Raw genomic sequence first — 233,318 nt, forward strand, 5'->3', positions numbered from 1 at the left:
TCTGGCGGTTCACATTTCCATTCAAATGCATGTTGCATCGTCACTAAACACTAAGCGTTGAACAAAACTGTCGTCCTCTGCAATCTTGCCAAGAATGAAATTACAAAACTCCATACGTCGTTCTTTGTCACCTCCACAAAGAGCTTCCAGTAGCTGAATTCTGTATGGTTTTATGTGTAAACGACGACGCAACACATGCCAGACGGACATTGAGAGCATGTTGAGCTGTCGAGCTTCACGACGAACGGATTTCTGCGGACTGCGTGTAAAACATTGACGGACGCGCTCCACGTCTGCGTCGGGCACTCGAGGACGTCCCGATGATTTTCCCTTACACAAACAACCTGTTGTTCGGAATTGTTCATGGCATCGTCTAATGCTCTGTGCAGTAGGAGGATCCACACCATACTTAGTACGAAAGTCATGCTGAACAGTTATCACTGACTTGCACTCCGCAAAACGTAGTACACAAAACGCTTTCTGTTTTCCAGATGTCATTTTAACCAGAACCGTAGTGGGCGTTCACTCAACCATAGTGCTGCTACCTAGCGGAAACCATGTACAACTAGATACGTTCCTCTTTCCAAAAGTACGTTGTTCACTCACATCTCTGAAAAGACAGAATAGATATTATTGTTTAAAACCGGATGATTCTTTTTGATACACGCTGTATACTGGGTTACACTTCGTATAATAGAAAATATAAAGCTTTGTAGTCCCCAATAAAATGTTACATCACCAAACACACGATGCAATTTCGATTATTTAATGGTGTTGAACATTTCACAGCAAAATTTTGTCACATAAACAGTAGGTACCAGCGATTATGTGATTTTATTTTAATGGCGAATTATACAAAAAGGGTTTATACTGTTATCTTTGTCTTATTTTTCCATAATTGCTCTTTTCCTTTCTTGAAACTTTTGCAGCTGGAAACCACGATTCAGTGCTAGATATCTAAGTTTATCTCTGATGAATCAACCGCATAATTCGCAATACTGTTTGTTAATATGAAAGTCACTTTCGTAATTAATTTATATCATACTTTTAGAAATTAGCTCAGAACAAAAATAACAGATTAAATCAATTTATTCATGGTTCAATGATTTTCAACAAGATAAAAAACTATACAAGTTGTTAAAGAAAATAATATACACGTAGGTATTCCTTCCTACTCCCCCATTGCATCTTCATAATTGATAATTGATAAAATTATGTAGGTGAGTCTCAGCTACAGCATTTGATGCAAAATAACATAATCTAAGAAACTTAGTTATAATTTTCATTTTCTGATTAATTTAATTTATTTTACAGATAATAAACAAAAAACTGTAAATTAGAGTTGTTAAACTTAACGGCAATGAAACTGCTCCAAAAGGGATTTTATTAAAAATTAGCTAGTCTTTTACCATTTTTCATCTACTCATTCCTAGAATCCAAAGTAAACATAAATGTGACTTGCCATAATTATAGGTAGCGTCGTTTCTCACGGGAAAGGTGCATCTAAATAATTTTCAGTTTTATCATCTGAATAAATTTTGAAGTTGCTAAATTAGCAAACAAGATTCCAAAAAGAATATTTCTGAATTTTTTATGTAACGTATTTCTGTGCTTGTTTTACAGATACACATTGAAGATAACCAATTTCATGAACCACCCAACAATTTGCCAGCTTGTGAGGAAAGTATCACCAGTCTTTGCTCGTCGCCTGATATATGTGATTGATTCCCCATTCCTGATTGTTTGAGGACAGTTCAAGTTCAATTTCATCAAATGGCTAGTTTTCCTAGAGTTGTAGGATATATTGACTGTATCTATAGTCCAAAAAGAAATCCTCGCAGGAAAAGCAGTGAAACATTTAGAATCAAGAAATGCATCTTTAGTGGTAATGTACAAGTGGTGAGTGGCCCAAATAAAATGGACAACAGAAAATATTACTTAAGAAATATTGGAAATGGTTAGCTGTTCTTGCACAGAGACCAAAACGTTTAGAACAGACGAGTGTCCACGTGTATGTGTCACACAAAGGCTTCAATATATTGATGCTTGTGCGTGCGTATTATGTGAAAACCAGGAACGTTCTCTGTCACTGGATCCACCTCGTGACAATGATTCTTCTAATGACTGATCAGTTTGTATTGCTAATTTGACTTTAGTCCTTATTCCATCTTTATCTCTGTGCATTCATACTATGATAACTATTTTGAAAGTAAGCATAGAGCAAATATCTGTGCCAAATATTCTAACAAACAATGTGAAGTTTTAATAGTCCAGGAGCATATGTCAATATTTCCTAGTCCGTGGGATTTTGAATGAAGGGATTTTGCGGGTAGGTGAAATATCTTTATTAGGAGGTACCTAATCATGTGGTACCAGGTGGCAAGCCGAAAACCGTGGCAGGGGACCGGGAGGGGGAGAAACAAAATGGCCGCCAGTGACAGTGGTGTCTCTGGCTTTAAAGTGCTATAACTTCTACAACTTTTATATTAAAACCTTGAAAGTTGTGCAAATATGTAAATAACACATCAAACATCCCATTTTAGAACAATTTGGTGCAATAGCGACGCCATATTTTAAATATGGCGTCCTTAAATCCCAAAATTCGGTATTATTTATTTCTTTTCTTTATATTCAAACGGAAATAACTCGTAAACTGCCACAGATAGACGAAATCACCTTGAAAAAAATGTTATGGGTCCGTGTAAGGGCTTTCCAACGAGGTATATGCCATTTCTGTACCTTTAAAATTAACGGAGCTAGACTAGTTTATGTTACAGTATGTGTATACCTTATAGCTTTTAATATAGGGCTAGTAAAATTAGGCGAAACCTGCATTTGTAAGTTCGTGAGTTTTGTGTGAAGGTTCTTTACGGGTTGAGGGAATGCCTTCACTAGAAGGTACCTAATCATGTGGTACCAGGTGGCAAGCCGAAAACCGTAGCAGGGGACCGGGAGGGGAAAACAATATGGCTGCCGCTCTCTCTCTCTCTGTACGCCACACTCATGGTCTACAATTACAAGTGGCAGTTGGGCTTACTATGCACTCAGCAACACGGAGTAAATTTATTGTACAGTTTTTACATCACGCAGGTGTGTCTATCGAATATAACAAAATTCTTCGTATCGAGAGTCAAATAGCAAATGAAATTATCAAGAGTATGGATTCCTCAGGTGGACATTATATACCATCAGAACTTGTTCCAGGAAGGTTTGTGTATTGCGCGGCATATAATATTGACTTCCAAGAATACTTGCCATATGGTAAAGGGACTCTACATGGTACTGTTATGGTTATTTATCAAGAGAGACAGGAGGAAGATGTATCTTCTCAAATCACTTTGTCAGGAAAACCTACAACTAGATCACTCGAGAAGATACCCGAATCAATGTCTAAAATGCTACCTTGCGTCATCTCAGGATCATTAAGACCGTCAAATCCCTCTCTGGTAAGTTCAGCAAAGTCTCCAGAAGAAAGTTCTGAGTTAATTCAAAGACACGAACGAGATGACAGTCTGGATGATGGCAAGTTTGCAATTTCTCCGATCGCCCGCTGATGATGATTTTGAAGATTCAGAAGAACAGTATAAGAAATCTTCTGGAAGAACTACAACAAACTCTGAATCTCCTGTGGTGCCGACATGGTCGGCTTACAATTCGATTCTTAACAAGACCATACCCAAAACGAGAGTTTGTCGACTACCTTTGATTGATAGCAGTCCTACCAATGCTTCAACTCAGCTTACGTTTATGAAAAGACTTGAAGATGTTTCAACGTCAGTTATGGGTCCAAATTCAAAGACAATTGTTACACTTGATGTTGGTTTGTACAGACCTACTTTGAAACTATCGATGCGAAGAAAGAAGAATCGAAGAAATGGATCTTACGACCCGGCGAGCTTCATATACTAATGACTATGCTACGAAGTATCGGTTCTTTTGCGGATGGAACTGGACTTGAGGCATTTTTGAATGAACTTTACGATGAGAACGTACTTTCTAAAATTGTTGCTGGAAAATATGTGAGGAGGGCTGTGGATGCTCACATAACATTGAGAACGGTTCTTTTCAAATTCTTCTCTGATATGTTTTTCGAAATGCATGTGGAAAGTAAAGCAGAGATTGAACAGGAAATTAATAATATCATAATAGGTTTGCAGCTTTCGAATGACGAATTAGTGAAGAAAAGTCACGAAAATACGGCACAAGCATTGGTTCATCTTCATATTCTTTCCAAGATGAGAGAGTTTGCAGCTGCTAAGTCGCATGAAAGTCCGACATTCAAGGTTATGTGGCAGTACGTGGAAATGGTGAATCTTATGATTCTCTTCATACGATCTGTAAGAACTGGTCATTGGCTGCTTCATCTTAAGGTACTAGAAAAATTTGTGAAGTATTTCTTCGCTCTTGACCTGACCAACTATTCAAAGATGGTATCTTGGTACTTGGCTGAAATGAAGCAGGTAAAACTGATGCATCCAGATGTATGGGCTGAGTTCCTAAAAGGAAATTGGGTAGTTAGTAAGTCAGCCATACCATTTTGTGGTTTGGGATCCGACGAAGCACTTGAACATGAAAACAGGAGTATGAAAGTTTTGGGAGGCATCAAAAATATAACTCAGAAGAAAAACGCACTAACAAAATTTTTCTCGATTGCCCCTGAACTTGCTAGAGTATCTGATGAAGCTAAAACTATGTTGGGGATGAAAAGTGACCATAAAAAAGACCATCATCAGCTTTCAGTTTCCAGATCGAAAAGACAACAGAATGATCTGAGACAAGTCTATACAGCAGTGTGTAATTCCACTAATCCAGTGATGTACGATGGCAATGAACTCATAAATGTTCATACAAAGGCAGTTTTCAATAAAACTATTGAGAATGATTGTTGTGCAATGACTGAAAAAGGACTTGAATTATTCAATAATTTCAAAGAGATCGCATCCAGCATCAACGAACAAATCTTTGGGAAAGCGTAAGAAAAGCGAATTTAAAGCTTTGTAAGTCTGCACGGAAAACAGTGGAGACAAGGTTGTGTGATACTATCTTACAGCTTAAAGCTGATCGTTTCTTGTTTACAAGAATGGTTATTGCTTCAAGATCCCGAACAGACATTGATCTAGAGGCTGCTCTTAGTACGTACGAATTTTCATCACTTCCACTTTCACTATTTCACCTGGATGGATCCATGATTCTGCCCCAAAATAAGAGTGTTCTTATGAAAATTCTAGAGAATGTAGGTAAAGCTACAGAAGGGAATGGGAAACCTGTAGAAGATTTGCTGCTTCAGGAAGATGGGAATATTAGTTCAGAAAGTTGGAGAGAGAGAAAAAGTCAGCAGTGAAGATGACGAAAGAGTAGAACTGGAAGAAAGAGATACAACAACACCCGTAATTGCTTGCACTGAAGCTTCAATCACATACAAATCAAGTACTTCTTACTCTGTTGCTGTTCTTGATGGCATGGCGGAACTCCAAGCGTTGAAAAAGCCAGAGCATGTTAACACATGTCTCGATTTGTCTACAGAATTCTGCAAAAGAATAGAGTCAACAATGTTGAAATACGATGAAACTCACCTTGTTTTTGATACGTATGGAAATAAGTCATTAAAGATGTCAATGTGGAAGAAAAGAGCAAGAGACAGCCCAACAATCGAATACAAGATATCTGACTCTGCCAATATAAAAAATTTCACTATGAAAAATCTTTTATCTCATCCAAAAACCAAAGATGCATTTACTGCTTATCTTTCAGAAAAATTTTCCTTCATGCGAGTAAGTTGGGAAAACGCTTAGTTGCCAGCTGGAGGACAGAAGCAAAATCTTCAGAATGGAAGGACATCAATGAGTTAAAGGTATTCATGAAGAAGCAGATACAAAAATAATACTTCACAGTCTTTATGCAGCGTCTCAAGGGGCACGGACCATCCACATAATGTTCCAAGATACTGATATACTTGTTCTTTGTGTGTGGTGGTCTAGACACTTACCTGCCAATACGAAGTTTGTCACTGGAGTTAGAGTTAATAAGAGAATGATAGATATTCATACTATCCGTACCTCTCTTGGATCTTCTAGAGTAGAAGCCTTACTTGGATTCCATGCTATTTCAGGGTGGGATATTACTGGGGCATTTTCAAGGAAGTCAAAGATGTTTTGGAAAACATTTTACAACGCTGGAGCTGACATGCTTGCATCTCTTGGAAACCTCGGTTCTAGTAAGTTCAATGACGATGATGAAAGGCTAATTGAGAAGTTCATTTGCAATGTTTATGTGCCGAACACTAAAATTCAAGATATTGGGAAACTACGATAGTGGCTATTGACGAAAAGGGACATTCAAGGCTCAGGTCTTCCTCCAACCAGAGCGGTTCTTACACCTTTCATTAAAAGGGTGAACTTCCAAGAACTATTGTGGAAAAGTGCCGGAAAATCACATCCAAATCTGCCAAGCGCACTAGATTGCGGATGGGAAGAAGTAACCAGTGACGAAAATAATATTGTTCCTGTGATGTGCACACTACCTTGCCTCCAAAGACTGTATTGCAGTTGATTCGCTGCGGTTGCACAGTAAGTAAATGTTCTTTGGCATGCAAATGTCGATTTCGGAGCATGCAATGTACGGAATTTTGTCTTTGTGGAGGACATGATCAGTGTGTAAACCGTGACTTACGATGGGAAGATTCAGAAGATGATAGTGATGAGACTCTCGATGACTAGTGAGAAACCATACGAGTTACATCGTGAGGGAGAAACATTAGAAATAGTATATAAGGAATGCTCAGGTGAAAAACTATCGGTGTGACATCATACGAGAGAAACCTTAAAAGTATAGTGTAAGGAATGCTCAGGTGAGAAACCATAAGTGTGACATCGTAAGGGAGAAACCTTAAAAATAACATGTAAGGAATGCTCAGGTGTAAAAATATCAGTGTTACATCATAGGGTAGAAATATTTAAAATATTGTGTAAGAAATGCTCAGGTGAGAAATCATAGGTGTGACATCTTAGGGGAGAAACCTTAACAATATGATGTAAGGAATGCTCAGGTGTAAAAACATCAGTATTACATCATAGGGTAGAAATATTTCAAATATTGTGTTAGAAATGCTCAGGTGAGAAATCATAGGTGTGACATCTTAGGGGAGAAACCTTAGAAATACAGTGTAAGGAATGCTAAGGTGAGAAACCAAGTAGTAAAAACCCACTAACGAACTGAGTGTTTTTTTTATAGTACCGATTGGGTCAGATAGAAAGTGGGTTCTTTAAATAATAGATAAATGAAGTATATCAAACCCCAAGGTTAATTTAAATGAAGCAAATCAATCTATATTATAAACAATAGTATATACTTATTAGTTACAAAAAAATTCTCACAAGAATAAATATTTTCTGTAGGTGTAACTCTTTTACATCCAAAACTGTGTAATTCAAGGATATATTTCTAAACTAATTGTATCACAGAGCATCATATTAAAGATATGAGATATAAGTACGTAAAGCCAAGGTTAATTATGTTGCATTTCTTTTCAGTTTATATTTGTGTTGTGCTTTCGCTATTAAAACCCACAAATTCTGACACCTACCATTACATTAACTAGTTATTTTGTGTTAGTTTTAAAATACGACATCAATCTCTCATTTCAAAGCCACCGATCTGGCCTACAAGTTTATTTCATGCCGATTCCGGCTACCTGGGACGGTTTACAAGTTGTTTACCTTTGAATATAAAGAAACGGATAAATAATAATAATAATCTAATTTTGATACTGAAGCACGTCATATGCAAAATATGGAGTCGCTGTGGCACCAAATTGTTATAAAATAAAATTTAAAATTTATCTATATTTTTGACCAATCACGAAAATTTTAATATATAATTTGTAGACGTTATAGAACTCTAAAACCAGAGAGACGAATTTCACCGGCGGCCATATTGTTGCCCCCTCCCGGTTCCCTGCCTCGGTTTTCAGCTTCCCACCTATTACTACATGATTAGGTATCTTCTAGTGAAGGCATTCCCTCAACCCGTAAAGATCCTTCACACAAAACTCACAAACTTACAAATGCAGGTTTCGCCTAATTTTACTAGCCCTATATTAAAAGCTATAAGGTATACACATACTGTAACATAAACTAGTCTAGCTCCGTTAGTTTTAAAGATACAGAAATGGTATATACCTCGTTGGAAAGCCCTTACATGGACCCATAACATTTTTTTCAAGGTGATTTCGTCTATCTGTGGCAGTTTATGAGTTATTTTCGTTTTAATATAAAGAAAAGAAATAAATAATACCGAATTTCCTGATTTAAGGGCGCCATATTTAAAATATGGCGTTGCTATTGCACCAAATTGTTCTAAAATGGAATGTTTGATGTGTTATTTACATATTTGCACAACTTTCAAGGTTTTAATATAAAAGTTGTAGAAATTATAGCACTTTAAAGCCAGAGAGACCACTGTCACTGGCGGCCATTTTGTTCCTCCCCCTCCCGGTCCCCTGCCACGGTTTTCGGCTTGTCACCTGGTACCACATGATTAGGTACCTCCTAATAAAGATATTCCACCAACCCGCAACATCCCTTCATTCAAAATCCCACGGACTTACAAATGCGCCTGGACTATAATATCGGTTATTGATTACTATATTCTTAAGAAATTTACCACAGTAAATAAACTTCTTTCAGTACATTTGTAACTATTTGTTGTTCGAAATTTTATGTTTTATAACTTCATGCAGAACATACATTGTCGTACAAATCATTGCTACTCACAATGTCCATGCTTGGCTACTCGGCGTCCATATCGTTTCTTTTAATGATTGTCAGACGTTTTCATAGGACGGTAATATATATGTTCAATACCTTTTCAATATTGTTTTTACTGCAATCAATTGTAAAATCTATTCTTTAAAAAAATGTAAAGTAGGCTTCATTGTAACCAAACGTCACAAACTTTAACATCTTGTTCTACTGTGTGCGGCAAAACAAACAGTACTGAAATCACAACGTTGATATTTATTTATTTATTGTACAACCAGTGGCGTATTTACGATTTTGTTTCGGGAGGGGCTTTGCTAACTTTCGGGGGGCTTTTCCTGGAAATGTGAAAATTCTTCAAGATATTTCATTTACTTTACTATACTAAGTAAGATTTCGGGGAGGGCTTAAGCCCGGAAGCCACCCCCCTAAATACGCCACTGTGTACAACATAATGAAACATAAGAAAGGTTGGCAAATGGATGTCAACTAAGTGTTACTCAATACATATTGTAAATTTCGTTCCTATATATGTGTTCAAAATGTTGAACATTATGTTGCACATATTCTTCAAAGTGGTCCTATGAAGAATATATGCATCGATGAACATGTTAGAGAACACGGTTTGCTAGAATGACAAAGCAAATGGCCGAATCTTTTTTGTCTTAACACCGGTGTAGTGGTAGGAAGTTATATGTTAGGAAAATTGCGTCCTTCAACATGCCTAATCTCGAGTCATGAGGTGAGGGGAGTGGGAAGGATATGGAAAATCCGTTCAACAGGAAATCAAGCGATGTCCAAACTCTTGTGAGCAGAATGGTAAGTTACTCACTTCCAGTGTGGACCTTCCTTTAAATCTAAGAAACTAAATAAGGTAGGAGTGTCTCGGTGCAGTAATTACTCTCCTAAGTAGTTCATACAAAAAAAAAAAAAAAAAAAAGAAAGAAACCTGAACATCTCGGAGAGGGGGTATATTATTGCATGTTTCTGCATTTAATGTTCAAAACTTTCCCTCTTTTTTTCAAAGCAAACTCACAGCGTTTAATATTGTGTACAACACCTCCTTAATATGTTTTTAATTCAGTCCTCTGATTTTGTGTTCGAATCGTTAATTTATGAAACAAAAACTCCAGAGACAAAGCTTTTTCAGGAGAGAAAAATAGTTTTAAACAGAATCAATTTTTTTACCAGGATAAATGATCTGAAACTCATAACTAACTTTCTGACAAAAATGTAGTTACGTTCTTCCATAAATAAAAGATAGGTTTCTATATGAACGTGCCTCAATATTCTCCCGAAGACGGTTCATTACATTTAATTGAAAAATCATCTAAATGTGGTCTCTGGAGTTAACGTTGTTCCATAAATAAACAATTCAAATGCTGAATTAATAAAACATTTCACGTAGAGGACTATTGTACACAACATTAAACGCTATAAAATCTGCCCTAATACGTAGTAAGTTTTGAACATTAAATGCACAAACATGCAGTAATTTGCGCCCCCGTGCTAAACATTGAAAGTTTTGAGGACTGAATCCATGGACTATTTACTGGAAGAATTACTGTAGCGAGAGGCGCGTAATACGGTAAGGCCATCTCACTTCAAACAGAGAAAATCATGGACACTCGGATTCAGTGTGAAAAAAAGAAATAGAGTATCCTAAGTCTGTATGCGAAGCGAGCAAAGGTGGTTATTTTCCGATCCGGGATATACAGATGATCAGAAAAATGGAAACACCTGTAGTTAGTAACGCGTCAGATGTATGGGTTGGTAGTGGTGTCGTGGCGCCCGCAGCGCCGGACCGCTGGTGGTGGTTTGTTAGGTCGGTCTCCATACTACGTCAGGCGCAGTGGAACAGCAGTGTACAGTGGCTGCAGCAGACGGAGGTAGTGTAAAATGGGAGACCTCTCAGATTTTCAAAGAGGGCAAGTTGTTGGTGCGCGGTTATGTGGAGTGAGTGTGACGGCAGTGGGTACTGTGTTAGGTGTGTCGCGTGGGACAATGAAGAAGGTGATGACGGCCTACACAACAGACAAGAAAACCACATCGGGGAAGCGGAACAGTGGGCGTAAGAAAATCATGAGCGACAGGTCACGCCGCGTATTAAAGCGCATTGTCACGCAGAACCGTCGTGCCACTGCGGAGCAAGTGACGGAGGAACTCAATCAGCGTTATGGTCCCTGTTTCGACAATCACAGTCCGCCGCGAATTACATGACATGAACTTACGGGATCATGTTCTACGGGCCAAACCGCTCATCAGGGACCATAACGCTTTCGCACGCCGCAAATGGTGCCGCAACCATGCAACTTGGACCGTTAAGGACTGGAAACGTGTGACATAGACGGATGAGTCATCCTTCACCCTATTCCCAACCACGAGCCGTGTTTATGTGTGGAAAACGCCCAAAGAAGCTTATGATCTGCAGTGTCTCCGCCCAACTGTGAAACATGACGGCGGCTCGGTGATGCTGTGGGCCGCCATGTCATGGTTTTCATTGGGTCCTGTGGTCACACTTAGCGGACGAATCACTGCCAACGATTATGTCGCAATTTTAGGAGACCACTTGCATCCCATGGTCCGGATGTTGTTCCCGGACAATGACGCCATATTCCAGGATAATAATGCACCCATTCACACAGCTGGCGTTGTTGCAGCGTGGTTTGAGGAACATCGGAATAAAGTTCAACACCTCCCCTGGTCCGCCCAATCCCCAGATCTCAACATAATTGAACATCTGTGGTCCGTCTTGGAAACACGACTCCGGCGACGATTTCCACCTCCATCCTCTCTCACAGAACTGGCCGATGCCCTGCACGAGGAATGGTGTAAAATTCCACTTGCTACCATTCACGACCTCTATGCCTCCATCCCACGTCGCATCAAGGCTGTTCTGAAGGTGAAAGGTGGCCCGACACCATATTAATCTGATAAGTTGCAATTTCGTTGAGGTGTTTCCATTTCTCTGATCACCATCTGTATATAAAAACTAAGAAATGAGAAACAATCGCACATTTACATCCGTCGCTGGTAGCCTTTCTCTGAATTCGTTGCTATTTTAAGAATTTCGTAGGCAAAAATCACACTCTCGCTATGAGGTAATACCCTCCTTCCTTTATTGAAATTTCCTACCTTGTATTAGTTTGTCTTAGAAAAGGAACTCACGGAGACAACTTCAGCCTTTTTAACTTTACAAACACTACGAAGCCCAATCCCAACATAGTGACGTAATAATTGAGAGTGAAGACAGGAATTAGGTTCCTCGTAACCATAAGGATTACTCTTAGAAAACTGAATGTTACTTTCACATATTTGAATAACGAACCCAGGATTTACCCGCTGGCAATCAATGCTTATTTTCACACACAATGCAGTAATCTAAATTGAGTACCATACATGATTCTGCAATATCTGTACACTATTACAGTACGTTATGCATTCCATAGGATTTTCATGAGCAGAACTATATTAGTGGCAAAGCGGCGCAAATTTTTCGTTCATTTCAATTACTACACTCACTACTGATTAAATACTGTCATAGCAATTGATTCACTGTAATTACATTTTGTTTCTATGAAAACGACTAGAATGAAGCTAAATTGGCAAATGTATTTTCATAAACTTGGTTCATAGAAGTAATTCATATACATCAATAAACGAATACATAATTTACTTTTCATAATGGTTATATTCATTATTAAGTTGTTCATCTCGGTTTGAGTACATTTACATATACAATGCCTTAGAAATACAAGATATACAGAAATGTCGTCGCTCTTAAAACAGATTATAATGTCTTATACTTGTCACATATTCTCCACTTTAAAGGGGGATGCGTAAAGATCGGCCTTTTTAGCCTATTAAAGTGATTATTAATGAGCGTTCATAAAAGCAAGCAAATGTCATAAATGTGAAGTTAAAGCTTTAAATATTGCATCTGTGTATGATGTAGAAAGTCACAGAAAGAAACCCACAAATAAAGCATTTTTCTCTTTTATCAATTTGGACGTTTTCTAATGCTTTACACCAATTTTTGTATGAAGCGTTCAATAAACCATATACATCTAAACATATAAAAGCGAAATACAGATTCGTTGACACATTCACTCAATGATCAACCACTAGCAAAAAGTACTTAAGCTAGAAGCATGAAATGTGAACAGTATGTTCATTTTTAATGTAGAGGCGTACTGAAAACGGATTTTTGAAAAAATCGAACTCTAAGGAGGTAAATAAGGAGGGGTGGACAGAATTTACACACTGATCAACAAACAGAGAAAACCATTGATGCTAGAACCATGAAATTTGGGCATTAGGTTCCTTTTATAATGTACAGACGTATTAAGAACGGATTTTACAAAGCCTCAAAGGGTACCTGGGGGATTTACGCACTGATCAACGCGCAGCGAAAACCACCGTAGCTAGAATCATTACGTTTGGTCAGTAGATTCATTTTGTGATGCAGGTGCGTACTATGAACAGATCTTACAAAATTCGAGCCCTAAGAAGTTACATAGGTTTACCCTTGAACTTTGAATTTATACGACATATTTGCTTCCATGAACACTTTCGGTTTTCATGACAGTCAGTAGGTTTTAAAATTTTTTTACCCATTTCCTTTCTATCAGATTTGATTTTTTTAAACATAAGATTGACCTACACTTCATAAAATCTTTCAATTTAAAGAAAAAATAACTGAAAATAGCTAAATAATAAGTATACAAATAGTTAGTCCTTGTAATATTAACAATCCAAAATAAATTCTTGATTAACCTTTCTTGAATTCTACATGTCAAGGTCACCAGTTAATGAAAAATTTACACTAGCAATATCATTTCGAAAAGCATAAGAAATTGAATCAGATCATTGAATAAACAATGCATTCATATATCAGCAAAAAAAGGAATATACAATGCATAGCTATCATCATTGGTACCAGCATTTCTATTGGTATATAGGTGAAGGACAAGCTCTTTTTTCTGTGATTTCGTGAGTAGCACAAACATCCTATAATATATTATATCAGCAAGAAAATAAAGGACTTACAATGTATAGCTATCGTTACTTCTATCAGTACATACATGACAAGGATAAACAGTTAGTGCTTCATTACTTTCATGAGCCCCACTGAAACTTGATGAAGCTCCATCAAATGTTAATGCTTGAACTTCAACTTCTATTTCATACAATATGGTGACGCATTTACGCGTAATATTTGCACGCTCACTTCCATTCAAGGAATCTATGAAGTAATATGCACAAGGAATTTAACACGAATCCTTCAAAGCCACAACCATATAGACCGCAGCGTTTTTTGCTTCTGGCATAGTCTCATCACTCACTCCAGTACCGCAATCTACGTAACCCGACAATTCTTCTCCAGTAAATTCGACATGTTTTAATACCATATCATCTACAACTAATGACACTTGAATGCATTTGTTCTGTTGTTTCGTTATTTGCACCTTTTCGTTCATTGCATTGAAGGCTTCTTTACATAGTCCAGGATTTCCACTCACTGAAGAGTACCATTTTTTTAAAGTCCGTGGATGCGGAAACACACAGTTAAATGTTTTACGAACATACGCATATGCAGCTGGGGAATTCGGAGAGCCGGATCAAATTCTTTGTTACCCGACGAACTCAAGAGCGACTTCACTGCATTACCTTCAACACTGAGGGGTACTGATTTTAACAACATTTCTAAAGTAACTTCTGTTATCATACACTTCTCTCTAAGATTTTGCACAATATCCTGAATATTTGCACATTTTTCTCTAAGACGTTTATTCTTCAAGTACAATGCTTTCATCTTCTTTCTGGATTCCATACATTTGGTTTCTGTTTCAAACAACTTCCTTTTCAAAAGTTTTTTTCGTGGTGGTAATTCCGTTCCACTGCAAGAAGGGTCAAGTGACTGTGTATGAACATTAGAAACACCATGGGAAGGCTGCTATAAGGTAGATAAAGTTGTGTTACACGACTCCAACACCATATTACAATTGTCGACTTGTCTGGGAATTAACTTGCTTGATTGAATAATCTCACGCTGAATGCTCTCATCTTCAAAATCTACACATCGGACGTTTGGAGATTTCCACTTTTTTGTTGCCTGAAACAATGTAACAAAATTCAGTGTTGATATTTTTTTTAAAAAAATAAATCAATACATAAAAATTATAATTACGTCTATAGAGGTGTCATGAGATTTTGAGAAATTACCAAATTAAATTTATGTTTTGTAAAATAAATGGTTTTATAGTTGGAAATTCACTTCCGATACTTTGTGCGTTCAATTACGGATATTTTACGAGCACTTTTTTTTTTTCGAAAATGCAGCTTTATTTACTCATGTATTTTTCCAAAATCTAGTAAAAATCACTTTCAATGAGATCAGCTTAGTTGTATCAATAATATACTAACCAAAATATCAAAAATCCAAGTGGGTTTTAAGGGGTCCAACCCGGAAAAACCTGGTGTTTTTTCTGAGGATGTGAATGAGAATGATGAAAGAACTGGTGAAATGAGAATGTGCGAGGAAACTGGAGAACCCGAGGAAACCTGAGAGCACGTTGTTGTCCACTAAAAGCTCAAGTTTGAATTGGACATGATTTGAACTATGGACCCTACTAATACAGTCCCTGTCCATAAGACCCGTAGGAAAGTCATGTCTGACGGCTGTTCTCTTCAAATCCTGTTAGTACATGTCTAAACAAGTGTAAATCACGAGGGTAGACTTTTTGACTTATGGGCAGTTTTTTTCTACAGGGGCGTAATCTTATGGGGGCGACGCCCCTTTTGCGTTGTTGCTGACTTTTCTTAAAATGATTGTAGCTGCCATTGTGATTATAGCAGAACAATGAATGAGGGTTGTTTTCTTTCTAAATGGTCCGCGAATAAACCTAGATATAGATTTTTGGCGTAGCCGTACAAATAGAGGGGGAAGAGGGGGGCAAAGTCCAATTTTGGCTAATTTTTTAAAAGTTGTTTTTATTTTCTTTCCATAATGTCCAAACGGTGATAGCTTGTGTGACAACGATTTCTTGGCCAAGACTTACAACAATCCTCTATACAAGGACGCAAATTTTGACAAAAATCTTCCAAAAGTTATCTCCACAAAAAAAAAAGTAATATAGTCAGATGCGCGAAATTTTTCAGAATGTAAACTTCCGTGGTTTCGTGTTTGCTTCACTACACACGTTGCAATTCTAATAGAAGTAGAAAATTATTAACACATCTTTGTATTATTATTCACGATTCTTAGAATAAACAGCACTGTATTTTGTGTGATATTCCTGCTCCAAAAAGTACCTGCAATCAATCAGCTTCTGGAAGATGGCTGCGGTGTGACTTTGTCAGAAATACGAGATTATTTAAACGGTAAAGGGACAGAAAATCGTGATAAGCAACAAAGAAGTCAAGCATTTTTTACTGAAGATTTCGGAACTACGATTAAATTTTCTAAACCTACAAAACCCAATGAGTCTCTTATTGCCTATTCATCAAATTTGACTGCCGAGAAACTAACACAGACCGTCCGGAACCACAGTGCTATAAGAGATGCCGGAAGATTAATAAGAAACTCCCTTAAAAGCTGCAACTTTGATCTTCACAAAACAATTGGTGATGCTCAGGATCTGAAGAAGTCATGGATCAATACCTCTGTTCCACAAACACTGCTTGATTTTTTATCAGAACTTTTCCAAGTATGACGATTGTCTCTTATGTCAAGCTCCACGGAAGACGTGAATTTACTTGAAGACGATGGAGTCGTTGATAGTGAGACCACTGATAAAGCTGAAGATGACGTACTGACAAAAAAAATCTCTTTCTTGTAGAATTAAGTCAATTTTTCAGATTCTCTTCTATAACATACATAGAGGCAAGAAAAAAACACCTTTACATCTTATGATAGTCCATGTTATACATGAAAAATGTAAAAGTAAAAGTTTGATAACATATTTCAATAAACTTGGTGTATCTGCAAGCTACAACCAAGTTATGCATGCACGTGCCAAATTAGCCCAATACATTGTCAAGTCTTGTTCTGACGGCATTTCACTTCCAAGTCATTTTGTTAGTAATGAATTTACAGTGGGTGCGATGGATAACTTCGACCACGAAGAAGCTACACTTTCAGGTTTGCAAGGAAGTCATGACACTGTTCTGATAGCATTTCAAGAGAAACCTAAAGAGACAACAAAAAAGTCCTATTCACTGGATTTTGTTGAGAAGAATTTCTCCAAACGTGTGACGTCTCAACTCCCATGTCAAAGCCTAAAGCATTATCGCAAGCAATCGCTGCCTTTGATGGTATCTCAGAATTTAAAACCGTTGGAAGATTTATTTGATGCGGATGTAAATGAAGTGACATTAAGGGAATCTGTGATCAGCATGATGAAAGCTTTGCATTCACTCAGTGATAGGGACGTTAATTTAACTTGGGGAGCTGTCAACGCAGTGATATCGAAATCTGAAGTTCCTCTTCAGCAAGTTGGGTTCTTACCTATATTGCCATATCCTATTACAGCATACGACAGTGTCTATTCTTCAATGAAAAACTTCCAGTACCTTCTCAATCATCTTCATCAATCCACTTTACCTATAGCTTGCGACGAGGGAGTTTACCACATCGCTGCAGAAATCCAAATTACTTCAAACGAGTTCCCGGACATCGTCCTGATGATGGGATCTTTCCATATGACCAAAGCACTATTGGCGTGCCCAGGTAAATATATATCAGGAAGTGGATTAGAAAACATCCTTATTGAAAACTTAGTATTTGGACCAAGAGTAGTCGAAAGTGTACTGAAAGGAAGTAATTACATTCGTTCTACAAAAGCAATGTTCATGCTTGCTGAAGTGATTGAAAGGCTGAAATGGAAAACATTTTTGAAAGGTAATGTCAGTGCACCTAGTAAAATAGCCACCGACACATTGAAAGCAATTAAAGATAAAGATATTGAAAAAGCATAACTCCTGTTTCAAGATCTTACTAACAATTCTATAAGCTTAATCCAAGGGATGAAAGACTTCTCTCAGATGAATGCGGAGCGATCAGAAACGTGTCAGTACTTTGAAGGTTTTTTGTTACTTGTGTCTCTTCTGAAGAATCTTATTCGAGCAGACAGAGAAGGTAGTTGGCTTCTTCATTTGAATACCGTTCAACAACTCCTCCAGTGTTTCACGTTTTTGATAGAATCAATTACTTGAGGTGGACATCCCTGTATTTAGAGCAGATGCGAAACTTGGAATTTCAACATCCACAAGTTTTTGAAAAATTCATGAAAGGATTCTTTGTAGTCCGAAGAACCACAGGAAAATTCAATGCGGTTGGCTTGGACATGGCATTGTAGCAGACGATAAATAGATCCCAAAAATCAGAAGGAGGAATAATTGGCCAAACAAAAAGAAAAGAGTACGTTGTTGAATGACAGTTAATCTACCACGAGATTCTTGAAATAAGAAATGCTTTTCGGTCATTAATAGACGTTGCAGTGGTTGACTACGATCTTCAGATACATCACGAATTAGTAGGGAAACAGAGTGAGGAGCTTGAAGCAAGCATCCAGATGATGTGCTCTTATATTGAGGATAGACAAAATCCTTATGATACCACTGGAACGATGAAACTCCAAAATCTATCGACAAATGAACTTGTACCGCCACATAATGCAAAATCAATACTTTCCTTTGCTGCAAATGGGAATGCACTTTATCTTGAATTTAGGAATGAGAGGTTTGTTTCCAAATAAAAAGCACTATCTTCCCCTATACACCAAGTGAAGTTGCCATCTTTCAATGCTGTTGGTTCACAGGATGCAAAAAATGACAGGTCTAATTCAGATACATATATCATCTATGCGCAAAGACTTGTTAATATTTGTAAGGAGAGAGGCATGTTATTGAGCGAGATTCTAAGTTATGACATTTTACCAGTTACAACATTGATGGATAAAAACAGTGCAACCATTAAACCGCATAAATCGGATTTGATGACTGCTTTGATAAGGAAATTAGACGATTCCGAGTGCAGTTCTACTTTTGAAAAAAATCTACCGACGTGTTTGATAGTGGATGTTATGAACCAAATCCGCAGGATGCCTCTAAATGAATTTAACACTTTCGGTTACCTTTTTGCTGCCCTCGTTGAAAGCATGAATTCCATTTACCAAGAAAAGTCACGAACGGATTTTGTCTTTGATAGCTACGTAACAAACTCGATTAAGAACGGAGAAAGGGAACGAAGAGCTAAGGTTCAACTAATAACTGTATCTAACATTTCAGCTTCTACCCGATTACCGGTTCAAATGAACAAATTTATGGCGTCCATTGAAAACAAAAGTATGCTTCAGAGCGCTTTGCAAGGATTACCTATTATCTACAAGAACATTCACTTCCTTTGCAAGGAACTACTGTTCTGAGTAATGAAGTACGTGGTAGAGGACCAATTCCGACTGTAACAATCAAATCTGGGAAGTGCAATGAAGTTTCGGATGAAGATCTAATGAAGCCTATTGAAGAAGCAGATTATGTGACGTTATTCTATCAGTGCATTTTCTCACAGGTTCGGACGTCACTAGTAAAGTGAAGACCAAGTTTTCGGCCTTGAAAGCAAATCCTGAAAAGTACCTTCTATACTTTGACCAGCAATTATTTGCAAATTCGGATACATTTCGACTAGCAGAAAACTATCTTGTACAGGTGTTAAAGCCTGGGAATCCGTCTGCAACGTTTGATCAGCTACGACTCGAACTATTTTCACATTCAAATACTCCAAATCTGCTATCACTACCACCTACAAGCTTTTCATTAAGTGTACATCTTCAGCGTAGCTTTTTCATTGTTTACACTTGCTCTTCTGTATTGAGTTCAAACGCGTCACTGTTATCAGAAGATTATGGTTGGTCAGTGGATGATGAGGGTACGATAATTCCAGACTCTCATTTAAACTTCCTCCCAGAAGATCTCTTGATTACTTGTGGCTGCAAAATGACATGTACAAAACATTGTCGCTGTAGCTCCAAGTTTGTGTGTTGCATAGATTTCTGCAAGTGCTGTGAATTCTGTGAGAATCGATAGAAAAATGACTTCTAGCTACTTTAACGCATTTAACGGAGGTGGGTGATTACATTAACAAAAATATAAAATTTTAAATACTGTATACATATATTTATAAAGATTTAATTCTTCACCTGATCTATTTACGTAATTATTCTCCAATAATATAACAACGTACTGTATCATTCAAAACGGAAAACATCAATCTCAAATAATGTCTCCTTGATCCCAAGAACATTATCAGTGCTGTTTATTCTAAGAATCGTGAATAATAATACAAAGATGTGTTAATAATTTTCTACTTCTATTAGAATTGCAATGTGTGTAGTGAAGCAAACACGAAACCACGGAAATTTACATTCTGAACAAAATTCGCGCATCTGACTATATTACTTTTTTTTTTTTTTGTGGAGATAACTTTTGGAAGATTTTTGTCAAAAATTGCGTCCTTGAATAGAGGATTGTTGTAAGTATTGGCCAAGAAATCGTTGTCACACAAATTATCACCGTTTGGACATTATGGAAAGAAAATAAAAACAACTTTTAAAAAATTAGCCAAAATTGGACTTTGCCCCCCTCTTCCCCCTCTATTTGTACGGCTACGCCAAAAATCTATATCTAGGTTTATTTTGTGGACTATTTAGAAAGAAAACAACCCTCATTCATTGTTCTGCTATAATCACAATGGCAGCTACAATCATTTTAAGAAAAGTCGACAACAACTCAAAAGGGGCGCCGCCCCTAGGATTACGCCCCTGTAGAAAAAAACTGCCCATAAGTCAAAAAGTCTACCCTCGTGATTTACACTTGTTTAGACATATACTAACAGGATTTGAAGAGAACAGCCGTCAGACATGACTTTCCTACGGGTCTTATGGACAGGGACTAGACTATACCTTTAAGAGTACTCTACCACTGAGCTACGATGCCCTAATGTTTCGCTTTATAGCCAGTAGTGGCGTTAAGAGCGACTAGTGTTGCCAGTGTTCTTCAAGAAAAAATATTCCAACACAGTTTAAAAACTGCTACATTATTATGATTTACACTGTCAACTCTGTCGAAGTGTGAAGGACCTCAAATATCTTATAAGCGTGTAGTGGGTGAGAATAGTCAGAGTAAGACGTGTTTAAGAGAGTGTTTAACCCCCACTATTGTTTATACGTATAAATAATGATGCGGACCCCCCAGTTGGGAGCTCTCTAATTTGTAATACAAAACCATAGGCAATGCTGTATGTGAGAAGTGCGTGAACTTCACAACAACCCTGCGAAACTTGCCAATAAGTAACATTTTGGTCATTTCCATTTTAGAAAATACTACACTTACTAATGGTACACATATGATGGGCTAGTTATGTACGCCTCTGCCATATATTGTATTACTTGTCATATTTTTCAGCGCTCTGCTCTTGAGGTATTTAACTCAGTTTTATCTTTCAAATGGTGCAGATGAAAGAAAAGTGAAGTCAAGAAAATCTGTGGAAGGCACACTTGGAACAAGTGCCTAAAAATTACCGTAGCTTTTGAACAATACCAAATGCAACAACCCTTTACGTTATCCGTTCTACGCTTTACAACACTAAATCAGAAATTATTATTTTTGAAGGTAAATCGTAATGCCTGTGATTTTTAACTAACAAATACCACCAATACAAACATATATATAATACTGTACATGAAATATAAAGGTTTTATTCAAGCAGACGGTTCTACCAAATAGAAAATTGATAGGTGAAACATTTTTCGTGAAGGAATGGAAGTGTGAATATAAGTAATTACTGGCAGTGCACAGCATATTGAAATGCATTTTTAGTTATAGTGAAAGTATTGTATGTATAAGTGTCCTCTTTCACTGTCCTCGTTTATGCGTATACCCTCTGTCGCTGACGCGCCTGCTCCCTACGGAAGCACCCTCTCGCTGCCTCTCGAGCCCCCTTGCTGCGCTTCTGCTAAGACTCGGTTGCATAGCGGCAAGGTTCTAGGATACAGGTCCCCCTCCCATTTAGCTGTATTAAAGACAAAAATCAACGTGCCCTGCGGGGCTCTAACCCGCCTCCACTCGCTGGTGCTCGCTCGGCAATACTCTGTGAATTAAAATTTAAACTTTGGTAAAGAAAGGAACCAACCTAGGTAGTAATCTTTATGGGGGGACCTGTGTTCTAGAACATTCCCTAAAAACTGCAGTGCATAAAACACAAACATGGGTAAATGTTTAGTATTGGGGGGCCAAGAATGGCAAAATAGAAGAGACCTCTATAATTTACAGGAGACATGAGTTGATAATGGTGTTCAAGTAGTCAAGACAGTATCGTACAGAATTTTATGTAGGCAATATGGGACCTGTTCCAACTATAAAGGTAAGTGGTAGTGATTGCCCATTTCATGTCGAGAACAGAACCTAACGAACCCCTGCGGGCCTTCTAATTTGTTACTACTACTACTACTACTACTACTACTACATATGCTATGCATCCTAATTTAAGGTATGAAACCATACAACGACCGGAATGAAACCGAATCGGAATAAAATATCGCAAAAAAGTAGGTGAAAAAGCTGGTCTCCCCAAGTTTAAACAATAGCCCTAACTTGTGCTAGGTGGCCACTAAATGGCACGAATGCTATGGAAGGGAGAGTTCTAGAACACAAGTCCTCCATATAGGTTAGTAGCAAGGTTGGTTCATTTTTGTACCAAAGTTTAAATTTTAATTCACAGAGTATTGCCGAGCGAGCGCCAGCGAGTGGAGGCGGGTTAGAGCCCCGCAGAGCACGTTGATTTCTGTCTTTATTACAGCTAAATGGGAGGGGGCCTGTATTCTAGAACCTTGCCCAATGTTTATGCCATACGTACACACTGTACTTATACAGAGCCCTCCTGAAGTCAATCTACAATTAGTAATGGAGCTCCTAATTCAGTGCATGCTCCGCTAAAAGAAATACAAAGCTCCAATCTATCCTGAAAGTGTAAGATTTGTGTAAAAATTTGGTAGAACCGTCTGCTAAAGTGAACGTGAACCCATTTACAAATAACTTTTTTGTACAGAATATAGATTAATAACGCGCGACTTGTATGGGAGATATGTCTATTGCTGCTTTTAACAATGAGTGAGGATTATTTTATCCAGTAATTGACATCATTAGCAATTTTTAACACAGGCAAAGTAAGCCTACTCCCTCCACAACCATATAGTTTCCTTGCCAAGGTGTCACAGAACACTTGTAGGTTCTATAATTTTGGCAAAATTACCAACAACTCATAAACATACAATTTAATAAATAAGCAAACTTAATAACAGTTTGACAATTCTCTAAGTAGTAGTCTTTACGAGCTTTTTGACAGTGTAAATGCAATGCATGCCTATTTACCCAATATTATTACAAGTACACAATCACGTTTTATTATTTATTTAAACCTTAAAGGAAAGAAAATAACTTACCTTGAAATATTATGAAATTCCAAAGAAAGTTTATTCATTCGGCATAAATTTCTCTTCAGAACAAAGATAATCAACACATAACACAAATACACATTATCATTATCTCTTATTCCCTTCACAATATGGCGGATCGATTCGATTTTTGCGAGTTCGATACCATCAAAGATCTCGCATTAGGGCACCTCCAGGTCTATATATTATCTCAATGGGCGTGTGTAATTGAATATACGATATTGTTGAGTAAAAATGTAAGTAATTTGAGTTCTGAATTCCGAAACGATGCATGAGATAGAGTTAAGCACCGTGAATAAGATAATTTTTACCCTCTTTTCCACTCTTCACTGAAAGAGTAGTGGAAATGTATCTCTCATCCGTTGGACTTATATGCGGATCTCTTCATCTGGTTAGAATATTAGAGTGAAACGTCAAAAAGTAGACTGTCTGGTTAGAAGAATCAACTTATTTATGAAAATTTCTACCCAGCTTTTTAGGAGCAGCTTCAGAAAAAAAAACAATCGTATGTGGCATACGTAAAGTAATGGGTTCCATGTGTAAATCCTGTACTTTTTGAACTTAGCAAACGTATAACTGAAAACGTGTATTTTATACGTACTTTTCGTATAAGTGTTCCGAATAAACGCACTTTCCGTACGAACGAAAGAACTGTATATAGACGGATCAGGACTGTATATCAGGATCTCACATACAGATGGACGAATGTAACATATAGCTTATAAATGTAGTAAGTACATGTAATATATGTATTGTAACCTTAAGGTTTAAATTATTATATAGCTATCCGTATATTAGATACAGTACATGTATGTAATATACAGAAGATTGTTAGATGTCAAACATCCTGCAACGGCATGATTTAACATCTAAGAGAGAGAAAGGGTAGTACATATCGTCGTTTTCAATGCAAAGGGGCATAACTAACATTTACAAAATTTTACAGGAGGAGCAAAAGAAGATTCTGTATTATGTTCAAATCAACATAACTTTTTTACTACTTTAAGATCTTTAATTTTTTGCATGCTTAATGGCAAGGAAAAGGTGTTCATTTTGGTGTAAATGTTACTTTCAAGCTGTTCGTTTATCCTGTCAAAATTGCAAAGTTTTGCACTTACGCTGTGAACAGACGTGTGTTAATTTTTCGTGCTTTTAATAATGTGGCGTATGTTTCAGTACTTTATTTCAGATTTTTTCATAATTGTGAACATAATGAACATTAAGAATACATTTTAATATATTTTTCTTATTTTTGTTATAATTATATAACTTTTTATTGCTATAATTTTTTTTTTTAAGTTTCGCTACACGCCATAGAATATGAAAATTTAGATTAAAATAGCTCGAATTAAAGAGATAATTATATGACAATTGTTATTACATATTTCGTTCCTTGAGCTCCTCCGTGGCTAAGCGGTTAGCGTACGCGCCTTTGGCGTGGGAGACCCGGGTTCGATTCCCGGCGGGAGCTCATGTGGTTCGGATTCCACGTTAATCAGTAGGTCCACGTCTCATATAGCCTCGCTGCTGAAAGGGACGCTAAACTAAAATCAACTCAATATTTCGTTCCTTAATACATCTGCATAAAACTTAAGGAGACGTAGATTTTATTGGTATCTGTTAAAATAATTCAATGTTAAAATTTCCAATCCGAAAAGGTTAGTGCAAATTATGTGTTAAATTTAAGAAGTTGACCGAAGATGAGAAGGTATTAGAGCTGCATATCTATGAAGAACATATACAAACAAAAAAGGAAACGAAGGAAGGAAAAGTCAAAGAGGAAAATGAATGAAGCATTTAACACACAAACTGATTTGTTTTGATCTTACAGCAACATATTCTGCGAAACAAGGATACTGCCCTAGGGTAGGAAAATAAGCTTTTACAAAATTAAAACAAGAAATTGTCATCAGCGTTTAAATAGCTTCTGCGAAGTTAATTAAGATGAAATTGAATGATAACATTCAAAAATATTTTGGATTCTTGATAATAAATTGTTGTTTTCGGGCTATTTCGTAGCACCCATTCAACGATCTCTTTCAAATCTTAGAAGACATGACAAGATAACCATGAGAGCCTATTCTCCAAATATGGTGCCAGTCGGTGGGACAGGCACTGAGAAATAGCTTTAGAACATTAACGAACTATTGAGGCTCTATTGCTGGGATGCAAATAAGCAACAAAATTTTACTAGCCCAAGAAAAAAGCTACTAGCCCACATCCACAATAGAAATCATTTACTTACCATCGGTATGATATTAAATACTTGCCCGCACCGATGAACCACTCACCACGAGCGACCGGGCGAGTGGTTATTTGCATCCCTGCTCTATTGTACGGTATTTTTCCATCCAACATCTTAAAACTCATTAAAGATATTCTTTCTCAGTACTAATTAAATATAACACTATTTTGCTGTAACGAATTCACAGAGTATTATTAAAATAATAATCTTAAAGCAATAATTTTCGGAATTTAACCTATTAATCTTGAGAAAAATATATCAATGTAAGGAAAAATATATTTTTCCTTTTTCAGGTAGGGGGCGCGGTGACTCAGTGGTAGAGTGTTCACCTCCGGTGCTTGGGGTTCCTGATTCGATCTCAGCTCGCGCCGTGTGGACTTTGTGGTGGACAGACACCGTGCTTGTGGGTTTTCTCGGGGTTGTCCCGTTTAATCCCACTTTCTTCATTCCACCATTTCATTCATTTCTCATCATCACCGTCTCCTTTAGCCCAATCGGCATAAACGTGGGACGTAAAACCGCGGGAAGATTTCATTTCATTTTCCTGCATAAGAAATCTGCAGACATTTTCTTTTGCAATAATTTTGCTTAGCCTGTTAAAATAAGTGACTTTCTTATGCAACTCCTCCTGAAACAAGAATTAAATTACTCCCTTTCTTATAAAGTTGAAAAAAATATACGTCATTAACTACATTTGTAATAAAAAAAAAATAGTCGTAAATGAATCCCAATCAACAATCGTAAAAATCCGTGGCTTCATTTACATATAAATTTTCATTATGATACAGTTTGGGCTCTAATATAGTTTTTTTTTTTCTGATAGAAATTTAGCAGTAAAATAGCACTCATTCAATTTCTTCTTTCTTTGTTTTACTCTTCTTTCTTCAGTTTGCATTAGTAGTCTGGAATGGAAGATATAACCTTCGCTACCTACTGGGTTCATTAAAATTAGTGCTCTCAAACGGGTCGGGTTATTCGGGTCGGGTCAATCGGGTCAGCTCGGGTCGGGTTGTCGGGTCGGGTCAGTCGGGTCAGTTCACTTTGGTCAACTGAGTTTGGTTGAGTTTAAACTCGGCTGGGGAGTCGAAAGCTGCTGTTTTTCACTAGTTGCCTAATTAAAAATAGCAATTTTCAATTGATTTTATAGAAGCCATAAATCTATTTTGAACACTTGCAGCTAGTGTTTTTATGATAAATGCTTATTTTTCTACTCGTGTGTACTTTAATTTTTAAATGTGGAAGATTGATTTTACCAATCGACTGTAATATTAATATCTACGCCAATATGGAGTCTGGATTTAGAACAAAACTAGAAGTTGTTTAAGCAACGCCAAAAGAGAGATTGGATATGGACGACCAAGCCCAAGCAGGGCCGCGGTGGCTCAGTGGTAGAGAATTCATCTCTGGTGCATGGTGTCCAGTAGCGTAGCTAGTTTTTTTCAGGGGGGGGCAATGAAGGGCCCAAGAGGATTTTGAGGGGGAATCTCCAATATATATATATATATATATATATATATATATATATATATATATATATATATATATATATATATATATGTGTGTGTGTGTGTGTGTGTGTGTGTATGTGTGTGTGTGTGTGTATTCAAAGTGAATGTTTGTTTATTGTTCATGATTTTACTCTTTGGAAAACAGTGAAAATATAAGAATTTAGTACCTCAAACAACTAGGATTCATTAATGCAATTGATTTCTAATATAAGTAAATAGTTAGTTAATCATGGCGTTTAAAATATGTGTAGCTGGTTGACTTAAGTGGAAGCAAATACACTTTTACAGGTAAAGAAAATTACTTATAGGTTCATGCCTCTACTTGAAGAGGATCTTTCTATTCGTGTGGGCAGGAGCAAACATATCCACAACTTGTTAAAGATCTAACGATTTAGCAATTTTCTTCTCAATATCAAGTATTACTAAGTTTTTCAACCTATCATGAGTCATTGACTTGCGTATACAAGTCTTTAATCTTTTCAAAGAAGAGAATGACCTTTCACATGTAGCACTAGAAACTGATATAATCACAGAGATGATACCTAGCTTGTAGGTTTCTAGGAATGCGTTTTTGTAGACACAAAGAAGATCAACGAAATTCGTTAAGGAATCAGCTTTCGTTTTCTTCTCGTCTTCATACAACTTAATTGTTAGAGCAACCCACATTATGCTTTATTTCTTGTTTAATTATGCTTTTTTTTTAAATCATGCTTTATTGTTAATTTCAATGATTATTTTACATTAATCGTGTAATGTATATTTATTATACATCAAATATTCTAAATATCTTGATCTATTTATTGATATGTTTTTTGCAACTAGTTTCTCTCATATTTAATGAACTTTCTACTTAATTCATTGTAAAGAGATGTGCTTTGCTCGAATAATTTTTTTTCTATCATTTGTGTGCTACATGTACTGTATTGTAAACATAACAATACAGTGATGACGCCAGAGGGAGGCAAGGGGGCGAGCGCCCCCCTAGTAGCTACTTCTGGCCCCCTGACTGCCACCTAGACTGCCCACCCCCAGACTCGTACAATCTTTAAACATTCTTCATGTAGTATTATATATCAGTATCATAACGAATCTCATTGACAAATTGTAGTCTACTTTCCATGAATTTACTATGTGGCAGATTAATCCTCAAGCTTTCTTCTTTGAGCATCTGGGTATGCACGCATATTTCTGTTTTCTAATTTAGCCCCTTTTGAGGTAAATTTTAGTTATACTTCTGTCTTATGATTTTTAATAATTGTGCCTAGCGAACAATAGTAGATTTGGTCGACTTGTTTTCTTCTCATTGGATCAACTTCGATTGGAAAAAAAAGAAAGGTAAAACCAGTTACGTAACTTGTTTGTATTTCTCCAGGTTTGAAGTTTTCAGTTTCATATTTTGTTTTATTTAAAACTTCTTTTTTCTGAAATATTATTCTCGGCTTCCAATATTCAGAGGATGTGCTTATAACAGCTTAGTTTGCAACTACCAGGGCTTAATTTTTTGAAGGAGATAAAAAGAGTTGTGTTTTCCCTTCCTGCAAATGATAATAATAAAATTATGGAATGAAATTGATTCCCAATAAAATGTATTGACAGAGTGCTGATCTTTAGTTAGTAATTGGTTTATACTAGTGCTCCTTTACTTATTTTGTTTCAAAGTACTGACGTGACGTCTACCATATTGACTAGGAACTGCTGAAAAATTCGTAGCCCAACCCAGAAGGAGTGCACGTGGATTGGTAAAGTTTTACTTCTTCTTCTCTTCCCCCGAGAGTCAATATACTACCTTGTACAGTGCTCTAGCTTTTGCAGAAAAGTTTAAAAAATCTAGATTTCCTCGCACCACTGTTCGTAGCACTACCCCTATCAGATCTAAAATGGCGTCTTTCAAGTGTTATTTAAGTTTGGGAAATAAGTACACGTAATAGTTAGACGGAGCTAAATCTGCGGAATAAGAATGATGATCTAGACATTGAAATCCTAGATTATGCAATGTCAGTTATGTTAGCAGGGACTTGATGGACAGGTGTATTCTCCTGAAGGAACCGAATTCCTTTCTTTTCATTTTCCGCAGCGTTGAACTCTGAATTTTTTTTTTTCAGTTTTGTAAGTAATGTAGAGATTCTGGATTAAATATCTGACCATTGAGGAGGTAGTCTACCACTCCATACTTATACCAGAAGAATGTTCCAAACAGTTTCTCAACCTACTTCTGTGTCTTGAACTTCTTGGGGCGATAGAGAAATGAGTGCTACTACTCCATTGACTGTTGTTCCGATTCAGGATCATAGTGGTACAACCATATTTCATCTATGGTTACTATTCGTCAGCGAAATTGATCAGCATTACGGTCAAATCGGAAGAATACTTCTCTTAATGCCGTTACCCTTTTATTCTCCTGACATATATTTTGGGAACCCATTATGCCGAGAACTTGCGCATACCCAAGCCATTCTGAATTATGCTACCGACGAGTTCCAAAGAAATGCCCAGAATCCCTGACACAAGTTTTGCTGAGAAGGTAAAAACTGAGAAAGCGGGGTGCAGACCTCAGACTATAATAAATATAAATAGCTTAAATTATTTTTGTCACACAAAAACTGGGGTGGCCTAGGCCCTCCGGCCCCGGGCTATATCCACCACTGGCTGAAATGGTGCAATTTTCAAGAATAATATCACAAATTGCATCCATGATTCCAGGAAGAGTCATTGCTTTTAATCATCCTGGATGTAAAGCATAATTTGTTGAGAAATTGCTACGTTTATTGCCACTTACTTCTTCACCACTATATATAACGGAGGAGAGTCCCGTGGTGTTTCACTGATTTCCTAATTAATTTACTTCGGTGACTTTCCTTGATGGAACAAAAATGTTATAACAGTAAGGATCTGGATGTTAGTGAAATTATCTGTTTGGGCACACATAATCACTTCAGAGGCCTGAGAAACAATAAGAATTTCATTATTAATATGAAAATTTATATTTGTACATACAGAGATATGTTTTTCTAAACTACGATTTCATTTTTCTACCTAGTACCTACACTCCTTCTGGATTGGACTACGACATTTTCAGCAGCTCCTCGTAAATTCTCTCTCTCTCTCTCGCTACATATATATATATATATATATATATATATATATATATATATATATATATATATATATATATATATATATATATATATATATATATATATATATATATATATATATATATATATATATAGAGAGAGAGAGAGAGAGAGAGAGAGAGGGAGAGCGAGAGATACGTAGCATATAGACGAATGTGTTACTTGCAGCATACGCGAAAGTAATTCAATTTATGTTTAGGCTTCAAAAGTTTCATTGAAAAATATTTCATGTGCAGACGTTACTTATTTGTTAGTTACAAATTTTATTTGAAATAAGTTTAATTTATAATCATATAGATCTAACATAAAAACAGCAACGAAATACACAATGTAATGTAAAATAAGTCAAACGTAATAAATATGTCATTTTTGGTATGGCAAATAGCCGCCCCCCGAAAATGTATCTGCCCCTCCTTTGTCCCCCTAAGAACTTAAAGCTGGCGTCGTCACTGTAACAATATAGTATGGAGTTCTTGCATACTATTCATTGTTGGCGGAAAAATTTCTTCTTTTACTTTCTTTTCTCCACATCAAAAGATTACACCGAAAAGTTTACAGAAATGAAAATAAGCTTTTCATTGTTGCATTGTTATGTTCTCAATGATTTTGCATTGTAAATATTGGCTTTAAAAAATATTAACACAGTATGTTAAACTTTCAGTTAAAGAGAATTTTCCAAGAATTGTGCTATATATTTTAAATTATGCTTTATGCTTTATTTTCTAAAATTATGCTTTTAAAACTAGTTTCCCAATGTGAGTGCATTTTGGCGTTCACCCAGTGTCGTGACCATAGTGCTCTCAAACGGATCGGGTTGACCCGACCCGACCCGACCCGACTCGGATCGGGACAGTTCGGGTCGGATTACGGGTCGGGTCAGCTCGGGTCGGGTTGTCGGGTCGGTCAATCGGTCAGCTCGAGTCGGGTTGTCGGGTCGGGTTATTCGGGTCGGGTCAACCGGGTCAGCTCGGGTCGGGTTATCGGGTCAGGTCAATCAGATCGGATCACGGTTCGGGTCAGTCGGGTCGGGTCGGGTCGGTCTTCAACCCGACCCGACCCGACCCGTTGAGAGCACTAATTTAAAATGTATTTAGGATCAGTACGTCCACTGAACACTACCGATTTTGCAACCGAACCAGGTGGAAACAAACCACGTATGTTAAACTTTTGACATTATTCTAGATGTGTCTCGGAGATCTACAGTTCTACTGGAAATTGAGTATGGTATTTTTTTAAAGTGACTTTATGATTATTTCAAGCATCCTTTATATATTCGAATAGTTCTGAAAAGATATATATAAAAACAAATGTTACTTCTATATTACTGTTGGATTTCTGGAAACGGAACTTTATAATGTTAGGTTCTTTTATTACTACGTTTCAATTCCACAATTTTATCTGTTCTCCCTTTTCTTTTTCTTCTTCTCTCCCCATCTCTCTCTCTTGCTCTCTACCTCAATTCGGAACTTCTGTGTAATAGACATCTAATGGTTTCAATTTTTCATTGTGTGTGTTTAAGTTTCTTCCTATATTAAGTTATGAATCTTGTTTCCTCTCAGTTTCTCTCTTTCAATTTATCTTTACTAATACATGTGTAGTTTGAAATTATAATTGCGCATGTGAGAGAGGAAAACAGGAGAGAGAGGGAGTTTCTTTACCAGACCCGATTATGGGATAAGAAGATGTATATTGGGTGGCCCAGGTGCACAGCGTCAGCTGTCGCAATTTTTTAGATGCGGAGTGTAAAATATACCCCTGTCCGGATAACGGATTTTTCTCAGTGTAATTGTCTTTGCTCGCAAACCCCAGCTGCTCGAAAAATGTCCGATCGTACTTTGCTCGGACCGTGTGTTTTTGTCAATCATTTTCATTAAAATGTCTATCAAAGGATGGGAGAAAATTAAAAATCCACACTAAAAATGCAGTAGACCTATGTCACTAGCCCCTCATCTCATGAAGATGAAGCTTAATAAATTCCTTAAAAATAAGAACACATGTGCATCAGCGTTTTTTTGAAATTCCAATTCTAAGGGAGGAAAGGGGACATTGTCTCTAATTTCTCATAAAAATGACATCGAGAAATTATGAAAAAAAAAAACAGCTAAACTATTTGGAATTAAAGGGCGGTATTCAGAGAGAATTCGTTAATCGAAGGTTAGTCACAGACTAGTTAGTGAGCATACTAACTCTTTACTAAGGAAGGTGCACTTTTTGGTATTCAGAGTCTACTTTGAGTGCAACTAAAATGATGATTTGGGTATGATTAAGTTATAGAACCGAATGCATCGGTGAGTAAAATAAATGTGGCAACTACGGAAAAGTAGATGAGCGCCTGCGTAGTCTGTAAAAATGAAAGTACATGATTTACGAAATACGAAATGTTGTGTCGCACGCAAAACCGTGGGTAAAAGATTAGTCTCTGCTCTAGATTAATTAGTCATCTGTGATTAATTCGTTCAATACTACGTCCTAATCAGAGTCTCTGAACACAATTTTGATAACCATCCGTTTGCCAACCCTGTAGTATGATGTTAATCAAACGTCAAAACGACTCTGCATAGGGTCCAAACTGTTTTGAATGTAGTTAGCAGTTGCCTTGAGTCGGGGTTTGTTGTTTTCATTAAAATGCATATTCTAAGGAGGTAAAAAAGTACGGCAAAATACAGAATCTCGTGATACTCTTAAGTTAGGGTTATAAAACATGGTATGAGGGTCATAGTAACTCTGTGATAGAGTATTCATCTCTGGTTCGTGGGATCCTTGTTCGATCTCAATTCACACAAAGTGAACTTTATGAAGGGCAAACATCATGGGCGTTGGTTCTCTTGCTTCCCCTCATTAAGTTTATTGCACCATTATCAACCATCTCATCATCCATCCCATATCTCATCATAATTTAGCATAAATGATAAATTATAGAACATAAACTCCTAAAGAATTGGTAAATTCATTCGTTATTAAAAATTAATGATCACGTGTTTCAATGTTTAGAAATCTCTGTTTTCAGGGGAAAAGGGACAATTTTCAAAATTTACAATTTCCTTTTATCCATTCATAAAATGGCAGAATGAAGAAGAGTTTGAATCGTGTAATAAGGTGTATGAATTTTTGAAAGTAGCCCTTGCCTCCACCATGGACGCTTAAACTCTACCTTGTAATGTGTGCCCTAAGGGATAAAAAAATGTTTAAATTTTCCTCGAAGGTAATGCCATCACCATCTAAAATGTATTTTTGAATACAGTTAACACTTAAGTCAAGCAGTTCCCTTCTTTTCACTTTAATTCCAATGTATATCAAAATGGGGAAAAAGGGAGTTCAAATACAGTCCATAAACATTTCATACCGTGTGAAGGACGCCAATTTAAACTATTATTATATCAACTTTATGAGGTTTTTCTATAGCATTTTCTCTGCAAATTTCAAGGAAATTAAATATATATCTCAGGATATCTCATCTTCTGACTTATCAATCCACAGAAAGGAATACATGTATTCTGGTCTGAGTTTCAAGAGCTCTGAAAACTGGTTTCACTGACTCACAATGGTTATAGTATGCAAATGATGTGTAGTAATTATCGCAGATTTTTGTTAGTGATTGACAAGTGAATAAGTATCATATTAAAGAATATATGTTGTAGTTTATTTCCTTTCTTTTTCTTTTACTAAGCTTTAGTATTACAAGAGAGTGAGGATTTTACGTTTAACTGAGCTGCATCTATTATCAGGCTTGCCAACCATACGATAATTTATCATGATATATTATAATTTAAACCTTAATACTACATGCGATAACGTCCATGCGATAGTAAGCGAATATACGATAACTTCAGATCGCACCCTTTATTCTACAGTTTTTGAATGTGGAAATAAATTCTAGATGTGCAGTAGTTAATTATAAAACGCACATACTAAGTTTTTTAACAGTCATTCCCGCTAAAAATAAAACAATAACAATCTGAGAAGTGGCAAATGAAAACTCTATATCCATTTGTAAAGTAAATTGCGTTTATAAAGGAGTGGATATGTTGTTCACAGTAGTTTTAGTAAAACTAAAAAATGATGAGAAAGTGATGCCAATTTGGAGTTCGAAACTCAAGATCCTTAGATAAGTTTATTATATATTAGGCCTATTGCTATTATTAGTAGTATTATATTTGTTTTCATAATTATTATGTGCATAACGAATATACGATAACTTTTTGTAATACACGATAATTTTTAAGACGAAAATCGATAATCGAAAATCTGAGGTTGGAAAAACTGATTATCACTGTAAGCACGTTTGTCTTCTGTTAACGAATCGAACCGAGATTTTCCAGTTGGGAGGCGAGCACGAAAGCGATACTTCATACGGTACTCTACCTCAAACTTGTTTAACAAATGGTATAGCGTTTCTTTCTAAGAACAAGAACATGAAAAGTGGATACTTCAGATGACTTCTCATACTTACCTGGTTAGTATGACAAGTCACTCTCCGAATCTCCACGACACTTTTGTAAAAAGTAAAAAAAAAAAGTTGACTTGAACAGGATTTGAACTTATGTTAACTAACTGTACTACTAGTGAGTTAAACACGTTTCCGCTACATATCTAGCCACCTAAAACCGTAAACCAAATATTACCAAATTCAGAGCTGACTTTGGAAAGTAAAGTTCTTGACAGCAAAGTGCACGTCGATATTCATTTATTCGACGACCTGTAGACAAATTACTGTGCATTAATAAACGAAATATGGAGTGGCTCCTACCGTTATCACTACCACTTTTTGCTTTGGTCTGAGCGATCCCGAGTTGCATTCTCGATGGAGTTACAGACAAAAAAAGTGTAACAACTTTAGCAGGTCAGTCATCTCGAGAAGGTTTTTCTTGGGGTTTTCCTGATTCACACTGGGAAATGTCGCGATGATATCTATCATTTAGGTTCCAAGTCGCTTTCTTCCTTCCCTATTCCTTCTTTCTGAATCCTTCCTCGGATAGTGTGCTCTCATGACATCATTCAGATGTGACGTGCTTAAGACCATAGATGATAGTAATGCCTAAAAATATTTTTTTCATACGTATGGAGCTTTACAAAAATAGGATCCATCTCCTACCTTATCCTTTATTGCAATCGCAAGTAAAAGATCTAATACTTCCGTTTAAATATTGAGTCGCCGTTTTTGGAAGTCTATGATAGTTTCACAATTTATAATGTGAAACGCAAGACATTCGTCATTCTAGAAGGATAAATTTGAAACTGAATGTTGCAGTGGTATTTAGCCATTTCTGTTGCGGCAGAGTGGCTATGAAGGAGGATCTATTCTTGAATTTCTAAACCTATATCACAAATATAATTCTTGCTACCTTTCACCGTCTAGCTCTACGACAACCACCATTGGAATATCAAATGTTATATTTCTACCACATACGGTTGAAATGCAAGCAAAAAGGCGGAAATGTAACGTATTATTGGAATGTTAAATACATTTTCGAAACCATTCCTTTCTAACTCTGACTGGTTTTGGTCTGATAACTGTGAACAGATAGATGGGCGGACATAACCGTTCTGTAATACTTCCGGTACTTATTTATAGCGTACTTTCAAAGCACAAAATTGTTTCAAAAGAAAGTTCTTATGATCGAATGTTGAAAAGTACTTTAAAGAAATAGTAGAGCAGTTCAATACAACAGAGTTAATTGCTTAATCGGGCTTACTTCAGGTCTTCGATTTCTAGAGTTCTTCCATAAAAGACTTTACCGGTTCTTCAGTAGGAGTTTTCTGAGATTTGAGGTTAAATCAGATCAATTGTAGTGCCCCCCGAACATTAACCGAAGTCAACTCCGTCTTCTTTTTCAGAGGGGTTATACCGTCAACTTTTTGAATGGAAGGGTTGAAAAGGAGACTGATTGGTTTTCGCCATTGATGTATAGGTATCGAAAAATATTTATGAATAAAATCCGATTGACATTTCTCGTAGATAATTGATTTAAAACAAACTTTTTATTTAACACAGTTTATATTCATGTACAAAGTGTTCAAGTTTAATTGATTATGACTAAGGCCCGGATTTATATGTAAAAACATTTTCTTTTCAGACACGTACCAGCCCGAAGCAAAGTTTATTATCCCAATTAAGAGTCTCCAAGTGTAAATTACAAATTTTATTTCACACAAAAATACATATTTTCTGAAAAAAAATTATGTAAAGAAATATTTTTTACACTTAGGTAATAAATACATATTTTAACACTTTTCAATTATTATATCCTAAATTTCACGCTTTTTTAACTTATAGAAAGAAATATTATAGGAACTAGTACCAGTACACTCTCTATCTAAATACCTATGATTCAAAGTTGGATTTTACCGGCGCACATGATTTTAAAAAGAGAGGTGGAAGAGCGAGACCTATGCCGCAGCTCCCTCTATAAAATCAGTTGCGCTGATATGTCCCAACCCTGAAACATGGTTATTTAGATAGAATGTGTACTAGTTCCTATAATATTTCCCTAACCGCCTTTGATATCTCTCATAGTTTTCGAGCTAAGCAGCCTCAAATTACAATTTTTTCGATTTAAGCATCTCATATCTTTGAAACAAAGCGTTTTTCGCCCTATGTCCATATGAACTTTTTTATTGTTTAGGTGTGAGGATTTCACCAGTAGATTTTTCTACATAATAAATGAGTATCCTGTATAATGTCGTTATACAATGACCTGCCACTGAATTAAGTACAATGTGTCGGCCTCCTCTGTCCTTAAGAACTGCAGCGACAAGCCGAGGTCATAACTCCACCAATTTCTGGCCATCCTCTGAAGGTATTGCAAGCTATTAGTTTCCCACAGAGGCCCACAATTGGTCTATGGTCACTGGTGGGACTGTCTTATGTGTTCCGAGCTTTCCACATCTCACAAGTGTTCCACTGAACTCAAATTTGCACTGCCAACGGAAACTTACATTTACTGAAGTTCGATAGAATGTTCCTAGAATAACTCAACAGTGCCTAAATACGTTCCGGGACCTGTGAGCTGGACTTTTTTTGCTGGAATATGTTCACATCCTTGGCATGAACGAGGTCATGAGCAGATGTACTTGTCCCACAGGGCATTCACACAGATGTTGGAATTCAGATATCATCTGTGCTTTCATTGCCAGATTCTGACTCAACCATCAGCGCGATGAAACAAGATTCTTCTAAGCTAACTATTTTCACTTCTTCATAGTCCAGGACCTTTGCTTTCGAGCCCATGTAAGGGGTTCTCTCCTATGGCATCCTGTGAGCAGGTGCTCTAAGATTGATCTGCAGTTCTCGAAACCAAGATGATACAGGGAAAGTTGAACTGCCCGTGAACTAACGCTTCGGATAGAACGTTCATTCAGTTGGAATGTGATTTGTACCAGGATCCAAGCCCTATTGTTTCGTACGATGCGGCTTAGTCGCCGCAGTTCATGTTCATTGAAGTCGAACTGACCTTTGCACTGTGACCAGTTCCCTTATGTCTTCTCTGTATTTGGATAATATCGACATACTCTTGGAATTGTAGTACCAGAGAACCCCAGTTGATTCGCAATCTCTGAAATGAAATACCCTATTCACTGAGCACCAACAATTTGAACTCATTCGAAGAAGTATAAGTCCCATGCTTTTCCAATTGCGCTTGTCACAACTACTACACTTTGCAACCACAGGTCATGACTATTTATACCTTCAATCGAGTAATCGGCCGAGATATCATATACGTGCGCGTGACAATGCGAAAACTTCAAACAATCAGGTATACCTAATTTGGTGGCACGTCGATGTATTCTAAAATCTTTTAGACGGTAAGTCTCCCTTAGAGAAAATAATAATAATGAAATGAATGATAATGGTGAAGAAACTGGGAGGAGACGAGAGAATTCCGAGAAACCCCACGCTTACGATGTTTCACTACCATAAAGTGCACGGAGTTCATTCCCAAAGAGAGAAGTGACAAACAAATCATTATATCTTTTTATTTAAAAAATAATTATAAGATTATTCCCATCGTGTTTGTATACTAATTGCATAGTTTCTTGTTGAAGGACTTTACAGAATATAAAGTAGAAAAGTTTTTTCTGCTTTCCTGAAAAGAAATTAATATCGTCTTAAGAGGCCTGCTTAAAAGGAATAAAGAAAGTAGCTCGCCTTATTGCGTAGCAGAGTCTATTTTTGTTTATTTCCTACTCTTATAGTATATATTCTAATATAAGGTAAATTTACTGAGGTATGAAGGTCGTAATACTGACAATGGAAGTAAAAATGACTTTAGTTTAATTCTTTAGATCTCCGAACCTTTGGAAACAAAGACCAGTTTCCTCTCAATTTATTGCGCCAAAGACAGGTAGGATAAATCACGATACTAGAAAACAGCAAAATGTTTTGGAATATTCTTGCTTGTACCCTACTGAATTCGGTGGGTTTTTCATAAATTACTTACTAGTTTCGGCTCCAAGAAAGGTAATTGGATAAATGCATATTAAGGACACTCGAATTGGCAGTGAAACAATTAACAAATTGCGTAAAGCAGATGGTTAGTTATTATAGTTTATTTGTACTTTTGATGTTTCTCCTATGTTCCATCCCTTGTTTAATATATCTAGAGTAAAAATATAAGTATTGCATAAAATTTGCGAGTTAAATTTTCTCTAATTTCGTATATTCCAGCTATTTGTATTATTTACGACAAAATCACATACTGACGTTATCGTTCAATATCCGCCCTTGTCTACCATGAAAATGGGCCAGACCTAAAGTGAATTAGTGCGTCAGTGATGCGTTCACTTTGTAAGTAAACCAGAGTGTTCCACAGGACTTAAAATTACGAATAGCACAATGCAGTTATGCCTGCATGGGTTCCAATTAATTGCCGTCAATGAACTAACCGACGATGACTTAAACCGCTGGCAGGAAGCAGGACTTTGTTGAAGGCCCTCCCTACCATTCCTGCTTGGAAATGGATTCTTTTCTGTGATCAATGAGCTATTTATCGAAGTTTCGTTCGACAGGAATATCATCATGGGGACAAAAGAAACACCTATTATTTTATTTAAAAAATTAGAACAACACTCCGCATGTAATGCTTTAAACGAGAATGACTGAAAGAACACCTTTGGTCCGAACATCTTTGAGAATTGCATGACTCGGCTTACTTATTTGTAGATATTGAATGACTGGGTTTTCCACAGCTACAGAATATTGCATAAACAGCGCGGTTGTTTACCAATACGATGGAACTCCCACACAATTCTCACTTGATGTTCCTGAACGCCTGAATGCAATGTTCCATTCATGAGTATTCAAAGTCAATAGCACCTCATCGGTGTCCGCCTTGAAGTCCGGACCTTACGACACCAGGCAATATCTTATAAGGTATCATCAAATCACACGTCAGGAAGAAGCAGTACGTGGACAGTGATGCTCTGCGGGAAAGTGTGGTTGAAGCTTTCCAGCTTGTGACGTAGCAGCCGCTAAAGCAGTTGAGTTGGAGGGCATGGAGTCGTATCAGTTGTGCCAGGGTAGGGTTGTCAGACGTCCCGGTTTCCCGGGATAATCCCGGTTTTCAATGAAAGAATTAACTGTACCGAAAAAGGCTTTCGGGACATCTGTTTGTCCCGGTTTTCGTTCTTCAGATTGAAAAAAATCAACCTGAAAGAACAAATGTCTCACCTAAAAACATAATGTTTTTGGAAGATTTGTGTACCAAATTAATTTAGTAAACAAACAAGGAGTATGAGAATCACATCCATTCTTTCGTCCCATAAGTCGTTTAGCTTTTAGAGGGGGGATTTTAAAATATTCTAGAGGGGCATATGTTATAGCAATAATTTCTTGAATATCAGTTTCAATGGAAAATACTTTTTTTCTGATGACGGGCTTTAACTACTAGATAGTTTATACTTCAATTGGCAGCGGAGAACTGCTTCATTGTCGAAATTTTAATAACCAGTGGCGATATTGCTCTCAGTTGCTACATATCCGCATTTAAATAGTCTATTTCGTGCTGTCTGCCGTCTTCTGACGGACAATTTTACACTCAAGCGTACTATCCAGTCCAATACGTGCAGAGTGAAGTCAAATTTTCAGTAATTTCCAGTTTAAAATTCCGTAACAAATTGTTCCAACACAAGGAATGGCAGTTAAACAGATAAAGGTATATCTCTTGTTTAATTTTCATATATACTGATATTTTTTTCCTGCCAAACTTTTGGAGAGCCTGCGTAAGTTTTTTACTTTTTGTTTATCGTTCTAAATTTAGCGTAAATGTACTGTTTTCTTACAAAATTTGTATTTCTTTTAGGATAGTGTTTCTGACTAAGGGGACGACTGAACAAAGAAAAAAGTATCTTTTAAATCATAAATAGGAGAGTGGCGTAATTCGGGTAATATTTAGGACCTGTTAAACAGAACTAGTTGGAGTTCGGAATAAAGGACGCCAGGAAGCTCTTCTTATGTTACCTTTTCATATTCTTTATACAACACCTGTGAGCTTTATTTTTGTTTACTGTGTGTAGAATGAACTGGAAAACTATGATTGGTAACCTGGGAAAGACAGGTAATTAATTTGACCAAATGAGTAGGAGCCCTGACCTTATATATAGCCTGAAATTAATGTCCCGGTTTTACGTTTACTAAATCTGGCAAGCCTATGCCGGGTAATGCAAGTTCATATACGAACGTTTCTAATATATAACTATAAGTATTATTAATAAAGGATGTAGTTGTGAAGAGATTTTCTGGTTACTCTACACTTGGCTAGTTTGATTTGTGTTTAGCATCTCCTTCATCATCGGGCCTTTATAAGACAAGAACCTAGCGTCCGTCCTAATATGAGATCCGAACTACATAAGCTCCCACCGCGAATTAAAATATACTACTTTGGGTTCCAATTACTTTTAATAAAACTAGACTCAGTTGCAATTAAAATTATTCTATGTTACTATGTGAAACCATATACAGGATGTTTCTTAATGTAGATTCTGCATGTCATACATCTTTTTCACATAAAAATTGTAAAGTTTTCCTTTTTTTCTTGTGAAAAGTCTAGTAACTCTAGGCGTAACAACATATGAGGCTCATTTTATACAAATCTGCTGAAATGTTTGCCTACCACAAGGAAACGTAAAAACTGTAACGAGAAATTATGTGCTACACTGATCACCGCGAACTAAAACGAATGTTTTACGTTGTATTGACGCAAACCCGTATGGGGTTTATATAGAAATATCACTGTGGCATTATTCATATTTTCTATTTTCTTCGTTAATTCACTTACTTCTGTAACATCGCCTCTGTGTATTTTCAGATCACTGAACATCGTCTCTGTGTCAATCCGTAACACCAGACCCTTGGTATTGAAATGACACCCTAGACTGGAAGTCATGCTCTGACAGTGGCTTGTGTTAAAATTGTTTTAGTTCACACCATAAATTTTGGCTGTGTAGTGCTCGATTAATTGCCAGATGTAGTAGACTTTTTCTCTTGATAATGTCTGCTTAGATCTATACAAAAAGTATAATTTTAAAGGTAATTATGTAGGAAAAAGATACTGGAGTGTAAAAAAGTCATCAAAATGAAATGAAATATTTTATTTTAACGCCCCCCGGTTATTCACAAAAGTTATTAAGTGTGATATACATATATAAACACATATTTATAATACCTACAACATGAAATTTAATTGCACTGCCTTTTTAGGCAGTGCTTTTTAAAGTACAATTTAAATTCCTCCTGATTTACAATTGGGTATTTTAACCCTTGGCATGAGCCTTAATCCTTTAGTTTTTGGTTCCATATGCATTTTTAACCAAATTTGAAATAATTTCTATTACAATTACCACACTACTTAGTCCGAGTCCCGTTATTAATATGAGAAATACGTACTGCAATCGACTGAAAGTCAAAACGATTTTACTAATTTGTTCTTCATGATCAATTTCCAGTTTGTTGCGTCTAACTCTAATATAGCGCATTGCATCACTCTGCCACTTACCATGAAACCCACCTTCTAACAACTTTCTGAAAATAACGTTGAATGTAAGAAGATACGGTGAACGCTTGGTAAAATAAAATGTATAGCACTGAGTAATAATTGATTGCTTAACAATATGAATTAGAGGTCTACCATCCTTAAACAAACGCTCTCTAACTGTTGCAATTTCAATGACAGATTTTAACTCATAAACGGTTGTTTTCCTGTCATGGGCAACGGTGTAAATGATATAGAAAATATGTCCTTTTCGTAATTTGTATCGCTTTCTCATTTCAAACATTGCTTTATGTTCTACACTGTTAATGAGTTCACTGTGCATAAAGGTGCTTCCGACTTCGAGGCCACTCTCAGCTACACCATTTATTGTATCTATTTCAGGGTAATGCAATGGAATCACCAACACACGTGATAAATGTGACACATAGGATGTTGTTATGATCAAAGCAAAAAATGTCCATATTATAAATACTATTCTGAAATGCGTATGTTTTGGCTGACTTACTGAAACGCTGAGAAATATTGCATATATATACATGAAAGGATTTGGAACAAGACATATTTCCTGATGATGTGAATATTTCATAAGCATTCTGCTAGTCATCTCTATTGCAAACAAAGAACCTAAAATGCCAATCCATACAGGAAATTCAAATGCTAAAGTCATTGCTTTCCATACAGGGATTTCTTCTGATGCTGGAACCACAAATACTATTGTATCAAAATTTACTACTATGCTGTAATCAAAATGCTTAGCGATGTAGTCATAAAATGGAAAAGGAGGAACAGCAAATTCTCTGTTTCCTGATTTTAGTAGTCTAACGTTACGCTTTGTTGTTTGCGAATCATTTTCCTTTCCAGTTTTTTCAAAGGGAGAACTTTCCAATGTAAAATTCATCTGTTTAGCAACTTCTAGCACAAAATTTCCGTAAATACCGCCTGTTAAAATAACTCTTTCGTCATTACCAGTATCATCACAAATGGTATATGGGTAGATGCAGCCTACTAGATGCTTGATTATGTATCCATGCAGATTATTTAACTTGTTATCGTACAGACTGTTGATATTTATTATTCCTTTGTCAATACAGTGGAAAATGTGTATGTTTGGTAATTCCGGTTCAGATTTAAGAAAAGGATTGAAGTTTACAATGCATATTGATATATCTAGATGTTGATCTAAATATAAGTTATTTCTACAGAAAGTAACTAAATATAAGTTTAATATATTTCGTGACCAACCAACTTCAAGCACATGCCTTAAACTTTCCCTTGTTTCAAAGATGGTAGCTAGAACTAGATAAGTCTTACTGTTGGGATTCCACGAAGGCCTAAGTTCGTTCTTCCGAATAATCTTTTCAAGAGAAGTCTCGCTCTCAGATATGATTATTGTTAGGTCGTTTTTTGATGTAAGTTTCTGCTTTTTGACTCGCCTAGCTCTAATACTTTGATATACGACTGGGCTTTGTAGTTTATTCTCTATTGTTTGAGCGATTAAAGTTCCAATTTCAGGTTTAGAATAGTCAATCATTATTATTTGTTTGCTTTTAGAGAGATATTCTCTACTTGTTGATATCAAACATTGTGCAAGATTGCTGTAGTCATCATTTTTCGGTGGATCTAAAGAAGTAACAAACACTCCACAACAGAATGAAAGTAGAGCCAGAAGAATTTTCATGGAAGATGCTGGTTTGTATTTGGAAATTAGTAGTATCCTGATAACGTGAGCTGAAATTAGAATTAATATGTTTGTATTACGACAACGAAATGATATTTTGAATCAAGTTGAATAACATTGTTTTCTCCTTCGTTGATATTTTTTCTCCTGAGGAGTCAAAGGATAGTATAAATGGTATGAATTCAACCAAACTCATCCAATTTCGATTAAACTGGCAGGATAGTAGAATCTCGATTTTTTTTTAAAAATTTCTTAATAAGGATTTATTTTATATTCAATGAAGGACTTCTCTTGATTAATTTAAGAAAAAAGTTATGCAATACAAATTCATGTTTAAATGTTCAGTACATTTTCCTAATCTTTTCTTGGTTAGGATTTGGAACAAATATGATGGCTACAGATAATCTATGTATTCTTAGATGTGCTTATAAGGAAGAAATCATGTTTTATTTATAACATTAATATTAACTTCAATAAAAACAATATATTAGTTTAAAGAATAAGTTTAATTTTCCAAATCCAAAATTGTAATGCAAAGATTAATATACTTTTGTTCATCTGTTTCGATAATTTTAAAGAAATGGCGGTTACTGGTAAATACAATAAAATTTTCCTAATCTTGAACAGAAAACTAACAAAAATGTAATATGTCGAACAGGAAGGTTGAAAATATGAATATTTTATTGTAACAAATATAGGAAATAGAAACTGAATTTGAAATGAAATGAAATGAAATCTTTGAGTTTTACGTCCCACGGTTATGCCGGCTAGGCTAAAGGAGACGGTGATGATGAGTAATGAATGAAATGGTGGAATGAAGAAAGTGGGAGGAAACGGGAAAACCCCGAGAAAACCCACGCACACGGTGTTTGTCCACCACAAAGTTCACTTGGCGGGGGCTGGGATCGAACCCGGGACCCCTAGCACCAGAGGTGAAACTGAATTTGCTCTGAGAATTAATTCAATGATTACATCAGATTTCAGTGCATTGATTTCAACAATTAAATGCTGAAAGTAATATTGAACACTTCTTTATTTTGATCATCAGTATTCACGTTTCAAAAGAATAATTAATTTCGGAAAATTAATTTCTTCCAGCAGAGCTTAGTTCAATTACTTGATTGGGAGTAAAATTGTGGTCTTTGTCTTTGGAACATTGTAATCTTCCCTCCGTTTTGGGGACCTCCAAGGAATTAGCATAATCAGAACACTAGATTGGGTTTGAATGTTCTGGCTTTAAACTAAAATATATATATATTATTGTTTTATTTAAGCTATATCGCATCGCAGTTTGCTACTCAAAATCGCATTATTGTGATGCAAACGAAATATTGCATCGCAAAATGCGATGCACCTATGATCATAATTTATTACCGAAGCAGGCTAGTTTTGCTAAAGAAAACAGAAATCATTATCTTTCCTTGATGGTGGAATGGTTTTCTTTCGATCTGTGATACAGTTAAACCTAGTTGATTAGTGTTCTTGGAAACCCCACGTTTAACTTTAGGTGTCTCTTGACTCTGAAGAACACAATCTACTACTGACCTCAAAACAAATTATTGGAAACTGGTCGTATAACTGGTGACAAACGGAATATCCTCTCCGGCACTTTATTCTATCTGTAAAGAAAATGGCTCAATCTACTTTTCAGATTCAAGACTAGAGCTTACGTTTCGAAATTTAGATTACTAGCTGAAATACTGAATGTTAAGAGTACTCTTTTCTGCTCTCCTGTTTTTCTTATGTGTTTCATAAGTAAAGATCGGAAGTTGTGGCAAAATAAAGTACCAAAAATGGGAGGCAAAATGGCAAATTAAATTCCCAAAATTGCTCTAAAAATAACAGAATAAATTCCAACAATGACTCTTTATGTGGCAGAAATGAGAATATTTATTTTACTTTTAAGGCTTTGTCTTAGTAAAAAAAAATCTCTAATAACTACATAGGTTATTAAAATTAATAGCAAAATAATATGAATAAGATAATCATTGCAAGTACCACTAATTTATTTCATAATCTTGGAATTATGAGTCAAAAAGACATCTTCTTTAAAAAATATATAAAAAAAGGATACATAGTACATAAATATTAGCAACTTTTGTAGGACGGAGAACTTTAACATAAATAAGCTTATGTATGCATCTATGAAAATGAAACGTATAACAAATGACACCGTTCGACTTCCAACAATGACACTTTATGTGGCAGAAATGAGCATATTTATTTTAATTTTAAGACTTTGTCTTAGTAAAAAAAATCTCTAACAACTACACATGTTATTAAAATTAATAGCAAAATAATATGAATAAGATAATCGTTGCAACTACCACTAATTTATTTCATAATCTTAGAACATGAGTTAAAAGGACATGTTTTTAAAAAAAAAAATAAAATAAAAGATACATAGTACATAAATATTAGCAACTTTCGTAGCACAGGAGAATTTTAACATAAATAAGCTTATGTATGTGTCTATGAGAATGAAACGTCTAACAAATGACATCGTTCGACTTTTATATGGTGTATCCAGACTTTTGCCGCACCTGTATTTAACAATCACATTTAATATACCGACGTTCTGTCAGCACCCACCACATCTCAGATGTTATATTTAAACATAACAATTACTTATATAATGAAATGATTGTAGAAGTATATGCTTGATGTAACTCTTTAACATAAATATTCATGCATTAAGGAATCTAGCATTACGTACGAAAAATGATCGAAACAAGAATCGAACTTATGATCTTACGATCTGAAGTATCATGGTTTAGCACCCAGCTAGCATGAACATTTCTGCTGAGTTTTCTCTGAAGATTTATAACTGAATTTACAAAAACCTTGCCATTCATATTTGTTACAAATGCTAGTTTTGCTTCATTGTCTTCTTTGCTCTTCTATGGAATCGAGAACAGTGTTCACTATATTTTCTTTCATGAAAACTGTTCTTCTATGTATAGAAAAGTAAATGACAAAACCAGCACGTGCTCTTATGTATACATATTTTTGAAATACTCTATCATTAAGTATTTAAATGAATGTTAGTTTTTTCCTACAATTAATAACATTTCAACATGTCTTATTACATTTAACTAAGAAAAATATATTTCATAGTTTTTCGATTGCGAAAATTGGCTTGGGAGCTCAAACCTGGAGTCTTTCGTTTACTGATTCTGAAGATACCCTTTAACGCGCCTTTTTTCCGATCAGACTATTTTTTTTTTAATTTGGAGTGGTTTCGGTGTTGAAAACTCGGGAATTGTTTGAAAAAAATTTAATGCAAATAATATGAGATCTATGAGATATGTTGTGGTGTTTGCATGTAGGGTGTATGAATAGTTACGCGTTGACATCTGCAAAGTACCGGTACATTAAAACCAGACAGAACCAAGAAAACGTAGTGAATGTCAGCGTACATGCACTTTTGCACTCATTACACTTCTGTTTAACATAGAAAAAAGTCAACAGTTCAAACCATGTCCATTTAAACGAGCAAAGAAAGCCCAAAAATGACAAGATGACAACTCCGCGTGCAGCAGGTAAGAAAAAGAGTCCAACGCTTGCTTACTATGATATGTAGCGAGAAATTCAGAAGTTCGTTAGTGAAAGGGCATCTTAGCTGATACGCAAAGCTGCTTTTCTATGTCCGAACTAGAAACTACATGGTGCAATACAATTTCAAAGTAAACTTTGCATATATGCAAAGCTGCGTGCTGTAGGATGAAAGCAACAATAATGAATGTGCTCATTCGTTTTGGAAAAGGGTATGCAAAAGTTGAATACAAGATACTGCCCATGCCATTATCGCGACAGATGGTTGATTCTAAATATTATAGGAATTCTGTAGCTTTTAATGGTATGTTAGGGAATGAAATGTGTAGAGTGGTAACATCTTTGTGTTATTCAGTCAAAAACAGTTCCGTAAAGTAGAGAAGTATTTTCGGTAAAGACGAATAACATGCGTGGATCAAGATTGAGCTTGTTCGTTGGCGTAGTGCAGTATTTTCGGTAAAGACGAATAACATGCGTGGATCAAGATTGAGCTTGTTCGTTGGCGTAGTGCAGTATTTTCGGTAAAGACGAATAACATGCGTGGATCAAGATTGAGCTTGTTCGTTGGCGTAGTGCAGTATTTTCGGAAAAGACGAATAACATGCGTGGATCAAGATTGGGCTTGTTCGTTGGCGTAGTGCAGTATTTTCGGTAAAGACGAATAACATGCGTGGATCAAGATTGAGCTTGTTCGTTGGCGTAGTGCAGTATTTTCGGAAAAGACGAATAACATGCGTGGATCAAGATTGAGCTTGTTCGTTGGCGTAGTGCAGTATTTTCGGTAAAGACGAATAACATGCGTGGATCAAGATTGAACTTGTTCGTTGGCGTAGTTCAGTATTTTCGGTAAAGACGAATAACATGCGTGGATCAAGATTGAGCTTGTTCGTTGGCGTAGTGCAGTATTTTCGGTAAAGACGAATAACATGCGTGGACCAAGATTGAGCTTGTTCGTTGGCGTAGTGCAGTATTATCGGTAAAGACGAATAACATGCGTGGATCAAGATTGAGCTTGTTCGTTGGCGTAGTGCAGTATTTTCGGTAAAGACGAATAACATGCGTGGATCAAGATTGAGCTTGTTCGTTGGCGTAGTGCAGTATTTTCGGTAAAGACGAATAACATGCGTGGATCAAGATTGAGCTTGTTCGTTGGCGTAGTGCAGTATTTTCGGTAAAGACGAATAACATGCGTGGATCAAGATTGAGCTTGTTCGTTGGCGTAGTGCAGTATTTTCGGAAAAGACGAATAACATGCGTGGATCAAGATTGGGCTTGTTCGTTGGCGTAGTGCAGTATTTTCGGTAAAGACGAATAACATGCGTGGATCAAGATTGAGCTTGTTCGTTGGCGTAGTGCAGTATTTTCGGTAAAGACGAATAACATGCGTGGATCAAGATTGAGTTTGTTCGTTGGCGTAGTGCAGAACGATGATATATAATGAAAATGATGGAACCACTTCGCTTGAAGCATTTCGACCCAAGAGAAATCATTATCCGTATCATATGACTGTCCCTGCATAACATTAACAAATATTCTCTCGCTAAAAGTTTTGACCCGTTTCACATGTGTGAATGAAGGTGGTAGAAATAAGAGACGATTCGCAGGTGTTCTTTTGTATACGAAGCCGAATAATACCATTATTGCTATTATCTTTTATGCAGTCCTTATAAAACGAGCTTTCCCCACCTAGCCTCTAACAGAACTTAAGATAATAACATCATTATAGACTAAACTACCCATTCTTTCCACAAATTTGCATTATTTAAATTATTTTTTAACAATTTACTATGAATTCCTAACAGCATTTGCTTTGCATATTTTAACTAATTGTCATAGTTCTCAATAAAAACTTTAATATCGGATAAAATGGTCTCAATTTTCCTCTTTCTTTCCTTTAAGGAATCATAACATCTTTAATTATTCGTTTTAGTGAGCCGCGGTGGCTCAGTGGTAGAGCATTCACCTCTGGTGCAGGGGGTTCTTGGTTCAATCCCAGCTGTCGCTAAGTTAGGTTTGTGGTGGACAAACACTGTGAGCGTGGGTTTTCTTAGGATTCACCAGTTTCTTCCTACTTTCTTCATTCCACCATTTTATTCATTTCTCATTATCACCGTCTCCTTTAGCCTAGTCGACATATGCGTGGTACTTAAAGATTTCATTTCAATTATTCCTTTTGGTTAACTCGTTCTTAGTTTTAACTACCTAGATAGTTCTTGATTACACTATCTAAGCTTCTATTTTTCCCTTTTCAACATCATACGTCAGTTATTCCTTCTTATTAGATTATTCAGTTCTAATTTTGAGAAGAATATTTTTCTTATTCTCTTTCTTTTCCTTTCTAAAAAGTATACATGAATTTTATTCCTTTTGGATGTTTCTTGTTTTAATCATAAGGAATACGCCTCTATTTTCTCCTTACCAAAAACGTATCCCAAAAACCTATTACTTTTGAAAGAAAATTAAGTTAAATATTTGAGTTTAACAAGAGTCGAATAATTAAGGCAAGTGATTGACGATAGAAGAATTGGTGGAATTAGTATGTTCGCGGAAAGAGAAATACCCCAAGGAGACCCACGGACAACATGTTATCTATAAGTAAAAAAGTTTGTAAACAGAACGCTGCAGCCTAGCTGTTGCGCACCTAATCCTACATTTCCAGACTCCCTTCTCCGCGACGATGATGTTTTGCAGTGTTGCAATCTGCAGGGAGCGGAATGGTCTGAGGATTTTCTACGACATTTGAGTGTAAAAGTTGTATATTTACTGTGCCAGTTTCTACCAATGAAAAAATAATAACAAAAAGAGAAATTTTCCTTTCAGAAGGCGTGAAGGGATCGCCCCGTCGGAAAGCGTCACTGCTTACAGTGTATCCATGAGGTAGTCTGCACGGGCCCGGCGCGTGAATTAATAATAGTATATAAGGCCCGACCCGAGTTAGAAATATGTTTTAGCATTTAGGCCAGGCCCCATGTGATAATCAAATGAGCCCGAAATAAGCCCGAATTACAAAAACTTAACAATTAAGGCAAAAGTGTATTTTTTATTTGCAACAATTAAATGTTTAATTTTTCAGTTTAAAAGCTTTCATGATTCAGAGACAACAAGGAAATAAAGGTTATCCTTTACATTTAGTTAACTATGAATTCTCTTAAAAAAAGAAGTCATTATATAAATTCTCATATAATATAAACTGACATTGTCTTGAAGAAAAAACCAAGACACGTTGTTCCCAATGCTCTTGTTCCTTTAATTCAGTGTAAGAAGCAGTATTTTCACTCAGACAAGCTAAGCATATTTATTTCAGTTACTTTTAGTTTTTGTCTCTCTATTACACAGCTTTTCTCTCAATTGCACAGTGATTTTAAGTGTGGGCGTCTCAAGTTACAAATTTAGGTGTCGTTAAAAGTTCGCCAGAAAATATCGTTGTATTATGCCCGAAAAGGTCCAGATAAGCATTATTGTTCATTTAAAAATTTACGGCCCGGGCCCAGCCCTAGGCCCGATCTCGTGCAGACCTCTACCATGAGGTTGCTTACCTACTAAAAAAAAGTAAGATTCGGACTTTAAACATTTTAGCAGGTGATATTTGTTGTAACATAAGTTTGCTGAGTTAGTATCATTGGAACTTACAAAGCAAGACCAGTGGATGGAAGAGTAGTGGGGAGGATGGCGGAATACGAAGTGCTCCACAGCGATCTGCGCATCTTGGTTTGAAAGTTGTCGAGTTATACCACAAGTTATTCCTTTTGATTAAGTGATTCATAGTTCATAACTTCACAAAATATACTTCTACAATATTATGCCCTTTCCTTCTGTTCTGTTTTAAATTGAAACATGTCTATATTTTTAAAGTCATACTTACTTCACTTAATTCCTTTTGATATAGTTCTTTCTAGTTCTAATTTTGGAAAGGACGTTCCTACATGAAACCCCCTTTTTTGTTACAAAATTATACTCACTTCAGATATTCCTTTTACTTCTTCAAATTGGAAGTTAAACAGGTACAATGCTCTTTTAAAGCTGACAAGGAAATGCGTATATTCTTCTGTTTGCATGAATTTTATACATTACATTAACATTGTTATAAATTGCCCACGATAATACAAAAAATATTATCTTTCCACCCAAACGCCACATGTCCCAAGTAATATGAATAATTACGAATTGTATCATTCGTTTAATCTTTTCTGCAATAGTACATAACAGACAATATTTTACCGAAAAATAATTAAGTTTTATCAACATTACAGAGAATATTTTCAAAATTCATCATGGGCATGTTTATTGTTCTGTTTGTAGATCTGTAGATTATAAACAACACGCGTATAGAAAAATAAAATATATTAATGGCATTACTAGTTGTTATTAGTGATCAGTTAACATTGTACATACTTCTCGAGGTTCCATATTAATTACTTATTCATGCATTGTTCCAAATACTACATCCTTTGATAAGGGAACTAGCGTGGATTACTTTTTTTCCCTTTAATTTTGTATTTTTGTGAGCTACTTGGGTCAATGTAGATGATGTGTGCAGGTAAATGTCAGTTCAAGGACCTCAGATATTAACTTTACGTTTGACTCATGAATTACCATAAATTACTCAAACTAAGAGACGTACAAACGAATGAGAACTGACAACTTACACGCAACTAATATTTGTAAGGTTATGCTTCATTCCATAAAAAAAAACTCAACAATTTCAAATGCTAAAATAGCGATTGGAAGGTAAAAGAGGGAGAGAAAAAGTGACTTAGCTATTAGGATAGGAAATGAGCACTTGCCTTAATTATTACCCATTCTTGATGATGCTGTAGTTATTTCAATTAATTAACGCATTCTCTCAAGTTGCCGCGTGGGTTCCTGGCGTGGATGAAATGTTGCCAGTGCTAATGTTGATGAATGGATTTCAAACCCCGTCAAATCGGCCAGGGGCGGTGAATGGAGTCTTGTATCACAGCTCAATGATGATGACCGAATTCCAGCTTGGGCTTCCTTCATGGACTGCTTCTGCGACGATGAATTCTCAGGTTCCACGTCCCGGACTGACTGGAGATTGTTCTACCCTCCAATTGTGGTTGTTCTTTTCCTTCACGTCTAACAACAAAATCCTTCAAAAGAAGTGTGCTCTAACAGCTCTGATAGGAGAGGACGATTACATCTCTGACCATGCAACTGCAAGGCTCGTGCAATGCAAAGCAATGTTGCGTGATGGTTGAAGGGACATTAGCGTATCATTTACTGGCTTTTCTTACGAAATGATGAAATGAATGCAATGATTTTATAAATATTTGTCTGGTATGGTACAGTCTGAGAAAAATGTTTCTTGAGGTTAAATTAATGAATTGAATGATATTTAGAAAAACCTTTTGAAATGATTCAATTACAACAGTAATTTAAATAACCCAATGACAATGTAGTCCTGATAACTTAACAGTATCCTAATTGCACAGCACTGCACACCCCGACCCCGAGATTAAATACATGAAAATTGTAATTTCTTATAGTAGGTATTGATTGATAAAAATAACAATTTGTTGGAGAAATCCAGAAGTAATTCCTATGGGATTCCTGTAAACGAGGATATACAGGGTGAGTCAAAAGGAAAGGAAACCTGCATAAGTTTGAAAATCGACGGGAAAAGTAAAAAGTGATGATGGGAAAAGAGGTTTGATGAGGGGCCGCAACTTTTGGAGTGTATGTTATTTATGGCCGCCATCTTAGAATCCGCCATTTTGGATTCAAGTCATTTTTTAAAATGGGAAGGTGGTGTATGACACACCAGATAACACTAGCTGAGCTCAGAAATTTAGTGGTGTAATTTGTTTTTTTCTATCTTCTACAGTTTAGAATTTATTAATGTTCAAAGGTGGGAAATTACCTTGATACTGACCCAGTTCTCTCTTTGTTCCAGGTGATCTAAAATGGGTCTGACACGTGAACAGAAGATCGAAATCATCCTTATATCAGGGGAACGCAGCTACCGAACAATAGCAGCTGACTGCAACAGATGGCACCCAGACAGAGAACCGGTATCGCACAGCACGGTGGCTCACGTGATCACCAAATTCCGGGAGACGGGTTCTGTTCAAGATAGAGCACGTAGTGAGCGACCAAAGACTGCCACCAATGAGGAAACTGCAACGGCGGTTGTTGCGTCGTTTGTGAAAAGTCCTAAACGAAGTACCCGTCGTGTGTCCCTAGCATGTGCAATAAGCCAATCCTCCGTTGTCCGGATATTGCACGCCAATCAGTGGCATCCTTACAAGCTGCATATGCAACATAAACTGAACGAGAACGACCCTGATCGCCGGTTGGAGTTCTGCATGTGGGCTACTGAACAACACGAACTGGATCCTAGGTTTGCCAAGGGCATACTGTTCAGCGACGAGGCGTATTTCACTTTGAACGGGGAGGTTAATCGACATAATTGTCGATACTGGTGTGACGCAAATCCGAACGGGGTTGACCCGAGTCGAGAACATAGTCCAGCGAAGGTGATGGTGTGTGTGGCATATGGGACACCCGCATCATTGGGCCATTTTTAATTGACAACACCTTAACTGCACCACAGTATCTGATGCTGCTGCAGGTCCTTGTGTTCCCTCCAAACTGAACGCTGACGGCATTTTCCCATCTTATTTTCAGCAAGATAGAGCCTCTCAACACTATGGACTTGGTGTCCGTGAATGGTTGGATGAACAACTGCCAGGGAAGTGGATTGGTCGCCGTGGTTCCGTGGAGTGGCCGCCCAGATCCCCTGACTTCACGCCATTTGTTTTTTTATCTATGGGGACATCTTAAGTAGATAGTGTATGCTGAGACAATCCGTGATTTGAGATACCTGGAGGAACGCATCCAACAAGCCTGTGACCAAATTTCAGGAGACATTCTCCTCCGTGTGTAGTCAGAGTGGTTGCGGCGAATACAGTTGTGCAATGCACGGGATGGACAACACGTAGAACAAGGTAAATTCGCACCTTTGAACATTAATAACTTCTAAACTGTACTAGATAGGTAAAAAAAAATTACACCACTAAATTTCTGAGCTCTGTTATTTGATATTTCATACACCCCCTTCCCACTTAAAAAAATTGACTTGAATCCAAAATGGCGGATTTCAAGATGGCGGCCATAAATGACATAAACTCCAAAAGTTGCGCCCCTCATCAAACCTCTATTCCCATCATCACTTTTTACTTTTCCCGTCGATTTTCAAACTTATGCAGGTGTCCAATTATTTTTGACTTACACTGTGTTTTAGTAAATGTGTTTGATTTAAGAAACAAACGTGTGATGGATTCTTGCTGAGTATCAGGCGTAGTTGTTAGAGGTTGCTGGCTGCGCATGGTGTCAAGAATCAACCTTCAGCATCGGCTGGAGTCTCGATGACGAGTGGTTCATTGTAACGATATAAGAAATATTAGGATGTGTTTAAAAGAGTTTTAGAATTTTACATCCTCCTCAGATAGGGACGATATTGAGGGAAAAGGTCTATCTTGAACTTGTACGTACAATATATAACATGCTTGATTTTCAGGGAAAAAGTGAAGCAGGAAATTAGATTCGATGTATAAGATTTCTCTTCATTTGGGTTTATTTTAGGGTTATACTTAGCAGGGCCGGCCTTAGGTGGTGCGGAACCTCGGGTCTGTAGAACCAAAATATATATGAAGTAGACATTTATCTGAGGGTATGCTTATCATGGCCGCCATATTAATGTCGGCCATCTTGTATCTCGCTCGACTTTTTAAATAGAAAGAGGGTCATGTAATATATCAAATTGGGGTAGAATTTTACGAGAAATACAATGGTGAAGTCTATGTTTCCCTAAGTTTATATGTGTAAGACATAATGAAACGCACATTGAGATGAATTCGTTTGCTCCAAGGTTTCTTAACAGCTGTATCTTTTTTGAAAATAATTCAAGTCAGGAAAACCTAATGTACGCTAGTGAGAACATCGTAGGTAGCTACTTATGAAAGGTATAATCAGCTTGGAATCATTATCACCACAGACAAAATGAAATGGTGATCAGAGCCGTAGCTAGACTTTGTCGCCCGGGGTGCAGTAGAATTCGGCGCCCCTACTATACCTTACCAAGGGTTTTTTAACATAGAAGAGAAGCATCTTTTGTTGTTATACTACACTGAATAACTGCATGGACAAATCATTGCAACAACCAAAAGCGATTACTACGTATTCTTTTACAAATAAGAGCTGTTTTCAAGAAGCTTATTTTGGACTTTTTTAGTTAAACTTGACAAAACTACCTTTGGTTGGTATACAGATCCACTTGGAGATTAGTTATGGAAATTTACAGTACAACTATTTGTAACGTTTCATATTATTGATAAGAAATGAAATTTCAATACATTAGAAAATATATTTTTTTTAAATGTTCGAAAAGAATGACAGATTTAATTTCCAGTAATAATTGTAAATTTTGTAATTTTATTCTGTATGTGACTACACAAATAGCATTCTAATTTTGATTCTTTTACGATAAAGAAAATATTTTGTGAAATGTAACGGAAATTCAAAAAGAGCCTTATTTGTGAATTTCTCAATATTTATCGATGGAGGTGAGAATATGTTTAATGTTTGTATTTAAAATCCAAAATATAGTTTGGCTACTATATATGTTTGAAATTATAGTAATTATTTAATTTCTTAACGAATGAAAGTTCTGAATTTAACTTTACTTGTTATTAATTAACATATTAAAAATACACTAACATCTACACTCAAGGGAGTCGATTTCTCCGTAAATTTGGGGGGAAGGGCATTCAGATGCAAAAGGCATATATGAGGATTTTAAGACAAATTGCATTAAAATTATGCCAAATATTGTATATTCTTAAATAAAATAAGGGGGACCCATATCAGCTTTGGGGTGCTCGGGCCCCCTCGGCACCCCATGATCGGCGCCCTTGTCTACACTCCCATATATATACCCAAGTGATATAAGTGTAGATATATATATATATATAATATTTATTATATAATACTAGTTAACATTGCCACGTGTTAATGTCGGCAATATATTGCGTTTCTTCTTCTGTGTATTTCATACGTATCTAATTATTTAAAATCAGAAGTGCAAACACTGAATTCCATGTCTTTAACCTGAAGAGATTGTCATATATAAACATCTTGTTATAATTGTAGTTGCCAATCCGTTTCGTTCCCCTCCCTTTCCTTCTTTTCTAGATCAAATATTAAAAAAAAACGCTAAAACATGTGCCTAGTTATTTTAAATGAGAAGACAATATATAATATTTCTATCCCTCAGAGCTTCCGAAATATTGACATTTTAATAATTTTTTTAGATAGTCCGAATCTTCTAACCTGCTCCTAATATATGGGTTGGCTTTTCTAGAATAATAAGTTTTATTTATTTATTTATTCAGAAATGCTGTATCCGTGTCTTGAAAATACGTCTACACTTCCACACCACCACAAAATATACTATTGCGTTCACTGTTGTAATCAAAATTTTCCTGTAGATCTTAAATCTATATTATTTTGTTTGTTTCGCAGTCTTCGTCAATAATGTTGAATGATGTTTATGCTTTTGCGGGTCTTGATTGGCCAAATTTCCCTTCCCTACATCACTGGTAACATTCAAATTTAAGGCGGCAAAATCTTTTTGTGGCGCTTAAAGTGGCAATATCTTTCTATGACACTTACAATTATTGTGTCATTTGCGCTAAAAAAAAGTTACAGGGCTGTCCAAAAGCCTCCTGAAGATTGCATTTTTTCCTATTGATATGAAATGAGAATCATACGGACTCTGAGACTATACTGTAAGAAATTAAATTAATAAAGAAAACATTAATAAACGCAGAACACAAGTGCTTATGCATGATACTTGATGTATGAAAGTGAATGATATTTGAATAAAATTATTTGCGATATGTAATAATTTTATGTAACTTAACAAGTTTGTTAATCATTTTCATTCGTGCAGACGAAACTTTACCTTTAATGCATCACTTGGATTATACTGAAGAGTTTCGACGAGTATTCTTTACGTAATTCCGTCAAAGGTTTATTACCTAGGTAGTTTCATATCTATCGCGTAGGAACGAACGGTAGTGAACCTTACGAAATTTTTCGAATGAGAGGAGCTTCAGTAAACAACGTTCAATTTTCCCAGTGTAATGCTTGGTGATATTTCATCTCTACATTTCGATTTTATTCTTTATTTTACTTATTTAGAACAAACATTGTCAAATTCAGGTGCAAACTTGAAGTATTCGTTTCAAGAGAAGCACTGACCGTTAGTTGTGGAGTGAACTCAAAAAGGGACGGGAAAGTTACGACATGTAATACGTAAAAATTAATGATCTTGTAGATAGGTAATGATATATAATGGAACGCCTAATGGATTATAGGAACTCGCTTCTCGCTATCTATTACGAATTTTATTCTGTGCAGATCAACGTAAAATCAGATGTAGTTGATTTGTGTCATTTCTGGTTCGAATAGAGGATTAAAAGATAAGATGGTACTTATTCTTACAACACTGAATCAATTACAATAAACTGAATTGCTTCTTGCTGTTATCGCTTTTATTGTATGTAAAATACCGAAACCGAAGTTGAGTGGATTTTTGTGAATAATAGTTTCCTGGTATCTCCAACAATATCTCCAAGAATTTGATACATCCAACATATGTATCAATCAACCCGATCCGATTAAAGAAACTAATCGGTACTGGTATAGGTAATTTCCAATCCATTACATCCAGTAAATGGTGCCTGACACATTGAATAGGGTTAAGATGTTCTGATACCGAATACTTTCTTTCGCCAAAACTGGCTGATTGATGCATATGTTGCAAGTGTGCAATTGCTGGAAATACCCCACTACCGGTAACTATTAGTTATTGTGTAACGCAAACAGTTGGTTGGAAGTGACCAACTTCGGAACCGACCGCTTCCTTTCGTCAAGACGTGTTTATTTATACATATATTGCATGTATACAACCCCTCGAAACACCTCATACTCGGGAACTATATTAGATACCGTGTACCAAAAGTGGTTGAACAGAAGCGACCAACTCTGGTACCGATCAATTTCTTTCGCCAAGACGAATTAATTGATACACACGTTGCATGTTTGCAATCTCTTGAAACATTCCACTCCTGAAACTGTTAGATATCGTGTACTGGAAGTGGTTGATCAGTTGTGATCAATTCCGGTACAGATCGCATTATTTCATCAAGACGAGATTATTGAAATATATGCTGCAAGTGTGCAATCACTGGAAGTACTCTACTTATGAAAACTGTACTAGGTACCGTGTCCCGGAAATAGTTCATCAGAAGTGACCAATTTTGGTACCAATCGGTTTGTTTTCTCAAGGCGACCTAATTGATATACGTATATGTTGCATGTGTATAATAGCTGGAAATCCCACACCCTCGGAAACTGTAATAGGTATGATGAATATGAAGTGGTTGGCGGAAAGTGACCAATTTATGTACCTACCGCTCTCTTTCGTCAAGACGAGTTGATTGATGTGTATGCTGCATGTGTGAAATCGCTGAAAATATTCCACTTCCAGAAACTGTATTAGGTACATTATATCGGAAGTAGTTTACTGAATGTGACTGATTGCAATACCAATCATTTATTCCAGCATGGAATTGATTGATATGTATGTTGCGTGTAAACACTGTACTTGGGAAAACTATTAGGTACCGTGTACCGCAAGTGACTAAATCGATCGAACCTGTTTTAGATATCGAACGCTTTCCTTCATTAGGACGAATTGGTTGATAAATACTTCGCATGTATACAAAACACCCCGTCCTCGGATATTGTATTAGGTAACGTATACCGAAAGTGATTCCTTCCATTACCGATGGGTCTTTCATCAATACGAATTGATTGAAATATATCTTGCATGGGTACAATCGCTGGAAACACCCCTCTCATGACAACTGTATTATGAACCGTATACCGTTAGTGGTTGGCCGGAAGTGACAGGCTCCGGTATCGACCGCATTCATTCGTCAAGATGAGTTGATTGATACGTATGTAGCATGTATGCAATCGCTGAAAACACCTAACTCACGGAAACTGTATTTGGTACGGAAGTAGTTTACCGATTGTACCAATTGCGGTACGGACAGCCTTTTTTGGCGAGACAAGTTGATTCATATTTAAGTTGCTTGTGTGCAATCGCTGGAAACACCCCACCCCGTAAACTATTAAGTACCATGTACCAGAAGTATTTCAAAGAAGTGACTAATTACAGCACCGATCGTTCTTCCGTCATGATGAGTTGATTGATATATATGTTGCATGTGTATAATCGACGGAAACACTTCACTTCCGGAAATTGTATTATGCGCCGTGTACCGTTATTAGTTGCCCGGAAGTGACCAACTCCGGCATCTATTTCGTTCTTTCATCAAGGGCAGTTGATTGATATATTGCAAATGTGCAAAAGCAAGAAATACCCCACCCCGGTAACAGTATTAGTTACCGTGAACCGGAAATGGTTGACCAAATATGAACAATTCCAGTACCGACCGTTTTTTCGGCTATACCATTGATGTCTATGTCGCGTGTTGTGCAATTGTTGGAAACATCTCTCCCGCGGAAACTTAGGTACCGTGTACCGGAAGTAGTTGACTGGAAATAATTTTATTATTGAACGTTGTTTCGTCAAGGCGAGTTGATTCATATATATGTTGCAAGGATGTAATTGCTGGAAACACCTCACCTGGAAACTATTATTTACAATGTACCGAAAGTGGTTGATCAAAAGAGACGAATTCCGGGACCGATCACTTTCTTTCGTCAAGACGAGTTAATTGATACATATGTTGCATGTGTGCAATTGCTGGAAATACCTCACATCCAGAAAGCGTATTAGATATCATCTACCAGAAGTGAACAATTCCGCTTTCTTGCTTGAAGATAATTTGATTGATATATTGCATGGGTGCAATCGTTGGAAATATCCCACACCTGGAAACTATTATACCTGGATTTCTGATACATTCTGTTTTAATAGAAAGTTAAAAATGAAAAAGTAATAGATTTTTGGGACCTTTAATCGAGTGCAGAAAACCGCTTCTCTCTATCTATTATCATTTTTGCTCTATAGCAAGAAACGTTAGAACAGGAAATGGTCAAATTTTAGTACTTACGCTTTAAATATTGGTTTCAAAAACAAACTTGTTTCCTAGCTTTATATCCTCTACATTTTGACCGAATTGTGTGTTAATTAACCAATTAGTTTTGAAATATTTTGTTTCTCAGACAGATGTACATATATAAAGGCGTTCTGGTAAACTAAACTCCTTAAAATGTCCTGTTTTTGTTTCAACATGTTACGTGCAATATAAGTTATTGGCCTGGTACCAAGAACACAAGTTATTTTTCATAATCTATACACATGGGATTCTCCCTTTACGTCTCTATACCCCTTTACTTCCCCTCTTACGCTTCCTCACTGGGGTCCCAATACGTGCAATTGACATCCTAAGTTTACACACTTTTTAAGTTCATGTGTGGGACTACCAGAGATCACCGCTATCGAATTTTTTTACACACCATTTACACATGCTTTTTATTGATTGCTCCCTTGTTGGGACCTGAGAAAAAAACGAATAGAAGGCCAAGTGAAAGAGATTAGAACTTCTAGTATTTTTTTCTGTTGTCCTTACAAAACATACGTACTATCAGGGTTTATTTCTAAAGCACATGACTCAAAATAAGGATTTCAAAGCTATTTTCCTTGTTGGGACCAGAAATTGTCCTAACAAAATTTCCAGTACCATTTGTGAAGGTGTTTAAACAGATGCCGGTACTAACATTTGATGCCTTACGCACACACACACACAGAGAGAGAGAGAGAGAGAGAGAGAGAGAGAGAGAGAGAGAGAGAGAGAGAGAGAGACGTGATTACCTTCAACAAAACATATCATAACAAGTTCACACATGTCTTCAACAATCGGGGTCACATTAATCACATCTAGTTTCTATCGGTTCTTTGTGCTATGGGAATGTGTTTGAAAGCAATATCTCATCACGTGCAACACAAGCCCCCTGGGGGACTTGAGTATAAAAATATATAATACTTGGTACATGGTCTGACCAATTAGCAACTAAGAACATTTCCATCACGATCTTCGCCAGAGGGGGCTTGGGGGTCCGAAATAGCTATCCAATACAAGACGAGAAGACGAAGACTAATCAATTGGGAAGCTTCGATCTCTGATCGCTTACGCTCTTTGTAGGAGGGACGGGGGTCCAAAATAGCTACCCAATGCTACGAGAATCTTCCGTTCTTAGCTTCGCAAGAGGCGCGGGGGGAGGTTGTTCAAATATAGCTATCCGATACAAGACGAGAAGATGAAGAAGAAGAAGAGAAAAAGGCATATTTCATCTTGTTTCTACAGCTTAGAGTATACTTCCTTATTCTAGCATAGAAACATACTGGTTTAGACCGGGTTAGGCGTTCTCACAACTGCAAATGACCTGGACCCCCAAATAGTGGAATTAGACCACTTAGGGGGAAGATACTTGTGTAAGTAGCTGTACAGTGGGCCACAGAAATTCTTGAGGTTCAAACACCGTGAGATAGGGAACCCAACTAACGCCAGCTCCAAGATTAATTACGCCTGGTAGTAGCTAGCACAGCAGCATGAAGTTGCCTCCAACTGTTAAAAGCACAATCGTAAAGAGTGCTTTTGTGCAGAAGTGGAGTGAAACACTGGCTGACGAAATGACAAAAGGGAGTCTTTGCATACTTGTACTCACAATAATTCTTCTTTGTATGATACACACGTAAAACTATATACACAGCCACTTGAAAAAATATACGGATATCAGAGGCGCTGATGAGAAGATAACAGTCGGGAACTTAGTTAATCTTATAATTAACTCAAATAAGGATTATATAAACAATTTTACTTAGTTCAAATAACTATACATATCCGCGTATCAAATAATATACGGATAGATTATGTGGTATATATGGTAGGTTATTTTTATAACTATTAACTATTAACAGCAGTCCTACATGCAAATCAATTAAAAGTATGGATGGATCATTTGGGGGAAAGAACCAAACCTCCAATGAAAATTTTGAGGATCTAACTAATTTTGAGGTTCCGGTGCTACTGTTTCCTACGTATTACTACTTCAAAAGAAGAAATTGTTGATTTCATCATTCGTTAAATAATTTTTGAAAATGCTAAATATTGTTATGCAGTAATTTATTTGTAAATATTAAAAATGCAGAATTCGATAACTTTCAAACGAGTTGGAGAATTTACCCGTATTAAAGTAGGCCTATTTCCAGTTAGCTTGCAAATATAACTGAGGGTTCATGATTTGTGTAATATTTGTGATATTTTACACATTGAGAGACAAAGAGAAAAGGGGAGAATGTAGTGTTAATTAGCAACAACTTAAAAATGCATGAAATTAACGGATAACATCAAATATAGAACCATTAATAGAATTAACACTATGACTCGTTTTCTCCATTAATTTTCCTTCTTTTATTTTCAGGATTACATCATCACTGAATTTCTACCCTGGAGATTATCTTTCATTAAGCAGCATCCAACTGGAGCTCAGCCTTGTAAATGAAACATTTTAAAAAGTGTAAACGGCGAAGGCGAGGATCGAACGCGGATTGCCGGATTACGAAACTACAATGCTAACTACTTTTCTCTATTCATTTTCTTTATTCAAGGAAAGCTCAATTACATAATTTAACACAGACTTAAGATAAAAGAAAACTGAAGACAAAATTTGAACATTAATAAATAGCATTTACATAATTAGCAAAATATTTCTGTTGTTGAGATGTAAAAAGTGACAATCGAGAAAATAAAAGTTTTGGATACAGATCAGTATTTCCTTTGATATTGTCCTCAAGTATTAAAGCTGCCGTAGTAATCCTTAACCAGATAATAATATTGTGCTTGGATTGCGGAAAATGTTTATATTCAGGAAAGAGCAACATGTTAGCAACAGTGACATATTTTGTGGGCAGACCGAGAATGTGGCTTACAATACAACAATATTTGGACTAGATAAATTTGCAGTCATGACATCCAGAAAGACGATGTTCAATTATGTCCTCAGTAGGGCAATGAGCACAATATATAGTATTACTTAGCCCAATGTTATATCTACGTACATTTGTAACAATTAAATTGTGTACAAGTAGAAACCAAATCGATTTAAGATTACACGAAAGAAATTTCGCCGTAATATTGGTCCAAATTTGTGACCATTTAACAGATGGGAATTGCTGCTGTATTTTAGGAACATACCTTATGTTACTATGATATTAACAATATAATTGTTTAACAGTATACGTTTCAATACTCTCATGAATGATTAGAGCAAAACTTATATCAAGAATAATATTAGTAAGGTGGGGGTACAGACGAGACCAAGGTAGAACACTAACTGGCGAATCTAAAGATACATAAAAAACATTGTTTTAGTAACACAGCTGTGATTGAAGAATCATACACACAAAGTAAAGCACATGTACGTTGTAACAATAAACTTCGGCATTGTTAAAGAATATTTAAAATACGTAAACCTCCATGAGCAAGAGGCTCATATACAGTTGGACGAGCAACTCTGAAGATTTGCTTATACCACAGAAAGTATGGTGCGTGACTGGTGATTTCACGTTCATATTTGATAGGTAAAGAAACCAGAGGTGAGAAAAGGCCAATACATTAAGAAAATAAACACGAAAATATATTGTAGGGTATCGGAACTTATTATCATATAAAATGGAAATTACCTTAACTGTCACTTGTGATTAATTATAATCTATGGTTTCTTTTATTGTGCGCCGCCAGTGAACTCCTGAAAGTTTAAAACCATCAACAAGAGTAACAGGTGTGTGATAAAACTGTTCAGCCTCGGGGTGAAAACAAAAAAGTTTAGTCTTGTGATAATTAACAACAGTACCCGAAATACCAGCAAAAATATTAAGCTCAGACTGAACCATCTGTAAATCTGCAGGGGAATTAAGTATGACTTGGACATCATCAATGTGAGCTTGAATGCAAATGTCCCTGGTTTCAATACGGACACCAGGCGAAAGATTATTAAGTTTGTATACTAAGGATGCAATAGCTAAACTGTATAAAATAGAACTTAAGGGGGAGACCTCTATTCACCACCAAATGCTGAGATAAAATACCATTACAATGTATTTGAAGTAAACGATCGGAAGAAAGTGCTTTTATCATAGAAATAAAATGAGGTCCAATACCTTAAGATGGCAGTAATTGATATGAATAATCGAGATGGATATTATCAAAAGCTTGTTCCATATCGACTGATAGTAATGCCGTGGTAGAACCATGAGCATTGGTGAAATAAGCAATAGTATCCCTGATAGCACTTAAGGCGACATACAAAGGGGGACAAGAGCCGTCAAATGGAGACAATAAACGTGGTAAGACGTGTCCCAGTCTATTTGCAAGAAGACGGGCAAGAACCCTGTAGTCAGAATTAAGTAACGTAATAGGACGATAACACTGAATACAAGTAGAATCGGCATGTTTAGGAACTAATACCAGAAACCCTTTCTTCATGTGCCTAGTCAAGTGAGGTCGACTCCAAAATTCATTAAATATTTGAGTGAGGGAAGGTAACATCAAGTCAGTAAACATTAAGTACATTTCATTGGGGATCATGTCAGAACCTGCAGATTTATGTCCTTTAGCCATAAGAATGGCATTTTTAACTTTCTGTTCTGTAAATGGTGCATCCAGAGTAGCAAAAAATGGGAAAGAGGACGTATTTAAGAGGGTTACACTCGTATATAAACTGGTATAATAAGTACGAAAGCATGGCACCACCTGATTTACCTGATGCACAGTCTTATTTTGATCCACTACTTTACTTATAAGTTTACGTTGTCTGCGTTTGCACTCTTTACAAATTTGCTGAAGTGCCCAACGAGTAAGCAAGGATGAACGTCCACTATAATTAGAAAAATTGGCGCCATTTAGTAATAAGGCGATGTTGCAACTCAGGATCCGGTAATAGAGATGTATTCATATGCCATACGGGAGAACGCTGAAAATATTTCTGAACAGGTAACTTCAATGTTAACAAGACAGCACAGTGATCTGTGAACGAAGCAGGATAAAGTTGTGTATCGAGCATACAAGGAATTAAGGATTGAGATGTGTAGAATCTAACTGACTAGAACTATGGCTAGTAAAGAATGAATGTCCGAGTTCTTTGGCTTATAATAATTCCAAACATCGATAAGGTTAAACAAAGTGACTACCTGTTGTAGGGTAGACGAAAAATTGCGTCCTGGATGATGGTCTTGCGCAAAAGGAGAACAATTGAAATCCCCTGCACAGGTAATAGGAGCAGTACTGGCATGTAAAGCGACGGGAAGATCCGTAGCAAAAAATTATTTCTGGCTGCTTTTTGATTACTGCCAGAATGGGCATAAACGTCAGTAAGGTGATAATGCTCTAATATTGCTGTTAACAGTCTACCTTCCGGATGTAAATATAGATTATCAATAGCCAAATCTGCCCTATAGATGAGACCAGTACCGGTACCAGAAGGAGTATCATTAGCAACATATACTGATGCGGTAATTGAAGAGTAGAGAAGTATACTTCTTGAAAAAACACTACGTCAAGAGAATGAACATAAATAAAATCCACTAAAGCAGCTTTCCTAACCGTAGAAGACAAACCATTAACATTAATTGTGGCGAAATTCACTGAAAACGTAAAAATAATCAAACGGAAATGGTAACAAACACGATGAAAGCCCTATTAAGAGGGACCATAAAAGTAAAAAACGGATCGAAAGGAGATTCATTATAAAAACATTCAATATCAAGTATACACTAGACACTGCAGTTTGCAATTTAAACAAGAACGTCGAGTTCACTGAGTAGCACTGATATCCTCGGGAAAACTAGGCGTATCTTCTTGTACTTAAGCGTTTTGAGAGAAGACTAACTTACCAAGTTCATGTCGCTTCTTACGTTTTCGACGTCCACGTTCGGAAGATGCTGAAGATGAACGGTTGACTTAGTCGTAGTGGTAGAAACGGGAAGAACTTGAGGAGAAGACGTAGCCTTGATAGATGAAGCATTCAAACATGATAAAGGAAGATCCACATGGGTCTCAACAGTGTGAGGCAGTGAGACGGGTACCGGAGAGCCGGACAATTCTTCTACTTTCGGAGTGGGACTATTGCTGCGACTTCAAAATACATGATCCGGAGGGGAGCATGTTTCACTTGAAGGTTCAGCTTTAAGAAAAAGAATCAGCACTAGGTAGAAGTTTTGAACTGTTATGGACCAGTGTTGAGAAAAGCACTTCCGCAGTTACGGAGGGGGTGAGACCTGGCACAGAAGAAACACACTCAACACTATTATTGGTGAGAGGATCAGAAGGAGGTTTGGGTTGCAACACAGGGAAAACACTATAATTTGCAAGGTCCTGTGCACTTTCAAGTTGTACTGGGGGAGGGGTCCCCCAGTAAGGTACGAGCACCTGAAGCCACTGACGTTGACGAATGCCCATGAGGCTGATCTGGCTTGGCCTGGCGATAAGAGCAGGAGGAAACAAGGTGGGATTCACTATCACACTTCGCACGTTTTAGAGGCTCAAAATTGGTAACACAAAGCCGTAAACTACAGATTGTCACATAGGAAGGAATGTTCCGTTTCAAAATAATTTTTAAGAGTTTTCGACCAGTTCGTACATGATAATGATGGCCTGTGGTGTATTTTTCTTCGTCCATGGAAATTATTTCACCATACTGACCCAACACTTGCTTTATTTGGACATCTGAAATTCCCATAGGAACTGTATCAATTTTCACCAATTTAAACATGTGGGAAGACGAATTCAAAGGCAGTTCATAAGTACCTTCAGCGTCAGTATATAAAACAACACCACTACGACCCATGAGGATCCGATCACACAAGTCCACATTAGAAAGTTTAATGAAAAGAAACTAACGGGCAAAATCAAGTTCGATGCTCAACACATCAATTAACGCAAACTTAAATTCATCGTGTATCCATTCATGTAAGTAAATAGAATTAGGAACATTTACTACACTCCGGAAGTTAATACGAATCGTATTAAGACGTAAGGAAGCCATGAGTCACTGAATAATCACAATGAATAACTTAGTGTTCCAAAGCAATTTCATTGCACAGGCAGCAAATCAACACCAATTGAGGGTAAGTACAGTTACTCAGACACCACCCTCCAGTAAACCCTTGACTCGTACATACACAACACAACACATGATGTAAACTGCACGGTCACGGACGAACTGCCGACTTAGCAACGGAGGCGATGAAGACTTATCTAAAGCATTACTTCTTACGGCTCACCTAAATAAAGAGCCTTTTCTGTTCGCTCAAAACAGGAGCTTGTTAATAGTCAGATTGATTGGCAAAACACAGGAGTTGATTTGATTTTGAATTTAACGTCCCTTTTCAGCGGCGAGGCTATATGAGACGTGGACCTACTGATTAACGTGGAATCCGAACCACGTGAGCTCCCGCCGGGAATCGAACCCGGGTCTCCCGCGCCAAAGGCGCGTACGCTAACCGCTTAGCCACGGAGGAGCTCGCAAAACACAGGAATATGTAATTGAGGACTCGGAGCACATTATATCACTGTATTCACTAAATTATCAACATTTTACATTTCTCGTTGTAATGTTATGCCCTGAGCGATATTAAATTCCTAACTTTTAATTTTCTATGAGGTAATAATAATAATTATCAGTTTATTATTATTATTATTATTCCTGAAGATTTGATAGTTCAAGTATTGAAACATCCGGGTATTCAAATATCATAAGAAAAAAGCGTGTCATAGTCGATCAATTGCCACCAAAAATTCTAAAGTAAAAAAGTACTGGTCGTTCGTGGATCCGATTCGATTAGACTACCTTCAGATTACTGGTCAAGGGTCTTGACCATTTAACCACGATTACTACTCAGCAATTGATTTGTCTTTTTGTTTGTTTACGATTGTTTACGAGTATAATACACGCGCCGTATTTGATTCAAAATAGAGGAGTTTTGTATTTTGTTCTTAAAAAATCTATAATGTTAATAATTTAGTGGACACAGTGGTATAATACCCTCCGAGTCCTCAATTACATATTCTTGTGTTTTGCCAATCAATCTGATTATTAACAAGCTCCTGTTTTGAGCGAACAGAAAAGGCTCTTTATTTAGGCGAACCGGAAGACATAACGGTTTAGATGAGTTGTTAGCATTGTAGTTTCGTAATCCGGCAATCCGTGTTCGATTCTCGGCTTCGCCGTTTACACTTTTGAAAATGTTTCATTTACACGGCTGACCTCCAATTGGCTGCTGCTAAATGACGGGAGAAATTCAGTGATGATGTAATCCTGAAAATAAAGGAAGAAAAATGAATGGAGAAAACGAGTTACAGAGTTAATTCTTTTAATTATATAAGATATTATTCATTTATTCTGTTCTATATTAGATATTATCCATTAATAAAAGGAAGGAAAATGGAGAAAGCGAGTTACAGAGACAATTCTATCAATGCTTCTATATTTCATATTAAGCGTTATTTCCGTGCATTTTTAAATTGTTGGTTATTGACACTATATTCTACTCTTTTCTCCTTGTGTCTCAGTGTGTAAATTGGCACAAATATGAAACAAATCACGAATCCTCAGTTATATTTGGAAGCTAGGGAGAAATACGCTTAGTACGGGTAAGTTCTCCAACTCGTTTAAGTGTTTTCGAATTTTGCGTTTTTAATGTTTACAAATAAATTACTGCATAACAATATTTAGCATTTTCAAAAGTCTCTTAACGAATAATGAAATCAGACAAGTTCTTGTTCCGAAGTAAGATTACGTATGTCAGTGGCGCCGGAAACTAGGAGCTCAGAATCTGTTAGACTCAAGATTTTCATTAGGGGCTGGGTTCTCCCCCTGAATGATGAATCCATACTTTGTTTTGCATGTAGTACAACTGTTAGTAGTTTTAAAACTCAGTGCAAGGCTTTGTATTTATATAAAAAAATAAACTAATACATATACCGCATAATCTATCCGTATATTTGATACGCATATATGTATAGTCATTTGAAGTAAGTTAACTTGTTTATATAATCCCTCATTCGGATTAAGTAGATTATTTAAGTCCCCCAACTGTTATCTTCTCATCCACGCCTCTGGTGACCGTATATTTTTTTGTGCTTTGTACTGTGAGTACAAGTATGCAAAGAGTCCTTTTGTCATTTCGTCAGCCAGCGTTTTGCCTCACTCCTGCACAAAAACACTCTTTACGATTTGTTCGTTTTACCAGTGAAGGCAACTTCATGCTGCAGTTCTATCTAGTCTACCAGGCGTAATTAATCTAGAAGCGGGCGTTAGTAGGGTGGCCTGACTAACGGATTTTGTACTTCAAAAATTTCTGTGGCCAACTGGTCACATACATATTACATACAGATTCTTTCAACACAAATAAAATAGATAGCGTCCATACAATATACGACTGACATTCCGAAAGTAAGTTTTTCACTTTTTTCCCAGAGAATTTTTATTATAAACAGAAAAATGTCACAACAAAATACAATCTCCTAGTTATTTTTCCACATAATGGCCACTGACATTGATTCATTTGTCAGTGAAATGAATTGACTGAAATCAACTTTAGGAAATCATCCTGGTAAAGATCGATGTCCAGCGTTCTCAGGAACTTTTTCACACCCTGTTGTACTTCTTGGTTGGATCTTAAGTTGATCGGACTTATTACACGATTCGAATAATTGGTGATAGACTTAACACGTTCTCGGCACCATTTCTTTTGTGCTAAAGCGTTGTTGGAGGTTGTCAGAGGTTTGGACATTCCAACAGGTTATGCAGCTTGCGTCGGGTAGGGATTGTAGCAATGGGCTGTTTTAAGTGCTGATTGAGTTTTGCAGTCACTTCTGCCGCATTCGCTCTACGGCCCTTCGTGACAAACTTCTTCACCTCCCGACGATTCCTATACTCAGACTATTCGTCCATCCAATATCAAATTAACCAATGCTTTTACCAGAGTACTACTTACCGTTATCACCTTCGATATTGTTCCTTGCAATACATCCAACACACTGTCACCTCGTTACATTTGCATCAGAAAACCGCACACCTTCAATTTGGCCTCTTGAAAACTCAAATAGGTATCCCATTTTGTAAAATATAACCACTGTCTGCTTGCTTCAACCAACGCCACCGTTCTACCCCACCTGATGTACTACAGATGACCACTTAATACCCCATTAACATTGGTCAGGCGCTGTACACGTACCCTCAGTGTTACCACTTTACACATTTCAGGTGTTGTAAACTACTGGTCGCTAACGCTCTCGCATTTGGTGCGAGGTCCCAAGTTAGATTCCTGGACACTCGGCGAAAAAAAGATGAAAGGTTTTTCAGGCAACCCAACCTGAGTGAGGTATTTGTCACACTAATACCAAGCAAAGGCCCGGAACACTACCTATCATAACAGTCCCATTCCATTTCCATCCTTCTTCATTCCGCCCTTCCTTCCTCGATTCCCCATATAATGTGATCGCCGAGGGACTCTTTCCTCATACATGATGTGCTGAAATGGCCACAGATGCTAAAAGCCCAGAAATATAATTACTAAATTCCTAAACTACTATTGTTTCCATGATTTTGTAAATTGACAATGAAGTATAAACTAATTTAGAAATAAATACCAAACAGAAAATATAAGTTATTTTATTTCAGTCCATAATTATGTCTACAAAAGATCTCATTGCTGTATCAGGACGATTAAAAGTGTGGATAAAATTCAAAACTATAAATCTCAGTGTATACAAAATAATTATAATTTTAATTAAATTTATACAATACATAATTTCACAAGTCATTTTCTATTAACCTTTAAAAATGCAGTAAGTTCCATTATTCCCATTGCTGAATACAAATTTCTAATAAGAAAAGTACGTTATAATTGGTTTTTAAAATAAATTGCTTAATTAAAAATGGATTAAATTTATTAATTATTGTTAACAACAATTCCTGATTCAAACTCTTAGATTAATGTTACCAATTAAGTGATTGAGAAAGTGTGATTTAAGGCATGTACACAACCAAGCTTATGAAGGATGGTTGCAGATATTTCTCGAGTACATACGAGGTCGGTACTTGAACTTGGTTCACAGATCATCATGTAAGATAATCTCGGAAAGAACAGGCCCTTTTCCACTACATTACTCTGCACCCAAGAGAACTGCATTACAAGTCTTTGTTCGGTGATAATACTAACAAAAATAAAAGAAATTAATTACTAATTTACACTGGTACTATAAACGTACTTTTTTTGTTCCTTCGATAAATTGAATTATTTTCTTGTATTCTTTAATATTTTTCGTATTAACATTTTAACTCTCATCAATTTCTAACTTACCAATGCGCTTCGTATGATATTCACTTGAATAACCTGTTGAACTAGGAACTTGTATCGTACACGGCGGGAATCCAGGTTATTGAAATTTCACCCTCAGCAGATGCTATTGGCAGATCTGGGGCATGGTCTAGAGTGGCATAGGTTGGAATCAGTGTCTAATGCGGTTAGGGTTACGTAATTACAAGTAAAAATGTTTTCTACATGACACGTAAAATATTGTAGTAAAAAGGACGTTAAGTGGGCCTACGTAAAAAACTGGAAACAAGTCTACAAATTAAAATATATTTTGAGCTGGTTACTGTTTTCTTGGCACAAAGAAAAAAGCTCTGAAACATTTCGTAATGTTTTACGTTTTAAATTCTCTATGGTCGACAAAAAATTAAGCTAGAGAAGCCATGGTGAAATGAAGGACAATTGTACAATTCCACAATAATGCTTAGTTTTCATATCCAAGCGCCTTTACGGCCACCGCGTTGACGGCTTTCCGCATTCACAAAACACTTCACTTCATACTTGTAAACTATTTTGTCGGTTTCAGTTTTCAATACGTAGTTTGTATGCTCCAGAGTCTACAATGAACTAAAACAATAAGAGATATTAGCTACACCATACGCTACACATGTTTTTTGACTGACTGTTATTAATATAAACTCTAAGGGTGTTATGCAGAGTCGTTTCGACGTATGATTAGCGTGATACTAAAGGCCTGACTACTGCAAGAAACTTGCTAGTGGAACTCTTTAGTATGGCACTAAACACGCGTCAGAACGTCTCTGCATAAGGCACTGAAAGTTTAGACTTCGTTTAGAATAAATGGAAGGTTATGTGGGTAATGACACGGTAGCCATATTGAAACTATCTGGGAATTGTTTCGGACATTTTGATTGGTTAATCGTCTGTTGCAGCGTTCCTCATTGGCCATTCCATTCTCGATTGAAGAATGGGTGTTTGTCATTAGTAGTGCAGCTTCCATTTACTCTGAAAACCATTATTTAATAGAGTGTCTTTACTTATTCAAAAATAATAAAACTTGTAGTACACCCTCCTCTTCCGCACGTAGACGAAGGCCGGAGGGAATAGTTAATTAGTCGTGATCAGCTTTTGGACAATAACATTTCTTTAAACTTATAACTATATTGAGGTTGCAAGTTCTGAACTAAGATGGTGTAGCCCTCAGAAGAAAGGATAATCGGATATAGCTGATAAATCTTATTTATACTGTACACATAGTTACATTGTACCAATTAACGGTGCTGGTTTACTTTGGCGCACCACAGTTTGGAAAATTTACACGTAAAATTCAATATTTTGCACGAAAAGATTTCTGTAGCCGATAGAATTAAATGCAAAATAATACACATGTATTTTAGGTTTACTAGTGTAGTGTTACTAATGTAAAATCATTACAAGTGCTTTACGACAGATAAAATAAGTGAGTTTATATGAAACACGACTGTAATAGATACCATTTTTCTCCTAAGAGTATTTGTGCACAGTCTACAGAAGTTGTATTTTAAGTTTAGAAGTGGAGCGCTACTAGTATGAAACCATGACAAGTGCTATTGCAACTCTTATCATTGCTAACACCCACTAGTTTTCACCAACCTCAGTTACGCGTCTACCCACCTTCGCTGATGCGCCTTCCCCCTTCGGACGCACCGCCTCACTTCGGCTTGGCCCCCATAACTTCGCCCTGCTTTACTCGGTTATATGGCATTCTTGCCTTTTAGTGACGACTTAGCACAGGTTGGTTTGTGTTTTGCAGTAGTTTTTATGTCATGCATCAGGACTCCGTATATATATGCAAATGTAAAAGAATTGTAAATTTTCGACAATTATTTCTGATAAACACTTGAATTTTATTTATGACAAGTGAGATATTTTCATGTCCCTAGCGCAAATAATTTAGGAGACAATAAGAAGGAAATTAGTGAAAGAATTATAATTTTTCAAGTTTTTTCTGGTGGTGCACCAAAATTAAACATGCACGCTAATTAAAAATAAAAGAGCAACTTCCATCTCCCGATATGAATGCTACCTGTAGGGTTCCGAGAGGACGTTAATTTACATACACATCATTTTTCTCTTAACTTTCTTGCAATAAATCACTTTCATCAAGCTAAGAACACAGAAAAATTAATAGTTGCAATTTATATTCTAAGGTGAATATTTTGAGGTCTAAAAATACACAAAATTGTTTTCGAAATAGTATTTTGACGTTACTTTCTGTACAAAGACAACCCAATGTAGATTAAACTGTCTTCCTTTCTTTCAGTCACCTCCCATACGGGAGATTTATAAAGGAAGTCCCAGCCATTAGGGCCTTGTAGACTATATCAGTATATTTTTTTAAAATTGTTTCAAATAAGTAAATGTACTAAAATGGCACGAGCCAAGATGGCCGAATTGCCTGTTTTAAATGAAATTGTTTATCACACTATAATATAATAATACAGAAGGATAAGCGGCGCATTAACATATTGAAAATGTATATAATATATTCCTGTCTTTCTTTCTCACTTTTGTTTACAAATATTCAAAGATTATTTATATCTACCAGAAAGTCAATTTACAACATTAAAGTACAGGATGTCCAGAAATTATCTTTACAATTTCGAACGTTAAAATGTTTGTAATGAAAAAAGAAAAAGATTTTTACATTTTGTTCTTTGCGGTGAATGAGGCAAATCGTAAAGTTTTTCAATCTGTTTTATAGTTTTAGATTATCCAGTTATAAGTGAGCATGTGGACCCCTTAGGAAAAAGCACAGTGTGTGGCATGGTCCATAGAGACCAAATCGGACACACAAGTCCATCGGAACTTCCATACACAATTTCACAGAGAGCCACAATCCATGCACGACACACCAGCTTCATGACAACAGGTTCTGTGTTGCAAAAGAAAGGAGCAGGACGACCCAGCAAAAGTGATGAACGAGTTGAACAGGTGCGTATAGTATTCGTTGGCCGTCCGAAAAAGTCAATCCGTTCGGCCGCGAGATAACTGCACTTACCCAGGTTCACCGTACACATGGTGCTTCACAAACGGCTGCGTCTCTATCCGTACAAGGTACTGTTGTTGCAGGAATTTTTACCAACAGACAAATCAAAACTGGCTGAGTTTGCAACAGACATGTTACAACGTATCAATGAAGATGCAGGTTTTAAAAAAAGAACGGGTGTGCTTTAGTGATGAGGCAACATTTCATGTATCGGACAAGTTAAACCGTCATAACATACGAATCTGGGGTTCAGAAAACCCACACAAATAAGGGAATTGAGAGAAACAGCCCAATAATTAATGCCTGCTGTGGTCTAATGCACAACCGAATTATTGGGCATTTTTTCTTCGCCGAGCCAACAGTTACTGGTGTCACCTATCTTGACATGCTTCAACTCTTCGCTATTCCGCAGTTGGATGATTTGCAGCCCAATGTTGTGTTCCAGCAGGATGGTTCTCCACCACATTAGTTCGCAGCAGCCAATGATCACCTGGACGATTCCTTTCCCAACCGATAGACTGGACAGGGTGGCCTCATTCCATGGCCATCGACGCTGCCAGACATTATACCCCTCGACTTTTTTCTGTGGGGTTTTGTGAAGGATAGTGTTTACCATACACCGGATATTGATATAGCTGACTTTGCGCATTACAGCCGCTCTTAACACTGTCACACACGATATGTTAGAGTGTACGTGGCGGGAAATTGAGTACAAACTGGATGTGTTTAGGGCTACGAACGGTGCATATATTGAGATGTACTAATAAACTTTGTACATAAATTTTGAGTTGCACTATTCACTGCAAAGGGCAGAATGTAAACATCTTTGTTGATTAAAGTTGTGAACGTTTAAATTGTAAAGATTCCTCTACACCCTGTATATCATAGCCTATTACTAGATACATTAAAAACAGAATGGAATATCAACTTCATTGCACATAAACACAAGGTAATTAAGAAGCAATAAAATGAAGACAAGCACAGATAGAAATAATGTCGGCATATAGAAAATAATAAAATGAACAAATCAGGCAACATTGAAACACGAAAGTGAAAAATCAATCTTACTAAAACGGTCCGTTATAAATTTGAATGTTTGAAACGCTCCTTGGTTACCTACGTCTTGTTCCTAATTCTTTCGCCTCCAATTACACATTCCAGAAGGCGCTACCGATGGCGTTGGCTTGTAATCTCGTGATGCATTCCACTGTGCTCTTGATGCTTGTTTACTTCTGTTTTCTTCAACTTTTGGAATTTTCTTGTACATTTTAATCCATTTTTCCAGTTTATTTCTCCATGCAATTGGTTCGCAGTCTTTTTTCACTTGCGGGTACCTTTCTTCAATAAATTGAAGTGCTTCGATTAAAAAATATCGAATATTCACGTCGTTGTTGTGATATCTCAAAGTAGTTCGAATCTCATCATAAATAGCTTGCAATAGATTGAAGTTTCTCAAGTAATACCCTCGATAGACACAGGCAAATGTCTGCAAATACATATGAGAAAAAACAATTAACAGTATTTAAAAGTATTTTTAAAAGTTTAAAAGTATTTGTATTTTAAAAAATAAGTCTTGTTAAAAGTATATATACATGAAATTTCTGTTACTTAGTATACACATATGTTTCAACCTTTTTAAACAATAATTTGCCAAAACCCAGACACATGTCTTAAAATACATGTTGGCCCAAAAGTAGGTAAAGACCCTTGCATTGATCAAGTATAACATTCAAGTTTATGGATTTATTTGCTTCGGTTCTTCCGAGGTTAAGATATAAGTAAAAACACATTTAGAACAAATAATAAAGAAACTAAGTCTACCTGATGGATAACAATAAGCAATGATATAAAATGCAATGAGCTGATCAGTACGGTACTGTATACCTACTTTTGGGCCACCCTGTATATCTTTGACACGTTCCACGTACTTAAATAATACTGTGTCTCTAATTGATGATAAATGAAAAAAGAAAAGCTTGTGGATTATAACGTACGTTCGTAGCAATTTTTCCGTAAAAATTCTGTAGGTAACAATAATTTGTTTCAGGTCTCCTGGACTGTAGAATCCGGCGGTTTACCTCTTGTGATTATTAATGTTTAGGTATGTATTTATTTATTTTTTAAAGTTCAAGATGGAATTGTTGACAAAACTGAATACTTCCAATTTAAAGCAGCAGCAATTATTCAAAATCACTACGGAGACGAATGGATTGAAGAATATCTAATAATAATAAGGGTCGAATTTAAAAATTTGTAAAGTAAATTTTAACAAAGTTGTTGAAACTGTGTTTTGCACCGGTTTCAGACGTAGTCCCCAAACTACACCCAGCTCACTACTTGGGAATATTCAAGCTTTTAATTAACAAATTAACACCAAACAACTGCTCGTACATTTATGTATACAGAATGGTAAGATAATACACCGATAAACAGAGGAGATTGAGGTATATACGAAATTAAGCAAAAAAAAAAAAAAAAAAAAAAGTCCGATACCCATAGGCAACATTTACATGAGTGGCGTTGAAAAAATCATGCAACCGCTGATATAATGTCTAATATTTAAGAAATATATTGCTGTCGGATAAAAGGATTATGCAGAAAGTCGTACCCAACAAATGTCAAGACACAAACACAGAAGTGGAGCACTCGCCGCAAAATGGAGTCTTCACCGATAGAGAATATATGTCTGGGTTTTTCATCTGCTTGTAGGGATTTCCGTTGCCCGGCGACTCTTCCATTCCCATCTGTATATCATCCTAATTACTACCTACGACATTCTGTCTCCAGTTTGTCGGTGAATTATGTTGCCACGACGTATATATTATGAAATAAACTGTATTGCTATTAAATATAAAGGCTGGTCCAAAAGTATAAAACATACTGTAAGTGGATGGTTATTGCATATGTCGACCGGACAAACACTCAAATAGTCAGTGTCAGTAAGGCCAGTATTTCGGTATATGAAAAAGTTGGTCACCATCTTGGAAGCCTGCAATCGTTAATCCAATTCATTTTTCAAATAGGAGGGAGTGTGTGACATATCGATCGACAATAGTAGAAGCTCAAATTAATGGCAGTAACATGAGATATTACCTGATGGTAACGGTGTGATTGATAACACTAGTCGACAAAAAACTTTTTCTCTGGCACACGGAAGAAAATATCTAATTCTAATATAACTTTTCACGTAGACTTCGAATCTGCAATCAGTTTTTCTCCATTACCTTCAGTTTCCCCGTGACAGAGGGATTTTCGGGAAATTTCTCCTCAAATTTCCATTTTTTAAAACCATCTTCATACCTGTAACTCGGGTACCCTTACGTATATAAACACACAAATTATATTGTATGTTAGCTTAATTTACACTCATAAGAATCGCATTATTATTTCTAGAAAAATAAACATATTTATATAAAATATGCTACGTGTACTGTTCATTTTACCATATTAATTAGTGCAGATAAAATCACATATAACTTCCACGAAAATTACAATATAAGCACGGTTTATACCTCACTGGACTTCGAATAAAACATATTTTCAATGTGTACACCATGTCGCCATTTTTGTATGAGAGAATATCTAGAGAGATTTTGTGGGAAATTCCCTCCAAAAAGTAGTTTATAAGACTTTTTTTGTCTCAACTAGCTATTTGTATATAGTGATACAGAAACAGGAACTGCACTAAAACAGTTTCATGTCTACTTAATAAATAATATTAATTTCATGTGAATCGCATTATTCTGTCTAGAGGATAAACTATTGTGTCTATTTATAGGTAATAAAGAATATACTATGCAATACTTTTACCAAACACAAAAACCTAACGTTGACGTATTATTGTCGGCACACAGATGGATACTCAAATAAAAGCACAAATACACGTATGCTTTCTCTGGAAAATAAGTCAGTTTTTAATACTTTGTTCTGGCAACAATGCATAAGAATTGATAACTCACGTAGCCTGATGACTGTTAGTAGCGTCGAGTGACGGTCCAAGCTGGACGTGTTTTAGATGTGGCCGCGTGTAAGTTGAGTGTTTGTGAATTGTGGAGTTCGAATAGATTGTGTTGTGTGGTGATGTACTGAGTAAGATTACGTTTGTGCTGCTTCATGATTGATGGAGTGTACAATCGCGCGCGCGCGTGTGTGTGTGTGTGTGTGTGTGTGTGTGTGTGTGTGATACCTTACAGAATACAAGATGCCAAGGAAGTGTGTAAATCACCGGGACAATTTCTGTTATGTATGTGGGGAGCTGACATTTAAATCGCAACGTCGATGTTTTACTCCACTTGAGAGGAAGTGTTATCAGTTATATTTTGGTTGCTGTGTAGGAGACCAAGATAAGAATTGGACTCCTCACTACATTTGTTGTACTTGCGTGAAACGTCTGACTGGGTGGGCAAATGGTGAACGAAACATTAACTTCGCAGTACCGATGATGTTGAGGGAACCAAAAGATCATTCTTCAGACTGCTACTTTTGTATGACACAGATAAAAGGAATAACCAGTAAATCTAAGCACACAGTAAAGTAACCTAATTTGCCATCAGCAATTAGGCCAGTTCCATACAGTGCAGAATTACCTGTACCAGTACCTCCTGCTCATTTTATGGTAAAAGAGGATTACGTACTTGAGGCAACTACTGAAGTTCCAAATGAAGAAGATTATCCTACTTATGTAGGAAGGACATCTACATTGGATCCCCATCTGATAACTCAGGGTGAACTAAATGACTTCGTACTGGATTTAAACTCTCCAAGATACAGGCAGAACTTCTTGCTTCTAGACTTAAAGGCTGGAATCTGCTCCATCGTGACACTAAAGTGTGTATTTTTCGAAATCGTCATACAGTTTCAAAACTACTATTCCCAAGAAAATGATTTAATGTATTGTAATAATGTCTGTGCTGTGGGCATGCACATATAACTACAGAATGGAGATTGTTTATTGACTGTCCTTTACCACAATGGCAACAAATTTCCTGCAGTGCATTTGGCTTATGCAACTAATATGAAGGAAACCTATGGAAACATCAAAATAGTATTAGAAAGAATGCGGTATGAGAAATACAAGTGGACCTTTGCTGTGATTTAAAAGTTATTTCTTTGTAAATGGGTTTGTATCTTGGTTATACGAAATATTGTTGTTTCCTCTGAGAATGGGACAGCAGGAACAAAGCGGAACATTACATCAAGAAGGAATGGCCAAAACGTGTATTAAGTCCTGGACAAAAGAATGTTTATTCCTCACTGGAGAGCCCTGATAAGATAATTCTACCTCCACTACTGTATGAAAAAATAACGGGAGGGAAAAACACATGTTATTTAGGACGAAATCAGCTGACCCGGTCTTTTTAACCGCGTATCTTCCTTTATTTATATAAAGAGAACAAGACGAGATTATACCGAACAGTACCTTTGTATTTACAGGTGATTTGGAATGGTTGCTCGCGCGAAAGGGAGAGGAAACTGTATTTCTTGTTTTGATGTCTTTTTTCTTTCCTTTCAGGGAACAAATTCTTATCCCTGCACAAGGTAACGTGAAGTTCCTCCCACTCGGTTTTGACCTAGTTAAGAAACAAGACTGCGAGATTTGGGGGCCAATTTGTTATCATACGTTCCACCCGCTTGCATGCATACGGTTTCGTTTACCTTTAACTCAAATAACTTAATAGCCAACGATGGAAATGTTAGATGAACGAATATCTTAGCCACCAAACTTCGAATTCCCTCTCTCTCTCTCTGTGCAAATGTCGCCCAGCTGAATGCTGAAAACATAACACGCTTCTCTGCTTTAACACTCCCACTCTCTTTGAAAATATAGCCGAACTGAATGCTGTTATTTTCTTGTTCCTCTTTCTCTCTCTTTGAAAAGAGTACATGCTAACCCGCTTTAACACCCCTCTGAAGACTCACGAATGAAAATATTAATGAATAAATAAATGTTTTTGGGCAATTGTATACATTTGGAGCTTGAAATAATTATGTATTAGTTTTTGTTTCAGTATTGGATTTACGTGTTCAATTTTTGTGATTTACTGTTGTGTGTAGTTACTTAATTAGTTAGAAGAAGAAGAAGAAATTGAATTCAATTACGTAAGTAATTTGATTATGTATCTATAAAATTTTAGGTGTTGTATTTCACTATAGTCAATGCCAAACTTTGGTTTAAAGTATAGTTAATTTTATTGAAAGGCAAATGTCTCATCTCGTCTCCTGGTCAAGATAATAGGAAAGTCTTATAAGACGCATTGAACTCAATCTTCCTCTGAAAATAACTCTTTTCCATATATTAACACATATTAGTTATATGTGTTAATATATGGACACACATATATTAACACATATATTAACACATATATTAACACATATATATATAGTTAGGAAGATTTCTTTTTCTTCTTATTATTTTTATAGGATGCTGTTTACACTAGAGAGCTAGTTATGAAAAGTTGAGGAAGAAAAATAAATAAATGGAGAAGAAATTTACGTACAATAATCCATATATAATGTGAACTGGGTCCGAAACCAGGGACGCTTACACTGATCCAGTGTGCGGCCGAGGAAACCAACGCACGTGTTACTACGATTTTTACAAATTTAAAGTGTTAAAATAATAGAGGCGATCCGGGATTAAATTAAGGACTGCATGGAAACAGGAAGAACACCAAAGTAGTAATCTAGTGTGGCACCGGGAAGCATTTTCTGAACATATTTTACGTTTTGGGGCAATTTATGGACGAGCGGATATTGAAACAATTAGCCGTAACATAGCAGATATAATCAATCAATTACCAAATGCAATTTTATACTTAAAAAAACTTAACTATGAAAAATCCATGGACACGTTTTGTCCACCACAAACCGAGCTGATACAATTCCGCTGGGGCGAAGAATATTATTAGTTTTGAACCTAACACTTATAGCTGCTGAAACGCGCTATTTAATTCTTAAAATTGAAGGAACCAAATAGCTACGGTGAAATTATTATTATTGGAACTAGAAAGAGAGACTTTGAAAAAAAACACGCAAGTTTCAATGCAAAGAATAAACCAGTAAATAATGCTAAAATGGTACCATACATAATTTAAGTTTCTGCATTCATATTTTTATTATTTAATTCCCTCACACACACACTCGCACACATACACACACTTATAAAATTACACACGTTATTTTTTAATAACTCATATTCAAATATTTTTTCGCGTTCATCGGTTTACGCAGCGATTTATCGTTCTTTTAACCACTGCCTAGCTAACTGAAAGAACGTGATCGCGAGAATATCCTTGTGTGAAAGCCCGAAGCAGATTGGTCCGTTAGATTCCCCGTCTGCTTGCCTCACTTTTCGCGAGTACGAGAGATAGAGCTATACGCATAAAAGTGAAAGCGTGAGCATGATTGGCTGTTAGCATTCAGCCAACACGGGATGGATAATGCCTGTCGTCAGCCAACACGGGGTGATAACGTGGGTTGCTTGTTGCTCCAAGAGAAAGGGCAATATGGCTAATATTGTAGGAAGGAAAAATAATTTTTCATGTTGTACGTATGAATAAATGCAAGAAGAATGGGTTAATAGGGTATTTTTCTATATTATTAAATACTGCATTGAGCAATCGTTGTTTTTGCCATTTTCCCCCTTTTCGTGTATTAATACAGTGTATATGTATCAAAAGACATGCATGCATGCCTGTTCGATTTGAAATAAAAGAATGTTAAAATATACATACATACGACACAATAAAATGATAGAAACCAAAAACATCGGTTGAATCATATCTTACATATTGCTGTGTGGGGGAGAAGGTATATTCTATATTGCTGGGTGACGAGTAAATGCATTTCTATCTATTTCAGTATAGCAGTCATTGCTTGGGTCGTTATTAACATGAGTTTATGGATTAATAATGAAAATTATCGAAAAAAAATATTTTTATATGAAGCGATGGATTAGATTTTTATATGGTGAATCGGCGTAAACGTGAAAAAGTAAGACTTTGAGTAAAAAAATAAACAATCGAATTCTTGAGGTTTCATTCATAAAAAGTCTCAAATAAAAATAAAAATATTCAATTATTCACGTTAGTAGATCCCTAGTGGTATGTCCGGAAGGTGTGAAGATGAGTGGGAAAGGACATAATTGTACACAACAGTGGGGTAAAATTTCAAATGCTTTTTAGCTAAAGTAGACGTTATATAGAGAAATAATCTGTAGCATTCGATTTGCGGAATTGAAAACTGTAGGCTTGCAAAGTGTGGACGCTAGTTTTGAAAATTTATTTTCCATGATATTTTTACACTTTAGGTATGTTATATATTTCAATGGAAATGCTAAACTAGCATTCATAAAGAGTAAAGAGAGATATTTTCGTGTTACGTTTGAACCAGCCAATACTTTGGTACAACTTAGCCCGTCATACCGTACATAACAAAAATCATGATATCGACAAACAAATACGGCGTCGATTTTTTGATAACTTTATCATTTTACATGATTATTACTCGGTAATGATAATTACATTGTGGATAACAAGATGAAAATATAATTTTTAGTTAAAAATAATATCTTTTTATTAAAATATACTATTATACTAAAATGTTACATACATACTTTACTTCCAGTATATACGTATGCGAATTTAAAAGTATCTGTTCGTACTCAGGTTTACTTGCAAGCACTAAAATGTTTATTCACGTCTTGTAGGGAAGACTAAAGTTTAAACCATAGTATTGATAGGGAAAAATTAAATTGCAGGAACATCTGACATTGCACTGTTAACACGTAAACATTAACTAGTAAACTGAATAATTTCATTATCTAACACAACCTCACTTGTGGCGCTGTAGTCAACCATAACTTCTACATACATCGTATTTCGGGGCTAGTGTATCATTACGCGTAAACATTAACAGAGTGGAGCCGTACTCCCTGCTGCCAGCAGAACGAATGCTATGCTTAACGATATTTCTGCCAGGTGGCAGTAGTGATGTTGTCTATATTATAAAAGTCAGTTTTCACGCACATTGAAAACGAATTTTCTTCCTTAATTGTTATGCATTATTTTTTCTTTATGAAAGTTATTTCATTATAACAGGTGTGTATTAAATAAAACATTGTTTTATCACACTCTTACAGTCGGTGATCAAGTGAAGATTTTATCAACAAAAGACTGATTTCTACGATCAACAGACATCGAGGATTAAAGATTTTCCAGTGATTAGACTAGAGTTAGCTGATTAATTTCCAAAAAAAAGTATTTTATAAAATATTTTACATACTTATTAATCTACATTTCAAGAATTATTTTGCATTAATGACTTTTTACGTAAATTATAAGACTATATAATTTTTAATTTTATACTTTATAAAATTTAATTTTACAATTAATTGTTTTATTTTGAAAAATGTAGTTATTAGTTTAAATATGTAGAATCAAGTTTCGTTTTTTCCTTATATAAAATGATTGAAAAATTTAAAAATATATTTCTTCACATAATTGTTATCTTCAACGGTTCGGTTTCTATTTTTAATATTTTTGTACGTTTCATTAAATGCAATTGTATAGCCGTCACCAGGTTATAGAAGTATTTTTGTGGACGCTCTGTATATTTTGGAAAGACAGTAATATTTTTTCGATGTATACTATATTCTGACGCCAGTAAGTTCTTCGATGGGAACGTTTCTTCCCATGCAACAGGACAAAGAATTCTTTCATCGTTTTTAATTATGTATATATAAACGTTATTATGTGGTGAGAACATTTCAGTGAGCAACGAAGATTCTCAGTGTTTCTCCCTCACTTATCAATATGCAAAAACTGTTCTATGGTCATTTGGAACTGAATTAAGTGTATTATCCAATCATTTATGGAAATACAGCGATTCAGAACAGACCACGTGCAGAAGCGACTAAATGGCACCAGCCACATCGCTTTAGCACGTTATCTAAATGTTCCCACAATCACGTTATCGCAATCTCTTGTGCATTGTGGCCAATGGACTAACATTAACGTCAACTCTGTTATGTTCTATTTGCATGTAACATGCAGGTGATTTAAGACTGCTTTTAAGAATGAACTGCCAACATTGGTCAGTGGACCAATGCAGCTTGTATCTCGAACCTCTAAGTTCGAGGAGTCTTACTCCGTAATTGTAAGCAGTAACCACGCACGTTGTGTCGGGAATCACGTAGATGTGCTAAGGGGCACAAGTTATTAGCCGGTGAAGGACGTTTTCTTACGGCTAGCCCCAATCAGTAAATCCCAGGTTCATACACCTTGTGGGTACTAGTTATAACGCGCCCTCCAATATTATCATTCCACTTTGGAGACTACGTAATTTTGCTGAGGACTCGTGTCGACTCTTCAGGATTGTTTGGAGCAACAACTATATTACTTCGTGGAATTATCCCGGCGACTTTTCCCCACTGCTAATACCCCAAGTGCAATAGTGGTGTGAGAAAATTATATCAAGTGGAATCATTATCTTAATCTTCAATCATAATATATAAAGTTACATAGGGCTAAAATATAGTGAAAAAGTAAAGTGTGATTTTATTAAAGGAAGTAATTATACATATGCACTGTTAAGTGTTGTGATCATTTCTCTTCGTCATTTTTAATAGTATTTTAATATATAAGCATAGTGTCATTTAATCTCGTGTTTTTGTTGTATGAATAATGTTTGTGTGCGTTGTGGTCTGACTGATCGTCTGATCGTCCATGAAGTTTTTGAGACGCACCATCCGAACCTCTCGGCGCCTAATGTTAATCTTATTATTAAAACTGGCGGGCAATTCGGAGAAAATTTAGTAATCCCTTTTAGGAAATGTCCTTCAACGTCCTACTTAGGTAAGTCCAGGTCTCCGGAAAATACTCATCGGCAGGACAACGGGGGACAGACTACGGAAAGCGCTTACGTAAATACATGGTACCCGAACAGCGATCCGATACCAAGCGATTATAATTGTTTCAACTTATTTTTTATACTTGCGTTTAACTAAGAAAAATCATTTTGTACGTTTCATTACATGAAATTCTTCCATCGTAATTTCTTATATTAATGTTTATCTAAGAAAAAATATTTTTATAAGTTTCATGACAGGGAATTCTTCCATTTTAATTTTTATACCTGTTTAAGAAAAAATAATTACATATCATAGATCACATGCTTAATTTACATTTTCTCGCTTTTGAATCTTATTTATGTGCAGTCTCAGTTCATATTTGTGAACGTTTATTTTAGTAAAACTTTTTTCTGACAATTATATTTTTTGTCATTTGCTGTTTAGTATTGTTTTACAATTTCATTAGTTTTTTAGTCGCTAAAAATATTTGTTAACGCATATAACATTTTAGTATATAAGAATTTTTACTTTTTCATTACATACATTAGATTTTGTTTTAACAAAGAAATTCTCCTATTGTAATTTTAATATGGGCGTATCATTACATGTAACTTTATTGGTAAAATACAACTTTGAAAAAAATAAAACTGTTTTGTAAAAGCTTCAGCATTATAATTTATATTCTGTGTTGATAATTTATTTGTTTGCAATATACTAAAATTAATTATTTTCACAGATATATTTCGTCGGCGAATCGCTCGAAATGAATTCAACAAGTTGGACGAGATCTATTTGGCGGCAGTAATTGAATGCCTGGATATCAATGAAGTCGTCATGGAGGCGTGGTGGCTCATAATGGATAAACAGCGCCAGGGACTGCGGGGAACCGAAAGGTATGATACCTAGCTAAGTTCTCTTTTTCATTATAATGAGCAACCCCTCATACTGCAATATGCAATGTCATGCGCGAATATCATTGGCTTGTTTGTGCACGGATTCTTCTGTGAACAAGTGATGTACTAGTGGGCCCATGACAAATTTGTGCATTTTAACTATTTTCAGCGTGAACAAACAGAGGATAAATGTGGCAAAAGTAGCCGATTTTTGCAATTACGGTACGCGATTTATTTCGCTTAATCACGTGGTGTCATCTGTTGCTTGTAATCCTGTAACTCAGGCCCACCAAGAAATTAAACCCTTGGAAACTAAACTTAAAGTTGAAAAGTTTAATTTAATTGACGAGATTATTAATGAGCAATTACTTTTTGATACAGATGGTGCGCACATCAGTCAAAATTCCGCTGTTGTTAATCGTGATGAAACTGGAACATCTGATTATGTGGGGGCCTTGTTTAATAAATTATGTGAAAACGGGCAAAATCCTGTGTATATTGTAAATGATGAGGTAGATTGAAATGTACAATGTTCACGAGATACTCGGGGTTACGGGAGGGATTGTCCACAACCTGGAACATCCGGATAATGTTAATATTGCGCAACGTGACAAAGATATGTTCAGAATAGAGGGGAATGTAGCTTCGAAATTGTACGTGAGAGCAGAAAGAGTTTCAGTAAGTTTAACTTGGTGGGACATGAAATTGCCTTTAGGCCAAGGGAAAACCATGAATTAGAAATCCTGCGGACTATATTGAAAACTTGATGAACTTCGCATTGAATAACGCATTTAAGGATGCGAGACTTATCGATTTTGTTGGAATATACATTGATATTTCTAATAGTAGAAATAACAAGGCAATGCATGTTCCACGGAGACACCGCAAAGATATTTCTGCAGAAACCATATTAGTTTCTATTACTACAGTTTTAAATAGTAATGAGAACTTCCTGTTAGGTAATCAAGTCCTATTTCGATTTCAACTACTAATGCGATATTTGGTGCTGGAAGAAGTAATAATTCCTCACTGAGCAATATTTACCTATGAAAGGTTTTTTCATTCAACAGTTAGTAGAACTTCCGGGAAGCGTAACGGACAAACTTTGTTTGCTCAAGAGTATCGGTTGAGGCATAGCTAAACATACAGAATCTTATCAAAATTTAGTCAATTAATAAACCGAAGTCGGGACACATTAAAACGTAGAGCTACTGCCCTTTGTACAGATGGAGGAGTTAGCATTAAAGGGAAAAATGGGTGAGAGTCCAATGATGTTGATTTATTACAAAATCATCTCAGTCCAAATTATCAAATTATAATTTATGACAGGAATTCTAAAGACAATCGTAAATTTAGAGTACGTTATCCAGAAATAGATGAAGAGCAATTAGCATCACACGAAGCAAAACCTATTTTATTTATTACGATGAACGGGGTAACATTGGACATTTTAGACCAATTAAAAACATTAGGTCATTTTTAAGAAAGGACAGTTATTGCCTGAACTGTTTAGTAGGTTTTTATGGACTTAAGCACACACATAAGCGTGAGATATTGTGTTTATCCTACGCAGATTTACATATTGTAAATATTCATATGGATACGGTAAAATGTAATGCATACAACAGATACATACTGCATATATAATGCATACTAGGTGTGAATGTTTTGACAACCAATTGAACTTGGCGAAAATGTGTGTGAATATGTTAAAGTTTGCACCAATTGTAATGCTAATTATCATTTAAGAACTCGGAAATCGGCTCATTCATGTGGGGAAAGCTTTTGCAGTACATGTCGTGAAAATGTACAACGTCACTCATGTTATGTGACGAAACAAACCAACTCATGTATAGAGGTTTTTTATACTGTCTATGATGTGCAAACAATGCTCAAACCGGAAAATGAGCATGAGGTATGCTTAGTATGCTTTAGACATTTATGTCATGCATGCATGAACGAAGACATTGACGTGCCCTTCAATACATGTGGTGATAAAAATGGTAACAGCTCGTTTTCTTTTAAGACTATTGATGCATTTATTACGCATATTTTATTAAATAGACCTGTGTTTAACAAGATCTGTGTAGTTGCGCTTATGGTTCTCGCTTTGGCAACATCTTCTCTTTGAGATCTCTCATTGAGTCCAAGCATATTATTCCAAAACCTTAAATCAAGGCCAAAAGATGCAAGATATATCTATTCCAAATAAAATCAGTTTCAGAGATTATCTTTTCGTCGGAGTTAAGCAGTAAAAACTACCAAAGACTTTAGGCCTTAGTGAAAATTTAAAGGGAGATTTCCCAAATTTCTATAATACATATGAAAAGCAAAATTATGTAGAAGCATATCCCGTAATACAATATTATGGTCATGAATCGCGTAGTACTGAACAACGACAGCCGTTGGAGGCGTGGCACGAAGAACGTGTACGATCGGGAGAGCAATTAATTTGCAAAAAGATATGCTGGAGTAATGTAAAAATGATGTGAGAATTCCTACAGAGATAGTTATCGAATTTACAAGTATTATTGAAGAGAAAACGGGTGGATAACAGTTTTCTTGTTTCGTCGACGATTGCAAGTTTAGACATGCGAACGTATCGAAGATCATATATTCCAGAAATATCTGTTAACCCACCTTGGGGGTTCCATCATAAAACAAAAAGAAGTGAAAAGGAATGAAATGGCTAAAATACATGGAACACGTAATGGGTATAGAAATCTTGCATGCTGGGCGGAATGCAGAGCAATCTTTGGAAGGTATAATGTTGGCAGATACCACGCAGAGCTGAACACTGTCTTTCAGTTCATGGGTTGTTACTGGCATTGATGTAAGCTTCGTCTCCCGTATAACCGTAATGCCGTAGCAGGTAATGATCATGGTTCGTATAATAAATTCGAAAAAATGTACGAACATACGGAACTCCGCCCTGAATATTTCACGAAAACTCTACAAATGAATTTGTATGAGATTTGGGAGTGCTCTTGGGATGATAAAGTTCTCACAGATGGAGAGTCGCAAGTTTCTTAAAGAACATTGCACTGATACCAGCGACTTTCTTATTCCTAAGAGTTGCAACAAAAGACGCACGGAAATCTTTCTTTCGTATGTCAATTGTACGGACGATGAAAAGATTTATTACTACGATATTACATCGATATATCCATGGCAAGGAAGCCTCTTCCGGTGGAACCATGTAAGATACATAAGGAAGAGTACACAGATGTGGGAAGTGTTCATGGTATTGTAAAATGTACCGTATTAGCACCCAAACAATTTTTTTCCCGTTCCTCCGTACGTGGCGCAAGGACGATTAATATTCGGGCTTTGCCGGCTATGTATGGAAGATGAATCTATTTACAATTGCACACATAGCGATTCTAAACGTGCATTCAATGGAACATTTAGTACACCAAAGCCTCACCGTACTCTTGAAAAGGCTTATCAAATTGTCAAAATGTAAGAATTTTGGGAATTCGAACTTATGGGTTCTGAAGACCGGAATTCACCTAGTTTATTCCGGGACTATGTGAATACGTTTCTTCAAACAGGGTTGGCAAAAGCCGTGGTTTTTATTGTAAAAACCAAAAAAACAGGTCTTTTGGTTTAAACCCGTTTTTTTTGGCTTAAACCAATTTTTTGTTTTAAATAATTTACTTTATGCATTTATATTAGAGATGGAGAGAAATTAGTTTGTTTCGCCTTGGTGTTATTATGCAACAACAAGGTTATGCTGGAACGAGTCACATAAGCTTAAAGCGAAATCCAAACCGCTTCTCGGCTTCATCAAAGAAAAATTGTCCATTTTGACACGAATCCGGGACTAATTGGTAAAAATGCATTTGCCGACTCACGTTGTACTGTTCTTTACATAGGAATAGTTGTTAATATAATTGTCAAGAGTCATTTCAGAGGGACAAGAAGATAAACAGTTACACAAGTAAAAACATTATACAATTATATATAAATCGGGGAACTCCCGCGTTAGTCATTGAGAAAATTCTGTTATTACTTTAAATGTATTTGTATATAAAATTTTAAGGTCAACATATCATAATCACTACGCTAAAACAAATATTAAATTACAAATTTGGTATGTAGATATCATTCAATAAAATTAAAACAAAGTCAAATCCAAGCTGATGTTGGAAGCTGCGTAGACAGTTGATAAATTTTGCCAATTTCTATCAGTATATTTAAGCAACCTTGGCTTCTTTATAATCATCTTATTCTTACATACAAAGACCTAGAAACTGAGAATGTACCTCTTGAATTCAACGTCACACTTGCTGGGTTTATTACCTCATTGGCCAGGCTTCAATTATACGAATTGCTTGTAACTGTAGGACCTGACGATGTTATTTACTCTATCACAGACAGTATTATGTTCACGTGCAAGAAAATAAGGAACCTCTGTTAAAGCTCGGAAACTATTTCGGTGATCTAAATGATGAAATAGATGAAGGGTGGGAATTTGTAATATTTATAGGACTTGGGCCAAAAAATTATAGTGTAAGGGTTAAAAATGCCTCTTGGGAATTTCGGTATATTCACAAAATTGGAGGGATTACATTGAATGATAGAACTTCTAAAAAGATAATTTTTGACAGCTTCTATGGTTTAGTGAGTGGAGAAATTGATGCAAGAAATATAGAAAATCCAAATAGTATCGTACGAAAACAGGGGTTCAGGATCTTTCCACGTAAAGAGATTATAACCCACCAAGAAGTAAACAAAAAACGTATTGACACACGTTACACTGGACCTATGGAAAAGACACGAAGTTTATCTAATGGTTATGGACAATAATTTTAACCTGATCTATAAGTTTTAATGTGTGTTTTCTAATGATTTGTTCCTTATATAATCTTTTAGTACATTCTGTATTTGAACTATTTAAGTTAATTTATTTTCTTATTTTACTCTCTCGTAATAAATTAGTTAACAGAACAACTTGTTGTGAACTTCTAAATAATTGAATGGGAAACTCATTGTTAAATATTTATATTCTCATTTCCCATGGAAAGTCAATGTTAAAACTAGTCATTTCAAGCTCTAATATTTTCTATAACTCAGCGAGTGGGTGTATGTATATAAAGTAAAATATTTGTTGTATGCAATCATTTTCAAACAAGATATGTTTCAACATCCGTCTATCATTTTAATTGCTGATCCTTCACGTGCAGGTAAAAACCTGTTTTGCAAATGAACGTGGTCAAATGTTTACTATAAAATTTAATGAAATTTTTTGGTAGTATGATGCAGTAATGCCAAGCTTCGATGCAAGTTCACAAGTACGATTCGTCGAAGGTATTGCAAATATGAATAATTTTGAAACACAAGAAAATTAATTCTTAATATTAGATCATTTAATGTCTGAAACAAATGATGTTGCAAAATTATTTACAAAATATGCACATCATAAAAATTAACTGTAATATTTTACAAAATATATTTCCGAAAAAATCGTGCAAGCGATATAAGTTTAAATGCTCATTATAGTATTTAAAATCCTCGTGATAAGTTGCAAATTAAATATTTAGCTAGATAAATTATGGCACGTTATAGTAATTAAGGTGTGAATGTTTTCGAAGATGTAACAAGTGAACCTCACACTTATTATTTGATTCAAAGCAAAAATAAATAATGCATTACGTTTGCGTACAAATATTTTTCTGATGAAACACTGCATGTATATGCAAATATAAAAGACAGTAATTCAGTAATTTACGTTTAGTTTAGTTTAAGATGTTGAACGTGAAACAACATTGATACTCTCTGTGCTTTGTGCAAATGTAGAAGTACAAAGCGAAAACAAACTATACCCCATGCATCCGGTGATTTAATACATACTATCTCACAAAGGAAACATTCCGTTGAATTCGCATCAGAAGGAACGTTTACGTAGACATAAGATCTTGCTTGCTTCATCTGCGCAACGTACATCATTTAACAAGAAAAAGAAAATTTTATTACAAAAAGGTGGTGCATTTTTACCATTAATACTAGGACCTTTACTTGGTGCAGTAGCAAGTAGTGTATTTGGAAGGTAAATATGTCAGAATTTTGTATAATGATTTTAGTTCCTGAAAATGGAATGCAACAAATGCATGCAAATATGAAATCTATAAATACACATCAATCGGGTTTAGATGAAGAAATGAATAGTATCATAAAATGTACTGATGTTACCATTGAAGAAAAATGGAAATTGTGTCAGAAAGCATTACATCAATATTTCACCAGTTTCACAAAATCCGATTACATTACCGATTATTGAGAAAGATCAAGATATAGTATCTGAAGCAAATAAAATTAATTCTCTTTTACCCTTTGTATCGGACATTTTACAATCAGTAGCAAAAACACAGAAGGAAACCAGATCTATTATTAAAACACCTAACAAGTTCAAATAAAATTCATTGGAATCATCCGGGAATTTTACGTATTAATGGAAAAACAATATCAGGTTCTAATATTATAGATTTAATAAGTTATGTACGTACACGGAAATATTCAAGAAATCCAATAGGTACTCATGAGTTTAAAAGTTCATTAGATGAACTTAATATACCGCGTGATTCTATACCTATAGTGAAATGATATAGTAAAGTTAAGAAATCATGATGTTCTTCAGTAGCAGCAAACAAATTAAAAATTGGAAATGTAAAATGTAAAAATAGTAAATTGTCAAAAATATATTATGATTATACGAATCCTGCTTCTTTATCAAGTATTAAAACATTACAACAGAAAACAAAATTATCAAAAAACAAAATTTATAATTGGTTAGCATCTCAAGATGCAAATACATTCCATGCACCAGCGCGTAAAATGTTTCAACTTAAACTATATTATGTTAGTACACCGAAGGAAACATTACAAATTGATTTGGCAGATAAGCAAAATATTGCAAAGTACAACAAAAATTATAAATATATTTTATGCTGTATAGATATTTTTCACGGTACCCGTATTGTGTTCCGTTAAGAAAAACGGGCTCTAAAATGTAATCAAATTTTTTTAAAAATTTTAAACTACCGGTGTTTATGTACAAACTGATTAAGGTACAGAATTTTATAATCGACGTGTAAACTTTTATTTAAAGAATATGAAATTAATCATTACAGTGTACATTCTGAAATTACATGTGCGCTAGCAAAACGATTTATCACAACATTAAAAGAAAAATTGTATCGTTACTTTACTGCTAAAATACATACCGTTATATTGATGTATTAGATCAAGTTGTAGAAAATTATAATCATACGTATCATAGTAGTATTGAAATGGCACCTGGAGATGTAAATGATTCTAATATACATCAAGTTTGGAATACTTTGTACGGTGATAAAATAATAAAACATATTAACATGTAAATTTCATCCAGTTGATTATGTATGTGTAAGTAAATAGAATCGCAAGTTAGGAAAAGGATATTTACTAAAATAGTCACAAGAAATTATTATTATTGATAAATGTATTCCATCAAACCCAGTTACTTATAAATTAAGATAGCAATGGGGAAAAATTAACGGAATATTTTATACAGAAGAATTACAAAAAGTAAACCTTAATTCATACAAATTTTTTTAAATTGAAAAAGGATTAAAACGAAAGGTATGATGTATGTAAAGGTTAGGTTATCCGTCAAGTATGAATTCATGGATTAAATCAAATTCCGTTCATTATTCAAAATTAGTGCAACGATAAAACATGATTGCTATGTGACTGTACCTTCAAGTGCTAGTAGTGATTTTTTTAATAATACAACTTCTTCATTTATAGTAAAACTTGCCCAACCTATTCACTTAAGTGGTGGAGAATGGTATGTTGCATTAACACAACTTAATATACCATTTAGTTTTTTAATGTTCGTGAAAACGAAAAAAATGTAATTCAATCCATTATTGATGATGAACTTGAAATTATTGATATCACACCAGGATATTCTTCCGTTCTTCTATTTTAGAAATGATTCCTGAACATGCACGCATCTTAAAATATTATAAAAATAAAAATTAAGTTATTAAACATTCCTTAAAATTAGAAGATTAGTGTATAATTGAAATGACTCATAGATTACATGTACTTGGGTTTATAAATGAATATATAAGTGATGTACAAAATACTATTTTTATAACCCCTAATTAAAAAGTTCCTTATTAACGCGTGCAAAAGTTTCGTGTAATTTAGAATATAATATACCGACCATTATTAATATTTGCTTTGATATTGTAAACAGGAAATTATTGGACCGATAGTTCGTATAAGATTGAACAGGAAATGTAAACGTATTTTATTTCACACATCAAATTATGTGAAGTTGAAAATACATATTTTAACATAATCGAAGTAAACTTAAAAAGATGATTATGCTTTAAAATTGCCGTTTGAATTTGGAACTTCAAATTTACACTTCACTTTAAAGGGAAATGATTTCTGAAAGTATAGATGATAGTTTTCACATCACATTAGTTTCCAATGCTAGTACTGATGTTTATCCTAAAATAATCCTTCACATTTTATAAATCAACTAAAAATAATGTTCAATTATCAGAAACCGATTGGTATGTGGGACTATGTGAATCACATATTCCTATCATGTTACTGATGGTGAAAATGTTAGGAATAAACTAAAAAATGGTGAACGGGAAAAAAGTAAAATTGTGAATGGATATTAACCATCCGTACATCATATCATTGAGGAATTAAATAAAATATCAAGATAAAAATTTTAATATCAAATATTGTACAAGTAGAATTCAGTTAACGCGTTGAATCAGTTACTTTATCATCAACAATAGCATTACAATTAAGATTTCGTGAAAATAAAAATTTTGTTCATTTTCGCGTATTTAAACACCGTATGTTGATATTGGTTATTGACATCAACTTTTTATTTGTACTGATATCATACAATATCAGTTTTTAGGTGATCCAAATCACCGTTATTACGTATTGCAACTGCATCAAATATTAAGTATGGTGAAGTACGAACAATAACATTTCAAGATATACATTATTCACCACTTGCAAAATTTTCTTCAAGACTATTGAAATACTACTAAAAGAGCATGCAGGACGAAATTTGCCATTTTGTTCTGGGACGTTGAGTGTAACACTATTTTAAGCGCTCTCCTAATAAAAATTAATTAATTAATTTACTTTATATAAAAAATGAAATTTAGATTTCATTACGGTCATGGTATTCCATACTTTTCAGGACCAGTGTATCAACGGGGACTCCGGTACATAGGTAGTTTCTTTCAAGGATTATTTAGTTTTGCATTACCATTTCTTAAACAAGATGCAAAAACATTAAGTCGTCAGGCATTACAAACGGGTATACAAGTAGCGGGTGATGTATTAAAATACAAACCATTTTTAAAAAATGTTCGTGCACGCTTAAAATAAGCTGGTGAAACATTAAAGACAGAAGCTTTTAACAATGTTGCTAACTGGTAGTGGTAAGAGACTGTCGCGCAAACGTAAAGCTCCGACAAATATTCGATTTGGACCTCCTACAAAACGCGCAACACCAACAAAAATAGTAAAAGAAAAGTAAAAAGGAAAACAAGTCGTGTTAGACATATATTTTCTTAATGGCATTGTACTGTGTGGAACAGATACCGCTAAACACTTTGATACGTTAGGTGCTGATAATACAGGTTTTCAACGACGTTCTAATTATGTTAATAATAGTAAATACTTTGAAATGTATGGTCGTCTGAATACAGATATTGCCACTTTATCTCGAGCAATTGTAAATAAAGTAGGTCTTAATATAAAATTATATCGTGGTAAAGATGCATTTTGTTTAATGTCACCTGCAAATACTTACTATAAAGTAAAATTTGAAGATGTTACTTAACATATACGACGTATAGATGTTGAACCCCATTCAGCTATGGAAATCAATACTAACATGCTTCGTGAAACAACAAAATATACTCTTAGAAGAGTTCAAACGAAATCTTGTACTATTTCTGCAAATGTTAATTCATACAATTGATAATATTTTCTTCGGTAACGTACCTAAAGGTATTGTCATCGGGTTTGTTTCTAATTTGGCATTTAATGGGCACTATTACTTTTGAGAATATCCTCACGGTCTACTCTTTATGCATTTATACTATCACCTACAGCAACATTAGATGATTGCACTTGGGACCTTTTGCATGATGCACCTGTGAATGTGAAGTGTCTTTTGCTGAAAATTTAAACGAACCTATAACCTGTATTGTATATGCACAATTTTATTCCCTAACTCAAATTGATAGAAATATATATATAAACCGATAGTACTTTTTAAAATCATCATTGTAGTAAAAGAGGCACAAGTGTAAGCACTAAAAATTACATGTGTCCTACTGGTAGAAAATGTTTGACATTCTATATTGTAATATAGTGGCTGTTCATTATTAATAAAAGAGTTGAAAGATATATCATGAAGTGTTTCAAAAGTATTTTTCTGGCGTTAAAACCAATTATTATTATTGGAAAGTTATAAAAATATGTCAATAATATTTTCAATATGTTATTTCAACTCACGTGAATATTTCATATGCGCCACTAAGTCTTCCAACATATATGCGTATCTATATAAAATGTTTTGTGATGTTAAGTGATGTTTCAAAAAGAAGTCATGTACACTGATGAAATTATAAGTGCTACTTCGTGGAAAAAATACTGGTGCAAATGTGCATGGCATTTAGGGACTTGATAGAATACCTAAAACTGTACAACCACAATGTGGATTAATAATTAACTTAGATAAATCGAATTCATCATGGACACAGTGTGTATTCATTGATGAAAATCAAAGACAATATTACTTTGATAGCCTTGCATTACCACTTACGAAAGAAATAAAAAGTTTTTAAAATAACGATTGCAAAGTATATTTTACAAATAATTCCGCATATCAAGATAATAATTTTATCTTGTGTGGATATTTCATTTTGTACTTTCTTCATCATATTGTACGCAAGAAAACTTTGAATATTTAAATTTATTCAATAAAAACAATCTTAAACAAAATGATGACATTTATTTAACCATGTACACAAAATACTAAAAGAACAAAAACAAGTAGATTAGATTAATAAAAATTTTTATTTACAATTTTAAATATTGGGTTTATATTTACAAGAACATACACAATTCTAAACGTTTCATAACTGCAAATACATTAGTTAATGCTGTTGATCTTTCATGTTTCCGCCAAAAACATAATTGTTGTGCATTACGAAATGCACATTCTGATTTTTTCAAAACATTACGATTATTATTACTTGCAATAATATGAAACGAACACAAATCATTAAATATGTTCGCATGTAATGTGTTTAAGGAAGGACATTGTTTACTTTCCAAATCAATAACATTATCTAATGAAAAAATCCTTTTAATCAAGTGATTTTTCTGCCTCTTTAAAATAAAAGTTTATATCTTTTTTACAAAGTTCATATATACGGTTACGTATGTGTGATACAGTATAACGTATCACACAAGTTAGCCCATATAAGTTTAATATTAACCATTCGTTTTTGAGAACTTAACGGTAGTAAATTATATTCTATTGGTGAATTTATTAACCAATGCAAATTTACTGTATCATCACATGCAGTTAAACAAAATTCACGATTGATGAATTCTTTATTTGAAAACTTAAAATCTTCTATGTCAATGATATATTGGTTTACATATGGTGGAATTTCATGTTTACGTTCCAAGAAAAACGGAATAATTTGTCCAACAAATTCAGTGTCCTTTAGTAATACAAGCGCTTTGGGTATAAAGTTTATACTTGAGATTTCACTATGTTCTTTTTCAAACAATTCATATAATTGAAGGAGCTTCTTCATTGGATAAATACTGCACTGCAAAAAGAGCAATGTTCGCAGGATTTACTACTAATGAATGAAAGTTTAAGTATACATGTATTGTTTTTAGTACGCACAGCTTACTAATATGATTTTCATCACATGAAACACAAAAAGGATTTTCGCAAAACATTTTTACACAGTACGTTTGTTAAGCACTGTTCACACGTTCACTGTATAAATTAAATTTGTCTTTTTCAAGCAAACTGTGCACAAGATCTGTTGCAATCATATCAAGTGTTAGCTCACCATATGGAATATTAAAATAGTGTCTTGTTAAAGGTCCAATAGCATGGGTTAAACTATAAATATAAAACAATTTGTCCTGTACACTTGCACTCACCAGCACAAACCACGCACGTAATCGGAGAATGTCTTCATCACAATAAAAACTTTCATGACCCCACTGAAATGTTTCATTTCGATAACATGCAAAACATATCACATAGCCATTGGGAATCCATTTCACAATGCAATCTCTAACACAGTTTACATTGACATAATTAACACAGCATTCAGTTTAAACTAATTTCGCTGGATTAGGTGATGGTGCCGGCGTAACCACATTTGATACCACGGTTTTGTTTAATTCCGCCTCAGAATCCAACTGATCCTCCGAAACCTCGTACACTTCGTCATCGGGTAAATCATGTGATTTTTCACTATCTGAAGACAAGCATGGGTAACCTTCTACATTATTATTTTCATATTTTTCTAGCACTATTTCATTAAATAATGAATCCAGAGAATCTAGAAAATCCAACTTCGTTTTCTTTTCACGGGAAGTATCAGATGAATCTGAATAATTTAATTTCCTTTCTTTCTGGCTGATTAATCCTCCTCTTGCTTCTCAGCAACGTCTTCAGCAAACTGTTGGTTCTCCATGGCTAACTATTCACATACATTTTAATATTCATATTTAAACAACATTTTAAAATGACGTCACGCGTTCGCGTGTTTCCGTTCGTGCGCCCACACCCACACTAAACATCCCGCGCCGCGTTTCTGGGACCGCCATCCTGGGTGCATGTTCAAACAAGTTTTTTCCCGCCTTCCGATAATGGTAACATCCTATAAAGCGTATAGTGTTTTCTGTAAATTCAAGTTATACGTACGGTAAGTACACGCGCGGTTATTCATATACATGAATATAATACTAATTATTAATTTTATTACTTCGATCTGTTGTCCTTTGAGTATCATGTGAAACTTGTTTTTCAGTTTTTCCGTCTGGCTGCCCGTTTCAGATTTATAGGGGTGGCCATATTGTTTTCAATGCAAATTTGTGTGTGTGTGTGTGTGGTATAACAAACGGTTCTGCAAACTCGAAATATTTTAATAACCGGTTGTTGCGAACCGGCTGAATAGCACCACTGCGTATGAGGAATGTTGTCCCTCGGGGAGCACGCTATCCGGGAAACGGAAAGGAAGAAAAGATTGGGGAAGGAAGGAATTGGCGTGGGACCTATAAGCTATGTACACCTTGTCTCAAAAAGGTTGAGCGCATTCTTTACTGGTGTTTTGAGGCAATAATTTTCTAAGTCCAGCTTCGGGTATCTTCGGGAAAAAGTAAGCCAGGTTCGAACCTCCAAGCCAGCCTTTGCAATCGGGAAAAAGTTTGCAGAGTTGTTTTTCTTCTTTTAAATATAATAAGACTTGTTACCAAGTGTTTAAAACAGCAACATTGATTGAAATACTTAATGATACAATATTTCGAAACCTTTTTTTTTTAATGTCAGCACATGCTTGTTTGTCATTTAGCTCTCCATACGTAATGGAACATTTAAATACATTAAAGAATCTTTCCATGTGTAAAAGAATGCTCAAAGTTAAGAAATAGAACATAATTATCGCCTGAGTACTAAAATAAAAGTCAAAGTAGAACAGAAACAGCGTTTGTAATGGATATGAATGTCATAATTATCTTGAGATCCGTTATACATCGCTAGAAGCATAGTTCTAGAAGTCCTTGTGCTAGCTCATTGGTAAGCTGTCGGATTTCAAATCATAATGTTTTGAGTTCGAATCTCGTTTAGGTTAATCCTTTTTTTAAAAATATATTTTCCGCAATGCATTAAAAATTATATAAAATAATTACATTAGAATACATACGTTCTGTATATATAACATAATCATTGCAGAACATAGTAATTATTATGTTTAAAATATAACATCTGAGATAATTTTCACAGTAGGTCGGTATTATATATGAGGATGTAAATACAAGTTAAGAAACTCGTTCAATAGCAATAAATAAATCATGTAGTGTATTTATTTGCAGCTATTTGTCATATAGAGGGTAATTCTCAACATTCATAATACAGAATGTCATTTATGTTCTTGAAAAGTTATTCGATGCATAAACAGAGGATATAAACAGAGAATCCAAAGTCGGAACGCTCGCAAAAAAAATTCATGAACCCCAAAGGTCACGTGAGCAGACTGGAATTGTCCTTATGAAGCATGCCACAGCAGAAAGTCTTTACATAGATTTTCAATTCAATTCCTGATATATGCTTTTGCAATGTGGAAGTGGTGATGCCTTGAGTCGCCCTCTCTCGCTCGCTCGCTCGCTCACTCTCTATTTATACAGAATATAAAAGTGGATTTATGTGTGTATTTCAACATAATTCTGATATATCTAGAGCAATTTTAACTATATTTCTTACAGTCTGGAAAAAGAGTACTGTCGGGATACATATCAAAAATGCTAGAAACGGGTCGATATTAGTATCGAATCCATAGTTTCGTGGTCGCTTAAGTGAATAGTTCTACTTTCAATTCAAGTCCAATTAAGCTCCCATTAGCACCCAGGGTGGTTACGTAGCGACATAAAGATATCAAAATCATTCGATATTAGAATCGAATCGTAAGTTTTCAGCGCCGCTAACAGTGCAGCATTTCCCATTAGTCCACATTAGTCCCATTGCCTAGAGGGCAACATATTTGCAGAGTGCAAAGTTTAAAACTTGAATAATATTTTAATTTTTTCCGTATGAAAAAGTTATAAATCAAGAGCAAATATACTATTTCACGAACAATCCTCTTTTACTATTCTAATATGTTTAATAATAGCGTAAGAAATCTAATAGTAATTCAGAACATATTTCACAGTTGTTATTTTTTGTTACATAGTTGTAGCTGTAGCATGTAGTGAGTAGAATTTAACTGTAATAAATTCACTAATTTACCATATTCGAATTAAGTTTTATTTTTAAGTTCGGGATGAAGGGGCGGAGAAATATGTAGTTATTGGGGGCACCGAGCTTTTCTACATTTTACTTTCAAGCTCTCCATTTTTCTTTTGTCATTTGTTCCTAATAAAAAAAGTTCAGTCACTTTTGGATTGTCATAGGATAGTAGGAGTTGGATTTTGGGATGCAGCCTGTGAGATTCTAGAGGAGCTAACTGCTTGAAAAAATATTTTTGAATCATCTGTAACATATGAAATAAGGATATGTATCATAAAAAATTGAAAGTAACTATGTCTGCGTAATCATCACGGTCACATTGCAAAGTCAAATGAATTGACGTTTGGTATATAATCAGGCTCCAATCCCAACTGGGAAGTTATCATACGCGTGTCACTTTCATTATAATACATATCCTTAGGGGGAGTAGAAGTCTGAATTTTTGCGAAACATTTAGTATCTCACAAGCCGTTCAACTGAGAGCTGAAATTCAGTATATAACTCTTTATTAAAAATAAACGTGTCTTGGCATTTTTAAAAATGTGTTTTATGAGCGGGGAGGGATTTTCTATATATTGAAAATTGGTAGTGGGTTGATTTGTAAAAATTATCGAAAACAATTTATATTAGTTGAGAAACAAATTGAGTAATGCAAACTAAAGTTCTTTTTGAATTTTATACCCACTGCTTTCTATTTATAATTGCTGAAGCTGGTGTTTAATATATGGAGCGTTCCGAGCATAAGGCAATCAAGCCATAAAGTTAGAGAAAAATGGCCATAAAATTTGTATTCTAAACTTAATTACATGGGCATTTTCAATTAGTACGGCATGCTTAATTATATAGAAAATTAGTTTCTCTCTCTTTTTTTTTTTTTACGTTGGTCTACTTTTCTTTGATTTGAAACTTTCAAATTTCATCCTATTTTCTACTGAAATGTCTGTAAGGCAACAAAGAAATAATTATATATGATAAATTTAAATTCATTTAATTTGGAAGATGAGAAACACTTTGCCATTATATATCGTAAAGGTCAGACCCACCAATATTGTAACAGAGAGGTGCTTGAGCCATTAACGGTAGAAATTCAAACTCCGCTAAGTGATAATTTCACAGTCTTGTTTTATTACAAGTGTAACCTCTTTAGCCAATGGAGAGGAGGACGTGGGCCATCGGTCAGAGTTGATGTCGATGGGTTTTGGTGGGTCAGAGTTGGTCACAATGGTTCAGAGTGGTTCATAGTTGGTGGTGGGTCAGAGTGGATCACGATGGTTGATGGGTCAGAGTGGGCCAATGGGGCATTTGGGTGGTGGGTGATAGTGGGTCATGGTGGGTCGTGGATCACATTTTCATTGACCCACACCATCTCTGGTTAAAATTGTACTAAAGATAAGAGGCACCGAAGATGCATGTCGGCTATTATGCTCAAATTTTGCTCATGGATAGTACTCCACCAGGAAGCAATAAATCTGAAACGGTTCACGGTATCACCTTCTAGAACTCGAGATGTAGGGGTTTGTCTGATTGGCTAAATTAAGACGTCAATGATTTATCCTTCAACAACCAAGCTTTTTATGATCGTTTCCGTGGGGAAGTCAGAAGAACACGTGCCTAGTAATCGTAATATTGATAGTTAGCGTCCACCCCGGGTATTTGTTTTGTGTTTTTTTGATTCACCTAAATATAAACAAATCACACATATAGGCATTTTGACATATTTTGGGAGAGTAATTTTGTGGTTCGTTGGCGTTTCATCGCGTCTCTGCTGCTGATAGTAAAGTTTTCAAATGGAACTTGGGCCACCACGGATCGTCGCTGCGGGGCCACCAATTTCTGGCGAGAGGTCAATAGTTGACCATCTGTATTCCACCGACGCTTACAGCTTAGAGTAATGAACGATGTCTTTGCCTTGTAGAGTTCATGACTACCGACGTCGGCAGTCAACTAGCTTTTAGTATTCCTTTACTAACCATCTATTGTTCATGTTTGTACACGGTGTTGTCATAATAATAATAATAATAATAATAATAATAATAATAATAATAATAATAATAATAATAATAATAATAATAATAATAATAATAATAATAATAATAATAATAATAATTATTATTATTATTATTATTATTATTATTATTATTATTATTATTTGTAGTAATAGTAGTATAATTGATGATAGAATAATTATTGTCTATGTATTGTCTAGGTAGGACTACACACTGGATTTTGATCGTTTTGGTTCGACTTGACTCTAATCCGAGTCGAGTTGGAAGATATTTTTCGCGCCGAGTCCAAGAGTAGACCTCAAAGATGTCTGTTTCGAGTCGAGTCGAGTTTCAAAGAAAAGTCGTTCGTGCCCATCCCTACTAATGAGAGCTTAATCGGAGTTAAGCGAAATTGAAAGTCTCACTATTTATTTAAGCGACCCCGAAAACTATGAATCTAATATCGATCATTTTCTAGCAATCTTTTATATGTATCCCTCTCCCATTCACCATAGGTAACCCGACAGCACTCTTTTCGAAACTATAAGAAATGTGGTTAAAATTACTCTAGGCCAGTGGTTCTCAATCTAATTCCTATCACGATCCCCTTTTATCACACGCTCTTGCCAGCGACCGTTTTCTAATTTGTTTTATAAGCTTGTGTGGGATTTTTAACATACCTATTTCTATAATAGTAGAATCCATTTTTTTTGTTTATAGTGAACAGTGCCATGGAAAATCAGCGCCCGGGGCGAGAGTATAATACGATGTCACCGTATATATGAGTGACGTCGACAGACTAGCTACGAAGCGCCACCATGGTTGGCACGAAGCTCAATAACATTTTCAAAATAAACCCTACCTTTCCTTAATTTTGAGCACATTTTATTACGTTTTTCCTTCTATTTTACACATGTGCACATGCACTTTCCTAACATGAGTAACACACTTCCTCCGAAATGTGTGCCCCCTTTTTTCGGCGCCCGGCACTGACAGTGGATACAGTAACTGTAATATCTATATTCCCAACGACGAAGGTGCTGGTTCAAGATGGATGTTAAACTTCTTCATTGAAGAGGCCATTAACGTATCCGATCTAAGCCCACAACTTCTTGACCAAATAATAGAATGATCATGCGACAAGTCTTTGCAACTGTTTTTTTTTTTTTTTTTGTAACGAAGACTTGGACAAGTTCTGCCTGATGAGGAGAGAAGAATATCCTGGTCTGGGGATTGCTGCTTTAAAAGTAATAATTCCATTTGCTATATCGTACTTGTGCGAAAGTGTGTTTTTTTATGGTAAACATTAAAACAAAGATAAGAAATTGCTTATCAGTTGAAAATGGCTTGATAATGTTCGTCATGAAGATTGAACCGGACATTGCTGAACTAGTGAAATTACACCATGCTTAGATGTCTCATTAGGTTTTAATTTTAATTGTATTTCAATGTGCAGGTTTTGTTGCATGTGTATTTCTCTAGTATTTCTACATACAGTTCTCATTAGTTTTATATCATACCTCTTTGATTTAAATTCATTTTTAAACAACTCTACTAACTTACTAACTCTATGGCCTATGGAACCCGGAGGTTCAATGCCGCGTTCACAAAAGCTCTACACTGACTTCTATCCTTAGCCAATTGGATCCAGTTTCTACTTTGTATTCTTATCTCAGCGAGATCCATCTTAATATTGTCCTCCCATCTGCGCCTAGGTCTTCCTAATGGTCGTTTTCCGATTGGTCTTCCAGTCAAGATTTTGAAAGCGTTTCTACTTTCTTCCATTCTAGCTACATGACCTGCCCACCTAAGCCTTCTAGACTTGACGACCCTAACAATGTTGGGTAAACCGTATAAATTATGTAGTTCCTCGTTATGAAGTTTCCGCCATTCCCCATTCCCGTTCCTCTTGGGTCCGAATATTCGTCTAAGGATCTTGTTCTCAAATACTTTCAGTCTATGTTCTTCCCTCAAAGTAAGCGACCATGTTTCGCAACCATACAGAACAACAGGCATGATTATCGTTTTGTATATTTTAAGCTTCAAATTTCTCGACAGAATTCGCGACGACAAGAGACTTTGAACCGAATAGTAACACGAATTCTACACCCTTTGAAAATGTTCAGTAGACTTATTTTTTATTGTTCTTTACAGTGTGTATAAAAAATAAAAGTATGCCTATCAGAACAAAATTAAAAATAATATTTAAAAATAATTTCTGGTATTAGGTTCTACCTATATTTATCTCTTCCGCCTATCTTCGCGATCCCCTTTGGGCCGCGACTCCCAGGTTAAGAAACCCTGCTCTAGGCATACATGAGTTATGTTGGAACATACATACATACATACACTTTTATGTGTATAAATGCAGATAAGAGAGAGTTGAGAGAGATCGATTAAGGAATTACCGCTCTCAATCTCTTCACTTTACTTTTGCGATTCGCGAATTTCTTACGTGACAGTTTGGGGCTAGCTAGTTTTTTGTCTTGGACCATGATCCGATTTTCGATATGCTCTACCTAAATGCTGTAATGCGAATATTGAGAAGTTATCTGCGATGAAAGTAGCTGCAAATAAATACATTACATAACTTATTGATTGCTATTACACGATTTTTTAAATTTGTATTCAATATTCACACATAACACACCGACGTTCTCTCAATACCTCAGATGTTATATTTTAAAGATAAGAATTACTTATGTCGTGAAATGATATGAATATATATATTCAACTGATATATACAACTGATGATATGAATATATATATTCAACTGATATATACAACTGATGAATTGTAATGTAACTATTTTACATAATTTTCATGCATTGAGGAAAGTAGAATATCATAAAAGAATTTCACCTGAACGGGTATCGAACTCACGATTTAAACGCTTGGTGGTGTACCATTGAGCTAACATGACCGCTTTTCGGAAGCTGCTTCTGAAATATAACTGAGCTCATACGTAAATGCTCTTTTCCGTATGGAAATCACAATGACGAAACGAGAGTGTGAATACATAGTCTCGAAATATTGTATCATTAAGTATTTCAATGTTACTTTTTTCTACACTTAATACCATTTCAACATGTCTTATTATATTTACCAGAAGGAAAAACATATCTGTACATCGTTTCCCGATTACTAAGGTTGGCTTTGGAGGTTCGAACCAGCAGCTTTAGTTTACTGTTTTCCGAAGATACCCGAAGTTGCACTTCGAAAGAGTTTGTCTCAAAACAGCTATCATCATATCGCTCAATCTGTTTGGTATATGGTATATGTTTTTATACGTGTAAAGTCAGTATAACAATTCATTCTTTAAACAGCTTTTCGTATGTATTAATATTCCTTTATAAAAACTGTTTTTGATATTATTATTACGGCGCACCATTTTCAGATTTCTTTCGCGAGTCGTTGACCAAGTCGTTCCCCACCAGCGTTGCCAGACTCACAGCTCGGAATTATTCCAAAACCTGATCGAACTTATACTAGATTCGGTCAAATTATGCTAGATCCTCATAATTACTAATTCAGGAGTTTAAAGAAACGAAGTTGAGATACGATAACGTAACTTAAAATACACAGAGAGCAAGAATGCATGGATAGAACTCAATACTTCACGCACCAAAATTTTAACTCAACTAAATTAATGCAGTCGTTGCCAGACTCAATGGCGTATATATCGTATAAATGAATGCAAAGTTTTTGTTTACATATTTTGAAAGAAAATTACTTCGCAGCATAAGGGGAGTTGGGAATCGTCTGCTGGGAAGGGGGGGCGGCAGATTTTTGGTCGGTCTCGGAGCTGTCATTTCAGGAATAAATATGATCATGAAGTCAGAAATAAAGATGGTGAAGTTGTCAAAAAGTTGGAGGGAGAATGGCCCCCATAGCTCCGCCCATGCCTCGGAGTTAAAGGATTAGAAAACCCTGGGTGGAGCCACAAAAAAGCCCAAAGACGTTTCGAACTTACTTCGGAAAATAAGACTGCCTGTATGGTTTACCGACTGTATGAATCAATGGAAGAGGATACATTTCTGCCGTTCTTTTTCTTCCCACGACCAACTTCTTTCTCATCTCCAGGTTTTACGGCTTTTTGATAAACTTGCTGAAATTGTGCTAGATTTGGGCAGGATGCTAAAAGCAAGATGCTAGATGCTAGAGACATGCAAATTGTTAGATCTAGCATCATTATGCTAGCTCTGGCAACGCTGTTCCCCACAATAGGCGTGTCGTGCAAGTAACCAATCACACGTCAGGTACTAGCTTTTACCTATTGCTTCCTTCTCACAGCTCAGAACGTTGGTAACTATGGATAGACGTACAGCAGTAATTACTTTATGGGAGTTGGAAGGTTATTCTGCAACTGCAGCTAGCAGGCGAGTAGGTGTCCCGGCCTCTACAGGAAGGCGATGGATTCGGAAATATGGTGCTACAGGTCAGACTGATAATTTACGATCTCCTGGTCGTCCGCATGTGTCAACCGAAGCCCAAGATGCGAGATTAGTAAACGAAGCCCGGTTAGACCCACTAAGGACGTCTAGACAGCTAAGGGAAGCTTCTCTCTTTCCTGGTAGTAAGCATACAGCTCTGCGAAGGCTTCGTCATGCTGGGTTACGTGGCCGTGTTGCTGCCGTGAAGGAAAAACTCTCAGACGACCACAAAATTTACCGTCTCGCGTTTGCACAGGCGAATGTGGGTCTCAATTGGGAAAACGTAGTTTTCTCAGATGAATCCATATTCACAACATCAAAGGAGGGACGCCGTTTTGTGTATCGTCCGAGAGGCACCCGATATGACCATGGATATGTGGCTGCTTGCAATCGCAGTGGCCATGTATCTATTTTATGTTGGGGTTGGATTTCCAGTCGCGGAGCAGGACAGCTTCATAGAATTGAAGGACATCTGGACAATGCTCAGTACTTAGACATTATCAGTAATATCATGGTGCTATCTGTACGAGTATTTCAGCCTGATGGTGTAATTCAGTTTCAGCAATACCAGTCGTCAATACATACTTCCCGTGTGATTCAGGAATGGTTCGCAGGGCACCCTGAGATTGATTTAATCGACTGGCCGCTCGTGGAGCAGACCTCAATCTCATGGAAAATATGTGGGCAGAAGTGAAGCGTACTCTAAGGGAAAGTTGGCCTGAGGCAGATCCACCAAGAACTCAGGATGACCTGTGGCATCTTGTTTCCGAAGCATGGCTGGAGGTAGGGGAAGGAGATAGATTTGTCACCCATGTAATAGATTCCATGCCCAGAAGAATGGAGCGTGTAATAAATTCAGAAGGGTCTTGGACACAATATTAATGTCCCCGCCTTAACTCCCGAAAACAGCCCTTTTCAGGGCTACCTAAACGCTTCTGAAAATATTTCTAGAAGTAAACCACTCCTTGTATCCGATTTCTGTGCAATCCTACTAACAAAAGAATGATAATTAGCTGTAGGCTTTAAACTCAAGACCTCTTTATTGGCAAGTCCGTACTCTACCAGTGAGCTAACATGAACACGCAAACCCAACCTGAAGAAACACGACTTTCAATTTCTGGTATTCGATGACAATGATGCTCATATACTTGGCAAATGTTGTATTCAACTTGGGATATTCCGCAACACACACACATAAACAAAGCGAGAGAGAGAGCGAGAGAGAGAGAGAGAGAGAGAGATGAATATACAAAAGCATATTCAACGTATTCGAATGAGACTAAGTAACGACATTCCGTTCTAAAGAGAGTTTGTGTTTCTTCCCGTGACGTTAAGGGGATCGGGAAAAGTTATGTGTCTTGAAGCAGGATACGACTTTGGATACTCTGTTTATACACTTTCTATATCCGTAGGAACATTGGCGTCTCTGGCATGTAAAATTTGGGGGGGACATCAAAGGAAATGACCTAACTGCTAGTATCTTAGCGGAATGTTAGATTATCTCACTTCAAAATATTGGGGGGGGGGACGCGCCCCCCCGTCCCCCCACCAGAGACGTCCATGCGTAGGAATATATTGTATTTCACGAATGTAAATGACATGCTGTAATGAGAATATTGAGAAGTTACATCTGTATGACAAATAGATGCAAATAAATACACTACATAACTTATTTATTGCTATTAAATGATTTTCCTAACTTGTATTTACATCCTCATATATATAATACCGACCTACTGTGAAAATTATCTCAGATGTTATATTTTAAACATAATAATTACTATGTTCTGCAATGATTATGTTATATATACAGAACTTATGTATTCTAATGTAATTATTTTATATAATTTTTAATGCATTGCGGAAAATATAATTAAAAAAAAAGGATTAACCTAGACGGGATTCGAACTCTCAACCTTATGATTTGAAATCCGACAGCTTACCAATGAGCTAACACAAGGACTTCTAGAACTATGCTTCTAGCGATATATAACGGATCTCAAGATAATTATGACATTCATATCCATTACAAACGCTGTTTCTGTTCTACTTTGACTTTATTTTAGTACTCAGGCGATAATTATGTTCTATTTCTTAACTTTGAGCATTCTTTTACATATGGAAAGATTCTTTAACGTATTTAAATGTTCCATTACGTATGGAGAGCTAAATGACAAACAAGCATGTGCTGACATTTAAAAAAAAAAGGGTTTCGAAATATTGTATCATTAAGTATTTCAATCAATGTTGCTGTTTTAAACACTTGGTAACAAGTCTTATTATATTTAAAAGAAGAAAAACAACTCTGCAAACTTTTTCCCGATTGCAAAGGCTGGCTTGGAGGTTCGAACCTGGCTTACTTTTTCCCGAAGATACCCGAAGCTGGACTTAGAAAATTTTTGCCTCAAAACACCAATAAAGAATGCGCTCAACCTTTTTGAGACAAGGTGTACCATCCACGCATTTGCCTGATAAGAATGAGGAAAACTTAGTAAAACCTCATTCAGGATTGCCTGAAAAAGATTTTTACAGCTTTTCGACCGAGTTTCCCCACCGGAAATCGAATGCAGGACCGCTCACACCGAAGGTGAGATTGAAAACTATCTTACTTCCAAGTGAGATAGATCGACGAAACTTGAACTATACATACAAAAGTAATGCTACAGTATGATATAGGAAATAACAGAAAGAAACATGTAATTAGAAGAAAAAAATTACACGGAAACAATAAATTACTCTGAAAGCACTATGACTCAGGATGCCGTTCCTTCTCCCTGCCCGACATCATACGGTGTGTGGTTCTTTGTTGGATCAGCACGGACAGCAATTCAGTGTTGTTTATAAAACTGGTAATGAGTTGTTGCGACATAGAGTTCCATTACTCCATCAGCGCTGTCGATAACTGCTGAATAATCCCTGGTACATCTGGACATCCTGTAAGATGTTTTCTTATAGCATGCAAGAGGTGCTCGATGGAACTGAAGTCGGGGAACAGGCAGGCGAGTCCATTCGCTCAATACTCTTTCCTTCCAAGAGCTCCGCCACCTGCACAGTTCAATGCGGTCGGATACTATCATCTACAAGGAAGAAGTTGAGGTCGAGTGTATCTCTGAAAAGACGCACGTGTTAACGTTGACCGGTGACTGCACCGTGTTTAAAACTTGAGAGATCAATCTGCAACACTATGCCTCGTTACACAATAACACCGGACCACCAAAATGATCATTGTTCGAGAATGTTCCTGAGTTCATTACGTCTTCCCACTCTCATCAGATAAGTGTACGTCCGGAATCACTACTCAGAGAAGAACGCGACCCGACTCATCCTCAGTCCAGTATTAATGTAACGCCATCACTGTAAGAATCGCTGCGACGTTGCCACTACTCACGTATCAACTATTTTTCGGTGCATCTATAATGGCTGTTTTACTAATGGTGTAAAAGAGACTGCCCGTGGTTGGTAACACTAGTACCAAAGTAGGGGCTGCATTTTCCCTTCCCACGTGGTAAGAAACTTCAGTGACCATCTCCTGATGGCTCCTGTGTAACTAATCTTAATGTTCCGTACGACAAAGCAAAACCGCACCTACGTTCGAACATTCGTCAAAAATTAGTGGAGCTTCGATAGCATGAGTTGTCTAACACACCACACTCACCTGACCTTACGCTGTCAAATTGATTCGCTTTCTTCAAAAATCCTTGAATGGTATAATACTCAAATTAGGTAGTATAAAATTCAATGCACCTTTATATTGTAATATCAAGCACATAGCTCTGTTTATTAACAACCAACATATGTTCATATTTATAAACATCAAAAATGTATGTCTTACTTAGACTTACTACAGTGGCAGATGATACGAACACCAATGACATCACTGGTCATGTGACGACCAAGGACTACCAACGCCACAGCCACACTGGAGCAGCTAAAAAAACCAGGAGCATCACAGACTAACACCAGTCTCTGGCTGGTCAAATCCCTTTCCTCAGCTTGCAATGCACCTTTGGAAGAACCTTACCCAATCCAAGCCTTTAGATTGCAGTGGAGCTCTAGAACTCCTTTCCCGCTTGGCTTGCAGTATAGCTCTAGGCCTCCTTTCCCGCTTAGCTTGCAGTGGAGCCGTGTCGACGTCTTTACCTCTCTCTCTCTCTCTACTTGCACTGGAGCATTGAGAGATTTCTTGTCACAATATCACCCAGCTTGCAGTGCACCTTTGGAAGAACCTTACCCAATCCAAGCATTTAGCTTGCAGTGGTGATCTAGAATTCCTTTGCCACTTTGCTTGCACTGGACCCCTTGTCGGCGTCTTTACCTCTCTCTCTACTTGCAGTGGAGCTTCGTGGTAGTCCTTACCCACTTAGCTTGCAAGGCAGCTTTTGAAGGACCTTACCCAATCCAAGCATTTAGCTTGCAGTGGTGCTCTAGAATTCCTTTGCCACTTTGCTTGCACTGGACCCTTGTCGGCGTCTTTACCTCTCTCTCTCTCTCTCTCTCTCTCTACTTGCAGTGGAGCTTCGTGGTAGTCCTTACCCACTTAGCTTGCAGTGGAGCTTTGTCGGCACCCACTCTGCTCGCTATGCAGTATTGAGTGTCCTACCCCTCCTCACTTAGCGTACTTTATGGGACGTTTATTTAACCCAAACACTACAGAATTTGTTGCTTATTTTGTGATATAGTGTTTTAGAACGAACTTTTGTTATATATATAAAAAAACTAGTAGCAGGAGAAAACGTTCCCTTTTACAATTTAGCTCTCCCTATACCGGCATAAGTGCAACTTTACAATATCTTTCCAGTTTTTAGAATATCCTTTACACTTGCAAGGAGTGAAAAGAAAAACTGACCATGCTAACGTTTGTCAATTACCTTAGTAATCCAGCCGTGTACTTAAGATAAATGGGTCGATGCAACATTCAATCAAGATAAGTCATAAAGTTATTAGGATACTCACCTTAATATAACTTAATTCCACGTCATAAGTCATTGCTAATTTCATTTGTTCTATGGCGTCTTTCAAGTTGTTGGTCATGAAGAAGTGAAATGTTAAATAACAATGAAAATAGAGCTGCTTATCGTGGTATTTATCAATCAGTCTTCTTATATCTTCTATAGGATCATACTCTGGTGTCATTTCCCAATATAGCTCAATATAATTCAGCTCAGCGTCATAAACGTTAGCTGACTTGGCAATTTCATAGTGCTTTAACGCTGTACGACAGAGGTGTTGTCTCTCATGAAGTGGCATGAAAACTTTTTGATTTGCAAGTAACTCGTAATATCGACCAGCTAAATGGTTAACCATCCCGTTATTTTGATCTAGTTCCAGTGCCTTCTTGATACAAAGATCTGCTTTAGGCAAATCTCGAACGCTAGGAGCCATGAAAGCCTTGGCACATCGAGCATAATTTGTTGCAGAGTAAGAACGTTTTGTCAATACATCTTTCATTAGAACTTCTGCCTCCTTGTGGTAGAAATCAGCTTTTTCTGAATTTCTCTCCCTATAGTAATAATGACCTGCAGCTAAGTACGTGAGAATTAGGTCTATTATATAGACTCCATTTATATAATCTAACTCGTAAGCCGTTCTAAGGTAATTAATTTCTTCATCTGAAGGGCACTCTAGTTTATTTTCGTCATTTCGAATCCTACTTAGATACTTTCCCGCTAAATAGTACCATTCAGGCTCAGAACTGTCCATTGAGATTGCCATTTTGGCGTAAGTGACAGCTGTATGTCGGTTAATACCAACGTATTCAAGAATTACTGCAGATTTTAGTCCATATACAGCACCCTGACTCTCGTTACTCAAATTTTCGAACTTTTCGGGGGATATACACAAACGTTCATTAACTTTTCCGGTTGACTCCAACAGAAATTTTGTTGAAACATCTATTATAAACTGTGCACCTTGAATAAATGATATCCTGAATATACTTCCCGATTCTCTTATGATCTTTGAACACTCTTCTAAGTCTGTTAGTGCCTTGTCCAGGTTATTCTGTCTGTAGCTTTCAATGCTTAGTATGAACTTAAACACAATTCGAGTTTTAATTCCATCGACATCATCTGTTGTGTTCTTATATTTGTTAGAGATATATTGGTAAAAATCTGACTTATTGCAGCATCCTTGCACAATCTCATTCCTCCACTTGAAAATGCAACCTTCTGAACACATGGTAGAGTTGGCAATTCTGCAAAATAAATAATGATAATTATTATTTTTATACACAATGTTCACAGAGTGAAGGTATAAATCGTACATGTCAGAAAACAATACAGATTTACACAAAAAATTTATTTTTCATACACTATTTGATAATAAATTTAAATACAATAGAAATGTAATTCGTTGTTCATTTATTTCATGGGGCTGCGGTGACTCAGGGGTAGAGCGTTCACCTCTGGTGCATAAGGTTCCTGGATCGATCAGAGTTCGCGCCAAGTGAATTTTGTGATTGACAGCCACCGTGGGTGTGGGTTTCCTAGGGGTCCACCCGTTTCTTTCCACTTTCTTGATTCCATCATGTCATGCATTTCTCATCATCACCGTCTCCTTTAGCCTAGCCGACATAACTATGGGACGTAAAGCTCAAAAATATTACATTTCATTTATTTCATGCATTTATTTATTTCATTGTTCATGTATTGATTTCATTATTCTAATTTAAACAAAAAATTAAACACATATCTTGTAAATATTAACAAACACACATTACCTTACAGACTATTACATTACAGCTTTTAATGTTACGTATGAGCTAATATTACTATTGGTTACGGACATTCTTCTATCTAGTAGAAAGATCTGATCATGCTCTTTACTCTCCCATGTAAACTTGATATTTTAAATGTTACTAGCTGAACCTGCGCTCTCAACACAGCGCATCATTCATATATGAGCATGAATCTCCTTGTTATTCCTCACATCTGTACAGGCCCCTTTACAGACACAAGTGAAAGAAGTCTTGTCAAAAATTGGCAAGAGATACCTTAAAGGGAAGATTTTGTCGATTACTTTTTTTCAATATCTCGCACCGTTTGCAAGATTTGAACCTACTTCCGGTTGTAGTTTTTAATTCATGGATGATTAGTGTTTTCTTTCTTGTTGCATGCAGTATGTAATAAGCAAATACATTACACACACAATTAATTATAATGTCAGTGATATATGGTGTTCATTGGGGAAAACACTCCAAACAATAAAGATTTAACTTACTGTTAGAGTGGAGAAACGGTTATCCTTCGTTTTTCATTATTATTTGGCCATGAAACAAACGCCTGAGTGGTATGTAACCCGAGTATACTATTATGTGATGTTGGAATGTATAATGCGTAGGATATGATGCTTTAGTTTTTCTTTTTTTAATTCCAACATTTCCAGTGTACCCGTAAAAATGTAATAAAGAAATAATGGCCATATTTTTTAAATATTCATAGAACTGAACAATCCACACAAAATTTGCAATCGATCAGTGGAAAGTCATCTTTCTAGAGCCTCTAGTTTTCGAGATCTCATTGTCGAAAGGGTTGACCACAAACTTACAAACGCCCACAAACGTATAGTTTAAAAGAACTCCAAAGATGGTAGCAACATTCATTTGCATTGATTTTGGAAAAGCCTTATTAAAATACAAAGGCTTTGAACAATAATTTTAAAAAGATAAACTTTATGTGAAAAAGGTCTACTTAATTATTTTATTTAAAGTACACATAGTTTAAAATATTTGTTTCTGTTAAACGTGAAATCACAAATAACCGTAAATCAAAGGTTTGAAATCAGAGGTTATAGGTTGTAGCTCAGGCGCTTATGTACATACTTAACCAGCTGGCGCAGCACAGCTTTCGTAACAAGTCTAGACTGTCTTCTTTGCGTACGTGTGGACGCACGGCGATCGGAATTCAGTTTCGGGCGACAGGTTACGAGAGATCGTTTCACCCAAGTTGAAGTCTGCTGAAGTACACTATTATTGTATATTTTTTATTCATTATTTCTTATAACTTTGTTTCGCTTCGCTTCCATCACTTCACCGTTAGCTGTGTGTGACTTCTCATCGCTTATGGCATCTGGCTATGGATACCGGACAAGCTTCAGGACCATCAGCTTCCCGACCATCTACTATCTCTACGAAGACAGAAAAGCGGAACCCTCGTAGGGAAAAGTCTAAAGCTGAAACAAGCCCAGATCGATCTCGCTCACCTCTTAGCTGCCCAGTACCGTCGTCACGATCGCCACCATCCAAGAAACACCATACAGATGCCCACCGCATCTCTAGTTCAGACGATGACCGTCTCATCATTGACGACGGGGAATTTCCTCCTCTGCCTCCTCCAAAGCTGCAACCGGAAGTTTATAGCTATCTTCTTCAAAACTACGATCCTAAGTACCGGAATTCGAAACTGCTTCTTCAACAAATTCTGAAATACCGACCACGCTCTGAGATATCACAAATCGTAGAAACCAAGAACGGCTTCATCATTAAGTCGTCATCAGCAAACTTTGCTACAACCGTCCGAGATAAACATAGCTTTGAAATCTTCGGACAAACCGCAAAACTTTCTCCACTGACTAACAATAGACAGATACAGCGCTCACCCCCACGCCAACCACCTATCATGTCAGTAGTGGTCCGCGGGGTTGATCCGTCGATAACAGATGCAGAAATTGAAGATGAACTACGAGAGGAAACCTATTCCTTCAAAAAATGTATCCGTATTCGGAATAACCAGGGGCCTACCTACATGGTCCGGATCTTGACTACTTCATAGGAAACGATAAACGATCTACTAGATAATGGCGTTTTTCTCTTTAAAAAGAGACATCGTGTAGAACCGTCTCGAACACCAGCGTCACTTCCTCTTAGATGCGAAAGATGCCAGGAATACAACACGCACTACACTGTTCTTTGCACAAACCAATTCAAATGCGGTTATTGCTCTGGACCTCATCCAACTCGCACCTGCACTAATCTTCAACAAGCTCCTACTTGTAATACTTGCTAAGAAAGATTTCATCCAACTTACAGTTATAAATGTAAATCTCGGCTTACTCCAGAAGAGACTAAACCAGAACTAGTAGTACCATTACGTACTCACGACGCTCAGAATCAAACAGTGGATACACCACTGGACCCCAATCAATATGCCGCCCTTCATCAATTATTAGCATTCATCACTTTGACCCTTCAGAACATCCATCCTTTTGCACGACCACTCATGTTACAGCATGTCCAACATGCCTCTCGCAACCTTTTCCATCTTGACTTCCATGCTACCTATAATGGCCCCTACGTACATTTCCATGCAACTCCTCTCACAACTACTATCTAAACCCATCTTCAATATGGCTTTTATCATGGCTCTCATATTCTTATTCCTCAACATCCGCTCATTTTTCACTCATAAAATCCTGTTTGAACAACTGCTACTAGAAGAAAGTCAATACTTTCCTTCTAAATGAAACGCACCTTACACCCAAGCTCATTTGCCGCCTTCCAGGATATCACATTCTTCACCATGATAGTACCATACCAGCCCGCCGTGCCAACGGCGGCAATGCCATAGGTTTTTCACCTCATATACCTCATCGTATTCATTCCGCTCCGATTCAAAATCTACCTGAACATCTCATTACTATTCTCTATTATAAGTCATTATGTGTAACAGTAGCCGCCATTTATGTTCGTCCCGGTCACACAATTCCACTATCATTCTTTCACTACATCTCTAACAACTTCCGTCTCACAGCCGCTCTGATAGAGATAAGACAACTTTTACGAATTTCATTGTCACAACTACGACCGGTATAATTCATCCTTTACCTAAACCCACCCGCCCAGAATCCAATACTAGTCCAGACATCGCCATGACTTCATCCTCTTTATCACACCGTATTCACATCGATATCTTAGATCCAATAGGAAGCGATCATGTCCCAATTAAACTCAGCCTCCGAGTATCCACTACCTCTATCACCAACTACACCACCCCCTCCAAGACTCATCCCCCGTTATGATAAAGCAGATTGGTCGAAATATCGAACTTACTTAAGTCACTCTCTTGAGCAATGCGTTTCTCCCACTACGGAAGACGAGTTATGCTCTACCCTGGATCATATCACTAATCATATACAAGTTGCCTCCGAACAGTTCATTCCTCAATCTACATATTCACCCCATAAACCTAAACTACCCCCACATTATCTTACTCTCATACAGCGCTCCCGTCAGTTTTATAAAGAATACGATGTGCGATCTGGAAACCGTGAAGCTCTTCAACATCATCGAGCCCTCCACCGTACAGTCTCAAACTATGTTAAAGCTTATAAATTAAGACAATGGATCAAGGCTTGCAATCCTCTTTCTGATACATCCCACCCTACAAAATATTGGAAGCGTTTCGACGCACTCACCGGAAAATTCACCAGAACATCCTATCCACTCATTCATCATGATCAAGCACTCCACTGAGACCAAGACAAAGCTAATGCCTTCGCTACCTATTTACAGGATATGTTTACGCCTTTATCAGCTACACGTCATTTTCGTCATCATCCTACAGAGCACTTTAACTTTTGGTCTCCACATCTTCAACCCAACGTGAATCACACAGTCTCTTCTCACAAAGCTCTCACTGGCCCCATCACTCCTGCTGAGATCAAGCATGTAGTTACCCGTAAACGCAACACTGCAACAGGCATCGATAACATCTCGTATCGCCATGTGAAAGGAAGCCCAACTGTCCTGATAAATATTCTTGCCCTGATCTATACTTTTATCCTTCGTACTGGCTATATACCCGCTCCGTAGAAAACGTCTAAAGTTCTTATGTTTCTTAAACCAGAGAAACCTCCCGACCAAGTATCCTCTTACCGTCCAATCCAGCTCACCCCAGTTTTCACTAAAATTCTGAAAAAAATCATAGTGCAACGCCTTCATCTCCATCTTTCACGGTATAATCTTTTGCCAGTACACCAAGCAGGATTGCGCCCACAGTTCAGTATTAACGATCAGCTCATGCGTCTTCTAAACTACATTACTAATCAATACAATATAGCAAAACCATCCTACCTGGTCCTTTTTGATCAGAAAACGGCATTTGATAAAGTTTGGCATCAAGGACTTCTCTCTAAGTTACTCAATTTTCGCCCTCCCCTCGCATACATACGATTTATTTATAATTTCTTGTCTGGACACCTCGCATAAGTTTTCATCAATCAGCAATCATCTCATCCTATCTTCCTACATTCCGGTGTACAACAGGGCTCTTCGCTCTCTCCCATACTCTACCTGCTATATGTTGCAGATATGCCTTCACTTCCTACCAACGTTCATTTATTTCAATACACCCTACGACACAGCCTTTCTTGCCGTAGGTCGCACTGTTCACCAACTTAACACAGCACTGCAGGAGGCGATAGATACATTTGTCCTCCGGTGTGATACATGGAGGCTTAAGAGCAATGCCAGTAAAACACAAACTACAGTATTTCTACCACTCAATAAACGCTCCAAAGCCCACCGCAATCCATCTCTATTAAATCTCACAGTTAACGACACTCGTCTTCAGCTTTCTAAAACAGTCAAATACCTGAGACTTACATTGGACAGACACCTTTCTTGGAAAGCACACCTGCAGGTTGTTACAGCAAAAGCTTACCGTCGACTTAACTTACTTAAACGCATAACTGGTACCACCTGGGGGTCTTCATTTAGAACTTCTTTTAAACACCTGCAAAGTATTTCTTTGCCCACTGCTGACTTACGGCCATCCTGCCTGGATTGCAGCTCCCCCTTCCTATTATCACAAACTTAAAGTTCTCGAACGACACGCTCTTCGTATAGCATACCGCATCAAACTTCTCAGTCCAACTCAGATTCTATACGACTGAATGCCTTTTCCTCATATCTTATTCCATCTCGAACAGCTTCGCCTAAGTACTTTCAGACACGTCTCAATCTTCATCACCCACTCCTCCGAGATACTATTAACGCTCATACCAATTTCGATCTTCCACATCTCATCACACATTCTCCTTTTTCCGCCTTATCACAATGTATCATTACTCTCTACCACCCGACCACCCTGATCTTCCACTGACTCGTACTTTTCTCATCGACCATCCTCCACCTCATCTCACACCGTCATATTCCGCACAGTAGTCCTCTGTTACTAACAGGGCTTCCCCTTGTCTCTCATCAATGCTTGGAGCAGCCCCCAAGCGAGAAGATTAACTTGCATCTGTCCTCTAACCATCACCCTTGTGTTGTGTTGTCTAGTGCACCTCATCTCATAGTCATCTCTCTTCTCTTCTCCCATATGGGAAGTATTGTCCAATCTTACAATCAATCATGCAATACCGACATTTCCACACCTCATGATTGCTATCGCAAAGATAGTAATATCCACCTGCTGAATAATAATAAATTTTGAAATAAACTGATAATAAAAACAATGAAAATTCCCTTAGACCATCTCCCAGTCCTTTCCTCCCAATTCTCAAACTTCTCTTTCCCCATGGAGGTAGTAACCCTCGGGAGGGTAGCTAGCCTCGGCTAGCAAAAAAAGCTTATGTGCACTTCGAACCTGACTTCTCTTGTAGTTAGTTACTGTACTAAGCTGTGATCAAGTATTGCAAACGTACTTGTGAGATCAGTACAGATACTCTACTTAGAAGTCTGACAGAAGATTCTCATCTTCTGGAGGGTTTTAACTTAAATTTTTGAAGGTCATTGTTGTTTCCACAATCTGACAAACTGCTTCGTCGCTTTGCTTGGGCTGGTCAGTGGTAGAGCGTTCACCTCTGGCGCTTGGGGTCTCGGGTTCAAACCCTGCTCCCACCAAGTGAACTTTGTGGTGGACAAACACCGTGTGCGTGGGTTTTCCCGGGGTCTCCCGTTTCCTCCCACTTTCTTCATTCCACCATTTCATTCATTACTCATCATCACCGTCTCCTTTAGCCTAACCGGCATAACCGTGGGACTCAACAATTTCATTTCATTTTGCTTGGGCTGTACCACCTATCCGAACGGGGTGCTCTTCACCCGTATAAATATACCTTATGTGGTGCATATTATTTATCGCACCATACATAAGCTACCAGCATTAGTTCAAGGCCCTACACCTAAACTCGTCGCGGATGTCAGATGAGATCCCCGAAGTAATCGGCGTAGCCCTCAGTTATCAGAGGGTAGTCTAGAGTCTGTTGAGAAGAGATCCGGCTCTCGTTGTCCTACCTTTCTCAATGGCCCAGAAGTTTCAGAACCAATGCAGACCACTGCATCAAATCCTACCACGTCCACTGTTGCTATGCAACAGTCATATGCAGCCACCCTTGCTACATCAAAACTGTATTCTGTATTCATTTCTTCTGACCAATCTCGATCCTAAGTATAGTAACACTCGCCATATCTTTAACCAAATGATTAAATACCTACCACGACCAGTATTCACCAGATTGTCTTCACCAGGGGTGGTGTTCTTATCAAGTCCGAAGATGAAAATTTCTGTACAACACTTCGAAATAAGGCGAATTATGAAATTATCGGTAAAGCTGCACAATTATCGAAGCTTCCAGATAGAATCAAGCAAAATCCTCCACCTCCTAGATCACCCATGATGTCGGTAGTTATTAGGGAAGTGTTACCAGAAATAACTGATGAAGAGGTGGTTGAGGAATTAAAGGCTGGGGGAATTGAGATGTCAAAATGTATTCGTATTAAAAATAATAACAGACCCAACATACATGATACAAGTTCTGACCACTTCCCAATCTGCTATTGATATTTTGTTACAAGAATGCGCGTTTATCTTTAAAAAGCGTCACAGGGTAGAACCATCTCGTACTAACCTACCTCTTCCAGTCCGGTGCGAGCGATGTCAAGTATACAATCAACATGTTACTGCTAAATGTCCAAATGTTGCAAAATGTGGATAATATACTGGCAATCATGAGACCAAAGACTGTCCGAATACACTGAAACCTCCACAATGTTCTATTTGTTCAAGTGACAAACATCCGACATATAGCTATAAATGTAAAGCTAAACCGCCAGCCAATCCGGATCGTCCTGAGATGACCGTCCCGCTCCGTACCACAGATTGAACCGTGCCTGTATCGCAATCCATTACATCTCCATTAATTGTTGAAAACTTTCTTCGATACATTACCCTTATACTGCAAAATATCTTTCCTTTTCAACGCCAACTTATTCTCGATCATGTTATTGCAGCAGCAGCAGCTATCTTTCAAGTCGATCTGTATGCTACTTACTCCGGACCTTATGTTTATTTTTCACATCGTACCCAAAGACACAGCAGTCTAACTCCATAACGTTGTATGTAAATATGGCTCTTACATTTCTTTTTATGAACATTCGCTCTCTAGTGTCACACCGTATACTATTTGAACAGTTACTGTTAGAGGTGAATATCGATATCTTTCTAGTGAATGAGACTGCGCTCAAATCAGCCAAATATATCCGCTTTCCTCGCTATAACTTTCTTCGCTGTGACTATGCAGACAATAATGCACGAGCCCAAGGAGGGGCTGCAATCGGAATGCGTAATAAAATCATTTATAGAAATCACTCTATTCCACTGCATTACCAGTTTCCAGAGCACTTAGTAACAACAGTTTACCTACCAAATCTTGCACTAACCGTGGCTACAATCTACGTCCGTCCCGGTCATGCCATTCCTCTTGTGTTTTTTACGTACTTGTTTCAGCAATTTGGACACCTCTTAATATTGGCTAACATCAATATCGATAGTCGTTCTGTCCGAGATAAAGAACTTTTTCTCGACCATATATCACTTAATTTACATGGACACATTCATCATTTACCAAAATATACGCGAGCAAGTAGCCAAACGACACCCGACGTTGTTATTAGCGTGGCTTCAATTGTCGATAAATGCACCATACAAATTCTTGATTGTATAGGTAACGACCACCTTCCGATAAAAGTGCTTGTCAACCATAAAAGACAACGGGCTGAACCAATTTTTAGAACCATCAAGACATACGACAAGGCTAACTGGGATCATTATCGCTCTGATATAGATGTCACTCTTGCTACTTTAGCATCACCTACAACTGAATTAAGCCTTGAGAACGCCGTCCATAGCCTCTACGATGCTATAACAAGTAGCGCTGACAAATATATTCCTCAGTAGCACGGCAAGACATATCAGCAAGGTTACCTCCTCAATACTTGGCTCTCGTTCGTAAATCTCGACATTACTTTCGGGAATACGAAAGAATACGAAACTCAGAGTATTTAACACAAGCCCCTAGATGGCAACGGACGGTGCATAATTATATTATTGCTCACAAACGGCTTAACGAGCAAAACCTGCAATCAACTGAATACAGAATCACACCCGACGAAATATAGGAAGAAGTTTCATCTTCTAACTGACCAGAAAGTAAGTTCCACTTATCCTCTTCTACATAACGACCAGCCTTTACAAAGAGAAAGCAGACGTTTTCGCCACCCATCTGCAGACAGTCTTTACACCTCCTCCAAGCATTCACAGCTGCAGTCCCAAAGTTTCTGAAGAAACAACCAATAAATTACTACAGCCTTCCGTCCATCACACTTTAGACATTAATAATCCTTTGACTCGGGACATTACTTCTGGAGATATTCATTCCGTTATTAAGCGCAAACGTAGCACTGCTCCTGGTTTTGATCAAATATCGTACAGACTTCTTAAAGAAACCCCGGCAAATTTCTTCATTTTTCTGGCTACAGTATATACCTTTATACTCCGTACTGGATACTATCTTTGCGATTGGAAGGTTTCAAAAGTCTGTGTTTCTTAAACCGAACAAACCGCCGGATTCTGTACAATCGTATCGTCTCATCCAGCTAACTTCCACCCTGGGCAAAGTCTTTGAAAAAATACTAGTCCTATGTTTACACCCTTATATCTCTGAACGTCAACTTTTACCACTATATCAGACTGGATTTAGACCTCTTTACAGTATAAATGATCAATTATTACGCTTAACCACGATTCTTACTAATCACTATAATAAATCTCTTCCATCCTGTCTCATTCTGATGGATCTTGAAAAGGCATTCGAGCGAATTTGGCACTATGGATTATTTTATAAACTGATTAATTTGGGTCTCCCTCTTTCATATCTGCGAGTCATATATTCATTCATACTTAAGCGTATTGCCTATGTCAGTGTAAACAAGTCCTCATCTCATCCAGTCTTCCCACATAGAGGGGTCCGCAAGGCTCTAGTTTATCGCCTCTTTTGTATATCTTATATGCTTCAGATTTGCCATTTCCAGCACCGAACACTTATCTATTCCAATACGCTGACAATACAGCCTTCCTAACATTAGGAAAAACAATACAACAAATTAACACAAATTTGCAGGCTACGATTACAGCTTTCCTCGACTGGTGTGGCAAGTGGCGATTGTGTGTTAACGAAGGCAAAACTCAGACACTAGTTGTTCTTCCATCTAAGTGTCGTAGTAAAGTTCGACGTAATCCTAATTTATTGCAGATACGGGTTTTCGAACGCCTTCTTCATCCTTCCAAAACAGTCACATACTTAGGTATCGTCTTTGACGATAAGTTACGATGGACACCCCAGCTACAGAAACTTGTTACGAAGGCTAAAAACAGAATACAACTTCTTCGACGTCTTGTTGGTCAGAACTGGGGATTAAACTCTAACTTACTGCTTAACATCTACAAAGCCTTCATGAGAAGTGTACTCACTTTTGGTCACCTAGCATGGTATTCAGCCCCACGGAAATTCTATAATAGGCTTGAGATTCTAGAGAGACACGCTATTCGCTTAGCATATCGGATCAAGCTCCCATACCATAATACTGATCTGTATGACAAAATTGACTTTCCTCAGCTCATTCGCCACATCATCCACTTCCGCCAAAAGTTTGTAGCCAAGAATCTTCAGGATCGGAAGGATATCTTTCTAGATACAATATTTACAGACTCACAGCAAGAATCTCCATATAAATACTGCTATACACCACTCAGAGTTTTGCTTTCTATATACATCCGAACTCTTCCAGCAGATCACCACCATGCCACCTTCTTCCGTCCCCAACTCATCCGTCAACATCTTCCATATCTTTATCCATCATAGTACTTGTCTCTAAACAACACTAATCTAGGCTTACCCCATGTTTCTCATCAGTCCTGACACGCCCCATGACAGAAGATTAATCTGCATTTGTTTGTATTAACATCTATATGTTGTGTTGTGGCGTTACGAGCACCTCACTCATCATCATTTATCTATTTCTGCATTTTCTACGTTATTCATTAGTTTCAGAGTTTTTTTTCTGCACCTGTTTGTTATCTTTTGTATGTGCACCTTTCATTACTAGTTTGTTATTATTGATATATTATTAATGTTATTGTTTGTTTAATATCTTTATTTTTTGATTTTTTTTGTTAGTGTATAATAACAATGATTGTTTCACAGCTCCCTGATCAGCTATGAGTTTAATAAAGAATAATTGATGCTCCCACACCCCTGGCCAAGAAAGAGGGCGAAACCCTCTAGTGGCCGTTTCTTTACATCCATTGATTCCAAATTCTTCAGCAATCAACAAATATTTTACTTAAATTGATGTCCATCACCTTCCAACTCAATAAGTAAAGTATTGTTACTACCCACAACTCTAAAAGAAAACGCCTTCCAACTCAATAAGTAAAGTATTGTTACTACCCACAACTCTAAAAGAAAACGCCTATGTTGCTATTATAGCATTTTAATAGATGGAAACGGCTGCTATGAACCCTTATAAAGGTAGGAAACGAACTGTTTTTTGTGTATTTTTGGATGATAAGATCCATTATATTTCAGGCAAAAGTTTTCTTATAGGCCTTATATCTGGAGAACTACATATAGTGTAGTTAAAAACCACTTAACTCAGTATCCAAAAACTTGACTTAGGGGCATCCAAAAGTTGTGTGGCCCTATCTAAAAATGTACCAAAAGACCCAATATACTTCAATCAAAAATCATCTTGCACGCCTTATATCTAGGGATGGGCACGAGCGAGTTCTAGCGAGCTTTCTTTGAAACTCGACTCGAAACAGATCTTTTAGTTCGTCTCCAAAACTCGACTCGAAAAATTTTCCCCAACTCGACTCGAATTCGGCTCGAGTTTCGAGTCGAGTCGAGCCAAATCCTGTGTGTAGTTCCAGGTACTCTCTTCAAGTATCCTACATAGACAATATGGTTATTATCAATGATACTACTACTACAACTTATTATTATTATTATTATTATTATTATTATTATTATTATTATTATTATTATTATTATTATTATTATTATTATTATTATTATTATTATAAGAACACCGTGTATGAACATGAAAGATTGACTGTATCTGAATACGAAAAACTAGTTGACTGACGACCTCGGTAGTCGGAAACTCTAGAAGGGAAGGACATTGTTCACGAGGTTATGTTTGAGTTCCGGAGGAGTAAGTATTCGCGCTGAAGCCAAAAATTGTTAAAAGTTATAGGACGCCAGCCAAACATGTTCAAAACTGCTCGGCCCAGTTTCAGAGTTGTCAACGGCTCGAGCTGCTCAACTCACACCTCATTCATTATCGAGCCGAACCAAGAAGTAAGCTCACCTGAGCTCACCTGAGCCGAGTTAAATCGAGTCGATGGCTCATCTCAATCGAGCCGACTTGAGCTATCGGATCAGTTGAGTGAAGTCGAACCGAGTCGATACACTCGTTTCAACCAAGCTGGCTCGATCCGACGGCTTAACACGGAGCCCAATCAAACCTTGTCGATTGCTGATCTTCACCGAGCCGGTTCGAGCTATCGACTCAATTCAGCCGAGTCGATGGCTCATCTCGATCTTGTCAGGTCACGTCATTGGTTCTATTGAGCCGAGCCGAAGGCTCATCCCAATGAAGCCGGCTGGAACTATTCGCTCAGTTGAACCGAGCCGAGCCGGTTGACATTACTACCCGGGTTGGATTTTTGCTTGGGTCAAAAATTCGACCGTCCAGGTCTCAGCTTTGATGGTAAGAACTACAGTATATACATATATTTTTGCTCATAATATTTGAGGCTATCTCGTTATAAAAAATATTGCCTCGTTATCGAGTCTCGAGCAGCATCTCCTCTCGTGAGCAAAATTAACAGTATTCCACATTACTGGCTATATTTCTCATGGCATTCGCTTTATAGTCTAATCAGGCCATGATTTCAGAACGAGCTGAACCAGCAAGCCATTTATCAAACTCGACACGACTCGAAACTCGATCTAAAAAAGTGTCTCGGCTCGAAACTCCAACTCGAGAAAATTACCTTCGACTCGACTCGAAATTCGAATCGAATTCAAGTGGAGTTTTGAGTCGAGTCGAGTTTTAGCTCGACTCGTGACCATCCCTACTAATATTTGGAGAATTACATATAGTGTAGCCAAACCCAAGCTATCACTTAATTCAGTATGGTATGCTTATTCCGTAAAAAATACGAAAACTCGATTTAGGGGCCGTTCAAAAATTTTCTGGCCCCTGATCCAAAAATTCATCAAAAGATCCAATATATTCCAATCAAAACTTTTCTTGTATGCTTTATATCTGGAGAACTACATACAGTGTAGCCAAACCCAAGTTATCACTTAACTCAGTATGATGTGTTTATTCCCTAAATAATACGAAAACTCAATTTAGGGGCCGTTCAAAAATTTTGTGACCCCTGATCCAATAACTAATTATTGGCCAAGATCGCAATCTTTTGATCCTTTTTTTAATCATTAAAAAAATGTTATAAACATACATTCTTGTGTACTTTTAATACATAAGGGGTATTATGCAGAGTCGTTCTGACGAGTGACTAGTGCCATACTAAAGAGTTCGTATAACACATGTTTCCTGCAGTAATCAGGCATTTAGAACGACGCTAATTATGCGTTAAAACAACTCTGCATAAGGCGCAAGGATTGTACAGCGGTGGACACTTCTAAATGGTACAGCCATATGGAGATTTACGGCTAAGGTGTACCATTTAGAAGTGTCCACCGCTGTACATGAAGAACCAAGACTTGTGTTACACAAATGGATATCTGCATTCATTCGGAAATTGCTTGTACAATGGACCACGAAAATTTTTGAGACACAAAAGCCGTTAGTTAAGCAACCCAACTAACGCCTGCTCCAAGATTAATTACGCCTGGTAGAGTAGCTAGCACAGCAGCGTGAAGTCGCCCCCATTTGTTAAAAGAACAAATCGTAGAAAGTGATTTTGTGTAGAAGTGGAGCGAAACACTGGCTGATGAAATGACAAAAGGGACTCCTTGGATACTTGTACTCACAGCATTTCTTGTTTGTACACACACAAAATTATACACAGCCACTTGAAAAAATATACGGATACCAGAGACGCCGAAGAGAAGATAACAGTCGGGGGACATATTTAATCTTATAATTAACTGAAATGAAAATTATACAAAAAAGTTTACTTAACGCCAAATAACTATACATATCAAATAATACACGGATAGATTATGCGGTATATATGGTAGGTTATTTTCTTAACTAACTCAAAGCTTTGCGCTGAGTTTTGAAATTATTAAGAGCAGTCCTACCTGCAAATCAATTAAACGTATGGATGGATCACTTCGAGTGAAAAACCCAACCCCCAATGAAAATTTTGGTGGTCTAACAGGTTCCGGCGCTACTGATTCATACGTAATACTTCTTCGAAAGAAGAAATTGTAGATCTCATTATTCGTTAAATAATTTTTGAAAATGCTAACTATTGGTAATTTATTTGTAAATATTAAAAATGCAAAATTCGATAACACTCAAACGAGTTGGAGAACTTATCCGTATTAAAGTAGCGGTTTCCCGCTAGCTTGCAAATATAACTAAGAGTTCATGATTTGTATAATATTTCTGAAATTTTACACATTGAGACACAAAGAGAAAAAAGGAGAATATAGTGTCAACAAACAACAACTTAAAAATGCACGAAATTAACGGATAATATCAAATATAGAACCACGGATAGAATTAATTCTGTAACTCGTTTTCTCCATTCATTTTTCTTCCTTTATTTTCAAGATTACTGAATTTCTCTACTGGAGACTATTTTTCATTGAGCAGCATCCAACTGGAGCTCAGCTTTATAAATGAAACATTTTAAATAGTGTAAAGAGTGAGAATCAAACCCGGGCCGCCAGATTAGAACATCACAACTCTAACCACTCATCTGAAGCGTTACTTATTCTGGCTTGCCTAAATAAACAGCCATTTCAGGTCGTTGAAAACAGTTGCTTGTTAAAAGTCAAATTGATTGGCAAAAAAACAGGAATATGCACTTGAGAACTCGGAGGGTATTGACTAAATTATCAACATTACAGATTTTTTCAAACAAAATACAAAACTTCTTTATTTTGAATCAAAATCCCTCCGAGGTCTCAGGGGTTCCTGGTTGGTTGTAGTTATTATACTCATACAGAAAAAAGTAAGGAACCGTGAGCGGGAATCCAACCAGGGACCCCTGGAACTACAACCAACCACCCTACCACTGACCTAATTTTCAACTGAAGTAACACACGGTAGATCATCTTGCTTCTCTAGAAACGATCCAAACGTTTATTGCATTTCGGTTTGGAAAAGCTCTTTAAATAAATATGAAAATCAACAAAATGCTGATGCAACCTTTCAAGAAAGGAGTGATATCCCATCAAAAACAGTGGATCTGTTGAAACGCTAGCCAAGCAACCACCACGAAAACTACTGAAATCAAATAAGTCGGCCAAGTGTTTTTGCTCTTTTCTGCATTAAAGTCATAAACACTTGGCAAACCGCAGATGGGGTAGTAGAAACCTATACTTTCCAAATAACGTAATTTTACCTTTATAGGCTATCCTTTAAGGCATTTGACTTCCTTTCTGACATGTTCACTCTGTTTTTCAGGATATGTTTTACAGAAAGCAAATCGAACTACTTATTTATTTAACGTTTTGAAGGCACCAAGACCTATGCGTTGAAGGATTTATTCTGCTCCATATTTCACATAAGTAGAAATAAATCCCCAGGCTAAGCGGGTTTGCGTATTCAGACTCATAACTATGAAAACCAGTCCAACTACAATCATTTCAAATATTCAAAGTGTTTTATATAAGTTATTAGGACATAAAATCGAATGTGATTTACTCGGAAAATACTTTAATGATATACGAAATGTTCGAAAGGATTGGATCAATAGTCTATTAATCAGACGTTTGTGTGTTCAAACCCTGTAGAAAGTCTGTTTTTTTTTAAAGTGTGTTCCTATTTTCATGAGAAGACTAAGAACATTTCTTGAAATAACTCTCTGGCAACTACTTTTCTTTTAAATTCGATTAGAACAGAACATTATATGAATTGCAAATCTAAAATCCATACCTGAAAACAAAACATTTTTCTTCAATATTCCATTATTATCCTCTGATTTGTAATGCAAAACTATTTGTAAGCAGTGATGATGTCAGAAGATTCTCCCCGAGGATGAAATTTCTCAGGTCGCAAATTCTCTCTCAGGTCACCCCTTGAAATTATTACTGTTTGAAAGGTCTTCTTAACAGATAGAACATTACATTTATTTCTCGATCTATGGTTTGAAATGGCAAAATCATAATTAAAGCATAAAGAATTATAGTACTAATGAAGTAAATATTATCGTGTAAATTATCGATTTCTAGTTCGGTTAAAACTCGAATATTCATATGGATTGCACTTTAAAATAAGCCCTTTGTATATAATCCTTACTGGAAAGGCATGTTTAATTCCAATTACTTAATCAATATTTTTATGAATATACTTTTATTGTAGTATCTTTACTATTCAATGTTGAATACACTTCATTTCCCAAAGCAAAATCTCGTAAATGTATATTTGACTAGTGAATATTCGCAAAAGAATATAATTTAGTTTACATAAATTCTGTATCGTCTCATTTTAAAGTTTGTACTTTAACTATTACTACTACTACTACTACTACTACTACTATTATTATTATTATTATTATTATTATTATTATTATTATTATTATTATTATTATTACTAATAATAATAATTGTGGTCGTACCTTTATGAGAAAATTTCAGTCTTACTCAATGAGTTTAAAGAAATCATATCTGCTTATGCTTTCTATAGATATACCAATTTCGGCTTCTATTCGAAATTCTATTTAATCGAATCCAATAGGAATACAAAGAGAAACTTCGAGAACAGGTAAAAAAAAAATACCGTGGTGGGATTAGAACTAACCTTTAAGAGTGCTTTATGATCTACAAAGCAAACGCTTTAAACCACTTGTTTCCTTTCCTTTAAGGCAATTGATTCACCGAACATACGTATCTCACAAGTAACACTTCCCAAGTCTAACACTCATATTTGATAAAATTTGGCAGGTAGATACTACACATAAAATAAACGAATACGTGCGTTTTTTATTTTGTGCGGAAAAATTGTTTTGAGGGGCAAAGGTCCCCACCCAAAACTTTGAAAGTTGACGCCCGAACGGCAAAAACAAGTGAACCGAAGTGAACGAAATTTTGCACAAATATTGCAGACGTGAGGGAATATATGCTTCGTATTTTCCTGAAGAAAGAAAAACGGTTAGGTGGGACCTCTCCAAACCTTTGATCACGAAATATCAAAAGTGCTAGTAACAGTATGTCAGATGTATATAAAGGACATGAAGAATTGCAACGAAACTTTGTGTATGAAGAATACGCAAAAAATAAACGAATACGGGTTTATTTTCTGCAGAAAAACGGTTTTAGGCGGCAAAAGTCCCACCCAAAATTTTGAAATTTGAGGCCCAAAAGGCAAGAAGTGCACCGAATTGAATAAACTTGTGCACAGATATTGTAGATGTAAATTGATGTAATTATATTTCGTATTTTTGTGGAAGAAGCGATTGAGTGGGGCACGGACCTTTAGACCGTTGATTACGAAATATCAAAAGTGCAAATAAGTATACCTCAGAAGTTCCTAAAGAGTATAGAGATTTGCAACGAAACTTCGTATAAGGGCAATTTGCAAACTAATAAATGAAACGTGTTTTGATTTGTGCGGAAAAACAGTGTTGGGTCCTAGGCCCCCCTCCGAAAAAAGTGTACATTACCGTAATAGCAGGAAGGAGTGGACAGAAGTAAATGAAATTGTGCAGACCCTATGTAAAATAAGACCTTTTGTGTTTCTCAAGTGTCCCTGTCGAGTTTGCTTCAAATTAGGCCCATCAACAGCAAATAGGAAGTTAATTGAAACGTGCTTTTGTTTATGTCGTAAAACAATTTAAGGGTTAAAGGTGCCTTCTGGAATACTATAAAATACGCTATACTGTTTGTGCTTGTTGTTGATCTGCCAAATTTGAAGAAATCGGATGGAGACACTTGTGAAACAGGAAAGATCTTATTTTACATATCCAATATCTACATACAATTTCATTCGCTTCAGTCCACATCTTCCGCCACTCAACGCCTCGGTCCTCTCAACATTTATTTTTTATTTTCAGGAAAATACCAAACACGTATTCAATCATCTCACCTCTAAAATATTTGTGCACAATTTCATTTACTTCGGTCCACTTCTTCTTGCCTTTCGGCCGTCAAATCCAAAATTCTTGGTGGGAGCTTTAGCCCCCTAAAACCATTTTTCCGAAGAAAATAAAAAAAGAACCGTATTTGTTTATTTTTTGCGATTGTCCATACATAGAGTTTCGTTGCAATTCTTCATGTCCTTTACACACATCTAACATATTGTTACTAACACTTTTGATATTTCATGATCAAAGGTTTGGAGGGGTCCGTGCCCACTCAAACGTTTTAATTTTTTTCAGGAAAATACGAAACCCGTATTCCCTAATTTTATGTCTACAATATCTGTGCACAATTTCATTCACTTCGGTAAACTTCTGTTGGCCTTTCAGGCGTCAACCTTCAAAATTTTGGGTGGGGGCTTTTGCCCCCTAAAACCGGTTTTTCGCAGAAAATAAACACTTCGTTTATTTTATTTGTAGTATCTACCTGCCACATTTTATGAAAATCGCAGTGTTACACTTGGGAAGTGTTACTTGTCAGTAACTTCCCTCTATTTTGTACTCGGTTATACGGTTTAGTTATTTCCAGTAATCTTGAATGACAGAGATACGAACACAAAAACTACGAGGGCAGTTAAAATTGCAAAGGCTCTTCCACCGGGAATCAAACCCGATAACCCATGCCACAAAGGCACACGTTCTAGCCACTAGACCGGTGGTAAGAGCAACTGAAATGTATTTTGTATTGTCTCATGTTTAAGCCTATTTCACCCTCATATAATATATTTTTTTTTTATGTATACTACATTCGTTACTTGACGAATGGTAAATGTTATTGATATAGGTTCTATTATATACTCTTTCATAAACTATTATACAAATTATCAGAATTATGAATTATTTATGATCTGTGTTGGAAATTCACTGGTGCATGCACAGTAGGTAGAGAGTGCAATTGGAAGAAGAGTTCGACATCCACCATGTCTCTCGCCAACAGTATTTGGTATCTATCTAGAAGAGACAGCGAACAAGAGTATACATAATAAAGATGGCATTCCCGTAGGAGGTAGAATGGTTCGCTGTATACGATTTGGAGATGATATGGCAATTGTTGCAGAATCTAAAAAAAAAATCATTAAGATGTAGAACAACTTGAGAAAGGATTGTAAAAAATATGGTGTGAAAATAAATATTACAAAGACAAAATCCATTGTGATTGGAACTAAGCGGTCGGTGTCAAATATAGAAGTACGAGGGGAGAAAATAGAACAGGAGACTTCTTTTCGATATTTATTTATTTATTTTATTTATTTTATTTATTTATTGTCCTTCAACAGAGAATAGAATCTCCAATTACAGAAGGTACAGAATATAGATAGTTCATATAATATAATATTATACATAATAGTGAATATAATGATACGGACAAAATTCCTGTAGATATCTGACAAAGACAATAATAACTATCGTAAGAGTATAAACCGTTAAACGTGAAGAGTATTACAAGAAACCATTAACAGTCAGATAATTAGTATACACATGTATATGGAAATACATGTATTCACATTCTAATACAATATATTTTTCAACTTCTTTGTATACAGAGACAGAGGTAATGCTATATCTAGATCTTTGTTTAATACTGATATGCTATTAAACCTACTGCACATTCTATATAATGGTGAGCCTTTATACATTTCAGTTCTTGGAACATCTACAGTCAACAGATGTCGCTTACGTAGATAGCCTGGTCTAGCATTGAGTCCAATTTTTTGTAAGAAATTACTATTGTCAACATAAGAATTTATAATTTTATAGAGAAATAATTGTTGAAAAAACTCACGTCTGTTACTCAAACTGACATAGTTAAATTTATCTAGAAGGGTTTTATACGATATTTTGTTTCTTATAGCGGAAGCTCCCATTGTTTTAAAATAGAGATACCTTAGGAATTTCTTTTGAATACTTTCTATTTTATCCTGAAGAGATTTATAATATGGAGCCCAAACAACGCATGTATATTCTAGTTTGGTCCGAACCAAACTATTATACACCATAGAAATAGCTACAACATCATTTAAATTTCTGGTGTTCCGTATAATGAAACCAAGCTGTCTATAGGCATAAAGAACAACTTCAGTGATATGGTTATCAAATGATAAATTGCGTGTAATTTTTACCCCTAAATCTTTACATGTGGTAATTTCTTCCATGTTTTCACCATTAAGAGTATATGAATAACAATTAAAACGCTCTTTCGCTCTTGACATTATCATAAATGCACATTTTTTAATATTAAGTTAAGTTTATTTTCTACACTCCATTTATATATTAAATCAAGATCTTCTTGTAGTTCTATTGTATCTGTAATACACCTTACTTCTTTATATAATTTTACATCGTCTGCATACATAAGGTATTTGGAATGTTTTATTGAGAACTGTAAGTCATTAATATACAATAGAAAAAATAATGGACCCAGATTTGATCCTTGAGGTACTCCCGAGGTAGCTACGTATTCTAATGATTTCGATTGTTTGTATTGAACAAAATATTTCCTTCTAGATAAGTATGATTTAATTAAATTTAAAAAAGGTTGAGTTAATCCATATGATGATAATTTATTTAAAAGTATGCTATGATTTATTTTGTCAAAGGCTTTACTAAAATCCAAGTAAATCGTGTGTGTACTAGATTTATTTGAGAATGAACTGTGTATATCTTGAACGAAATTAATTAAATTTGTAGTTGTTGATCGACCAGGGTAAAATCCATGTTGATTGACATCTATAAAGCATTTTACATGATTAAAAATTCTGCTATATAGGATATGTTCCAAAACCTTCGCCGGAGCGAGTAGTAATAATACTGATGATGTAGCGTGCGATCGTGAAATAAAAGCAAGGATAGGAATAGCGAAAGAAGCCGTTAGGACAAAGAAAACACTATTTTGTAGGACCTTCAATAAAGAATTTGAAGAAAGACTCATAAAATATTTCGTGTACTGTATTTTATCGTACTGTACAGGGCAGGAACATGAACATTAGGCAAAAATGATGAGTAAGAATTGAAGGCTTTGAAATTTGGATGTGACGAAGAACGGAGAGAATTAGCCGGGTCGAGAGGATAACGAATGAAAGGGTGTAGACACCTAATAAACGGTAGAAGAAAAAATCAGATGTTATTAAGAAGAGGAAAAGAGACTAATTGCACATTGGTTAAGAAGGAACTGTATCGAGGGACGTGCCCGAGAATGTATGAAGGCAGAAAAGATAGGGAGGGGATTAATTATAATATATCTAAAACGAATTAGGCTATCGGCGATATAAAAACAAAAAAAAAAATCATATTTGAAGATGAAGAGTTAATGTACGATCATGGAGCATGGAAGCTTCTCGGTTGCGGCAAGTAACCCGCCAATAATGGCGGAATACTTCTAATGATAATGATGCTGATGATGCACAGTAGAAATATCTACTTTACTGACATTGCTGATATGAATCCCAGCGCAAAGTTCTACAGGCTGTAAAACTTCCTCGCTCTAAAGGTTGTAAAGAACAACTATGTGTTACTCTGAAAAAGAAAATCATAAGTTGAGCAGCAACGCGATGAACTATCCCTCACATCTCTAGAGACCTGGGTTGTGACAAAAAAAAAAAAAAAAGGAAGAAATGCATTTAGCAACTTGAAGAAGGTGGTTAATGGTTCACGTCTTAGCCAAGAAGTGAGAGACAAATAATAATAACGATAATAAGCTCACAAACGTATACTTATTTCAGCAAGACTTGCTTGCCCTACTAGTGCAGTATTATTTTTTGTAAGTGGTCACTATAAAATTGTCACATTAATTTTAAAAGGACATTATAAGCGGTGCTTTATTCATTTAACAGTTCATTTCTGGCAGTAGGTTTCATCCCCCTTACTCGATCTTCACGCCTCCCTAGCTGCGCGCCCCCAGGTTGGGAACCACTACTTTCCACTGAGGCATTCTGACAGTGTAGTAGAAATTTGTGTTCTGATTCGTATCAGTAACTGGATCTTTGTTTCTACTGCGCATACACCAGTGAATTTCCATGAGAGATCATAAATAATTCTGATAATTTATATAATATTTATGGGCGAAAATATAATGGGACAGATATCAATAATGTATATCGTTCGTCAAAGTAACGAATATGGTAAACAGAAAAAAATCAATAGACATATTACATCGGGGCAAATAACTTTAACTTCAGACACTACAAAATACATTTCAGTTGCTCTCCCCGCCGGTATAGTGGCTAGAACTTGAGCCTTTGGGGCGTATAGTCCTGGGTTCGATTCCCGGTGGAAGAGCCTTTGCAATTTTAACTGCACTGAGAAAAAAAAATGTAGGTGGCATACTTAAAAACGTAGGTTACATTCGTAATTCCTGTAGTTTCTGGACTTAACGTACAACCGTATATAACATCCTGCAGCAAACGTATAGCTGAAAAAGTATGTATTATACGTACTGTCTGCACAAGTGCAATGACGTCATTCGTGTGACGTTATCTGCAGTAACAAGTATATACGGAGGTAATATCTAGCTTTGTGACGTCAGGGTCGTATGTAGCATGTGGGTTAATAATGACGACATACACTGACTATCAGGACGGAGCATGATTTCAAGAAGTATGCAATATACGTTCTGTACGTATGTTTCTTGCGTTCAACCCCGAGACAGCATCTATATTGTACTTGTGCCCCATACGTACGACTAGATACAGTATACGTATTGTACGTATGTATTATACAGATTTTCCTTATGTCGCACACAGCTTGTCCAGATACAACATACAGAATATCCGTATGCACCATACAGAGTGCATATATGTAGCTTACAGACTGTCTGCATGCAGCATATAGATTATACGTATGTCGCGTACAGGTTGGCCATATGTAATGTATAGATTGGATGTATATAGCTAATAGGTTGTCCATATGAAATATACAGATTTTACCTGTATCGAATACGTATTGCCTTCTTGTAATGTATGGATCGGACATATGCAGGATCTAGAGTGTACGTATAGTGCACCATTATTAAAGTGCTGCAACATACTGCAAAGTGCATGATACATTCTTACTGTAATGTTGTCAAATAATGTTTTACTCTGTATGAAAACAAAAATAGCTTAAAATATGGTTGATCTCCTTTGTGCCAATAATAATAAAATTAACAATACTACACTTTTCAAATCTTAGTTTGGAGCAGTGAAACTGTCCAAAGAAATGTATTTACCTGCAGGGTGTCCTATAAGTTTGGGCTTCCTGCTAATTCGTTGGAAAGCTACTGCAAAGTCAAGTGTTGAAAAGTGACACAAGCGTTAATTTTAAAATTATGGGCACAAAGCAGGGGCGGATCCAGGACGGACTTCTGGGGGGGGGCGGTCGGCGGTAATACTGCTACTTTTAAGAGCTCCAAACTTGTTATGGATGGGTTTATTTATATATAAAATAAGAAAGTTTCCTCTTGTGGGGGGGGGCGATCGCCCCGATCGCCCCCCTCTGGATCCGCCCCTGGCACAAAGGAGGTTAACCATATATTAAACTATTTTCGTTTCCATACAGAGTAAATCAATATGTGATATATTACTGTAAGAATTTATCATATGGTTTGCAGTTAGTTAGTTGCAGCACCTCAATAATAATGCAAAATGCACAGCCTTATACAATCCTATATTCAAACTCAAACAAGATTTACGTACAATCATTTATTAAGCTGTTATCATCCATTGCTTGTACGATATAAAGATTATTTTACCTCATTCTTTTCCTTAATAGTATCTTCTACTAAAGTGCAGTTGTTACCACAAGAGGCCTGAATAGAATTTTCCAGAAATAACTTCTCTGTACATTTTAATTAACAGTTTTTTTTTTTTTTTTTAAATGTCGCAATAATTAAAAGTGTGGTGTCAGCCGGAAACGCATTCGCTTACAATATTATTCCTACTCAGTACTCGCCATTAAAAATGAAACACCAAGAAGGAGACTGGGTAGATGCGCCAAAGTTCCCAGGCCGATACCTAATAGTAAGTGCAGAATACTCTTAAACGTTCGCTGTATTCGCTGTGTGACAACGTGGTGACAGCGGAGGCGTTGTGCAGCCATCGACTAAACATATTTATTCTTCCCTGCTATAGACATTCTGCAAATTTGGACTTTCCTGGATGCATCCTTCTTAGTGCAACATTTTAAGGAAAGAGCAATTTAACAGTCTCATACATTGCTTAAAGAAAGAGCAATGATTCTCAGAATTACTCGGAAGATATATATACACAATAATTTAAAACGGTTATTTCAAACTTTGCAATTCAAAGCACGAAAAGAACTATAGATAAAGGAACACTGATTTTAGCCAAATAGTAATTAGTAAACTCAATCACACTCAGTACCATTAGTTGCTTGGTGTTATCCGTAAGTCAGAGATCACGGTATCTCATTTCGTGTAGATTTTTGCATTTGTTTAACGCTAAAAATGTATTCTATCGCTAATTGAACCCAGTACCATATATATACCGACAGGACGTACCTTAGTCACAAGGTGACATGAGTGAAACACTAAACTATTCGATTGACACCTGCGGCCTTGTCCACACTAGAGAAAGTTACAAAGTGATTAAGTAAATACGGAACATAGTTCATATAAAGTATAGCGATGTATGAAGTCTCCGTTTCATACGACTTGGATAAAGGATACATCTGAAGTAGCAACAAAGAAATATATAATGATTTCTCTGGATAATTTGGATTAGTCCAGAATTCGAACACACACACGCTGGTAAGTCCAACATTTTTTTTTTTTAACTTCTTTCTTCGGATTCCCAATAAAGTTGACTACTGAAAAGCTGAGTTATAGATTCTGTATTAAAACAACACCTTCGCTAGACATGTTCAGTATACACATTGTCTTACATACAGAACAATACATTAGTTATTAATGCATGTCTGAAATAATAGTGCTTCGTATAGAATTTTACTTCATCCAATCGCAATAGCACAAAGATAAAAAATATTGCTAGGGATAATGTTCTTATTACAGAGAAAAAGAATTAAAATGACTTAACATTAACAATCATTTTCTTTAAACAGAGATAATATTTTATTATAATTTATGGAAGAAAGAAATAATTTGTAGTACAGTATCTTTATTAGGGTTATATATTCGTACAAAATAATGTAAGTACAACTGAGTCTGTCTTCAGAAAGGGCGTACTTTTAGCCACAACCTACACTGCTTCTTTTGACTGTCTTTCAAGCAGAATCCTGGTTTGATGCACGAAATACCTGCAACAAAAATCAGAAAATATTTAAAATGTTATATTCAGTGTGCTTAATTTGGTTGTACTTAACAATACAAACTATCTTAACATTTTTGAGATTAAATGGACAAAATCTGTTCGGTCAGGTATGGACTTTTGGGTTGCACGTAGAAAAACTATGAAGTGTTTATTGATGCTGAACAACAACTCAAAATGTATTACCATTCAAAAGTAAGTGGGTACCTCAATGGTGTTCGGGCTACCATGGGGTACCTAATGTCTGTATTTTTTAGATATATGAAAATATATGTCTCTAAAATGTAAGGAACTGACATCTGTTTACCGAAAACCTCAACTCGGTAAGCCTTATGGATATCGAGATATGGGAAAATAAAGAGCGACACTACAGAACTGTGGAGTTTGCGTACTAGATGGTGCAGTTTCGGAAACGTAATTACGAGGGCTTACAACAACCTCAAAAGTAGTTTCAATTAAATACACTACACACACGCCCTGATGGGGGTTTTCGGGTACCATGATATTCCCAGAACTCTCATTTCTAAATATTCTAAAATATGTCTTAATAACGTTTTAAAGAACGTTAGAGGTGTGTGTTTACCGAAACCGCAAGTCGGTACGCCTAACAGTTACCGAAATATGGTGAAATAAAAAGCGACACCATAGGTACGTGGAGCTTGCATATTAGACAGTACAATTTAGAAAATTAATTAAAATATGACTATCAAGATATTGTCAAATAAAGGGAGGATCCATATAGTTATGGGGTTTTCGTGTTAGGTGGTAAAATTTCCGAAACCGGTCATGTAAAGTTAATAAGCATCAGTAGCAATTTCATCTTAAAATAATTAGGTATTTCCATGGAGTTTAAGAACATCATGGGGTCTACCAAGATTAAATTTTAAAAGTTTTGTAAAATATATTTTGACATTTGTAAAGAGTATTAGAAATATGTATTTACCTAAAAGTTCCAGCTAGTACATCTAGCAGCTAGAGAGACACCATACAATAAAAGCGTATTAGATCTTGAAATTTCAGAAAACAATTATTGATCCTAACAAAAGTTAAATAAGATGGTACTTATATGGGTTAAGTGAGAACCTCAGACTCGTCAGTACAATTTCGATCGAAAGATTAATTCAGCTCTAAATTTTCTTTGGACAATTCCAAGCGTTCATCAGGCTCTGAAATAAAGTGAACATTTTTTGTCAATATCTAATATAGCAAGCGAGATATAAGGAATTATGTATTTTATGACGTCGTAAAAATAGAGACCCACATGGATTTGTACTTTTGAGTATTTGCTGTAAGAAGAAGAAATTTCAGAAAACAACCGTATATACCTTAATAGACAATTAAATGGGCGGGGGCACAGTGGCTTAGTGGTAGAGTGCTTACCTCTGGTGTATTGGGTTCTTGGTTCGATCCACGGCCAAGTCAGTTTGTAGTGGACATCGTATTCGTGGGTTTTCTCGGGGTACTCTCCTCCCACCTTTGCATTCCATCAATTCTGTCAACAACATTCACTTGCTTTAATCATAATCTCCCTGAGACTAAAATGCATAATCGTGGGTCGCTACACTGAAATATTTCCTTTTATTTAATTTTAAAATTAAATACGGAGTTAAGTATGATCGTATTTCTATGGGTTAAGTGAATACTCCAATAGTTTCTGCAAAAAAAAAAAAGATTAGTTAAATACCCTACCACTAAGCTACTGTGTCCCCGCCCACTGAATTGTCTATTAAGGTATATACAGTAGTTTTCTGAATTTTTTTCTTTTAGGAAAGACCCAAAAGTACAAATCCATAAAGATCTCTATTTTCACGTCATAAAATATATAATTCCTTATATCTTATTTACTATCTTAGATATTGACAGCGAATTTTCATTCTTTTGCACAGCTCGATGAACCCTTGGAATTGCCTGAAGAAAACCTAGGACTGAACTAATCTTTCGATCGAAATTGTACTGAGGTACTGATTTAACCCATAGAAGTACCATCTTATTTAATTTTGTTGCGACCAATAATTGTTTCCGAAATTTCAAGCTTTTATTTCACAGTGTTTCTCCAGATGTTAGATGTACTAGCTGGAAGTTTTGGGTAAATACATATTTCAAATACTGTTTACAAATGTCAGATTATATTTTCAAAAGCTTTTAAAATTTAATTTTGGTAGACTCCATGATGTTCTAACACCCCATGAAGATATCTAATTACTTTAAGATGAAATTGCTACTGGTGTTTATTAACTTTCCATGACCGATTTCGGAAATTTTAGCATCTAACACGAAAACCCCTTAACTGTGTTGGTCCTCCCTTTATTTGACAACATCTTGTTAGCCGTTAGTCATATTTTAATTCAATTTCCGAATTGTAGCGTCAAGTATGCAAGCCCCACATACCTATAGTTTATTCCCCCCCCTAAAAAAATCAGTTCTTTACATTTTAGAGACATGTATTTCCATATATCTAAAATGCAGAAATTAGGTACCGCATTGGAACCCCATTGGATTACTCACTTACTTTTGCATAGCAAGGTAAAAACGCCAGTGGTTCTCACTTTAAGGTTGAAAACATACTATTTTGTCTCTTCTCTGAGCATCGTGAATCTGTCGAAGCTGTACCATAGTTGGAAAGACTCACTGATCCTTCCTATAGTGACCATGTAGTCAGAATTCAAAAAGGAGTAGCCCTTGAAGGAAAAACAATATTTTAAAATCCTTGCACCAGTAGTCGTCACCTTAAAATCAAAATGTTCCAGTAGTAGTCAGGATTTTCTACCAGTGTTCATCACTCAAATAACTTGACAATTTATTCAAAAACGCACTGTGTATCAGTTTAGGGTTGAGAATACAATATAAAGTAGTAAGCTTAATAACTTTGCATCACTTTTAGCACTCAAGAAAGAAAATAAAAACGTTTTTACATACTTTTTAAAGCAATTTCAGAAAGAAAAATGTTAACTGAGTACAAAAGTTAACTGTATATCACTTCCACGTTAAGAGTACAATATTAAATACTATGTTTAATAACTATACGTCACTTTAAACTCTCGAGAATGAACATAAACAATTGTACATACATTTTAAAAACAATCTGAGAAACAAAATAAGTTAACTGAATTCAAAATTTAATTATACATCACCTTAAGCTTAAGAATACACTATAAAATGCTGAGATTAATAAAAAATGAAATCTTTAAGTTTAACGTCCCACGGTTATGCCGGTTAGGATAAGGAGACGGTGATAATGAGAAATGAGTGAAATGGTGGAATGAACAAAGTGGGAGGAAACGGGAGAACCCCGAGAAAACCCACGAGCAAGGTGTTTGTCCACCACAAAGTCCACACGGCGCGAGTTGGGATCGAACCAGGGACCCCAAGCACCGGAGGTGAACGCTCTACCACTGAGCCACCGCCCCCCCTGAGATTAATAACAATGCATTACTGAAGAATGAAAACAAAAATGTTTTAGCTACCTATATTGTATTTACATGTTATTTCTCATTAACATTTTTTTTTTTTTTTTGATAACTCATGATCAAGTCTAGGGATGCTCAAGAGAAAAGATTTGAGGTTGTCTCCTCTCGAAAAGGTGCCGCGAAAGTTGTCTCGTCTCGAAAACTGGATCCGTTTCTATTGGAAAAGCTCTATCTTGTCTCGAATTTCGTAACAAAAATTGTCTCGTCTTGTCTCGTGCGCATCCCTAATCAGGTCCATAGCCAAAAACTTCATTTCGGAGGGTGCTCGATAGGGCTTTGGGATATCCGAATTTAGATATAGATAATCGATGTCGACAAACTATCGAAACTTGTTCGAAATATCGAAAAATACAGCAATATCGAAATATAAACAATATCAAAAATCGAAAATATAGAAATATGAAAGAGATCAAAAATATGGATATATCGAACAAAAATGGATATATGATCTTGGAATACGATTTGGTGGAATAATGAGGGAGAAAAATAATCATTGATTAAATATTAAATTGAAAAGAAATAAGAGCCTGACGCTCAAATACTTATCTATCCGGCACCCATCTTGATCCCCATAAAATATCATGAAGTGCTTCATTGTAATCCCCAGCTTTCCAATAGACCTTTGATTTCTCCAAATGAAGATTCGGATATCTTGTTTCTTCTCAAGCAATAATGGGTTACAATAATCAGTTGCAGTCCAAAGCCAAGTCACTAAGTTAAGCATAAAAATAAAAGAATTCATTAGTTAGATGCATACAAAATCCTACGCATGTAAATCCGAATCTACTTGTATTAAATTGTAAATTTAAACAAACTAAATTATACTACAGTTATAGTGACATCAAACATACATTAAATAAGGTATACAGGGTGTCTCAAAAGTCCCCTGACATAGGGTAACTCTGTTATTATCAGAGTTACAACAGAATGTAGGAGGGAAAAGCATATCCAATTATGATGTTTTCAATCTAAAGTGAAGGAATTTTTAAAATCGGATGACCCGTTTGCGCTGTACACTCTCTATGCGCCCAATGTGAAATGAAAATGCAACGTTGCCATTTACCTGGACCCACAACAGAAGTGAGTGAAGTTACTGTCTTTTACGCTAACATGTCGATGGCCAGCCCCCGTTTCAAACAGTAACTTCATTCACTTATGTCGTGGGTCCAGGTAAATGACAACGTTGCATTTTCATTTAAAATTGGGTGCATAAAGAGTATACAGCACATTCATCTTGTCCGATTTTTTAAAAAAGTGTTCACTTTAGATTGAAAACGTCATATTTCGAGATGTTTTTCCTCTTACATTTTGTCGTAACTCTGATAATAACAGAGTTACCCTATGTCAGGGAACGTTTGAGACATCCTGTATACATCATAAGAGGTTCCTTTCTTAATTCTACACGGATGTGGTTTCATTGAATGTGAGGTGGGTGATACACATTAGGCCTTTTGGGAGTACGTCACACGGACGACCGTAATTTTGTGTTCAAAATTTTTATGAACTGGTGGGATATGTGATACATATGGCCAAGGGCTAGAATTTTCTCAGTATGTCAAATATGCAATCAGATTTCATGCAGCTTAATTTGGTGAAAAGCTATTGCCAATTGAACGTTACATTTACCTCTTTCTTGCAGATGTTGAACCATGCCGTTAACACGTGAGGAATGGATCGAAATAATCAAACTGTGGGGCGGGAGGAGTATATGTGCAGTGGTTGCCGATTGCAGAGTCATCCACAATGTGACTCTGTGTCACATGTTTCAGTGTCACAGTAATTAACTAAATTTGAGAAGACGGGCACATTCGTGAACATACATCGTAGCGGTTCAAACTCGCGGGACCTTGTTCCTTCCCCATTTTGAACCGGTACATGAAAATGCCATTTACTCCATGTTTGCCTGCGCCGATTTTGAAAATTCCTTCACTAATCGATTTCTCCCGTTGAGTACTACAAGAACCAGTTAAAATCTCGCGGGCCCTTTATTCTTCCCCATTTCGAACCGGTACATGAAAGTGCGATTTTTTTTCATGCTTGCCTGCGCCGATTTTGAAAATTCCTTCACTAGTCGATTTCTCTCGACGAGTACTACAAGAATCAGTTAAAATCTCGCGGTCCTTTTTTCTTCCCATTTTGAACCGGTACCTGAAAATGCGATTTTCTTCATGTTTGCTTGTGCCGATTTTGAAAATTCTTTCAGTAATCTATTTCTGTCTTCGAGTACTACAAGAATCAGTTAAAATCTCGCGGGCCCTTTTTTCTTCCCCATTTTGAACCGGTACATGAAAATGCGATTTTCTTCATGCTTGCCTGCGCCGATTTTGAACATTCCTTCACTAATCGATTTCTCTCGTCGAGTACTACAAGAATCAGTTAAAATCTCGCGGTCCTTTTTTCTTCCCCATTTTGAACCGGTACATGAAAATGCAATTTTCTTCATGCTTGCCTGCGCCGATTTTGAAAATTCCTTCACTAGTCGATTTCTCTCGACGAGTACTACAAGAATCAGTTAAAATCTCGCGGGCCCTTTTTTCTTCCCATTTTGAACCGGTACCTGAAAATGCGATTTTCTTCATGTTTGCCTGTGCCGATTTTGAAAATTCTTTCAGTAATCTATTTCTGTCGTCGAGTACTACAAGAATCAGTTAAAATCTCGCGGGCCCTTTTTTCTTCCCCATTTTGAACCGGTACATGAAAGTGGGATTTTTTTTCATGCTTGCCTGCGCCGATTTTGAAAATTCCTTCACTAATCGATTTCTCTCGTCGAGTACTACAAGAATCAGTTAAAATCTCGCGGTCCTTTTTTCTTCTCATTTTGAACCGGTACCTGAAAATGCGATTTTCTTCATGTTTGCCTGTGCCGATTTTGAAAATTCTTTCAGTAATCTATTTCTGTCGTCGAGTACTACAAGAATCAGTTAAAATCTCGCGGGCCCTTTTTTCTTCCCCAAGCCAATATTTTTTTTGTATATTTTGAATGTATTCAAGTATGGAACAAAAGTATTATATAATTCCCTTAGTAGGCTTCTCAACTTAATATTTTTCAACTTAAATTTTATTTATTTTAATTATTTATTTTCTTGTGACTCAATATTTAATTGCAATCGTTCATTGGGGAGAAGGGTGGCCATTCTCAAATATATAAATATAGTATTCTTAAAATTTATGTGTTCTCGTACTATTAGTTTCTTCCACTAGACCTGGAAATTGCAAAATTAATACCTGGAAAACCTGCAAAATTCAGGGAAATTGAGTTCCATATTTATGTATGAACACTGCTATTTACATTTTTTTTTTCGAATAGAGAGAACTGTACGAAAGGGTGGTTTGAGAATAGTATAACAGTAGGTTTCTGGGAGTGTTGTTCGAAATGAAATCTTTAAGTTTTACGTCCCACTATTATGCTGGCTAGGCTCAAGATGACGGGGTGTTGTTCGGTGGGGGTCAATGTTGCCAATTTTGGGTAAAGTCGCTAAATAAGGGGAATTCGACCTCAACGATAGCGCAGGGTGACCATAAAATTTTCAGTTAAAAACGGGACAGGTTCTTGCAACACTAGACTTTTAGATCTACCTTTGTTCTTATCAGTGCCTTGATATCAGAGTTCCCCCTCTCTCTCTTCGTTACAGAGCGGGTACTTATGAAAAAGGAAAGACACGTTGAAGTTTGTTTAACACACAACCAACTGCTAAAACCTCTGCTGCCTTTCGAGCAGTACTGCGAACTATAGAGTATGTTTAATATAGGGATTTTCAGTTCAATTTTTGCCGCTTTGTTATTATTAATACTTTTAAAAGGAGTAAAGGTACTGGGTTTGTTATTTACTTCTTTCATTTACATAAAACGGGACGAATACTACTTTTTTCCATCTACTGACGGGACGGCCCCGACACGCCCCTAAAACGGGACTGTCCCGGTCAAAACGGGACGTATGGTCGCCCTACGATAACGACAAAAAAAAATCCGATTGGAGACTTTTTTGGGTGATTTTTAAATAACGATTTACCTACTTACACATTTAGCGACTTTTTGCTGCAAACAAAATGTTCATCTGTAGAGAAGCATTATTAGTTCAAAACAGTTTTTACGTTCTTTTTTTCTGTTTGTTTGTTTTAATCAGCGCAAGTGATGAAGAGTTTGGAAATACAGCGTACTCACTACTCCACAATCCTGAATTGTTATGTTACCCTTGCCCTCTAACGAAGAATAACTACAAACTTGATGTCCTTTAGTTCGCAGAGTTTCCGTTGAGAGACACACGTAATACATCATTACCGATAGCAACAAGATTAGCTATAGATGCGTGAAAAAAGGCGAAGAAGGTGTTTGTTATATTTGTCCTCTGGGGTCTTTTAATTATTCTGCACTTTTTCTTTTACAAAAAATTGCTTAACGTAAGTACTGTAGTGTTAATTATTTCGGAACTATTTTGACCACAACATGAACAAAAGTACCCGAAACAACCTGAAATGGTCCCTGAATTAAAGGATTGGTTGCGCCCTGTTTACAAAGATGTGAATAGAACCAGCGGCGCAAATCTGTCTTCAACATTGGGGGGGAGGGGGGGGTAAGACCGTTACCATACTTTTTTTGGCGATGTCCAAAATACTTATGAAGTTGAAAAACAATGTTGTGGAGGATCAGAGTTGTCTTTTGCGTTAGGAGGCTGCAGATTTGAGGCTTATTCTGGGAGACATCTCACGTTCCTTTGTAGCAATCGGACAAAAATCATCAAATTTCTCCCAAAAAACACATTTCAAATCGGATTATTTGGGAGAAGTCCCCCTCAGTTCCAAGATTGGAGGGGACATGTATCCATCATCCCCCCCCTGGATTTGCGCCAGTGAGTAGAACATATTGTTTAGTTTACATCTACAACTTTTACAATGCTTATAGACAATGAATTTCTCGATTATTTCTTATAGCGACTTTTCACCCAAAATTGGAGTCGTCACCTCTCGTTTCGCAAACTTATTGCCAACATTTTAGAAACTGGTTGCGGGGAGAGCTACAATGGATGATTCAAGTTATTTCGTCGCTTCCGCTGTGAACCTAAGTACAAGATTCCAAAAGTCACATTTTTTTGGTTCCAAACAATATGTCTGCTGGGTGAAAGCATAGACTGGAATGTGTTGCCTTTCCTACCTTATCTTTAATCCCATAGTAGCTCCTTTCCCAAAGTTAAAAAAAAAATGCAATTCTTCCTTTCTTAATAGTACTTATGACCCAAAGTATTACGTAAGCATTGTATGTTACTTATGTAGCTCACAGAGCCGCAGCTATGGGCGAGCAAGCAAAGCACGTGTCCCGGGCGCGTGGTTGGAGGGGCGCCTAAAAGAGAGGTTATATATTAGTACTTTTCCTGGCGGTATTTAATACTTTTCATCAGAGTGCGAAATCATGAAATCAAAGTGAGAGGAAAAAATGAAATGAAATCTTTGAGTTTTACGTCCCACGGTTATGCCGGTTAGGCTAAAGGAGACGGTGATTATGAGAAATGAATGAAATGGTGGAATGAAGTAAGTGGGAGGAAATGGGAGAACCCCGAGAAAATCCACGCACACGGTGTTTGTCCACCACAAGGTTCACTTGGCGGGGCTAGGATCGAATCCGTGATCCCAAGCACCAGAGGTGAACGCTCTACCACTGAGCCACCGCGGCCCTAAAAGTGAGAGGAGACTGGAGGAGTGAAGAGAGAGAGAGACACACACAGAGAGAGAGAGAGAGAGAGAAGAAAACGCTCGCACTTTTACACTTCAAAGTAAATTAAGTCATTTATTTTTTCTGTCCCCCTCCTCCCCCTCCCCTAAGTTCTGTCAAAGTAAATAGCTAAAAACACTCCCAGGCCAGAACCGCATCTACGTTGGAAATTTGATCGAGATCGGTCGGTCGGTGCAAGAGATTAAGAAAAAATGAAATGAAACCTTTGAGTTTTACGTCCCACAGTTATGCCGGTTAGGCTAAGGGAGACGCTGATGATGAGCAATGAATTAAATGGTGGAATGAAGTAAGTGGGAGGAAATGGGAGAACCCCGAGAAAACCCACGCACACGGTGTTTGTCCACCACAAGGTTCACTTGGCGGGGCTAGGATCGAATCCGGGACTCCAAGCACCAGAGGTGAACGCTCTACCACTGAGCCACCGCGGCCCCCGGCCGGGAATCGAACCCGGGTGTCCCACGCCAAAGGCGTGTTCATTAACCACTTAGCCACGAGGGAGCTCATCTGTGAGGCAGTGTAAACCCCCCAAAAAAGAAAGAAAATAAACGCACACTGGATGTTTGCGCAATTGAGGATCAAAACATTCTCAATGGAGTATGAGAAATAGTAAACGTCAATCAATGTGTGCTTTTGCTTATTCATTACTTCGTTAATACTTAATTCCTTCTAGAAATAGTGAAACAATACTATGAAGAAACACTAATTAAACTAATAACAATTACGTTGTATTTCTTACCATACCGTTTTTACCACCCATAGAATTTCAATCTAGCACTATACTGCATTAGTCACGCCGTAACGAAAGCTGAAATTCAAAGACCTGGCACTCGTTAACTGTTGAAGCTGTGTTGCAGCTATCTGTATATCACGCGGCCTGCGTTGGTACTCCTCAACATAAATACGTCACAGCCCAAAGCCAGGAAACATCACAAACAGAAGACAGGGGCACAAGCAGTGCCTGACACTTCACGAACTCAAACCCACCAAGACTCAACTCAACATGACCTTCAATTACGTTCTAGAAACCAAACCAGTGCTAAGGCACAAACTCACCAACTTCCTATATGAAAACACAAGAAAAAAATCTAACGTTTTGGTTCCAAAGTGATGACATAACAATAATACTAAAAAGGTTTTAATTTTCAGTAACCCAAACATTAATTAACTAGGGAACATAACAAAGCAAAAATAAATAAATAAAAATAAATTAAATTAAAAAATAAAAACCTGACAAGTAAGCTCTCCCTGACTACTTTTTTTTTAAATTTCAGTGAGGCTGTAAAATATGTCAATATCTTCGTTATATATATATATATATATATATATATATATATATATATATATATATATATATATATATATATATATTTCATTGTAAACAAGTTCTTTAAACAAAAGAAAGCTCTGAGAGCGCTTACCTCTGACGCGGTAGGTCCCTGGTTCGATTCCTGCTCCCGACAAATAGGCTTTTGGTGAACACTGTAGTTGTGGTTATTCTTAAGACTTTCCAGTTTCCTTACATTTTCTTGATTCCACCATTATCATGTATCTCATCGTCACCTTCTCTCTTACATTGATGTACAATCATGGGGCGTTAAACTAAAAGAAAAAAAAATCTTGCAAATATCCTAGTAAAAATGAGTTTTCTAAACTACACTAGTGGCCCCGCGTAGCATATTCGCTAACGCTCTCGCCTTCGGTGCGAACGGTCCCGGGTTCGATCCCGGTGGGGGAACTCGGTCGAAAAAGTATCAAAAGATTTTAAGTCCAGCCATCCTGAATGAGGTTTCCTTGGCTTTTCCTCATTCACAGCAGGCAAATGCCGGAGTGGTACCTAACATATAGGTCCCAGGCCGTTTTCTTCCTTTAGTTATGCAATTATGTTAAGCAGCCCTGTAGTAAAACTGCTCCAAGTAATAAATCGTCACATATAAAACGGAATGAATAAACACATAACATTCATTTTGCTACCTTGAAATGTAAAATGTTTCAAAACATTAATATTCAAAGATTTCTCAAAATTCAGATTCACCCATTCCATTGTCCTCAATCATTAACGAGTTTTACAATAGTAAGAATTGTATTCATAAACTACATTACTTACTTAGTACTATATTAAAGCAAGTTACACTAAAAGAATATATAATTAATGGAATATTTAACTAAAGTAATAGTTAACTAGTGTACTTACCCAAGCACTTGTTTCCTTCCTCTCTTCTTTTCCGTTTGTAAACAACCTCGTTTCGCAAGCAAAAGACGGTAGTTCAATGACGTCAGCCATGGCGAAAGAAAGAGGTGTCTATAGGCGGCCTGGATCTCACACACAGATGGACGTATTTAACATATAGCTGAAGTATTTAACATACGTATACGTATGTAAAATACGGAAGATTGTTAGATGTCAGACATCCTCCAGCGACATGATGTAATATCTAAGCGGGTAAAAGGCAGTACCTATGTAGTATATGGATAAAGTACGCTCCGTACAGATTTCCTTAGTAAACATAACGAATCCTTGTATTTGTACAATATACCGCTGTCCGGATAATGGATTTTTCTCAGTGTGTCCTCGTACTTTTTGTGTTCGTATCCCTGTCGTTCGAGGTTACTGGAAATAACTGTAAAACGTATAACCGAGTACAAAATACACAGACGTAACTGGGATACTTTCGGTTAAACAATTACGTTAAAGGAAAGAAAACAAAAATGAAATGAAATCTTTAAGTTTTACGTCCCACGGTTATGAGTGTTAGGCTATAGGAAACGGTGATGAGCAATGAATGAAATGGTGGAATAAAAAAAAGTGGGTGAATCCTGAGAAAACCCACGAGCACGGTGTTTGTCCACCACAAAGTCCACACGGCGCGAGCTGAAATCGAACCAGGGATCCCAAGCACTGGAGGTGAACGCTCCAGCACTGAACCACCGCGCCCCCTAGAAAAAAAACACGTGGTCTAAGTCGTTTGCCTTGCACATCGTAAAGCATTCTTAAAGGTTAGTTCGAGTCCCACCATGTTTTTTTTTTTATCTGTTCTCGAAGTTTCTCTTTGTATTCCTATTGGATTCGATTAAATAGAATTTCAAATAGAAACCGAAATAAGTATAGGCCTATCTATAGAAAGCATAAGTAGCATATGATTTCGTTGAACTCATTGACTAACTTGTAAGCCTGAAATTTTCTGATTACGACCTTTATTATTGCTATTATTATTATTATTATTATTATTAGTAGTAGTAGTAGTAGTAGTAGTAGTAGTAGTAGTAGTAGTAGTAGTAGTAGTAGTAGTAGTTAAAGTACGAAGTTTAAAATGAGACGATGCAGAATTTATGTAAACTAAATTATATTCTTTTGCGAATATTCACTAGTCAAATATACATTTACGAGATTTTGCTTTGGGAAATGAAGTGTATACAACATTGAATAGTAAAGATACTACAATAAAAGTATATTCATAAAAATATTGATTAAGTAATTGGAATTAAACATGCCTTTCCAGTAAGGATTATGTATAATGGGCTTATTTTAAAGTGCAATCCATATGAATATGCGAGTTTTAACCCAACTAGAAATCGATAATTTACACGATAATATTTACTTCATTAGTACTATAATTCTTTATGCTTTAATATTATAATTCTCTTTAATTTATGATTTTGCCATTTCAAACCATAGATCGAGAAATAAATGTAATGTTCTATCTGTTAAGAAGACCTTTCAAACAGTGATAATTTCAAGGGGTGACCTGAGGGAGAATTTGGGACCATGTCGACCTGAGAAATTTCACCCTTGGGGCCATATCTTTGATCATACTCAAAGTGGTCAATTAGTCTTTTAGAAGGAAAAACATTGTTCTTTCACAGCGTGAAGCTTACGGTTATTGCTATATATTTACAGAGTAGATGACTTGTGTTATATTATTATTCCGTAACTCATTGGATCTGTGCAGAATTCCCATACCCGCGACCCGTGTTTGAATCTTTGTCTTCCTTCGTTCTTATTTTTTTCATTGATCAGGTAGGACTCCCGTAAAAAAGAAAACAAAATATGGTTACAGTTTAAGCTATGATTCGATATTCTGCAAGTGGTCCGGTAGTCGCTAACGCTCTCGACTTTGGTGCGAGCGGTCCTGGGTTCCATTCCCGGTGGGGACACTCGGTCAACAAAGTATGTAACAGATTTTTCAGGCCAGTCATCTTGAATAAGGTTTTTTCCTGTGTTTCCCAAATTTCCACAAGGCAAATGCCGAGATGGCACTTAACATAATGTTCCCAGGATGCTTTCTTCCCTTTCATTGGATAGTATGCTCGTCGAGGGACGTCATCCCTCATATACGAGATGGGCTAGATCTCCTTCGATGCCGACAGCCCAGAAATCTAATTCCTAATCCTAATGATATTCTGCAAGTATTTATTTATTTATTTATTTATTTATTTATTTATTGTCAAGCGAACAAGACGAAGTAGAATTTTACAAGCGTAAAACTATTGTTATTAACATGGGCGCCCACAGAGGAGGCAAGAGGGGGCAATCGCCTCTCCCTGGATTTTCGAAAAAGGTTAACATTTATAGGCTCTTCTGGTGACAATAGTATACTTTTAAAATCAACATTTACTAAATGATTTAGAGTAACAAAATTCAGTCAAATACATCCCCAAGATTTTAATCTACTTCTCTCCTTCACGTGATGTTTAATATTTTTCAGTAATAATTAAATTCAGCCTGATGCTGCATGTAATGCTAACGTAAGTATTTTGAATGATGGTATCCGTCAGTTGAGTTGGAAAGATCATTTCGCTCTTTGTTGTTTCTTCTGCTGATGTTGTGCTGATAGCAATTAAATTTTGTTTTGTTGGGTTTCATTCTAGGAATTGTGTGTGTGTGTGTCTTGCCCCCCTCCCCTTAGAAAATATCCTGCGGGGGCCCATGATTATTAATAAAAACTATGAATAAGTTTACAGCTCAAAGAGAAATTGAATGCTCTTCAATTGTAGTCCATAATTAGTTAGCTATGGGCAAGGAGATGGATTTCAGTTGTTCTGTGTGTGTAGTCAGCACATTGGCTTCCGTCATTTTTATTTCTGGAAGTAAATATAAATAAATTTTGTTGTCATTTACGTATAAAATACTCATGTTTAGTCTTGACAAAACAAAAATCATAATTCAAAATGTGTCTATGCCATTACATTTCGTTACATAAAGAAATGAAAGAATAATATATTTATCCTTGAAAATGTCGAAGATAATATGACATATATGAGCAATTCTATAATAGAGTTAATTAATGGTTTATAATAAAATAAACTGCAATAAAATGCAGGGTATTTGAAGTTAGCAACAATATTTGCCTTTATATGCTCAAATACAAGTTTCTTGAATATATAGGGACTCTTCACCTTGAAATATACACCTTGAATTTCATTATCGATAGAATCGGAAATATGTTAAAAACTTTACAGCTTGAATAACGCAACACAAGTTTCAAGTCCCATGGTTATAATCAGTGGCGTATTTAGGATATTGTTTCGGGGGGGGGGCTTGAAAACCAAGAAGAAGCATTTTTTGTTGTACGTATAATGCGATAAAATAATAATGAATGATTTCGGAGGGCTTGAGTCCGATAGCCACCCCTAAATACGACACTGGTTATAATATTGTTGTTAAAAACTGACTAAAATAGCGATAAATCCAGAGAACGCCTCACTGAAAGAGCTCCTGTTTCCCGATTTTTAAATATATAAACCAACGTATCTAACGCCGGATTTTTGCATATACAGGGAGAACAAATAACGTCAACATTTCATTAGCAAATGTAGTAACTGATCAAATTGAATAATGCCAAAAATAACCTACTTTGCTTACTAGAACCTATTTTTCGTGGAAGTTCTTACATAAAATCTGTTTTGTTCTTGTTGTTGTTGTTAAGATTTTGAATACTTCGGAGGGTTTCACAAAATACTTGTTATTATACATTTATGTTTGTCTTGTTTGATACGAAAAAAGTTTATTATGCAGAAAATGATCTGCGGACCTCTTTCTAGAATGTCTGTTATTAGTTGTAGTGGTTGATTTGATTTTAGCGTCCCGTTCAGCAGTAAGGCTATATGAGACATAAACCTACAGTTTAATGTGGCATCCGGACCACATAAGCTCCTCCCGGGAATTGAACTCTGCTTTTAGAATAAAATATCTGGCCAGAGTTATTTCTTACCCTTTGGGGTTGGAACAAACCTTATATTATATTTAGTTTTGGAAAACGGTGATGAAACTGGTTAAGAATTTCATGACCTGGTAGCAGTCAGACCCGGTAGGACCGGAACAAACCTGGAGACGACGGAAACGAAAATTTGTATGGCACACTTAAAGTAGTCCTAAACGTTCCTGCTGGTCTAGTGGCTAGTGTGGAGCCTACGATTCGTTTAGTCTCAGATTCGATTTGCGGTAGGAGATCTTTGAAACTAGCATTTATTTTCATTAATGATCCGTTTTCTTTAGCTCAGTGGTTCTCAAACTTTCCGATAACGCGGACCCCTTGTTGATTTGGAAAGTGATCTGAGGACCCCTTGATAATGCTATCTCAAATTTCAAATGGTATTTAAAATATACTATACTAATTAGAATTATCACTGACAAGAAAAGATCAAGAAGAATAATGCAATAAGTAATTTATTCCAAAGATACATGATTGTTTCCCAGTGAACGATATTTCAATTGAATATACAGTAACTTTCAAGACTGAAAATCAATGTTTTTTTTTAAAAAAAAAAGAATATCGACTTGATAAACAATGTTCTCAAATGTATAGTCACTAATGTGAGGAATGTAATTCTTTGTACTTTTGGAAACTATCTGGAATAAGTTTTGTCACCATCAATCTTAGGTCTGATTCCACATTAAGACGATTTCGCTTTAATACTACAAGGAGCAGAAAAGGTCTGCTCACGTAAGTAAGTGGTAATGAGAGGCATCAAATGTTGCAATGCGTTTTTAGACAGCTCTTCATACTCGCACAGCAGAAATTTAGTAAAGTAGGAAAACATTTAAATTTACAAACGTAGGTATAATTTCTAACTGCTTTCTTTTTTGTAACTGAAAAAAATACTTGTTGCATAATGGAGTTGTGAGTTCCATTTTATTACAGCACATTTCAAGTTTTAGGTGTCTTGGACCCCCTAGCTAGATCTCACGGACCTCATTTTGAGAACTACTGATTTAGCTTAAAGGACTTACTCGTGGAACGTTAACCTAATTTTTCAGTAATGTTCATTTCATTTTAAATGTAATTCTAACAACACCATTTTCCCCTCTCTTCTCACTAAATTTATAATCGTCTTTCTTTTTCAATTTGTGCGTCCGTGTGTGCCAAAATATTGCCTGAAAGATAACTACAAGGTCTATAAGAGTACAAACGCTTGAGAATTACATAAAAGATAAGTTAAATGATTTTAAGGGATTGTCAAAATTTAATCAAGCGACGCAAGCCAGTAAAATTTGTCGTGTAGAATGTAGGGAGTGGGAAAGGGGGGCAATTCCTACAAGATCCTAATACCACATTTTCTAGTTATAAAATGGTCAAAGCAAGAATGCAATTTAACTGTTAAAAATGAATTTTGAACATAGTTAGCACGTACATTGACTTATATAGCTTTTATCATTCACTTTTTTTGGGGGAGAGAAGAGGCTTAAATATTTCACAAATAACATTTTCATAAACTTATTCTTAACGTGCGAAGAAGGGGAATTTTAACTAGTTGTTTGACAATTTTTAAAATGACGTGAACAGTGAAAACGTGCTTTGAAAATCCAGACTAAGGTAACTATATGTCTAATTATTTTTACATTTTTTTTAAACCCTGGATTTAAAGTATTACCCAGTCAATATTTTAAAAGGATTTGTGTTATCTATTTCATGAGTTTTAGAATATAGGTAACTACTTTTCCAAACTTATATTAGGAACCTATAGGCACAATTTTTGGAAGCTAGAAATCTGAAATTTAATTATAAGTCACGATGCTTCGGCAGGAGATAAATTTTTATATCCAGTGTTGTGATTCTACTTTTCGCTTTTTAGATTAATTGCAACCCATCAGGGATCACGAATCAATCACCTTCTCACAATCTTGTGAGCTCTAAGACTGATGAGTTGGATGGTTAGGGATTTAACGTAACGTAACCGAGACTATATAAGAGGTGGGCCTACAGCCTAACGTGGGATCTCAAACCAGATAAATTCACACTGGGAATCGAACCCAGGTCTTCCACACCGAACACTAAGACAGAGCGTACTTCCATGTTTTTCATTTATCGTTGCAACAATTATTTGTTAAGTTCATGATCAATTTGTAATTGTCTTCTTTAGCCTAAATGTCATAATCATAAAATATTACATTAAAAGTTACATTTCTTCTGGAACTGACACGAAGTCTTCCAGATATAATATAAAATTCCAGGACACATAGCTACTATCTTTCCACTCGATAATAACGCTAGCTTATTGACCGTATTTTGGTTAAATACTGGACATTGTTTATTTTTCCAACATGCTTAAAGATCTAATATAGTGACGTGGATAGCTCATATTTTTCTTTCCCCGCTTGTTTGCCTTCACAGACAGACCAATATTCCATTGACATACTGAGTATCAGAAATTCGTTCGAGAAGCAAAGTGCCTTCACTTTACAGGTAAAACAGAGACCAGATACACATTTCAAACAACGCTTCAAACAATATTGCTTTTCTTTCTTTGCCTATAGCGTTTAGTGATGACTTACTGAATAAGTAGTAGCTTACTACTGAAGAAAATTCCATTGGGTCAACAGTCTCACACCAAAAAAACAAACAAAAATAGCCACACTCGCCATATTTGTTCAAAAATAGAAAAAGAATATAGTTACAATTATATTTATATCTGCGAGTAGTAGTGCTTCTTTACAAAAAAATAAAATTAATAATGATCATGATTCAATGATCATGATTCAATATAACATAATATTACTCTGGTCTACGCGTTCACATTCATCCATTCTGAGGAGTATTTCGTTTGGATTCACTTAGTGTCAGCAAAAATGCATAGAACTACTTTCATCGGTTTCAACTACAACCGTTGGGAACGAATGGAATACCCTAAAGAAAGCGTGTGCTACGTTTTATCGAATTCAAATCATGTTTACGTAGTTTCTGCCAAAAAATTATTTTCTGTATGTGAAAACCTGCAGCACGGAGAGGATTTTTCCCTTTTACTCCCTTATTTTGATAGATTTTTGCAACATCAAACAATAAAATTATTTTTAAAGATTGGAGGAAGGCATATACCAAGTTTAATTAAAATGAAGTAAGTTTTACGAGAGTTATGGTGAAACAGACACAGAGATAGATGGACAGAAACACAAATTCTGGTTGAGGCAGCTGGGAGACATTTGCTATTTCATTTCAATTACTTGTAATTTAGTTTAGGATGTAAGTTTCTTTCTTTATTTTATTAATGGGAAGAAATGTAGAACGCCCTTACTTTTGATCTGCCTAGGTAGAATCATACCTGCAGCCTTACATTATTATCTTATAAAAGAATAAGAAAAAATCTAACAGAATTACACCATATATAAAACTAATACTACAAGTAATGGCTGTTCCTTCGACGAAAAGAAAAAAAGTAAATATTACAAGTAATGCCTGTCCCTTCGACGAAAAGAAAAAAGTGCACTTGAGGAAGATTCTAATATGGATCACCTCATGTTTATAGGCGAGAACGTTACCCACTACGCCACTTACTCAGATGGTCTTTTTTTACGCTATACACTTTAAACATTCAGCTTGTGATTTTTGTTTCTGTCGTCTTACCATGTAACAATTTCTCTGCTTTCTCTCCTTGTCACACTGTTCGTATTATTTATTGTGTAAATTTGCATTTGGAAACGTAATATATTTTGCTGTTTAACGAGAATCCATAGGGGGTTGAGTTTATAATCTCAATTACATTTTAAGCGAACTAATTTTATCATATCTTCCATCGTTTCACGGGGCAAGAGAAACTATCCCGCGAAACAACATGAGTTCTTTCATGTGACAGCAGGAGCGTAATTTAGGAGGCAGGAGGAGGAAATTGCCCCCCCCCCCAAGAGTTTAAGGTTTAAGTATACTTTAATCGATTGTCTACTAATATGTTAGTACAAAACGTGAAAGTCTTACGCCAGTGGTGCTCTTGCCTCCCTCAAGCGAAGTCTGAAATGACGCCCCTGTGTGGCAGACAATACGGCTATGAGTTTGCGGTGAATATTTTGCCGTTACAAGTCTTGCAATGTATAAAACTATTTTCCGAATAAATCACATTCGATTTTAAGTCGTAATAACTTATATAAAACACTTTGAATACTTGAAATGATTGCAGTTGGAGTGGTCGTATATGTTTTCATAGTTATGAGTCTGCATACTCAAACCCGCTTAACCTGGGGATTTATTTCTACTTATATGAAATGTGATACTGGATAAATCCTTCAACGCATAGGTCCTGGTTCCTTCAAAAGGTTAAATTGATACGTAGTTTAAGGTGCTTCCTGTAAACATATTCCACCGGGAAGAAAGAAAAATGAAATGAAATCTTTGTTTTACGTCCCATGGTTATGCCGGTTAGGCTAAAGGAGACGGTGATGATGAGAGATGAGTGAAATTGTGAAATGAAGAAAGTGGAAGGAAACGGGAGATCCCCGAGAAAACCCACGAGCACGGTCTTTGTCCACCACAAAGTCCACACTACGCGAGCTGGGATCGAATCATGGACCCCAAGCACCGGAGGTGAACGCTCTACCGCTGAGCCCCCGCGCCTCCCCCCATCGAAAAGAGTGAACCTGTCACCAAGTAAGCCAAGTGCCTTAAAGGATAAACTATAAAGGTAAAATTATGTTATTTGGAAAGTACAGTTTTCTACCACCCATCTGCGGTTTGCCAAGTGTTTATGACTTTACTTCACAAGAGACCAAAAACATTTGCCCGACTTATTTGATTTCAGTAGTTTTCGTGGCGGTCACTTGGTTACCGTTTCGACAGATCCACTGTTTTTTGGGATATCACTCTTTCTTGAAAGTTTGCATCGGGAGTTTGTTGATTTTCATGTTTATTTAAAACTCTTTTCCAAATCGAAGAGGAATGAATGTTTAGGTCGTTTCTACAGAAGCAAGATGATCTACCGTGTGAATCGCTTTTGAATGCCCAGTACTTCAGTTGAAAATTAGGGTGATCGGTTGTTGTTCCAGGGGTCCCTGGTTCGATTCCCACTCACGGTTCCTTACCTTTTTTTCTGTACGAGCATAATTAACAGGCCGTATTTGATTCAAAATAAAGAAGTTTTGTATTTTCTTTGAAAAAAAATCTGTAATGTTGATAATTTAGTCAATACCCTCTGAGTCCCCAATTACTTATTCCTGATTTTTGCCAATGAATTTGACTTTTAATAAGCAATTGTTTTGAACGACCTGAAAAGGCTCTTTATTTAGGCAAGCCAGAATAAGTAACGCTTTAAATGAGTGGATAGAGTTGTGATTTTCTAAACTGGAGGCCCGGGTTCGATTCTCGCTCTTTACATTTTTTAAAATTTTTCATTTACAAGGCTGAACTCCAGTTGGATGCTACTGAATGAAAGATTATCTCCAATAGAGAAATTCAGTGATCTTGAAAATAAAGTTAAGAAAAATGAATGGAGAAAACGAGTTGCAGAGTTAATTCTATCAATGGTTCTATATTTGATATTATCCGTTAATTTCGTGCATTTTTAAGTTGTTTATTGACACTATATTCTCCCCTTTTCTCTTTGTATCTCAATGTGTAAAATTTCACAAATATTATACCAATCATGAACCCTCAGTTATATTTGCAAGCTAACGGGAAATAGGCATACTTTAATACGGATAAGTTCTTCAACTCGTTTGAGTGTTATCGAATTTTGCATTTTTAATATTTACAAATAAATTACCAATAGTTAGTATTTTCAAAAATTATTTAACGAATAATGAAATCTACAATTTCTTCTTTCGAAGTAGTATTACGTATGAATCAGTAGCACCGGAACCTGTTAGACCACCAAAATTTTCATTGGGGGTTGGGTTCTTCCCCCCAAATGATCTATCCATACTTTTGATTGATTTGCAGGTAGGACTACTGTTAATAGTTTTAAAACTCAACGCAAAGCTTTGAATTAAAAAAATATTCTACCATATATACCGCATAATCTATCCGTATATTATTTGATATATATATATATATATAGTTATTTGACCTAAGGAAACTTGTTTCTATAATCCTCATTGCAGTTAATTATAAGATTAACTAAGTCCCCCGACTGTTTTCTCTTCGGCGTCTCTGGTATCCGTATATTTTTTCAAGTGACTGTGTATCATACAAACAAGATGTACTGTGAGTACAAGTATCCAAAAGACTCCTTTTCGTCATTTCGTCAGCCAGGGTTTCGCTCCACTTCTGCACGAAAACACTCTTTACGATTTGTGCTTTTAATAGTTGGGGGCAACTTCACGCTGCTGTGCTACTGTGCTGCCAGGCGTAATCAATCTTGGAGCAGGCGTTAGTTGGGTTGCTTATCTCATGTATTTTGTGCCTCAAGAATTTCTGTAGCCCACTGTACACATATTTAATGTTTTGTAGTATTAGATTCTCTCCAAACAGAAGCGCGTACCTAGCCATATTATAAGGTTAATAATAAAATTATCTATCTATTAAAATGCTACAAACACAATAACAACGCCAGAGCTCCAACCTCGAACTTTTGATTTCAAAACTTTGATTTACATTTCTGATTTCACGTTTAACAGAAACAAATATTTTAAACTATGTGTACTTTAAATAAATTATTTAAGTAGACCTTTTTCATATAAAGTTTATCTTTTTAAAATTATTGTTCAAAGCCTTTGTATTTTAATAAGGCTTTTCAAAAATCAATGCAAGTGAATTGTGCTGCCATCTTTGGAATTCTTTTAAACTACACTTTTGTGGACGTTTATATGCTTGTGGCCAATTCTTTCAACAATGAGATCTCGGAAACTGCTGGCTCTAGAAAGATGATGTTTTCACTGATCGATTACAAATTTTGCGTAGATTGTCCAGTTCTCACTGAATATTTTAAAAACATGGCCACTATTTTTTTATTACTTTTTTACGGGTACACTGGAAGTGTTGAAATTAAAAAAAAAATTAAGCATCATATCCTATGCATTATACATTCCAACAACACATAATTATATACAGAGGTTGCATATCTCTCTGGCGTTTGTTTCATGGCCAAATTATAATGAAAAACGAAGGATAACCATTTTCCAGTCTAAGTTGAATCTTTATTATTTGGAGTTTCTTTCCCAATGAACACCATATATCACTGGCATTATAATTAATTGTGTATGTAATGTATTTGGTTATTACATACTGCATGCAAGAAGAAAGGAAACACTAATCATACATGTATTTGAAATTCCAACCGGAAATAGGTTCAAATCTTGTAAACGGTGTGAGATATTGAAAAAAATAATATAAAAATCCCCCCTTTATGATTCCCCATGCCTTTTTTTTATCAACATGTCCTTCAATTGTCTGTAAAGGGACATGTACAAATGTTGTGAGGAATGACAAGGAGATTCATGGCTTATATGTGAATGATGCCCTGTGTAAAGATCGCAGGTTCAGCTAGTTTAGTTTAAAATATCAAAATCATTAGAGCTATTTCGCAAATTGATTGGCTGATTTAGTATTTAACGCCCCGTTCAACACCGAGCCTATACGAGACTTAAATCTACAACTTAACTTGGGATCCGAACCACGTGAGTTTCCACCGATAATCAAACTTGAGTCTCCCACGTGTGCTTATCATATACTCAGGAAGGGGGTTTATCATTTCGAGCAAGTTTTCACAACAAGCTGTATCCATACTAGTGAATTAGCCTTCCCGAAATTTCATAAATAATAATAATAAAAATATATTGTAGGTTTCTTAATTGTACCATATATTTATGGTACATCTATAACTATAACCATTTGAGCCGTTTTTGAGAAAAATTACAGTTGATTTTCCGAGTCGAATAAATTACATTTGTTTTTCAATATACAGTGGCTGGGCAATAAATTGGGAATTTTTATTTGAATCTTATTTCACAAACTTATAGCATCATTGGGGCCGCGGTGGCTCAGTGGTAGAGCGTGCACCTCTGGTGCTTGGGGTCCCGGGTTCATCCCAGCCCCCGCCAAGTGAAATTTGTGGTGGACAAACACCGTGTGCGTGGGTTTTCCCGTTTCCTCCCATTTTCTTCATTCCACCATTTCATTCATTTCTCATTATCACCGTCTCCTTTAGCCTAACCGGCATAAGCATGGGACGTAAAACTTGAAGATTTCATTTCATTTTTTACAGCATCATTACCTTACTCATGGTGAGTTTGATTATATAGAAATGAATGTGAAGGATTCCTATTGTTTTGAGCATAAAAGGGGATGTAGTCAGCGGTGTTAATCTAACATTTTAACAACCAGTTCTTTGAAATCTTCGAGTTTAACGTCTACAGTTATGCCCTTTAGGCTAGGGAGACGACCGGTTCTATTTATTATGCGGGCTTACGTAACATGAGAGAATAAGGGTTTTTCGTTATTTATTTCTTTTTACCCATTTCTTTACTTTCACGTAGTTTGCATAAACCTTATACTTCCGTGCGACGAACGGGGATTTCACCTAGCTTATGAAATAAAGATTATGTCCGACAAAACTTACCAAAAATATATCCTACTGGTCTCTTTCCACGAGAAAGTTTATACGAGTATCATAGACTTAAAAAAGAAAAGCTTACCAACCACTGGCATGACAACCTTTGTGGCTCTGAGCCGCTCTAACGCCATCTGTTAGCGACCGGTTGGACTAAGTCTAGTCTAGTGTCGAACATGTGATCAGCGCGCTACGTCGCTCTGTCTCTAACAGGCGTAGAGCTAGTGGCTCTCATGTCTTTGATTCACGTGACTCCCCAATTTGCCTCACGACACTAGGTGGACGTAGAAAATTGGGAAGCAGCTAGCAGGAATCGAACTCGGGACCACGCGGACGTGAGTTCAACGTTCTGACCATTAGACTACTATGTAACATGGGATGGTTAATACTGAAAAATCGAGCAAATTATGTCACCAAATAGTAAATTAAAACTTCTTGCTTTTCATGCGAAAAATAATTTGTGATATTTATTCAATTCCTAATAAAATGTTGATTTTTAGACTTCCAAACTATCCTAGATGTAAGTGTAGAAAGTCATAAGAATATCCGTGTCTGTCCGTCTATCTATCGACACGAATCATAGTAAAAACGGTAAGGAAAAGCGAGAAACAGTTTTTTTTTTTTTTTCACTGGATGAAGTGTTCCAAAATAGAGTGTTTTCATCTTTATCTTTCTACTAAAATCGAAAGTGGCAAAAATTCACTACAACTTCCGGAGCAAAGTGGTAAGAGATAGTGAGAAATGATTCTTTGATATAGAATCAATGTTCCAAGAGTAACTGTTATTTCGATCTTTATCCCTCTATTCCAGCGTTTCCCAACCGGTGTGCCGCGGCACAGTGGTGTGCCGCGAATGGGTCGCTGGTGTGCCGCGAGGAAATCGAAACAAAATTATTAATTCTATACCAATCAAATTGCCAGACAGAGAAAAAGGTATATTTGTATTTCACATTACTACTATGAATCTAAAATTTAGTTTCATACTGTGTTACTTTTCTGTAGAACATTTTTCTGTACATTTCTAATTTTGAAAAAAGTATTCGTTATCACTGTTATGACCATTATTGCTTCTTTACTGTTACAGACTATTTCGTAGCTTGAAATTTTAAAATATTATTCAATCCTTCCGGCAAAAGTAAACATGCATACGAATTACCTATATTTGTGTTTTAAAAGTAAAAGAGATGTGTTTGTTCGTTCGTTATTTAGTGATCCTCCTTAATGAAAGGTTGGATACAGTTTTCGAAAAAGAAAGTGAATTTTTAACAACTTGAGTCCTATATCTGATTCCAATTGTTTTCTATTTTAAAATTAAAGTGAAAAATAACCATAATGATTTACCACGGGGAAAAACCAGTGATCGAGCTTTCTTCTCTGTGAGAAGGATGTCAGTAATCAGAAAAAATTACTACAGTAATAATAATAATAATAATAATAATAATGTGTGTGCCGCTAGAATTCAAGTTACCCTAAAGTGTGCCGGAAGTTGAAAAAGGTTGGGAAACGCTGCTCTATTCAATCCACAAATGACTGACATCTTTGATTTCCTCTTTATAACACTGATCGGTGATTCTACAGTGTTAAAATGGCAATTCACATAGGGAGAGGCAGTTTTTCGATATGAATTCAGTACAGTAGTTATACTTTTCAACTATTTTATGATTGATTTAAATTAATTAGTAGGTATGTCTTAATTCACAGCATATGGTAACATCGACAAGCAAATAAATTGGTATGTGAATGGTATAATAAGCATGAGATTAATTTATTTGCGTATCGATGCGGCTATGGATAAGAAAAATAAGTTCTGAAAATAATTTTAATTAGTTTCTGGATTAAATTAGGAACAAATTAAAGTTGTGAAATTGAATTTTGAATAATATCCGGTTGGCGTTGATGAAAAGAATCGGTGGTATGAGAAAATATAATTAGTTTACCGCAGGGTTGGCTGGTTTAAACTAAGGTGGTTTAAACCTTGGTTTAAAGCAGCTGTTTCTTTTTTTTTCATAAAAATCAACTGGTTTAAACAAAAAAAAAAAAAAAAAAAAAAAAACGAAAAATGTTCGTAAAAGTGTAAGTACTCGTAAAATCTTGATGAACACACATTTGTGAGTTATCACGTTTCACTCCAGTATTATATCTAGACTTAAATTCCCCATTCATTACTCGAAGAGATTATACTACAAAAGCAACTTCTTTTATGAATGTTTCTGTTGTGATTTTTAAAAATGATTTGTTATTGTTATGCAATTGCAGTCCAAGAAAAATTTTAAATATTGCTTCGTTTTAATAATGTTTACTATTGATAAAATACATCGAAATGCCGTACTTTGGGGCGAAGGGGAACGGGGGAAGGCATACAAAACCCACGACAGGCATATATTGAAATCAGAAATATCTTTGGTATCTATTTATGTATAAATGGGTCAGAACCAAAGCGAACTCAAATAATTCGTATCTTTATTCACTTTTCTTACTGATATGCAAATTAAGTCGTCGTATTTCTTTAACTTGGACTAATAAAAGTCGTAATGAACTATCCTCGACTAAATTAGTTCTTCTGTACTCTGCAGTATTTTGAAATTGTCCATATGTAATTCTGTATAATGGTTTCACTTGTGCAACTGTTTATCTTTTTATCCTTCTGAAATTACTCTTGACAATTATATTAACAAATATGTAAAGATCAGTACAACATATTTTCATCAAGAGTTCTTCGTGAGTGGGTCGGCAGACATATCACATTTGTGACCAATTAGTTCCAGTTTGGAATTCAAATGCAAGACAATTTCTCTCGGATGTAAGCCGAGAAGCGGTTTGGATTCCTCTTTAAGCTTATGTGACCCCTTCCAGCGTAACCCGGTTGTTGCATAATAATACCAACGCGAAACAAACTTATTTCTGTCCATATGTGATATAAATACATAGAGCAAATTATTTAAACCAAAAAACCTGCTTTAAACGAAAAAACCGGTTTAAACCAAAAAACCCGGATATTTTGTTGTTGTTTTTTTTTTTTAAAATAAAAACCATGGTTTTTGCCAACCCTGTTTCTGTCAATTCGTACATAATAGTGTTTCACTCTCACAAGTAAACCTTACGTTTGGGTGAATCGAGTTGCTGACTGAGACATATATGAGAAAGTAGTACTACATGTGGTCAGTATTTCAGTGAAGTTGTAGGTGCGAAGCTCCAGGGGTTTAGGAGATACAGCTACCAGAACATCACATTTAAGTACAGAATAGTCTTCATACAGTTGGAGGTATAAGCTCTGTAAGACCTCTTGTAACGACAAAAGGTGAATAACAAATATATGGGTACATATTAGGACTAGGGAGAAGTCATATAGTAAGGGTATACCTGACGGCGGCCATCTTGAAATCCGCCATTTTGAATTAAGGTTAAGTTTTTAAAATAGGAATAGGGTCATGTGATACATGATTTAAGGCGCAAATTTAATCAGAAGAACAATGGTGATGTTAATTTTGATTTAGGCGCAATTGGTAAAAAGTTACAGGGAAATTAAATATTGTTGCAGCATATGTATTAGTCCTTTACTCCACCTTGTAAATTTTGTATTAATGATAATAATTAAATAAAATGCAGGTGGATAAATATTAGGTCTATGGTAAGAGTTGCCTTGGTGGCGGCCATGTTCAAATCCGCCATTTTGAATCAGACAGAAGTTTTAAATAGCGAGCGAGAAGTAGATGTGAACAGGATACAAGAAAAACAACGAAATGGCGTGCAAGTACAGCATCAAACAACTAACATTGTAACGCCACCATTGTATTTTTGATTAACTTCTAGCCCGAAGTCATGAATTGCATTACTCTATTCCCATTTAATTTTGTGCTGGTTAATGATAAAGCAAAAATGGTTATACCGTTGGATTTATGGTAAAATTTGCGGTAAAAAAATAATAAGGTGTCACTGTTATGCGTTTTGTTTAAAACTTTTGTCTGATTCAAAATGGCAGATTTGAACATGGCCGCCATCAAGGCAACTCTTACCATACACCTAATAATTATCCACCTGCATTTTATTTAATTATTATCATTAACACAAAATTTACAAGGTGGAGTAAAGGACTAATACATATGCTGCAACAATATTTAATTTCCCTGTAACTTTTTACCAATTGCGCCTAAATCAAAATTAACATCACCATTGTTCTTCTGGTTAAATTTGCGCCTTAAATCATGTATCACATGACCCTATTCCTATTTTAAAAACTTAACCTTAATTCAAAATGGCGGATTTCAAGATGGCCACCGTCAGGTATATACTTACTATATGACTTCCCTCTAGTCTTAATATGCACCCATATATTTCTTATTGACCTTTTATCGTTACAAGAAGTCTTACAGAGCTTATACCTCCAACTGTATGAAGACTATTCTGTACTTAAATGTGATGTTCTGGTAGCTGTATCTCCTAAACCCCTGGAGCTTCGCACCTACAACTTCACTGAAATACTGACCACATTTAGTATTACTTTCTCATATGTGTCTCAGTCAGCAACTCGATTCACCCAAACGTAAGGTTTACTTGTCAGTATGCTCCATCATCATTTACTTGTATGTGAACTCATAAAATGGTCAATGAAGAATATAATTGTAATAAACCTTTCCAACTACTTATTTTCATTATAGTATCCCATACAAAAAAGTTTTTTTAAAAAAAACGCTATGTCTTAAAGACACTTGTTCCCCGTGGCACGCCTGAAGGTCGCACACACATAGGCCTATACATACCAGTGGCGGCCGATGGTTTGTGGTTTCGGGTGTTGCAGTACGAACGATCGGAGATAGAAGATATAAAGTGGACTCATTGACTAATCAGCATAAATTTAGATGCAAATGCTATGTGACATGTTAAATTAAATAAAAATCTATTTTTAAAACATAAAAAAATGCAGAACATTTTATCCAATTAATCACCTTATTTAATTAGTAAGTTCATTCTTCTCTCTTTGATTGGAACAAATCTGCCTAATACATGCTGGTTGAACTCTAGTATTCTTATTGTCAGGTCTTTTTCGATGGAAAGCATAACCAATGATGATAACCTTTCTTGGGACATTCAATTTCTTGAAAGTGTCAATTCTTTTTGATGTGAAAAAAAAAACTTTTCTTCTTTTACTGTCGCCAAAGGTACAGTTAATATTAATTGCAGAAACTTTGTAGATTCACTAAATATTTTTTCTAGATTTTGTGAACAATTCATTATAGCAAACTCAGTCCCTGACAGTGATCCGAGTTCCTCTTCAGTGTAGACTGAAGACAGTTCGCAGCAGAGATTAATGTTATAAAAAAAATGTACATTGAACACGCTTTATTCACAATTTATCTAGGAAAATTTCAAATAAATTGTGGAAATGTACCTAGTGCATACAACATTACTGCCATAAGATGTCCTGTAAACTTAAATTGTTTTTTTTTTTTTCTCGAACACTCTCCTGAATTGCACTTTGCTTGTTTTGTCTAAGCCTTAATTGTAAGTTTTTCCTCAGTTGAAAGGTGGGCAACTTTTTTTTTTTTTTTTTTGGTAAGTTATTTACAGAAATCATGATATGCAATTCATTCAGAATTTGTAGGTTAAGTACAGAATTAAAGCACACACAATAAAATTAAATCTAATAACTAATAACCAAAACAGTTGATACAAAAGAGATACTAGTATATGAATTGCGAATGTCAAATATTCATACAAAGGGCTGTCAACTGGCCGGCTTTTCATTGGCCTGGCCGGAAAAATTGCTGTTATTTTGATTAAAGCCGGTGACGGGTACAAACTTCTCACCAGCCCCTTTATAATCACCAGCCCCTTTATAAAAGTTTTTTTTTTTTTTTTTAAATTTGTATCTAGTTCGAAGTATAGATATTGAAAAGTAGCTGTCATTGTGTAAACTCAAAACTGTTACCTTTCACCATCTATCAACGATTAATATATTTTGTTTACCTGTTTAGAAAATTTGAGAGAGATGACAGGGACTGTATCAGGGAAAATTTGAAATTATTTCAAGGAATTTTATACATTTATTAAGAATGGAAAAGGACTTCTTAAAGCAATTTCCTATAGTTGAAGTAGGGATTATATGTTTAAAGAGTGAATTTCATTTTCCAAATCCAAAATTGTCACGTAAAGATTATTATACTTTTGTTCATCTGTTTCGATAATTTTAAAGAAATGGTAGTTACTGGTAAATACAATAAATTGATCAATTTCAGTTTCTCATTTATAGCACAATGTATCTATTAAGCTTATTAGTGAATGTTCTAAGGACATACAGAATATATGTGTTAATGCACTTTTGTTCACGATAGTACATTTCCTTTCCATGGATAGGTCAGAACAGAGATACTTCACGCTGAGACCTATATCATAGAGAATTTTGAAGAATTGCCGGTTTTTTTTATTTTACAGAGTTGGCAACCCTATTCATATATCAACACACACACACACACACACACACACACATGTGCGTAAAAAAACTACATTCCAAATCATCCGTCTTGGTTGTTACGCAATGCATGATGAACGCAATATACTTCCACATGAGGCGAAACAATGTTTATCAACGTTATGGAAAGCAACCTTGAAACCCACCAGATATAGGAACAACATGTTAGCTGGGAGGGGTCCAAAGTATTTGAGGAAAGTCTAATACGTCTACGTAATAACGAACCTGTCCTTTACTGTACCCGAAAAGATAAGTAATTCTTAATTACTGTCACCTATATTTTTAGAAAAAAATGATAGAACGATTACTTCTATAAGAACAGAAAGAGTACATGATGAGGAGTAAAATAAAATATTTAGTTTACATCAATCATTTCTCTGTTAAACAAGTATAGTTCGTTAAGAAAGTCTACAAATGCTAGTCGAGTTTCGAAATTTTGGAAGGTCCGTACCCGGTTTACCCCCTCGTGGCTACGCCTCTGAGCATTGCTAACTAGTCCCAAATTCAATGTGGCGTTCCCCACCTTACAGTTCTATCAAGAGTATAAAGTATACTTATTTTATAAAAGAAATATATAAAGTTCATTCAACGAAACTTCTGATCCTGATGTAAACATTGCAGAATTGTATTACTCCGCCAGTCATCGGATGATTGGCTATCCGTCAGCGCTTCTTTCGAGAAGCACGTGCTTGTACCCTGTCGATGTTTTACTTATTTCCGCATGTAATCATATTGTTAACTGTGATTCGCGCTAAAGTTTGGTCAAAACCACTTTCAATGCATGCGTATTCTCTTTTATTGCATTAATTCAATTAGTTCTTAGATAAAGTAATGTTTCTGTTGTCTAGTTCTAAGGAATTCTGGTAATGAGCCTTATAAGCAAGGACTATTTTCTTCTGGCGCATGGGTGTTCTAAGGCTCTCTAACCAATAAAATCAAACAATCACCACGTGTATTTGTTTATATGAGGTACTGAACGTTCCTTGAATAATCTTTATACTAAAATACTATCCACAGAGGGGGGGGGGATTCTGCATATTGACTTATTAATATTTGGTTCACAAATTACTGTAGACGAAACCTTCATTATCTGTATATGCTAAGAATTAACTTGTAAATGCGGATCTACTTTCATTTGATTTCTGCTCTACTACATATTTTCTTTCTTATTTTGTAATTCTGCTATCACTTTATTTAATTGTCATTATATTGATTTGCTTCAGTATAAGTACCGTAATATAAAAATATGAATGCATAAAAACAAATTCCATTTGTTAATTGCTAGTGAAATAAAATTCAGGAAGCTTATTTAGCGCGAAAAATCTCATTCACTGGAAACCGTGCTGTGTTACAGAAGCACTGCAACGACCAGACCCTTTAACTTCTGAGATAGCGGAAAGGAGACTTAACATTTGCTCCAATTCCCGCGCTGAAGGAATCTCGTTGTTGCATGCTCGCTGCAACACAATATAAATTAGAGACTCTGTGACGGATTATTTTTCGCTTTTTAAAACGGATTAACGAAACGGACAATTACAGAAGTAAAAAAATATGTTATTTAAAGTATATATGGGAGTATTACAAAATATTTTTTCTGTTCTTTACTACTATTGCTAATAATATTTTTTTCTTGAAATATTGTGGTCGTTGCGCAACGCTGCAACAGTAACATTAGCCGCCTCTGGTACATACACAGAGTACGAACCCTTGTTACTTGCTCGCTTTCTTTAAGAAGACAAAACAAGATTAACCCCTCATGGTGTTATATAAGTAGGACAATACGATGAAAAAATCATGACACAACATACCTAATTCAATTGATTCCCTAATAAACACATCGCAGAAGCGTTAGTGAATTTTGAACACAAATTCTTTTCTCAATTTTTTTCTTCCGTTCACTTGCATCAGTTCCTTCGGATGAAGAAACAATTTCCTTTTTACATTAAAAGATTATTTGCCTAGTTAATAATTGTAGTCAACTCCACATACTAATACTCCGAAATGTTATTTATATATCCCTTCCGTTCTTGCAATCCAAACTTCTTTTACAGCAGGGGCGGGTCCGGGACGAACTTCTGGGGGAGTGGTAGGTCGTAATACTGATACTTATAGCTATTTTAGGAGCTCTTGGATGTTTTTTTTATTTATATATAAAATAAGAAAGTTTCCTCTTCTGAGGGGGCAATTGCCCCGATCGCCCCCTGGATCCGCCCCTGTTTTACACATTGTAACGTGAATTGTTGATCATAGTGTTGTAAAAAAAACCGTTTTTTTCTGTGAAGTTTTTTTTCAATAAAAAACATCGTTCTTTTTCATGTTTTTTTTCAAATGTCTGTTTTTTTTCTGGCAACTATTATTTATTGATTTATGTTGCAAATTATTGAAATAATCAACAGAACTTGAGTAGAAGCTCTCGTAATTTACAAATCGTTTGCTTCTTTGTACCTATACGAGCAAAATTGTTTGATTATTTCTTTCGACCCCAGGTCATTTTTGCCGTTTTCCTACATTTCCAGTTAGTGACTTATTGCTCAAAAACTACTCATTCGATTGATATGATTAAGACCTTGTTTTTTAGAAAATGGGTGTGGCTATATTTTGGTGTAAGTTGCATTGCAGTGTTGTCAACGGGTGGGAAATTATTGAGGGAAATGTAGGGGTGAAAATTTACAAAAAATTCCTAACCGAATTTCAAAATTTTTTGTATCTAGCACCACTGCTGCTATATGGGTTCAAGTCATCTAAACAAATGTTTGGTGTGTTGACAAGGTACAGTGAAATCCTGAAGTCGCTGGCTTCCATTGAAAGAGGGAAAGAAAAAATTCTGTCATACACATGAAATTTTGACTTTTTACGCCTCAGAAGCAAAAATCAAATATGCCAGACTACAGCTTCTCTAATTACCCTATTGAAACTTTTTATGGTGCGTTCTGTAGGGTAAAGAGGAAGCTTTCAGGTAGTGGTACGTTTGTTTCAATGTAACCAGTAAGAGGGTAATAATAGAGGGGAAAAGGGAAATTTTCCGATTTTTTATCTAATAGCGGGAATTAATTGTTTTGGCTGGAAACGCTGCCATCAGACAGACGAAAACTATCTGAAAATAAATCTTATTACTCCAAGAATATATCCTACAAGTATCATGGCGATGTATAATAAAGTAAGCATGAAATTTTAAAAAATCTCATTCTACCTCAGAAATTCACCATTTTCTTACCATTTCCAGAACATGGTTTATTATAAACCTCAATTGTACTTCCCCCAATTATTCTAGTTAAACTTTTTATGGTGCGCTGTGTAGGCTCAGGATAAGGCTGTTCAACACTGGTACGTTTGTTCGAATGTAGCCAACAAGAAGGGAATAATAGAAATAAAAAAGGGATTTTTTTTTAAAATTTGCCCCTAAAATCTGGAATTAAAATTTTCTGTAGCTGGCAACACTACTATCAGACACACACAAACTATCTTAAAATAAGTTTTGGTATCCTTCTAATATATCCTACAAGTATTGTGACGATATCTAATAAAGTAAGCATGTCAATAAAAAAATCTCATTCTACCTTTAAAAAAAATCAGTTATCTTTCCAATTAGAGAACAAGGTCTACTGTAAACCTCAACTGTACTTCCCCTAATTATCCTATTGAAACTTTCTGTAGTGCGTTGTGTAGGGCAAAGGCGAGATTTCCAGATACTGGTACGTTTGTTCCGATATAGCCAACAAGAGGGAAATAATAGAGACAAAACATTTATTTTTTCCAAAATTTCCCCCTTAAATCTGGAATTAAAATTTTCTGTAGCTGGCAACACTGCTACCAGACAGACGCAAACTATCTTAAATTAAACATTGGTACACCACTAATATATCCTACAAGTATTATGGCGATATTTAAGGAACAAAGCTTTTAATTACCAAAAATATATTACGGTAAACAGAAAAGTAAGGAAAAACTAGAAAAATCAAGGGTTAGAACCTAAATACGAGCTTTACGTGCGCCCCCTAATTACCCCATTATAACGATCTGTACTTGCATTTGTTAAGTAAGGACAAATGTTCTATTGGCGTAAGTTGACTTGCACTTGGACGTATAGGTACGGATTTATAAACAAACATTTCTAATTTTTTGCCCAAATATAGGAGAATTTTAATTTCCCTAGTTGGCAACACTGCGCGAAGGCCCGTCCAATTGATGTCAACAGTTAGGTATCCATCCGAGGTATCTACCTGGTAAGTCTTAAGGATGTCTTTCTACAACGAAGGAAGCTATAGGGAAAAAAGAAGTAAAGGAAATCCGAAATTAGAAAATTCTCGAATTTTTGACTGGGGTGAAATTTGAGAAGGAAATTCGACACCAGAAGGAAAAGAAATTAATATGATAAACTATAGTCCAACCATATTTTGCAAGAATAATATCCCGATATCTTAATTAGTGTCCACACAGAAGTGGATTAAACAAGTGACACACCCGTGCGTGCCACTTTGGCCACCTGGGCCACCGAGTATACATTTGATTACTTTTTTTTTACTACTAACTCGTGTTGTTGTTGTAGTTATAGTCTCGACTAATAATAATATCGTTGTAAACAATAACTTTATAAGGAAAATTTTCTCTCCTTTTTACATCTTAGTTCCGACACTGTTGGTGAGAAATGCAGAGTGTTTCAAAATAAATTTTGGGGTTTTAAGTCTTCGTAGTACTTATTACATTTTACGTACAATTATAAGCAATGTATCAAGTAAAAGAGCACCTCAAACAGTCTTTGCTACAAGTGTTTAATGTGAGATTCATTCGTCACATGGCACACATCTAGTCGATAGGCGAGAAAGGACTATAAACTTTACGCCATATGGCACAAAACACATTTAATTTAGGGAAATCTCGTTTCAACTGTACCATCTCCTGAGGATTTGCTAACGGCCAGATGCAAACATTATGAGTGTTCACGTTAGCTCTTAGGTGAAATGTCGATTTATCACTGAAGACGACACGATTCAAAAAATCTTCATTGTTATGCAGCAATATTTCACTTGCGAAATTGGCACGTAAACCGTAGTCTGTAGGCTTTAGACCTGTAGCAACTGCAAACGATAAGGACGTAGTTGCAAGCGTCTCCTTAATATTCTTCACACAGACGGTTGCACTGTACAGATTCAGTCTTTATTAAAACACAAAAAGCTTTCTGCTCTCTAGTCTCCATCTTTGCTACTTGCTCTTTCTAACGGCAGACAGAACAAACAATGCATGTACATGCATGCGTAAAAAACTGTTTGAGTTCTCTTTCATTTGATATAATATTTATAATTGTAAGTTAATGTAATGGATACTACAAAGTTTCAAAGCCCTAATATTAATTTTGAAACACCCTGCATTACTTCAAATTGAGTCATCCTACATTCATGTTTTTTATATACATATCATCAGGGCCGGTCCTAGTCAATTTGTCGCCTCGTGCAATGGCATAATTTGCCGCCTCCCCCTTTCTCCACAAAGAACAAATCTTAAAAGTCATGATTTTAAGGTTAGTTTAAAGGGACAAGTTTTGCCCATAGATGTCAATACAGTCTTCATATCCCTTTCATGTATTTTTTTACCTTTCACGAAAATCCATGATTTATCTTACAAATTTCAACCTAGAGATTTCAAATTTTTAGAGAAGGAACTTCATAACCTATCGAAGGCAACAATCCGTGCCGATTTTTTATTTAGAATTTTCTTCGTTGTTGAAATGGCTTGTTTGTTGAAAGGGATATCAAAACCTTTAACAATATAACTGTTTCAACAATGAAGAAAATTCTAAATAGGAAATCGGCACGGATTGTTGCCTTCGTTAGATTATGAAGTTCCTTCTCCAAAAATTTGAAGCCTGTACGTTAAAATTTGTAAGAGAAATTGTAAATTTTCGTGAAAGGTAAAAATATGCATGAGAAAGATACGGACTGTAGTAACATCTATTGGCAAAACATGTCCCTTTACATCAACCTTAAGTATGCTACTTCAGCATGAACAACAAAGGTGAGGGTAAGTGCAGTTGCACTCAGAAAGGCTTAAATACTTACTAAAATTGCAATCCCGTTATGACTTTTTTCTTTAAATATTAATCTATTATGTTAGTGAAAGATAAAGCGAACACACCTGCAGAGGATAGATGGTAATCCTTTTTATAGAATTCACTATCGAGCTTCAATCTCAATCTATATCTTCTATATCTTCTAACATTAAAAAAAACTTGTTTCTATCTTCAATGATAAGGAACTTGTTTCTGACAAAAGCAAGACTAGTTTCATATCAAAACTGATAACGTACTACATGGAACAGATATTCACTACTATTCGAGAATTGAATTCTTGCATTTGAAACAATCAAGCAATTTGTGCTCGGATTTATTCGACCATTTGCTTTAGCATTGTCCATGTGGCCTTAAACTAATGCAACCTAAACATAATTTATGAATGTAGTATTCAAATAGAAGGTCCGCTTAGTAAATGTAACTATCATCATCATGAAGGCTTGTTTCCAACAAGAAATATTTAATTTAAATAATGTACTTATGACAGATTTTGCCGGACCATCCAAGCTTGCCGCTCCACGCAAATGCACATGTTGCATATGTGGTAGAGCCGGCTCTGCATATTATATATATCTTAGTCGACAAGTTATTTATATATGATATTTAGAAAAATAGTATTAGGCAAATTAGTATTAGTTTTTATCTTTAGACAAGTTATTGGAATTTTATACTGTTCGTGACATTATTTTCGTATTTATTAAAGGCCTGCTTTCACGAAAAAACAAAATTTCATTTCTACTTTTATTTCTTAGTTGATATTGATTAGAACTGCTGAAACCCGAATTGTTAATAGGTATGGTATTCATGTAAATTGTAAAATATTTGTAGCGTATCAGTATCTAGCGTTTAATTTATGTTGCATTTTACGGTGATTACACCTACATAAAAATATTTCATACTTAAATAGACGTAAGATGCATTACAAATGACTATTTGAAAAAAAAAAACGAAATTTAGAAAAAAACGAGAGGCAATGTTTTTTTTTCTAAAAAAAACGTACATTTCTGAAAAAATACGAACCGTTTTTTTCTATTTACAACACTAGTTGATCATTCTCAAAAGAAGCACAAAACAAAGAAAAGGATAGAAATGTATTTGTGCTTGTAACGGCATACTGCAGTAAAAGTAATATTAATTTGGTTCGCTTGCTTGACGCTAGGTTATGCTATTACTAGTCTGTCCATACTATTATGAGGCTTCTTCCTGCCATCTACTGGGGAAGCTGTGAAGGTCTAGAAAGACGAAGATAACGATATTTTGGATTTCGGTGGTCATGATTGAAGCCGTGGTATATGGAGATATTGTGATCTTGAGAAAAAAAAAAGTCTCAAAAAGCACCACCACCAATCACTGACCGTTTGGCCACTACAGGGCCACTTTTTTGAAAACAGCCGAAGGTAATGGTATTCTGGATTTTGGTGGAATTGCTTGAAACCGTAATATGTTTTAGATATTGTGATCCTGAAAAAATGTCTCAATTGGCGCAACCACCAATCACTGACCATTTGGCCACTACGGGGTCACATAAAAAAAAAGAAAAAAAAAACCAGCAGAAGGTAAAGACATTCTGGAATTTTGATGGAATTATATTTAATCCTGAAAGGGTTTTGATCTTCTCTACCTATCCAACAACCCGGAAAAGGGGTGGGGAGAGTAGCGGCGAACACCATTAAACATATTAACATCCCGATGTTCATCTTACGGGACATAGAAAAGCCCTGGAAAACCCTAGACATCCTAAATGCGAACAAATTCTCTACCAACTGACCTACCTTTGTACGGTTGTCACAAATTAACACTTTTCCGCAGGATCACGACATCTACAACCAGGGTTTCCGTCAGACTCCCCCCCCCCCCCCCCGAATGGTAACACATTCTAGATTTGAAAAATGCATACTCTTTTGCTACAATGACGCCAAAATTTCACATTAATTGACAAAAAATACCTTCTTCTCGTATGTTCCTACTAAGGATATTTATGATGATTCTTTTTATTTTTGAAAGGGGGATGAAGCCCCATTATCAGTCACTCTTACATGTAAGGATCAATGGAGCATTAATTCTGTAACATTAGTGATTAATCTGACGCTTACTGACATTCTGAAAATAAATTTTGGAATTTTGGTAACATATCACCCACCACCTTTGTACGCCCCTTGGCCCCCAAAAGGGGGGGACTTCCCAAAATAATGTTTGAGACGGCTTTAGTGGCTTTGTGAATGAGTGTTTTTGCATTTTGTAACAAATACAACTCATTTGCCCCAAAATCTTTACAAATAATTATTGGAGAAAACTGCTTCCAAAATTTAACATTGAATCTCCCTTTAAGAAAAATGAATTTCTGTGTTTACACCCCTAAAAGGGGGACTAAACAACAATTTTCTCTTATTTCCTTTAGAAATTCGAAAAATTCAGATATTTATCAATAAGAGAGCCAAATTGTACATTAATAGTGTGAAAACTTCTTCTTTTCCCAGTGTTGTAGAAAATTACACGAATTATGGAACAGTCTATGTGTCTATGTATATATATATATATATATATATATATATATATATATATATATATATATATATATGTGTGTGTGTGTGTGTGTGTGTGTGTGTGATTTTTCCATATCATCTTGCTCAAAGATGTGATATATCCCGAAATACTCTTGCGTACGCCACTGATTGCATAATTTCAGTACTAGAGTCCTGCATATAGCTACTAACAAATGCCCCCATATGTTCCTGTGGACAATGTTTTTTTATTCTCTCGCAAGTAAATCTTGCACGAAATTCGAACGTCTCATACGAGTATCTTACCAAACCACCCCAGTCCTTTTTCTTCCATTTTGGGTAGCGCCAGATTTCAGGGAAAAACAAGCAAAATTTAATAATGCCACAGAACTCAGGAGAGGCAGCAAAGGAAAAAAATCAGTATTTTTAATAATTCATTGGTGGACAGCTTATCGCGGGATGAAGTGGTGAACGAGGGGCCTCCGGCCATAGATTGATTAGGACCGTAAGGTGTCTGAATTAGGAATGGGCAAAACCGGTTTTTTATAAAAACCGAAAACCGGTTGCTATAAAAACCAAAACCCGAAAAACCGACATTTCAATTTTCTTCAAAACCGGTTCGGTTTTCTCCAAAACCGGTTCGGTGAAAACTTTTCGGAAACACATAAAACTATTTCTGTGGAAATGGATTCGGTTTCCGGAGAACAACGAAACACCATTCTGGCCAGAAATAGAACAAATTTTGGAAAAAAACCGAAATCGGTTTTGAAGAAAATCGAAACCGGATCAGGTGAAAAACCGAACCGGTTTTGGAGAAAACCGATAACCGGTTTCGGAGAAAACCGAACTGGTTTTGAAGAAAACCGAAACTAGTTCCGATGAAAAACCGAAAACCGGTTTTTTGAAAATTTTTAAAGACTGGTTTCGGTTTTTCGAAAAACCGAAAAACCGGTTTTTGTGTCCACCAGTAATTAAATCCGTCACTGCTTCTAAGACGTATGTGGAAAAATGCTGAAACACGTGTTTTTTTAAGTCTAAATATCAAATTTAATGTCTGTATCCTGAAAGGATTGCGAGACATGGAGATACTTTATTGTAATAATTACAACCCCTATGCCCGAGTTCCCTCTTGGCTAAGCGCTTAGCGTACGCGTCTTTGGCGTGCGAGACCCGGGTTCGATTACCAACGGGAGCTTATGTACTTCGGATTCCACGTTAAGCTATTAGGTCCACATCTCATATAGCCTCGCTGCTGAAAGATGCTAAACAAAAAAAAAATCAATTCAAAACAATCTCTATGCCCCCTTCTACGTCGAATTTTCAAAAATCCTTCCTTAGTAGATCTTACGTCACATATCCTATTTAATGTCCAAATCTTCAAGTTTCTAGCTTAAGCAGTTTTTCTTACGCAGTGATAATCGGTCAGTCAGGATTTGTTTTTTTTTTTTTTTTTTTTAGCTTAGATTATAATATAGTGTCCCTTTCAGTAGCGAGACGATGAGGCGTGGACCTACAGTTTTAACGTCGCATCCGTACTATACGAGTACTCACCGGGAATCGAACTTGGGTCTCCCGCGCCAAAGACGCGTACTCTAACCCAGTGGTTCTCAATCTATGTGTCGTCACACACAGACGTGTAACGCAGTTCCCTAAGGTGTGTCACGAAATTTCAGAATTTAAAAATCATGAAGAATTTAGTAATAATTAGTTAATATCGAGACAGACTAAACCAGTCCACGCCTTCAGCGGTAGCAATAATGCTCAGTGCTATATAGTCATTATACAATCTAATTGTTTTCCTATTATGGCAGGTATTATTATTATTATTTTATAATCAAAATATCAAAACAAATGTGGTCCGACACCCTGGACGTTCAGTAGTGTGTCGTCAGTCAAAAAAGGTTGAGAACCACTGCGGCTAACCATATAACCACAAAAGGGTTTATTTTATATAGAAAGATATTTAACGTTGTTTACACCCACTTCTGCTCTAATTACTTTACTATTGATCCATAGTACTTACCTTACACAAACTTTATTCCAGACGAACTGTGTAAGCGACACAAATCTCAGCAATATTTTCAAAGTAACTGCAATTATTTATGAAGTAAGTGCGTTTATATGGCCGAAATTCTCTTCCTCACTTTTTTGGTGTGAAAGTCGCTGCAGATAATAACACTTCACTTTTGCTATCCACTGTCACTGGTGTTCTCGCGTATCTGTTCTTAAAACGACAACTCACGTGAGTCCTATGTTGATTAAATGCAACGCAAGCGCAGTAAAGGCTAGAAGTATGTGAATCCTGATCCCAATGCAAGAACACTGTTGCCAACCCACGGATCCAAAATATTAGTAGCAAGCGCACGAAAATTTCAGTAGATTTTGGTAGATATCTTAACAATTGGTAGAATAGCGAACAACCAATCTATTAGCATGTTACTGCAATTTCTGAGCTATTTAATTGAAGAAATTTCCACGATAATATTTAAATCTACTCAGTGTGGCTCAGTGGTAGAGCGTTCACCTCCGGTGCTTGGGGTCCCTGGTTCGATCCCAGCTCGCGCCGTGTGGACTTTGTGGTGGACAAACACCGTGCTTGTGGGTTTTCTCGGGGGTTCTTCCGCTCCCTCCCACTTTCTTCATTCATTTCTCATAATCACCATCTCCTTTAGCCTAACCGGCATAATCGTGGGACGTTAAACTTAAACATTTCATTTCATTTTCAGTTTCAGTTTCGCACTCTAACAGTCATTTGTTTTTATGTCGTCACTTGTGACATATATCTGTTATGTTCTAGGTACATATTTATGTTCCTTTAGATACATATTGTTTCAGATACCCTAACAGCACAAGATGTGCTAGGCATTCGCCATTTAGGTGTTTTAAATTCATCTCCCACATTTGATGCATTTCTTGTTTCTTTTTGTAAGCGATTGTGTACTAGAAGCAATAAACGCATCCACTTTATTAGATGGCAACTGTCGCCGATCATTTGAAAGTGAATATGGAAGAACCATGAAATGAAGTAAATAGACACTCGTTAATTGGTTATAAAATTACAAATTTATCTGATCACAAATAGTTATAGTCGAATATATGCGGATAAAGGAGCACTCTGATTAGCCGAATGCAAAAGACCTCAAAAATTTATCCCTTCTCTTCATCGCCTTTGTGGTAAAATCGGAAGAACGCGCGGTTAGTAATCCAAAGGTTGGTGGCTCGCGCCCACCCTAGGGTAGTCCTATTTTTTTTACTTGTTTAAAGTGTTGTTTAGACTCACCTTAATGTAAACACATTACGCATATAGACTTTTTAACATATTTTGGGGGAGCAATTTTGTGGTTTATTGACGCTTACGGTATGGAGAACATACCTAGAACATACTAGGCACGTTCCCCAGGTACATGTCAGGCATGTGCCTAGGGGCGGACATAGACTGTGACTATAACTTGCTATCTATGTGATTTCTTTCTCAGAAGTATATAAGGCACATACTGGATACATTCCATGTACCTGAGGGAACATGATAGGCATATGTCCGCTATGCAATTGTGCTGTTAGGGTCCGTGAGTGCTGTAGAACGGTTCCTGTATACCAATGCTCTTTCCTACATTTTTATTTAATATTTATCTGTTATAGTGAACTTCAGTCCGCATAGGCCTATACAGTCACTTCTTCGTTTTGTTATTTCCCTCGCTTTTAGTGAACTGAGTATATTGTATTTTATAAAACATGAAACCATTTAAGCCAAAGTATAAACATTTGAGTGGTGCTCAAAAAAGAAAGAAACGAAAAGAAGTTGAAACGTCCATTACAAAACTGGTCAAAATTGATTCACTTCTTACCAGAAATGTGAATACCGCTCCCACCGAAACTAATTCTTCATCTACTATTACTACTAGTAGTAGTAGTGCTGCTGCTTCTACTACTACTACTACTATGTGTAGTACTGTTACTACTGCTACTACTACTACTACTACTATGTCTAGTACTGTTACTACTACTGCTACTACTAGTAGTACTAACCCTACTGTTACCGAAACAGCTCCTACCGCTAATAACGATCTAAATTTAGAATTATCAAATAATGCAAAAGAATTTTCCTTTGATCGTGCTAACTATCCGGATAATTTAGATAATGAAACCAAGGAATTCATTGTTCATCATGGACCATGTAGATCACAAGGACCGTTTCCTAAAGATCCAGAACAGAATAATAGATCATTTTCCAAAAATTACCATGAAGAAACAACAAAGACTGGCTTCAAAATTATTAGAGATTGGCTTTGCTATTCAGTGAAAGAAGATTTTTCGTATTACCAACCAGTGTTTGTTCCAGACATGACTTTGGGGGACACTGCCCCCCCCCCACCCAACACAAGTACATACTGATCATATGTAAAGAATGTTCCTCGAGGTACATTGGAATGTACATGATAGGTACGTGAATAGAGCAATCATGTGAAATACACATGTAAGGAATAAGGTTACTTCCGCCCAAAAGTACGTGCATGACACATACCGAGGAATGTATCTATTATGTGTATATCACGTACCGTGTATGTACTTGACACATTTACTTGGCATTGGCATGTGCCAGGAATGTACTAGGCATGTCAGTAATGTTCCTTAGGGCAGTGCTATGCAACTGGGGGTGCGAGTACTTAAATACTAAAACCTTAACGCTTCATTTTTACGTTCGAATTTAGAAGCTTGTACTTTTAAAAAAAGCCAAGCAAGTAACTCTGAAAATATATGCCCTCCTCCGGCATCTGTATGGCAATTTAACTATCTATTAAAATACTACAGTAACATTTACGAGCGATTTTTTTTTTTTTTTTTTTTGTCCGTCATCCCGGTTAAAGGGTTGCGCCCTTTCTTCGGGTAAGTGCTTCAATTTGATGTATTGATTTGAAGGAAATATAGGTGGTCTAAGAGGTTTCATATTTATTATTTCTTTATTCATTCATTCATCATATTAAACATGGATTAAGTGGTTATTCAGAAAATGAAACACACATACATGAACAGGAATATTTTAAGTGCTACAAATGAACATGTTAACATTGCCAGGCATAACATTAACACAAAGCATGGAATAAAAGGTAAATTGGACTCAAAAATAATAATAATAATAATAATAATAATAATAATAATAATAATAATAATAATAATAATAATAAAGGTGCAAATGGAGTTGATGAAATAGATGAAATGAAGTGCTCTAGACGTCACATCACTAGGTTATGTTAGCTTAGACGAATGAAGTTATCTTCTGTTCCTGGGGCGATTCAGGAACTGATGATTGACAGAGGAGGCCCTTGTTAATAGGTTCTTACGGTGCATATGATGGATAGATATGAGATGAAAATTCATGCGGGCGATAAATTGCAAAGATTTCGGGGTCCAGCATACCGTTATCTAACTGTAAATGATATAGTGTCATGAAATGCTGAAGAGGAGTATCAACGTAATTGGGCGGTGCATCGTTATCACGGTCGTAGCGGAGGATTTCAAGCGTCAGGGGATGGTGCTGAGCAAATCGTTTGCAGATATAACGTATACGAAGTTGTTCAAGATGATTTAGTAATGGCGGAAAGTCGATCATCTCATAAAGTAATCTCGTTGGATGCGGCAGTCTTATACGATATGCTAGGCGTATAGCATGACGCTCGAGGATAGCAAGTTTTTGGTAGAATTTTAACGGTGCAGATATCCAAGCTGTATGTCCATATGTTAACGTACTGCGCATGAATGTTTTATATGTATTGATTACGGTACGTGCTCGAAGCCCCCAAGTTGTGCCAACTAGTCGTTTCAGGAGATTAAGTCGGTTTTGTGCTTGGCCTACGAGTTTGGTAAGATGTGGAATCCATGTAAGATGAGTGTCAAAAATGACACCGAGATACGTAATAGTGGTTGATACGGGAACAGGCGTAAGATCAACCTGAAGACGAAGTAGATTCGGATTTCGATGTATTCGAGAGCGGCGTCTACGTGGCAAGAAAACTATGGCTTGTGTTTTTGAAGAGTTAATGTTCAACCTCCATATATGACACCAACGCACGAATGCGTCAATAGCTACTTGCATGGTTTTATTAAGAGATCGTACAGTACGGGCAGTTGTGAAAAATGCAGTGTCGTCCGCAAACTGAAATATTGTGGTAGAATTAGGAACGACTAGGTCCGCGACGTACAATAAGTATAATAAAGGAGACAAAGATGAGCCTTGCGGTACCCCAGATTGTAAGAAGATGGGATGAGATAACGTTCCATTGATCGAGATATAAGCTATTCGCCCTATTAAGAAGGAATGTACGAATCGGATGTAGGAGGTTGGTAGAAGGTAGTTACGAAGTTTGTATAGTAAACCAGGGTGCCATACCTTGTCGAAAGCTTTTTCTAAATCAAAGGTTACAAGGCAAGAAGGATATCCTGTATTAAACTGATTATAAATTGCTGTGGTAAGACGGAATAATTGATCGAGAGTGCTAAAATGTGGCCTAAATCCAGCTTGATGAATTGGAATAAGGTTATGTGAATTGAGATGGTCGTGCATGCGACGTACAAGAATTCGTTCCAAGATCTTGCAGAGACAACTTGTGAGGTGAATAGGACGGTACGATGTGACTTCTGATGGAGGTTTCTTTGGTTTAGGGAAAAGAAGAACTTTAGAGTACTTCCAGTCGATCGGAAAAAATCCAGTTCGTAGTATAAAGTTATAAATGCTGCTAAGAAAGAGGAGGAAAGAATGAGACGCCTGTCTGACGAGAACATATGTAACAGAGTCAAAGCCTGGTGCAGTATTCCGTTTGCCTGTAAGTGCATTACTAATAGTTTCGGGTTGAATTTCCATGGTCAGAGGATTATTTGGTTCTAAAGTATGATCAGCAGATGGTCGAAAGGAAGCAGATGTTGCATCAGTACGTCGGTTGATAGCTGACTGTAGGCGGTCGGGTGTATACCAACCAGGTAGTGGTGTAAAAATGCCTTGAAAATAAGAAGCAAATATATTGGCCTTGTCCGTATCCGTAAGGACTGCTTGATGGTTATGAACAATGGAGTATGGCGTACGAGAAACTCTACCAGTTAGTTGATGAAATTTGCGCCAGTATTTCGTAGGATGGGCTTCGTTAGCAAGTGTGTTGCAAGTTTCGATCCAATGACGTTTCTTAAACGCAACAATATAGTTATGAGTGATCCGTAAATATTGGCGATGAAGTCGCAGCGCTTCAAGGTTGCCCGTAGTTATGTATTCACGGAAAGCTCTGCGTGAGGCTGTGATAAATGGTAAATATTGTGGAGGTAGCTTGGGTTTATGTAACTGAACTTCGATTGTTGGAATGGAACGTTGTGCTGCGTCCTGTATGGCTGTAGTTAGAGCACTTATTGTTCTATCAAGTTCGTATTGTGAACTAGGCATAGTGAGCGAAGTTACGGCAGCGTCTAAGTCAGAACGATATTGGCCCCAATTTGCCCTTTGGTAGCAGTAGCCCTTCTGAGGAGAAGGCCTAAGCTGAGTGCTAGAAGAACAGTGAAGTTCGACTTTGATGGGAACATGGTCGCTACCTATGGAGTCTAGTACAGATATATGGATGGACTGAGAGAGAGAAGATGAGGTTATGACTACATCAGGAGTAGTGCCACTGATAGGACGTGTAGGTTTCGGTAAATTATGGAATTCAGCTCCTGTTTCATTCTGAACAAAATCTAAAAAATTGTCCTTGTCGCGTTGTGAGCGACTATGAAAATTTAGGTCGGCCATGATAATATAATGCCGGAAATTAGAATCAATATGGCGGAAGAAATCATAGTTGATAGCTCGTCCTGGACGATAGTAAATTGTGACAAGGGTAACTGTGCGGCCTCGAAAATAGATCGTCGTGATGTTATGTTCGGGAAGGTGAAGTGTAGGTGGAACCGTAACTGCACGATAAGGAAGATTGTGCCGGATACCAATAGCTGTGCCTCCGTAGAGACGTGGACCTGTTGGAGCATCGTGACGAAGTAAATGATACTTTGGTATATAACACGTTAAATATGGTGCAAGGTAAGTTTCATTCAGTGCAAATGCGGCAATTTGTTCTTCCTGGAGAAGCTGTGTGAAGAGCACTTGGTGCGTCAACAGAGATCGTATGTTAAGAAACAGTATGTTGTAACTCATAATGATAATGAATATAAGTGAATAGGTTGAATGATCCATATTAAACATAAACTTCAAGTGGTTGGATTTGGAAATGCACTGTTGGTCCGGAGTAAGTTGCCTGAAGTTGTAAATTAAACAATAGTTTGGCTGCGTGCATGATTTGAGTTAGAATATGGTTGCGAAGAAATGGATGGATGTTCTGTAATGAAATGGTGAGAAAACGAAGAAGATCTTCTACAGTAACTGGATGACGTAACGAATTTGCTGGTGGAGTTGGTGCATCGACCGAACGTATAGGAACAACAAGTTCAGGCTTAGCTGGATCAGGTTGAGGTTTAGCTTTACATTTATAGCTGTAAGTTGGATGACGTTCAGAACAGCGATCACAACGTGGTGGTTCTTGAAGATTTGGACAGGTTTTAGTAGGATGTTCGCGGGAACAATAACCACATTTGATGTTGTTTGTGCATTCTGCTGTTGGGTGTGAGTTATACTGTTGACACTTCTCACATCGAACAGGTAGTGGTGCTGGCGTGCGAGATGGATCAACCTTATATCGGCGTCGATATATATATGCACCCTTAGATAGAAGTTGATCGATCAATTGCTGTTGATCAGTGAGCACTCGAACGAGATAGGTTGACCCCTGGGTGTTCTTGATCCTAATGCAACGCTTTATAGGCAGCCCCTCCTGATGAAGTTCAGCAAGAATTTCATCATCAGTAAGATCAGGTTCTACACCACGAATAACTACGGACAACATAGGAGGTCGCCGTGGTGGAGGAGGAGTTTTGCGTGTATTCGGTTGCAAAGTAGAAATCTTTGCTTTCGTCCCAAAAATTTCATAAGTTGCCTTGTTGCGAACATGCGTGGCGAAATTCGGGTTACTGGATTTCAAAATGATGCCACGGCGTGTCTTAACAATTTCCCGAATCTCAGGACGAGGGACATACTTGATTAATTGCTGAAAAACAGCACGAACAGTGTCATACTTCGGTTCATAGTCAGTTAGTAAGAAGTTGTACACGGGATCAGGTTGATATTGCCGCTGTTGATTATCGGCAGAAGTGGATGTCCAATCCATAGTATGACTGCCAGCTGGAGGTGTAGTCTGACTCACGTTGGGAGTAATTCGTTGCTTCTTTGGATCTAGGGTTTGTTCGCCGTCAGAGAGAGATCGAGAACGAATCCGATGCCCTTTAGTTACGCAGTCAGCATAGGTAGAAGGAATAGTGTTACGGTCTGAACGAGATGTTCCCGTAACAATGCGTGGCTGTGTTTTCTGGCGACCGTTAGGCCCGATGTTAAGAGGTAGTAATCCTAAATCCTGACCGTGAATCGAATTTCCAGTATCGTTGCCAAAGTCTGTCATCGTGATGGAACAGCAGAGGGCCGAAGCCCAAATGAAGATGAATAAGATGAAAAAGATGACTGATGAAGTTCAAAAAGCAAGACACCTTCCGAAAGTGAAAACTTTCGTCAATCTCCTAAGTGCTGTAAGTGTGCGATGCTCGCAAGTACGTATTGCTATACTTGGTCCTCGCTGGCACAGTAACTGGCACAAGAGAGGTTAGGTTTCTTGGTGAAGTATGTGTTTTACGAGCGACCGAGCTCTAACCTATAATCTTAGCATTCAAACCTTTGATTTACGGTTATTTGTGATTTCACGTGTATAACAAAGACAAATATTTTTAAAAGAGTGTAGTTTAAATAAATTACTGAAATAAATATTTTTCACAAAGTTTATCCTTTTAAATTATTGTTCAAAGGCCTTTGCCTTTAGTAAGCCTTCTCCGAAATACATGCAAATGAATTGTGCTGCCATCTTTGGAGCTCTTTTAAAATACACATATATGTTTCTCGACAATGAGATCTCAGAAACTACAGGCTCTAGAAAGATGACGTTTTCACTGATCGATTGCAAATTTCATGTAGATTGTCCAGTTCTAATTGAATATTTAAAAAACATGGGCACTATTTCTTTAGTACATTTTTACGGGTACATTGGAAGTGTTGAACTTTCAAAAAAATAAAATAAAACATCACATCCTAATCATTACACATTCCAACACCACACTGTTGTATATAGCGGTTGTATATGTCTCCGGCATTTGTTTCATAGCCAAATAATAATGGAAAAGGAAGGATAACCATTTCTCCAGTCTAAGATGAACTTTTTTGGGGAGTGTTTTTCCCAATAAGCACCATATATAACTGACAATATATTAATTTTGTATGTATATTACAATGTGGCTAAACTCAGAAAGTGGCTATAGAAGTGAAAAGCATATGGCTAAAAAGCCACTATTGGCTCTTTGGAAATTATGTGACTAACGACGTTCTCAAAATGGCCAGATCTCGTCACAAAGTGGCTAAATTGGCAACCCTAGTCGCAATACGAAGCAACTTACGCACAACCATGCCATGGTACATGGGGTATGTGCCATTCACATTCCTCACATTCCAGTGAAACATGTAAAAGTACCTTGCAAGTGTCAGAAATTCCTCGAAAGGCACGTACCTAGCGACACGTTCTATGCATATGAAATGTACATGTTTCAAGTACCAGGTACGTAAACGGTACATATGGAACTTAAATGGCACGTTCCTAGAATGTACCTGGTTGGGTGGGCCGGAGCTCTGAGAGTACCCCCCCCGAAGGAGACCAAAATAATACGTCTATAATACAATAATAAATAGAATAGCACCAGCAGTGCCCCCCAAAATACTAAGTGTGCCCCTCCGGAACATTTTTCTGAAATAACGACTGTTGCCAACCAAGTTGGTTGTTTGCAGATCGTACGAAATGAAATGAAATCTTTGAGTTTTACGTCCCACGGTTAGGCTAAAGGAGACGGTGATGAGCAATGAATGAAATGGTGGAATGAAGAAAGTGGGAGGAAACGAGAGAACCCCGAGAAAACCCACGCACACGGTGTTTGTCCACCACAAAGTTCACTTGGCGGGGGCTGGGATCGAACCCGGGACCCCAAGCACCAGAGGTGAACGCTCTACCGCTGAGCCACCGCGGTCCCACTTTGCAGATTGTAGTTCGCCAGGTTTTGAATTAGATTGGGTAAGAGGAATTCGTGATTAGCAAGGGGTATCAAAGAAAATAGTAAAGCATGAAAGTAGCAAATCTCATCTAAATGCGTGCCTTATATTTAATACGTGGAAAAGAAAAGAAACAATAGACGAACATACGGAATCTGAAGTAAAAAAGAAAGTGAATAAGTGGAAACAAATAATTGATCGTATTGTTAACGTTACTCTTACACTAGCAGCGTCGAACCTAGCATTTCGAGGTCATAGAAAAGAAATAGGGAAAGCACACAGTGGGATTTTTTTTTTAACCATTATAGAATTATTGGCAAATATGACCCTGTTTTGGAGCAACTTATCAGCTGGCCAAAGTCATCTGAGAAGTATCTCAGTCCAAAAATTCAAAACGAAATAATCGAACTTCTGTCCAAAAAAGTAAAAGACGACATATTAAATGAGATAAAATCTGCGTAGTTTTTCGCTATAATTATGGATACTTCTCGAGATATTACTAAGAAGGACCAGTTAAGTCAAATATATCGATATGTTATTATTGAGAGGGATCCATCTGGAAAATCCTTAGGAATCAAAATTAATGAGAGTTTCTTAAGATTCAAAAATATTACCGATCATACGGCTGTTGGGTTAGAAACAGAAATTCTGAAAATGTTGCAGGAAAATGGACTTTCATTGTCAAAATGTCGAGGCCAGGGATATGACGGGGCGGCAAATATGTCTGGCATTTATAAGGGCTTAAAAATAAGAACTCAAGAAAAACAAAAGAGCGCTAAGTTTGTTCACTGCGCTGCACATAATTTGAACTTAGTCCTAAATGACGCTGTATCATCTGTGCAGGAAAACAAAAATTTTTATGACATATAATTGAGAGATTCTACGTGTTTACCAGTCAGAGCACCAAAAAATGGGAACTGCTTTCAACGTCTTCACATTCATTAAAGAAACTTTGTCCCACGCGTTGGTGTTCAAGATTTGATTTATTGAGAACTTTACGTTATTCATATTCAGTTATTATGAGAGCCTTAACAAAACTTACGCTTCAGTCCAGAAACACTAACGAAGTAGATGAGACGAATGATTTAAAGAAACTATTAGAAATGTCCTTCATACTAAAATACTTGAAACTATGAACTTGATTTCAAAATCTCTTCAGCCCAACGATGTTGACCTTTATCAGGCATCTGCCCTTCTTCAGAATGTTACTGATACACTTTACAGAAATAATTTCTAAGATGCAATGTTGTCAGCTACTGAACTTGCAAGACAATGGGGTTCCGGCTTAACATTTGAGAACAAGAGGGTTCGAAGAGTCAAGAAACATTTCGATGAATTAGTTCAGGACGAGCGTTTGACAAACCCGGAAAGACATTATCAAGTAACTGTATTTAATAATACTCTAGACATTATTATACATCAAATGCAAATTAGATTTGAATCAATGAAAGAACTAAGTGAGCTATTTATTATACTAACTCTCCAGTTTTTGTCTTCTGCTTCAGATGAAGAGTTACATACGAAAGCAATTCCCTTGTTTTCTACGTATGAAGAGGACCTGACAGAGGATTTTGCATATCAAATTCAAAGTTTTAAATTGGTTTTACACAATGAGATAAAGTTGAAAACAACAATTAGGGAACTAGCATATCTCCTATTAATAGACAACTATACTTTGGCTTCTAGTATTCCAGACGTGTGCACAGCTTTTTTTGTTATTTCTTACCTTACCAGTGACTGTTTCTACAGCGGAGCGATCTCTTTCAAAATTAAAATTGATGAACTAGGCCTATTTACGCAGTTCCATGTCTCAAGAACGATTGACCGGTCTCAGTATTTTAAGTGTTGAATGTAAGAGAGCAAGAGCAATAGATGTTAAAAAAAAAAAAAAATCTAGATTACACCGCTTCAAATGAACTTTGACATTCTGCAGTTCGTTTGCCTTTTTCGGTGAGTATTAATTTTAATTTTAATTTATTATATATCCATGGCCAATATGTTAATTATGATTTATTAACCATTGTCTTCTACAGGAGCATAATACTGTATAGTAGAAGTTAATGGGCATGGAAAAGGGGACCCAGAAATAATCTTGCGGGGGGGGGGGGCGACAGTTTTGCGTTACGCTACTGGTCGGACATAGCCGTTCTATAATACCTTGTATTTATGCACAACACAGTTTGCAAATCTAAAGAGAGAGAAAGGTAGTCTTTGCTGAAAAGTACAAAACGATAACTATTCTAGAGAACACGTTCCAATGAAGAATTATGTTCATTGTGTTTGAGTATTTAGCACTAGTTGGCAACACTAGAGCTCGCATATTCAGTTCCGCTTCCAGCCGTGATGATTGGGTAAAAATAGAGCCTTGAAGAGATTAACAATATTGCGCAACGAGTAACTTCCTATGTATTGACTTTTCTTTCGTTCTCCGTCAAAACGGGAATTTCCCGTCTACAGCTGAGCAAAGTAGAACAACGACCGGTTTACCAAGTTAGGTCAAGTCGCGGGACGCAAGAATTTTGACCTTGAGATCTAAAACTGGTAACCTCATTGAATTACCATGCAGAAAAATGAAAGAAAGAAAACAAGGCGGATGGAGAAATAAGACTGAAATATTTTTCTAATTTGTTTCCGAAGAGAGAAAAATATATCTTGATATGATTGTAAGCAGTGGCGTACCAAGGGGGGGCTAACAGGCTTAAGTCACCCAAGAAATAAAAAGACGGACCGGAAACTAATGTTGTCAGGCTATGTTAATAGTAATGTGTTTGGGAAACTGACTATTCAAGACTGCACAGTACTATAATACTACTACTATTACTATTTCTACTACTACTACTTCTACTATTACTACTACGACCACAGCTAATATCACTACAATTGCTACGACTTTACATCAAAGTTGGCATGTTTCGTGGTACAGAATTTACCTTCTAAGTACAGAAAAAAAACCGGAGAAATGTTAGATATTATAGCCGATCTGCATAGAATGTGAAGCGATCCTTGATCTACGAGGGACAACGGTAGCTCAGTAGATAAAGCAATCACATCTGGTGCTAGAGGTCGTCGGATCAATCCCTGCTCGTGCTAGGTAAGCTTTGTGGTGGATAAACACCGTATACGTGGGAGTTTTCGGGGTGGTCCCGTTTCGTCCCATTGTTTTCATTCCATCAATTCATCCCGTCATCATCCATACTGCCTGAGCCGTAGTTACCTAAAGAACGTATGATAAAGTCAAGTACTTGACCTACTAAGTAAATTTGGTGCGCTACCATTGCACCACGAAGGCCGAAACCGTGAACTGGCGTGTTCATAAGATCAGTGCAATTTCAGTTAGCAAGGCAAATACCAAATGGTGTTAGTATGATACTACAAATATAACAAAATATAATGATCAAATAAATCACCAAGACGCCAGGGTCGATTAGGTGTTCCTGGAACGGTGGCTCAGTGGTTGAGCGTTCACTCTGGTGCATGGGGTCCCTGGTTTGATCCCAGCTCGCGCGAAGTGAACTTTGTGGTGGACAAACACCGTGTGTGGGGGTTTTCTCGGCCTTCTCCCGTTTTCTCCCACATTATTCATTCCACCATTTCATTTATTTCTCATCATCACCGTCTCCTTTAGCCTAGCCGGCATAACTGTGGGACGTAAAACTCGAAGATTTCATTTTCATTGTTTTGTTTCGTATTACTAGTAATAGTATTCGCTGTCGTATTATTATAGTAATGAGTAGTAGTAGTAGTAGTGGCAGTAGTGATATTAGTAGGAGTGACAGACAGCAATAGTGGAATTAGCACTAGCATTCGTAATCGTAATAGTAATAGTAGTATTAGCAGTAGTAAGGTAAACGCGCCTGAATTCGACAGGTACCCGAATTCGACATACCTGTGTTTAAATGTTGTGAAATAAGCGTAAGACGTCATCCCTGCAACCGTGCATAGAAGTGGCTACATTATGGGAGTGTCTTTTCTTGTGTCAAAAGCACGGTTACAGTAGATGAGTCATACGCATGGAGAAAAGAAGTACATTGTTGTGTGTGTGACACACTCTTCGAGAAAATAAACAAAAAACATAATCTTAAGGAAAACATAAGACTGAAAGTATTATTTTCCTAAAATTTTTATTAAAGTTAGGTTTGATTCAAGCAAATAGTAGTACTTTAATGTTGTAAAGGAGTTTCAATCAGTGCGTTTTGTTTTCTTCTGTGAGGACAAAGGTTGTGATATAACATGAACGGAGGGTTGTCGAAAACACGAGCCTTTATTCGTAACGTGAACCGGATTTCTACAAGGTTGTCGAATTCATGCTCAGTAGTGCAAATATAATTTTAACTGAATATCTAAACGTACAAGCATGTTCAAAGCCTTTCATAAAGCTATTTGTTGCATAATTCTCCGATACTTGGAATCTCACCAGGGATGATATCGAAACTGCACCTTGAATTGGGAGACATTCTATATATTTCCTGATAGGACTTCTCGAGCAAGTTCCAAAACAGGTGTTCGTTTCGTGCCCGGAAGTGACCCCGCCTTTGCAGCTGGGCTATAAAATATACAGAACATTTTTAACTATTTTCTATAGCAGATGTACATAAAGTACGTTGCTACCCCTAAAAGTTGAAACCTATGCTAAAACGCCAAAACACCTGTTTCATCATTGTAAAAGCATAACTTAACGAAGTGAAAATATTTGTCCCAGGATCCCCGCAGGGTCCCAGGTGGGGTCCAACTCAAAATTTGCAATTGAAAAGAGGGGCAAGTAGCATATCGTTTGAAAGCTAGCGTTAAAAGAAAAACGATAACAGAAGTCTCACAGCTCTAATCAAACTCTGTGCGAAATGGCGGAAGATTCAAAATTTGAAAGCAGTCTGCAGCTAACAGTGCATGGCCACCACTAGAATTCCAAAATGGTGAAACAGGTGTCAAAATTCTAGAACACGTGTTGCAATATTTAAAACGTGCAATTTATCGAAATGAAAATGTTTGCCCCAGGGCCTTCGTAGGGTCCCACGCGGAATCTACCTCGAAGTTTTCATTTGGAAAGGGTTCAAGAAGTATATCGTTTATAAGCTATCGCTCTTCAACTTTCCGACGGCCCGTCTGGTAGAAGCAGTCTAGAAGACACGACTCCGTCGAATGTTGTTTGCTGAAGCTTGGCTTTTTTTTCTGGTCTATGTGTGATAGCCACGTAAGTCACACGCCACGGTCGTAGCAACGTGGTAGCTGCCAGGACTGTATCTTTGTTATGCAGGTATGAGAGCCATATACATGACGATCACTCTACGGCTTAATAGTGAGGCTTGAGTGTCTCGTGGAGGGGTGCGGCCATGCTGTTGTTCATAAAGAAGTGATAAAAGCACAGTGGTTGGAGACACCAACTGCACTGAATAAAACTCTTCTCCATGCAGTGTTCGTCGTCCGGAATCGAACATGTCGAGAAAGCTGGATCCTTTGTGTGGAAACTGAAAGACAAGTCTCTCACTGACTGGTAACTAAAATCGTCAGGAAGGTCGATGTATCCACATTTGCCGAAAGCGTACTTGGTCATATCTTGGAATTTGGGTGATTCCAACTGATTTCGTGTTACCCCAATGAAGTGAGCACTGGAATACCGATTTGTCATGTCCAGCTTGTCTCCAAGTCCTTCATTCCGAACATGATTGTGGGCACGCTTCACCATCGTTTTTCTGTAAAGAATATATCCCAAATCGAATGGCTGTCCATAGGAAGTACAGCCTGGAGTGATTGTTCGTGGATGTAAGTCAGGACACTTTTCTATTGCAAATTTTGAGTTGGACTCCACCTGGGACCCTGCGGAGACCCTGGGGTCAACATTATCATTTCGATAAATAGTACTTTTCAAATAATGAAACACGTGTTTTAGAATTTTGACACCTGTTTCACCGTTTTGGAATTCTAGTCTTGACCATGCACTGTTTTCAAATTTTGAATCTTCCGCCATTTCGCACAGAGTTTGATTAGAGCTGTGATACTTCTGTTATCGTTTTTGTTTTAACACTGGGTTTCAAACGATATGCTACTTGTTCCTCTTTTCTATTGAAAATTTTGAGTTGAACCCCATCTGGGACCCTGCGGGAACCCTGGGGTAAACATTATCATTTCGGTAACTAACACTTTTCAAATAATGAAACACGTGTTTTAGAATTTTGACACCTGTTTCACCGTTTTGGAATTCTAGTGGTGATCATGCACTATTTTCAAATTTTGAATCTTCCGCCATTTCACACAGAGTTTGATTAAAGCTGTGAGACTTCTGTTATCGTTTTTCTTTTAACGCTAGCTTTCAAAAGATATGCTACTTGCCCCTCTTTTCAATTGCAAATTTTGAGTTGGACCCCATCTGGGACCCTGCGGGGACCCTGGGACAAATATTTTCACTTCGTTAAGTTAAGCTTTTACAATGATGAAACAGGTGTTTTGGCGTTTTAGCATAGGTTTCAACTTTTAGGGGTAGCAACGTACTTTATGTACACCTGCTATAGAAAATAGGTAAAAATGTTCTGTATATTTTAGCCCCTGCAAAGGCGGGGTCACTTCCGGGCACGAAACGAACACCTGTTTTGGAACTTGCTCGAGAAGTCCTATCAGGAAATATATAGAATGTCTCCCAATTCAAAATGCAGTTTCGATATCATCCTTGGTCAGTTCGACATGGGATTTCGAAATCAGGTTCCAGCATGTCGAATTGAGGATCATCGAAGTAACTACTCAGTTCAGAAAATTTATGTTGTGTTCTTTTGTCCGTCTGATTATTTCTGCATAATAATAAAACAATATTTGAAGTTGAGAAGAGATTACTATTACTAATAATACAGACTTAATGTTTTACATGGATATAATTGAAGGTGTCGAATTCAGGTACCGCAACTGTCGAAACCAGGTGAAGTGTGTCGAATTCGGGTTCCATTGGCGAGTTCCAGTTTCATAAAAATTTCTAACATTAACATTTGAGCCTTGAAGTAGGGACTGTACAGTTCAAGGAAAAAAATGTTCCAACACCCACCAATATTATGGCCACAATAGGCGATCGGTGCATTTACCTTAGTTGTAGTATTAGTATTACATACGATGTAGCAGTTTTACATGTCTTCTCTGTTACTCGTCACGCACTAATGAGCGTACAGCGTAGTACAAGACTTTTACGTCCATGAGCTGTATTATTGTATAATCAGTGGTGTATTTAGGGGGGTGGCTTCCGGGCTTAAGCCCCCCCGAAATCTTACTTAGTATAGTAAAGTAAATGAAATATCTTGCGGAATTTTCACATTTCCAGGCCAAGCCCCCCTCCGAAAGTTAGCAAAGCCCCTCCCGAAACAAAATCGTAAATACGCCACTGTGTATAATAAACATGACTAGACAGAGCTAGTACAGACAACAAATAGACAGACAGAATATGAATATAGAAAGCAAACCTTGGGTAACCTTTCACACGATTTTCACATTCGAGAAGGACAAAAAGACATCAATATTATGACAACACATTTCTCGTTTGAAGACAACACATGTTGACTTCACATAACAGACTTGGTTGTTCTCAGGCCGGTTACGCCCAGTCCGTTTTTGCCCGGTCCGTTTAGAGCCCTGTCAGTTTAGGGTCCGGTCCGTTTGTGCCCGGCCCAGTTAGAGCCCGGCCCGTTCTCCGCCCGGCTCGAGATTCGGGCCGGGGCGGATCGGGTCGAGCCGGGCAAGAATACAGATCCAGTCGGGCCGGGCCGTCTTCGGGCCTGGGTTTGCAGGGCTCTGATTACAACTAGTCCAAGATATTACATTTGTTACAGAAACTTCTGTTGCGTATTGTTGAGTGAGTGGATATCGTATTTGACCCCTGAAATGGTCATTAGGTGTCTTGGGTTCGAAGCTCCGCCACATCTGGTTTATGATTTTCTTTCTAATGCTTGTTAAAAAGAGAACTATAAATAGAAGGGAACACTTCAATCATTTCCATTTGGAGCTGACCACATGATCCTTGTGCTTTAATATTACGTCGAACAAACTTTTTTTTTAATGGCGGGCATAAGTCCTTGACCAGGAAATGGCGATTGCTTTGAAACCAAATGTGACTGGTTGTATCACTAATCTGTCATCTGTAGTTTGATGTGGAGAAGAAACTAAATTGAGGACCAAAGTTATAAGAACAACTCAAGTTATTAATATAAAATATGCCAAAGATTTTTTTACTTATATCGTCATACAATAATTACAAAAGACGTTTTGAATCGAATAAAAATTAGGTAGAACTTTCTAAGCGGAGGCAAAGAAACCTAACATAAACACACTAAGGAGGAATCTTTTACCGTGTATTGATTATGTTTCTGTGATGAAGATGCTCTGCCAGTAATCTGAAGGTCCTCGATCGGATCCGCAAATATATATATATATATATATATATATATATATATATATATATATATATATATATATATATATATATATATATTACTTTAGAATTTTTAGTGGCGATTGATCGGCGATGAATTACGTTTTATCTTCAGATATTTGAATACTCGGATGTTTCAATACTTTGTGACACGATTGGTTCGGTTCTCGTTGGTCCCTGTTCGGGATAAGCCATTATTGTGACCTGCGTGGGTCCGTATCTTGTTCGGTACGCCTTTTATTGTGATAGTACTGGGTTCGATCCTCATGTGTGCGTTGCCAGAGTAAAGACTTTAATTGCAGTACATAGATCCTACAGATCCCTAGGTGGGGTCGGACATCTACCATGGTCCGGGATTCGATCCTTTTTTACTAATATATCTCCTTGAATATGTAATAACAATTGCATCATTCATTTCAGCCTACCATATAGCCACTGGACACACAACTTAGGAGTTCGAACCAGAACGTTTTAGAGAACCAACATAAAATAAATTCTAATTGTACATTTAGCGCTGATGCAATTTATTAATGCACGTATTATTAAGTTGCATAGGCGCTAATCACTCGAGCTGTAAAGAAAAATGAATTACATTATTTCTTAAAATTAATACATGTAAATTTAGATTATGATTATTGTTTTGAAAGGATACTCAACTTTTGGATTTTTCTTTTAATTAACACTTCAACTTCATGAATAAAAATTACATAAGCGGTAGCACTTCACTTTATATAACCAATATTTTAAGCCCATTTAATACGTAAGACGCGGATGTCGCGGTTGACACGAATTATTGTTAGGTTTCGTCACATTGCTAATTATTTCACTTTCACAGACACTGTTCACTTACTTCGGCACTAGAAGGGGAACTGTATTGGATATTCAGGGGTGATGTCCTGTAAGTTGCGGGTTGCTCTCCTGTCATCTTCCTTAAGGCGAATTGAGTTGCATGCCGATCTCCAGCTCCTTGTCGGGAGAACTTTGATTTACACTTCTAAACAAACGTTTTAAAACATTTCAAATCTTCATAACAATAGCACTAGTTCGATATTATTACATTTTGAATTTATTACGTTTCACACTTGACAAAATTCAATGTTGTTTAAGTTATTTCTTCATTTCAGTTATGCGCACCATACTCAACGTGGTTGCTTCCCCGTAAGTGTAAGTCAGACTACTGCACCTTTTCTTTCCGTCTCGTCGTGTTGCTAGGCAAAAGAATCGGTTTGCTACGCAGTTTGGTGATGTCAAGAGCTAAAAATAGCCATGACAGCCCATAGACAGGAATGTTTTGAGACGACGTTTGTCCATTGTGCTGAATTTTAGCTCCTTATATGGGAAGGAGAGAGGAACTCTGTGATTTCCGTTGGAGTCGAGACGTACATACATATATGCACATTCGTTTGTTGGCTGAGAGAAAAATTCTTGGAAGCACTATTAAGCGAGGTTCATTTAAAAAGTTAAAAATTTCTTCTTAAAAATTGACTGAGCTGAACTGTATGGTCACAAAGGCGCTCGACAGGACATTTGTTTTTGATCGAAGAGGAAAAACAAACAGAACCCTGCAACACTGATCACTTCACTAGTGTCACCAAATTTCATCCATTGGTCTTCAAAGGGTTAACATCACTTAACTCTTCTCGTGACGATATAACGAAAAATTTTCAAAGTCCTTTCGGAAATACGGTAACGAACACGTGGGCCATACGAAACGAATTTCGGATTACGGTTGGGCCATAATTTCAATAAAATTTATTAATGTCTTTCATTTTATTATTATTTGTTATTTCAAAATATTTAAGTGCCACAATTTCAAACATATCAAAATATGAACAAAATTATTGTTATTTTCCTTTAAAATAACATGTTTAATAATTGAACGACTAATTACTGGTATTGTTTACCATTGAACACGAAATATTATCTTTACAAATATATTTAATAATTATTGTAACCTAAAATGTTTACTAATGTAGTGCCTTGTACTTCTATATATAACATGAATTAATTTTCTTATTACTATCAAAAAAACATTCATTTTCAATATTTACTTTCATTGAAAACAACTTCTAATATTCTTGAAGCTAACACAATAACTGTATATCTGTTTTCATTTATTGTTATTATTATTAGTAGTAGTAGTATTTCAATTATCATTACTACTATAAACCAAATATATAGCACACCAATTAAATTCAAGTATAAACACACATTAATATTTTTCATAATATTGGTTACGGTATGAAATATTTTTACCTAAATCTACAACAATACTAATTTACCATGATATTTTATATTTATTACATTCTGGTTAAAACTCGACCAAGAATGGACTGAGCAGTGGATGGTTTGTTACACCATTACACTTTTTAAAGTGTCTGCTCCCCTAAATTTGCGTTAGTAAATCTACAGAATCCTTATGTGGCACTAAATGAACAAGTACAAGGAATGTTAAAAAAAAAAGAAAAAGAAAATGTTTTATATGATTTATGCAGGCATCTGTGACCCGCTATGCGACTTCCAGATGGCCGTTGATATTTCTTTTCCAAAGTAATGGAAAAACCAGCAAAGAAATATGCCAAGTCATGGAGATGAGGTTTCCCCCCTTTTTTATGTGTATTGGGTAATGTAACATGATTTTAACGCTCGGAATAAGCTATTTTGGTAAATCCCATTCTTTATTATTTTAAGTTTTTAACCTTGTATTCTTTAATTCGGCCTCATCTCGGGGTGGTAAGACAAATAATTCATTGTGGGTAGGTTTCTTCGAAATTTAGCCAGGCAGATCCCGTCGAGTGATCAGAGAGAGTCATAACTGAATTATTACGTTGTAAAAATTTAGCTGTGAATCTTTAAGGCGCCGATAAATTTTATTAAATCTCGACAAAACGTATATTACTCAATAGTGTGTGAAATAAAGTTTTTAATATGTAATATGTTTTAAAAATTTGTTTACGAATGAAAGATTTCATTTCATATATTCGTGTTACTGTATTATTGCATTGTGTTTGAAGTTAATTAACTAATTAATAGTGCTGTTTAAATGTTGTATTTTAAAGGTTTGAAGAATGGAAATATTACATGATTAGGAGTTATTTTGAGAATTAGTTATAAGGAAGTATATATTGATGAAAAGGTTATTTTTGCATTTCATGTGTCATTTTTCTCAAAATATTGAAAATTTTATGTGTTCAGTATGATAATTATATTTAGTGTGAGGTGTAGTAATACGAGTCAGATACTTACAAAAAAAAAATGAAAATTTTGATTTAAGTAATAGTGTAAGAAATATATTGGTTTGATGTTAATAAATAAAATATGAATAAGATATAATATAAAATGAAAATGTAATAGATAATTAATATTACTCAACTTATATTGAAATATTGTATTATGAAAATAAATGTAATCTTATATTTACACATACAAAAGGAGAGCCCATTTAAAGTATATAGCCCATAAAATAAAAGCCCATCTACGTTTGTGTAAAGTGTTAGTGAACCGTAATGAATCAAACATTAATAACGGAAGAAAGAAGAGGAATAATAACCGGAAAAATAAATTTAAGAAGAGGAAACCCAAAATTCCAGGATTCTGATAATCTTCGAAGAAGATCATCGTCCCTATCGCACGCCATCTGTGAGCGTGTGGCCCCCCTCACTCCCATTCCATTTTAAATTTTCCCAGTTTTTCTTGGCTGAATTGGAATGAGGCTGCATGGATTATACGTCGACGCAAACTTTGTGTTAGTTTTATCCTTTTATGAGTTGGCAGTGCTGTGAGCAGTAACTTGTATTTCCGGTTGACCGAACAAAAAGGATGTGATATGGTGATGTTCCGAAAAATAGTACCACAGTTTCAAAAGCCATCCTAAGATGTTTTTATTGATTTCAGTATTTTAAGTATAATATGTTAATGGCAAGATTATTTAACACCCATGATCCATATTTCTTGTTAACAATACTGCTTATGGATATTTTTTTAAAAATAATCCTTTGGTGTGATTGGAGTAAGCTAACCGACGCTAGAGTAAGAAGGCGGGAAGGGGGTGCGCGAAAATGGATGCCGTAATGAAGAGAAGAGGTACATGGCACAGCATCAAAATCTTAAGTTAATTTACCAATCCTTTGTGAAATCGCATCAATATAAGTAAGAGTGAACTACAGAAGTTGTGTTATTTTATAATTCACGCAAGTTACAGTGAAGTTCTACGAAAATAATACAAAATGCTTCAAATCAGCTCAAACTAAGTACGAGCACACCTTTTCAGTTTTGTGACAGCGTTGTTGTTCAGACCTAAATAACAAGTCTAATGTTGAGTTTCACTCGTGTTTATGATAAAGAAACGTAGGTAAAACAAGAGATCAATTTATTTTGTAGATTGTCAATCAGTGGAAACATAAGTAAGTACATTGCCAACTACACAGCTGAATAATGAAAATAGAAACTAATTTGGAAAACAGGACATCCCTTCGAAGAAAAATGGGAAGAAGATTCTAGAAAACTGCCCTCCAATACATCTATTGACCCCCCCCCTCTTTTTTTCAAAATCTCCAAAACCCTAGTGCGTGTGTGAATTGGTGATTTGTTAAGTAATTTGCCGGCTTCGTCGTTATAGTTTAAAATTCAAATTCAAGTTTTCAAAATCCTTTTTTTATTTTTTTTAATTTTCCAATAAAATTCATGGGCTTGTATTCAATATGGTAAATGACAAAAGAAAATCCTAAAATATAAAACTTACAGAGGTATCAAACTAAAACGTTGAAGTAAGTATGTATGCTGTATGTATAATACTTGTGTTTAAGTAAATCAATATCATACATGTATTATGTTTCAGTTGCTCCATACCAGTTTCTCACGCAAACCACTACTGGAACGGTAAGAATATTTGGTTGGTGTAGAAATTGTACGGATGTGTATCGGGCGTGTCACTGAGCGTGGGTACGCGCATAAACTGACTTGGATCGAACCCATCTTAATTAATGAGTATGTGCAATTCATCCCACAATCTCTAATCACTACTGCACAACAAGGAATCTTATACTCCGTTCCATCATTCAAATTCATTACAAATGGAAACTCTCAGTGTCTAAATAAAATAATCATACTTAGTGAAATCATAATACAGGCGTACCGATCAAGACACGAGCCCTACCGGTCGTAAGAATGCCTGCCCTGAACCGGAACCGAACCCAACACAATCCAATTGTGTTATAACTTGAACTATCAAATCTTCACTAATAATAATAGTAACAATAATAAACTAATAATAATTATTATTATCTCGTAGAAGATTACAAGCTAGGAGCTTATTATCGCTGAGGTCATAACATTACGAGCAGAAACGTGACATTTGGCAAGAATATTGTGGTTTTGCTTAGTGTTGCCCACGAGAAGAGGAATTTCTCACCTCCTTTCTAAAACAAACAAAATAACATGAGAATTAACATTTTACATTCGAGACGGGAGAAGGCTAACTCAAATTATTGTCTAGATTTCGATATGAGAATCGAGACGAGACGTAAAGTATCGTAAACATTTCTCGTCTTATCTCGATTCTCGAAATAGTGTGTCCACTCTTAAAGTAACAATTGCTCGGTAGACTGAATCTTTAATGCTGTTTTGTTAGATTGTGTTTCTGAGCTCATCAAATTATGGTATGTGTAGTTATTTTTGTAGTAAAGCTTTTACAATTACTTCTGCATATCCTAAAAGTTAATTTATTATTAGCCTTGCTGTTCACTGATATTCGGTCTTTTTTATTAGAGTTATATTCCTTAAAACGCACGGTATAATACTTTCTACATGAAACTTCAGTGGAACGCTTTCGTTTAAAATTTGGATAGTAGAGTTTTAAATCTCTGCATAAATAGTTCCCCACAAAGTGTTATAAAAAAAGTTTCTTTTTTAAATTCATACATTTAGAACATTTTGGACTTAACACCTTTTAAGCAGCAAACACAGGTATGTTATTTTTTCGTGACGAATTGTTCCCAAAGTGAAGTCCGGGGGTAACCCCTGCCTCTGCATCATGAAGGAAAAGTTTCGAGATGAGTGCGTATACTTGTATGAATTTAGATGGCAACTGTCGCCCATCATTAGAAAGTGAAAATGTGAGAACTATGAAATAAAGTAAAGAGACGCGTGTTATTTCGTTATAAAATTACAATAATGCAAATGCATTTTTATCTGATCCCAAACGGTTATTGTCGAATATACACGGTTAAAGAAGCACTCTGATTAGCCATATTTAAAAAAATTTCAACGATTTATCCCTCCCAAAATGATGTTTTCTTCATCGCTTCCGTGGCGAAGTCGGAAGAGAACGCGACTAGTAGTCACAAGGTTGGTGGTTCGCGCCCATCCCAGAGAACGTTTTTTTAAACTTTTTTAAAAAAGTGTTTTTTAGACAAACCTAAATGTAAACACATCACGCATATTGGCGATTTAACGTTTTTTGGGGTATAATTTGTGATTCATTGGCGTTCCGTCGCGTCTCTGCAGCTGTTGGACCAATGCCGGTATAATTTTCAAAACGGAAGTGGGAAAACCGCGTAGAGTCGCTGCGAGGCTGCCAATTTTTGGTTAAGTGTTTCTAGTTGCCCATTGGTGCTCCATTATTATTATTATTATTATTATTATTATTATTATTATTATTATTATTATTATTATTATTATTAATAGTGAAGATTTGATACCTCAATATTACGTCCTATTCCAACAAGATCGAGGATATTTTCGGGCTGTTTCAGTGGTACACTTGTGTTCACATAAACTTGGGAACTTGTTTATGATAAGCCTAGATCCGTCACAATTCCCGCAGATTAATACAGAAGAAACGCATTTTCCCTCTTTTCTTTATATAGGTGCTAGCTGCAAGCTGTACATATGCCGCCAGTAGAGAAACATCTTGAGCCGCTCTGTCTTCGTAAAGAACTTGTGAAACTTGAAGATCGAGAGTTCAAAACTCGGTCTGAGAAGTTTTATTTATTTTTCTAACATGAAGATATGATGAAATAATTAAAAGAAATTGTTTCTTTACAGGGTCTAGGGGTGAACTGCCTTATAAGAGACACTTTGGAAGGATTAGTGTCTAAGGCCGAAGAATGAGCCTTATGAATTCATGAATTGTTTGCTAAACACGTTACGTTCTCACTGTCAGAGAGCACGAATCAAGGTTGTAGACATGTGTCATGTTGTTAGTATTTCCTCTATAAAGAAGGTCGTTTCAACTCCAAGACCGAAAGAATGGAATATTATTCATGTTATTATACATCTGAAGTATCAATATTATAAATGATAAACATTTCCCTAATGGCCTATGCGGAATCGAACCCAGGACCCTTTCATTACGAAACTAATGCTCAAGCCACTACTGTAAGACGGCTATGTTAAGTAATACGAAAAAAAAACACTCGCGTATGTAGTAAATTGCACACGTTTACGATTCAAAGGTTTTAATAAGGACGAAACACTCTGATTTCAGTCATGATAAAATACTATAGTGGAGAAAATTCTAATTTATGTTACAAAAGAAAAGAAGACACACAAACACGCAAGGATAGGAAGGAGAAATTGGTCTTGAGAGTCATTCGAACCCTTAACTGCAACCTGATGCTTCAGACCACTTTCTTTTTAGTTTTTTGATTCACCGAAAGTATCTCCGTAACTTGTCCTCTATTTTCTACTAAATTATACTCGTTTTATAGTTCCATTAACCTTGAACGACAGGGACAGGAACACAGACGTCGAGAAGATTTAAAATTTCAAAAACTCTTCCACAGAGAATCCAACCCGGGACCCCGACCAGTGAACTATCTGATGGGTGAGATACCTGGTTCGTTCCCAAAGCAAGTAAGCTTGAAGTAGACAACATCTTGCTCGTGGGTTTTCTTGGGACACTCCCGTACTCCAGTTTCCTACCACTTTCTCATTCTACTAATTCGTCCTTCATAATTCACTTGTTTTCATAATGGTTTCGCTTAAGCTAAGAAGCGTAATCGTGGGACATTAAACGCAAAATATTTCATTTTATTTTCAAGCGGTTATCCATACCAAACCGAACCGAAAAACAGTTGTATTTTCTATTGCTCATTAACGTGCTCTCACAAAAATATATAAAGAAAAAAAACTTGTGAAATCGTAATTTCATTCAAAAGTGAAACAACAGATTCATAATACCTTAACCTAAAACGAAAGTATTACATACCTTTTGCTACTTTTCCAAAATATGTATGGATATTCTAAAAAAGCGGCATTATAATGTCTGTTTTCAAACAAAACTGAACCATATTACAGTTCGGGTTCTGAAATAAACTGAGGCATTCTGTTTAAACCTTAAATGGAACCGAAAGCAGTTAATCGGATTTTGGAACGCGTCTAGTAGCTAGACTGTAGTTGAGGTTTCTATTATCTCGTGAAATCAACTACCACTGAAACAACCCGAAAATGTCCTCAATCTTGTTGGAATAGGACGTAATATTGTCTCAAATCTTCAGTAATAATAATAATAATAATAATAATAATAATAATAATAATAATAATAATAATAATAATAATAATAATAATAATAATAATAATAATAAGGAGAAGAAGAAGAAGAAGAAGAAGAAGAAGAAGAAGAAGAATTTAGAATACAAATTCCGTATGAGGATAGATTGTATTAGAATTTGTAAAATCGCCACTAACATTAGGCAAAAGTTACAAAATAGTCGGGATTGGACAGAAGTGTCAGTACCACCAGGACATAATCCCTGGGTACGTCCCTACAAGTAGCTAAATGTTAAACAAAACGATTCCAGTAAACTTTCATGTAGAAAGTAGGGCTACTGAACTCACATGAGCCGTACGAAAATTTGTTTTTAAGTTTTACGTTCCATGGTTATGCCGGCTAAGCTAAAGGTGACGTCGATGATGAGAATAAAATAAATAGGGGAATGAAGAAAATGGGAGGAAACAGAACCCCGAGACCCCCCCATGCCGTTTCTCCTACACAATGCACGCCGGGAGGAAGCTGAAATAGATCGAGGGACACAAGCTACAGAGCAGAGTGGGCTACGATTGAAACTAACATAAAGAAAGCGCTTAACTTTTTTGGTATAGGGTGAACCATTAAATTCAAAAAAACTTCAATAATAATAATAATAATAATAATAATAATAATAATAATAATAATAATAATAATAGGTATTAACTTTTTTAAAGTTTCCCTAAAATTAGGGAAAACTTACAGAAAAGTCGGGATTTCAAGGATGGGGTCCTGACCTCCAGAATACATTTCTGCAACTAACCAAATATTAAGTGAAAGCGTTTCCCTTAAGTTTTATGTAAAAAGTATTCTACCGTACGTTTCAAGGAAAATAACTGTAATAAAAATAACCGAATATCAGTGAACAGTAACGCGTATAATAAACTAACTTTTAGGATATGTAGAAGTAATTATAAAAGCTTTACTACAAAAATCCTAAAATGACTATAATTCGATGAGCTCCGAAATACAAAGTAAGAAAATAGCATACAAGATTCAGTCTACAGAACAGTTGTTACTTAAAGAATGGACATACACTATTCCGAAAATCGAGATAAGACTAGAAATGTTTAGGATACTTTTCGTCTCGTCTCGAAATCTAGACAATAATTTGAGTTAGCCTTATCCCGTCACGAATGTAAAATGTTAATTCTCGTCTCGATTTTGTTTATTTTGTTTTTGTAACGAAAATGGAAATTCCTCTTCTCGTGGGCAACACTAAACAGAACCGCAATGTTTTTGCGAAATTTCACGTTCCTGCTTGTAATTGTATGACCTGAGCAATAATAAGCTCCTAACTTTTAATCTTCTACGAGATAAATATTATTATTCCTGAAGGTTTGATAGTTCAAGTATTGAAACATTTAAATATTCAAATATCTGAAGATAATAAAACGTGTCATCGCCGATCAATTGCCAGGAAAAATTCCATACCAAAAAACAAAACAAAACAAAACAAAAAAAAAAACTTATCAGCTCTGGTTCCGAACCGATTTTTTTCAGATTACAGGCCGAACGCCTTGACCGCTAAACCACGATCACTACCCGATGAGTGGTTTGTCTTTAGTGTGTTTACGTTAGGTTTCTTCCCTTCCAGTTACAAAGTTAAACGTTATTTTTCATAGTTTCAGAAGGTCTTTCGTATTTTTTTAAAAAAAATTATGATATAAGTCAATAATATTTGGCAAAGTGCATATTAATAACTTGAGTTGTTCTCAGGCGTTTGGTTCACAATTCAGTTTCTTCTTCACACCAAACTACAGATATGATAGATTTATTTCTCATACTCACATTTGGTTTCAAAGCAATTACCTGGTCAAAGATTTATGTCCGCAACGATTCATAACATTGATTTCAAGAAGGGTTAAACAATGTAGACCGCGACAAAAATCTTTTTGACAGATAGTAATATTTTATTTTACCACTCCAGACGCTTCTTTTAGATTTCAGCGTAATTAATTGAATACCTTCCAAGACACACACGATTCTATGGTAGAAAAGAAATATTGTGTCACACTCAAAGTTTCTTCAAAAGGGTTGTCCTAACGGAGACTTTGCTACTTAAGCCTTCATTCGGCAAACAGAAAGGTTCTGTGTTTATTTCTACTTTTCAAAAAAAAATCAAATTTTTGTTTCCGTTCTTTCTCCCTCGGACCATCATTTCATAACACTCAAGTTAGGAGACTACAGCAGTAGTGAAAGAATAGCCGAGGTAGTATAGGCAGTAGGTTAAAAATCGTGGGCTCGCAGGTTCAAATCTACTGTAAATCATTATAACACTCTTAAATGTAATTTCTTCTTGCAAGGTGTATGATGATTTCTCTTTGCTCAAAGTTCTCCAACTAGAGATAAGATACAAGAATCATACACATGTTAATCTAGAGAAAGAGAGAGTGGAGATATCTCCTATTGAAATATTATCCTAAACACTCATCGATATTCATATTTGATTGTGTTTTAGTTCATTTTTGTTTATTCTTCTTTACGAAATTACAGTTCTCGATTACTTAGAATATAATAAGGGATAGTGAATGATATATTACGGTGTATTACACAAGAGAACTCGTATTCTTTTGATATCGTATATGCTTCTAATAAAAACATGTTTGTATCATTAATTGGGGATTAAATTACACAAACCCATGCTATGTGCACACAAAATATGACTATTCGTCATATTTGAAACATATGACATGTTTTTTACTGATGCAATGGTTTTCGCAAACTGAACTGACATACACTGCATATCTTGTTTTTACTTTCTTAGATTGTCTTTCTATTTTCTTTCTTTCTTTCTTTTTCTTTTTGTTTTATTTTCCGAACACACTGGAAACTGGAGGTAATATTACCTCAGAAGATATTTTTGTTAACTTTAATATGTAAATGAAAATAATAATAATACATTTTTAAAAATAAAAACTACGTTGGTTTTGCTGATAAAAATATTCTAGCAAAACAAAGATGGGAGTCAAATCATCTCGGCCTGATGCTTCTTTTCATAAAGTTTTACTAGATATATTAAAACTGATAAGTAACAAAAGTGAAGGTAATGTTGAAAGGAATAATGTAAAAGATTCAGAGATTTTACAAAATACTGTAACCTGTGAAATAAAATCAATGTTTGACCAACATTGATTTTTCCTTGGCATGTCAAAGGTTAGATAAGATTTCTTTGTAACTTTCTCATGATATCAATCGCTCTGTAGATACTAAGAGGCGTGTTCTACCTGATTTCTTAATCGTTGGAGAGGCATGGGTATTTTTCTATTTTCTTGCTATTTGCTACATTGACATATTTCAAACAAACTATTGCACTTGTAGAATGTCTTGTGTTGTTCTCAATCAACCAACCTTAAGTGTATTGTTGGTTGTGTAACGTTGCAGGATATGAAAAATTGAAGTGTAAATGCACTCTTGCTCGTGTACATATATATGTAACACGTCTGACACTTAAAGCTACTAACTACTGTAGGTGTTGCATGCGAGCTTTCGGCCTACACGCTTACACAAATATTACTGCTCAATATGTTTGCGGGCAGTGGAGTACACAGAATTTCATCAAGAGGGAGATTCAAGAATTCAATGTTACATCCTTTCAGGACATATGAGATTTTTCTTATGCCGTGTAGATGAAAAGTGAACGGTCATAATGAGAACTTGAAACTGGAAGGAAATGAGAGAACCCCTTGAGACAATATTGCTGTGAATGTATACTATTGTTCTATAACCCATTTTTAATAATACTACCAAGTAGAAAAGAAACAAATAATACGATATAGATTAGCTGAAACTATTTCTGGTGGCAATACCCTTTTTTTATTTTTTATTTATGTTTAACAATAGTTTAAATAAAAATAATTGGGACAGGTTTTTATTACGAGTAGGGATCGGATTTTTGGTGCTCCACGAAATAATTCAATTTGATGGGGAGGTGCTGAAACAATGTTCTTAACCCTTAAAAAGAAACATTCTTTTTACATACGCCAAAGGAAACGGGTGAATTTTCATCGATGACATAAATATTACATTACTACTGCATATTTTGAATTATTTGCTTGAGAATTTATGAAGTAATTAAGAATATAATTTCGCTTAATAAAATCAAGAAAAAAATATAAAAAATTAAATTCATAAATCTAAAAGATTTTTCTATAATACTTATATTTCTGAGGTATTAAATTTTACAGCTGTATAAAAGTTGAAAAAAATAGTTTGTAGAAAACTGCTAATGCTTATCAACAGAAAGCTTTATTTACTGTTCACCTTGAACAGTGGCGTCGAAAGTATTTTTCAGCCAAGGAGCAAACGGTTTTTGATCTGGTCTTGAAAATAGATGCGGGAATGTAACATAGGCTTAGGTAAGATAATACGAATATATGTTCGTAATGTAACAATAATTGGATTTGGTTGAACATAATAATAATAATAATAATAATAATAATAATAATAATAATAATAATAATAATAATAATAATAATAATAATAATAATAATGTAATGCAACTGTGAACAGTATCGTAAGGGTAAACTTTCCATCTACGAGAAGCATCTTGGTTTACATATTTAAAATTAATTAATCCAGTGCCAGTTTTGTGCTGGGTTTTGGTATGGCAGAAATTTTCCAGTATTTAAATCACATTTAAGAACGTATAAAATAGTAAAAATTGTAGTACTTAGAATGGCTATTTGTAAATATAATTTTTTAACATTTTATATACATATTTTTAATTATGTTGGAAATGGCCATACGGATTGGACACTATTCAACAATCTTGAAGCTACTTAAACCACTTGGGAACGAAGAAATTAAAATTATATTTTAAAAAAAATCCAGTTTTGGTGTTGCTGTACACTGTAATATAAAATTACTATTAGAACTACAGACTTTGTAGTACTTCGTAGTACAAAGTAATGTAAACATTATAAAACAGGCTAAATAATCAAGTAAACAATAAGAAATTATATTTTTTTTGTACTTACTTGACTTCGTGCCTGAAATGGATAGATAGAATTTTCACCAAAGACTTCATAAAATGTATGTAGAAAATTCAATTACACTAATTATCCAGAGTTACATGTACTTTTTCTTACTACACTCACTTCAGTATATCCAATTTGTTATTCACTTCACTTCACACTAATAAAGTACAACACAATTGAGAAGGAATAATTCAAATTTATATTGAATTTTAAGTGCCATTTTGTAATATAAAGAATTGGTTATATAACGCTTAACATTTGAACTTACTTAATTCTAAATTTATTTCGTTTCAAAATTAACAAGAAGTGGCTTTCCTTTCGCTTGTCTTTAACATAAATTCTTTTACAATGATGTTTAAACCCTGGTCGTTATGCACATACAACAACAGCAGATAAAATATTCTTTTGTGCATCATGGACGTCCTCAAATATATCTTTAGGCGACGCAAAGAGCTAAATGATCTTTTGCAAGATGCTGAAGAAGCTGGCACAGTTAGAACGAGAGTCCCTAGACGAATGACTTGGACGAGAAGGCTGCGAACAGTTGGGGTTTCAGCACTAAGACCCTTACAGCACAAGATGTACTAGGCATGTGCCATTTAGGTGTCCCAGCTACTTTTTAGTTACCCGACACTTGGCATATATGATATTCATGTGCTAAGTATGTTCTTCAGCTACCTACAGTTTTAGGTACTTGTTATACCTAATTGATATTTGCAACTATGTTCCACAAATATAGCATTTATATACCTGGATCAGTTTCGCACTTCAACAGTCATTTGTTTTTATGTCATCACTTGGGACATCTGTCATCTTCTAGGTACGTCCTTTAGGTACATATTGTTTCAGATACCCTAACAGCAGAAGATGTGCTAGGCATTCGCCAGTTAGGTGTTCTAAATTCATCTCCCACAATTGATGCATTTGTTGCTTCTTTTTCTAAGCGATTGTGTACTAGAAGCAATAAATGCATCAACTTTATTAGATGTCAACTGTCGCCGATCATTTGAAAGTGAATATGAAAGAACCATGAAATAAAGTAAATAGATACTTGTTATAAAATTACATAGCGAGCAGATTTTTATCTGATCCCAAATAGTTATAGTCGAATATATGCGGTTAAAGGAGCACTCTGATTAGCCGAAAAGACCTCAATAATTTATCCCTCTACAAGCGCCATTCTCTTTATCGCCTCTGTGGCCAAGACGGAAGAGCACGCGGCTAGTAATCTGACAGTTGGTGGTTTGTGCCCACCCTAGGGTAGCCCTATATTTTTTTACTTGTTTAAAGTCTTGTTTAGACTTACCTTAATGTAAACATATTACGGTAAACACATATATCTATCATCTTCCTAATGTAAACACATATAGGCGATTTAACATATTTAGGGGGAGTAATTTTGTGGTTCATTGACGCTTACGGCATGGGAAATATCGCTAGAACATACTAGACACGTTCCCCAGGTACATGTCAGGCATGTGCCTAGGGGCGGACATAGACTGTGACTATCACTTGTCATCCATGTGTATTCTTTCTCAGAAGTATATGAGGCACATACTGGACACAATCCCATGTACCTGAGGGAACATGATAGGCATATGCCTGCTATGTAATTGTGCTGTTACGGTAGTTTTTAATATGCTGGCGGTCATCAAAGTAGTTGAGCGCATAATCTATCCAGGTTGAAATCCGATGCATGAACTCCCAATTCTTGCTTCAAATAATCTCTTGAGAGAAAGAAACTCACCACCACATACAGCTACTTCATAAAGTATCTTCTCGAGTTTCATGAGTTGTTTGAGGCTTGGCTTATTGAAACGACGCTGCACTTCATCCAGCAAGTAGTCAATGATTTTGAAGTAATTTTTCCGAAGACCTTATACAGGTTCTAGGGTAGCTGCTTTAGAAGAATTATCAGTCTGTTCCAACCCAACTGGTGTTCTCTTTGTTCTTGATGAAGTGGGTAATTTTAAGTGCAGTCTGTCTGCAGTTTCCTTTGCTTTCTTATAAATGTTCTCAAATGCACTGTCTGTTCGTAGGTTTCACAGAGTATCCTCTAGAATCACACTGCTGCTCTTTTAGCTCCAGAAGGAGAAGGTTCAGAATTTTGAAGCACTTTTATTAATTGTTCACAAGGTACAAAAGCATGTATACTATCAGAGAAAACATCATTTCGAATTTGTTCATTCTTTTCAAATCCCTTTCTGTACTACTTTTCGATCGTCATTTAGACCAGTGCCACTTCTGTTATTGATGATTTCTTCCAACGTAATTTGAATTCGTTTGTAGTTAGATTGGAACCTGATATAGAGATTTTCCCCTAACACATCCAACAAGGGATATAATATTTTTTCTTCTCACTACAAAACTTACTGCACTCTGCATATTGTTTGTATGAACACTAATTTAAATTTATAGAAAATATAATTAAATGTCCTGTTATGTATTTAAACTATTATCTTTTTCAACTTGAAAATCTCGGTCGACGACACGTTTCATATTCAGACCGATGATTACTTAAATAACAATTCTTAAAGAATTTACAGCGTTTTGAGAATTTACATCAATGGAAATAAAGAGAATCTTCAACTGTTTTTCTTAAATCTTTCTGTCTAACATGGGGTCAGAAAAAGCGCTCTGTCCCATACCTCAAAGAGAAAGATGAATCTGGAGCAGAGAGTTCTTTCCCATTGCCATAAGAAAGAAAATTTAATTCATATATCTATAGGTAATCACTGTTGTGTGACGTTTTTACATTCTGAAAGTGAGGGGGCAAAACGAATATCTTGCCCAACTACGAAAACTTCAGCGGGGGCAGCTGTCCCCCGGTTCTGACGCCCCTGACCTTGAAGCTGGTGAGGAAACATCTACAAGCATGCGCGCCGACTACGTGCGTGCACCAGGGCTCGAGCACCCACACAAATAATCTTGTTGGTGCGCCGCAGCCAGAAGATTTTTAGTTTGATAGAGGCAAAATAAAATAAATATTTCTCATTTGGCATTATCAAGAAATAATAAACAATTAGAACCTTGGGATGGAAGTCTAAAAATTCTAACATCTGAAACATAATTGTTTGTTCTGAACGTGTTTGTGCAAAGGCAACCAAGCAACACACTTCCTCTTCCTTACCTGTCTCTGGCCTAGTCAAAGGCGGTCCCCATCATAGGCGCCGAATACGTGGGTGCTCCGAGGCTCAAGCATCCATTGGAGGTATGTAATGGGTACTGAAAATCCATTGAATTTCTGCGTTGGAATTAACTTCGAAATTACACTTTCATGCGGAGAATAATAAAAAGAAACTATAGTGCCTGTGATCCAGGGGCGGATCCAGAGGGGGGCGATCGGGGCGATCGCCACCCCCAGAAGAGGAAACTTTTTTATTTTATATATAAATAAAATATATAGTCTATTTTTTGACGCTCTTAAAAGTAGCTCTAAGTAGCAGTATTACAACCCCCCCAGAAGTCCGTCCTGGATCCGCCCCTGCTGTGATCCCTTGTTAAATTTTAGATAGCTATGCATTTGTGTTGAATAATCATTTATCAATACCTATTTCAGATTCTTCAGGCTACGGCATATTGAGGGTCGAGCAATATAACGTTAAACCGATAATAATAACTGTCCGAGTGTAATTTTGTATAATTATTTCTTTAAAGAACTAGGTAGAACTGTTTGATGTTTCAATTTAAGTTTTTTTAGATGTAAAATCCTTTACGTAAATTACAAGACAGTTGAATAGTTTTCTATTTTTATTCAAATTATGCTAAAATGTTCTAAAAGTTTGATTGTAATCATTATCATTTTAATAAATAACTTTTTGTCTCTTTATTTTGGCCAATATTGCTAAACACATTTGAAATTCACAAACGAAATCTTATTGATTAAGAAAGTTGTTCTATATAAAGATTAGGATATCGTGCTAAAATAAATTAAAATAAAATTTTTTAAAAATTTTTATTTTTATTCCAGCAGGTCTTGATATTCCTTGATATTCTTTTTCGTCTCTCAGAAAGAATTTGGGAACCTGTGATGTATTGAATCTCATATATATAGTAATGATTTTGGTAGAGTCAATAATGGACCGAGATTTATCCCCTTCACCAATTTATTAAAAATTTGTTAAACACAAAATGTCTTTGATTACAAAGAGTAAAATAGTGTCTATCTCGTTATATCCAGATGAGAGGAAGTAGGTGTTTGCATGGTGCCCCTTCTCTCAAGGCAGTCTCGAAGGTATCTGCCGGTTCTGGTGAGTCTTGAAGGTCAAGGTAGCTTCGCGATGCTTGGTTGTAGTAAGGATCCTTAGTAAAATACGACCTCGGGTAAGGATAGGTGTACCCCTAGTCCAGTGCGACCTTAGGGCGGTGTAGGTTATTTGATCAGTTGGACGACTGATGCTTGGTCCCTCGGTGGTCCGCCTTTTATCTGTCCTCTTCGGGTTCTTCCATGAGGTCCGTCTTCTTTCGGTGATCCTCGGTGCCTTTCGTGTCGCCTTTTCTTCTGCTCTTTTTCTTATAATCAATAGCACGTGTTGTGTTGACATGTGCTCTTGTCCTCATGTGGGGATCCTTAGACACCCCACACTGAAAAAAAAATAATCTGGAAGATTATTTTGGAGAAAAAAAACACATAATTGTTATTCGTGAAAGGTAACTGCACCACAGCACTGACACATTAGGATATACTGTTTAGACACTAGGAGACACTACGAACACTATAAAATACTGGAAAATCACTATAAGAACACTTGTTGCGAAATATACATATAATGGTAATAACACTTTTAGTTCTGCCCAGCTAAGCAGGATCAAAGCAGTTTATCCCTTCCTCAAAATGGATAGAAGTGTCATCACTGTGATTAATAAATAAATATTAATTTATGAAGGGTTGGTCGCTATATTTATGTCATATCCGGTATTCACCAATAATATTCCCTCAATCCGATGCAATATGATGTGCACGGTTGCATACCAATAAGGATGCAACAACTGAGACCAAGTTGAAATTGTGAAAAGGGACTCACTAAGAAACTGGGTAAACTAAATGAATATCACTAGTGGGATCGCATGATCTATATTGAAATGTGGCCAATGTGTGTGTTGATATCGACATGTAGCTAATGGACAAATGTCAACATGTCCCATCACTGGTGGGACACCGTCCCACGTACGAAAAATAGGAAAATAACTACTCAGGTCTTGAATCCGAGGCTGTGGACTCCAGTAAGATTGGAAACTGCGACCACGCGAGAGAAAGCGAGCGCTATAGCCCTGAGGCTTCGAGGGAGCTTCACTTTCTCTGTATTCATTTCTTTGAGGAGTACCCACTTTGGCAAGTGCTCTTGTAGTCTCCCGACATGCTTGTGTGTTCCATTTTGTTATTCCTACTGCACAGTTGTAAACAATCAGCGCTTTAAGACGTTTCTTTCTATTTCTCATGTCGTTTTATTTTCCATATGTATGGTGTTCCAGCAGTAGTCTTACATGTGCCAAATTGGTTCATTTTCGTCATTGTCTTGGCATGTGCTCTGTGTGTAAGATTCGAGTTTCTGAGGTATTTTCCTATATTTCGAGTACGTCATATGTCTCAGAATACGTGGGACATGATACAAGTTTGTTTTCACGCTTTATCAGAATTTGAACCATGGATTAAGATGTTTCTTTTCATATGTGTCGACTGTGGGACAATGTCCCAATCGTGTTCTAGTTACGTTCTACCAAAAAGTGCACAAGATGTAATAGCAGAATGTACAACGTTATTTTCCTAGTTTTCGCACGTGGGATGATGTCCCAACAGTAGTGGGACATGTTGACATTTGTCCATTAGCTACATGTTGATATCAACACACATTGGCCACCTTTCAATATCGATCATGCGATCCCACTAGTGATATTCATTTAGTTTACCCAGTTTCTTAGTGAGTCCCTTTTCACAATTTCAACTTGGTCTCAGTTGTTGCATCCTTATTGGTATGCAACCGTGCACATCATATTGCATCGGATTGAGGGAATATTATTGGTGAATTGGCAATGGCTTTTATGTTCTTCATGCTATTCCTTACATTTCCGACGCTTTTTTTTAAACTCACGTTTACTTAATATGAGTGCATTTTTTCTGGGCAATTTTCGTTACGTGTTTCCATACATGTGAATCACCCTGGTTCATCTGTTGTTCTCTACCGACACTCCAGATGCCTTTTAGAGCATTTGAGTACAAATTCGCTATACTTAATACTCAGAACGTCACTGTTGGCCAGCATCCGTACCTGGCGATCATGCAACCACAAACAACGGGAATGAAGATGTCCGCTATTTTGTATTTGTTCCAGATATCGACTTAATACAAACGAATTATTGTTACTGGTATAAACCCTATCAATTCATATCCATTTAGACCAATTTTCATTTGGCAGATTATCCGGGATTTCCTACGTTCCTTTGGGAAATCCCTTGTGCGTGCATGGTAGGATTGTAAAACATGCAAAATTCAATAGAGCAGGTATGACTTCTTCAGTGCATTTTAACCCGCTCTCTTTACGTTGGATAGATTCCGAACTATTGGCGCCCGAAGGTCATTTTCCCACGCTTTCGTCACCTTGTAGATCCGAAACGATGTCCGATAGCCGAAAGTTCAAGAGAACTTTTTTTCTTGTCTCAGTGGCAGGAGTCACATCCCAAGAGTTGAAACACTTATTTTGCAATACCCGATATATATATATATATATATATATATATATATATATATATATATTGTGTGTGTGTGTGTGTGTGTGTGTGTAGGGTGAATCAAATGTCCTTGGACACCATTATATTTTAATGCAGGAAGGGAACAAGTGAAAACTGAGTATGACAGTTGATATTGTGTGAGAGGCTGCAACTTTTGGGGGTGTATGTCGATCATGGCCGTCATCTTGAAAGACACCATCTTGGATTCAAGTCGAATTTTTAAATGGGAAATGGACATGTATCTTAAATGACACTCGAGCTCATAAATGCAGTGGTGTAATTTTTGGCAATGTTGGAGGGTTCAGGAGTTGTGATTGTGAAGGCACAAAGTTGGAAATTATCTCTCAGTTGCATTCTACAATACAGGTTCTCTGTCGTGTCCATCGCGTGCAATGCAAAGCTGTAGTCGCCAACCACTGTGACTACGCACGGAGGAGAATGTCGGATAAAATTTGGTCACAGACGTCCTGAATGCCTGCCTCTAGCGATCTGGGCACCCACTCCACGGAACCACGGCGACCAATTCATTTACCTGGAAGTTGTGAATCTAATTCTTCACGCACAGCAACTCCATACTGTAGGGGAGCTTTATCGTGTTGAAAATAAGGTGGGAAGCTTGCGTCTGTGTTCGGTGGTAGGAAACACAAGATCTTACAGCAGCATCAGGTACTGTTGCCACATTAAGGTGTTGGTAAGGAAAAATGCCCCAATGATGCAGATGTTCCTATGTTACACCACACCATTACCTTTTCTGAAATATATTCTCTATTCGAGTCAACCCAGTGTGGATTGTGTCAGTATCGATAATTATGCCGATTAACCTCCCCGTACAGAAGCTCATCGCTGAACTGTATGCCCTTGGAAAACAAGAGATCGCAGTCCTTTGTTCGGTAGCCTACAAAAATAACTTCAAACATCGGTCAAGGTAATCCCTGCCTGTTAAGTTCATGTAGCATGTGCATCATGTAAGGAAGTCACTAATAGGTGTGAAATATTCGGATCACGGAGGATTGGTTTACTACACATTCAAATGATGCACAATGGGCACTGCGTTTAGAACTTTCCACAAACGATGGTATCACCACCGTTGCTGTTTCCTAAGTGGTGACAGTATTTGGTCGCCCATTAAGTGGCATATCTTCAACAGACCCAGTCTCCCGGAATTTGGTGTTCACGTGTGCGATCGTGCTTTGCCATACCGGTTCTCTGACTGGGTGCCGTTTGTTGTATAGTCATCTGCAGTTGCTCGATAGCTGCGTTCCCCGAATATAAGGATAATTTCCACCTTCAGTGCCTTTGTCAGACTCATTTTATATTAGCTACAACAAGGAAAGAGAGATTCTGTGAGTGTCAATGTAACCCATTTAAGATCACCCCTTCGCATTAAAAAAATCGACTTGAATCCAAGATTGTGGTTTTCAAGATGGCGGCCATGGTCAACATAAACCCCAAAAGTTGTTGCCTCTCACCCATTATCAGTTGCCATACTTCTTTCTCACTGATTCCCTTCCGGCTTCAAATTATAACGGTGTCCAAGGACTTTCGACTCATTCTGTATATATGTATTAGATATTAGATTAAAAACAACACGGATTACATGTAACACGAGGAATTTGTAAAATACTTATTTACCATCGTTGTATTTGAAAGGTGGAATGGAAATAAGTTGATATGTACTACCAACTCGTTGCATCTTTTTATTTTCTGACAGTTTATTATGCATGCTAGTGGTACTAGATGCATATTGTTTTATTTTTCTTTGTCCTTTATACTTACAAATCGGTAACATTGAGATTTAAATCACAAATCATACACTGAGTGACTTAGTTTAACGAATATTAAATATTCAGTTAAATATATTTTACTGTATTCTTAATTATATCTACAAGGGCAAACGAATGCTTGTCACTGAACCATTCGTACCATTACGAGGAAAAAGGCGTCAGTTTCCTGAACCTCAATATTGCTGGTGACTGCATTACACCCCTAAGTCAAAATTGCAGAGCATAGTGTAGAATCATCCTGGTTCGCCAATGAGGAGTAAGTTCTGAACAATACCATCAACTGGTAAACTGATGACCACAGTGTTTCGAGACCGCCGAGAACCACTTCTACTAGATTTCCTGCCAAGAGGTGAGACGATCAACATTCGTGTATTTGCGAGCATCGTGATGTAAGCGGTGTTGCCTTCCTAAAATGACAGCGCAAAACCGCGGGATGGGGAGAATGCCAGCCTTCAATCTTTGGGTGACAGATCATGGAGCATTCCACGTACAATCCCAATGTAACCCTTGTGATTACAGTCTGTTCCAAAAACAAGTTCATGACAGGGAAGGAGTTCCTGGTAGGAAAGAAATTGGCAACGATATCAAAGTGTAGAACGTTGCTTGTCATTGGTTTTGTAATCAGCACGCAGCCTTCTAGGCAATGAACATAGAAATACCGTGGTATGGTGGGACAAATGACTGAACATTCATTGTGATTACATGACACAAAAGCCAAAGGTACGTAGAATATGGTGTAATTTCGTTTTTCAATTTTCGTTTGTAATCTTTAAAAGCCGAATTCTAATAACTGAAATGTTGAGCATATTTGAAAATTTTGCAATATAAAATCTGTATGAGTTCTATATTTGATAAATATTTAAGAATAGTTTTTAAATATTTATCAATATAACACTGTTAAACAGATTTTATGTTGCAAAAATTTAAATATACATTGGTATTCCCTTTTGGCTTTTGGGCTACTTGCTAACTACTATAGTTGTTTTTACTATAAAGATAGTAAATTCAACCCATATATGGTTGAATGCGTAACACAACTTTCAACCAAATATTATAGTTGACAAAACTATATGACTTCATTCATATAGCCATTTTTAGCATATATAGGCCTAGATTGTTTTTACCATATGGTGAATTCAACCATATTTTTCAACTATATTAGGTTGACTGAAATAGTTAAATTTATGCATATATGGTATTTGGTAGGCTGATTTTACCAGTATATTTATATTTCATGGTAACCATATTGATTTTTCTGTGAAGGGAAATATGGGAAATTTCCGAAATAGAGCTCTGTATTTCAGTAATTTATTAAACAATTGAAACAACATTCGGTAATAAGAAAGCTTGCGTATAACGCCATAGAAGTATTATCGAATATTAGTACATTACGCTTACTGTTTGGTACTACACGCATAATTACGATACATGTGAAATAACCCATATTACCACAAAATTAAAGGTAATATGGGTTAGAGTGTGGGGAATATTAGCAATACAAATACATTAGCAAACTGTCTCACAGTGCACATAAATTCTACAATAATAAGCTTTAGAACAAAAAGTAGTGACAAACATACTCTTATACACAATATTAGGAACTCAATATTACGAAAACGAAACTTATAAATGAAAAATATTACATGGAACTCGTGAAGAATTCTGCCTAAGTATACTGAGGACAAATAAACTTCCTCTTGGTTTCAAAATGAATACATGCAAAGTGATACCACATCAAACATCGTCTACACTTGACCCACTTTTCTCATTTGTGAGCGTCATTGAACCACCCTTGGCACACTGAACATTGCGAATAAGTGTTACCGTCAGAAACTTCGGCGTTCATCATTGGCTTACCTTTCTTTGTCGTTGTAGACTTCCTTGTGTTTTTCAATATCAGAAGATTTTCATCTGCTGTTAAATCTTTGGAACTGCCTATTGTGCCTAAAATTTACGTGAAATATTATATTTGTTTTACTGTATAACAGGGAATTTTCTAACTTTGAATGTTTTTGTTTTCGATTTTTTAATTTACTATTTTTCACGGGACGGGTCTGGATTCATACTTGTGATGCTTACTCACTGTTTCACCTATCGATCCCTGTATTTGAAACCTACCTTGCGTCGCTTTCACGAGACCTTTTGTCTCTTGACCATATTCTCCACGTAAATCCAAGTATCCATATTTCCCCGAATGACTCAATTCATATTACCCCATCTTGCTATATTTTATTTAGGTATGCAACACTGTTCGTACACGATCCTGCAACGCGCGCCATGCCTTGCGAACAAAGGGAAATACCTTGAACTCTACAAATGAGTAACCAAGTTTTGTTTATTTTTTATATATTCAGAAAATTTTATAACGTTTCATAGGTGCAGAATAACAACAGGCATTTTATGAGGCAAGAAAATTGTTTTTGACTTACCTTCAAACCATTTGTTGGAAGTAGGATTGGGTAGAAAGCGCTTTGAATTAGGTACTGTACTATGTGTTGTTAAGAGAATATGTGAAAATATGAATGTTTCAATTGGAGTTTAAGCAAGAATCTTATAAAATAGAGGATCTGCCCTTACAACAAAATCTTGAAGCCATACGTCACAGTTTCGCCACCCCTACTCAGCCCCCTCCGCCCAATAGCATCCCAATGTTTTGAGCCAACAATCATGGCGGAAACGAAAGTAGCCAATCAGACGATGGCAGAAACGAGAGTAGCCAATCAGACGTGCCGATGCTCGGTTGGTTTTTGACTTCACCGATTTAATAGCATGAAGATACATATGGGCAGATCCTCTATTTGTAACATCCTTGAGTTTAAGACAAGATATCGATTTATGATGTATATGAAAATAATGAAAAGATAGATGATAATTAGAATACATTAACGAAGAGAAGTATATTGAAGAATAATAAGGTATTACGTGATTACGTCTATTGTACAAGAAAGAGTGCGGATGACACAGATAGATAATAAAAGGATTTGATGATAACGTGATTGAGTGACATTGCTTAAGATATTCTTTTTAAGTTAGATATTTGCTTAAGAGTTTTTGGTTAAGATATTTTATTGCTCGACAGAAATTTAAAAAAGAATAGAACACACACATAGAATTTAGTAACAAATTTGGCGCAGTCGATAGGAATGGATAGAATTGGGTTGGACAAGTAGAAATATTAATTGATGGTTATACTTAAGGAGCCGCGCTTCCCATTTAGGAAAGGACGAGAAACGCCATACTTTTAGGAATTATTCATTAAGTATCTAGCATGTTAAAAAGTAGGTAACAGAGTGAGTTCTAATTAGTTAATGAGTGATTCGAAATAAAAGAATATGTGTCTGTATTCCGCTCTCGTTGTGTTTTGCCCTTGTACTTAATGTATGAGGATGTGTGGGGGAATTGAACGCATATCGCATGTTCCGTGCACGTGGATACTTCTTACTGTTGCACTAGCTACAAAATTGGAGTGGAGTGTGAATACAACATGATCTGGATTTCTTATGTGTTGTATTATCACTTGCACATCAAATAGAATCAATTTTGTAGCTAGTGCAACAGTAAGAAGTATCCTCGTGCACCGGAGATGAGAAGTATCTGTTCTTAAGAATTACCTGAAAAGATTCGAACATTTGTGTAAAGCTACTCAAATTGCAGAAGATAGGTGTCCACTTTGATAACGATTATGGGGTCTGAAGCGTACGATCAAGTGTGTAATATTTGCTGGTCTGATTCTCCTGTCAACAAATCGTATAGAAAAAAATACTGAATTAGTGAAAGTCATGAAAAAGTATTATGAAGCTAAGGTGAATGTTATCTCGAAAAGATATTGTTTCCACTCTATGAAACAGAAGCAATATCAAAATGTATCAAGCTTTGTGTTGGATTTAAAGAAGCAATCTACTTTATGTAAATATTCTTGTTGCCTTGACGAAAATTTAAGAGATCAGTTTATATTTGGGATAGCTGATGAAGCCACTAGACGCAACTTATTAACTACTAAAGATTTGACTTTTCAGGCAGCTATCAACATCGCGTTAACTATGGAAAGTACCTAAGAGCAGTTACACTGGTTTATACCTAACCCAAGCCACGAGATCAATATGGTTCATCGGTATGGCTTGAGGTCGCAGAAAGCTTGGGCACTGTTTTCTTCTAGTTCTGGTGCTTCATCATCTTAGTCGCCTCAGTCTGTGATTAGTTGTAAATTTTGTAAGCTTAAGCATAAAAGAAAGGCTTGTCCAGCATAGGGTAAAACATGTTTACGTTGTGGAACACCGAATCATTTCGCTTTGGCTTGTCATTTTGATACCCTAAACCAAAAAGTTACTGAATTTGATTCACCACGGCAAAATGTTATGGAAACAGAAGACAAGGTATTAACTCTCCAACAAAAAAGTGATTAATTTAGCTAATCTAATGAGGTTGGATACCATCACAGGTGCTAGTAGTACGGAAGGAGAAGCGATATTAAGTATGGAACAAACTTGTATTTCAGATTGTTTATTTTTATGATCAAGCTTGTTCTCCAGCTGAAGCTTCAGATGAGAACATTGCGATTCACTACACATATATGATGGCTGAGTGGCATAATAGTAGTGGAAAAGCAAAACGTTCTGTTGATGAAAGTGACGATGACGATTTGGTAATACCTAAGGTAAGTTTGCTTTGCTCAGGTACAGGTCAAGACTTCGCCCACAAGAAAAAGAGTAATTCTGCAAGGAAATCGTGGTGGCCTATGAATCCGGAGAATAAGAAGAAGGCATTTGAAACTAAATTACAGGAGAGAGATGATCGGGCACAGATACAGCACAATGTAGCACATTTACCACCGAATTTTAGTCCTTTTTCAGTTATTGGAGCAGCAAAAGAAGATGCAAGAGCACATTAATTATTTGTGGGAAAGATGGGACAGAAAAAAAGAAAACGAAAGAATGTGTATGTTGCAAGAGCGATTAGGGATTAACTGTAATGCTGTGTTGTTTGAATTTCTTAATGTAACTATTTCCTTTTTTCGTACAGGGAAGAGAATTGTTGGACTGTACTATGTGTTGTTAAGAGAGGTAATATGTGCAAATAAGATGTAGAATTATGATTAATGTTTCAAGTGGAGTTTAAGACAAGATATCGATTTATGATGTATATGGAAATAATGAAAAGGTAGATGATAATTAGAATATATTAACGAAGAGAAGTATATAGAAAAATAATAAGGTATTATGTGATTATTCTATTGTACAAGAAAGAGTGCGGATGGCACAGATAGATATTAAAAGGATTTGATGCTAATGTAATTGAGTGACATCACTTAAGATAGTTTTCGGTTAAGATATTTTACTGCTCGGCAGAAACTTAAAAAAGAATACAATACATACATAGAATTTAGTAACACCATTAACATTCTCTTAATTTCTACTTACACGTTTCACATAACTTACAGTCGCATCCGAGACTCCAGTGCTTCTAACCCAAGCAACAAGAAATTTCATCTTGTACTTGCTGTGCTACGAGGAGGAAAGCTTCTTTCCGACCATATTCCCTCTATTTACTTTATATATATATATATATATATATATATATATATATATATATATATATATATATATATATATATATATATATATATATTTATATATATATATATAAATATATATAATTCTCATTTTTAAGTCAATGTTTCTTTATACCCAAAAGAACATAAGATTCGTTCACAGCAGTCAAAATGCTTGAAATTTCTCACGCTGGCAATACCACCAACTACTTATCTATCCTTGCTAGGTGCGTGGTTAATTTCTCTATCTCTCTTATTCTTTTTTTTTTCATAAGTAGGCCAATAATAAAAGACAATATAGTATTGAAAGTATATCTTTAATAAAACACCTAGGTCTATTACAACTTGAAAAATATTGTGAATTGAGGAAAAAATATTACAACATATAGTGAAGTAAACTAAAAGTATTAAAAAGTGCTATGAAGTGAAATAATTGTATATTGCAAAATACTATACAGTGAACTAATAACTACTCACACAAGATAGTATGAAGTAAACTTACGGTATTACAAAACACTTAAGCAAACTATTTGTATAACAAAATACTACGAAGTGAAGTAATAGTGTTAAGGCACTACTAAGTAAACTAGTTGTGTCATAAAACAGTATCAATTGATCTAATGGTATTGCAAAACACTATGAAGTGAATTAAATGTAACCCAAATAGCCTTTTATGAATTGAACTAATCAAGATATGGAGTGAATTGATGTGATGTGCTAAAAAGTATTATAAAGTAATACAGCATACTTTCGTTAGTCCGGTATCTAACAGGCCAGAAAATCCGATAGATCGGCACCTGCATGGTGTTTTTTTTAATCCAGTTTATTGTAGGCCTACAACAGTACAGCAATTCTGTATCAGTTTGTATTCTTAGAATGTAGAACTAAAATTAAGTCTTGGTTATATCTGACAGAGGGTTGGAATGGCATTCCTATTGTTCCTCCTAAACAATATTTGTTGCCAAATACGATGTTAGAGCTATATCTACGTCTATAATGGTCACAAGAAGTTGTGAAGCTAGATCTACCAATTCCAGCACCCCATAGAACGCGAGGGTGTGTACCAGGGCAGGATTCATGAAAGGGCTTAAAGGGGTTGTAGCTCCGGGCCTCCAGGTGGAAGGGAACATCCACTCTGATCAAAATCTCAACTGGCTGTCTAAAAAGAATCTTACAAGATACAGTCATCATTCTAAGATAAAATATGACCAAAGATATGAAACATATTCCCTTAACTTTCCAACTGTACTTTCAGAGAAATGTATTGCTGAAGTCAGCAGGGGCCACATATTTTTTTCTAGCCTCGGGCCTTCAGATGGGTTAATCCGGTCCTGGTGTGTACCGGTCGTCAACCCCATCCAGAGGGTGCAGTGTTGCCGGAGTGTGGCTAAGTTTTGTTTCATTTATTTATTTTTGTTATTATTATTTTCAATTGTAACAGTTTAATTTGAATAATTGTCAGTATTCGTGCTATGGTTCTTTAAATGCCACTTTTAAATGTCTTTAAATGTCGTGTTATAATTCTTTAAATGTCCTTTTGCCACTCGTTCGCCATGTCTTCTAAGTCTGGCAACATTGTTGGTGTGATTCTCTTGTTTCATGTTTTCTCACGTGTGCGTTCGGAAGGCAAATCCACGAATCGTATTGAATTCCAGGGGCGGACCAAGGACCGGGAAACCCGGGCGACTGCCCGGGGCGCCAGACTCAGAAGGGCGCCAAAACGAGTCTCAAAAAGTAAATTTTATAATGTGTTTTGTACTGACCTTTTTGGTTTATATTCTTGTAAAGTAGCGACAATTACATATTCTTTTTCCATTTCACCATGGAAGAAGAGAGTTTCATAGTACTAAGGAGGCTGTATCGACAAATGGACAGATGGCATGTAGAATAAAGAGTGGAGGGAGAGTAAGTATTGTTTGTTTGTTTGCTTGAGTTTAGCGTTCCGCGGTTATGCCTTAATGGCCAAAGGAGATGCGGATACTGATTATGGTGGAATTCGAACCACTTTTATCGTTCAAAAGTAATCCACTGGGAATTGAACCCGGGACCACAGAAGGCAGGCGTGCTAGCCACTAGACCAAGCTGGGGGGCGGACTTGGTATTGTTTACACAAGACCATATTCTTTGTGAAGTTTTCCTAGGTAATGAATGTCTTTTTGAAAAACGGGTTTAAAATATTAAAAACATATGATAAAATGTAAAATATAGGCTAATACTAGGGAGGAGTGCGCCAACAAGTCACTTTGCCCGGGTGAAAATTTAGCCTGGTCTGCCCCTGTTGAATTCATTCCATGCATCACACGTAAGACAACAAAGCAAGTCTATGATTGGTGTAGAGTCCAGGCTCCACGAGTTGTCGCGATCACTATAGTGTTTAGAGATTCCGGGAGGCATTGCCTGATAATTCGGCATTTTCGGTAATCCGATATTGCCTAAGTCCCGAGCATCCCAGATTATCGGAAGTCTACTGTAGGCCTACTATTATAAAATACTATCAAGTGAGTGTAGATATGAACCTCAATAAACTCTTTAAATTGATATCATTATATTATTTCTTAATATTTACGTCCTTGTTTTAGCTGTCACATAATAAGTTTAAGCAGTTTAGAAACCAATGCTAACAGACTACGTGGAAAAAAATCATTGTCTGGCTTTCAAGATTGATGTGTAGGACTTAGTCGTATAAAACCATTTCCATTCTTCAGTGAACTGGAATTACCTAATATAATGTATAGAAGTTAAGAGAATATGATCATTCTGCGCGTTTTAAGAAAGATATAAGCCTTTGTCTAATGAAATCAGTTCTACTCATCAATGAAGCGGAATTATCTATTATACAGGAATTAAAAGACTATTATACGAGAGTATCGAAATTGGAATGCATTACAGCTGTTCAAATTTCATCTTAACCCTTTCCTCTTGCCTGTCATGGTATCCCCGCACATTCTTTTTTCCATTCACGTATCTCGTGTGTATCTCTAGAGCTAGTTACATTGCGATATTTCTTATACTGTAAGCTAAGCTGAAAAAATAATCAACATTTTTAAAATTATTAGTTAAAATTAGAGTTTAATGCTATGAAAAAATAATTGATGAAGTTAAAAATTAATGCTAGAAAAAGTAACGGTTAAATTAAATTTAACGTTTGCGTTGTAGTTTGCGAATATCAGGATAGTAGTTAAAATTGCTTTGTATTTTAGCGTTGCTGTCTGCAAGGCTAAACTTGCGAAGAACAGGCCGGTATCCAGGGGGACTTTAGGGCCGGCCCGATCCCCCAAAATTTTCACGGTAGGCTTGCAAATGAGCTATAATATGGTGATGAACTATAATATAGTTCGATCACCCCTCCCTCCCCTACATTTTAGGGCTGGCGAAGAGTGATACGGAATGAGGCCCTCGATTGGCAAGATTATCTGTGTTTTTATTTAACTGAAAAGGATGCTATTAGCCTAAAACCATATAGTTCCGATCATACGAAATCCTGTTCTGATTTGGTATCTTTGCAGTATAGTAAGAAACCTAATTTATGTTCGTTTTCTTTAGTCAAGACCATCTAATTACAATATTCTGCACGCATATTTATTTAAGATGTCTCTACTAAACCAACGCCATTTGTATCCAGGTGGCATTGACTAAATACAGTAAGGGCCTCATTACGTAACGATCTTCATTAACTTTGCGGATTGCAACCCAACAGAATTAATGCAGTAAGTAATTGTAACTGCAATCACAAACTAAAGATACATTTTTCGTTGTGCTGACAGAAACGGGTACAGAACGAGGTCGTAGATTACGTTAGGTTATATATTTCAATTGCTTAAAGCGTGCAGATTAAGAATATGGTCGCCACTTTTTTATATTTTTTTCAATCGCTATTCTAGCTCAAAATAATACCCTAATGCATTCTAAACCCTTAATTTCTTGGCGTATGCCCGAATAACTTCGTACATATTGTTCATATACCTACAAACTAAAATACCATAAAAAGGTGAGGAACATGCGCCAACCTATGTTAGGTGGTCATTGGTAGTAGGAATTAGTTTAATACAGTAGAGTAATGTAGACTTGCATATAGCATTTAGAAATATCTTAATATGGGTATGGCAGTAATACAAGCTCTCAATATTATTTGTAATGGTTGCACACTGCTACAATTGTAAGCATAAAATACAGCTCTTGTACATTGTGCAGAAATACTGCGCCTAAGGAAAATAATATCTAATGCAGTCCCCTTAAAATATACATATATTGCATGTACACCCATATATTTTAACCATCGTATAGCACTTTTAATGGCTTCAAACTAGTAACTCTACGTTTGTAAACACAAAATATACGGTTAATGTATCAGTACAGGTAGGCCGCTTACATAAATAAGTTAGTTATATAGGTTTTCTTCGTTTGTGAAATAAGATTTTACCCGTAAATTTTCTTTAAAAAGTGTTGCCCATATCCTTAATCTACATTAAACATAATTACCGCAAATATTTTTCAGTAGAAAGTTGTTAGGGGTCTACTGTCTTATAGTTTAGGCACCGGGACTTAAAAATTGAGTTCTAAGGGCAAATCATGTAACAATTTGACATCCGATATTTTTTGAATATATACCCATCACTGATCACAAAAATGGCCGATGCCAGAAAAAACACCTCACGGGAGAGGAAGGGAAGGGGCAAAGCTGAAATTTTAACCGTATCTATTATTCACTATATCTCCGTAACCATTGGCTAGAGTATCCGAATTTGTTTTATTTTCTTTGTATAACTGTCTTCTACAATTTAATTCTAGTGCATGTTTGAGCTAAATATAGTGGTTTTCTTGTTATTTTCATTTTTACTCAGTATTGGTTGCGGGTGATGCCAGTTTTTTAGCCACAGATTCTTTACAAGACCGAATTCGGAAAAATGTTTCCTCTAAAAGTTTTTTGTCATTTTATGCTCTTTCAAGAAATGCATATTTATATTACTGTAGGACTAATAATGCCTGAGTTATAATAGACTTTATTCTGTCGTATGTGAAACTGATCATGGCGCGGCACAAGAGTTACTTTCCCACAAACGGTAGATATTAACAGCTGATGATGATTAATATACAGTGGCATATTTACGATTTTCTTTCGGGAGGGGCTTTGCTAACTTTGGGGCGGGGGCTATGCCTGGAAATGTGAAAATTCTGCAAGATATTTCATTTACACTAAGTAAGATTTCGGGGGGGCTTAAGCCCGGAAGCCACCCCTAAATACGCCACTGTTTATATATATATATATATATATATATATAATCTTGTCTGCTTGCAAGTATATAATTAAGTCTGTCTATAATTAATTAAAAATATAAATTTTTAATATCAATTGAGAAGATTTTCGGAAAATAACACTTGTCGAAACACAAAATTTCTCTGAAGAATGAAAAAGAGCTTTCTCTAGTACACACTATGAGAAGCTGCAAATCTGTTTTTTTTTTTATTATTATTATTTAAATATATATATACGTATCTCTGCTACCTTCTAAAAGATGCACAAATATGCAGCTTTCTATTCATTTTTCTGAAAAAGTCTTGTTTTGACAAGGGTTGTTTTTATTCATTTGATTTATATACTACAGTAATACTGGACAAAATAGGACTAGAACCAGCTTTCAAAATTGTCTTGAAGATAGAATCACGAACAATTTACCATACACTTGTTTTTATATATTACCACCTTTCGCTCTTAGTACTTACTGTAACGGTAAGAAAAAAGCATAAAATAAGGTATGGCTAACACATTTTATAAATAATCAGTGTTTAAACTGTTAAATGTTAATTGCATAAGAAGCACTTGCCTATTTATAAGATTGAGTACAATTACTGTAACACATACAATAAATCTATGATAAGAAACGTAATAGAAGGAAGATATATGCTTAAGAAATCTCTACACAAGATAGCAGTTTATTTGATTTCTAGAATTAGTTCTTAATAATGTTATACCTCTCTTATATCTTGACAAAAATAACGAAATTTGCGATGTCTTTAATGTATGATTCAGTCTTCTTCATCACTCTGTTCATTAACTGATATTGAATTTTATACTCGCACAGGCAACTACACAGTGAAGCGCAGAAGAAACCACGATTCCAATAGAGTTGGGGAATTCCGACACTTCTTCATTGTTCATTTGAATTGTGGCTCCACAGCCATACATTGCTTTTGTGTATTACCTGACCAAGGAACGAGTGCCGGTGGCCGGTTTTGGAACTAAAATGCAAGCAGCAGTGTTTCTAACCGGATTACTTGTAATCAATCTATCACAGTTCTTTTTGTCCAGTTCGTAATAAACCATTTCACGCATATGCTCAAGTCAGGGGCAGATTCCAGGGGTCGGGGCAATCGGGGCGATTCTCCCCTCAGAATAGGATATTTTTTATTTTAAAAATAAAACCTAAGAATTTTCACCTTTGGATTATAAATGTAAAAAAAAAAAACTAAAATAGGCAGGCCTTACTTTTTTTTTGTTTACGTTGCAGAAGTCAAATAAAGCAATAAATTGCAAGAAATTACTTACATTGGCGTTCTTGCTCAAAAAATGTCCATCTTCGAAATCGCAGGTGGTCATTTGTTCTAGAAACTGCAGACAATTGCTACTTTTGCTTTTCTAAAGTTGTTTTACTTTTTTTTTTTTTTTTTTGCAATACATTCTTATCTTGATTTGACTTCGAACAACCGCCCCCCAAATATTCAGCCTGGATCCGCCCCTGGCTCAAGTTAAGACAAACAGTTTCAAAAGTTATTGAAGTTATTTGCAGAACATCTTAAGTAACAAGCCAAAAAAAAAAAAAAAAAAAAAACTACAACAAAAATACACCCTCCATATTAACTTGCGAACAAATTAGCGAGTAGCGTTTTGCAGGCTGTTCCTGTTTTGTAATGACATCGAATAAAACGTAATCAATTTTTATACAATCTTCTTAATACACAGTAGAAGCTCACTGAACTATGTGCTATGTTGTTCTTAAATTGGTAATTTCCATTCATATATCACTATTCACAATACATCTGCATTACTGCAGGAATGGTTCACTACAACCACATAACATACGGCGTTCTTTATTAAGCGGACTATGCATAACATCCAAACTGCAACTTTTAAAAACTGTTGGATACACTGCAGAGTAAAACTCTCCGCACCCCTGTCCCCCCGCGCTTGCCAAGAAACTGATGTAAAC

General features: G+C 36.3%; 2 protein-coding genes across 2 annotated transcripts; both read right to left on the minus strand.

Annotated features, from left to right (window-relative positions):
• Positions 1 to 71,150: 71,150 nt before the first annotated feature.
• LOC145663151 (uncharacterized) lies at positions 71,151 to 181,209 on the minus strand. The gene is made up of 3 exons (XM_081729474.1): positions 180,975 to 181,209; positions 113,054 to 114,293; positions 71,151 to 76,344 (listed from the first exon to the last, which is right to left on the minus strand). Exons 2-3 carry the CDS (start codon positions 114,275 to 114,277, stop codon positions 75,988 to 75,990), a joined length of 1,581 nt encoding a protein of 526 aa, XP_081585600.1. The 5' UTR covers positions 114,278 to 114,293; positions 180,975 to 181,209; the 3' UTR covers positions 71,151 to 75,987.
• Positions 123,431 to 187,115, minus strand: LOC145661887 (uncharacterized). Its single transcript, XM_081727228.1, has 3 exons — positions 185,768 to 187,115; positions 180,975 to 181,041; positions 123,431 to 123,656 (listed from the first exon to the last, which is right to left on the minus strand). The coding sequence occupies exons 1-3, from the start codon at positions 187,113 to 187,115 to the stop codon at positions 123,431 to 123,433; spliced, it is 1,641 nt and encodes a 546-aa protein (XP_081583354.1).
• Positions 187,116 to 233,318: the final 46,203 nt, after the last annotated feature.

Source organism: Thermobia domestica, chromosome 10 (genome assembly GCF_964235325.1).
Source record: "Thermobia domestica chromosome 10, izTheDome1.hap1.1, whole genome shotgun sequence".
Classification (NCBI taxonomy): Eukaryota; Metazoa; Arthropoda; class Insecta; order Zygentoma; family Lepismatidae; genus Thermobia; species Thermobia domestica.

Coding starts and splice junctions, on each gene's coding strand:
- LOC145663151 (XM_081729474.1), bottom strand. CDS start 114,277: ATGTGTTCAGAAGGTTGCATTTTCAAGTGGAGGAATGAGATTGTGCAA. Junction 76,345..113,053: donor TGGAATTAAGTTATATTAAG/GTGAGTATCCTA, acceptor ATGTATTTGCAG/ACATTTGCCTGTGTCTATCG.
- LOC145661887 (XM_081727228.1), bottom strand. CDS start 187,115: ATGAGTTACAACATACTGTTTCTTAACATACGATCTCTGTTGACGCAC. Junction 181,042..185,767: donor TATTAGTAATGCACTTACAG/GCAAACGGAATA, acceptor AAATAATTGCAG/TTACTTTGAAAATATTGCTG. Junction 123,657..180,974: donor TGGAATAAAGTTTGTGTAAG/GTAAGTACTATG, acceptor TTGTTTCTTCAG/AAACTTTGGGACTGCAGCTG.